This window comes from Balaenoptera acutorostrata, chromosome 15 (assembly GCF_949987535.1).
Source record: "Balaenoptera acutorostrata chromosome 15, mBalAcu1.1, whole genome shotgun sequence".
In the NCBI taxonomy this organism is placed as follows: Eukaryota; Metazoa; Chordata; class Mammalia; order Artiodactyla; family Balaenopteridae; genus Balaenoptera; species Balaenoptera acutorostrata.
In genome coordinates this window covers 63,277,722-63,541,585 of record NC_080078.1, presented here as the reverse complement: position 1 = coordinate 63,541,585, position 263,864 = coordinate 63,277,722, and the positions used below count along the sequence as shown (strand labels likewise).

Sequence of the window (263,864 nt, the reverse complement as noted above, 5' to 3'; positions counted from 1 at the left end):
TGTTATAGCCCCCAGCCCGAGGAAGACACTCTGGAAGAGGAGGCCCTGTCATGATTCCGTTTGTGCCAGCCTGGAGCGCTCCAACCAGGGGGCAGCTCATTTCTGTGTGTTCTGTAACTTTTCACACATACCATGATTCAAAACATCCGTACTTTGGGACTCCCCTGGTGGTCCAGTGGGTAAGACTCCACGCTCCCAATGCAGGGGGCCTGGGTTCAATCCCTGGTCAGGGAACTAGATCCCACGTGCCACAACCAAGAAGTCTGCATGCTGCAACTAAGGAGTCCGCATGCTGCAACTAAGAAGTCTGCATGCCGCAAGTGCCGCAACGAAGATCTCACATGCCACAACTAAGATCTGGCTCAGCCAAAAACAAGAAAACAAAAAGAAATCCATACTTTAAAAGTAGGGGGGGCAGGTCAGGGTCAGACCCTGGGAGAGCCCTGGAGGTTGTTGTGACCCTCAAGGGAGAAAATCAGCCTTCGGAGCACCTACCGTGAGCCTGGCCCTGGCTCGTGGTGTCTCCTTTAATCCTCGCAGTGACTGTTGCCCACCCCGTACGACGGAGGGGGAAGTCAAGGCTTGGGGAGGGGCAGCCACTTAACCTTTTCAAACAGCTGAGGGTGGATCTGGGGGTCATTTCCAGGTTTGCTGGTTGAAAGCCTGTGTTCTTGCTGCTTCTCTGCCCTCTGATGAAGGGATGTCTTTGAAAAGGCTGAGTTGTTTGAATGAGGGAGTGTTATTACTCCCCAGACCTGGAGGGGGGCATGCAAATGGGGAAGTCACTGCTGCAAGATGTAAATCACAAGGATGTGCTGGTGTGTGCCTACTGTGCGCTGAGGCCTCCGCTCGGCCGTGGGGACACGGTGGGGCCTTGAATGCAGTGTCTGCTGGAATGCGCAGGCTGGCAGGGTGGGTGGCAGGGCGGGAGCCAGGGTGGGCCGGGGCCTCAGGTCTGGGTAGGGGTTTGGGGCATAGGCTTTGGAGCCAGACAGTTGAGGTTGGAATCCCCCCTCTGCTGGTGACTTGGGCGGCTTCCTCACTGTGTGAGCTCGGTTTCCCTGTGTTTCCCTGTAATACAGACTCAGTTTCCCTGTCTGTATTAGGTGGGTGTAAGAATTAGATATGTCAGAGAACCCTGAGTCACTCAGCCACCTCCTGACATGGAACGAGCTTTGGTACCACCAGGTGGGTCAGGTGGATGGATGCCGGGAGCCCAGGAGGAGTGGCCGGGAGAGGGGCTGCTGCCGGCCCAGCCTTTTCACACTGCTCTCAGGCCCACATGAAAGGTGGGAGACGGTTGCCCACTGCTTCTGTACTCATTTCCCAGGAGAGGAGAGGAAGCGGGGACACCTCCACCGAGAAGTCTGCCCCCATCTCCCCAGCCAGGCCTGCTCCCTCTGGTCCCCCCGTCCTGGGCAGCTGCTCGGCACCTCTGGAACGTAGATCCCAACCCACCTGGCGTGGGGTCTCTGTACTCCTCCCCTGCCTCCTGTCCCCCCCCCCCCCCCCCCGCTTTGGTCACCCTCTGCACCACCCCAGGCCAGCCACCGAGTGGAACTCCACCTCCTCTCTGAGCCTTATTCCTTCTCGAGGGCACCGGGGTCAGCAGTGGGCTCTGGAGTGTGATTCTGACTCCCCACTTACTCACTGTGGCCCCCTGAGAAAGTTACTCGGCTTCCCCAGCCTCAGTCTCCTTATCTGCAAAGTGGGAACGACAGCTGCCCCGCAGAGACTTGAGAATTAACTGAGAAAAAACACATAAAGAGCCCAGAACCATGCTTGGGCCATAGCAAGTGTTTAACGTATGTTGGCCACGGTTACCGTGATCCTGGCCTTTTAGGGCTGTCGCAAAGTGCAGGGGGTCCTGCCCCAGAGACCCCATCCCCAAATGCCGGGTCTCTGGCCTCACATACAGCCAGACGTGATGGTTCTTTGGGTTCCTATCTTGGCCTCTGCCCCTCCTCCATGAGGCCATCAGCTTGGGCACGCTGCTTTGTACACCCCGCTTTGTACACCCCCCTCCCCACCCGCTGACGCAGTGCGCGCTGATGTCTGTCGAACAAGTTGCACAGAAAATCAAATGTGTGAGAAGGCCACAAGGCTCCACCTTTTGCAGGAAAACGCCAATTCACTCATTCATTCATTCATTCAACTAATACCTGCTGAATACCTACCATTCTAGGCTCTGGGGATACGGCAACCAACAAGACAGACAAAACTCCTGTCCTGGTAGAGCTGACGCTCTAGTGGGAGAGACAGACCCCAGAGAAAATGAACAGTGACATATGGAGAATGTCACTTGGTGATATAGACGCTGAGGAAACTCATACAACAGGTAGGGGGAGGGGGTACGGGGGGGTTGTCATGTGAGACAGCACAACCAGGGAAGGCCCCACGGAGAAGGTGACATTTGAGCAAAGATTCAAAGGAGGTGACGTTATCGTTTGTTCATCCGTCCACTCATTCGTATTCATTCATTCGTTCGTTCGTTCATTCCTCCGGGCAGTCAGCCAGCATCAGCAAACATTGCCTTGGGCCTGTTCGGTGGCCTTGACAGGGCGTGGGGACCTGGGCTCACCCCGAGCAGCTTACAGACGTTTTCTCCCAGCAGTGGGGCCCGACCCACCCTGTAAGAGCCATCGTGTTCTGCCAGGGACTAAGGGATCCTCAGGACACAGGACTTTCAGGGCTAAACTGGAAAGTCCTGGGCAAACCAGCACGAGCGGTCACCCTCACAGAGGCTGCCCTCGTCCCAAGAGGCTGAGGAAAGGCCAGCAAAGGCTTCTGCTTCTCTGAAGATGTGGAAGGAGAGGCCATGTGTCCATGCCAGGTAAGCGAGGAGGGCAGAGGCTCCAAGAGCCAAATGCCACAGAGTGTGGGGTGCAAGCTGGTGTGGAGACAAGCCTGCCTCCCGGGGGTCAGTGATGATGAGTCCGGAAGGGACGGTGAGGCCTTGGGTGTCTGTGAAGGGGCTGCAATGACTGCGGGCAGCCAGCCTCCAAACAGGTGGGCAACTCGACTTCGGCCTTTTAGAAAGAGCGATGCTTTGCTGTGCAAGCCTCTGCACTGGGGCAGAGGATAGAGAGGGGAGAAATACCGTGTCCGCGTTCCTTCTTTCCTTCATTCCAGTGGCCACTGAGCGACTTCCCATCCCAAGCTGAGATGTCCGCACTGGATCAGCAAGACCAGGCAAGGGAGGGAAGGAGCAAATAGTGAAGAATCTAAGTGAAGGGCATATGGGTGTTCATCTTATTGTTTCTTGTAGGTTTAGACACTTTCAAAATAAAGTGTTGGGGGGAATAAATACAAATAAGTCTGGGCCCCAAATGAAGCATCTGTGGGGGTGGAGATAAAGGAGGTCCTTCCCGCCAGCAGCTCAGGGTCCACTGAGGGATCTGGGTGCGTAAACCCAGCCTTCAATGGCGTGGGCACTCCGTGTGTGCCGGGTCCTTGGAGGAAGGAGCCTGGGAGGCAGGCTTGGGAGGCTGGGGATGTTTCACCAGAGGGAGAGGGAAAGGGAAGGCAGGCAGAGGAACGGCAGAGGCAGAAGCACGGAGGCTGATGTACAGGGATGTTGGGCAACAGTGGTCTGTGCGGCTCAGTGGAGGGTTCTTGGTGGGCCAGGAGGTACGGTTCAGAGGAGTCTGGAAAGGGAAGTCGTGGCCTCAGAGAGCTTGTCTCCTAGAATCAGTCTCCGAAAATAAAAGTGAGTCTGGCCCTCTGTTGCAAAATCAGAGAACACAGGAAATTATTTTTGAAAAGGAAATACAACCCCTAGGTTAGCCCATCACCAGAGATAACCACTGTGAAGCATTCGATATGTTTCTTCCTAATATCTTCCCACATGTATGTGTGTGTGTATATATATATGTGTGTGTGTGTGTGTGTGTGTGTGTGTATATATATATATATATATATATATATATATATATATACATCCTAACTTAGAGTAATAAAATAGTTCGCAGCTTGCTGTTTGTTTTTTGTTGTTGTTGTTGTTGTTTTAAACCCCACATCTGTTTATTTATTTATTTTTTGGCTGTGTTGGGTTGGGTCTTCGTTTCTGTGCGAGGGCTTTCTCTAGCTGCGGCAAGCGGGGGCCACTCTTCATCGCGGTGCGCGGGCCTCTCACTATCGCGGCCTCTCTTGTTGCGGAGCACAGGCTCCAGTCGCGCAGGCTCAGTAGTCGTGGCTCACGGGCCTAGTCGCTCCGCAGCATGCGGGATCTTCCCAGACCAGGGCTTGAACCCGTGTCCCCTGCATTGGCAGGCAGACTCTCAACCACTGCGCCACCAGGGAAGCCCTGTTTTGTTTTTTTTTATAAATTTATTTTATTTATTTATTTTTGGCTGCGTTGGGTCTTCGTTGTTGCACGAGGGCTTTCTCTAGTTGCGGTGAGCGGGGGCTACTCTTTGTTGCAGTGCGCGGGCTTCTCATTGCGGTGGCTTCTCCTGTTGCGGAGCACGGGCTCTAGGCGCGTGGGCTTCAGTCGTTGTGGCACGCGGGCTCAATAGTTGTGGCTCGCGGGCTCTAGTGCACAGGCTCAGTAGTTGTGGCACACAGGCTTATTTGCTCTGCGGCATGTGTGGGGTCTTCCTGGACCAGGGCTCAAACCCGTGTCCCCTGCATTGGCAGGCGGATTCTTAACCACTGCGCCACCAGGGAAGCCCCAGCTTGCTGTTTTTTGCTTAAAATTACATCAGACTCATTTTCCAGTGCCATTAAATAATCTCTGAAAACCTGACTTCTAAGCCCTTCGGAGGACTCCAGCCAGTGGTGGACTCCGGCTAGGAGGCGGTTTCTCAGGGCTGGGTACTGAGGCTGTTTCCACTTGTTTGCTGTAAGAAAGAACACCATGATAAACAGCCTCCATACGTACATAATTCTGTGTCCACATCGCTGATTATTTTGTTTTTTCCTGATTAATTCTTAGACATGAGATTCTTGGAAGCCCCACTGGGAGCAGAGCTGGCTGGGTAACCGGGAGAGGGGGTGGGTTTCCCAGAGCCACTTGTCCCCACCAGAGGACAGCCTGGGGCCCAGCTGGAAGGAACACCTTGCACTTTATGAATGCCTTATGCTCTCTCCTACCTCCCGGCCACTTTGTCCGAGCTGTTACAGCCCCCAAACCCCCAACTCTCTCTCCCCACTTCCCTGTTTGCTAACTCTTCATCTTTCCGGGCGCCGGCATAACCGTCTCCAGGAAGCTCTTCCAGAGCCTGGGCTGGGAGCCCCCATGCCCACCCCCTCTGCAGCTGTGCCTGGGCTACCTCCATCAGAGCTGCTGTCTCACTGGGTTACGAGTGCCGTTTCTTTGTCTGGTTTTCTTTGTCCCCTGAGGACAAGGCCCAGGCTGGTTTCATCTTTGAATTTCCAGCACCAGGAGTTGAGCTGGCTCATTTCAGTTTCACTAAATGTTTGTTGAGCAAAGGAATGAAGAGTCAGATAAATGAATGAACAAATGAAACAAAGTCTATAGGGGAAGGCTGAAGCTCACTGGGCTCTGGACGAGCATCCAGTCCAGGGGGACAGAGGGAGGTGCAGAGCAGGGCCCCCGAGTCCAGAGTTGGGGAGCTGGAGGCTCCCAGGAGGCTGGGACCAGGGGCCCGGGCAGTGCAGTGCAGGGAGGGAGGGTCTAGCTGGGGGAACCATTCTGAGTAGTCAGAGGCAGGGAGCACCAATGGGTCATGCGGGCAAGAATATTCCAGAAGAGGGCAAAGTTTCATGGGCTCTGGAGCCTACCTGGGTTCAAATCCTGACCCTTCTGCTTATGAGCTGTGTGACTTCAAGCCCGTGACTTAACTTCTCTGTGCCTCAGTTTTTCCGACTATAAAATGAGAATAATAAATGTTAGTACTTCATTCATTCATTTGCTTTTTTTTTTTTTTTCACTTAACAATCACTGTTGAGTGCCTGTTCTGGGCCCAGGACTGGAGGCTGAGAGGGAGCTGACCACCACGGTCACAGGTGCAGGAAGCCCTGCAGCTGGGATCAAACCCAGGTTTGTCGGCCACGGATTCTGTGCATGGTGCCCTGCAGTCTACCCCTCGGGGCCATTGTGAGGACCGGGTGAGGTGCTGGCACGGAGAAGCACTTACTAAGCAGGCGCTGCTATCATGGTCCTCCTACGGTGTCGTCATTGCCAAGTGGACTCTAGTTGCAGTGTCAGGCGTGCGCTGACCACCCACAAGGCCGTGGAGAACGTCCCTACCCTTCCCAGCCTCACTTTCCCTTAGGGCAACCAACCACCCTGGTTGGGCTGGGAATGAGGGTTTTCCCGGGATGCGGGGCTCTCAGGACTAAAACTGGGACAGTCCCCAGGCAAGCAGGGATGGGTGGCCACCCTCGTTTCTTCATCTGTAACAAAGGGAACTGTATGCCTCCCAGGGCTGTTGTGCAGAACAGAAGTAAGCACGCGGGGAAGGCACGAAACCATGGGGCCAGAATTCTAGACTTGTTACATATAAAGAATTCTGTATGCCATGGAAATCCAGGCATGAAAAAGGATGAACCGGCTCGCATGGACTGCCATGAAGAAGCTCTAAGATATATATTTTTGGTGAAAAAGGCAAGGTACAAAATGCTTTGTGCGATGTGTTTCTGTTAGTATTGGGGGGGGGGGGTCTGAATAGACACATCTACTCCTGCATCCATGGATTCTCCCGGGAGGGAACAGGGGAGCTGGGAGAAAGGATAGGGGAAACACTTGCTTGTCACTATGTATCCTTTTGCATTGTTGGAATTATTATTTTTTTTTTTGTTGTTGGAATTATTTTAACTCTGTTTTCATTATCTGGCCAAAACAACTCCCCAGCTCTGTGTGTCAAAAACCAAAGAACAAAAAAAAAGCACCCTGAATAAATAAATAAAAGAACATGAATTTCTTTAAAAAAAAAAAAAAAAAAAGTAAAAGGCCAAAGTTACAGAGTAGGAAAAGCGCCTAGTTCAGGGCCCAGCACCAGGAATTGCTCCAAGAACGGCCTTCTCCCCGCTCCCACCCATGACCTCATCAACCTGTGGGCTGGGTGTTCAGGGGGCACAGGTGGGCTGCTGCCTTCTCTAATGCAGTGTTCGTCAGGTTCAGGTGCAAGCACAGTCTGGGCAGACAGCTTCAGGCTCTGCACGGCATCCCGCGTGCAGGTCTGGGGGCTCCTGGGGTCCCTCGCCCACTTCTCTGCTCTCATGTCTGAGGTCGCCCTCTGCCAGGTTCTGGGGGCTGCCCAGCCTCGAGGGGCGGAGGTGGGCCCATCTCACAGAGTAAGTGGTTCCAGTTTCCTTTACCTCCAGACCGGGGGGCCTGCATGTGCCGCTGCCGCTGCCAAAGCCAGTTCTCTCTGCCTCTGGCCTCAGGGAGAAGGAACCACAGCTGGTTTAGGAAGAGGCTCCAGGTGCAGCCTGAGACGACCCAGCAGGCCTGACCCCCACAGACCTGCCTCCCACGAGCCCCCAGCCCAGCCCTGCCTCGAACTCCCAGCCACGTGGCCAGGCTCCTTCTGAATTTTTAGCATCACACACATATTTTAGGAAAATATTCTCATTGTAATATCTCAAACATTAATAAAATGTAGCCAATAAAAGCCCAAGTAATTTCCCTGCACTTCCCAAGTCCCATTTTCCTGAAACATTACTGTCAATTGGTAGGCATCCTTTCGAAAGTTTTACTCTCCTGTATATATATCTATACCTCTAACTGTATCTATATCTTTTTTTTTTTTTTTTTTGGCTGCATTGGGTCTTTGTTGCTGTGCGTGGGCTTTCTCTAGTTGTGGTGAGCGGGGGCTACTCTTTGTTGTGGTGCGCGGGCTTCTCATTGCAGTGGCTTCTCTTGTTGCAGGGCACGGGCTCTAGGCGCACAGGCTTCAGTAGTTGTGGCACACGGGCTCAGTAGTTGTGGCACACCAGCTTAGTTGCTCCGCGGCAAGTGGGATCTTCCCGGACCAGGGCTCGAACCCGTGTCCCCTGCGTTGGCAGGAGGATTCTTAACCACTGCGCCACCAGGAAAGCCCTGTATCTATATCCTGATTTATATCTATACCTATGTCTCCTATACCTATATCTAAATCCATATCTGTATCATCTATAACTATTGACTTAGATGTGTCTGTAGTGTTTGTGTGCTTCTCACATAAATGGTAACATTCTGTATGTTTTCTTCTGCGAGTTGCCTTATTTTCACTGAACGTGTTATGGACATTGTTTGTGCCAGTACATGTACAGCCACCTCCCTCTTTTTAACAGCTGCACACGCAGTATTCCATGATGTGAGCTGGCCCATCGTTTCTTTGTCCGGTCCCCTGCTGATGGACATTGAAATCGTTTCGCTTCCACAAACAGCCCTGGCCTCATTGTGCACTCGAGCGATTTCTCGGGGATAGGTACCTGGCTAGCCCCTGGCACCACTGAAGGGCTGGGTAGAATGTGGGCCAGCTACTCACAAACTGTGCTCTGGGAAGTCTGAGCTGAGCCACACTCCCACCCAAGGGTGTAGACCGCCTGTGTCCGTCCATGCTCATCACCAGCACCGCGCTGTCTAGTGGGTCACGTTTTTGCATCAGGCCACCTCTCCTGGCATAATCCTTCCTCCCCAAGCCTCCAATCACTCCCCTGGGTTGGCTTTGAAACCTGGGCCACAGAGAACTCTTCAGCCATCTTGGCTTACCCTGCTGGTGAGTAGCCTGCTGCCTGGGGTGATTACAGGGAGAAGGGGGGGAAGCCCACATCCCCAGATTTCTCCCCCTTCTAAAGTCCACCCCTCCTGAAATTCCTCCATGAAGGGGGAGGTTTGGTGAAGGCCCTGCCCGCTTTGGGAGTCCTTTTACCTGAGGCTTCCCACTACATGGGCAGTGTGGGGCAAAGAAGGGCGGGAATGGGAGGTGGAAAGCACAGGGGCACCAAAGAAACAGAACCATCCTAAGAGCCTCTTCCTCATAAAGTGCCTCCTGCACGCCTGGTGTCACCCCCAGCCTGAGGCACACACCCTGCGGTGGGTGCTATCATTGTCCCCACCCTGCAAGTGAGGAGGCGGAGGCCTGGAGGGTGGAGGAGCCAGGATTTGAACTCAGGCCTCTACAGCCCCAGAGCCCAGGCCCTGAACCCACAAGGAGCTAAAATGTGTGTAGGAGGTGGTGCTGACTCCCCGGAGAGTCTGAGATCAATGAAGGACGAAGGACAGAGAAGGGGTTTGTGTGTGTGTGTGTGTGTGTTGGTGAGCAGGGAGCATCTGGAGAGACGGGTGGGGTTGGGGAGGAAGGGAAGGGCCTTCCAGGTGGGTGGAAGGGCCTGAACGAAAGCCCAAGGTGGGAGTGAACCTGGCATTTTTGTTTGTTTGTTTGTTGTTCTTATTTTTCTTTTTGTGAAAGTTTTTAAGTTTTATTTTGGCCACACCACGAGGCTTGCGGGATCTTAGTTCCCCGACCAGGGATCCCAGCAGTGAGAGTGCTGAGTCCTAACCCCTGGACCACCAGGGAATTCCCAACCTGGCATGTTGATGGTGGAAAAGCCTGGTCTGGGTCATGGTGCCACGTGCCGAGCTGGCAGCTGTGGGAGACCAGGCCTGCCCTGTGGGCTGTGGATGCCAGGCCGGGGATTGGCTTGCAACTCATCACCACCCTCATTATCAACTGCAGCCAATGACATCTGCGTTACTAATACAGCTGCTGGCGCTCTGGCCTTCCATACGCGCAAGCATACTCTCTCCACAACTCCAGGAGATGGACACCATGATGTCTATTTTACAGATTAGGAAACTGTCTAGTCTGGAAGCCCCATGAGGGCGGGGTCAGGGCCACTGACTCACCCCTGTAGGCCCGTACCCAGCACTGGGTCTCTGCTATAGGAGGAATGGATGGGAGGAAAGAAAGAAGGAAGGAAGTTGGATGGATGAATGGATGGATAATGGATGGATGGATGGATGCATGAACAATGGATGATGGATGGATGGATGGATGGATATCTTTGAGCCTCCATTTCTTAGTCTCTAAAATGGAGATAATACTAGCGCCTCACTCACAGAGTCACGCTGAGGATGAAGTGAGAAAAGCCGGGCAGAGACCTGGTGCAGAGGGATAAGAACAATAATAACAATCGTGGCGAGTGTGTCCTGCAGCCTCATCACGTGCCAGGGGCTCCTTCAAGGGCCTTGGCTTCATTTTCTCACATACGGCACCGGACGTGCACCGTCACTGTCGCTTGCACTATTGAGATTCCTGCAGATGGCTGGGGCTGGCTGGGGCTTGCCCCTCCTCATCCTTCCTGATCCAAGTCGCTTTAACCCAGTGACCTGCGAGTCCCCAGGGCTGACATTAGCTGCAGGGCTGGCCCGGAACCCTCTCTCCTGAAGTTGCCTCTGGAGTTCTTTCTCCCACATTCCAGGTGAAAACCCCACATGCTACGTGAACAGCTGGACCCAATAGGACTCTGGGGATAATGGGACTTACCCACCCAGTCTGGGCTACTCCAAAATCTGGAAAACAGCAGGTTCTTTGGATCTGGGCCTGGCCAGAGCCTCAGTTTCCCCATCTGTAAGAGAAATGGTCACAGTCAGATTGGGTGATTCCTAAGGGCATTTCTGTTTGTCTTGGCCCCCCTGCCTTCTGGTTTCTAGTCTCAGAAAACATGCTGTTAGAGGGAGTGGAGCCTGGCCTGGCCTCTGCTTCCTGCCAGTCTCTGTCTCAGGAGGCGGGCGAGGGGACCCCTGGACCAGAGGATCAGCTGTGAGTTCAAGTTCTGCTCCTGGACACTTTCTAGCTGCAGCCCCGAGTGATGTGTGCAAGGTTCCCGCCGCTTAGCGGGTACTTGGCGTCATGACCCCTCGCCCCCGTCCCTGCCGGGGCAAGTCAGCTGACTTCTCCGAGCCTCAGTCTCCTCGCGTCTGCGACGCTGCTTCTCCCTGGAGCCAAGCAGCAGGACTGTTTGAAGCTAGTGTAAGATGCTGGATGGGAAAGAGCTTTGCAGATGGAAAACCTTGGCCCATTGGGAAGATTTATTGCTGTGACTGTAAGTGTGAGGTCCGAAGGCCATCAGGACCGGATGGTCCCTACCCAGAAGGCTATGCTGAAGCCCAGGCCACTCTCCCTCCATCACCGATGGAGGAGAAGACAGCCTTCTCCCCGAGGCCCTGACGTCTGGGGGCATGCTGGGGCTGGGCTCTCTTTCAGCATTTTCCCTTTTATTTTTATTTTTTTATTTTTTATTTTTTTTTTTCCCTTTTATTTTTGCACGTTCGTCCCGTGCAGGGCCCTGGTCAGCGCCCAGATGACTGAGGTCTGGGGAGGGGACACAGGTAGTGGGAGAGACAGACAATGCCCTCCCTCTCTCTCAGCCCCACGTCCTGTCTGTTCTTCCCTTTCCCCTCTAACCTGCTGTCCCAGGGGGCCTTGCCTCACCCACGGCCCTTGCCCCTGCCAGCTTCCCCACCTCCCTCATGCCCCCTCCATTTCCACCTTGGCCCCCAGGGATCTTTAGAAATCAAGGATCCTAGCAGGTATCTCCTGCTGAGTGCCCTTCAGATGCCCTCCACCAAGGTGCGGGCTGTGCAGAGCCCCAAGGGGCGGCAAGGGCCAGAGGAGAGAAAAGGGTGACCCTGTGCCCTGCGGCCTGCTGACCCCTGGCCTGCAGGAGCGGCCTGCCACTGCTCCTGGTCCCACGTCCTGCCTGGGGTACACCCCACACTCCTACCCCACAAGAGGCTGTCCCAGGCCCGGCCCACCCGCTCCCTCTCCCCTCGGCTGGACCCACCCCTTCCCTCAGTCCTGCCATCTCCTCACTCTCTCCAGTCCACGTGAGGGGCCCCTTTCTCATGTCCCCCCGCGGAGTGAGCTCCTTGTGTCACAGCTGCGCGTCTCTCTAAGGGGGTCATGAGCCCTGGAAGGCAGAGGCAGGCCTGCTTCGTGGCTGGGGCTCTGGGCCCCATATGGTGCCCGGCACGGACAAAGGCTCCTGAGATACTTGTCAGACACCCAGACAAATGGACATCGCCCACCGCCCCCCGCGTGGCCATCCCGGGGCAGTTGGGAGCGTGTGTGACCTCAAGCTCAGCCAGGCTGAGCTATATTTAGACACCAGGGCCAGGGCGAGCTTCTGGGTCTGAGGAGGTGGTGGGGCCCACAGTGGGGCCCCAGGGGGACCTCCTCGTCCAGGGCGACAGTCCCTGTGTGACAGGCCCGAGCCCAGACCAGGCACTGTGGCCTCCCACTGCCCCAAAAAGGCCGAGGAAAGGCTCCGTTTGAACAAAAGAGCCTCTCTGGCGGGTTTTGTGTGTGGCGTGTACGTAGATATCTAGAAAAAATAAGTTCGGGGCTGGCCGGCCAGCTCCAGCACGGGGCTGGGGTGGGGGGCCGGGGCGGAAGCGGAGTTGGCCGGCCCCGCGGGAGCCCGCCTGCCCGCTGCTCGCGCTCCCTGCGTGGCTCTCCTCCGCTCCGCACCTCGGGCGGGCGCCGTGCCAGGCCTGGGTGCGGCCACCCGGCAGCCAGTGAGGAGGGGCTGCCCTGGCCCCGGCTCCTCGCTACCCTGCTCTCCGGGGCGGGCAGGAGGCAGGATGGATGTTCGCAATAATTACCCAGCTGCAGCTTCCCCAGAGCTGCCGCCATAGCAACGGTGCCGGGCGCCCCAGCCAAGCGGCCGAGTGGCAGGAGGGGGTGCTGGCGCTCTGGGCAGGTCGGGGAGGGGGTGGCACGAGCCCCGGGTGCAGCCCCACTGGCTCCCTTTGTCAGCTCCTTCGCCCGCCCGCCCCCCTCCCCGGAGGCCAGGGGGAGGGGGCTTTGTCTGGGCACCGGGAGGCTGGCACCGCCCAGGGGAGGCTCCCCCAGACGCCCATTCTGCTGCCGGGGCCCTTGGGGCGAGGGGGAGCGGGTGTCAGGAGGGCTGGGGGTGCTCGGGGTCCCTGTGGCTCAGGGCTCAACTCGGGACTGGTGCTGCCACCTGGGTGCCCATGGCACACCCCAGGACCCCTGGGTCTCACCACCCACAGTGGGATCCCTGGGCACTCCTGGGGAAGGGTGTTTATGACCCATTCCCGTGCCCTGCTGGGGTCCTGGTGGAGCCACGCCCGGAGCAGCCTTGGGCAAGACTGGCTTTGTGGGGAGTTTGCTGTGGGAAAGGCCTTGAACCTGGGGCCGTATTTGGGGACTCCCAGAATCCTGCCCTCATGGCACCCATTCCCCTCCACTCTGTAGTAGAGGCTCTGTCGGTCTCCCTCCTGTGAACATTCAATCTGATGACGGGGACTGTGTTTATTTCCATTTTACAGATGGGGAAACTGAGACCAGAGACGTTATGTGACCTGTCTAAGGTCACACAACTAAAAATGTGGAGCCTCAACCCACTTCAGTCTTGCAACTGCCCTGCCATTGCTGTGGTGTTCATTGTAGCTATTCTCTGTCCCCCTGTCACCTGGCAGTGTTGCCCGGAGGTTAGCTAAGCGTACAGGCTCTGTGGCCTGGGTTGAGGATGTGAGTCCACCTCTCCTAGCCTCCGTTTTCTCCTCTGTAAAATGGGGGTATAATTGAACCTCCCCTTATGGGGCTGTTGTTCAGATTAAAGAAGACAGTGAGTGGAAAGTGCACGGCCTGGCACGTGGGCAGCATTAGCTGTTGTTATAGTTGGAAATATGATTATTTTTATTATTGTCGTTACAACATAAGGAGGCAGACCTAGATGCTCACCGAGGCCCCTGTTGGCTCCAGCCTCCCTGGGCTCTCCAGGCGGCTTTCTGAAGGCGTGGCCTCTCTGGAAGGCGCCAGTCGGGACATCGAGCTGGGACGAGGGGAGCTCACAGCCTGGCGAGGAGGCGGTGTTAATCGCCTAATCCCACAAGTGTGTCTGGGGAGTGGGTTGTGATGGTGAGGAAGGAGACAAACCCGGGCTGAGATGGAGCCGGTGCCGGGTGGGCTGAGACCCCATTTACACAGAGTGATCAGGGAGGGCCTCTCCAGGGGGCCAGCCTGGAAAGGTCAGGAGAAGGACGTTCTAGAATGTGACCTTGCTTGAGGAGCCAAAGGGAACCAGTTCCCTCTGGAGCACAGAGGGACAGGGAGACTGAGGTGGCCTGGGGTTGGATCTCAGGGCTTCGTGGGCCATGGAGGAGAGTTTTTGGATGTGATTCTAAAAGCTGTGGAAGTTAGCAAGTGGCTTTAGGTAGAAAAGGAGGTCAGAAGATATTTGTTGGATGAATGAGTGAATGAATGAATGATTGAATGAATGGAAGTTTTATTCTGCAGTGCCCAACCACAGAGCCCCTCTCCCCCGACCTTTCCCTCCTTCCTCTCTCTACCCCCACCCCCATCACACCATCCCTCCCTGACTGGTTCAATTCAGTCATTTGTCAGCTGCTGCCCTGGGAGCCCACAGTCATATGGTGGAGGATCAACAAGTAAATAGAAAAATTCCAGATCAGCTGTTTGGCCGGTACAGAAGAGCGTTCTGAGGAAGGAGAGCTGACACAGGTCAGGGCACTGCCTGAGAGGGGCATTGAAGCATCAATAGGAGTTCACCAGGCTGTCAAGGCAGAGGACATAGCACTTGCACAGGCTCAGAGGTAGGAAACAGTATAGTATGGTGGGGGATTGTTTTTTCATTGTTTCTTAGGGCCAGTGATAAATAAGGATAGCTAGCTTTATTGAGCACTGACTGTATGCCTAGCCCAGTGCTACAGACAGGAGCTCATTGGAATCACACAGTTTAAACACTGCTCCCTTTGCAGCAAAGGCCTATTTCACTTTCATGAATGAGGAATTGAGATTCAGATAAGTTAAATCACTTGCCCAAGGTCACACAGCAACCACAGGGCCCATGCTCTCAAACACCCAGAGGTGGAGTTGGATAGACAGTTCGAGTTGGGCCACAAAAGTCCCTGAAGTCCAAGCTAAGGTGTCAGGACCCACTCCTGGGGCTTCTGGAGAGCCCTAGTAGGGTTTTGAATGGGAGAGGGGGAGGGTCAGGGCTGTGTTTGAGAGAGAAGATTCCGTGGCCTCTGTGGAGTGTAGATGGAGTGGCCGTGACCAGCTGCAAGGATACTGCAACGGTCCACGTGAAGGATAAGGAGGGCTTGACTCCACGGGAGTGCCTGGGGAAGGAGAGGAAGGAATGCCTTTGAGGGGGACCGAAAGACAGATGTGAGGTTGGGGGAGCAGAGAGAGGCCACTGGCGTGGAGGCTTGGATCACGATTTGAGTTCAAGTCTGAAGAGTCTAACAGGAAGCTGATGCTCTTTCCTCCCCCCGCAGCCAGTTATTGTTTTTTATTTATTACTTTAAATTTATTTTTTTTCTTGGCTGCGCCACACGGCTTATGGGATCCTAGTTCCCTGAACAGGGATCAAACCCGGGCCCTGGGCAGTGGAAGTGCAGAGTTCTAACCACTGGACCACCAGGGAATTCCCTATTTCACTGATACGTTAAAGACTTGTCATTTTCTCCCTCATGAGATTATAGGCATATTTTTTAAAAAGGTAGCTGGGACAAGGCAATTCTTAACCCAAAACGATGCTGATGGTGGATCTCAGGCATGGTGGCACCCCTGTGAGTTTTCCCCAGAATCTTCAAAGCCCCTAACAAGCCAAGGGCAGAAGGCATCACTCTTGCTGGCAGTGTGTGTGTACATGTAGGAGGTGGCACTTGTGAGGAGGTCTGGGCTGGGCTGGGGGTCAGGCTGCCCTGGGTCCATTCCAGAAGTTGCTAGGGCTGCAGAAATTGGAGAAGCTTCTGGAAACCTGGCAGTGGCGTTCCTGACCTCCCTTCTTGGGCTTCCCAAGGCCGGGCCAGTGGACTGAGGCCCCCAGCCTGCCTACCCGTTGCTCTGGGGATATTGTAGCTGGCAGGCCAGGCAGGCGGTGGCTCGAGCTGCAGGTGCTGTGTCACCTGAGACCAGGTCATGGCTGCCCCAGGGGGAGGAGGGAGTTGTGTTCACACAGCGGGCTGGCCAGCTCGCCTCCTCACTACCATGGCGGAACCGTGGGCTTCCCTGAACCTGGGATGAAGGTGTGGCTTTGTCAACCCCTGACCGCCCCCCGCCAAGCCCCTTCCAGGCATCAGCTGCCAGCAGAACTGGGATTTGGTGGAAAGTGGTAGTTTGGAATCTGACATCCCCAGGTTTAATCCTGGCTTTGCTTCTTAACACAGCTGGCCACCATTTTCTCTGAGCCTCAGTTTACACACCTGCAAATTGCGGGGGAGGTTATAGGACAGAATGAGGTAATGGGTGTCGAGGCCAGCCCGGCTCCTGCACAGAGTAGACAGGCAGTGTGAGCTCCTGTCTCCCCTCCCTTTCCCTGTCAGTGCAACTGGGAGAGGAGATGGGCCAAAAAACCAAAATAAAATCGCTAGAAGCCTGATGAATCTGTGAATGATTGCTTGTAAGATGCTCTGCTTGAGCCGGATGTGCTGTCAGCTTGATGTCCAGATGGGCACCCCAGAGCCGGGCACGCCTGGCCAGACGTGGATCACAGATGGTGAAAGCACAGGAGGCCAAACCCAGGTCTCCAGAGCCAGAGCCCAGACTGTGGTAGGACAGGCGATGGTGGCGGCAGGGGCTCCATCGGCCTCCAGACCCTCCCTTCCTCACGGTGGGCCTCAGCTGCCCCGGTCAGTCTCTACCGGTGGCGGGTGCACCGCTGATCTTGGTGTTAAGTGTTGCCAGCCTTCGGGAGCTCTTCTCCATCCGTGACCTTGTCCCTCTATGACAAAGCAGACAGCTGAGGCCTGGGAACGGACACCAGCTTCTGTCTACACGGCCAAGTCCTCTCCAGCACACCCCAGGAGCCTCAAAAGATGGGACAGTCCCTTCTGGCCTCACCACTCTGGGATTTTCCGCCTGGCCGACTCCCCCCTTGAGTGCTCTGCTCTAGCCTACACACTTACTGTTCTCTCTGCTGGCGACGCTCTTCCCCCAGATTCCCATGGGGCAAACTCCTGCACTTCCCTGAAGCCTCTGCTCTAATGCCCCCTTCCTCAGACGAGCCATCGCTGATCATCTAAAGGCACCTCCCTTCTCACTTGTTACCCCCCGACTTTGCTTTAGTTTTCTTCCTGGCCCTTATATTATGCATATTTCAGGTCATGTCTAATCGGCTGCCTCCCCACACCCTCCCCCAACCCTACCCCGAGAACGTGAGCTCCACGAAGGAGGGGTCTTTGTCTTTTTCATGGCTGAATCCTGGGGCCGGGGGCCTGGCCCAGAGAAGGCACCCAATACCATCGTTCAATGAATGAACGAGTAAACGAATTCATCATTCAGCAAACATTTATGTGCACTTACTGTAGGCAAGATCTGCTGTTGGTACAGGGCCTGGGAACCAAAGCCCTCACACCCAGGTCTTGAGGAGGACATCACCAGGCAGGTGATCCAAGGACACAGAGCAGAGAGTGGAAGGGAGACAGCAAGGAACCCAGCAGACCTCGATTCCCCCCTGAGCCCATCCTTCATTTCCTAGCTGTGTGGTTTGGGGCTCAGCACTAGCCCTCTCTGAGCCCCACAGTCCTCATCTGTAAAGTGGTGCTAAATATACCGACCAAGGGGCCTCAGCATCCTCTGCCTCTCTCTCCCCACTGCCACCCTGGTGCACTATAATCCATTATCCACACGGTAGCCAGAGGGGCCTTTTTCTTTCTTTTTTTTTTTCTTTTGCTTCCAAAAATGTATTTACCTATTTTTTGAATAGGTAACAAATTTACACGACTCAAAATTCAAAAGGTGCAAGAGAAAATAAATAAAGAAAAAAGTATCCCTCCCACCCAGTCCCAGCCTGGCAGAACTCCTCCCCAGAGGCAAGCACTGTTTCCTCCTATTTTCATCTATCATGCCAGAGATAATTTTATGCATATACAAGCCAATGCATACCTTTATCTCCTTTTTTTTAAAGCAGACAGTAGCATACCATGCACGTGGTTCTGCCCGTGCTTTTTTCACTTGACAGTCTAGTCTGAAGAATTTTCAGGGGGTCTTTTTAAAACATGCACTATAGCTGGTTCTTCCCTTGCAAACCAGCCCTCTGGTGGGTCCCCAGAATAAAACCCAAACTTCTAGGGTCCCCAGAATAAAACCCAAACTTCTACAGGGTCCTCCATGATCTGGCCCCTGCCGGCATCTCTGACCTCACGTCCCACCTCTCTCCACCCAGCTCCCTCCACTCCAGCTGCGATGGCCTCCTCTATGCTCCTCTAGTGCAGCAGCAAAGGCCCCCACCCCAGGACCTTTGCACTTGCTGTTCCCTCTGCCTTGTTCTTCCAGAAATCCTCTCAGCTCCCTCTTTTTCAGGTCTCCACTCAACTGTCACCTGCCCAGAGAGGATCTCCCTGATTCTCCTAACTCAGGTAGCCACCCTCCCACCCAGCCTGTCTCTTTATTCTCCTTTTTTTTTTTTAAGATTTTTTTTTATGTGGACCATTTTTAAAGTCTTTATTGAATTTGTTACAATATTGCTTCTGGGTTTTTTTTTTTAATGTTTTTTGGGGGTTTTTTTTTGGCCCCGAAGCATGTGGGATCTTAGCTCCCCGACCAGGGATCGAACCCTCACCCCCTGCACTGGAAGGTGAAGTCTTAACCACTGGACCGCCAGGGAAGTCCCTTCTTTATTTTTCTTGATAGTATTGATTACCATCTGTGACTCTTCCACCAGACGGAGCTCCATGGAAGCGAGCACTGGGTCTGCCTTGGTCACACTCCATCCCAACACCCGGATTTTAACAAGTACTCCATAAATACTTGTTGTTGAAGCAAATAAACAGATCCCCAGTTTACAGATGATGAAACCAAAGCACAGAGGAGGAGAATCCCTTGCCCAAAGTCAGGGTGGGGTCGTTGCAATTCAACCACCGCAAACTGGGTTCTCATCTGAACCCGGTCCTCCATTTCCTAGCTGTGTGGTGTGGGGCTGTGCTCTTGCCCTCTCTGAGCCCCAAGGTCCTCACCTCCCATCCTGGGGACTGTGAGGAGAATGGGATGGGCGTCGTGGTGCTTTCCTGGGGAACAGAGCTTCACTCACACACCACAGTGGGTCACTGTGTCACTGCCCTTTGCCTTCCACCAGAGGCCCCACCCGGCTGGCCCATTATGGCCATCTAGTGCGATGAGAGGGTGCCCGCCATTAACGGTATTTTTAAACAACAGTCCCAAGGAAATATTTTTTAAATCCCACATCATACTGGGGAACAGCTCTGAATTATTAACTATCTGGCAGCCCTGCAATATTTCTTGACAGAGTTTATTGCGACACATACAATTTTCCTCCCGGTAATTTATGAAAAGCGTATTCTCTTCTTCAGGAAATCACACCCCTTTCTCCTGAGCACTGCCTCCCCTGACCCCAGATGGAATGTCTACTGGTAAATTCACCAAACTTTTATCTTAAAGAGCGTCTGCTTGCTTGCCTGATATTGGAGGACATTTCCCGGGGAGACACTGCAACTGTGTTTTCCAAAATGCCCAGCCCAGGGCTTTTTAAGAATTCAGTAAAACACTGTCAATTAAGATGAATTAATCATTGGAAGATTTTTGCTCGCATCCCCCAGCAATGCCCCTCTCCCTCAGCCCCACACTGTGACACCTGGTGACATACCTGCTTCACATCCAGGTGGTCATGGGTTCGAGCCCCACTGGAATCCTGTTTCCTGGGATCCAGCTACTCTGGTCTCCCTCTGCATTGCCCACCCTGTCCCAGGCCTTGGCTGTCGAGGGCACAGATGGAGTTAAATGAACCCAGATTTAGAGTCAGAGGCCCTAGTTCTAGTCTTGCTGGTGCCACAGACTTAGCTGAGTGACCTTGGGTAAGTCACCAAACCTCTCTGATCCAGTTCTTTCCCTTCCTGATCCAGTTTTCTCATCCATAAAACAGGGAGTGATGATCCAAACTCAGGCATCCGCTCATCAAATGCATAGAGTGCCCTGTGCTGGGCACTGGGGATCCAAGCTGGTGCCCACCCTCGTAGAATTCATTGCAAGTGGGGACTCAGACCAGCTAAACACACAAAGGAACTAAAGAAATGTCAGATGTTGGTAAGATCTACGAGGAAGATTAAGCTGGGGCTGGGCTTGGAAATGGAGGTGGGCTATTTTCAGCAGAATGTCCAGGACAGAGGTGGGATGGGGGGACGGTACAGATCTGGTAGGGCAGTGGTTTTTGTTCCCCTGCCCCCGCCAGGGAGGATTTTGCCCCCCGGAGACGGTGTCTGGAGAGTTCTGTTTGTCATAACTGGGGGTGGGGTGCTGCTGGCATCCATCAGGCAGGTCCCAGAGCTGCTGATGACGCCATCCTGCAGGGCACGGGACAGCCCCGCAGCAGAGGGTCACAGCCCTGAATGTCACTAGTGCGGTGGCGGGGAAGACCTGCTCTAGGAGCTGAGGGCTGTCACGAAGCCTCTGGCTTTTCCTCCAAGTGATCCGGAAGCCACAGGAGGGTTGTAAGCAGAGGGAGGACAGTGGCCTGACTGGATGGAAAGTGGGCCACCCCAGGGAGAGGGATGGCAGACGCCCCTCAGATGCCTGTGCAAGGACCACTCGGCCGCCTCCCAAACCCGTACTTACTACTGTGAGCCAACCGGGCAGAGCAGGGCCTGCCCTCACTGAGCGAATATTCCACTCCAAGGGGAGAAAGGGACGAAGCCACCGCTCTGCTCAGAGCCCTCGAAAGGCTCCTCCCGCCTCCCTTGGGACAAGCTTCAGGGTTCACACGCCTGCTGGACCCCTCTGCCTTCTCTGGCTCCACTCTCTCCCGTGTCCTTTGGACATGCGTGCTGGCCTCCCATCGGGTCTTTGCAATGCTTTTTCCTCGCCTGGATGCCCACAACCTGGCCCCTACCACCTTCATGACTCTTCCCAAATGTCACCTCCTAACTGACGCTTCCGGCCCCCAACCACCCTGTCCAAACAGCCGTCACCTCATCCTTTACCTTCTACTCGGCTTCCATCTGTCTATCCATCACCTTCCCATTCATCCATCCTTCCATCTGTTCATTCACTCATTGAACAAACACTCAGTGAGCCCCAACTATGTGCCAGACCCTGTCCTCGGTGCAGGTGACCCAGCAGGGAATGAGACAGGTGGGGCTCTGGCCTGTACAGGTCCACGTCGCTGGGAGAACAGATGCTATTAGTCAGACAAGCACGAGCTTGCAGCGGCAAGAGGAGCTATAAAATAGAGGTCTGGGAGTGCCTGGTACAGGCTGCGGGTCAGGGCGGGCTTCCTTGAGGAAGCGGCCACTGAACTGAGATCTGAGGGAGAGCGGAGGTAAGCAGGTACAGGGTGGGTGCACTGGTTACGGGGTGTGGGGGGGTGGAGGAAGAGTATCCCCAGCCTGTGAGGTGGGCGGGAGAAGCGTGCACGCGAGGAGACCAGTCATTGTGAAGGAGCACAGAGAGATCAGGGTGGGGTGGGGGGCGTGAGGGGCAGGAGATGAGGCCCAGTGGTAACTGCGGCGCGATTATGTGAGGCCTGTGGACGAGGGTAAGGAGGGCGGCAGTGGGGTGGCGGGAGATTTGAGTCAGGAGGCAGCGGGGGCTAATTTACATGCTCACTCCTTTTGCTCTTGGAGAATGATCTGAAGCGGGGTGGGGAGGCAGCGCAGAGCCCAGTGAGAAGAGGGCTGTGGTCGTCCAGGCCTAAGAGGGTAGTGGCCTCAGCCGGAAGGTAGCAGGGGGGATGGAGAGGAAGTCAGAGGTAAGATAGGTGGCCCTGAGGGTGGAGTGGATGTGAGGCTAAGAGCAAGGGAGTTGTCAAGGACTCACTCCCCCCCCCCAGTTATCCCTCACCCAAGCCGAGCCAGGCAGTGCCCTCACTGAGCACTAGGGGTCCACTGGCCCAGAGGTCCCCCTCTCCATCCATCCGTCCATCCATCCATCCATAGATCCATCTTCCCAACCAATCTCCCATCATCCAGCCATCCAGCCAGCCATCTTTCTATTCTGCCTACCGTGTTATCGGACTGAGTATTGAGACCCAGGGACCGGAAGGCCCAGGATTCAGCCAGTGTCACTGGGTATCCAGAAGTCCGGTTTTGGTTAGAGGATCTTAGGAAGGCTGGAAGGGGCCAGAGAGGTCACAGAGGCCAGATGCTATTGTTCTAGGGACACTGAGGCCCAGAGAAACTCAGGTCCCCATGCAAGTTTACATGGCCAGGAAGCAGGAGGATCACGCTTGGTACCAGAGTCCCTCCCGCCCCCCATGCCTCCCACTGCAGCCCTGTTTGCAGGTCTCCTGGAAGCCCTGCCTGGGACCTGTCAAGCCCCAAGGAGGCCCTGCTGCTGGGAGGGGAGCAGCCTTCTGGGGCCCACAGGCCCCTCCTTGCAGACCTCCTGGCCCACCACGCATCCACCCCCATGGCTGCAGGACGGACCTGGCTGGGAAAATGCGTCTGGTGCTGCCCAGAGGGCCCCTGGGATGCTGATTCATAGCTCACAGGAGCTGCCTGTTAAATAAGAGCGTGGCTGTGGCCTGCGCCTGTCCCTTTAAGGCAGACTTGGGCCTCCCTACCCAGCCAGCGTTCCCTGAGGAACAGGAACTGAGCAGGTCTGGTGCAGAACTAGTGACTCCAACCTGTTAAGGCAGCCTGGGGCGGGGCCCACAGGTCCCTGGGCAGGGCAGGGAGGAACCAGCACAGAGGGGCTCTCCCCTTTCCAGGACCACTCCCCCAGGAAGGGAAGGAGCCTGGATCCCAGACCAGGCAGCCGGACTCAAAGCCTGGATCTGTGGCACCTGAGCCTGGGTCTGTGGCGGTCCTGAGGGAGGGTCACCAATCGTCCAGGTTGCCTGGGTCTGAGGAAGGCAAACCAGGACCAGTTGGTAGCTCTACTGTATGCACTCCAAGATCAAAGCCATCCCCTTCCTGACAGCTCCATAGGGTGTGACGTTCCTGGGTCCCAGGGACTGCCCCTCTTGAGACATAGCTGTGTCTCCTCGGGCAGGGCCCCTAATCTCCGTGAACTTCTGTAACCTGAGGGCAAGGCCACTGCCCTGCCCACCTCAGGCCAGTGGGAGCGTCCAGATTGCCAGAGTGACTCTGAGCCTTCATTTGAATCAACCTCTGTGCACTGGGCTCAGATATCCTCAGAGACCTCTAGATAAGCCGACGTGGGGAAGGGGATCATTGCTTCACCCAGCCCAGGACCTGGCGCATTAAATGTGCTTCACATGGGACTTCCCTGGTGGCGCAGTGGTTGAGGGTCTGCCTGCCGGTGCGGGGGACACGGGTTCCAGCCCTGGTCCGGGAGGATCCCACATGCCGCAGAGCAACTAACCCTGTGCGCCACAACTGCTGAGCCTGTGCTCTGGAGCCCGCGAGCCACAACTGCTGAGCCCGCATGCCACAACTGCTGAAGCCTGCGCGCCTGGAGCCCGTACTCCGCAACAAGAGAAGCCACCACAATGAGAAGGACGTGCACCGCAACGAAGAGTGGTCCCAGCTCACCGCAACTGGAGAGGGGCCACACTCAGCAGTGGGAACCCAATGCAGCCGAAAATAAATAAATAAGTAAATAATAAGTTAATTAAAAAAAAAAGATGTGCTCCGCACTTGTTGAATGAATGAATGTAAGCATGAGTGAATGAGCAGAAAGTTAACCATGTGTCTGTGCCTCCTGTGTGCACAGAGCTGGTGAAACAGAAGAACTAGACCCATCTCTGACACCAAGGAGGTCATCCTCAGAGGGAAGGGAGACAGAAGAGGAGTCGGTGCCCAGAGTGGCCCCGTTCTGAGCTTCGGGTTTATACTACCTACCAGGGGAACTTGGGAAGATCTCTATACTGCTCCATGACTCAATATTCCTCATCCAAAAACAGCATTAGAAACACCTTCTGCACAGGTTGTTGAAAGAGGTAAATGAGCTGATGCTCGTGGAGCTTGGCACCTGCACAATGTCAGTTATTATTATTGCAATTGTTATGTGAGGGAAGCAGATGGGGGGAGAGGAGAGAAGTTGCCGGGAGGAGGGGGCAGTGGCGTGGGGAGAGCCAGGAACCTGTAAGGGTGGCCTTGTGGAAGGTGCCAGGCTCCATCTCCCTCCCACTTCCCGCTGTTGCAGAGGGAACTCTCAGGCCTCTGGGGTCTGCCGGTGAGTCTGCACGGAGCTTTCCGGAAGCTGAGAGGGGCGGTGGGGTGGGAAATGACCCTCCCTGGTGCAAGCCCCTCCGCCCTGCCCCTAGCTCAGCGGGGCAGGGGTTGGATCCAAAGACAAATCGTGCTAGGGGCAGGGGTTGGATCCAAAGACAAATGGTGATTGGCCACAGCGCTGAGCCGCATCCAGCCCTTCCGTGGGACCACACTTTGCAGCTTAGAATCCATATCCATGGCCGCTTGAGTGAGGTTCACCAGCGGCCTGGTGAGCCAGAGCGGGGCAACCACTTCCTGCCCCAGAGCCACCTCTGCCCTGCCCCAGTCCCACGTAGAGCTCCTTCAGCTCTGCCGCCACGGGCAGATGAGGACACTGAGGCTCAGGGGGCCAGGGGGCCACCTGCATTGCCCAGAGAGTGGGCAGAGCAGAGAGGCTGGGCCTGAGGCCGCCAGTCTCCACCTGCCATCTCCTGGGCTCCATGGGACCCACGGAGACAGGGACAGATGACAGGGCTTCTCCCCCGGGGGGAGGACACAGAGGCACTGGGACACCCTCAGAGCCTACCCACTGCCCTCAGGCTCCAGTGCCCAAGGCTGCAGTGTCTGCCCTGCTCCAGGCTTCCCAGGAGTCCTTTGGCCAGGCCCATTCATTGTGCAAAGGTCAAGTTGGCTCTGGCTGACTCCCCTCCACCTGGCCCAGGACCTGAAGCCTGGGGACAGGGCCCACAGTGAACTGGCCAGGCAAAGGGCGCACGGTCTCCACCGCACTGGGCGGGCAGGGGGTCCTGAGCCACTTCTGGGCACCTGCTCACTTGCTCAGCAGCATTTGCCATAATTATCCAGCCATCCCCTTCAAGTGTACGGCAACCATAGCAACAGACAGATGTTCTGTCCCAGCCACGGTCCACAGCGAGCCAGGAGCCAAGCACAAAATTTAACCCCTTGCAGCTCAGGCAGGCAAGGGCAAGACTGGACTGGGGGCCCAGAAGCCCCAGGCCAGGCACCCAACCTCCCTGGGCCTGGTCAGATGGGACTAGGTGACTCCCGAGGACCCATTTACCTCTGACACTCACTCTCCCCTGTTTGCTCCTTTCCCTGCTTTCTACCCACTTCCTCCTTCTCCCCAGAACTAAAAGATAGTAGCGAGGGGTAGAGGTCCTACCTGAAAGGCTGGAGTGGGACTGGCTGAGTCCTCAGTGCTAGTTATGACTAATGCAGAAGAGTGCTGGACACAGAGTCAGGTGGGCTGAATTGGGCCATTGCCTCGGGTCTGCTTCTGGTTTGCTGTGTGACCTTGGGCAAGTGACTCACCTTCTCTGAACCTCAATTGCTGCCTCTGTACAATGAGGGGGGTAGACTCTCATGCCCTCATTCCACAAATATTCATTGATTGTCTAATGTGCAGCAGGCCCTGGGGAAGGCCCTAAGGAGACTCCAGGGAACAAGATACATGGGAAGATCATATCCCACTGTGGGGATGGGGACACTGACAATAAACAGCATATAGGATGACTGTCATTTTTGTTGTCATGAAAGACCTCAAAATGTTCTCTGATGGAGAGTAAGAGGTGGTGGGGCTGACCTGCTTTGGACAGGTGGTCAGGGAAGGCCTCTGAGGAGGGGACGCTGAGGCCTGAGGCTGAGCAGGAACCAGCCAGGCAGCACTGGGGGAGGAGAGTCCCCGGCAGAGAGACAGGCAAGGGCAAAAGCGTGGCCCGCCACAGCCTGGGAGCAGCAAGGAAGCCCAGTGGCCCACAGGGCATGAGCACAGGGGCCAGGAGAGGGAAGGAAGTTGGAGTCCCGGCTGCAGGCAGGCCACAGCACATCGCGGGCCCACCTGCCCTAGGAAGGTAGGTTCAGGGCGGGGTGGGCAGGGGCCACCTGTCTGAGTTTCGCACAGTCTCCAAACGCCTGGCTGTGATGTCTCCTGCCCCAGCCAGTCAGCTTCATCTCCAGCAAATTGAGCCTTCCCTGAGTGGCGATGGCTCGGCGGGGGGTGGGGGCAGGGGACAACAGCTGCTCCCCAGTGGGCCCCTTGCTCACTCACTCACTCGCTGGGCTTTGCCCCAGAGGCTGCTGGGCTGAGCCAATACCTGGAGGCTCCTGAGCCAGCAGGGCCCCACCTGGGTTAGCTATTAATGAGCAGAGCGTAGGTGAGCCCCAGAGAGCCACAGGGAGGGGCCCCACCTGGTGAGGGGAGGCCCGGTCTCTGGCCTCACACCCCACCAGCAGGCCCACCTCTGCCCCTTCCTTGTTTTGTGGCCTTGGACAAGTCGTTTAGCTTCCCTGAGCCTCATGGACCCTCCTGGAAAAGAGCCTAGGAAGACTCTTCCCACCCCCCACCCCAGCTCTCCTCTGGTTCACTCAACTCCAGCCTCCCTTGCTGTTCTGTAACACCCTGCCTCAGGGCCTTGCAATTTACTGCTTCCTCAGGCTCAGTCTTTACGCCTTGAGTCTCCGCTCAATGCCACCTCCTCGGTGAGGCCTCCTAGACCACCGAGTCAGAAGAGAGCCACCCGACTCCTCTGTACCCCTGTCCTGTGCTTTATGTGTTCATGGTCCTTCTAGACGGCGTTCCTCTATTCAGCACACAGCTCCTCTGTGCCTGGCACTGTCCTAGGTGCTGGGGACGAGCAGAGAACAGAACAGACATCCCCTGCCGGCTTTTCCCCACAAGATACATATGCTAACACAAAGAAAGCAGGAGCGGGTGTGGGACTTGGGGGGGGGACTGTGGTGGTCGTGGGGGAGAGCTCACAAAGAGTCACAAAGAAGCAGAGGAAGAGTTTGGGGCTCTGTGGGGAAGGCGTCCGGGGCGGAGGCCCTGAGGAGGCATTTTTGCCTCCCTCTCTAGAATGTGCCTCCAGAGGGAGAGGACAAGGAATATCTTGGTTATTGCTCCATCCTGGGCAGCCAGCACATAGTAGGTGCTTAAGAAAAGCTGGCACTGCTGTCACGGTGGGTGGTGGGAGGATTATGGACCGCGCGGGGCCTCTCGTGCAGGGCTGCACGCCGAGGCCTTCAGGACACCCGCCGTCCCGGGGTCCCGGGTGTGAGGGAGCTGGGGACCCCTCCACAGGAGGAGGCCCCCGAGGGCGCAGCAGCGGAGCCTTCAGGGGACTCCGGCGCCAGGTAGGGAATCGGCATGTTATCCTGAGGGCCAAGGGCAGTCGTTGGAGGGCTTGGGGGCACGGATGACACGGTTAGATCCAGGCTTTTAACAACTCTTCCGGCGTCCATTGTGGAGAACGAAGTGGATCTCAGCGGGGCCAGGGGATGGACGGGAGGCAGTGGGAAGACGGAAAGGGCCCTGGGAGAGCAGGATGCCTCGAGTAGCCCCGCACGGCTGGGGGCGGTAGGGGGACGCGTTCATCCCAGGCTCAGTGAGCTCTCACCCAGCGTCCCTACAGCGCCGTCCCCACGAAGCCCCCCACTGCCGGCCAGACCCTGCTCTAGGCCGGGAGGCGTAGGACAGAAATCCCCGCCCTCCTGGGAGAGACCAACAGTAAACATGATAAGCAAGTAAACTGTATGGTATATGAGATCAGTGTAAGTGCTAAGGGGAAAGAAGGAAGTGGGGAGGGGATGAGGGGTGGCAGTGGCAGGTTGGACTTGTGGGTAGGGCACCCGGGGAGGCCTCCCCAGGAGGAGCCGTCTGCACACGTGCTGCTGGGGGAACATTCCAGGAAGCCAGCTCCCCGAGGCAGGAGCTGGAGCGGGGTGAACCTGGGGAGGGGAGGCAGGAGGGCGGGCGCCGTAGGGTGGGGAGCATGCGGGGTTCCGGGGGGCTTTATCAGGACTAGGGCTTCTCTGAGTGAGGGGCCACTGCAGGGTAGAGCACAGGAGGCTGCGTCCGACTCTGCCGGGAACAGGGTCCCTCCGGCTGCCGTGTGGAGAATAGACTACAGGCAGCAGGGGCCGCAGCCAGGAGAGCAGGAGGCAGCTGTGGTGAAGATCCAGGAGAGAGATGATGGAGGCTGGTCCAGGGGAGGCTGATGAGTGCTGGAAACTGAGATGGATTTAGAAGTTAGAGCAGCAGGACTTGCTGATGCATCTCATGTGGGATGTGAGAGAGAGTCAGAGAGAGGAAATGCAGGATGGCAGCTAGTGTTTTGGCCTGGGCCATGGGAAGAATGGAGTTGCCCTTCATTGGGATGAGGAAGGTTGAGGGTGGAACAGGTCGATGTGCAAGTATCGGGAGATCAGATTGGAATAAGGTAAAGCGGGGAGGTGGGAGGCGCTGCGGAGGAGGAAGGTGGATGCTGGGCTTGGAGCTCAGGGGAGAGTCCAGGTTGGCAACAGCAGTGCGGGGGACCCGCAGAGAAGCCTTCTCTAAAGTCCGCCAAGGAGAAAGGCAGATGGAGAGAGACAGAGGACTGGGGACCGAGCCCGGGGCCCCTAACCTTGAGAGGTGAAGGCGAGATGGAGGAAGAAGCAGAAAAGGGGCTGAAAAGGGGCAGCCAGGAAGTCGGAGGAAACCAGAACATTCTGGCAGCCAGTAAAGAAGGCATTGAAGAGGCAGGGAGAGTTACTGCGTCAATGCTGCTATGGGACCAGAAGGACAAGGGCTAGACATGGCACTGGTTTAGCCCTGTGGCGGTCCTTGGTGTCCTGGGAGGGGGTGTGAAAACCCGAGGGGAGCGGGTTCAAGGGAGGAGCGGGGACAGCGAGGATAGACACGCTTTCAGGGAACTCCCGTGCAGGGCGGGAGAGAAGCTGGGCAGCAGGGGAGGGGATGTGGGCTCAGAGAAACAAATCAGCCGTTTGTACATTGTTCAGGTTGATCCGGTAGAGAGGGAAAGGCTGAGGAGTCCTAACAGGAGGGGACAGTGGCTGGAGCAATGTCTCAGGGAGGACGGAGGGAAGGGGCCACTGAATCATCCCCACGAGCCTAGGAGGTAAGCCACGTTAGCATTTCCACTTCATAGATATGGAAACCGCAGCTCAGAGAGGTTGGTGCTCCGGCCCCAGGTCACACAGCTGGGCAGTGATGGCGAATCTCCGCAACTCTGCCATCCCCTTCATGGGCCTAGGCTGTTTTGCTGGTTGACAGATGAGGCCCAGAGAGGTTCAGTTCCTTGACTCAGTTCCAGGGCCCAGGTTAGGAGTTTGACTTGACAGGATGCTGGGGGAGAGGCGGAGTTGGGGTCCGGAGTGACTCCTGTTCTCAGTGGTTCCCTGGGGGCTTCAGGAGCCACTTCCTGGGCTGGGAACTAGGAGAGGGGCAGCTTTTCAGATGTTGAGCTCAGTCTGGGATGTGCATGAGTCTTCCTCTGTGTAAAATGGGGCCAATCATGGGGTTGACCTCACTAAGTTCTTCTGAGTCTCAAATGAGTTGATGTAGTAAAGCCCTTAGAACAGGGCGCAGCATCCAGGAAATGCCATGTGGGTCTCATTATTCTGAGTCTGCCTGGTCGGATACACAGTGGGGCTTCCAAATGTGCAGCTGTAGCTGGCTCATGGGTCAGGCTGGCAGGAGGGGTGGGCTGACGGGAAACTTAGGACCACACAGACCCTTCAGGGTCCTTCCTGGAGGAGCCTCAGCTCTGAGTTTAGTCCCTGGGTTTGAAAGCCCAGCCTTCAAGGGACCCCAAGAGCCCTTTAGAAGCTCCAAGAGTGGGGCCTCTGGGGGATGGTCCTGGGAAAAATCTTTCCCTTCTAGAAGCCTGAGGTCTTCATCTGTAGAATGGGTGTCCTGAGTCTCACTTTGTGGAGACATGGTGATTGTAACATGTGCTGAGTGAGTCCCAGAACCGAGAGTTAGAGGAGGACTGGACCTACCTGCTCTGCCCTAATTTGCTGTGTCACCTTGAACAAGTAGCCTGACTTCTCTGGGCTTTATCTGTAAAACCTGGATGATGTGAGGGCCTCTGCAGACTGTTGACTCTATTGTTATTTAGAGATTCCTGATTTCAGTAGGGGGCAAGTCCTCAGCTATACCTGGGACGTTTTTCAGCTTCAAAGGCTTGCTTATCACTGGAGCAGGATGGGGACAGGAGCAAGCAGAATGCAGGGACACCTCGGTCTGCAGGGTCCCACCCTGGGGCAGCCCTGTCCCCAGGCACATTCTGAGGTGCCTGGGGTGGCATCTTGGGTGGCCTGTGTTTCTTTGATTTGGGACAAAGAAACCGTGGCTCCCGTTTTCCAATTGTCCCCGTTTTACAAGATGAGCCAGTTGGCTCAGAGGAAACATAGCTCACCTACTTACCTCTTGCTGCAACTCCAGGCCAGCCCTGAGGAGCTGGCTATCAGGATGCAGACATCAGACCCTCAAGGGCATACAGCAGCATCTGCCCTTCATTCCCCCATTCAGCCCCACTCTGTGGCATCTCCCGTGTGTCGGACCCTGTCCCGGGCACTAGAGACACTGAGAGGACACAGATGAGGTCCCGGCCTCCTCTAGTGGAAAAGACACGCGTGAAAAGAAACAAAGAGAAGTTAAGAGGGACTGGGACACCAGGGACGAGAGATGCATTCTGACCTAAGGTCCTGGGGAGGCTTCCTGGAGGAGGAGTCACCAGAGATGGATCTGGAACACCAGTACGGTAGTAACTGTTACCATCTCTTGAGCAACAGCCTCAGGCTTCAGGGCGTGGTCTCATCACACCTTCCCAGTCCCCAGTGAGGTAGGTCCTTCCCTTAGTCCCATTTTACAGATGAGAACACTGAGGGTCAGAGAACTAGAATGACACGTCCAGGGTCCCATGGCTTGTGAGAGGGGCCTGAGCCCATTCCCAAGACCCACTCTCCCCAGGCTGAGAAGGCAGGGGAAGACCCCGCCAGCCTGACAGCCTCAACCCAGGAGGCCCAGGTCTTCCTCTGGCCTAGTGTCCCCAGCACCCGGTTTCACTTCCCAAAACTCAGACCTATTTTGGATCCTGCTGACTTCCTTTCTCAGCCATGGCTGTTCAGGCTCTGAGGACTGGGCAACCGTAGAATGGACCTGGTGCCCCGGGCCTTTCCCAATGCCCCTCTTACACCACCGCCCGGGAGCCTTCTCCCTGCCCGGCTGCCGTGGCCCCTCGGGGAGGGCACTGACCGCAGGGGCTGGCAGGAGCTGCGGCCCTGCAGCCTCCTCCCCAAGAGCTAGCTCAGCGGTCCTGTTTCCAGCCCACACTCAGCCTGAGCTGGTCAGGGTGGGAGGTTTGGGCAGGGTCCAAGTCCCAGCTCCACTGCGTCCTGGCCTTGTGACCCCCAGCAAACTGTTTCCCTCCCTGGACCTCGGTTTCCTTGTCTGTGACAGGACACTAAGGCAGCCTCCCACCCAGAGTTGTTAGAACTACATGAGAGTGAATCAGGTTTAACAGCTCTGCCCAGACGCCGTTCTTGGCACTGGTGAGCCAAAGAGTCTTGCCCTCAGGAAGCTGAAATCCTACTGTGGGTGAGAGGGGGGGCCAAGGGAGCTGAGAAAAAGCAATGCAAATAGGTCGATTAAATAGTGTATTAAAAAATGATGCAAATTGTGGAGAAAATGAAGCTGACAAACGACGTGTGTGTGTGTGTGTGTGTGTGTGTGTGAGATGGGAGAAGGGCTTTGCCCTTTTAAGTCGGGTGGTCACAGGAGGCCTCCTGGGAAGGTGACATCTGATGACGTGAAGGAGGTGAGGCAGCCGGCCCTGCAGACATCTGGGAAGGGCATTGCAGGCAAAGCGCACAGCACGTGCAAATGCCTTGAGGTAAGAATACAAACACGGCAAGGATGGAGTTGCTGCCACAGAGACTGGGGACAGAGGGCCAGACAGGACAGGGAGGCCGGAGCTTGAGGGCCTCAAGGGCCAAGTTAGGACTTTACTCTGAGGGAGGTGGGGAGCCACAAGATGCTTTGGAGCAGCGGAGGGACGTGATCCGATTTGTGTTGGAGCTGCCTGATGGAAGGGACACCACGGGGCTGGGAGAGGCTGGCGCAACTATCCCCCCGGGGGACCGGAGGGCAGCAGCACAGTGATAAGTGGTCAGATTCCGGTTATATTTTGAAGGTGGAGCCAAAGGGATTTGCTGACGGATCAGGTGTAGCAGGTGAGAGAAAGGAGGGGCAGGGATGATTCCAAGGTTTTTGGCCTGAGCGACGGGAACAATGGAGTTTGTGTTTACTGAGATGGGAAGACAGTGGAGGGACAGATCTGGGGGTGGAAATCAGGAGCTCGGGCTTGGACGCGTGCTGCTAGGATGCCTTCAGCCCTCTGAGCGGTGAGGCTGAGTCGGCAGGCCGGCAAGCAGGTCTGGAGGGCAGGGGTGAGGAGCAGTCTGGGCTCAGTGTCAGCCCCGCTCCCGGGTCTCCTGTTCCCATCCCACCCTCCTGCAGGCCAGTCAGTCCCTGGCCACCAGATGGGTCTCTAAAGCGCCAAAACCAGGAGGTGGACAGACCTTTCCAATTCAATGACTTCCCGCTGCTCTGGCCTAGAGACCATACTCCTTGCCCGGCCTGGCCCCAGCCCACCTCTCCAGCCTCATCTCTCTTCAGCCTGCTGGCCTTAGTTCATACTTTGTGCCAACCTCAGGCCCTTTGTACTTGCTCTGCTAGCTTCTGGTCTGTTCCTTACCTGCCTGATGGCCCTGGATGTGGCTTATCCTTTTTCTGGGCCTCAGTTTCTCCATCTGTGAAAGGGGAAGCTTGAACTCCTTGAGCCCTAAAGACAGTCCTTACATTTCCACGTTTTGGGGGCTTTGGGAGCCATGGAGAAGCTGCCCTTCTTTGATCTGTTCCTGCCTGGTGAGACCTTGGGAAGATGCTTCATGCTCCCTACCCCTTCAGGCTCACCTGCCTTCCGGGGTCTGTCATGGGCGCTGACTGCTGGAGGTGGGGAGACGTGGTCCCTGGGCTCACGTCCCTGGAGGAGAGTAAAGATTTGGACAGAACTGTGTGGCTTAGGACACGTCGCTTCCCCTCTCTGAGCCTTGGTTTCCTCACCTGGAGAATGGGGCTCATGATTGTCGAGAGGTCTGGCCGCAGTGGGTAGGGTGTCTGGCACACTACTCATCCAGCAAGCGCTCATAGCACCTGCCTGGGGCTGGGCTGGGTGCTCAATGGTGGGTATGAGAGACTTAGCCCTGCCCTCACAGAGTTTGCCCAGCAGACACTTGGCAAATAGTGTGATTACCAAGCAGGGCCCACTCAGGATCCCACCCCAGGGGAGATGGGGGCTCTAGCTGCAGCTTCCGCCAGCCCCCAACTGCCCAGTTCTCCTCAGCGTGCGAGGCCCGGCCAGGACCTCCTCTAGGACTCCACTCCCTTGGCCAACACATCTCTCTTCATCTTTTGACCCCTGGGCCCTTCATCCTTTGACCTCTGGACATGAGCCCCGCTTCTGCCGGTCACAAACTGTGGGACTTGGACAGGTGACTTGCCTGGGCCTTGGTTTTCACATCTATAAAATGGGATAATGACAGAGCCTGCTTCTTGGGGTGGTTTTGAGGATTCAGTGGGTTGTAAAGTACCAGAGGGCTCAAAAAAGGTCGCTATGATGATTGAAACCCTTCTGGTACATTTTATCTTGTGGACCTGGGGGCGAGAAGCAGGCTGATACCAGTCCCTTGGTACAGAGAGAATGAATCACTTCCTGCTGCTTCTGGCCAGGTCAGCTCTGCAGTTCACGTGTATTAGAAGTCGTCCCAGACCACTTCCTGCTCTCAGTGCTTTGTTCTATTTACGTATTAACCCAGATTTCCTCCATTTTACAGATGAGGAAACTGAGGCACAGAGAGGTAAAGTGACCCAAGCAAGGTCACTCACGGTGAGTGACAGAGTTGGCATTCAAACCCAGGCAGCCTGGTTCTATACAGACACCCAAAGCCTTAGGGGGCTTTTTGCCAGCACTGTCCACTCCCAGAGGCTGCCGTGTGGTGTTATCAGTTATCTGAAGCCACCTGGTCATCCCGGGGTCAAGCCCACGGATCTTCTTCCTCAGACCGGCAGGAGAAAGTTCTCCGAGTTCAAGAACGACAGATTCCCATCCCCACCTTGCTGCTGCCTCGCCAGGAAAACCTTGGGCAATCCCTTTCCCTTTCATGCCTCAGTTTCCACCTCTGTCAAAAAGAGACTAGAAAACCCTTCCAGCTTTGTTAATCCTGGGATCCTACCCCAACCCCGTCATGTATTTGCTAGGTGACCTCCCTCCAGCCAACTTGCCTTTGGGGCTACTTTCCTTGTCTGAAAAATGGAGCTGATGCTTCATATCTGCCTTTCCCGAGGTCTCAGGTCAGCTGGGGGAGCCTCACAGGAAAGCCTGGGTGTGGATGTGAGGGGCTCCCAATATACCCCCAGCCCATCTTCTGCAGGTAGGGCCTGTCAGCAGCTCAGCTCCTGACCAAAAATGGGGAGGCCGTCCATCCATTCATTCAGTAGCTATGCGTTGAGCATCTATTCTGTGCTGGGCACCCGGACATGGTGGGGACCGAGATCCAACCAGTCCCTGTCCTCCTAGAATTCACAGTCTGGGGAAGGACAGATATCAATAAAGGAACCACATAAACGTGAGATGCACAGGTGGTTAAGTGTTACAAAGAAGGGGTGCAGGGGAGCCCCCCATGAGAGTGAATCATGGAGGAGGGTCTTAGGGAGGGAGGGGTTTTCAGGAAGTGATGATTGAGCTGAGAGCTGTAAAGATGAGTTGGAGTTAATTAGGTGAATTTGTGGCAAGAGAGGAAGGGTTTGGGCAGAGGCACTCGGCTTGTGGGGAGAGAAACATCCAGGGTCATATGGCTTGTGAGAGGGCCCTGAGGCCATTCCCAAGGCCCTGGCAAATTCAAGGAAGCATAGGAAGGTCATTGTATCTGAAACCTCCTGTAATGGCTGGTGGGAGACAAGGGAGCAGGGGTCAGACCTCACTGGGTCAGTCATGGGTTTCACAGTTTCAGGAGAGAAGTGGTCTTGGAAACCATCCAAACTCCTCCTGGTACAGATGGGGAAATCGAGACTCAGTTGGGTAAGGGACATGGCAAGGTCAAATCAATTTGGGGCAGACCCAGGGTTAGAATCCAGGCTTCTTGACATCTCCCCAGGGCTCTTTCTGCATCTGGAGAGCGGCCCAAGAGAAGTGAGAGAAAACCAAACGTTAACTTAGCACCTACTATGTGACCCAGAGTCCTGTGCATGCGCACACATGCACACACACACTTCACCACTGGGTCCCTGGGCCTATTGCCAGGGTCATGGCCCTGAGAATTCCTTCCAAAAAAGAGAGGAAAAGGAACCTATGGAGGTCATTTGATCAAGCCCCACCGGGCACTGCCCTCAACGCATCATTCCACTGTCTTATTTGAAGACACGGAGGCATGGTGAATAGAAATTCTAATCCCCATTTTGTAGACGAGCAAACCAAGGGAAGGAGAAAATGAGACACTGACCTAAAGTCCCACAGTAATCATCAGCCGAAGGTGCCTTGACTCCTAGTTTAGTGCACTTTCCAAGGTCATGCATAGCTCAAGTTTGAGCCATCTGGAAGGGAGGAAGTTCTTCCTGCTGTCTAACTGAAATCTCTCCTGCTTTACTATGTCAGTTTCCCCTTGTTTAGGTGGCTGAAGATGTGGAAAAGCACTGTGATCCTTCTCATGATCCTTGACTATCATCTCGAGAGGACTGAACTGGGGTAGGAGACTCAGGGACAGCCCCTGGCCACCATGAATCTGAATCCAGTGTGTGGGTTTGCTGGAGGAGGGTAGGTAGGCAGATCCATATGCCATAGGGGCCTTTCCTCTAAGGGAAGCTTCTGGGAAACCTCTGGAAAGAATTCCTGGGGAAGAAGTCCTTCTGGATCACCCCCCAAGGACACACACTCTCCTTAGGATGCAGCTGCCCAGGGGCTGAGCTCACAGCCAGTGGCCAGCAGAACTCAAGGCCTCAGATCCACCCCCGTGGCCAGAGGCGGCCTTGCGTTTCCTCCATACACACGCCTGTTCGACTTGCTTGTCAGAAACCACTCACCAAAATCCAATTTATAGAGCCAGTATGAAATGGGGGGAAATTCCTCTAAACAAAAAATGCCTCTTTTCAAATCAGGAAGCAGGCATGCCTGACAGCTGGGCATCCGGACGAGCAGGCCCCTGCTGAGACCCAGATTTGAACCCTGTGGAAGTAAGCCCAGCCCGGACCTAGCATTTAGTTGGCATCTTTCCCCAGAAAGACCCACATCTGCCCAAAGATGTCAGGGCTCAGTGTGCCCAGTATTTCCCGAGAAAGCTGAGGCCATAGCGATGCTGGCAGTGATTTGTTGAGAGCCTACTGTGTGCTGGGTGCTGTACTATGTGCTCCTAAATGGACTTGAACCCTCACAGCAACATCATGAGGTAAGGTGCTTTCTCACCTTACAGGTGAGAAAATTGAAACTCAGAGAGGTTAAGACATTTGGCCAAGGCCACACAGCTGGCAAAAGGGGGTGCAAGACTCAGAGCCCTTGCTCTTAACATTTTGCTACAGAGGTGACTTGTGCCTAGAAGGGGCCTGAGGTGTAGGGGGGAGAACACTGGGTGAGGCAGGGCAGGGGCCTGGACCCCAGGCCTGGTTCTGCCGTCAACTGCCTGAATGAATCCTTGTCCCTCTCTGGGTCTCAATTTCCCCACTCCTGAAATGGAGCAAGCTGGTGCACAGGTTCACAGTGCCCATTAGCAAATTAAAGGCACTGAGAAGTCCTGAAGTTAAAAAAAAAAAGTAGTGAGTGGTTGACTTGAAGAGTTGGCCAGCAAAAATAGTTACTTAATGGTTCACAAGGCCTCAAGGAGTATGACTTTGCTTCAGCCCCCTGTTACTAAGTTAGTTAGTTGACAGCTATTAACGGGCCCTTTGGGAGATAAGAAGTGAATAAGACATGTCCCTATTGTTGAGGAGCTCCTTATCTGGGGAGAATAGATGATAATAAGCAAATTATGTGGTCATTGACCTGAACGAAATCAGCTGGGGAGCTTGAGGTGCCCGGGGTGTCAGGGAGAGACGTCTCACCCTGCCTGGGTGGTTCAAGGAAAATATGGCAGACAGGGTGACAGTCAAATGGGGTTTTGAAAGGTGAGTAGGAGCTCGCCAGAAAGAATATTGAGGGCAGGGGGTTTAGGGAAGTCCCAGTGAGGGGAACAGCATATATAAATTATAGTCACATAACGGGTGTGTTGTTCAGAGGAATGGAGAGCTCAGTGTGGCTGGCACAGAGAGGGATAGACCAGAACAGGACGGTGAAAGGCCTTGAATGCTAAGCTGAGGACTTTGACTTTATTCTGGGGAATGACAGAGGTCATAATTAAGAGAAGAGACCCTTTGGGTTGGGGTGGAGGAGAAGACATACAGACCAGGAGTCCAGTGAGGAGGTTGGTATAGCTGTCTGGGCCAGACCAGAGGAGGCCCAAACTGCATTGCACAGATGGTACATCTGACAAGGATCTTTGGGTTGCGAGAAATCCAGCACAAAGAGACCTAAGTGAAAATAAAAAGGGCCTCCAGGCATGACTGAATCAAGGGGCTCAAATAACGTTGTCAGAAATCTGGCCACCATCACAGTGGTCAAGGGGATGGGATGTTTTTGATGGCCAGGGTTCAGGTCTGTCCTGCTCCAGCTACACGCTCTAAAGAAGGGGAAGGGGCCGCTTCTCAAAGGCATTTCAGATTACCAGGAGAAGAATGTTGCTAGGCAGGTGAAAGCAACAGCCGACCACCGTGGATGGCGAGTGCTTGTGGCTTGTAGCGGAGGATGGGCCTTTGCTCAACCCAGGTCTCTGAGGCTGAGGCATATAAGCGAGGCTTGGTGTGGTCAGGGCAGGCTTCGTGGAGGAAACAGCTCTAGCAGTGAGGCCTGAGCAGTGGGTAGGATGCAGGAGTTGGGATCTGGGAGAACAGAGGTACGGAGGTGAGAGCAAGCAGGATGTGTTTCAGAGCCAGTGAGCATGCCAGGCCCAGAGGGCTGGTGGAGGGAGTGGAGGCAGGTGAGGCTGCAATTAGACGTTAGAGGCCCTTGAATGCCAGTCCTCCTCTGGCCTAACTGGCCAGCCTCTTAGAATATACAGGTCAGGGGGAAATGGTGGCTCAATCGCTCAGCAACAATCCCCACCCCGACCCCCCTGGGCTCCCCATGGCCCACGCAGGGAGGCCCAGAGCTGGCCAGGCATTCAAAGCCCCTGCATGCTCACTGACTCCTACTGGGCCCCTCTGCTCTCCCAGGTGGGCCTACGCACCACACACACACAAAACCCACCAGTCCCTTTTCCACCTTCAAACCTTTGCTCTGGCTCTTTCCCTGCCCTGAAATATACCTCCCTTTGGTATTTCCACACATCCTCTGAAAGGCAGTTAAAGGCCTTGGTCTCCAGGAAGATTCAGTGGAATGGGTCTCTGCTCGCTTTGACCTTGCAGTGCTCCTTATTTAGGGTATTTACATGTCCCTTAGGCCAGCCAGCCTGATGGGGGCAGGGTGGCAGTAACATATGCGTGGGCTTTGGAGCCAGTCAGATCTGGGTTCAGACTGCCACTCACTAGCCATGTGACCTTGAGCACATCATCTGATGTCTCCTTGGTGACATTTTCTGACCTATAGAATATGAACAAGGCCTATTCATATGAGGCTTAAATGTGGTTATATGTACAAAGTTCCTGGCACACAGTAGGCCCGCATGCAGCTGTCACTATTTCTGTGGGTGTTCAAATGATGAATTATGTCTCTCTCACCCTCTATCAGCTCTGGTCAGACAAGGAACTCACCTGGTTTTTTCCCAGTCCCCCAGTGCCTGGCACATAGTAGGGGATGTGTAAAAGGCTGACCTATCAGTTTTCCTGGGCTGTGCAGACCCACTCTCCCCACCCGCTCCTCCTGGGTGAGGCTGGGGGTAGGCCCCAATGGCCCCACACCTGCTCCCTGAGGCTGACCCGGCAAGCTGCTAGGTGCCAGCATCCAGCATCAATAAATTACTGGCGAGTTCAGGTGACGGGACAGATCCAGTGTCAGCTGCCTCTGTGTCCTACAGGAAGGCTCAGGCCCTGGGTATCCCCCTCTGTGAGCCTCCCCAACTAAGGGCTCCATCAGAATAACAGAGCTGCCCACAGGGCACCTACTGTGTGCCAGGCCCCATCTGGGCATTTGCACCGCATTGATGTCCCACAATGACGCTGCAAAGTAGATACTGGCTCCATTTTACAGATGAGGAAACTGAGGCTCAGTGAAGGAAAGTGACTTGCAGTAGACAAAATTCATAACAGAAAGAAAACCCTCCTTCCTTTTCAATTCAACATAAATCTTTGTGGATATCATTGCAAATATTAGTTATAATGCATGTGCATGCAAACACACACACACACACACGGGTTTCTTCATTCACTCATTTATTCAACAAATAGGTATTGAACACCTACTATGTGCCAGGCTGTTCTCAGTGTTGGAGATACTACAGTCAACAAGACAAAATCCCCACCTTTTTGACACATTGTAGTGCATGAGATGAACAGAAACAAGAAACAAATAAATACACATTATAACAGAAGGTGGTGCTGAGTCTATGAAGATGAATAAAGTAGGGCAGGGGATAGAGAGAGACACTGGGGATTATTTTTGAAAGGGTGGTCAAGGAGGGCTCAGCTGGGGCAGTGACATTTGAAGCAAATCCTTATCTCTTTATGCTTTAGTTTTTGGAAAGGGAGATGCTGGACTCCAGGGCTTCCTAAACTCTGCGGGAAGGTGGGTCGATGCTTCCCACTCGGGTGTGGTTCCACAGCCAGGGCCACTGTAGGTGTGGAGACATTTTTCTCCTTCCCCTTGTCTTCGCCCTGAGTGCCTGCATCCAGGGAACCCTTAGGGCAGGGTTTCTCAGAAGATGCTCATCTGAGCCCCCTTCATGTGTTCTCATGGCAGCTTTTTGTTTTCTAATTCTCAACACATTTGTCATGATCTTTTCAAAGTCAGCTGGTCCCTGAGTGTCATGAGGGCTGGGGCCAGGTCCACCTTGTTTATGGCTGTGATCCCGACACCAGGCACAGCATCTGACACACAGAGGCTACTCAAACAACCGTCGGAATGAATGGCAGATGGACATGGTGATAACTGGAGCTAACATTTATTGAGTGCTTATTCTCACAACAGCACTGTGAGTTAGGTATAATTATTATCCCCATTTTATCGGTTTTGAAAACTGAGGCTTAGAGAAATCAAGGCACCCATGGCAGGTCACTCAATGGCAGAGCCTTCTAAGGAGGAGCACATAAATGCTCACAAACTGATTGATTACGGGGGAGGCAGAGTAGTGTGGTGGGAAATGCTGTAGTTGTCAGTCTGAGATGCGCATTTTGAGAACCAACCCATTCATTCATTCCTTCATTCACTCATTTATTTAATAATTATTAAACCTCAGCCCGTGTGCTGGGCACTGGTGGGTACAGGTAACCAGGCAATCATGATACTGTGTGGTCAAAGTCAGGATGGGGAAAGCCCAGGGGTCTGTGAGCAGCCATGGAAGCCCCTGAACCACACTGTGTGAGGTGGACCTGAAGCAGCAGGTCACCGTGGCCGAGCAGACCGCAGGGGGAGATGCTTGCAGGGGTCGGGGGGGGGGGCTGTGGGGAATGGCTGCATAGTTCTCGATGGAAGTGGCACAAATGCCTGACAGTGGAAACCACCCTCCCCCCAGCTGCCCCAAGGCTCCGGGACCTCTCTGCTCCTCCCAGCCTTTGGTGGACAGGCCTCCGTGGGGGCCTGAGTCACTCTGCCCCACCCCAGGCCTGGAACTCTGCCCCACCCCAGGCTGGGTCGGGGCCACCTCACCTCCGAGTTGCAGGCATTCCCATTCATCTGGGCCCAGGGTCAGAGCTCAGTGATCTGGGCCAAACCAGGCAAAGGCCAGGTGCCCCGCTCTGCTGGTAGCCCTGAGCCTCTTCCCTTCTGTGGGACTCAGTTTACCCATTTGTAAAGGGCAGAGTTTAGACTGTATGATTTCTACAGACCCTTTCTCACTTAACCTCCTGTGACCCAGTACATTACTGTCAGTATTGGAAGTGGACATGAGCCCTGGTGGTCTGGACTCCTTGTGGACATCTGGACTCCCAGCCTCCCCTGGACATCTGGATTAAGGGTAAAAAAAAATCCAGGGATCCAATAACCCACGATTAATGGAGCAGCCTACTTTGTCCTTTTGGCAGCTGTCTGGAATGAGAAGAAAGGAGGAGCAGTTTCCCCCGAGGACCATGATTGTCCATCCACTGCCCTGCTCTTGCCCACTAGCTGGGCATTGTGAGAAACTTACCTTCCACCTAGCGTGCTCTAGGGCAGGACCCTTGCTAAAGGATGCCATTGACACGAACAAGCCAGAGGTCCAGGGAACTGCTTCCGCAGAAGTGGAGATGGGTTGCAGTAGGCCATTCTCATCCTTGGCTCAGCCCCCTCCACTCTTTTCCTAGCACCCCTTGGGGCAAGAGGCTGAGATGTGCCTGGTGTAGAGTGAGCTGACACATGGGAGGAGAAACCAAGGCCCCTGACCTCCAAGCCCCTAGATCACAGACCCCTGGGCCACTCTAGCTGCCCTCCAGTCCTCTCTACTCCTCAATCTCTCCCCTGTTTAAAACTCACCAAAGGCCTCCCAGCACATCTAGACTGAAATCCAAGGTTTTTCCCATGGTCTCCTGCCCTCTAAGCCCTCCTCACTTACTTCACTCTAGCCACACTGGCCTCCTTCCAACTTCTGGAAAATACCAATCTCTTTCCCACCTCAGGGCCTTTACACATGCTGTTCCCTCTGCCTGGAATGCTCTTCCCTCAGAACATAGCATGGCTGGCTCCTTGTCACTTACATCACTGCTCAGATCTACCTTCTCAGAGGAGACTTTCCTGATCCCCCTAAGAACAGCAGTCCCTCTTGTCCCTTATTTGCTATCACAGCTCCCTATTTCCATCATGGCTCTTTCCCTAAGCTGTAATTATTGAAGATAACATATTTTACCAGTTTCTTTTTTTACAATTATTTATTTATTTATTTATTTATGGCTGTGTTGGGTCTTCGTTTCTGTGCGAGGGCTTTCTCTAGTTGAAGCAAGTGGGAGCCGCTCTTCATCGCGGTGCGCGGGCCTCTCACTATCGTGGCCTCTCGTTGCGGAGCACAGGCTCCAGACGCGCAGGCTCAGTAGCTGTGGCTCACGGGCCTAGTTGCTCCGCGGCATGTGGGATCTTCCCAGACCAGGGCTCGAACCCGTGTGCCCTGCATTGGCAGGCAGATTCTCAACCACTGCGCCACTAGGGAAGCCCCCTAAGCTGTAATTATTGATAATTGGTTTGTTCAATGGCCCTCTTCCTTACCCATCGGTAAGCTCTAAGAGGGCAAGGACCTTGGGGAATCCCACGGCTATATTCCAAGCACCTAGTGTATAATGGCTGCTCAAGAAGTGTTTGTTGATGGAACGAAACACAAAAAGTATTAACAAAGTTCATCTTCCTCCTTGAATATTTTGCAACTTCTATGGAGGTGAAAATGGCATATATTGGGCACCTGTTAAATATGCCAGCCTCTCTCACATACATTATTCTGCTGAACCTTTACAGTCTGTCCATTATACAGATGATGAAGTTGGGGTTCAGTGACCTGCCAGAGGTCACCCAGCAAAGGGTGGATTGATGGGTTCATTTAGTTGGGAAGCAGTCAACTGGGATCTCTGGGCATGAAGAATGCCATGGCAAATGGTAGTCAGGATTCAACCTCAAGTGTTTGACTCTATGCGAAGCCTACATTCTTTCTTTTTTTTTTAACTTTTTATTTTCTATTGGAGTATAGCCGGTTAACAATGTTGTGATAGTTTCAGGTGCACAGCAAAGGGACTCAGCCATACATATACATGTATCCATTCTCCCCCAAACTCTGCTCCCATCCAGGCTGCCACATAACATTGAGCAGAGTTCCCTGTGCTATACAGTAGGTCCTTGTCGAAGCCTACATTCTTTTTATCGTACTACACCTTCTGTCACACTAGAACTCAGCTCAAGATTAACAACAGATTTTTAGGTTCTGGAAGGCAGGCAAAGACCCAGATTGCATGGAGAGGTGGTCTTGCTTAGTGGTTATTGGTGTGTCTTGGAACTGGACAGAGACCCGGGCTCAAAGAGGGGGGGGCCCACCACCTAGGCACCAGGGCACCCTTGCTGAAAGTAATCATTAGCATTGCTAGGCTAGAGCACCTTTGTTCTCAGGAAGAGTCAACTGTGGGGTTATGTGTCAAGGGCTGTATTGGAAAAGTCAGGGAGTGGGCTTCTAAATCATGCAGAAGCCCCTCCTCCCCCACCCCCAGGGGAGGGGGCTGTATGGCCTTTGGGTAGTGCCTTGCCCTCTCTGAGCCCCAGGGGTCATCTCTGAAAAATGGGCATGGCAGCATGGAACCAAATAGAGCTCTTAGGAAGATAAAGAGGAAAAATGAGTGTGGAGTTGTTGGTATATATAAAGTAACATAGAAATGTAAATTATCTAAAAATAAATCTATGTGAAATGCAGAGAGAGGTTGGGACTTGGAAGACCTCTGGGGTTCTTTTGGCAGTTATTGGCACCTACTGTGTGCCAGGTGCTGTGCTAGGGCCTGGGGTATAGGGATGAGTCAGACACGAACCCTGAGCATCTGGAGCTCCCAGTCTACTGGGGGACGTAAGCCAGCCACATACAGTGCGGGTATCCCTCCCAGCGGGATGTCAGGGGGAGTCTTCATGTGTGATATGGTAGCAGGAGCCAGACAGACCTGAGCCAGAACCCTCCTCTCCTCCCTGCGTGACCTTGACCAGGTCAGGCCACCTCTCCAAGCCCCAGGCCTTCATCTGTAAAATGCGCCAGTCTCCTTTGCCGCTCAGCGTTGCCAGGACCTGGCACTCTGCAGGTACCAGGGTGGGGGACCTTGGGATGAGGGTAGCCAGTAGTTCCTGGGCAAAAAATGGTCCTGCACTGGGCAAAATCTGGGACTCAGGCATGGGTGGTGACTTGCTTGCAGGAGTGGCCTGGGGACATTGAGGGTGGAAGAGAAGCAGCAGGAAGAGAAGCTCAGCAATTTCTCAAACCTGTTAAGCAAAGGAGGGCAGATATCCCGGGGAACTGGCCTGTGCCTTTATTTATGTTAGTAATCTCATTAAGGGGAAGGGGACTGGCTCTACCCAAGGTCAGTCCTGCCCAGGGAGGAGGGGGATGGCATATCCACCTGAGTTTACTCAGCCAGTGATTCTAGGCCAAGGTGCACCCAGGAAGGCAGGGTGTCTCGGGATGAATTTGTGAGTGTGTTGAGCGTTGCTCCAAGCCTTGGTGGGGCTGGCCTGAGTGAGGCCACCGGTCAATGTTGACGACTTCTCTGGGGCCTGGCGCTGTCCCAGAGCAGTGGCGTTAGCAGAACCAAGACCGGCCAAACTTCGGGGAATTCAGGTGAGGCGAGAGGGGAGGAAGTTTGGGGGCCTCCGAAGGGCGGCGGTTTGGGGTTCCCCAGGGGAACACTGCTCCTCTGGCGCCGGGCTCGCACCGGAGAGGTCAGGCCAGTCGCCTAGAGGAAGGGAAGGGGCCCTGCCCTGTACCACCAGCGCCAGGCTAAAATCGGGCGGGGCCGCCCGGGGAGGCAGGGACGCCTGTGGCCGGGCGGGGTCTGCGCCCTACTCCCTGCGAGGCCGCCGGGTCCGGGCTGAGAGCGGCCTGCGAGGCTCGGGGCCAGGCCCGGCCAGAGGGAACTCGGTTCCTGGGCTGGGCACTGCGCGCCTGCGGCTCTTGCCCTACCGGCGGCTGCGGGCGCGGCGGCCCCCGCGCCCCCAGGGGCCGGGCCAGGGCGGGGGCTGGGCCCCGCGGGCGGGCGCGGGAAGGGGGGCGGCGGCGAAGGCTGCGACGCTCTAACAGGTGGGATCCCGCGGCGTGGTGGAGGCGGGCGCGGGAGGAGGAGGAGGAGGAGGAAGAGCAGCGGCAGTGGGAGCCTGAGCAGGAGCAGGATGAGCCGCGCGAGCTGACAGCCGCCGCCGCCGCCGCCCGCGCCCAGGCTCGGTCTCGCTCTCCGCGCCCGGGGCCGCTCCCCGCCTCCCGCCTCCCCCGGCCGCCCGCGGGGCGGCCCGCCCCCTCTGCACCTCCGGGCCCGGAGCTGCCTCCATCGCTCCTGCATCCCGGCCGGGGGGGAGGAGGAGGCGGAGCAGGAGGCGAGCCGGAGCCGCCGCCGCCAACGCCGCCGCCGCCGCCGCCCGAGCAGGACAGAGCGCGCCGCAGCCCCGCGCGTCCGGCCGCCGCCCGTGCCCATCAAGCAGCCGCGCCGGAGCTACACCGCGGGACAGCCCGGGCCGCGGCGCACCCCGGCTCGGCCCAGCCCAGCCCAGTCCCGGCACCGGGCGGCCCGGCGGCCGGCCCGCCCCCGAGGGCGCCGGGCGCGCCGGGAGGATGCCGAAACCGACGCTGCTGCTGCGCGGGGGCTGGGAGCGCGAGCGCAGCCCCGGGGACTCGGAGCTGGGCCGCCAGTTCCGGGACTGGTGCCTGCGCACCTACGGCGACTCGGCCAAAACCAAGACGGTGACACGCAGCAAATACCAGCGGATCGCCGAGGTCCTGCAGGGCGGCGGCGGGACCGGCGCGGGCAGCGGCCCGGCAGCCGGCGAGAAAGGCAAGTTCCAGTTCTGGGTGCGCTCCAAGGGCTTCCGCCTGGGCAGCGGCCGGGAACCCAAGATGGGCCAAGTGGTGTATGTGCCGGTCAAGACGGGCTCGGTGAGTGCGCGCGCGGCGGCCGCGGGCCGGTCCCGCCGCGGGGCTCGGGGCGGGCGGGGGCGGGGTGGGGGTGTGGATGTGTGTCCGAACGTGTGTCCCTGAGGTTGTCCCTGGGTCTGGCCCGCCCGAGGCGCACGCGTCCCTGCTCACCCGCCAGCCCCAGCCAGCCCGGGCAGCGCTCCGGGTTCGGGGCGTCCCTGCCCCCCTCTGCGCTGCTGCCCGGGCCGTGCCGGGCGGGCTGTCCCGGGCTGCTCACCCCAGCATGTTCCGTTCTCCCGTCCCCTCCCCCCGCCAGCAGGCGGCTGCTCAGAAGCCCGAGCCTCCCCCCGCCCGCCCCGGGGCTGCCTGTCCCGGGCGCCTCGCGCTCCCGCCCCCGGGCCGGCTGGGCGGTGTGGTGTGTGTGTGTGTGTGTGTGTGTGTGTGTGTGTGTGTCTGTGTGTGTGTGTGCGTGCGTGTGTGTGGAGGGTGGTGCCGCGAGGGCGGGGGGACAGGGGCAGCCACGGGACGGGGAGTCAGCTCGGCTTCCCAGCGCCAGGGGAGGGGGCCCGCCCGGGCACTGTCTACCCGACCCCACCCGGGGCTGGCCCGGGGAGGGGCAGCCCGAGCCGCAGCCTGGCGCAGGAGCAGCCTCCCGCGGGTGGGTGGGGCGCCCCCTCCGCCCCCCGGGCCCCTCGCTCCCCCTCCCTGGGACGGGGGCGGCCTGACCTATCCATCCCCTCCCCTCCCTCGTCCCCGGGGCCGGCCCGGTCCGGGCGGGGTGGCGTGGGGGAGGGGACGGGGAACCGCAGCCGCCGACAGGGAGGAGGCGGGCGGCCGGGCGGGGGCGTCCCCTCCGGCCCGGGGCGCCCTGGAGAGGGCGTGCGGCGTGGGCCCCGCGGCTCCCCCGCCGGGACCTCATTGTTCTGCAGCGGGTGGGGGCTGGGGGGGCGGCTGCTCCCGGGGTGCTGCTGAGCTTTGAACTTTCCGTCGCGGAGACCCTCCATTAGTGCGTTCAGCCCCTGGCCCGGCCGGGCCAGGCCAGCCTCCCTCCCTGCCCCCCTCGCTCCCTCCCCGGCCTCGCCCGGCCCGAGCGAGCGAGCGGGGCCGCCCCGCGCCGGCCTCCCACCCTCCCTCGCTCCCCCGCTCCCCGCTCCGTGCTCCTCCCCCGTCCGGCCCGCCCGCCCCGCGCTCAGCCCAGTCCCCGGCCGGAGCGGGCTCTTCACACACAATTGATTCGGTCGTTACGAAAAGTGCACTTGTCCCCTCCCCCTCCCCCTCCGGCAGCCGCCCGGGCCCGGCCCGCGGGGTGAGGGGGCCGCGAGGGAGGGAGGCGGGAGCCGGGGAGCGGATCCGGAGGCGCCTCCCCCCTCGCCCAGGGGACGGGGCTGCAGGCCGCGGGGAGTGGGGAGCCGTGAGCGCAGAGGGCGGGCGGCCCATCTGCGAGGAGCGCTGATAACCGCGCCGCTGCCGCTGCGGCCGCCAGCGGCCCATCTGCGCCGCTGCCGCCTCCGGCCGGACACAGAGCAGGGGGCCGGGCCGAGGGGCGCGCTGGGGCCGGATTCCCCGGGGGAAGGCTGGGGTAGTGTCCCACCCTGAGCGAGTCGGGGACCTTCCAGCCTAAATCAGTGCTCTCCGCCAAACGCGGGGAGTCTGGGTCATTGTCCCCCCTCCCCCGATCAAGTCAGGGACCCCTCCCCGAGCCCAAATTGGTGCCCACTCTCCCACACGGGGAGTAGGGGTCATTGCTTCTCCCCAGCCTAGGTCAGCCCTCCCCACTCTGCCAGTTGCTAACCCGTCTCGGTTCTCCTCCATCTTGGTCTAGTGCCCCCAGCCTAAGTGTGGTTTTTCGAGGTCAGTGACCCACCAGATGGTTGGCTGGGTCCACACCCCCTACCCTGGGTCATTGCCCTCAGCCATCCAGGCTTCCCAGGTCAGTTAGTGCCCCTCACCCCCATCCCATTCTGGTTATCCCTCCCCAGGGAGCTGGGAGTCTTGGCTCAACCTCCTTCTTGCCTGAGGCAGGAGCCCCCACTCCACCCACTCCTGGAGTTGGGAGGGCAGGTGACCCTCAGACAGGGCAGCTAGCTCACCGGTTCTCTGAACTGGTCCACCTCTCCCCTAGGGAGTGGGCATCATGGGGCCGTCAGTCCCCCTACCCCTTTAGCCACAGAGCTGTCAAGGCGGAGCAAGTGCACACACACCCACCCAGGCCACATGCAGAAATTGGGTGCTAGGCCTGGGCCCCAGGTCCTGCCAGCCTTCGGATCCTCCATGAGGCCCACGCCGACCCGCTTTGCCTGGCAACAGGGGCCTTGAAAGACTCCACCCTAGCTCCCAGACCAATAATAAGCCCTCCCAAGGGACCACCTGCCTGGGAGGCAGAGAAAGGGAACCCAGGCCTCCCTGCCCAGGCTGCCAGGGGGACGACAAACACAACAGACGTGCCCTCCTGCGACAGCCCGCCCCTCAAGCTACCCACGCCCACCTGGCTGGCCTGCTGGTCCCCAGGGAGCCCGTTAGTTACCTGCACTCGCCCAGTCAACCGGAGCCAGCGGCAGGAGATGCCCTTAGTCCTGCCACCCCTAGCTCCAAGCACCTTCCTGGGGCTCAGTTATTATTTTTACATTTCCATTTTCCTTTTCACTGATCTAAGAGGAACAAATCCTGCTGGGAATTCTGGGGCAGCCATGGACTCTTCCTGGGAGGAGCTGAATGGGACCTTCTTTGAAAGGTGCAAAGGACATTCCCTACCTTCACTGGCTTTTACACACACACACAGAGTAAAGTTATCATTGCCTCTGGTGGCAGTTGGGAGATATCCTGTAGTTTTGTCCTGGGTGGGTTTTTGTGAAGGTCATTGGGCCACAAACCTTTGTCTGAGACATTTGTTTGGCATCCACAGGCCTTGTGGGGGCACTGGGGCATTGGAGTGGGTTGGACTCAGAGCCTGCTCCCTGGGCACCCAGCTGCTGGGGGTGGGGGTGGGCATAGCTCAGGATCTGATCAAGAAGCCCATGGAGGCTCCAAGGGAGGGCAGGCGGGCAGGCAGAGCAATTTCGGCCAAGAGGGGGTATGGGAGTTGTGTCATGCAGCCGCAGAACAAGGGCCCCCTGCGCCCCTGCGTGGGCTCAGGTCCCCAGGGTGGCCATGGTATGTCATCTCCCTTCCATGTTGCTCTCTGGCTGCCCCCTGCGTGGGCCCCCTTTCCTCTTCCCACAGCCATATGTGGTGCTGCGGTTGGGGCCCTTCCGAGTCCCGGCCGTGGAGGGTCGATGATCTGACACCACTTGTCCCGTCCCATCTGGCCCTGAGCTTTTCTGGGTGTGTGTGACAAAGGCTTAATCTGTCCGGACGGGCCCAGGGCGGAGAGCAGGGCGCGGGGAATTACACTCTGCGGGGCCTCCTGCAGCTGGGGCCCGCTTGGGGGGCGGGGTGGGGCGGGGCGGGGGTCGAGCAGAAGCCAGGGCATGTGGGGGGAGAGGCAAGTTGGTCTTCGGTTTGCAGGTTGTCACAGGAAATAGATGTGGAGGCGGAGGGCTGAGGGGAGGAGGGCGGAGTCCTCCACCGGGCAGCACGGGGCGCTCCTGGGGACAAGATCTTTCTGTGACAAGAGCCAGCCGGGCCTCCTGACTGGGCAAAGCCTGGTTAGGATTTATTATTTCTTGCGTTTGGCCTGTTCCGACCTCTGTGGCTGCCAAGCCCGGAGGCGGGGGCCGGGTCGGAAGCAAACCCTTTGCCAGCGAGACCCTCCGATTCCATTCCAGCCTCAGCCCAAAAGTGAACCAACCCCTTTCCTTTTCCTCTGGTCTCTCGGAACAAGGCTGTCCCGGCGCCTGCAAGGGCCACAGGTTATGTCTGGGGTGGGGCCCGGGGCCATCTGTCAACTCCCAGGACCAGGGAGCCCTCAGGGTCCTTGGAGATAGATGTTCTCAGCCCAACTCTACCATCTTCCGGATGGGAAAACTGAGGCCCTGAGAGAGGAAGTTTCCGTTGGTGGGGAGCTAGGCCTGGAACGCAGATCTGTGCGCTCCACTGAGGCTTCTCTGCGGGCCCATCACATGCCAGGAATCCCCCCATTAGAGCCCCGTCCCCCGAGGGGGAAACGCCAGATTGCCAAACTCCACTCTCAGCACCGGGCTTTTGCGAGCCAGACCCCAGGTGTTCCGCTGGCCAAATTGACTAATGGTGGTCTTTTCCCAGTTTGCAGACAGTGTTCATTTAGTGGAGAGCATTTTCACAGTCTTCAGCCTTTCTCCCCAGAGCTTTTGTGTAAACCTTTGGCACCTGCGGCCGCTGGTCTGGGCAGGAAATGGCCTCTGACTTAGCACAACATAATATATGCTGTGACCTTCGGTTGAATACCTCAGTATTTCCTACTTTTCTCTAAATTGTCACCATAGTGACCCTTTCTGAGTCACCTACCGTGTGCCTGTCCCTGTGCGTCAGGTTCTCACAGTGGCCCAGAGGTCACTGCTGCTGTCACTGCCATCCTTCAGATGAGTAAACTGAGGCTTAGGGAGGTTTAGAACTTCCCTAAGGCCTCACCGCTGACAGGGCACGCTGAGCTTGGGTGCCGTCTGTACACCCCTCTACTCTGACCCTCTCTGGATGTCTTACAGCCTGATCTGCTTCATAGGGCTTTTCGTGACAAGCTTTCAGTCCATTACACCCTAATCTGAATTAGTGTAGAAGAATCCTCTAGTCAAGATGTCTGTAATCACAGGCTGGTGCTTGAGGCAGGACTGGCTCAGTGTATGGTGTCTGGGACTCGCCTGGGGCGCGCAAGGGTGGGTATGGAGTGAGGAGAAGGAAGGAGGCCTATCTTGTCCTGGGTCCTGGGGGCTTTCAGGGAGAAGGTTGGCAATGACATGGGCCCTGTTTGGATTTCTCATGAATGGCAGAAGTGGGCTAATTTGTTAATTAAGCCTCAGTGATTTGGGTGAATGTGGTCTTGGAGTCTCGCGGGGGGGCGGGGCGCTGCAGTTCGGAGCCTGGGTGATTGCTGGTGGATCAGGCTCTGCCTTCCCGGGGCCACTCCTCCGGATCCTGGGTCACTTTCTGCTGGTGGTGGGGGCAGCATGCCCCGCTCGTCCTTGGGCGAGGCCTGGCATGAACATTCTCTCCTTCGCTACAGGCTGCCTTCCCATCCCTGAGCGCCTGAGAGTCAGGAGGCCCAGTTGGGACCCTAAAAACCCTGCTGGGAGGATGGGGGGTAGGGGCCTGTGGCTGGGGCTGCCCAGGGACAAAGGTCAACGGTCCAACCCAGCCTCAGGCAAACCTGGGCTTCTCCAAGCCAGCTCTTAGCTTAGAGGTTGTGGGACTGATTGAGTACCATGCACATGCACGTGCACTCCTGGGCTAGAGCATGTGTGTGCATGTGGGTGTGCATGCAGGAGTGTGGCTGTGTGGGCCTGAGTGCGCCTGTGCCTGTCCATGTGCAGGCTGGGGATGCTTGTGTGCCCGGGGCAGTGTGTGTGTGTGTGTGTGTGTGTGTGTGTGTGTACAGGTGGAGGGGGACTGCATGCTTGTGATTGTGTGTGGTTGTGAGCGGCTGTGTTGGCAGATGTGCAAGCACCTGGGGTGTGGGCATTGGCAGACCATGAGTGTGACTGCGTGTGCATGCCACATGTTCAGGATCCTATTGAAAAACATCCTGTCCTTTGGCAGTGAGGAGCTGACGGGGTGTCCTTCATTATAACCAAGTCAGCCGGAGCTGCTGGTCTGGCCCCTTGCTGCTCCTGGGGTCTCAGCAGCTGCTGAAGCATAGTGTGAGGGAGGGAGTGGACACAAGAGGTGGTGCCATGTCCCTGTCCCCATGATTGTGGCCAAAGCACCTCCTTGTTTCCAGCAGCCTTCCTCCTCCTTCCCCCCTACTCTCTGCTCCACAAGGGCAGCAGGTAAAACTTGTGACCTTTGCCATGGTGGCACTTACCAAGCCCAAAGCTAAGCCCCATGGGGGGGCAGGGTGGGAGAGAGGCTTCTGAACTTGAAGCGAGGGGGCCAGGACCAATCCTAACGCACCCACTTCCTTGCCATGTGACCTCGGGCAAATAGCTTGCTTGACCTCTCCAAGTCTCAGTTTACTCATCTGGAAAATGGGCTCCAAAGCCCCACTTCCAAGAGGCTTGGCAAACTGGGAGAGGCTCTGTTATCATTTCAGGAGGTCACTCTGCCAACCTCTGTCAAAGCCAGGCCTGGGCCCTAGGCCCCAAAACAGGAGAAGAAGCCAAAGGCAGCTGGGAGAGGGCCTACCAAGGCGGGTGGCTTGTTAGAACAAGGACTTCTGAGTCCACTTTCTGCCCCTGGCCCACCCTGACATAGAGAAGAGGTGAAGGGCTTGGGGTGTCAAGCCACAGGGTCCTGGATACAAATCCCAGCTCTGCCCTTCCACCCGTTTGGCCTTAGGATTATCAGCTCCATTTCACAGATGAGAAAATTATCTTCCTCCTAAGACTGGTATAAAGATGAATGCATTAATGCATATAGAGCCTTAAGAATGGAGCAAGTCTTACAAAATGTTAGTTGCTATGTGATCTCACTGAGCCTCAGTTTCCTCATCTGGATTATGGGGATGGAAATGAAATGTCATGGATATTAAGTGGGATAATGGAAATAAAGCCCCCAGCCAAATCCCTGGCATGTAGTTGGTGGGAAGCAACTATTGGTTCCCTAGAGATTGTGTCTGGGTTATTTCTGTGTCTCCAGTGCCGCTGGGGGCCTGGTTAATGTTGTACTGAATTACACAGAACACCAGCGAAGTCTTGGTGAGGGCCATAGGTGTGGCATGAGCCGCCAGGGCTGGGAACTTGAAGGCTCAGGGTCCCTCTCTGCCCTGGCTGGCTTCTGCCCTGCTCTGAGCCTCAGTTTCCCTAGTCATTGCACAGCGAAGCCTCCTGTGGCCCCTCCTGCCTTTGAATCCCTTCCTGGCGCTGGGGTTGCCCGATCCCAGAACTCAAGGAGGGGTGCTGGAGAGGTGAGAGTGGGGGCTTTACCCAGGCCTGGAGGCACTCGCCAGGTGGGAAGGTAGAAGGGTGAGCTGCCCAGAGGCTTCTCACCACCTGACACCCCCCACACACCCCTGCCCCAGTCCCTGGCCGGGAGCCTGAGCTCTGGGCTCTGGGCTCTTGCAGAGAACACAGTGAAGCTGGTGTAATGACTGCCCGCCCTGGGGCAGGGGTCTGAGCATATCTCTCATGTTCTCAAGCCCCTGCCATGTGCCAGACACTCCATTTCATTTAATCTCCCCCGGATTCTGTGAGGTAGATGAGAACTTGGCATCAGAGAGGCCAGGGAACCTCCCCGAGCACCACAGTGAGCAAGTGGCAGGGCCTGGGTTCCGTGGCTCTTTGACCCTCTCAGCCCCGGGGCACGGAGGTAGGGGCCCACAGGTGCCCTGGCTCTCCCCACCTCCCCACCCCAGGCTCACGGTGGCCCCTCATCTGAGGACACCCTACAAAAGCTTCCCAGAGCTCGAGGTGGCCCTCTTACCTGTCCGGACCCAGCCTGGTGGGAGACAGATGCCACCCCTCCCCGTCGCCCACGCCTTCAACCTCTCACCTCAACTGCAGCTCCAGGCCCAGCCTGGCCTGGGCAGGCTGCAGGGGGCGGGGAGAGAGAGCACTTGTCCTCTCCCCACAAGGTCAGCGACTCCCGCAGCGTCCAGTCCTCCCGGCCACCCTGGTACTCCGGGTTCCTCAGCCTCAGATGGAGGGACTAAGGCCAAGTGGGAAGGAGGGAGCTCCAGGTCCCACAGAGCACCAGGGCTGAGGGTGAGCCCATCTGGTTCCAAAGCCGGGGGTCATTCATTCATTCATTCATTCACTTACTCACTCGCTTGTTTGCTCCTTTCACCACCCTCCGCATCACAGCGGCTCCATCCTTCCCTGGCTCAGGCCACACCTGGGCATCATTTTGGACTCTTTTCTCTTACCACCCCTCCCTCCCCATCCAACCATTTGCAAATTCTGTTGGTTCTACCTTCAAACTACAACTCAAATTTTACCTTCTCACCACCTCCACTGCCTCCAGCCTTGTCCAAGCCTGGAGATGCGTCAGCCTCCCCACTGGGCTCCCTGTGTCCACGCTGCCCCCCTGTAATCCCCTGTGGCTCACACAACCAGCAAATCAGCAAAAGCAAAAAGCAAATCAGATTCTCTCCCTCCCCTGCCCAGAACCCTCTAAGATTCCCGTCTCACTCAAAGCAAGAGCCAGAGTCTTTCCTGAAGCCTACAGACCCTGCATGATCTGGCCCAGCTGCCTGCTGCCCTCACCACCCTCCACCCTCCCCTTGCTCATTCAGTGTCAGCCACACTGGCCTCTTTGCTATTCTAAAAACTACCAAACACGATCCTGCCCCAGGGCCCTTGCACCGACTGTTTCCCCAGCCTGGAACACTCTTCCCCCCAGATCTCTACATGGCTGCTCCCCTCCTCTTTCAGATCTTTGCTCACATGTCACCTCCTCAGAGAAGCCCTCCCTGATCACCCAGCCAGGACCACCTTAGGTTCCTTGGACCCTCTCTCTTTCTACTTAATTTTCTCTATAGCCCTTACCACCCTCTGACATTGTGTATGTATTTTACTAGTTTATATATTTAGTGTCTTTCTCCCCACAAGGCTATGATCTCTGCCAGGGTAGACCAGCCTGCTTGGTCCACTGCTCTATCCCTAGGGCCCAGAATAGCCCCTGCTCCTAAGGGACTCCCCACTGTGGGGGCAGCAAATGCCTTAGAGCAGGAGTCTGAGAGTCGCCCATGCCTTCTGCACTCAGAGGGCCTCAGGAGCCCCAAGGCCCAGACCCATCCTCCTGCCTGAGGGCGTCCAAGGAGTCCTCAGGGAGGCGACATTTGAGCTGGACCTTGAGCGCCAAAACAAATTGTTCAGCAAGAACAGAACACTGGGAAAGCTCACTCCAGGGGGTGGGAATGTGAGCAAGGGCTAGGGGTGGGACAGGTTTTGGGGGGTCAGTGTAGGCTGTGTATGATGGTGACCGGGGCCACCTTCCTGGAGAAGCGGGTTCTACAGAGCATTTCAGATGCGGTGGGGGGTGGGTGAATGGTCAGATCAGCTTGAGAACCACTTGGGGATCCTGAGGGGGATGAGCTGGTGAAATCACTTGGGGCCAAATGGAAGAGAAGGATCTGGAAAGCCACTCAGAGGAGCTGGTGCGTCAGAATCAAGGAGAGCTGGGAGTTCGCAGGAGGGTTTTTAAGTAGAGGGGAGAGAAGGTTAGATTCATGTTTTAGAAGGAGTCTCGGAATGCAAGATGTGGCAAGAGGGAGATGTGTTACAGAGAAGGAAAAACAGGAGGCCGGGAAATAGGCACGGAGAGAGAAGCCCAGCCTGGGGCGAAGAGGAGGGGCTGGTTCCTTCGTAGGACAAGAGGTTGAGTGTCCGGGGCTGGATGACATGGGGAGGGGAGAGGGGGGCAAGGGAAGCTTGATGGTTGATAGTCACAGTTGACCCAGTATCCTTGGGTGGAAAGAGAGGCGTTTAGGAAACCAGGAACGCAGGCAGACACACACATCTGGGGTGATGGCCCAGGGGCAGGGTCCAGTGGGCGGAACCCAAGAGCTGTCCCCAAGGCTGGTAGCATGTGGCAGTGAGAGGCCATGGAGGAGACCTGGTGACTCAGGTCTCAGTGGGGCCAGCTCAGGAGTCATCATGTTCGTGGGGCCCCCTTCCCAGCTTGGAACCCTCCCCGCCCCGGCTGGGACCTGATGCAGGCTCCTGGGAGGCCTGTGCTTGGTGGATGACTCATCGCTTTCTCGGCATCCCCAGGCTGAGGAAATGTTCAAGGAGACATGGGGCCCTTCCTTTGGCAGGCCAGGCCCTGACTGGATGCTGGCGGGTCGAGAAAAACACACTCGGCCTCAGGCCTTGTCTGAGAGCATCCTGAGTGCGTGTCTCCAAAAGCCCCTGGCTTCCACAATCGCACACATCCTCAACTGCCCTGGGAGGCCATCATGACCCCATTCTACAGGTCAGTGAACCAAGGCACAGCCTCTGCTGGGCACCCAGCTAAGTCACCACTTGGTACTTCAGTTTCTTCATCTTTAAAATGGGCCTGATGATTGTCCCTCCCCTATAGGGTTGTTGGGGAAAACTGAAGGAGGAAATCGTGTGATGCTCAAGTAGTGGGATTGTCATTTTCATGAGGATGTGGAGAGGGGTCCTCCCAGGCAACAGGAGCTCTCTACTGGGTAGAGCAGCCATAGGGAAGGCCAGAGGGTAACATAGCCAACAACAGACCTGCATTTGGATCCCAGCTCTGCCACCAGCTCCTGGTTCTGGGCAAATGGCTTGCCTGCTCTGATCCCCTGACCACTTGTATGTAAGCGGGTGATGACCCACACCCTGGGGGGTAGTTGGGAAGATGACATAACTCCAAGCCTGACAGACAGGCCACCAAGTAGGGGCTGTCGCTCCATCTCAGGGTTCCTCAGAGGATTCCCCCCACCCCAGTGTGAAGATCCCTAAACCAGACAGCTGTTAACCTCCCAAGTGTGCTTCAAGCCCGAACCAAGCGGGAGAGGGGAGGGGAGGCAGCTCAGAGAGTTCAGGCTAGGAAACTCCCTGGGCAATGGGGTCTCTCTGGGAGATCTGGGGGCTGGGACAGGAGCAGAGCGAGGGGCAAAGGATTTTGTGTTGAATGTAAGGCCCCTATAGGTCAGCAGAGGAGTACGGAGTGTGGAGGTAGGGGCTGGGTCCAGGCTCTGCCATTTACTGCTGTGCAGTCTGGGGCAGGTCACTTCCCCTCTCTGAGCCTCAGTTTCCTCATCAGTAAAATGGGGTGATAATAGCTGTGGCTCACTTATATCCTCCTTCTATACTGTGTTCTATAGTATGTATATACACTATAGTGTATACTATATTTTATAATCTAGAAGCATCTGTACAAGGCGTGGCCATAATAAAGCCCTCAATAAAAGGGAGCTATAATTAGGATTATGATTGTGAGCCAATCAATAACCCGCGAATCTGTGACAAGGCCATTCAAGCCGTGCGGCTGAGTTGGGCTTTGGAGCTCAGACTGGCCCCAGGTTTGCATTGAGCTGTGACTCACTAGCTGGATGACCTTGAAACAAGTTGCTCTCTGAACCTCAGTTTCCTCCTCTGTAAAATTGGCCCAGTAGTATTCCCCATCTCACAGGGTTGCTGTGGGGAGGTGAAGAGAGACTCCATGTCAGGTGCTCAGCACAGGAAGCAGGAGCTTTTCTGTACTTGCCCCTGTGATGTGGCCAGTGGCAATTAGAGCTAGGGATTGGGGTCTGGGGCAGGGCCAGTGGATGCTGGAGCAGAGAGGTACAGAAGAGGGAGAGGACAGAGGCAGAAAGGAATATGCAGGGAACTGGAGGGGAGGACTTCTAGGAGGAGGGCTGGTCAGCTGGGTCTGCCCCGAGGATTAACAACCCCCCCACCCCCAGATCTGGATGAGAGAAGGCTTTGATGGAAGCCAGAGGGCAGAGGGAAGGTGCTGAGCCAAAGCAGGTGGGAAGGAGAGACCAGAAGTCTTGCTGGTCCAGTCAGCAGTTGGCTGTCAGGGAATGAGGGCGAGAGGGGCCGTGGGCTTCCCCGAGTCCAGGCTGCCTATTATGGGACTAAGAGTGGGTGTGCTCCCCAGGGTAGAGAACCCTGGGTTCAAATCCTGTCTTATCAACCAGCTGTGCAACTTGGACGCATCTCAACCTCTCTGAGCCTCCATTTCCACATCTGTAAAATGGGGATAGTGATATCAACTACCTTTTAGGGTTGTTGTGGTGATCATTTGAGATACATTCTCAGTCAGTGCCTGCTGCTGAGCAGAAACAATGACAGTCATGACACAGCTAGTATTTGTTGAGTGCTTGCGAAATGCCAGGCGCTCCGCTAAACACGTTATGCACATGCCTCCGTGTGCTTGTCCAAACATGGCTACCATTATGATCCTCATCTTTTTTTAAAAAAAATTTATTTATTTATTTATTTATTTTTGGCTGGGTTGGGTCTTCGTTGCTGTGCACGGGCTTTCTCTAGTTACAGCGAGAGGGGGGCTACTCTTTGTTGTGGTGCGCGGGCTTCTCACTGAGGTGGCTTCTCTTATTGCGGAGCACGGGCTCTAGGCGCACGGGCTTCAGTAGTTGTGGCTTGCGGGCTCTAGAGCACAGACTCAGTAGTTGTGGTGCACGGGCTTAGTTGCTCCGCGGCATGTGGGATCTTCCCGGACCAGGAATCGAACCCCTGTCCCCTGCATTGGCAGGTGGATTCTTTTTTTTTTTTAATAAATTTATTTTATTTTTATTTATTTATTATTTTTGGCTGTGTTGGGTCTTCGTTGCTGTGCGCGGGCTTTCTCTAGTTGCAGTGAGCCGGGGCTACTCTTCATTGCGGTGTGCGGGCTTCTCATTGCGGTGGCTTCTCTTGTTGCGCAGCATGGGCTCTAGAGCGCACGGGCTTCAGTGGATGTGGCGCATGAGCTCAGTAGTTGTGGCTCCTGGGCTCTAGAACGCAGGCTCGGTAGTTGTGGCACACAGACTTAGTTGCTCCGTGGCATGTGGGATCTTCCCGGATCAGGGCTCGAACCCATGTCCCCTGCATTGGCAGGTGGATTCTTAACCACTGCGCCACCAGGGAAGCCCCTGGCAGGCGGATTTTTAACCACTGCGCCACCAGGGAAGTCCCATGATCCTCATCTTGCTGATGAGGATGTTGAGGCTCAGAGAGGTTAAGTAACATGCCTGAGGCCACACAGCTGGTAAGAGGCAGAGCAGGGACTTGAGCCCATGCGGTGGAGAAGTGTCATGTCCTTTACTCCCTAAATCACCCATCCTCTTTGACAGTAAGATGAGGATCATGGGGTCCCCTGTGGTATTACACGGGCTTGGACAGTGGCTCTTCCCAGGATGGGGAGGCAGGCGTGAGTCTGTCTGGCAGAGTGTGCGGACTCTGGAACACACTGCTTAGGCGCAAATGGGATCTACTGGTAGAGTTGACCCTCGGGGGTCACCGAGGGATTCTGTGGTTCGGGGAGGGCCAGGTTGCGGCATGGAACCCCACGGCCGGCCAGCCGGCCAGCATGCTGCACCCAGCTCAGGCTGGGGAGCTTTGTGCCCACCAGCATGACATAAGGCGTGGCTCAACGACCAGGTCACAGGCAGCTGCCAGCAGCCCTGAGAGGGTGTGGGTGGCCAGTGCCTGGCCTGGGCGGCACCCACGGAGGCTGGGGAGGAACTCAGGAGGGCTCTTACGAGGAGGTAAGCCATGAAACAGCAGAGGAGGGGATAGGGCCTCCCAGGATGGGGAGGGGGCGCTGTGGGCAAAGGAGCACAAGAGAAGTTTGTTTTTAAGGTAATACACACACCTGACTTAACGCAACAACCACCAAACAGCAGCCTCCAAACAGCGAGAAGTGCCCAGCCCACCCCTCCACCTAGTTCCCCTGCCCAGAGGGGTCCAGTCCCTTATGTGTCTTCCCTGATATACTTGGCTCTGGAGCTGGCCTACCTGGGTTTGAATCCTGAACCTGCCATATACTCGCTGTGTGACTTGGGCAAGTTACTCCACCTCTCTGTGCCTCGGTTTCTACATCTAAAAAGTGGGGGTGATAGGTAATAGGAACTGCTTCTCTGGACTGTTGTGAGGACCAGGCTCCTAAAGCCTAGCAGTGGGCAGGGCCCATGGCTGTGTGCTCCGGGAGCACGGGCTGTCTCTGCTGCTGTTGCTGTTACTGTTACCGCTGTGATTACTGTTGTGCAAGTGTAGTTACGCACACTGGGTGTGCAGTTTAAATGCCCAGCTCTCCTGGCAGGTCCTGAAGGTCAGTTTTCATCGCTTCTGCCCATTTAGGAAGAGGCAGAGGTGAGAGGTCAGCCCAGAGGTCATCCCAATGGTCCTGCATATTGAGACAAGCCTCTGATGTGGAGGGACTTTACGTCATCGGCTGGACCCCTGGAACTAGCCACCAACCCATGCAGGGCTTGTGGTTCAGGGACTCCATCTCCTGCCCCTGTGCTGGAGACATGAGGTGGCGGCGGGGACAGGAAGGAGGAAGGGGCTGTGGAGAGAGCCCTGGGCCAGGCTCCAGAAGATGGGGATTCTGCCACTTCTCACCCCTAAGGTTCTTGAAAAAGTTCCCAGCTCCAAGCCTTGGTTTCCTTATCAGGAAGGTGGTACCAGGCTGCGGTGAGGAGCCAGGGCAACGCCTCAGATGTGATGGACCATTGGGCTGTTGATAAGAACACCACCTTCAGGTTTCTGCCCGCAGGGGATTTACAAGTGAGTTGATGGTGTCATTGATAAGATCCCAATTTGGGAGGTATTAAAGTGCTGCTTAGTAGCTGAGTGACCTTGGGGAAATTAATTAACTCTCTGGGCCTCAGTTTCCTCCTCTGTAAAATGGGCATAGCAATAGAACCTGCTCTGTGGGGTTGTTGGTAAGAAACGGAGGCAGGGGTCTGGCTCACAGTAAGACTCTGTGATTGGCAGAGCCTTGCAGTTATTTTAAGGAACTCAGACAAAGGTGAGAAACCACCAGCAAACAATACAGGGGTGCAGGCAATCCATTCATTCACCTATTCAATCAGCAAACTTTGATTGGCACCTGCTGTGTACCAGGTCCTGTTCATTCATTCCACAAAGATTTACTGAGCACCTACTATGTGTCAGGAGTGGTGAATAGGACAGATTTGATCTCTGCCCTCCCAGAGCTGGGAGTTCCAGGTACCTCCACTAGCTGCTGGCCAGGGGGCACCTAGGGCCTGACGTGTCATCCAGCTGATTGGCTCAGGCAGCTGGGCCCCTGTCCCCATTGTGGTGGACTTGCTGAGCTCATGGGGGCCACTTCTGCCTGGTGTCCCCAAGCTAGCCCTGCTGCCCCCACGTCTGGCTCCTCTGACTCCCCCTTTCCCAGAGAAGTAGAACTCGGGGGGGTGGGGGAGTGTGCAGGGCCTTTTTCTTCAGCCCCTCCCACCCCAGTTCTTGTCACCCCCTCCCCAGCAACAACACTCATTGTCCTTCCTATTTTCTCCTCTTTACACAGCGGCCAAAGCGCAGTATTAAAAATGTAAACCTGACCATGTTCCTTCTCTGCTCAAACCCTTCTGTGGGTCCCAATCACTGTCTGAGCAAAAGCCACCAAGACCCACAAGCCCCAGCTCTGCCCCTCTCCACCTTCTGGGCTTCTGCTCACTGCCCTTCGGCCACACTAGCCTCCAGGCTGTCCCCCAGCCCTCACTGGGCCCTGCTGACATGTCACCTCCTCAGTGAGGCCCTCCCTGACTGCTTTTCCAAAACGCCCTTTATTCCGCATCACTCTCAAGCCCCTTGCTCCAACTATGAAGCGCTTATCAATAACTGACTAATGCTGTATTTTGTGTGTGTTCCTCTGGGCTCCATGAGGACAGGGGTATGTGCTCTCTTGCTCCCTGCTGCATTCCCTGGTGCATTCATTCACCGATTTACTGAGCACACTTTGATTGGCACCTGCCGTGTACCAGGTCCTGTTCATTCATTCCACAAAGATTTACTGAGCACCTACTATGTACCGGGAGTGGCGAATAGGACAGACTTGATCTCTGCAGGTCCCAGGGACCCCCTGCTAGCACCTGGTGCATGGTATGCACTCAGAAAATATTTGTTAAATGAATGCCTCTAACCTTTTCATTCTCCTCTTTGTGCCTCAGTTTCCTCCTCTGCAAAATGGGGGACCAGGGCTGTTATGGGGCCTACATGAGGGCTGGTTTGCTGGCCAGGATCCCATCAAGGGCTGTCTGACCCACCCAACAAGCAGGCTTCTCCAGTCCTAGGGCTGAGAGAGCCAGAGGAAGGCTGGCAGGGTCGGCAGGTGGTCAGGGAAGGCTCCAAGCCCCACATGGAGGCGTCTGGACTTGTCCTGGCCATGTTGGGAAGCCTAGGTGGGGCAGGGACACAGCTGTGGGAAGAGGGGAAGAGAAGCTGGCCTGAAAGGAGGTCTGGGGCTGAGGAGATGTGGCTGGGTGGTCCCTTAATGGGGCCCCAGAATGTCAGCTCTCAGGTGGTGGGAGTGACTGAGTATTACAGAGCAGGGGAACACGGGGAGGGAGGCTTTTAGGGAACCGAGTCTGGTCCAGTGTGAGCAGAGACTGGAGTCTGAGGCCCAGGGAAGCTCTGGGTTCTAGGGCACAACAGCCCAAATGGGAGCAGAAGCTACAGAAATGAGGTGGAGGGGGCTGGTGGGGGCTGGAGGAATGGATCCAACAGTCTCCTCCTTGTATTAGCTGCTTTGTTCTCCATAAAAGCCTCTTCATCATTCATTTATCCATTCACTCATTTACTCATCGACAACTTGGAGAGAACCTCCTGGGGTGCAGTGGTGAGCCTCACAGATGTGGCTCTTGCCCTGGCAGAGCTCAGGATGCACTGTGGGAGACAGATGCTACAGGACATGGTGATAGCAGTGGCGGTTGTGATGATGATGACGGTGATGGTGGTGGTGGTGGTGGTAGTGATGGTGGTAGTGATGGTGGTGGTAGCGGTGGTGAGGATGGTTGTGGTGATGGTGATGGTGGTGGTACTGGTGATGGTGGTGACGATGGTGGTGACGATGCTGGTGGTGATAACGGTGATAGTGATGGTGAGGTGGGTGGTGTGTCAGCTACCATTTATTGAGTGCTCACTGGATGCTGGGCTGCTCTAAATGCTTCCTGTGTGTTTGCGCTCTGGGCTCCTGCAACCACCCCGTGAGGCACTGAGATCTTACTCAGCTTGCCTGAGGCCCCCTGTGAACCAAGGGCGGCACCGGATGTGAACCCAGGCAGGCAGGCTGACCAGCAGCTGCTCCTAGCCATGGCCACCTGCCACTTCCAGCAGGCAGCTCCCCCTCACTGTGATCACTGTCAGGTCCCTTTCTTGCCTCCTGAACCCAGCACCTAGCACGGGGCCCAGTGCTAGGGAGAGCGCATGAGTTGGACTTGCCTGAACAAGGTTGGAGGTCAGGCTTTGCCCCAGCAAGCTTGGGCAAATGATGCCCTGGCTCCTCTGCCCTCAGCACCTCATTTGTGAAAGGGAAGAACCTCCAGGGAGGCCGCCAGAAGGTCAAGGAACCCCAGCCCTCACTGGAGCAGTTGATGTTTCCAGGGGGAGACCCCATTCCCTAATCAGGAGGCAAGAGAGAAAGACTCAGTTTGGAGTCTGCCTCCAGGTGTGGGATGGGGAGGGGCACGTGGGGAGCCAGGGGCCCCTGGATGGATGAACACTCTGTACACACACACCCACTTGTTGCTTCCCCTGTGCAGGCCCCAGGGGAGGGGCTGTTCTTCTCCCACCCGCTGCTGACTCCCCTGCCTCTGGGACCCAGGCTCCTACACCCCCAGTTCTAGCAAACCCAAGTAATCCCATGACAGTGAAGAGAGGGGACAGAAGGTGGGTGCTGGGAGCAGAAGGGCTGGACACAGATGCTGCCTCTGCGCTCCCTGTGTAGCCTAGGGCCCACCGCTGTCCCTCTCTGGGCCTCAGTTTTATCCATTTGTTCAAATATATACAGAGCAGGTGCTCTGTGCCAGGCACTATGCCAGGCTCTGGAGACACAAATGAAAAACTCTGCCCTCGGAGAGCTGACATTCTAGTGGAGACTGACACTACGTAATAAACAAGGAAAGCTCCCAGCTTATCACATGCTGGCAAATGCTTTGGAGAAAAATCAAGCAGAGTGGGGTTAATCGGAGGTGCTGGAGTGGGAGATAATGGAATTTTAATCAGAGCGTCAGAGAGGGCCTCGCTGGGAAGGTGACATTTTGAGCAAAGCCCTGAAGGAGGTGCAGGAGCACGTTAGGCAGGTATCTGATGGAAAAGCATTCCAGGTAGAGGGAACAGTAAGTGCAAAGGCCGTGAGGCAGGAGTATGTCTGGAGGATTTGAGGAAGAGTGAGGAGGCCAGTGTCCACAGCTCCCCCCACCCCCTGTATTTGGGAATCAAAAGACCACATTTTACCTCTCAGGACCTTAGGCCCCAGGACACAATTATTTCTGAGCCCCTGCAGCCCATCCTGGGGAGCGCTGGTGATTCCAGCCTCCTGGATGGGGCTGGGGCAGGGGCCTTGCTGCCTGTTTCTTCAACCCAAAGGGTGAATTTGAAGGCCTGTGAGGGCTTAGAAAAGAGAACGCTATGCTCCTCGTTGCTCCACATGACTGACAATCAGACGGCCCTGGGTTCAAATCCTGGGTCTGCTGCTTTGCGGCTATGTGACCTTAGGCAAATCCTTCTCTGCGCCTCAGTGTCTTCATCTGCAGAATGAGGCTACAGTGTCTGTCTGTCAGGGTTGATGGGATGGGACTTGCAGGAAACACACCTGGAAGCACGTGTATAAGTGCCCAGCCTTGGGCCTTCCTGGAGGAGGTGCTCAATATATGTTTAAAGCCAGACCTAACATTTATATGATTTCAAACTGTTTTCATAGCTGTTGGGAATTTGTCATATTACTTTAGTCTTCTAAGAACTCCATGAGGAAAAGGGGGCAGGAAATAATAGCCCTGACTTAGAGAGGGGTAGACTGAGGCCTGAAGAGGGTGACTTGCCCAAGGTCACCGTGAGGCAGGGCTGATGGAGGGCTAAGACATGGGTCTCCTGGCTCAGGGAAGCTTGGGAGCCAAGGGAGTGGAGATTGTGCAGAGCCCGCCCATCCCACCGCCCACCACACCACGAGTGTGTGTGTGTGTGTGTGTGTGTGTGTGTGCGCGCGCGCACGTGCACATGCGCACACATCACCCGCACCAAGCAACAATAGCGACTTTCAGATTTGTGGTCCCCGAGCAGGTTTTGTAAGGCATGGCTTGGTGGGTCAGGAGGTCTGTTGTAAGGATGTTGAAAGGCCCAGAGCATGGGGAAGCTCAGGCCACAGGCGGGCGGAGTCGGGCAGGTCCTTGAGAAGAGGAAGAGGTCTGGGCTCATGTGATTGTCCACTCGGCCTGTCTGTCCATCCGGTGTCTGGCCTTCCTGGGCAGGGCCGGCTGGGTCTCCAGGTTGGACTCTGAGCAGCCTGGCCCCCAGTGCTTTGTTGTCCAGACGCCCGACCTGATCAGCCTCTGAGCATCAGGACAGCCTGGGGAGGGAGGAACGGGGTGGGGGGGGGTTGCATTACAAATGAGGAAGCCAAGCTTCAGGGAGGGGTGTGCCCAGCTGGTGGGGGGAGCCAGGGTTTGGACCCAGGTGTGCCTGACCTAGCCCCAGCGCTGGCCATTCCTGGTCATAGCTCAGGCAGGGACTGGCAGGCAGACTTTGTGCAGGGGGACCCCTTCCTCCCTTGGCCCACCTTCTTGGCCACAGTCTGGCCTCCTAACCCTTGATGGAGGGCCCTGCAGACCAGTCGTTCTCTGCTCTTTAGTTGCTGCAGCCTCAACCTTCATCTCGTGGGGCTCAAGGCCGCGGGTTCTAGCCCCACCCTGCATCAGCTCACTGTGGGCACTGGACTCACCATCTGACCCTTTGCAGGGGACGTCAGGGAGCCCATCCTTATTTAGTGCCTTTAAGGCCCCAGACAGCCTTTGCCCAGTGCCCACACAGCTCAGGGGTTCCTAGGCCCGTTTTTTTTTTTTTTTTAATTTATTTATTTTTTGTTTATTTATTTTTGGCTGCGTTGGGTCTTCATTGCTGCGCGTGGGCTTTCTCTAGTTGCAGGGAGTGGGGGCTACTCTTGCGGTGCGCAGGCTTCTCATGGCAGTGGCTTCTCTTGTTGCAGAGCACGGGTTCTAGGCATGCAGGCTCAGTAGCTGTGGCACATGGGCTCAGTAGTTGTGGCTCACGGGCTCTAGAGCGCAGGCTCAGTAGTTGTGGCACACGGGCTTAGTTGCTCTGCGGCATGTGGGATCTTCCTGGTCCAGGGCTCGAACCCGTGTCCCCTGTATTGGCAGGCAGATTCTTAACCACTGCGCCACCAGGGAAGCCCCCCTAGGCCCATTTTCTAGATGAAGAAACTGAGGCACAAAGAGGAAAGGTTATGTCCTAAAACACACAGGCCATGAGAGCAGAGCTGGGAGTCCAAAGCCCATGCTTTTTCTATAATGTAGCCTCCTGCCCTCCGTTTCTTCAGTGGCAAAATGGGAGACTGGAACTGGACGACCTCAATTTAGAGCAGGGTGGAAACAGCACAAACTGTAGTGTGAGACAGGCTGAATGTGCATCCTGGCCCCTTCACTTCTTAGCGGGGTGGCCTTGGATAGTCGCTTCCTCTCCCCGTGCCTCAGTTTTCTCACCTGTAAATCGGGCTGAGAGCAGTATCGCCCCTCGAGCTGCTGTGAGGTCCAGGGAGCAGCCGTGCCGATTGCCCAGAGAGCGAGGGGCGCGCACAGGGGTGGCAGGTTTTGAAATTGCTGAGCTTCCTGTCCACCCCTCCCTGCAGTGCTTGAAAGGATGGCTGGGGCCATGTTAATGCTCACTTTTGCTCTTCCTGGGGGGTGGCCGGGTGACCCAGACTGGATGGGGACTCTGTGTGGATGTGTCCTGCTGACAGCAGACATCCAGGGAGCCTGCTGTGGTGGTGGCGAGTGGCAGGTAGTCTTGGGACATGGATGTGAGGCCAGCTTAGGCTGCGCCGGGCAGCCAAGGATGCCTTTGTGCCCTTTGTCGCCTCTTGTGCAGATTATGAGTACCTTTCCTGCTCCTGCAAGCTCGGCCTTTCCTGGGAGAATTGCTCCAAAGCAGCCACAGAGCAAGCAGAAGCCACCTAGCTAATTAGCAGGTGGCCGCCGGGGACAGGCTCAGGACCTGGTGGCTGGAATTGGGGCTACAGCTGCCTGAGGCTAGTGTCAGCTCGGCTGGGAGGCCAGGCGATGTCCTGGGCTCCGGGACATCATGGCCTTTAGATCATGGGGTTCAGATTCTGGCTCTGTGGCATTTTGGCTGGGTGACCTGCGTAAGGCGCTTTGCCTCTCTGGGTGGCAGTTTCCTCATCTTGAACTTTAGATTGTGTGAGTTTGGGGCCCGGAGCCTCAGTGTAGTCAGCGAGTCATGTTACTACTGTCACTGCCTTGGGCCTGTGCTGGCCCAGGTGGCGAATACAAGGAGTGCAAGCCCAGCCATAACCCTTGGGGACAATGTAGTGCTACCTCAGTGTCACAGGCAGCTGGAGAAGCCCAGCTAGGCCTTAGGCCTTTAGCAAGAGAGAAGCTTAATCTCTCAGAGCCTGAGCCTCTTTTTGTTCCCTTAAGCGATGGAATAATTGAGATACTGTGTGGTCATGTGCCTAGAACAGGGCCTAACAAAGGTGGAGCTCCTTCCCCCTCTTCCTCCTCCCTCCCCCTCCCCTTTCTCCCCCTCCCCCTGTCTCTCCCTCCCCCCACCCCTTCCCTTTCTCCCTCCCCCATCTCTCCCTCCCTTCCCAGGTCTCAGGAACACACAGGAGGGGGGCAGCAGCAACTCCTGCGGGAAAATTGGGAAAATTGGGTTGAAGGGCTGCCTGTCTTGGGGTGGTCAGGAAAAGGCTCCAGAGGAGGGAGGGTCTGAACGGAGGGTCTGAACGGGACTCAGCGGGCCAGGGGGCTGCTGAGCAGCCTGGGGACAGTGCGGTGGGGGTTCTGTGTGAGCAGAGGAGTGGAACGCAAACGGATAGACAGTCTGCTCTGGGGCCATGAGGCTGTAAGGCTGGTGGCCCAGGACATCGGCTGCAGCCGGGCACTGTGGCAGGTTGAGGCGAGGCAGAGATTCGGGAGATAGATAGGGTCTGACTGTGTGTGTGGCCTTGGGTGCCAGGCCAGGTGCATTCTCCCCTCGGGGCCCAGATTCCATGGAGGAGATCTTCCGGGCCTATGGGACAGAGGGGTGTTGGTGAACAGAGCACAGGAGAAGGGGTCCCTGGCTTGGCCTGGGGAGTGCTGGACTGGGAAGCCTTTCTGGAAGAGCGTACCTTAGGGCCAAGACTCAGCAAGGAGCCGAGTTGGAGGGTGGGTATCCCAGGCAGAGGAGACAGCCTTGCAGAGGCACGAAGCACACTTCAAAGCTGGGGTGAGTAGGGCCACATCACAGAGATCTCAAATGCCCAGCGAACGAGCCTGGGTTTTATCCAGGCACTGGGGAGACAAGGAAGGTTTGAGGCAGGCAGCCTTGAGATCTGATTTGCAAAGTCAAGGTGCAGCCCCCTTAGTCAGGGAGGTTTAGATAGTGGTTGTTCAAACTGGAAACCTGACAGGGGTGGAAGTCAGCCTGGCCTCTTATCTTCCGGGGTGTCCGACCTGGGCAAACCCCATCCCTTCGGGAACCTCGGCTTCTGTGTGTGTCCGAGGGGGCTGTAGACCTCCTGCCTCCCTGAATGCTTGGGATGAGCATGAAATCGTCCTTATGATATGCCTGGGGCCGGGCACCCTGAGGCATCTCAGCAAAAAGTTCCCTGTGATCTTTCATCGAGCACTCGCTATGTGCTAGGTATTTTATAGAGGTTATATATCATTGCATTCTCACAACTGCCCTTTTAGGCAGCCCCTCCCCATTCATCGAGGAGGAAACTGAGGCACAGAGAAGAGAAATGATTTGCCCAAGGGGCAGAGCTGGAATTGAGCCCAGGCTGGTCTGGCCCCAGAGTCCTTGCTCTTAGCTCCTCCACACCCCTGTTCCCAAGTGGGGCCCTGGCTGGGGCATGGCCCAGTCCCCAGCCGGTTCCCCCAGCGCCCAGTTAATCCCCTGTCAGGGCCCACCAGCACGAGAGCCAATTAGTGCCTGCTGTGCGGGGGCACCACACCTGTCCCCCTGTCCTGGGCCCCCCAGAGGCCCAGCCCTGCCCGGATCTCTTCGGGAACCACCCTCAGCTCTAGAAGCTGATGCTTCCAGTATTGCACCATTTAGAAGAAGGACTGAGAATCATTTTTTTGTCAGAGAAGCTGGGAGAAATAAAGCCAGTGAGAGAAGCATCCCGGCATCAGGATTTTTCCAAGCCTTGGCTGGGCCGCCCACAGAGCTCGGTCTCCCCCGCCACAGGCTCTCCTGTCTCTCCCGCATCTGCCTCCCTCTCCCCAACCTGGGGCCCTGGCCCCCCTGTGGGTCCCCCATGATGGGGGCTGCTGGTGGCATTGGCTGCAGCTTCTCACCTGCGTGCCGGGTCTGGCTCCAGCGAGAAAGGAGGAGGAAAGAAAGGTCCTTGAGATGGTGACAAAGGTCTGAGTGTGGGCCGCCAGAGCAGCCTGTTTCCAGGCAACTGCTCTACCCCGGGCTCCCCGCGGTGGCAGGCACATCCGTCATGCCGCTGCTCGGCTCAGCGAGGGAGCTTGGGCGGCCCCAGCAGCCCGGGCACGCAGCCCACGGCCCCCAAGCTCCAGCCCTGCTGGGGACATGAGGCCCCTCTGGCAGGGGCTGGAGGAGAAAGTACAGCGTTGTCATGGCTACTGCTGGCCAAGCACCTACTGGGTGCCCAGCCGTAGGCCTGGTGCACACAGGGCAGAGCTCCCACTCATTAGTCTGTCCATCCCACCGTCCATCCATCCATCCCTCTATCCATCCATTTGGGATAGAACGGTGGTGTATTGTGCAGGCTCCAGATGGCTGGGTCGAAACCCTACTTGCTGTTTGATCTTGGTCACGTTACTCTACTTTGCCAGGCCTCGGTTTTTTCGTCTGTAAAATGGTCACAATAATAGTTCTTACTTCATAGTGTTGTTGTGAGGATTAAATGGCTTAATACAGACAGTGCCCTAGGCACAGTGCCTGGCACATGTTAAATGCTCAATAAAGACGAATTGTTGTGTCCACTATTATTATTAATTAATTATTTGTAAAGAGACAATCAGGGCAGTGGGAAGCATGTGGGCTTTTGCAATCAGATAGGTCTGGGTAGGGTTTGTTTGCCGCACTTCCAACTGTACGACCTTAGACAAGTCATTTTGCCTCTCAGAACCTCAGTTGCCTCTTGACTAAATTGGGGAGATAATTAATAGCTATCTCCATACCTGTTCTCTTCCGGGCAGGTTCGAAGCCCTGTCTCTTATTGGGAGGATCAGTGATGCGTGTGCCCAGGGCCCCACCCTGACAGCACTCAGTACCGAGAGTGGTCATTATTCAACAGACCTGGATTGGCGCCTGCTGGGTGCCTGTGTGGGGGCAGGGAGAGGAGCCAGACCTGCCAGGCTGTGCCCTCGCCAGCCCCCCACCCACCTGATTTCTGGGCTGCTCGGCCCTGCAGGACTGCCCTGCTTCCCGCCCATCATTCTGATTGCTCCAGCTTCTGCCCTTGGGGCTCCTCATCCTTCCTTCCACCTCCTTTTTGAAAACAACCTCTGCCAGTGCCCCCAGCCCGGGCCCTGGAGGGAGAGGAGGAGAAGAAGGAGGAGGAGGAGGCGGCAGCAGCCCAAGTGCCAGGGGATCGGGCACGCTGCCGGCCTTTGTCTGGGCTGCCCGGCGGCCGAGGCTCAGTCCCCCGGGGCAGGCCACGTTGCCCGCCGGCTGGCGGCTCAGGGAAGGCTGTGTGGGCGGTGGGCCTGGGCAGGCCTGGGCTGGCAGCGGCCCCCTGGGACAGCCTGGCCCACTCAGGCGGGAGGGAGACCCAAGCCTGGGAGGAGAGTGGGATCAGGCTGGTGCTCCCCGTGGCAGCCAGGTTGGGGGTGACTTTGTCCTTCTGGGGCCCACTACAGAAAGGTCTCCGCACCTCCTATGTGCCAGGAACAGTGGTGGTAGCAGCTGGGCCCTCAGAACAAGGCCACACAGTCCAGTGCTAGATCCTGACAGCCTGAGTTCAAATCCCTGTTCTGCTATTTGACAGCCGGCTGGCCCCGGCAAATACCCACACCTTTCTAGGCCTCCAAAATAAACATGACACTAGCCCTACCTCAAGTTCTTAGAGCGGTCGAAAAAAGCACCCAGCAAGTGTTACTGCACTGTTGTTGACTATGCTCTTGAGAGGAAGGGCTGAACATTTGCTGAACTCCTACTGTGTGTTAGATCCACTGGAGAGATGATCCATTTCAAGAACCATTTACTCTATGCCAGTATCTGGGCTGGGCGTTGGGGATACACAGATGAAAGACCTGGGAGAAGGGGAGTTGGGGAGAGAAGGATAAGGAAGGAAGAGGAAGTGATGTATGCGGTCCTACTGCGAGCCAGGCTCTGCTGAGTGCCGGGAATCCAGAGAGGAGCAGAGTGGCCCCTGCCCTTGTGGCAGGGAAGGGCATGGAAATCTGGAAACTGATGATTATGACCTGGGATCAGTGCTGTGATGTGGGATGCCCTGGGGGCTGCCAACCCAGCCTTGGGAGTCCAGGAAGGCTTCCTGGAGGAGGTGACCCAGAACCTTGGCCTTGTGGTCCACCTTATCAAGTCCCCTCTGTAATAGCCCTGTCATGTTGTGGTCTGGGCTCAGTTTAAACATGTCCAGGGACAGGGGACTCACTACCCAAGGAGGAATATACTTTTTCCATTTGCAATGAGCTGACCTTCCCTTGGACCCATTCACAGCTCTCCCGCCGCTCCCCTTCTGGTCTAGGCTGCAGCGGCTTCTGCGTCATTCTCCTGCTCCCCCTCTCGCCCCTCCGGTCCATTCTCCACCCAGCAGCCAGAACAATCTTCTGAAACATAAATCAGACAATATCACTCCTAGCCTAAAACCCTTCACTTCAGTGGCTCCCCAGGGGCTCTTAGGACAAAGACCAGACGCCATACCGCAGCCTGAAAGGCCCAGGCGGGCCAGCACAGCTGACCTCCCAGCCTCCCCAGGCTGCGGACAGGGCCACGTCCAGGCCAGATCCTCCACCTGCCCACGCAGCCTCTTGAGGGTGCACGGGTGAAGTTAATGCAGACAGAGCCACCTGATTGTGGCTGTCAGGTACAGGCCAGTGGGGTGGTGACATGCCCAGCCTGGCAGTGCCATCTCAGCACACAGTCCCTTTCCAGCTCTGTGCCTCGGTTTCCCCATCAGCAAAACAAGGGGACTGCCTGGGTGGTGCCCTGGAGAGTCTCATTCAAAGCGCTGGGCCGCTGGGGCTCTCATGAGCTCACCCCCCACCCTCACCCCATGGCTCCCATGATGGACTATTTCCTGCCCTCCCCAGATCTGATCCAAAGAAGAGACTAGCAAATCGGGGTTAGGTTAGGACATGGATTTCAATAGCTCACTTGATCCCGAGGAGACACTGAGGCCCATAAGGTAAAAGGACTCTTACTCAGGTCACCCTGTAGTAACCAAGCCGCTCTGGCCAGTGTCAGTCATCTGCAGTCATGGCAGAAGGGTCAGGCTAACTCAGGAAGCCGGGGTGTTTTTTTTGTTTGTTTTGTTTTTTTATTATTTATTTTTGGCTGCGTTGAGTCTTCATTGCTGTAGGCAGGCTTTCTCTAGTTGCAGTGAGCGGGGGCTACTCTTTGTTGCGGTGCGTGGGCTTCTCATTGCGGAGGCTTCTCTTGTTGTGGAGCATGGGCTCTGGGTGCGTGGGCTTCATTAGTTGTGGCACGCGGGCTCAGTAGTTGTGGCTTGCGGGCTCTAGAGCGCAGGCCCAGTAGTTGTGGCTCGTGGGCTCTAGAGCGCAGTAACTCAGTAGCTAGTTGCTCGAACTAACCTGGTTAGTTCGAGCAGCTAACCAGGGCTTGAACCTGTGTCCCCTGCAATGGCAGGCAGATTCTTAACCACTGCGCCACCAGGGAAGTCCCAAGCCAGGGGTTTTAATCCTTCCACCCAGAATCCTAGGTTCTGTTACTATTGTTAATTTTAATTTTGCTTAAATACACAATGCATTCACATGATTCGAAATTTGAAAGTTTAAAAAGATACGGTAAAAATCTTCCATTCTTTGCCCCAGCTGCTCAGTCCCACTTTCAGAAGGCACCGCTGCAAACAGCTTCTTGTCTGTCCTTCCAGGGATATTTGATGTGTACAAAGGCAAGTGCTAGTGTACAGAACCTGTTTTTAGAACTGGAAAGAACTGGTTGGTGTCAGAGTTTGCCCCCGTCCACCTTAAGGGATTGCCAGAGGTCGCAGAGCTTGGTGGGGATAGAGTACCCACCAGCCTCCCCCTGCCTAAGTACTGGGCATGCCCACATGGGGAGATTCGGGAAGCTGGCTGGGTTGTCCCTGACTCCGCTGCAGAGAGGATCCTGCTTTCAGAGTGTGTCTCTGTACAAGTAGTAGCGACCGAGGAGATGTTAAGAACATTCTAACTAACTACCCCGAGCGCCTTCGGGCGCCATCCGCAACACAAATGGTGGGGAGAGGCAGTGCCGTGACTCAGCAGACAGGACCCCAGCACCGGCATAGCAGCGAGGGGCCCCTTCATGGGGGCGGGATGGGAGGGTGGACCCCACTTTATGGAATGGGCTGAGCAGGTGGACCTGCTCTATGTAGTGGACAGGCTCTTTGTTGATGGTTTCACCCCCTTAACATAGTTAACGAATGAACGTTAACCTTAACATTGTTTCGTTGAACCCGCACCCTATCCCCACCACGTGAACTCCATTAACCCCATGTTACAATTGAGGAAACATCCCAGAGAGATGGAGTCCCTTGTCTGAGGTCATGTGGTGGTTTGACTTGAACTCAGGTCTGTCTGATTCCTGAGATTCCCCACCCACCCTGCAGCAGGAGCTCGATCAGCATCACATAACCCAGCTCCGGCAGCCCACGTGGAAGGTCAGGGTGGCTGAATGGTCGGCAGCTTGAGCTCCGGGACTTCCAGCTCTGGCTCCACTGTTTCCCAGCTGTGTGACCTTGGGCAGGTCACATCCTCTTTGAGCCCCAGGACCTCTGCTGCACCTGAGGTCAGAGAAGTAGGTCAGTTTCCCCGGGGCTGATGACATTTATGTGGGGAGATGCCATAGCTGATGCCCCAAGGGATGGACTGGGCCCAGAGCTGAGGTTCACAGATGCACCAGCCTCTGCTTGGCTGTGTGACTTTGGGCTACTCTCTTTCCCTTTCTGAGCTTCCACTTCATGTCTCTAGGCTCCCCAGGGTGAGTGAGCTCTTTGGGAGGGAAGCTTTTGGATGTAGCCCCAGGGAGATGGCAGGATTTGGGCAGGGCTGGAACTGGGGAGCGGGAAGAACAGGGTTCAGGGAGGCATGGGCACAGGTAGCCAAGGGCGAGGTACCTTTTCCTTTGTTGCCTCCAGGAATGAATTTTACATTTTTTAGCAAGGATTGGATTTAAAGTTGCTGGGCAAACCTGAGCCCGACAGACCTGAAGCCCCCCCAAAAAGAAATATTTGCTTCAGAAGAGGAATGAACTTTAAGAGTTCCAGAAGCCTTCCATTGGCTGTTTTGTGGTCAGGGACAGAGGCACGAAGGGAGACAAGGCCATGGAGATTTGCTTGTCCTTTACTCCTTAATGGCTTCGTGCAGTGCTCGTTTATGGAGCACCTACTATGTGCGGGCACTGTGCTAGGCCCTGGCAGAGACCATGGCAGTCCCTGTCTGTGCCCTCATGATGCTCACCGTCTGCTGGGGGCGATAGCTGTTAACCAGACAGTCACACAAATAAACAGAGTGTCAGCGTCGTGAGAGGTGCCGTGAAGGAATGGGGCTCTCAAGGTCCTGACCTGGGCGTGGGGCTCAGGGAGTGTTCTCTGAGGCAGTCTGTTCACTTGCTGGGGCTGCCAAAGCAAAGTACCACAGACTGGGGGTCTTAAACAGCAGAAATTAATTTTCTCACAATTCTGGAGGCTACAAGCCCGAGATCAAGGTGTCGGCAGCGTTGGTTTCTTGAGGCCTCTTCCTTGGCTCACAGAGGGCCGTCTTCTCCCTGTGTCTTCACACAGTCTCTCCTCTGTGTGTCTCTGTGTCCTAATTTCCTCTTCTTATAAGGACACCAGTCATGTTGGATTAGGACCCACCCTAATAACCTCATTTAACTTAATTACTTCTTTTAAGACCCTATCTCCAAATACAGTCACATTCTGAGGTACAGGAGTTAAGACCTCAACATAGGAATTTGCAGTGGGAAGGAGTTGGGGGGGACACAGTTCAGCCCATAACAGGCAGTAATACTTGAGCTGAGACCTGAAGGTCGAGTAGAAGTTAGCTTAGTAATAGGGAAGAAAGGGTGTTTCAGGCAGAGGGTACAGCATGGGCAAAGGCCAGGTGACAAATGTGGTTCTGAGAGCAGCCAGCGTCGCTAGAGGGCAGGAAGGGTGTGGAGAGAAGTTCAAGATGAGGCCCAAGAGATCAAACCCCAGTGTGTCTGCTTCATCACCCTGTAACTGCATCCTTTTCCAATCATCGGTTTCCTCATCAGGGAAACAGGAATAACCAAACCAGCCTGTTGGGCTGGGAGCCTGGAATGAAGTCACACAGGCCTAAAATGCCTTGGCCAGTGCCACCTCCTCGTAGGTGCTCAAGAAGAATTGTCCCTTTTCTCTTCCTTTCCTAGACCACCCTTTGTCTCCCCTAGCCCCTCTCCTTGTCCCCTAACCTGATTTGTATGACCCGGCTTGAGATCTTGAGCCACAGGGCCAAGAACCCTTGGCAAACAATATCATGACTTGGAGAGGCCCTTTGGGCCTCCGGGGATCCAAGGAGAGAAGGACAATTTCCTGAGGAGTTGCTGGGAGAGCATGCCTGTCTTCTGAGCTCTACTGGACCAGACGTGGATTCGCAGTAAAATGTCTGAGTCTCCTGTGATGTTTGGAAAGAAAACCTCCACCTTCCCCCAATACAACATTGCCTTTCATTGCAAAATAAATGGATCTGCAGTGACAGGGGCCTCCTTCTCTTGGGGGATGTTCACCGGTCTCTGCCCGTGAGCTGCGGCTTTTCTTTGGCTATGTAGCCTGTGGCAAATGCCTTCACCTTTGAGCCTCAGTTTGCACACGTGTGCTTTCATGAAACACATTTTTAAAATTTAAATAAATGGTTTATTTTAGAACAATTTTAGATTTACAGAAAAGTGGCAAATATAGTCCAGAGAGTTCCCATATACCCCTCACCCAATTTCCCCTATTGTTAACATTTGATACTATTATGGTATGTTTGTTACAACTAAGGAGCCAACATGGGTACATCACTATTAACTAAGTTCACACTTTTTTTTTTTTTTTTTCAGATTTCACTAGTTTTTCCCTAACTTTCATTTCCTGTTTCAAAGGAAAGAGACCATGTTACATTTCGTCCTCATATCTCCCTGTGCTCCTCTGGTCTGTGACAGTTTCTTAGGAACCAGTTTTATTTCAACAAATATTTTTGAGCTCCTACAATGTGCATGGTTCTAGGTACTGGGGAAAGAAACAGAAGCCTACCTTTCATGGAGCCAAATTTGGGGATGGGGAGACGTATCACAGGCAAGTAAATGTAAATATTAAATATGTCAGTCCTATACAGAAAAATAAAGCAGGGAAAGAAGATAGGGAGGTCTGGGAAGGCCTCTTTATGAGGAAACATTGGAGCAGAGAACTGTCCAGAGGTGAGGGAGCCTTCAGGTGGATATCTGGTGGGAAAGTATTCTAGGTAGAGAGCAGAGCAAGTGCAAAGGCCCTGAGGCAGGAAGTGCCTGGTAAGTCTGAGGAACCATGAGGAGGCCAGTGGGCTGGAGCTCAGGCTGTGGGGGCGAGTGGTGGGAGCCAAGGGCAGATCTGTGTGGAGTACAGACTGGAGAGAGTGGAAGCTGGGAGAAGGCCGGTGCCTTGATCCAGGTCAGCCAGGTGGAAGGGGATGGTGGCCTGAGCCAGAAGGGTGCCTGCAGAGGGTGAGAAATGGACAAATTCTGTGCTTTTTTTGAAGGAAGACCCACAGGATTTGCTGTTGGAAACAGGGCTTGTGCTGAAACCCTCTGACAGGGCTTGCGTGAGGAATAAAAAAGACGATGGATGTTAGCAAGGCTTGGAAAACTGTAAAGTTGGGTTTCTCTCACCACCTCCTGTGTTTCAGAGCTGCCTCGCCCAACCCATCCTCTGGCTGAGGGCCAGTTATAAACCACTGGTTTGTTTTTTTTTTAAGTATAACGTTTTGAAATGGTAATAAAATCTCATTATTAAAAAAAAAATCGTCAGGTACCAGTGTACAGTGAAAAAAAAATTCTCCCTCCTTGCCACCCAGTTCCCCTCCCCAGGGGCAGCCACTATTATTTCTCTGGTTTCCTTCCAGAGATGTTTTATACATATGTATAAGCACATATGCACATGTATTTCTGGGGTTTGTTTCTATTTTTACACAAAATATGTTGTACGCTGTTTTGTAGGTTGCTTTTTGTTCTTGTAATAGCTTTATTGAGATATACTTCGCATACCATACAATTCACCCATTTAAAATACAACTCAGTGGTTTTTTGGTATATTCAGAATTGTGCAAGCGTCACGACAATCAATTTTAGAACATTTTCATCACCCCCAAAAGAAACCCCACACCCAAGAGCAGTCACTCTCCACTCCCCTAGACCTCCTTCCCCAGCCCTAGGAAACTACATCTTTCACTGTAGATTTGCCTTCTCTGGACATTTCCTATAAATGGAATCATACGACATGTGCCTGACTTTTGTGCCTGACTTCTTTCACTTAGTATAATTTTTTCAAGGTTTGTCCATGCTGTAGCATGTACTTCTTCCCTTTTTACTACTGAATAATATTCCATTGTATGGATATACCACATTTTATTTATCTATTCAACAGCTGATGGACATTTGGGTTGTTTCCAGATTTTAGCTATTATGAATAATGCTGCTATGAACAGTCACGTGCAAGTTTTTGTGTGGACATATGTTTTCAATTCTCTTCTACCTAGGAACGGAATTGCTGGATCATAGGGTAATTCTATGTTTAACCTTTTGAGAAACTGCCAGACTGTTTTCCAAAATCATTGCACCATTTTACAATCCTACCAGCAGTGTAGGAGGCTTCCAATTTTCCCACATCCTCATCAACACTTATTATTATCTGTCATTTTTATTTGAGTCATCCCAGTGGGTGTGAAATAGTATCTGATTGTGGGTTGTTTTTCTTTTCTTTGTTTTTTTTTTTGGCTGCGTCAGGTCTTAGTTGCAGCACGTGGGATCTTTCATCGTGGTGCACAGGCTCTTCGCTGCGGCACGCGGGCTTCTTTGTAGTTGTGGCCTGTGGGTTTTCTCTCTCTAGTTGTGGCGCGTGGGTTCCAGAGCACGTGGGCTCTGTAGTTTGTGGCACGCAGGCTCTCTAGTTGAGGCGTGCAAGCTCAGTAGTTGTGGCGCTCGGGCTTATTTGCTCCGTGGCATGTGGGATCTTCCCGGACCAGGGATCGAACCCGCCTCCCCTGCATTGGAAGGTGGATTCTTTACCACTGGACCACCAGGGGAGTCCCCTGATTGTGGTTTTGATTTGCATTTCCCTGATGGTGAATGATGTTTAGCATCTTTTCATGTGCTTATTGGCTGTTTGTATAGCTTCTTTGGAGAAGTGTCTATTCAGAACCTTCGACTGATTTTTAATTGCATTATTTGTTTTATTATTGAGTTATGAGCTCTTTCTCTATTCTAGATGCAAGTCCCTTATCAGATACATGATTTGCAAATATTTACTTCCAGCCTGTGGGTTGTCTTTTCACTTTCTTGATGGTGTCCACTGAAGGACAAAAGTTTTTAATTTTGATGAGGTTCAGTTTGTCTAATTTTTTTTTGCTTGTGTTATAGTGTCATCTTCATTGCCTAATCCAAGGTTACAAAGATTTATCCTTATGCTTTCTTCTCAGAGTTTTATAGTTTTAGCTCTTACATTCTTCAGGTTGTTTTCCCATGAAACAGTAGTTCTATGTGCTGTCAGTGTATAAGTATGTCAGAACGTAAAGAACTTTCTCATTCTTTTTTATAGCTGCATAGTATTCGATTTTATGGATGTACCACAATTTATTTACCTAGTCCTCTGTCGATGGACATTTAAGTTGTTTCCAGCATTTTGTTCTCTCACAAGACCTCAGTGAACCTCCTTGAACACAGATGGCCATTTCAGACACATGTGAGTTTTTACCAAGGAGTAGAATTGCTGGGTCCACAGGCATGTGCTTTTGGTCCTTGGTAGATGATGCCAGATTGCCTTCCACTCCTGGCAGCAATGTCTAGAATATGAATTGTTAATTAATAATCATGATTACTATGTATTGAATGCTCACTATATACTGGCACTGTGTATACCCTCACAATGACCCTGAAGGTCAGAATTAAAATCCCCATTCTACAGTGATCTAAGGTCACATGGTCTGTCTGACTTCTGACCCTGACTCACTTTCCACCATCCTATCCAGCTCCTATGCCTTCACAGTGCCTCAAACGCCTTCCGAAATCACTGCCAGAAGAACACAAATTCAGCATGTGGTGCCTGGAAAATCTGTTTCTAAGACCACATTTACTCATGCAGAAGGCAAACACTGTTCAGTCACTAGGGAGTCTTGAATGAGCACCTACTGTATGCCTGGCACTGTCCTAGGAGCCAGGGGTGCCAAGATGGGTGAGAAGTAGCCTCTGCCCTCAGGCTGCATCCCTCCTGGTAAGGCAGCTAAGACTCAAGGACAGACTTCAGGAAATGTGGTCTGACTCAGGGCTTGGCAATCTAGCTTTGGGTCAGGCCAGTGTTGGTTCAATCTTGACTCCATCCCATGTTACTTTGGGCAACTTACTTCTCCTCTCGGTGCCTTGATTTTCTCATCTGTAAAGTGGCATTGTTAATAGTACGTACTGGCATATGGAGACACGTTAACTATGTTATCCTTGCTGGCAAAGTGCTTTAGGAAATCGAAGATAAGAAATATGGCTGGGGGTCAGGGAAGTCTTCGAAGGGAGGAAGGGGAGAGAAGGACATTTGAATGAAACTTGGAGGAAGGATGGCCAGGAGCCAGGGCGTGGCATTCTACATAGAGGGGACAGGGTGTGTCCAGGCACAGAGGCAGGACAGCCCCAGGCTGATGCGGAAGAGAAGCAGCCAGCATGGCTGGAGTATCACGTTTGCGCTGGGGCCGGCCTATGGAAGGAGAAGATGCAGCTGGAGCTCCTTCCAGGGGCCTTGAGTCCAGATGTGGGTATTTGGGTTTTATTTGACTGGTATTAAGTGGGAGCCATGGAAGGACTGTTGAGTTGGCAGCCCTGCTCAGCATATCCCCATCTATAAAGTTGTGGGCTGCCTCCTTGGGGCAGGCTTCCCCAGACCTCATTTCTTCTTGAAGGGTAGCCTGGAACAGTGTTTAAGAATGAGAGTTCTAGGTAATTCCCTGGTGGTCCAGGGGTTAGGACTCCATGCTTTCACTGCCAAGGGTGCAGGTTCAGTCCCGGGTTGGGGAACTAAGATCCTGCAAGCTACTCACGGTGCAGCCAAAAAAAAAAAGAATGAGAGTTCTAGGTCCAGGCTGCCTGGGATGGTCTCTGGCTCAGCCACTTATGCGCTGTGTGACTTTGGTCATGTCACTTAACCTCTCTGGGCCTCAGTTTCCTCAATCATAAAAGGGAGTTGTTCCTACTTCTTGGGATTACAGTGAAGCATAAATGAGTTAATATGTGCCTGGCACACAGCGGGCACTCAGTACATGTTAGTTGTTGTACAGAAGGAAGGCAATGGCATTAGGTTACTCTACCTATTTCTCAGATGGGAAAATCAAGGCCCTCTGAAATTGAGTGAATGCCCAGGGTGCCTTTGGAGGGCCAGGAAGGTTCATTCATTCATTTATTCATTCAACAAATGTTTCCTGAGCACCTACTCTGTGCTAGGCTCCAGTAGATATTGGGGACTGGTCAGTGGTGAGCAAGACATCCTCCACTCCATGGGGCTCCTAACCCACCCCAGGGTGTTGAAAGTCAAGACTGTCATTGTCTCAGACACTCACAGTCTATTCATTTGTCCCACCTGTGTCCTGCCCAGGCCAGAAAGGAATTAGGAGTTTAACATGAAGTGTCTTGTGAACCAGGCTCTTCCCAGCTCCAAAATCTGGACAAAAGGATAACGGGAGTCAAAATGACCTGCTGTATCCCGCCCTTCCTACAGATGAAGAGACTGAGACCCAGTGGGGAGGGCCCCAAGGCTCTCCAGTGCCAGCACATGCTTCTCCCTGAAGCCCCGCAGGTCCCGGGACAGGAAATCACGAGCAGGGAAAGTGGTGGAATGCAGTTGGATTCTGGTTAAAGTTTAAGGTGGAGCCAACAGGATTTGCTGATGGATGAGATGGGCATGGGGGTATGTGAGAGAAAGAGGGAGGAATCAAGGATGACTCCAGGGTATTTGGCCTGAGTAAGTGGAGATGGAGAAGGCTTCTGGTGGAGGAGATTTGGTGGCGATGGCCGGACAGTGGAGGGGGTGGCGGTGGTCCAAATGCTTGAATGAATGAATGGATGCATGGATAGATGGATGCCTTTCCCTGGCCCTCTACAGGGGCCCTAGACATGCACTTGCTTTCAGACATGTCCAATCGGCTGAATGGATGCAGAGCAGAGGCCCAGGCTGGAGGTGTAAACCTGGGAGCCACTAGATGGACAAGGTTCAAGGACTGGGTCCTGGGGCTGTCAACATCAGGAGGTTCTGTACAAAGTTCAGGTTTTCTTTTTCCATGAAATTTCCCAACTTTTAAGTATTAGCAATAAATTCAAAATTGTAGTAAACCTCTGCCCCCCAAATACAGGTTAGGACCTCTGGTGTATGGGTCTGAAGTCAGACTGCCTGGGTCTGAGCCTGGATCTCAATTCGAGCTCTGTCTCCTTAGATGAGTGACTCAGCCTCTTGGAGCCTTGGTTTCCTCATCTGCAGAATGGGAATGATAATAAAGGGGAACAGCACTGGGCTTTGAGTTTGCCCTGGGGTCGGATCCCAGCTCTGCGTTGACAACTCTGTGACCCAGGACTAGATTTTAGACCTTGCTCAAGAGGAAGTTTGTTGCTCTTGGAGTTGAGGGATGGCCAGGTTGCCTGTTGAGGCCTCTGAGCCCTCACCAACCCCTCTCCCTCCCTGCCTCCTTCCCTCCAGCCTCGCCCACCCACCACCTCCCACCCTTCCACCCTGCAGCAGAATGATCTTTCCAAAGCACAAATTGTGGCATGGTCTTTCTCTGCCTGGAGAAAAACCCATATTGGCTCCCCTGCTGCCTTCAGGAAAAAGCCCCAGAGCCTTAGCCTTGCAAGGGGAGGTGGGAGGCGGCCCTCACCTCTCTTCTCTCAACTCCTTTCACCAACCCTGCTTATGTGCCAGCTGCACCCAGCCCCTCACCATGCTCTGCTTGCCCATCATCCAGCCAACGGTTACCGAGCGCCTGCTATTTTGTGGATCCAACCACTTCCCTCCCTCCAGTGACTCACCTGCTTCTCCAAGGTCTCCCTCTTACCCCTTCCTCTCTGCAGCCCATTTTCCACAAGCAGCCGGAGGGATCCTTTAAAAATGTAATGCGGATGGTGTCACCCGCCTGCTTAAAATCCCTCTGTGGCCGCCTATTTCACTGTGAGTAAACCCACAGCCCCTGTCCAGTCCCTCCAGCCATGTTTTGCAGTTTCCCCACTGTCCACTCACCAAAGCCTAAGACGCCAGCCGCCTTCCCACCTGCGGGCCTTTGCACAGGCTGTTTCCCTTCCTACATGCTCTCAGCATCTCTCCTTCAGGAGGGTCTCCCTGACCGCCTGCCTTTATCTCCTCCCCTCGGCCACTCCCACAGGTACGAAACACGTGCTCAGGAGGCAGGGCTACAGGGTCTGCCTGTGACTCTGTAGCCACGGTGCCTGGCACTGGGATCCGTCCTATGTTGGCAAAAACCCGCCACTCATCCTTCAAGGCCCAGCCCAAATGTCACCTCCTCTGTGAAGCCTTCCTTCCTTAACACAGCCTGCAGCCCCACCCTATTCCCGAGGCCCCTCCAGATCATTCCCTCCCAGTGCAGCCCCTGCCAGCAGAGGCAGCTCTGTCCTGGCTTCCTGTGAGCTTTCTCTCCTTCCCTTTCTGTCTCCCACACCCAACAGTATAATTATCACGGAATGGCAAGCTCCTCAAGGCCAAAAAGCATCACTGCAAGTGAGAGCTCACGTTCACTGAGCCAAGCACTTCCTGCATCCTCTCCCCACCACCCTGTGGGGTCGGCTCTCCTAAAAGCCCCACCTTAAAGAGAAGCCGGTGGAGGTTTAAAGAGGTTAAGTCGCAAGCTCACGGTCACCCCCCGGCAAGTCTGACACCAGAGCTGGAGTTTTAACGAACAAGGTGGTAACTTACCGACAGCCCCTTCCGCCCGCCAGGTGCTGTGCTGAGCCCTCGACAGGTGCTTCGTCCTCACAGGGACTTTGCAACTGTATTTTATGGCTGGCGGAACAGAGGCACAGAGAGGTTAAGTAACTTGCCAAAGCCCAGGAAGCTAGTAAGGAGCGCGGTAGGATCTGAACCCATGCCATCTGGCTCTGGGTCACGCTCTCCATCCAGCCTCATGTTGTGCTAGCTAGCCACTGTTCCCTCCTGCCTCTGACCTGCCCGGGAGGGTTCTCTGGCTCTCGGCACCCCCGGCACCTGGAATAGCAGCCAGCCCTCGGGCGGCACTAGTCAGTGGTTGTGTGATGAGCGTGGAGCAGGGAAGCCGGTGGACATGCGACCCCGCCCCGGCCGCCCCAGAGCCTTTATGTCTGGAATAGCCCCTCTCCCGGGCTCCGTGCCCCCCACTACCCGGTTGTCCAGACAGCCCCAGGGAAGGACCAGATCCATAAACATGAGGCTCCACTTGGGCCCACGAGGGGCTCTGGGCACTGTACAAGTCCTCAATATTATTGCTTTATTGTCATTTAAATGGAGCCTGCCTCAAACAGGCCACCCAGTTCTAGCCACCAGCACTGGACAAAACCCCCATTGAAAAGCCAATTACAATCACTCCATCTAAATTGTCATGGATTTGTATAGAAAATTACATCTCCATTTAGTCCTGAAGCGACATCCTGGGCCCGGACAGAGGGGAGGCTGGCCCATTTACCCCGCCGGCTCAGTGCGGGTGCCGCAGGCAGAGAGAAAGCCCAGGCTGCCGGGTCTTGGCCGGCCTGGGAAACAAAGGCCAGTTTGTGGGGGCCTGGAGAGAAGCTGGGCCTCTCAGGGCGGCTCAGATTCCAGGCCTGGGCCGATGGACCCTGCACCGCCAGCTGGTCTTCCCTGCTGGCGGCTGTGGCCAGACGAGCTCCTGACAGCCGGCTTCAGGCGGCCCGTCAGCCCCGCCACCATCCGAAGCGGCTGGAGCTTGGCTCCTGTCCACGCTGCCAGGAAGTGAAGGAGGTTTTGCCCAGAGAGCACTGGACCGGGATCCCGAAATCTTGGTTTCATCCATTCATTCATTCATTGACACGCTATGAAGTGCTGGTGGTGTGAGAAGCAAGATAGCACAGGAGTGAGCTCCAGCTTCAGGTGTCCTGGCGTGGTTCCAGACTCTGTCCTCAGTAGCTGTGAGGAGCAGGCCCCTTCGTTTATTCATTTAGCTCTGAAGTTGTTGAGCACCTACTAGGTGCCAGAGGATGGACAAAATGGTTCTGACTCTTGGCCCTTAAAGGCCAGTGGGGGGTCCAGTGCTCCACAGGTGATGAGTGTTTTGAGGGAAGTGAACAGGGGCTGCCTGGGCTTTGGGGGGGAGCTGGGGAAGTAGGCAGGTCAGAAGGAGCCGGTGGCAAGTGGCAAGGGCATTCCAGGCAGGGGCAACAGTGACTGTGTGGCGAGGCGGGTGGTGAGGCAGGCTGGGGCAGCAGAGTGATGTGGCAGGAGAGGAGGTCATGCGGGCACCCTGAGGACCTGTGGGCCTCTTCCCTGAGCTTCAGTTTCCTCATCTGTGGAAATGGGAATGAGGACCTGAGCCGTGGGGGGGCTTGGGCCAGGACTCAGGGCGATAAGGTATGTAAGATCTCAGCGGAGCTGGGCACAGGAAGCTCCTGGCTAACTAAGATAGCCTAACTTAGACGGTGCTGTCTACGGGCCAGATGGGGACCAGGGCCTTGCACGAATTAGCTCATTAATCCTCCCAACAGACCTATGGGGCAGGGCTGTTCTCCCCATTTCACAGGTAAGGAAACTGAGGGAACAGCACAGGTCAGCTACTTACGTGTTACTATTCCAATAGCTTTTACTCTGGGTTAGCCCAGGGCTTGGCACAGAGCAGGCCCTCAGAGAGTGTTTGTTGAATTAGTGAATACATCTGGAAGGGGGACGCTGGGCAAGTGTGGGGAGCTCCGTGTGCATGTGTGTGAGTGACTGAGACTGGGTGTACTGTCTCCATGTACGGTTGTCTGTGACTCTGAGTGTGTGTGACTGCTGTCTGACAGGGTCACACACTTGTCTCCCAGAGTCTTCACCCAAACGCCCGGTGGCTGTGAGGACTGTCAGACTGGCTGTGTGTGTGGCTGTGTCAGACTGTGTATGGCTGCCTACATGCGTCTGTCTGGGCCCAAAGGGCCACTTGGCACCCTTCCTGGGCTGGCTGGCAGGCCCGGAGGCTATGGCGGGGCAGGACAGGCAGGTTCAGAGGTGAGGAGGGCAGAGTCCCCATCCTCCCCCACCCAGCCCCACCAGGCAGACCTGCAGATGGAAAAAATGTTCACACCCGGGGCAGGCGGGTGGCCGCCCCAGCGGGACTGCTCTGTGCACAGAAAACAAGTTCTTCTGGTATCAGCTCGAGTTTGGCAGGAAGTGGCTTTTGGGTGGCAGGAAGTTGGATTCAGCTCATATCAGCCCTGGCCGAGGGGCAGGAGAGCAGTTATCTGGGGTTAAACAGAGTTACCGAGAAGTGGGGCCCCAACACCCCATACCTGATAGAGCTGGGGGCATAGCCCACCCCTCCTGGTCACTTGGGATGTAAATGGGCCTTATGAAGTGCTGCCGCCCATCAAGTTTCTCCTGGGCCCTAGACCCCAGACAGAGGTCATCATCCACCTCCCATTACCCCCATGCAGCAGATGTGCAGACTGAGACTGGGAGAGGCAGTGGCTTCCCTGAGGTCACCGAGACAAGTGGAGAGAACGGGAGGGGAGAGACTGCAAGAAATCTACAAGAGAAAAACCAAGACAGAGAGCAAAGAGGAGAGGGGAGATGGGACCGGGACAGAGAAGGTGTTGAATGCATGCAGAGAGCAGTGAGACCACGCTAGTGAGAAGACTTCTGGAGTGTCCAGGCCCTCACGTGGACATCACAGCTGAGCTTGAGATCCTGAACCCATTTCCCAGAGGAGGGCGTGAGACCCACAGAGCCTCACTGGCTAAGCCAGACCTGGAATCCAGGTCTGATTCCAAAGCCCATGTTCTTTTGGGCCATGCCCCTGTGCCCACCTTCTAGGGAAGGGAAGTCCTAAAAGGGATGCCAATTACATGAGTTGTTTGCCTGGGTACGCTGTTGATGAATTCACCGAGTTGGCCAGTAGAGACCCAAGGTTCAAACCTAGACAGGGTGGCTACAAACTCATGTGCTTAACCATGTAACAGGGTGTGCCAAGCACTGTGCCAGAGCAGGCAGAGAAAGCCATGGCCCTGCCCTCAGGCTGGGACCCAGGGCATCCAGCCACTGATCTAAAGCCCTGAATCTCCACCCAGCAAGAAACGGAGTCTCCCAGCTCCCAGCCCTGGATACCCTGTACCCACCCTCAGCCCCCACTGGAGCCCTGGGGAGTGGGCCACTGGTCCTTCTGTTCTCATCCCAAAAGCAGCACCCAAGCTGTTCCCTGGCTGAGATGCTGATTTGAAGCTTGGTTTGCATGTCGTTTGCACATTACTCAGTTCACATCAGAAGGTACGAACATCTCCCTTTCCCGGAGAGGGCTGCTGGGCTCCCCTGCCCTCCTCCAGACAGCAAAAATGCCAGCCGGCTAGACAGGGAGCTGCGCCCTGGCCTCTGACAGCACCCGCCTGCTGCCACCTCCCCCATTCCCTCCTGGAGCCAAATTTAGGCAGCTCTGCTACTGAGAGATGCGGAGAGCGGAGGCAGGAAATGGTGAGGTTGGAGACAGCCCGGCCTTGGCCCAGGCAGGGTGGGGCAGCCCCAGGGGTGCCCCGTCCCTAAAGCCCTTGGCCCAACGCCCCCCCCACTCCTCCTCCCACAGGAATGTGGGCCGGGTTGGGGAACGCTGGGTTCTCAGCTGCAGCCCAGGGTGCTGGCTCCCCTGGCCATGAGGGAGGAGGGAGAGATGGAGGGAGGGAGGAGGTCATGGCCGGGGCAGCGGGGAAGGGATCAGATAGCCTCCTCCTGCCCCAGACACCCGCCGCCACTGGGGACAGGAGCCCGCTCTGCTTCTCAGCACTTCCTGCCCCTCCTTGGCGTGCCCCCCCAGACCTGACTGTGGGGTTGGGGGGGCAGGAGGCATAGCTAGGCCTGCGGGGACTGAACTTCCCCCAAAAGGCTCCACGAGGCCATCTCCTCCTTGGGCTAGCCTTTCACCTTGGTGGTCTTGGTTCCCCTACCTGGGAAATGGGGAGGCTGGCCTACAATGATTTCTGAGTGGCTATCCTCACTGAGAGCCAGGGTTTCTGGGAGGTCTGGCAGAAATTAGGGACGTGGCAGTGGCTTTAGGCCTAGGAACTTCTTCTATTTCTCAGGTATGGCTAAGAGAGGCAGCTCCTCACTGATGCTGGGACAGGATGTGGGTGGGCTGAAGGGTGACAGGAGAGGGCCTGGGCTGGATTACAGACACCAGGAACCTGGGGGTGGAGTTAATAGTGCCGGTAGCTGACAGCATGGATCCTGGGGTCTGAGCGCCTGGGTTTGAATCCAGCTCTTCCACTCTGTTCTCCATGCCTGTGGACAAGTCACTTCAGTTTTCTGTGCCTCAGTTTCCTCATCTGTAAGATGGGGGTAATAATCCTCCCAGGGCTGCTGGGAAAGTGAAATGAGGCAGTGAATGCTTGGCACACATCAAGTGCACAACGATGCCAGCCACCAGCGTGATTGTTTTGTCTCCCTGGGCGGTTGGGAGGCCCCTGGAGCTATAACGGATGTGGACGCGATGGGGAGGCGCTGCAGCTTGGTGGTTAAATGGGCATCGGGATGGGAGTTCAAGTCTGCGTGACCCTGGGCAAATGGCCACACCCCACTGCGCCCTGGGCGGGGAACAGCAGAGGCGCCTACCGCAGAGGGTCTGTGAGGATTACACAGATCAGGCTTGGCACGGCGCCTGGCACATAGCGGGCGCTCCCTGAAGGAGAGCTGGCCAGATCGAATGGTACCGCCCCGCACAAAGGACAGGTGGGCAGCGTCCCAGGAGGGCGGGGAGCGGAGCAGGTGCGCGGAGAGTGGGGAGGCGGGGTCGAAAGAGGGGGAACGCAGGGGCCGGCGGGCGGGCGCGCGCGCGCAGCAGGTGCGTGTCGAGTGGGCGGGGCCCCGCGCGGGCGGGGTCTCCAGGTGAGCGGGAGCGCGCCTCGAGGCCGGAGACTGGGGGAGGCGCGCCGCCCTGGCCCACCCGCCGGAAAGCGTCCCTGTGTCTTTAACGCCCTCCTCCCCGCGTTCCTCCCCCCCCCGCCCCCTTTGTGCGCCCCCCCAGCCGGGCTGCAGCCGCGGAGCCGTCCCCCCTGCACTGACAGCTGGTATCTAATTACTGTGTGAGAATGGAAAGTCAGGCTGTCCCAGCTCCGGGGAGAGGGGATTAACGTCTCCTGCAGAATACACTTCCTCTGGTGGGTTGCCATGGTTACTCTCATTACCTGCTTGCCCGCGAGGAGCCCGCGCGAGCCGCTCCAGCAGGCCCTCCGAACCCGGGCCCGGCGCGCGCGCTCCTCCCGGCCCCTCCTCGCCGAGGCGCACGCGCGTGCGCCGTGGGGGGAGCGCGAGCAGCCTCACCCCCGTCCCCCTGCTCCCCGCCGGAGCAGCTGTCAGTGGCGCGCGCGGCTCGGCCAGTCCCAGCGCGCGCTGTCAACAGTCATTAGCGCGGGCCTTTCCCCTCCCCCTCCAGCCCCTCCTCCTCCCCCCAAGTCTGGGGTGGGGCCCGCACCTGGGGCCCCGCTCGTTAGCGCGGCCCGGCCGCCCGCCGCGGCCCCGAAGGGACCCGCCCGCTGGGTCTGCTTGGCTCAGGGTCGCCCCCTTCCGCCTAGCACCCCCACCTCAGCGACCCCACTCCCCTGCCCTTGGCCACGGCGCTCGCTCGAGGGAGGCAGGTGCCCAGAATCCTGGAGCGCGCCCCTCCATAGTAGCGGTGACCGCGGTTATTTATGGATGTCTCGCCCAGGGTGGGGGCTATTTGTGCATCCTTTGGGTTCCCACAACCTTCCTGTGAGGTGGCGAAAGGCACTGCGCATATCTTGTCATCTCTGCACAAGAGGAAACTGAGGCCCAGGGTCAGGGCTCATTGTCCTCAGGCCTGTGACTCCACCTAGAGCACCTGCGCCCTCCTGGCACGCCCAGGCCAGAATTCCTATCCCCCAGGCCCTACCCTATCCTGCTTGAGAGTGCCTTAGCTACTCCCTCCCTCCATCCCTTAAACCAGGGTCATTGCTCCTCTTCTGCCAAGAGGGGGACACTTTGGCTCACTACACCCCTTTCTCTTCCCACTCCTTCCCCGTTCACCCTTTCCAGACATCCCACAGTTAACAAAACCAAAAAGAAAAAAAAAGGAAAAAGAAAAACATTCAGAGCTGCTTGAAGGATATGGCATCCCTCAAAGGTAGTGCTGTTGTTTGGGGGCTGATCCCCAGCACCTTGCCCTGTGGCCCCGGGGTGTGCATTTCGGTCCCCGGCGTGATTTGAAAGAAGATGGAGGTTCAGCGAAGCAGAAAGGAGGCCTTGGAATATATGAGGCCTGTTCCAGATGGCAGGTGCGATGCGGTGGCGGCTCTGCACTAACAGTTGGAGATTGTGCACAGGGGTGGAGAAGAGGCAGGTGCTACATTAAGTCCTCCACGCCTTGTTTTTGTGTTTATTTATTTATGGGGAGGGAGTGGTCTCATCCCTCCGCCCCATGCAGGCCTACAGAGCTCAGCGCAACCATGGGTCCGAAAATTCTGCTGTGAATCTTTATCTTGGAGTTTTTTGCTTTTGGTTTTGGTTTCCAGTCTGCAGTAGGTAGTGTTCATAATGGAGAGAAATTCAAATACTGTCCTTGTCCCATTAAAGTAACGGCCCCTCTCAGTCATCTGAATGCCCTTTACAAACTGTGACTGGCTTCTCTTGGGGATTCTGAGGAAAGAATTTCTGGATATTTGGGTGAAGGTCTTCATTCTGGTTTTCTGTTCTTTTCGTTCTCTCCACTGAGTTTGCTTTTTAAATTTCATCTCCACCATTTTCTTTTCCCTCTGAGGACCCTTTGCAGGAAGCTGACTTCTCCCCTTGGGTCTTCTTTCAGCCCTACCAGTAGTTGGAATGAGACTTTGTGGGAACCCCCCAAAACTGCTACCCCCATTTCCAAAACCTTGGTCCTGCCTGAATGTATTAAAGTGTGGTTTGGGGCACGGGAGGAACAGCCACAGTTCCAGAAGTTGGGAGGAACGTGCAGCTAATAGCGTTTGCAGTAGCTTTTGCCTGTAATCTGGCCCTGACGGGATGGAGCAGCATCTTCACACTTGCCTGTGCAGTCAACCCCCTGAAGTCCTGGGCTCCCAAACAAGTGGTAGCCAAAGGTGTGTTTCCTCAGGGGTAGGTTCTGCTCACTGACTTTCTCCTCTGACAGCAATCTCGTTGATTTTTTTTTTTTAAATAAATGTATTTATTTATTTATTTTTGGCTGCGTTGGGTCTTTGTTGCCATGCGCGGGCTTTCTCTAGTTGCGGGGAGCGGGGGCTACTCTTCGTTGCGGTGCGTGTGCTTCTCATTGCGGTGGCCTTTCCCGTTGCGGAGCACAGGCTCCAGGCGCACAGACTTCAGTAGTTGCAGCACGTGGGCTCACTAGTTGTGGCGCACGGGCTCCAGAGCGCAGGCGCAGTAGTTGTGGCACACGGGCTTTGCTGCTCCGCGGTATGTGGGATCCTCCCAGACCAGGGCTCGAAGCCGTGTCTCCTGCATTGGCAGGCGGAGTCTTAACCACTGTGCCACCGGGGAAGCCCAATCTCGTTGATTTTTACTCTTTGTCGAGAGCTGCACCAAAAGGGCTCATCCTAAGGACTGTTTGCATGGTTTCTTCCTCTACCTTAGGAACCCAATTGAGAAATGTCCCCACTGTTGAGCCTCATTCTCTTAATCATGGACACTTCGTTGCTGGAAGGCATATGCCACTACTATAGTGATGGTGGTGCACTAAACGGCACCCCAGTGGCCTGAAACGGTGAGCCCACTTTGATAAGTGTATAACTTATTACCAGCAAGTGACTTTGAAGTTCCAGTGGAGATGACAGAACTGCAATCCATTAGCAATTGGACCTCACCTGCCATCAAGGGCAGGAGTCCGTTTAATTGGCTTAGTGGGAAGACAGGCAAGACTCAATCAGATTCAGGAGCTCACCTGAGGGATGACTCCCAACGACAGCCCACGAGGCCACCCAGGCAGGGGCCTGGGAAGATATGCTCATCTCTCTCCTAGGTTTGCAGCCCTGGGCACAGCAGTCCTCTTTGTGTCGAGCATTCAGATCATTTGAGGAAACCAGTAAAAGACTCGTCAAGGGATGACCTGCTTAAGTATTAATTAATTTTGCCCGGGAGGACTTAAAAATCAGATGTCAGGATGCTGGGCACTCCCACTCTTTCTATCCATAATCCACATTGTCTCTGGGTAGGTGTTTTGCATTCATACTAGTGTTTTCCAATAAGATTCTTTTCTTCCCACCATTAGGAAAATGGGCCTTCACTGGAGAAGAAAATATTAGTATATTAGGCCTGGCAGCATGGAACATGTTTATTCTTTTTTAAAAAAAATATTTATTTATTTATTTGTCTGTGCCGCCTGCGGGATCTTTGTTGTGGCATGCGGAATTTTTAGTTGTGGCATGCGGGATCTAGTTCCCTGACCAGGGATCGAACTCGGGCCCCCTGCATTGGGAGCATGGAGTCTTAACCACTGGACCACCAGGGAAGTCCCAGAACATGTTTATATTCATATCCAATGCCAGTTTCCTTACTAGTTACCTCCCTGTCTCAATCACAGAGACATTCTAATCAGCAGTTCCCCAAATCTGTCATGCATTAGAATCATCTGGGGGGTCTATTAAAATCCTCAGAGTGTCAGATTTGGTAGGTCTGAGGTGGAACCTGAGAATTGCATTTCTAACAAGTTCCCAGGTGATGCCTAGGGACCACACTTTGCGAACCATTGCTATAAATATTCTGAAATACCAACCTTGCTTAAGTAGACATTTGGTGGTTTCCTCAATGACTTGCAACCTGGCCTTTAGTTTGGAACCCAGATGGGCTGGTTTTAAGGAGGATGGTAATATCCAAGAAAGTTTGTAGCTCCATGAATTTTTTTTTTTTTTAATTTATTTTTGGCCGTGTTGGGTCTGTTGCTGCGTGCTGACCTTCTTTAGTTGTGGTGAGCAGGGGCTACTCTTCGTTGCGGTGTGCAGACTTCTCGTTGCTGTGGCTTCTCTTGTCGCGGAGCACGGGCTGTAGGCAAGCGGGCTGTAGGCGAGCAGGCTCTAGAGCACAGGCTCAGTAGTCGTGGTGCACGGGCTTAGTTGCTTCGCGGCACGTGGGATCTTCCCAGACCAGGGCTCGAACCTGTATCCCCTGCATTGACAGGCAGATTCTTAACCTTTGCGCCACCAGGGAAGTCGCGCTCCATGAATTTTTAACAACTATTGCCATGTCTGGTTTTGTTGGCCCAAGTCTGGCTGGCTGTTTTGGAGTTAGCTGTTTCAAAAGGATGTAGTAAGTTACCATGGCAATATTCTTCCCCACACAGGAAGGCCCCAGAGGTCGGTCCTGCACAACTGACCGTGTGTTTTTCATGGCTTTTCCCATGGGGTGCTGCAGGTTTCCATTCCATCACTCCTGGTTGGCGTTCCCAGGAAGTGGGGAATAGCCAAGAGGCTCCAGCCCCCCTCTTTATCCAGCCTGTAAATGAAGTGAGCTTCCTTTGTCAACCCAGGGCCCAGCTTGCTTAGGGTTGTGGATCAGACTAAGCTAACTTGGGTACAAAGCAGAGGTGGTTGGCAGAGGCATCCCAAGGCTATGCGGAAGGTGCTGTCCGTTCCCTAATTAGCAGCTCAAGCCTTGTAGTACTGCGTCTGGATTCTCGGCTAGGAAAGGCATGCCTCTCCTGCAGCATTTAGCATGAAGGTTATTACCTCTGTGGATGCAGGGCATGGCAGAGGTGTCTGCAGCACGTGACTGCCGTGCGATCCCTTTGTTCTCTTCCCAGGGTTCTCCTTGAAGGCCAAACAGATATCCTGGTATTCCACCGTCAGGGTGTAGTACACATGGTGTCCAGGTGGCCACAGCTCACCAGAGGACAGTTCAAGGTGTGGCTCTGCAGACCTTGTGTGGTTTGAATTCTGGTTGCTACGGGCCCTCTCCTTTCCCATGTACATCTCTGCAGTTGAGATAGACCGATTACAGGACCCAGGTTTGAACAGCACAGGAGAGCACAATCCATTTTTAAAGAGGGAGCATCCCTGAAGAGTTTCTCTGGGTTAATTTTATGGTCACGTTGGGCCAGGTACAAAGCTGTTGGTTACCCGCGTCTGCCTGTGAATGGAGGTGGGAGGCTAGGACCGAGGCAGGCCAGGCACTGGGCAATGTGTTTTGCTGTTTAATCTGAGTTGGTTAGTTATACCTTGACTTTAGGAAAGCTTATTCCAAGTTTGTGTGACAGCCTTAGCATGTTACTTTGCATAAGATTCTGCATCTCTTCTGATGGTGGGTATTACCTCGGGGGACCCCTTCTGTAACCTGAATGGATCAGAGGGACAGGAGATAAGAACAGATTCCTAAACACAAAATGTCCAAATGCAGTGGGTCTGAAGGGAAGAGATGAACATTTACAAGCCTCTATGTGGCAGATGCCTGACTTAACGTTCTTACCTGAGCCTTGGAACATCCAACTAGGACTTTTTTAGGCTCATTTTACAGGTGAGAGGAAACTGAATTTTGTTTTTTTTTAAATTAATTAATTAATTTATTTTTGGCTGCATTGGGTCTTCATTGCTGTGCACGGGCTTTCTCTAGTTGCAGTGAGCGGGGGCTACTCTTAGTTGCGGCACGCGGGCTTCTCACTGCGGTGGCTTCTCTCGTTGCGGAGCACGGGCTCTAGGCGTGCAGGCTTCAGTAGTTGTGGCATGTAGGCTTCAGTAGTTGTGGCTTGCGGGCTCTAGAGTGCAGGCTCAGTAGTTGTGGTGCATGGGCTTAGTTGCTCCGTGGCTTGTGGGATCTTCCTGGACCAGGGCTCGAACCCGTGTCCCCTGCATTGGCAGGTGGATTCTTAACCACTGCGCCACCAGGGAAGCCCAGGAAACTGAGTTTTAAGAGGTGAAGAAGTGACCTGCCCAAGATCACTGGTTAGGGAGCTGGTTAGGGAGCACTTTCCATCTCACCTATCTAAAATATTATCTTTCATCAGATTGTCTTCTTTCTCTCTTCCTTCTCATCAAATTTTATCAACTTTTTCCAGAAGTATCTGTGTTCTGGCCTGAAACAATTTTATGAGCAGAGAGGTCTATTCACTTGTAAGCAGTGAAACCCATCATTATGCCTCTGGGACTCAGATTATTGAAATCTGGAACTACCCACCCCATTATACTTTTAAAAAATATACTTTAGGGCTTCCCTGGTGGCGCAGTGGTTGAGAATCTGCCTGCTAATGCGGGAGACACGGGTTCGAGCCCTGGTCTGGGAAGATCCCACATGCCACGGAGCAGCTGGGCCCGTGAGCCACAGCTGCTGAGCCTGCGCGTCTGGAGCCTGTGCCCCGCAACGGGAGGGGCCGCGATAGTGAAAGGCCCGCGCACCGCGATGAAGAGCGGTCCCCGCACCGCGATGAAGAGTGGCCCCCACTTGCCGCAACTAGAGAAAGCCCTCGCACGAACCGAAGATCCAGCACAGCCAAAAATAAATAAATAAATAAATAAAATTAAAAAAAAAAATACTTTAAAATTAAGTTTAACAGGGCTTCCCTCGTGGCGCAGTGGTTGAGAGTCTGCCTGCTAATGCAGGGGACACGGGTTCGGGCCCTGGTCTGGGAGGATCCCACATGCCGTAGAGCGGCTGGGTCCGTGAGCCACAATTGCTGGGCCTGCGCATCTGGAGCCTGTGCTCCGCAACGGGAGAGGCCGCGATGGTGAGAGGCCCGCGCACCGCGATGAGGAGTGGCCCCCGCTTGCCGCGGCTGGAGAAAGCCCTCGCACGGAAACGAAGACCCAACACAGCCATAAATAAATAAATAAATAAAATTTAAAAAAAAATTAAGTTTAACAGACACACAGAAAAGTACACAAATTGTAAGTGTTCAGATCAATGGCTTTTTATAAACTGAACCCACCCCCGCTCAAGAAATAGAAACCCAGTTGTATTTTCATTCTTAAGTTTCTTTGGTTTGTTTTTGCCAATGTGAACCTCTGGTTAGAAGTGCATTGTAACTGACCTGTCATAATATTTGTCCCATGCAGCTCTGTCACGGCAGTATTTGAAGATCTCCAAAATGCTGGTAGTTACAAGTCAGCTAATGAATTAGTCACTGATGAGCCCAGGACTTCAGAGGGGGACTTCAGATACCCTCAAGACAGAGATAACAGTAACTTCTGAGAGGGTTTAAGAATAGCAGTCATGGAATTTTACACCTCGTCTCATAACTGAAGCTCAGGGAGGTTGAAGAGTTTGCCTACAATCTCACAGCAAGCAGTCAGGACCAGCAAGCTGCTCTTCCTACACAGACGTGTGCATACACACACACACACACACACACACACACACACACACACACACCCACACACCCACACACCCCCCCCCCCCAGGTACCTGCTGAGAAGTCCCCATTGCAATGTATCCTGACTTGGAAGAAAGCCACTGGCAAGAGGGCCTGTGCAGGGCCAGTGAGGTCACCATCCAGGGTCATCACTCATGGACGCTGCCCACTAGCCCTAGGGTTTGGTCCCTACGCCCCAGATGCCCTTCCTTTCCCACCTGCTCTCAAGTGGGCCACTGGCAAAGAGATAGCCCTGCTATCCTATCATGGCACGTTGAGAAAGTTGCTGGATAAAAGCAAACCCTGCCTGTGCCCAGAATGTATTGTGAGTGAGTGTCCCATTCAGCGTGCCCTCGATTCTCCTCGGATGACAAAGGCCAAAGTCCCGAGCCAGCTCTGACCCTTACCAGCCACCATCCCACCGGCAGGTCCTGACCCTAATGGTCTCCTAGGCTTGTCGCGATGTTCAGCCCCATCCTGGCTGGGGGAAGCTTGGCAATCGGCAAAGCACTTCTTAATGACAATATTTATCCAGCAGTTTCTGTGGCCAGGCTTGGTGCTAAGTGCCGCACACACATTTCATTTACTCCTCTCTGCAGCTCATGGGAAAGGTGCTTCTGTTATGCCCATCTTCTAGGTAAAGGGCCTGAGGCTCAGAAAAGCAAAATACCTGCTCAGGGTCACACAGCCACTTAAATGATGGGGCCCCATTGAAACCGGAGAAGTGTGTGTCTAAACTACCCTGCCCAGCTGCTGCTTATAACCACCCAGTCATTCGGCAGCTGTTTATTGAGCCTACTATGTGCCAGGCATTGTGCTCGGTGCTGGGGAGACAGCTGTGAGCCCCCAGAAGAACACCCCCTTTCCCCCTCCAAAGAGCCAACATTCTTGAGTGGGATCCTTTGGTGAAGAATTCTCTTGGAGATTTGTGTTTTGAGCACTTTTAGAGAAGAGCCTGCCTCCTTTTTCCCAAATCCCCCCTCCCAGACACTGCTTGCTCTTCCTCTTTTTTTTTTTAAATTTTATTTATTTATTTATTTATTTATTTATGGCTGTGTTGGGTCTTCGTTTCTGTGCGAGGGCTTTCTCTAGTTGTGGCAAGCGGGGGGCCACTCTTCATCGCGGTGCGCGGGCCTCTCACTATCGCGGCCTCTGTTGTTGCGGAGCACAGGCTCCAGACGCGCAGGCTCAGTAATTGCGGCTCACAGGCCCAACTTCTCCGCGGCATGTGGGATCTTCCCAGACCAGGGCTCGAACCCGTGTCCCCTGCATTAGCAGGCAGATTCTCAACCACTGCGCCACCAGGGAAGCCCGCTCTTCCTCTTTGAAACCCCCAGAGCCCTCCAAGTCTCCACTTAGGGAGATGATGGCTGAAAGCCCAGTGTCCCTGAGATCCTGGCACACCTTTTTGGGGCCAGCTGACAGCACCCGTGCCAGCCCAATCAGAGGCTCGGGGCATCCACGGCCACCCCACTCATCTGGCCTTGCCACCTCCACATGGCCTTGTGTCTGTTATTCTCTACATCTCCACACACAAAGAGGCCGGGTGCTGTTGCTGGCGCTCAGCTGCTGGAGTGGGGAGGTGGGCAGCGGTGAAAAGCTTTTCTGAAAGGCCAGGGCGAGGCAGGAGTCACCCAGGTGATCCGAGCCGTTCCCCTGGGACCCTAGCCCAGGACCACAGCGAAAGGTTACTGCTAATTGGGGAGCTCTTGATGGGGCCGCATCTATTTAGCACCGCCCCCCTCCCCAGAGACTTCCAGGATGGTCTTGGCACAGTGTGTGATTCGAAAGCTCCCTTCTGAGTCTGGCACAATCTGTCTGAAATTGTGAACATGGTGGCTCTTGGTTTTTTAATGTGTTGTTTTTCTCTGCCCATTGTTTCTGGCAGATTTAGTAGCAGCAGCCACCCTTGACTCTGGAAGCCCCCTCCCTGCGGCCCTCTCAGCAGGCTCCTGTCCCCCAGCCCCCCAGACCTACCATCGGAGGCCTTACGGGGTCAGCGAGCAGCGGTGTCCCTGCCCCTGACCCACTGCCCAGCCACGGGGCCCAGCTCTCACCCTGCCATCATCCCTGACACTAACACAGCTTGTCCACCCTGTCGCAGGGGGCAGATGGCCTGTCGGAGCCGGAGGGCATCTCTCTGAAGCGGGTCGCTGTGGTGGAAGATTTCTTTGACATCATCTACTCGATGCATGTGGAGAGCTCAGCGGAGCCAGGCAAAGCCCCCAAGCACGCTGGGCAGAAGAAAACCTACCGAGCGGTGAGATTTCTGTCTCTTTGCCTCTGCTGGCAGCCCCAGGCCTTGGCAGGAGGCCATGGGCTCCGCACATGTTGGGCAGGGGGGTGGGGCAGGGAGCTGAGGCGTGATGAAACAGCCTTTGGGGACCCAGGGGGGCACAGGGCAAGGGCATGGCAGCCAGAGATGGCTCATGGGGCGAGGGGGCGGGCTCTGTGGTCTAAGCACAAAGGAGAAGCAGGTTGAAGGGAGTGAGAGGGAGGGAAGGAGAGGGATGAGGGAAGGAGGGAAGCCCTCCTCTTCCTGGTTTCTGCTTCGCTCCATCCCCCCAGCCCCAGCCTGGGGCCGCAGTTGGGGGTGGGGTGGCTAGATAATAATAATCATCAGAGCAAATGCTTCCATGGCATTTACTGTGTGCCAGGCCTGTCCTGAATACTCCCTATGTGTGAGTTCATTCAGTCCCCTACGACCCTGTGAAGTCAGTGCTGGAAGTTCCCCAGGGGAAGTCTGAGGACCTGGGCCCCACCCTCTAGGAAAGCACAGTTCGATTTGGGGTGGGGAGGCTGAGAGCAAAACCAAGATACGAGAAACAGAAATGTGTCCAAGACTAGCTTCGAGGGAACAAGAACCCAGGTACGCCTGGTCGTTCAGCAAAGGCCCCTCCAGACACCAACTTTCAATGCTAAGCCAGGGGGACTTCGTGGAGAAGGTGGCAGGTGAGCTAGCAGTCTAAACTTTGGGTAGGCAGAAGAGAGCAGAGGCGGCAACCTAGGGTGGGAAACATCACACATGGGGCAGTGGAGGGGATGGTGGCCAGAGCAAGAGGGGCCTGCCTGGGTTCTGGTCCTGCCCCCCCATTGACCCCCATTGCCATGGCTCATGCACAGCTCTGAACCGCTTGTCTGGCACCCACCACTAAACCAGTAAAGCCAAGCACTTTATGTTCATTCAAGCCTCACAGCAGTCCTGTGACAGAGGTGCTGTGGCCCATTTGACAGTTGAGGAAACTGAGACCCAGAGAGTTAAGCTACCGCTCTAAGGTCACACAGCACTGAAGTGGCAGTCAGCTCTGTGTTGACTTTCTCTCTGGCTTCCTAGAGACCTGCCCCTCTGTGATGGGGCTACCTCACCCAAAGCGGATGCGAACCCTCCAAGTTCTTTTATAAATAGCCTTGGAGTGCAGCAGAGGTGACCTGTGTAAGTCTGTAATTTCCCCATATGGCCTGATTTAAAAAAAAAAAAATCCAATAATCTGGTTTGTCCTTGTCCTCAGAAGATGGCCTTTGCCCTAAATGAGTCTTAAGGATGGACCCACATGACAAGGACCTCAGAGAGATGAGGGGTCGGGCTGAGGGAAGCAGGAGATGATTGTACTATCTGCCCCGACCTGTCCTGCTTCTCAGCACTTGTGCGTTGGGCAACAGCTTGTGGGAAGGGAGTTCTGAGGGTATTTCCACCAGAGGGTCATAAATGAAGGGAGGGATACCCGAGCTGGGGCCTGTGTGGGCCCCTTGGTACTGATGCAACCCCGCACACTTTCTCAGCGTTGAATTTGCCTTGCTGGGAGCCAGCACGTGCCAGGCTCTGCGCTCAGCATGTCCCCTGCACCAGCTCTCTGAGCCATCACACGATGAAGCAGGTGCTGCTGTTACCCCCATTTTACAGATGAGGAAAACGAGGCTCAGAGAGATGATTAAACCTGCCTTGAGGTCACCCAGCTGATGTTCAGAGCCGGGCAGCTGGCCCAGAGGCCACACCCTAACCACCACACATGCCACCTCTCTACAAACCTCCTATGGCCAGCTAGTGGGGTCCACTGACTTGCTTGTCGAAGTAGACAGTCTTGGACCAACCAGACCTCATGATTTCCCTGGTCCCCTGGGTGCCCAGCCCTAAGTCTCACCCTCAGGCACTGCCTGGGTGTTTATGAAGGCTGGGGTCTTCGAGCTCTGTGCTGCGGAGAGGGCGGGGCTGGCTGCATCCGCCAGGCTCTGCGTCTCTGGGCCAAGCGGACGTCCAGCCCTTGGCTCTGCGCTTCCTGGCTTCTCGTCCATATGCCCGCCGCGTGCCCCACTTCCCGCTGCCCAGCCTGGAGCTGGCACATGACTGGCAGCGAGCCAGCTGGGCTGCGTGCAGAGCTGGAATTTCAGCAGCAGGGCCAAGGCTGAGGGAGCAGGCCAGGCCCTCCTGCAGTGGGTGTGAGGCCAGGGGGGCCGCCGTACCCCCTTCCTCCCCTGTGTGCCTCCTCTCCCTTCCCCCCTCTTCTCCATCTGTCACCCTTCTCATGCCACCCTTTTCCTTTTGGGGGGGATGGGGTGGTGCCTGCATGCTTTTGTCCTCCTCTTTTCACCTGCTCCCATTTTCCTCCACCTAAGCCTAGCTCTTCAGCCCCATCCATGCCTGTGGCAAGAGACCCCCCCCCACCCACCCAAGGAAACTCCATGCTGATGGCTGCAGAGAGGCACAGCCTGGCGCTGTGGGCTTTGCATCAGGCCCTTAGGAGGGGTTTTTGGATCTGCCTGTGTGTGCTTTACCAAACGTGAATCCTGGAACTGCCTTGCTGTCTCTGGGGACACCTGGGACCTTCTGGATACTTACAGGCCTGGGGTGCCTGAGGGAGCAGGACACTGGAAGGGAGATGGGCAGGCTTGTTCAGGGCATTAAAGGAGGCACATTCTTCAGTGGGAAAAGAACTTTCTAGGGATCAGAGAGGGCAGGTAATGAGCTTTCTGAAACTGGAGGTCTCTGAGCCAGGGGTAGATGGCCATTTACGACGGACAATACAGGGGAGTCCCATCTTGGGCAAGAAGCTCCTGCCTTACTTTGCCTCTGACGTAGCGCGACCTGAGGTCCAGAGGATCCCAGGGAGTCTTGCCAAGGCAGGGGTATGGGTTCTACAAAGTTCCCTGAAGCCACATAGAGGACTGGTCCTTTTTCAAGGGGCGTTTCTGGTGTCTGCACCCATCTGAATTAGGGTGATCGCCTTTGCTTCCTTCCTCTTTCCCAGGGTGCTAGTAGGCTAGATCGGGTTCTGGAGTCCTGATCTGGCTGCCCAGACCACTTTGGAGTTGGGGCCAGATGTGGTCAGCAGCTGCTCCAGGCCCACCACGTGCTAATCCACCCGCAGGGCAGAAGGAGGATCTTGTAAAGTGGTGCAAATCCCCCCAATTGGCCTCATCTGTCTTTGTTGACCTCTGAGTTGGGGACTGAAAATGGGGCCTTGCAAGTCAGCAACTCTGCAAATAGCTTCTGCTCTCCCTGCCAACGAAATCTCACTCAGTTTTTACTACTAAGAAAAACGTAAAAGGCAGATTCATGTGTGGGTCTCAATGTCCAGGCAGGAGGCCTGAGAGCAACGCAACAGACAGTCCAGGGCCTCCAAGGGCAGCTGGGTGGGGACAGGGGTCCTGGAGCTTCCCTTCTTAAATGCAACAGCTCCATCTTTATCTGTGTCATGTTTTGGGCTTCAGGATAAGAGTCTATTTCCAGAACAGTGTCTGTAGCTCTAAAACTATCTGAAAACCACCATCCTACTGACTAGGGCATGAGCTGGGATGATCCTCCTTGTTTCAACTCATCCTGTGGTCCTGTGGCCTTGGACATCTGTGCAGTCAAACAGAAATGGAGGTCCCATTTCTCATGTGGACAAGGCAGGAGCGGGAACCAAAAGATGCCCACAGGAGGTTGAAGGCCCCAGTGGGGGAAGGCATCGTCCTCCATTCGGGTCCCTGCAGCAGCGTGGAGCTGGACTCCGCACTTTACTGGCTCCCCGGGGAGCTCTTAGCGAGGCTGCAGACATTCCAGCCACGCAGGGCAGGGCTTCCCTCCCGGGCCCTGGGAGAGCTCCAAGGACTTCTCACCCACCCGCCTTTGGTCCAGCCCACCTGCCCACCCATGGGACCCAGGGCCAGAAGGCGTGTGCCCAGTGCGCCACCTCCCTGTGGCACTCCAGCCAGCCTTTGTATACTGCTGGGTACCTGCCAAGGCCGGGAGAGCTGGGGCTGCCACTCCGGCCCCTGGGCAGGACGCTCTCTCGTAACTGTCCCTGTACCCGCAGTGGGCCAGGTGGCAAGCAGGGCCTCTGCCTATGCCACAGGCAGCCCTCAGCCGAGCAGCCCACCCAGGAAGGCTCTCCCTGAGCCCTGCAGAAACTCTGTCTCTGCCCAGCGGCTGGTGAGCTCCAGGTAGTAAAGTAGGGCTTCTTTCCCCATGGTGTTAACCTTCCTTTCCCAGCAGACTGCAACCCTCCTCCTCCACGTCCTCACCTCAGCTCTTCTGAGGCCTGACCAGAGATGCCACACCTTGGGCACCTAGGAGGTCATCTGTTGGCCCAACTGAGCCTTGGCCCTCTGCTTGGCACAGCAGGCATCCTCCCCTCTTGCCCGTTTACTCCTGCAGCTGTCAGCCCCTCAGCAGGACCCATCCCTCCCAACCCCGCAGGCCCAAGAAGGACCTGCCACCCCTAAGACTGCCAGGCAGCCCCTGGCTGGGGATGAAGGTGTCCGCGTGTGTGGCAGGAGAGCCCCCGTGCCTCGGCCCTCACGCCCTCCCATCCACCGGCTCCAGTCAGAGAGCAGGGGTTTGCCCTTGTCCCTGACCTCCAGAGGAAGGCAATCAGACAGGGAATTTGGAAGGGAGATAACTCATCAAGGAGCCTGCCTGCTCCGCAGAGCACCAAATCAGCTGAGAAATAACAATTGTGTCACCAAAATTAACTCTGCATTTGTAGCCGGCCACCAGGCAGGAGTGGCCCCTGGAGCTCCGCAGGCAGCACAGCCTAAGCCGGTCCTCTGAGGGCCTGGCCGCAGCCGGTGGGGGGGGGGGGGCCCTGGCAACCCCCCAACCCCATCCACTCTGCCTCACCCTGCCCTGCTTCCTAGCCACCACAGAGATGGGGCTGGGCACGTGTCCACCCCGCAGGAGCAGACCAGGTGCGTCTTGGAGAGCAGCCCCTCCTGCTGTGGGCTGACCAGCACCCTTGGCCAACTTTCCCGGCTGGGCTGCGGCGAGAACGGCGGAATGCTAGGGTGGTGCTGCCCCTTAGTGGAGAGGAGCGGGAGGGCCTGGGCTCTGGGAAACGTGAAAGCCAGCAACTGGGCAGCCAGCAGCCTCAGCCAGGAAACCCGGGTCCAAGAGGTCCCTCTGGCCCCCTCAGGCAGCCAAACCAGGACCAGTGGGTTTCCCAAAACCCAAAGCAAGAGGAGAAGACTGAGCTTCTGGGCCCACACCCTGCTCTTCCCCACTCCCCCACCCTGTCTCTTTCTTGTGTCGCCTCCCATCTCTTTCACCTTCCCTCCCACACTGCTTACTCTTTCTGCCTAGTTAGGGGAGGCCCCCTGGAGACAGCTATGGGGCGTGACCTGGAGCTTGGGTTCTAGTCTGGCATTGCTCTAAGGAGCTGTGTGACCTTGGGCGAATTGGTTCACCTCTCTGGGCCTCATAAACTCACCTGGAACATGGGGGTCCCTAAGAGTCTGTCCAATTTGAAAAATCGGACCCCTTGGCATTAGCCTTTCACAGCTCTCTTGATCTGTGAGTAGATCAAGGAATAGCTTGTAGAGCTTTGGGTTCCGTTTATAGGCCCGGAGCCGGTAGATTTATAAGTGAGGCTCAGTTTCTTCATCTCTAATTGTGGAAGTTGTCTCCTCCTACCCTAGACCAATGTTTATCAAGTCATTTTTCAGTAGTAGCAATGATATGTTGAGAGGAATATTCCCAACTTATGAGAACATAGGTTAAAGACTAGATGATGTTTCAATGTTTTGGTTTTTCAGTTTTTAAGCTTCTTTAATTTAAAATTTTAAAACTGCTGGTATTCTGCAAAAGTACTGACTCATTTCCATGGCTGAGACTCTAAGACATCTGCTCCTTGCTCCTCAAATCCCTGCCTTTCCTGGCAAGGGCAAAGTGCCTGCCACCAAAGCACAGCCCTTGGTGAACCGGTGACCAAGCCGCCTCCCCACGGATCCATGTAACAGCAAACCTCCTCTCTCCCCCAGATCGCCGAGACCTATGCCTTCCTTCCGCGAGAGGCTGTGACCCGGTTCCTGATGAGCTGCACAGAGTGTCAGAAGAGGATGCACTTTAATTCCAACGGCCTGGAGCCCAAAGGTAGGCGAGGAGGTGGGCGTGCTGGAGGCTCAGGGGAGGCTCTGCAGAGAGGGGCTCTCCCCCAGAAGGGCCTGCCCTTTGCTGGCACAGACACAGAAGTGCATGGCCAGCATTTGTCACAATTCCCAGAGGCCAGTGTGGGTCCATGGAGCTGCCCAGAGAGCCTCATTTTAGGTTTGTTTTTTTTTAACTTTTTTTAAATGTCAAGTTTCACTTAAAAACCAATAGCGCATTCCTACTGCCCTTCAAGACTCCCCTCTCCCACCGAGGTTCCAGATGGAAATGGCCACCTCACCCCATTCCCTAAGCTCTGCAATACTCACCACGCAGATTTCACCCCAGGCGGTGTGCACATGGATCTGGTCTCACTGACCCGACTGTACACTCTCTGAGGACAGGAGCACACCCCCCGCTGGGTGCACCCTCCTACCCTATAGCCACCCACCTGCCATTAGCAGGCCTCCCTAAGTATTTGTCCCCTGCCCCCCACCCCCAGTGCACACCCAGGAGATCTGTGGGGATTGGTTAGAATTGAAAATGCCTAGAGTACTTGTGATCAGCCGAAGGTGGTCCCTTAGACCGACATCCACGCTCCCCAGCTCTACCCTGCCCAGTGAGACGCAACAAGGACCCCCGCTTCAGTCCCCCACAGCCTCTACCTGAACGTCCCAGAGGCCTCCAGTAAGTCTGGGCCATCTGTTCGCAGGTGGCTTTGGCATAGCGAGACAGGCCGTTATGTTTGGCTGGTGTGACTATAACTCAGTGCTGAGAAATGATGCCCCGGTGGGTGACTTATCAGGGCTTCTCGGCATCAGGCCCGCAAAGGTTGCTGAGGTCGGTGGGCATTTGCCTGAGGATGGGAACAGACTCGGAATGAAGGGTGAGCCATTTACTCAGGTGGTGCCCAAGTGGCGTCCACCAAATACGTGGAAAAACCAACAACGAGGCCCGAGGACAGCAAAGGAATTGGAGCATAGGTGTCGAGTGAGGTTTTCCTCCTAGTTGGTAGTCCCTGATACGACTTTTGACAGCAGCCACCTCACCAAACCCAGAGGCTTTCCTGCCCTTGGGGGCCATTAGGCCATGGCCACTTCACTGAGCTCATTGGATGGCCACTAAAGTATGAGGGACAGGAATTAATCTAGTTAATCCCTCATAAGTGCTGGGTTCCCGGTTTAAGAGCAGAGGCTCCAGGGCCGCACTGGGTGGGTTCGGATCCCAGCTCTGCCGCTCAACAGCCGTGTGTTCTGAGCAAGTGGCTTCACCTCTCTGAGCCTCAGTTTCCTCATCTGTGAAATGGAGTTAATAATGGCACCTACCTGGCGTCGGGGGGGGCAGGGTTCTGATGAAATCTTTTTATTTATTTATTTATTTATTTATTTATTTATTTATTTATTTATGGCTGTGTTGGGTCTTCGTTTCTGTGAGAGGGCTTTCTCTAGTTGCAGCGAGCGGGGGCCACTCTTCATCGCGGTGCGCGGGCCTCTCACTGTCGCGGCCTCTCTTGTTGCGGAGCACAAGCTCCAGATGCGCAGGCTCAGTAGTTGTGGCTCACGGGCCTAGTTGCTCCGCGGCATGTGGGATTTTCCCAGACCAGGGCTCAAACCCATGTCCCCTGCATCGGCAGGCAGATTCTGAACCACTGCGCCACCAGGGAAGCCCTCTGATGAAATCTGAGAGTTAATCCCTGTACCTGGCACAGGGCTACCATACAGGAGGAGTGAGCCATGGCTGTGGCAGTTATTGTGATAACGTGTGGGGCCTGAGTGAGGCCCCTTCCCCACGTGGCCTGGCCCCCGCTGAGCAGCTGCAACCCCTGCACCAAGACAGCACTTGGTACCTGCCAATGGGCCAGGAGGCTTTCCCTGCTGCATTCCCCACCCTGCCCGGGTCTGGGTCCCAGGGACGCGGGCCCTGGTGGTGGCTGCTTGGTCCCTGCCCGCCCATCCGCCTGTCCCCGCCAGCGCTGGCCTAATCGTTTCCATAGCAACTGGCAGAGTCAGACACAGAACCTGGGGGAACAGAGGCAGGGCAAGAGGGGCTGTGTTTGTGGGCTGCTCTGGGGCGTCTGCAGGCTCTGTCTATTCTGCTCCCTTCTCCATGCTGGTGTGGAGGACCATCCTCACCTCCCTGACTCCCCAGTAGAGGCAGCGAGGTCTCCAGGGCTACAGCTCTGCTCCTCCTCATCTGAGGAGGATGCCGAACACAGCAGCAGCTTGCTTCTTCTCCTGCTGCCACCACCGTGCCCCCACCCCCAGGGTGAGGGGGGTGGACCAAGGGAGGTGGAAAGGCAGAGAGCACACGCGTCAGCTTCATGGGTTCTGTGCTGGAGCCTCTCTGTCCAGGGGCTCGCTCCAGCAAGACAGAGGGCAGGCAGAGTAAGGCTGCACCATGCCCATCCCTGCCTGTCCTCGGGCAGAATGCCACTTCCCTGTCCCCAGGAGTGGAGCTTCCTGCGCAGGGAGAGGAGGAGATGCTGAGGGAGCAGGAGACTGTGTGGCCTCAGTGTCTCAGAACGTGGGTTTGGGGTCTGGCAGGCCTGGGTGTGGTGCCCTGCTCCCTGCTGTGTGTCCCTCAGCAGGTTCAGGGACCTCTCTGAACATCAACTGCTCATAACAGCTCCTATGATCCTGTGAGGGCTCTGTCCCTGTTTACAGCTAAAGAAAGGAGGCACAGAGAGGTGATACGGTGACATCACTTGTCCGAGGTCCCCAGAAGGCAGGAGAACTTATCTTCCCATCAACAAATGGGAGTAACGCTTCCCTCTCTTTTTTTTTTTTTTTTTTTGGTCCACGCCACGCAGCTTGTGGGATCTTAGTTCCCCGACCAGGGATTGAACCCAGACCCATGGCAGCGAAAGCCCAAGTCCTAAACACTGGACCAGCAGGGAATTTCCCCGTCTCAGGGTTTTCATGAGGATGCAAGTGAATTAAACGAGCCCATTCTGCCAGGTGCCTGGTGCAGTGGGTGCCTAGGGAACATCAGCCTGTCCCCCACCCTACCCCCATGTTGTTGTACCACCCAGGCACAAGACTGCCAATGTCCAGGTGTCCCACGGGGAGATGCACGGTCAGTCACCCACCCAGGTGAGCACCCTGGGTCCACAACCTGGCCGCTGGGCAAAAGGGAAGGGTTTGGTTTCTGGAGGCTGCCAGTGGAGAGCCTTAGAGGCTGAAAGGCTGCCCTGTCTGCTTGATGGCCAGAGGCACTAGTGCCTGGACCACCCTCACCAGCTGGCAGGTTCTCCCGTCTCCTGCCGCAGCTGAGGGCCTGGAGATCCTGTCTCCGCCTGCCATGCTGGCCTCTCTGGATGTGGTCAGCTGCTCCGACCGCTCTTTCATAGGCACCCCTGCTCTGCCAGCCTTCCCTCCTCCCTCGCCCGCCCTCCGGGAAATCAGAGCCTGCCCCAAGGCCCAGAGGCAGGCCCCAGGTTCCTGTCCCAGGAAGGTGGGGCCAGAGGGGGACAGGGAACAGGATGGAGACTGCTCGAGGGGCTGCTGGGAGGACGCCTCGCTTCCTGGCCTCATGTTATAAAGAAAGAAAGGAAGCAAAGCAGCCTCCCCTGCTCAGTGGTTTGTCCCGGCACGGGGGCGGGGTGGGGGGGTGGGGAGGTGGGGGGCTGGACAGTCCTGTGCCCTCCCCCCGCGCCAGAAGCACGAACAAAGGAGGCTGCCGAGGGTCAGGAAGTCTGAGGATGGGAGATTCCAGGGCCTGCCGCCTCCACTCTCCTCTTCCACCAGCCCCTGAGTCTGGTCTGGAGGAGGCAGAGATGAGAACTGGGTGTGCCCTGGGCCCAGCTCTGGTTGCAGGGGTGAGGGGCCTCAGGGGCACGTTTCACGTTTCTTTGATGTGATGAAATACTGTTTGCATGGCTGCAGACTAGGAGTTAGCAGTGGGCAATGCCAGTCACCTACCGAAGGGTCCCTTCCTCAGCGAGAGCCATCCACTCAGGTGGCAGCGCCTTTGCAGCCGGGCCCAGATTCCTCTGTGGTTTCCAACCCCCTCCCTGCCTGGCCCCTGCAGATCCCCCCTTCCTGTCCTGCCCCATGTGACCCCATCCCGGCTCATTCCTCTACCCCTGCAGTGTCTCCTGTGCTGGCCTGTCCCCTCTCGGCTCTCATGCTCACTAGCTGTATGACCGGGGGAGGTTGCATAGCCTATTAACATGAGCACCCACCGCACGGAGTCCTTGGGAGCATCACGCAGGAGGGTCTGCGTGGCGCTCTGGCAGGGCTCAGTAGCTGTCGTCTGAGTGATTGAATGAAAGTCCTGTTGAGATCCCCTCTCCACAAGGCTGCCTGGAGCTACTTCACAGCCCTCTGAGCTCTTCCTCCTTGGAGCGCTAATGGACTCGCCATCAGTCCTGCCCTGCTGAGCACAGGCACCGTCCCTACGCCCTTCCCCCACCGTCCCCACCCTGAATGCACACACATCAGTGCTCCTTGAAGAGTTGCTGACCTATTGATTCGCTTCCCTGGGAGAGAGGTTTTTTCATCTGAGCCAGCCCCAGGCCTGGCTTCTCTAGTTCCAAATCTGAGCCCCATGGCAGGCTGGCCAGTCTCGAGGCTCATCTGTGTCAGGCCTTCATCGTGCACGCGTCCTTCAACCCCCAGCTCTGACCCCGAGAGGTCTCACCCTGGCATCCAGAAGCTACAGATGTCTCTGGACGGAGGAGTTCTTCCATCCTGTAGGTGGAAACTCATGAGAATTGCCACCTTGTGTTCCATGTGGAGGATCCGGGCCACCACCTCAGCTGGAATTTGCATTGATTGGCAAATGTCACTGGAGCCCAGCTGTGATCAGCTCTTGGCTTGGCCCTGGGAGAACCTCTACATCGTTGGTTATTTTCAAGGCCTGTAAAACTAGGACTAGTGCTTGGGCTGGTTTCAGTTTTTCTTGGCAAAAAGGTGTCGAAACATTTCTTTGTGTGATTCCTCTGCTTCTCTCACCAGCAACCTACTGGGTTATTTCAGCTCCGTGACCCTTCCTAGCTCCTAACTCACCCGTGGTCTCAGGTTACTTGTAGTGGCTCAGGCATGGCCACTGTATTTGTTGACCACAGCGGGGACCTGGCCTGCCCATCAGAGCCCAGGGAAGCCGCTTCTTCCTTGTTCGTGCGTCCACCTTAGCTCATCCCCCATCCCCCCACGAGCACCGGACTCCATGGAGCCCCCACTGACCCTGCTCCTTAGCTCTTTCCTAGTAAGCTGTTCATCTTCGTGTGTGGCACTTATCACCCCAGGAACCATTTGGCTCCCCACTGCCAAAAACCCTGCCTGCCTGTCTTCTTGCTGTGGTGTGGCCGAGCTCTGGCCTCCCACAGCCAGCTCCCTGGCACATTCCCTCACCTGGAATGTGTCCCGCCTGCCAAGGTCCCACCTCCCTGACAGAACCCTCACTTCTGGAACTGCAGATGCCAGCATTTCACTGCACACCGATCTTGGATGGATTCGTGTGTGTGCCCGGGATGTCGCTGCTTCCGCAGACGAGGGCATCCGGCCTCCTCTTCCCGAGCTCTCCTGGCTCACCTCTGGGCACTGGAAGCAGTTTCTGATCTGTGGACCTGCTGTGGAGGGAACAGGTCAAGGAAGACCCCTTCTCCCACCCCCCAAGAGTGCCTTCCCAGCCATGTGGTTTTTCTCCTAAACCTAGCTATACCTGGCTTTTTTAAAGTTACCTTTTCGTAAGTAGTCATGGCTTTCAGGCAGGACACGGGTGACCATCAATAAAGGAACACAGTGTCCGGCCTCCATGGACAACAAAACACAGAGCGTCGCCATGGCACCTGATGAAGTCTTCATTTGAGGCTCTGACCGGCGACCCTTAGGGTAGGGGTCCCTTCTCACCTACCATGTTGTCTAACAGCTTTTCAGCAGACAACCACGTCTCTGAGGAAATGAAATGGAAACGGCAGAATCCTCCATCTGAAGACCCGCATTCCAAAACAGGAACCACGGCTCTTTTGAGTGACATCATCTCAATGTGGCTGCAATGTCTGCCTCACATATTGTATCCAACCTCATGGAGCTGCGGAGGCCAGGTCCCAACACACCCCTGGGTTGAAAGAGGTCGAGTCTGGGTTGATGGTGGGGCGGCAAGAAGAAGAGGACCCAAGGTCACAAAAATGCATTTTAGTTTCCCCACAGCACTGGGCATCTGTGCCAGAGGGGCCAGTGTGCACTGGTGTTAGAGCACCCCTCTGCCACAGACCAGGAGGAAATCCCTTAATAAAAAGAAAGGTTTGGCCCATTCCAGGCCAGTTTCTGAGACATTCTATTAGTGACATTTACCTCCTCCTGGACAAACAGAAATTCTGCGTAAGACAGCATAGCTTGAAAAAGCAAAACAAGGAATCCCCTGGTGGTCCAGTGGTTAGGACTCACCGCTTTCACTGAGGGGGACTGGGTTTGATCCCTGGTCAGGGAGCTAAAATCCCACAAGTCGCATGGCACGGCCCAAAGGAAAAAAAAACAAAAACAAAACAAAGCTCTGCATTTTTATGAAACTTGATAAGAAATGTTATTCAAGCTGTACAGTCACCAGAAGGACACCACCCCAAGACGCATGGACCCTGTTTTCTGCAGGGCTGTTCCTATCTGCGCCAAGTAGGAACTGCCCAGTGCCCTTTGGGTAGTTTCTCCCCCTTGTTCACAGGGGCCTTTTTTCTTTCCTTTTTTTTTTTTTTTTTTTAATGTACATCCTTATTGGGTTTTTTTTTTTTAATACACCTTTATTGGTTTTTTTTAAATACATCTTTATTGGGGTTTTTTTGCCTTTTTTCTTTTTTGTGGCAAAATATTTACAACACAAAACGTGCCATTTTAATAATTTTTTTTTTTTAATTTTTTTTTAAAGTAATTTCTTTATTTATTTTATGGCTGTGTTGGGTCTTCGTTTCTGTGCGAGGGTTTCCTCCAGCTGCGGCAAGCGGGGGCCACTCTTCATCGCGGTGCGCGGGCCTCTCACCATCGCGGCCTCTCTTGTTGCGGAGCACAGGCTCCAGACGCGCAGGCTCAGCAATTGTGGCTCACGGGCCCAGTCGCTCCGCGGCATGTGGGATCCTCCCAGACCAGGGCTCGCACCCATGTCTCCTGCATTGGCAGGCAGATTCTCAACCACTGCGCCACCAGGGAAGCCCCATTTTAATAATTTTTAAGTGTACAACTCAGTGTTAGTTACAGTCACACCACTGGGCAATCATCACCGCTGTCTGTTTCCAAAACTTTTTCGTCATGCAGAACAGAAACTGCGGACACGTGAAGCAGTAACTTCCCATTCCCAGACACCCGTCCCTGGTAACCTCTCGTCTACTTTCTTTCTTTTTTTAAAATTAATTAATTAATTTTTGTGTGTGTTGTGTCTTCATTGCTGTGAACTGGCTTTCTCTAGTTGTGGCAAGCGGCGACTACTCTTTGTTGCAGTGCACGGGCTTCTCATTGCGGTGGCTTCTCTTGTTGTGGAGCACAGGCTCTAGGCGCGCAGGCTTCAGTATTTGTGGCACGCAGGCTCAGTAGTTGTGGCTCGCGGGCTCTAGAGCACAGGCTCAGTAGTTGTGGCACAGGCTTAGTTGCTCCGCGGCTTGTGGGATCTTCCCGGACCAGGGATCGAACCTGTGTCCCCTGCGTTGGCAGGCGGATTCTCAACCACTGCGCCGCCAGGGAAGCCCTCTTCTACTTTCTGTCTCTGTGAATGTGCCTGTTCTAGATGTTCCATCCACGTGGAATCACACGGTATTTGTCCTGTGGCGTCTGGCTTCTCTCCCTCAGCAGAGCGTTTTCAAGGTTGCAGGGGCCTGTCTGGCCTGGGCTCTGGCTCTGGAGCGGCAGATTCTGCAGATCCCTGCCTCTCTCCACCTCGGCCCTCTCACCCGCTCCTGTCCAGCACATCTCCTGGGCGCGGTGCTTGTGGTGACGTGCAGGCTTTGGCCCATCCGGAAGTCGTCCCCACTTCTCGCACCACTCAAACCCCAGCCCATGAACAGAACTAGGCACCAGAGGGGACATGGGTCAAAGGCCTGGCACTCCTGGAGGCAGGGGGAAGAGGCAGCCAGAGAACAGGTAACCACGACTATTCCCAGGACAGAGGGTGAAGCCGGGTCAAGCGACTAAATGACAAAATGAGGCCCTGCTTCGTGTGACGGGTCCCAGCAGGTGACTCCAGGGTTTCCGAGCTTGGTCACAGCAGGAGACATCTGAAGGGGAAGCTGGACTGGAGAGAGACGCGATGGGCTCCCTTCGAATCATGCTTCTCGTCTTCTTGACTTATTCCTGTGCCATCGCAGTCTCTCCTAAATGACACCCACAGTGGCACCCAAGATGCAGAACACAATGGCTGGGCAGTGTCCACTGCAGGAGCCTTTGCAGAAGGCAGCATGGCCAGACATTTCAAGAGTTTCTGAGTATTCCTACCCTTTGACCCACGAATTCCACGTCTTGGAGTCTGGTCTAAAAAGGAAACGATCATAAATACAGACCAATATTCCTGCACAAGGATGTTCCCTGCAGTGTTTATAGTAACCCCCAATAGCAAACAACCTAAGTAATCAATCGTAAGGGAATGACTTAAGGAAAATATGATAAAATAGTACAGGGCTATAAAAATTATATTTGCAAAGCAAAACGAGATTTTTGATGGTGGGGGAAATGCCTATGAGAAAAAGTTAAGCAAAAAAAAAAAATTTTAAGCAGACTGTAATTCTCTGTATGCATTGTGATATCAAGTATGTAAAAAAGAGAAATCACAGGGAAAAAAATAAACAGAAGCATATGCCAAGCTTCCTGGTGCAATTATGGTTTTTCAAATTTTTCTTTACATCTTTCCACACTTTGCAAATGCTCTACAAAAGGGATATGCGTTACTTTGATGTTCAGGACAAGAAAGCAACAAATGGGAGGAACAATGCTCCTCTCTGTGTGATGAAAGAGGAACTAGAATTTGGACATACTGGAGGCCTGGCCCAGACCTGCGAGCGCTGTGGTCCCTGACGGTGCTTTGGGGGGGGATACCGTGGGGGTTGGGGTCAGGGTGGGACAGTGTGGCACGTGAGCTGGCTTAGGCCGGCGTTGGAAACTTAAATGACTTCAGGGGCCTGGCAGGCATCATCGTTGAGTGAAAGCGTGCAGTGCAATAGGGAGGGGTGGGGACTGTGGCAAAACGGAGCCCTCACACCCTGTCTAAAAGGAGCGGCTGCTGCTCAGCTGCAGTGGGTGTCTCCCACGTGGGAGTGAGGGCCCTGTGCAGCCAGACCTTCCATTTCTCAAAGGAGTCAGAAATCCCTGGTTTTCAAAGGTGAACTCTCTCACTAAACACTGGCACTTTTGCGTCATGCAGTCCACGTCCACGGGCCAGGCACGGTGGGCGAGCCCCCAGTCAGCGACCTCCGGCCTCCCTTCCCTCCTCCTCAGTCCCTGTGTTGGGCCCCCACATGGGTACCAGGCTGCTGGTGGCCCACAGCACAGGCTGAAAGGGGCTTCCTTTTCTTCTTTCCACCAGAAAACGAGCCTCCCTCTCCTCTGGTCTCCGGGATTATCGATTACAACATGCCCCTCACCTCTACGTACCTGAAGCAGATGAAGTTGCGCGTGATGAATTCCCAGGAGCAGGTAAGGCGTCTGCCCCCCTCACCCCACCTGGAGGCGCCCTGACTTGCCTGGATGTGGTTGATCCTTTCCGAGACAGCCTGTGTAAACACACTGGAAATCAAAGAGGCCCTTATCTGGTTATCTGGGCCGTGCAGTCCAGGCTGAGAGGGGAGGGAAGGAATGTGTTCTTAGTTAGAGGGTCTGCCGGGCAGGGCTGGCAGACAGCCCTGCCGGGTCTTCAGTGAAACTTTCCTTCAGGGCAGGGGCGAGGGAGGAGGTGGGTAAGAGCTGCCCACCTTGGTTCTTGGGTTGTTCTCTCTCTGCTCTGCCTTTTGTCGGCTACATCACTCGGCTCCTTTCCCCCGAGAGAGGGGGGCCCTTGCTGCCTGCCTGTGGCCTCTGTCACCCTTGGGGCCCAGACAGGCCAGGAAGATGGGCCTTGGAGGGTGGCCTGGGTGAGATAAGACCCTGGGCTCCCCCTCCCCAGCTGTCCAAGACTCCCCAGCTGTGGATTGCCCAGGGCTGTCAGGCACCATGGAAACAGGTTATGAAAAGAAAACCCCTCCTGCCTGCCTCTCTACACAGCCCACCTTCTATCCCTTTGCAAGGCAAGTAGCCTGACTGTCTTTCAGAGAAGGACTAGGTGAGTGCCACCCCCTCCCTCCACCACTGCCCGAAAAACTAGAGTAATAATGTCTTAACCTCTCGCTTCAAGCTTTTTCATCTGTTGTGACATATGAACCTACTGTATCTTTGAGGCCTGCCTAGGGGAATGGGTTCTTTCTCCTCCGTTGAAAGTCTGACTTCCAGCCCTGGGTGCATTCCGTCCTGGGTACGCTGGTCTCCTTGACAACCTGAGCATGTGTCCGCCCAGGGGGTGATGGCTCCGCAGTCAGCTCCAAGGTGATGTTACAGGACGTGCTCAGGTGGCATCTGGGGCTGTGGCACCCAGTTTGAGGATCTGAGCTGGTTGGCTTGAGTTCTGCACTCCCCTGAGGAGGAGGCATGGTGTGCCCTCCCATCCTTACAGCCTCCAAAGGTCAAATGAAGTAAGCTTGGCTCTGGGTAGTAGAGCTGTCTGCATTTTTTGCGTCTTTTCATCTGAGATGGTCTATTCTGTGATGGTTGCATCCCTAAGAAACCCATGTACTCAAAAACAATGTCTGTGGGGAAAATGGTGTTGGCTTTGCAACTCACAATGGCAAAGTTGTTTTTGTGCAGGAATGCCAGTTATAAGGGTGTTGCTTTTGTTAATAGTTATAAAATCTAAACACCGCCACGCAGGGTGACAAGCAGAGGCACTCGAACAGCCAACCAGCCGGGAGTACAGCCCCGTGGCTCTTTCTTTTCTACAAAATGGCGCTCCATCCAGCTCACCACCAGAACCAGTAGTGGTCAGTGTAGCCCACTCTGTGATCCCTCATTAATGGATTCCGTTATGTTTCATTTGGTATACAAATTCCTACTGTCTGCGGGGCATTAAGACTGTAGGTTAGGGACATTAGCAAGGATTCAGTCATTCAACAAATATTTATGAAGCCCCACTCCGTGAGCCAGGCTCTGGGGATGAGCAAAGACAGCACCATTCCTAGCTCTCCTTATGATCTAGGAGGGAGACAGACACTAATGAAAAAATTACGCACAAATGGTAATAAGCCATCACGGGGCAGCTGTGACAAGTGCCAGGCAGGAGACTCATGGTGCCATGAGTACTCAGATGGACACGGTGCGGGGACTGAGGCAGGGGTCAGGAAGGTTTGCCTCAGAAGGGGGTGCTTGAACTGAGACCAAGATCTGAAGGGAAGAGAGCTCCAGGCTGAGGAAACAGCTTGTGCAAAGGCCCTGTGGCTCGAGGGAGGACAGCTCCAGTGAGAATTTGTGAGGCTGGTGTGGCTGGTGCGGAGAGTGTGAGGAGTTCTGTAGCTAAAGTAAAGTGGGAGAAGCACAGTGTTGGGCATATAAGCGCTTGATGCGCATCTGTGAATGAACGGAAATTCATGTAACGAGATGGATAAGTTGCCCTGGTGAGGTTCAGGCTACTCCCAAAGGGAGGGGGAATTGTGGGAGGTGTTTGTCCCCAGGATGCTGCGGCTGGGGCTGAGGCTGAGATTGGGGTGGCCTCAGTGGACAGTGGAGTTGACTGTGTCTTCCTTGCCTCCGTTTCTGGTTTCCCAGGTGGGGATCGTCTGAACATTCCCGCGGTAGGGAATAAAGGCGCAGACCCTCCTTGCACACACCTGGCAGGAGAAGCGGCACCCCACCTCGTGCCTGGGGCCCTTCAGCTGTCAGTCTCCCACACTCCACGCACTGCAGTGAGCGCTCAAGGCCTCAGCCTCTCAGCCAGCACCGTTAGCCCGGTTCTATAGCCAGGCACGTGGCAAACAAGAAGTCGCATTGCTCACTAGTTCATTTATCTGCAGCAGCAAGGAAGGGCCAAGGACCCAGATGTCTTTGATTCTTCAGTTTGAGTTGGAACTGAAAATACATATACTTGAATTGGTAGCTTCTTTCCTGCAGTGAAGTCAGAGCAGGACTGGGTGAATGGCTCACTATCCCAGCACAGCCACAGGACTACCTCTGCTGCGGTCAAACCCCATGTCCCAAGACAAGGCTCTGAAAGTAGTTTCATTCCCTGCAGCATCCCTGCGACCCCGAAAGGCCTGCCGACAGAAGACACCTGTAGTGTCTACAAATCACTCATGCAGGCTACACGGAAAACAAACCCAAATCTAAAGTTATGGGAGCTGGGATAAATGATATTTTATTAATGCTGAGCAAAGCTCTACATCTAAAAACTCTGGGTGAGAAAAATCCAAGAATTCATTTTTTTCCAGCATTAGATATCCAGGAGACACTATAATAGTGAGGCAAGTAGAACATGTTCCCCTCACTTGGCTTTGAGCAGACAACAAACAGGTGGTGGAGTGTGCTTGTGAACTGGACAGAATCGTGTTACCTTTTGTCCAGTTGTGTTGGATTAATGTGCTGAGAAATGGGTCTTTCTCCACAGAGGACATTAGGTAATACGAAAATCTAATAATAATGTTCACACGAACAAAAAAGATTCTTGACGTCTGATCCAGTGCAGCAAATATTTATGGTGTCCTCAACATGCAAGACATTTAGGGGTCAGACTCCACCCTCCCAGGGGCTCCATCCTAAGACACAAGACCCCCCAGGAGCTGTCATTGCGGTGGCCACATTGAGCTGAAAATAGGTGAGGGTAGCCTGATAAAACTGGTTTTTTTCCCCCTTACTTGGGAAAACAGTCATAAAGATATAAAACTGAAATCACATTTAGTTGTACTGATGATTAATACATTTTCTTGTAGGAGGGAGGGTGTGAAGATTTCATGAGATGTGGACTGTCTCGGAGAATGTTCCAAAGCATTCTCTGATAAGATGGGGTCCTAGGGAGGGGTGCAGGCCGAGCTCATAGGGCCAGAGGCGGCCAGCAAGTACACCCCCAGCCGCCGATGTTTCAAATCCCCTCTCGGGGCCGTGTGCAAGATGCACCAAGAGGAATGTTTGGGTCTCATCTTCACGCAGCCACTGATTTGTTTTCTGTCTCATTTTATTTTCTTTCATACTTTTTTTTTAGTTACACAAATACACATGGCCTCAGTTGCCAAAAAGCAAAAGCATGGTGACAAAAATCACCATCATCTCACCACACAGATCACTGTGCATATTTTGGTGTCCACCCTTCCAGACTATTGAATGGAAAAGGGAATTATCCTGTATGCACCATTTTGCAACCTGCTTTGCTTTTCTGATGCTGATTTTCCATCCTATTCAGTCTCCTTACCCTCCTGATGTTTCCACCTACCAGATAAGCTGGTTGTATAATTTCCTGTCATTCACTCCTTTCTCACCCATACCTACACATCCACCCATCCACCCATCCACCCATCCACCCATCCATCCATCCATCCATCCATCCTGCACTTGAACTGGCATGGTTCCAGGCGCTGAGGAGACTGGTGAATAGAGTCTCTGCCCTGCCGGCTCTCAGAGTTCAGTGAGAGAGACAAGGAAAACCGAAATCAACGCTGTGGGGTCTGTAGGAAGAGCTTAGAGGAGGAACAGAGGAGGGACGGGGAGTGAGCAGGGTGGATGCTGTTTCAGCACTTTACACACTTCACCCCTCGCCCTCACAGCTCAGCAGGGTCACATTGTCATCCTTGCCTTACAGGTTCCGTAGCTGAGGCTCAGAAAGGTTCCATACTTGCTCAAGGTCACACAGCCACTAACATGAGCTGAAACTCAGACCTCTTCCACCCAAACCTGTGCACTTGCCACGGCCGCAAGCCCTACTTCTCCCTGTACTTCCTGGATGAGGGTGTGCTCTTTAGAATGGGAGGCGGTGTGCCACCTGGGTACTGAGTGTCAGATCGCCGGCACGGCTAGTGGAGAGAAAATGTCCTTGGCAGAGACGCTGGCAGAGCAGGCAGAGAGCTTTGTTTGGCTTGGGAACCGGGAGCCGCCTTAAATATACAATGCTTAAGGAAATACGGGAGGAGGGATTTGGTAGGGGGCTGGGGCGGGGTAGAGGTCGCCCTCTACCTCGTGAATGCTCAGTTACCTGCAGGGGTGCGTGTATAAGTTGATATCCACGTTACGGGTGATGGGATCCTGATCTTTCCTGAGATCGCAGTGTTTGAACCAAGACCCCGTTGTTGTAGAAATCAGATCCAGATCCGAAGGAGGAAGACAAATCATCTGTGTTCCTTCCCTGACACATACTTGCATTTTATAGTAGCGGAGGCTGAGACCCGGGGCGGCTCAGCAACTTTCCCAGGGCAACCCCTGGCTCAGGCTTTTTTGGTGCCCACCGCCCCTCCAACCCCTTGCTCTTTCCAGGGCGGGAGGGCTGTCAGCACCTTCCTTCGCCTCCCGCCTCCAGCGTCTCCAGTTCTTGGAGCAGCACTAATGTCCCGCTAATGGTTTTAATGGTTCTCCCAGCAGCGTGTGAAGTGGTGCGCTGCTCCATTGTTTAAACCCACGTGATGGAGGCTCTTACTTGACTCCTTAACGTCTGCCTCCCTCTCCTCTGCAGCTCTCGCCTGGCCCTGAGTTTTCCTTGGATCCTGGAGGTTGGGGGAGGAGGGCAGGCTTCCCCCCTCCCCCACACACAAGTGGGGCCTGCAGGGTAGCCCCTGCCCAGAGCCCCGGAGGGGGGTGGTCTGCAAAGTATTGGCCCTCCTGCTCCTTTCAGCAGGCCAGTGTGGAGCAGTACTGTTCTCAGCCGAGACTCCAGCCCACCCACCAAAGACCCTGGAGTCCGGCTGACGGTACCAGTTCTGGCGCCTGCCAGCTGTGTGACTCTGGGCAAACCATTTCACCCCTCCATGCTCCTTTTTCCTCACGTTCCTTGACAATAATAACAATACAGCTACCTCACTGAGTTATTCCAAGAGTTAAATGACACAAAGCAGGCATAGTGCTTAGCTCCGTGCTGGACACCTCAGAAGCGCAGAGGAAATCTCAGTGACCTCTGCTACCGTTGATGGTAATGTTATTATGCAGCCTCAGTTTAATAGACACAGTGAATGACCTTGTCCGAGAGACCAGAGCCACAAAGATGAGTAAGACAGCGTAGCTGGTCTCAAGGAGCTCTTCTTAGTAGAGGGGACAAGACAACAGCCAGGGAACTGTAATCCAGGACAAGAAAGCAGAAATAAGAAGGGACCAGGAACCTGCCAGGCGGTTCAGGGGACACTCGCTTATTTTAAAATGAGATTTAGACCAGCAAAGAGGGCCCAGGTGAGGGAAACTGAGGGGTAACGGCTCTAGGAGGACCTGGGCTGGGGAAGAACAGAGCCAGTTTGGGAAAAGGAGGAGAAGGAAGAAGAGGAGGCGGAGGGGACTCAGAGCATTCACCTCTTGCAAGCAAGGCCACGAGAGAGCCCTTTCCTCAGTCAGCACTCGGGAGCCAGGCAAGGATCTGGGGCAGGAAATGAGCACATTCCAAGTGTGAAACTTTCTCAGGCTTGCATCTTCCTTAGGGGAGAAGGAAACAAGTCCACTCTGAAAAGCTCTCCACATACACTTTTTTCTTAATTATGGTAAAAATATATGTAAAATTTGCCATTTTAATCATTTTTAAGTGTACAGTTCAGTGGCATTAAGTACATTCACAATGTTGTGCAATCATTACCACTATTTCCAAAAGTTTTTCATCACCCCAAACAGAAACTTTGTAACCATTAAGCAATAATTCCCCATTCCCCCCACATCCAGCCCCTGGTAACCACTGTTTTACTTTCTGTCTCTATAAATTTGACCATCTAGGTACCTCATATAAGTGGAATCACGTATTTGTCCTTCTGTGTCTGGCTTATTTCACTTACCATGTTTCCAAGGTTCATCCATGTTGTAACATGTGTCAAAACTGCATTCCTTTTTATGGCTGGATAATATTCCATTGTATGAATAGACCACATTTTTTTATCCATGCATCTGTTGATGGACATTTGGGTTGTTTCCACTTTTTGGCTAGCCACATTCACTTTTTAATATTTTAGACCAGGTTATGGGATAGGGAGGGATTAAAACAGGGATCTGCTCCTTCTCTGAGTCCTTACCCCTCTTTGTGGCTTGCTTTTCTCATGGACATTCTCAACCTCCTTCCTGCTCAAAAGGGCCCCCCAAAATGGGCAGACCTAAAGAGGAAACACAGTTGATGGGTTACAGTGAGAGCCTGTCACTTACGTAAACAGTGCCTGACTCACAGGACTTTCACCTGTGGAGAACCTGTGAGTACTGACTCTGACACCCAGATTTAAGAGCTTGATAGCAATGGTAGTCTCCTCCTTCCCCTTCCTCAGGCCGCCCTGAAGCCCAGGCAAGGTGTGAGCTCAGGGGAGAAATAGCAGAATGGAACTTTGCCATGTCCAAGGATTTAATGGTCTCTTAAGGAAGCAGCAGTTCTGATGTGTGGTTTTTTTTTTTTTTAAATACTGAAAACTTTTATATTTAGAATTAGCCAGCTGGACTCAGTTTAGATGATCCCAATTTTGTTGGCAACATCCAAAGCATCATAGTCAGGGGCCAGTTGAACACAGGGCTTCTTCTCTCCATCAGGCCTGATCAGGGTGTTGACCTTGGCCACACCAGTGTCATAGAGCTTCTTCACAGCCTGTTTAATCTGGTGCTTATTGGCCTTGACATCCACAATGAACACAAGTGTGTTTTTGTCCTCTATCTTCTTCATAGCTGACTTGGTGGTGAGGGGAAACTTGATGATGGCATAGTGGTCAAGCTTGTTTCTCTTAAGGGCGCTCTTCTGAGGATATTTGGGCTGCCTCCTGAGCCGCAGTATCTTGGGCCATCAGAAGGTGGGTGACATCCAGATCTTTTTTCTGTGGCTGTGGACAACTTTCAACACTGCTTTCTTGGCCTTCAAAGCCTTTCCCTTGGCTTCGGCTTTGGGAGGGGCAGGGGCTTCCTTCTTTGCCTTCAGTGCCATCATTGTGAAAAAGCCAATGTGTTCTTGAAAATTAAACAGTAATCTTCATGGAATAGAAATAGAATGTAGAACTTCTAAATGACTAGAGAAAAATAAAAGAACCAAAGAAAACTTGATCAGTCCAGCAAGAGTATTTAAATGAGGGAATAAAAGAAGAAGCAACCAAAAAGAGATATAATAAGTGGAAAAGATAGGTAAACTAACAGGAACAAGATAAAACACCAGTAAATCACAATAAATGTAAATGGGTTAAATTCCACTACAAAGAGTCAAAAAGGCTCAGATGAGGTTTTTTAGTGATAAAATCCATTTGGTATTTATAAAAGACTTTTCAAATGACACAAAAAGGAAGATTAAAACATAAGAAAGAGAGGGCAGTGCTATTAGTGTCAAACAAGTTCAAGGCAAACATGTTCAAGGCAAAAAAAGCATTAAATAGGGCAACGTGAGATATTTTATGTTGATCAAAAGCACAGTTTCCCAGTAAGATTTCAGAGCCTCTTGACTTTGGAGGTCTGCCCTTGGGGAGGTTGAGGGCTCTTGACCTCAGTGGTCTGCCCTGAGGGGAGGTCAAGGAGGGCAGTAGGTCTTATGGACATAAAGAGTAACTTGGGCTTCACTGTGAGAGGCAGCATCTTTCTTTCTTCCCTCCCTCCCTCCCTCCCTTCCTTCCTTCCTTCCTTCCTCCTTCCTTTCCTTCTTTCTTTCTTTCTTTCTTTCCCAAACGCTCATGTTTTATCCCTTTTTCTTGTGAGGATCTTTTATAATCCCAGCATGTAAGCAAAACGTGAACATACTCTGGACCTTTACTGGTCCCTGGACGTATCAGGAGTAGGATGGGCAAAGGGTGGAGGCAGCACCTTTCTTTCACATCCCTCAGCATCTACCCATCATCAGTCTCTTCACCTTTGCAATTTTTGCTACTGTCTTGCTATAGCTACTTCTCTAAACCAGTATTTGTACTTTGAGCATCAGTGTTTGCTCTCTGGAAACGTACATGGATCAATATGAGGGGCGGACCCCGTGGAACTTGTGAGAATGTGTGGTCTGCTGCCTTAACTGCCTGAATTTTAGTCCCTCTCCTCCTCTCCCCACTGGGCTCACCCACTGAGGTATGCTGGGGCCACTTTCTCAGTTCCCAGCCTCCTTCCCTTCTTCCCAACTCCAGGCCTTCCTGGTCCACTGCTGGCTTCCTTCTCATGTTCCATTTCTTGCCTCCCTCCACTCAGACACCCCCCACAGGCCTCTGGGATCAGCCCGCCTTATGTAGCTGAGTGAAGGGGGCCCGGCTTGCCTCCATGAGAGCCCAAGAAAGGCCTGAAATGCCACTGGCCCCATTATCAAGATCTGAGAAGCTGTAGCACAAACCTTTTCCCATTGCAGTAAATCCCTGGCACTGTAGAAGGTTTGTACTGTGGTAAGAAAAACAAAAAGCCACTGAAATACTGACCTTGACCAAGGCTGCTGTTTGGATTTCTCCAGGCAAAGAATGATCCTTGGCACATTTCTGCTGTGAGAAGATGTGCAGTTGAGGTAGCTGATCTCAGGTCCTGCCTTGTGCCCCTCAGGCCCTCCCGCATCACCCCAGGGCAGCTAACCCTCAGAAACAGCTTTTCAAGTGTTCATCTTTTTTGTTTATTTGTATTCATTTTTATTTTTATCAATAAAAAATACATATCTTAAAAATCATATAGAAAAACAGCAGATCCTGTCCCAGCCTCCCCACTTCAATTTCTACCCTTCAGAGACAGCCTCCTTTCTTTCTTATCTTTTAGCTGTCTCTTCTGGTATTTATCTCCTATTTCTAAATAACATGTGCTTATGCTGCTAGTTCTTGATTTTTCAGTTTGGGCTATTTTGGTTATTGTTGTTTAATTTCCTGCTGGAGGAGATAAGTATGTACACTATTACACCCTCTCATAAACACATGCATTATTTCTCCTTCTTCAGTCCCTCAGTATTATTTATACCTCCCTATTTAGGTAATTTATTATATTTCTATTATTATGGCTGTATAGGTTATTCATAGCTGAGCCAATTAGCACACTGTGATTACGTTTTCTTTCTTTTGATTCCCCAGAGTTAGCCATTGCCTCTTTTTTTCCAGCCTTAGCCCTCTATCTTTTGAGCTTGCTTATGGTGTGTGTGTGTCATTTTTATTTTTATGTACTCAATTTATCAGTTTTTTTCTTTAATAGCTTCTGCATTTGAGTCTTAAAAAAAACCTAACTCCACTCTGCCTCCGTGTTCTCTTTTAGTATTTTCATTTTTTTAGAACAGTTTTAGATTTAGAGAAAAATTGAGAAGCTAGTGCAGAAATCCCACATTATCCCCCGACACACACAGTTTCCCCTATTATTAATATCTCATTAGTATGATACACTTGTTACAATTAATGAACCAATACTGATACATTATTAACTAAAGTTTATATGTTATTTAGATTTCTTAGTTTTTACCTAATGTCCTTTTTCTGTTCCACAGTCCTATCTGGGATACACTATTACATTTACTTGTCACATTTCCTTAGGCTCCTCTTGGCTGTGATAGTTTCTCAGCCTTTTCTTGGTTTCGATGACCTTGACAGTTTTAAAGCATACTGTCAAGTATTTTGTAGAATTTTGGAATTTGTCTGATGTTTTTCTCAATATAAAACTGGGGTTTTGGGTTATTAGGAGGAAGACCACAGACACAGAGTGCCATTTAAAAAAAAAAATTATTGAAGTATAGTTGGTTTACAATGTTGTGTTTAATTTCAGCAAAGAGACTCAGTTATACATATACACACACACACACCCGCACACATATATATATATTCTTTTCATATTCTTTTCCATTATGGTTTGTCACAGGATATTGAATATAGTTCCCTGTGCTATACAGTAGGACCTTGTTGTTTATCTATCCTGTATATAATAGTTTGCCTCTGCCAATCCCAAACTCAGAGTGCCATTTTTACCACATCATATCAAGTATACCTGCTGTCACCATGACTCATGACCGTTGATGTTGCCTTGGCCACACCGGCTGACATAATGTTTGTCAGGTGTCATCACTGTAAAGTTATTCTTTTACCTCCCTCCGTACTGTACACTTCGGAAGGAAGTCACCACGTGCAGCCCACACCTCAGGAGTGGGGTTTATAATTTCCCTCCTTGAGGGTAAAGTGTCTACATACATTATTTGGAATTCTTTTGCATGGGAGGTTTGTCTCTCCTTCCTCATTTATAAATCTATTCAATCATTTACTTATATGGCTATTTATTCTATACTTGGGGTTATAACTCATTACTGTTGTATCTATTTTGATGCTTAAACTGTTCCAGCTTTGGCCACTGGGAGCTCTTTCAGTTGGCTCCTGTGCTCTTTTGACATACTCCCATTGATGTTTTTTGTTGGTTTGTTTTTTGAAGGATTTTATTTTGTTTTAGTGTTTCTTTACTTTCTGGTACTACAAGATGCTCCAGGCTCATCTTGTATATATTCTACCCCAATCCTAGAATCAGCCATATCTTCCTTATATTATAGAATCATATTAAAAACCAAGATCTGGGCAATAAGTGTACTTACTGCTACTGGGGTGTCCTTTCTTTTAGACCCTCTCAGCTAACAGAGCCAAAAAATATACGTGTTTTCATTTTTCATATTTGATCTTTGATCCATTTGGAGCTCATCCTAGTATATTCTGAGATACAGGTCCTGCTTTACCCTTTTGTGTCAACATCATTTATTAAGGAATCTATTTTCTTCCCACTGATTGGAGATGCCACCTTTATAATTTACTAAATTTCCATCTGAAACAGAATGCACTTCTATTCAGTCCATCGGTTTCTTTGTCTGTTCATGTACCAGCTCCACACTGTTTTAAGTGTTGAGACTAATATGTCTTAATATCTAATACATCTAATTAATATATCTTACTACGTAGCAGGAATGGTTCCCCTCCTTGTTGTCCTTATTTTTTAAAGTTTCCTTGGCTTGAAAAAAAGAAGTATTTGGAAAAAAAAAAGTTTAATGCCTTAAAAAATTTCGTACGCCGTTCTTGGTGAGGGAAAGATACTGAGGCACCGTTGATCCATCCACATAAACATGAGGCTGAAACACTTCGACTGCAGGCCTCTCTGTTCACCCAGCAGACCGGGTGGGCTGTGAACCAGGATCATCACAGCTCCGTGCTGGAATCTGGGGGCTCTAAATATTGACAGCCCAGCGTTCCCATCCTCCTAAAGATGGTGACAGGCAAAATAGGGCATCGCTAAAACTTGAGAGGGAAAGTTTTCTGGGAAACCTCTTTTTTGAGAGGACAGAAAGGGAAGTGAAAAACCCATTGTCAAACACCTTTGTTACAGGGCATTGTTTTAGTGATCAATATATTTCACTGACAATCCTCGGGTGCTTTGAGGAAACTTGCTGCAGTTTCCAAATACTTGAAGAAAATGAGCATTACGGATGTTTCGCCAGGGCAGCCTGGGTTCAGAGACGTCCGCGTCTCTCTTCTTTCCTCCTGCTTCCCTGAAGCTGTGTGGGAAAGAAGCAGAAAACGACCAACATCCCGTCTCCAAAGCCAGTTGCCTGATGCAGTTAGTAGATACCCCGAACCTAAACAACGCATTGTCCCTGTCTGCTCCAAAAGTCTCAGTCCCCTTCCAGGCTACCAGATCCGCCCCCATGCTTGCAAGGATGCTGACGCAGCCTTTCAACTTCATTATCTGGGGGGAAAAAATGCATGCAGTGCCCATAATTTACTGGTGCAGGCAGGAGAGCTGCCTGGTGCCCGGAGCAGAATCCTGCATGCGGGGCTGGCCTGGAGATGCTTTATCTGTGTCAAGGGAAAAGGCGGGAGCAAGGTCAGGAGCCGCTACCTGGGCATCCGTCCATGGGAGCAGCTCTGTCTTCTCAGAGCTCTGACTGTGAACCGCCCCTCAGGGCACCCAGGTAGCTGACTCCCTGTTCTGTCTCTAAGGACCCAACAGGAAAGGAGGTGTCTCTCCCCAGCTGGGCCAGGAAGGAGCTGCTCAAAACATCCAGATGGTCACTGAACCAATGGCCGACCTTGTGACCCACCCCCCTCCAACTCTGGGTCCAGCCTGACCGAGACCCAGAGGGACCTTGTTGTCCCATGGCCACGTCCTGTTGTTGTTGTTGTTATTGCTGCTGTTGTTTTTAACAATGGAACTCCTGACCCCAGTTCTTGGATATCCCCCAGTTCAAGGGGGATACCTTGGGCAGGGCGCTTTCTCCAGCCCTCCCTGTTTTTTGTCACATTTTTTTGAGGGCGAAACCCCCGGTGGCTTTGTGGAGGCTTCTGCTTAGGGCATCGCAAGGCAGGCTGCTTGGCTCCGGGGGGGCCGAGCATTTATGGGTTGTGGCTTTTCCACAGCTTCTTGACCCCCCTGACCTTGCCAGCCTGATGGCTCCTTCTTCTCAGATGGGGCCCAGACAGGTCCCGGCCCCCAGCAAAGAGCTGCTCCGGGAGACCTGACCCCACTTGGTGGCTGGGTGGGCCAGGGCTTTGTAACCAGACCTGGAAAATGCAGGAGGGTTCAGACGCTTCAGCAGCTGATGTCTGGAGATCAATTAGAGATAATGGCTCTGGGTGGACTCGAAGAAGCACGGCCAGGGTTTTTCCTGGTTGTGATTGTGTTTACCTCATTAACGGGCCTTTTTCTTTCTCTTTTCTTTTTTTTCTTTTTGAGGGTGGCAGAGCAGTGTCACACTGTTTGCGCTGGCTGCCTTGTTTTACTCATAGGGCGACCAGGCATTGACCCACGGCGGGCTGGGAGCTCCCCAACCTCCACTCAGAGGAGGCAAAGGCCCACGCTTCTGCTCACAGCCCTCCAGACCCTTGCCCTCCCTGCAACCCCCTGTGTGGATAGTTTTTAAAAAATCTCCTCCTTCATTCATTCAACAATCATTTAAGTTCCTTCAACGTCCCAGACACTGTTCTGAGACAGACAGGGAGCCCACTCTCCGGGAGTTCACAGGCCACAGAGATGATAAACAAGACAAGACAGAAAAAAAGATATGCAAAAGTGAGATGTTCAGGGCAGAGAATTAAAATAGAGACCATTGAGAGACTGCGCCTCTGGGTGAGAAGGCCTCTCTGAAAAGATGGCATCCAAGCCGAGACCCAATTGATAGGAGGTGGCCCGCCCTATAGAGGAAAGGCTTTCCAGGTGGAGCAGACAGTGGGTGCAAAGGCCCTAGGTTGGGAACAGCAAGGGGGCTAGGACAGGGAAGTGGGGGGCAGATGTGCTTGGGAGAAGCCCGGGCAGCCTGCAGAGGACAGCGCTCTCTGGCCCACCTGTCGTGTGCATGTGGAACCTCAAGGCGCACCTTCCTCTTCCAGAGGAGGGCAGGGGCTTAACTGGAGGTGACAGCAAGTGGAGATGAGCGGCCAGGAGAGCCTATCGACTCAGACCCTAGGTGTGGCCCTACCCCGCACCAGCTGCCTAACTTTCACTTCTCCATGCTGCAGCTTTCCTGTTACTGGAACAGCAGGTTTGGGCCAGACTTCAGTGGTTTTCAAAATTTGCTTTTGGACAGAGGAAACTTCTTCAAGGAAACTCTTCTGGGGAGGAAGTTAGTATGTCAAGGGTCAGCAGGAGGCAGGCGTGTCACTGGGAAAGGGGCCCAGAGCTCTGCCCACCTGCCCTTCCTGCCCCCAGCCAGCCCACCTCCAGCCTTCAGCAGTAAATAACAGGGCCTGGATAGCCCTGAGCTTTGGGCTGGGGTGCTGCAGACAGGCGGGAGAGGGGCTCAGCCCAGCATGACCACAGGTAGCCCGGCCCCAGGCTGGCTGCTCCTCTCTCTCCTGCAGCTTCCTCCTCAGTAGATGTGAGTGCCAGAGCCTATGCCTTGCCAGCCCCATGGTTGCTGGGAGGCTTGGATGTTTGGAACAGTTCCAAGTGCCTCAAGAAAAAATAGGATAGAAACAGAAGATCCTCTTTACCTGGAACACTGCTGTGGCTCGGGAAGTGCCCGGGCACACCTGTGCAGAGCCTGGCACCTTCCCCTCTGCAGAGTCCCCCCCACCCTGCACCACAGTAGCCACAGCAGGTGCCCTGACACAGCCCCCCTCCTCAGTCTCTTTAAGGAGTTGACACTCTAGGGAAAAAGCCACATGGGTGTGGGGTCCTTACTGTCCAGTCCATCCATGAACAGGAGCCCTGTGGATCAGACAGGGATGCTTTTGACTACAGGTCCAAAAACCCAGCTGGCTCTATAACAAAACATGAAGATTTTTTACACCTGAAATAGGAAGAGTGGTGGCACAGCTGTTGGTGTTGATGTCAGCCATGTTGGGTTGGTGTCTCTATGATGTTATTGACCTTTTCCTCACACTTACAAGTTGGCTGCTATTGCTCCAGCCATCTTGTCCACATTCAGAGTGAGAGGAAGACGGGAAGGGGTGGCATAAGCTTAGTCCAGCAAAGCAAAAGCTTTCCCAGAGAGTTGCCAATAGACTTTTGTTAACATCTCATTGGCCAGGGCCACATGGCCACTTCCAGCTGCGGGGGTGCAGGTGGGGGGCGGGGGCTGGGAAAGAAAAAATTTCACTTCCCACCTTCTGTAGTTCAGACAAGGGAGAGAGAAATGTTGAGTCTAGCTATCAGGTAAGTTAGTCCACAGTAACTGCCATGGCCTGGGCACCATCAGCTGAACTTGACAATGCCTTTGGGTGTTAAGTTGCCAAAGGCTTGGGCAGGGGGAAGAATAGTAAGGGAGGGACTTCCCTGGAGGTCCAGTGGTTAAAAGTTCGCCTTCCAATGCAGGGGCTTCAGGTCCGGCCCCTGGTCAGGGAGCTCAGATCCTATATGCCTCACAACCAAAAAACCAAAATGTAAAACAGAAGCAATATTGTAACAAGTTCAATAAAGACTTTAAAAAATGGTCCACATCAAAAGAAAAAAAAAAATAGTAAGGGAAGGAAACAGAGGGGAAGCAGGGAGGAAGGGAAGAGAGGAGGGGGTGGCAGGGAGGGGAGCAGGAACCATCTTTTGAGGCCTTCTGTGTGCTGGGTCCCTTACAGACAACATGGGGCAACTGAGGCTCGGTGTCAGAGAGCTCAGGTAACTCACCCAAAGTGAGTGAGAGGTAGAGCCTTGTTCCCTCCCACATTAATGCTGCTATTTCCCAAGGGATGGGTGGGGAGGTGGGGGGGAGAAGGGAAAGGAGAAAGAAAGTGATGGTGAGGGTAGGGCCAGGCCAAGGCCCCCTGTACCAGCAGCTTCATGGGCATAGGCCTGGGTCTGCTTATCTCACCACCACAGTCCCTCACCTGGGTCAGGCCTTGGCACACAGTAGGGGCTCAATGTTTGTTGACTGATGTCTGTATCATTAATTACTTATCTTTCACATCATCATCATTAACAATAACTAGGGTTTGGGCAGGTGTTCTACGTCAGGCATCAGTCCAGCGCCCTGCAGGCATCCCTGCATTTAAGCGCATGGCAGCCTTCAGAAGCAAGCTCCTGTTATTGTGCCCCCATTTCAGAGATGAAAAAACTGAGGCTTGGAGAAGTTAAGTCTCCTGCCTGAGATCACACCGAGGAAGGGCCTGAATGTAAGCAAAACATGTCCCCTGCTCTACCCCCACCCTAGATGCTGACCGTCAAACACAGGACGCCAGCCACCAGCAAGGCCTCTGTGCAGCCTCTCTGGCCCCAAAGCCTTGGCTGCTACCCGTCCCCCCACACAACCCCCACCTGCAGCCTCCGTCACGGAGGGACCACCTGCCCCAGTTTCCCAGCGTCTCGCTCAGCTCGCAGAGGGGCCCCGCCTCTCCTCCAATCACCTGCTGAGGAGCAGCCAGAGGTGCCTCCCAGGAGACTCCCAGGCCCAGCCACCCTCAGGGGCTGCATGGAGAAGCTGGGGGTCCAGGCAGGATCTGACCACCTCGGAGCAGCCTCAGCCCATTCCCAGCTCCCAACCCCGGGGGAAACCTCTGCCCACCCAGCCCCAGCCTCGCTCTAGAGGGTTCCTCTCTCTGCTCTGCTGGAGGTCGGTGAAGCACAGTGCCCCACGGTCCGGCTCAGCAGTCCCACCTGGGCAGGGCCCACCATGCACTCTGGAGACCAGCGCACCCTGCTTCAAACCCCAGCACGGCCACTAGCTTTTAGCTCTGTGACGGTGAGCATGTCCCCTGGTCTGTGAGCTACTGGGGGACTCAATGTGTCATTTAATCTCCCTCCCACAGCCACTATCTTCGTGTGCAAAATGGCAGTTAATATCATCCTTGTTATTTGGCTGGTCAAATAAGGTAACATATCCTACCACCCAGCACAGGTGCCTGGTATTGTGTGGGTCGCCGTAATGGATTACACCAAGCTCTAAGCTGCTCAGCTATGGTAACTGGCCTCAGCTTTTTTTCCCTTTTTCATACTTTTATGGAAGTATAACACGCATACAGAAAAGAACACGTATCATTAAGTGGACAGCTCAGTAAATTTTTACAAACTGAATCCACCTCTTGTGACCAATTCTCACATCAAGAAACAGAACTTTGTCAGCACCACAAAGACCCTTTGAGCCCCACTCTGGTCACTAACCTTTGGCAAGGGTGACCACTCTCCTGACCTCTGATACCACAGATTGCTTCTGCCTGTTCTACTACGGCATGTGTGTGCTCTTTTGCCCACAAGCATGAGTTCGTGAGAGTCCTTGTGTTGGGGCCTGCACCACTAGTTTGTTCCTTTCCATTGCTGAGCAGTATTCCACAGTGTAGATGTACCACCATCATCCATTCTCCGCTGATGGACACTTGGTAGTTTCCAGGCCAGGGCTGCTGTGAATAGTGCTGCTATGACCATCCTGGCGTGTTCTTTGGGGACCATCTGTACTCGTTTTTGTTGTGTGCACACCCAGGAGCGGTAGTGCCAGGTTGCAGCTGGCCTTGGATTTTTGACTGAGCCTCTCCAAAGGTGCTAGGAAAGAAGGGAGAGAGGAGGTAGGTGCCCTCTCTGGGGAGCTGCAAAGTGTGGTCTACATTAAGGGGGGTGTGCTTAACTCAGAGCTCTGTTGCAGACATCAGGGCTGTGCTGGGCAGTGGGCAGGATGGGGTCCTGAGTGATGCAGTGGTAGGTCCCTGCTGTGTGCAGGATGCTGCCGGGGACTCTGCCACCTAAGAGCCTGTCCCAGCCCCTGAGAGTTCATGGTCCAGTTGGGGAGATGAGGTATAGCCCAGGAAATGGGAAGTACCACAAGTGCATTAAGTGATATAAGACTGACGGAGACCTGCCACCAGAGCCAGCTGGGTGGTCTGTGAGATTGACGCTCTGAGTTCAGAGGGGCCTAGATCTGGCAGGGGTGGAGGATATCTTTGTTAATGGCCCAGAGTATCTTTCTACCTAGTGAACGCCGATGCATTCTTCAATGCCCAACTTAAATGTCACCTCCTCAGTGGAGCCCTCCAGGATCCACTATGTCCTTCTCACATAACTAGGCACTTCCTTCCTAGCAGGTCCCACAACTGTCAAGTACAAACCAAATATATATACTGTGACTAAAAACTTTGTGGTCATTTGATTAATCTCTCTCTCTCCTGCTGGCCTGCAGGCTACAAGTGGGAAGACCTGTATCTGTGTTGTTCACTGTTGTGTCACCCATACTAATCATGGTGCCTGGCATGTGGTAGAGGGTCTATACATATTTGTGGAAAAAACGTGTGTCTGGAAGCATGCATGATCAAAGGCACACATGGGCAATTGAGGGACAGAAGATGTGAGTCTGAAGCAGAATTCACAGTTTGGAACAGAAGGCTGTAAGGCTAGCAGGGCTGTGGAAGCCCTTAAATACCAGGCCAGAGACCTCTAACTTGATTCTGCCAGCGACTGGGAGCCACTGAAGGTTTTGGAGTAGGAGAGATTAATTGATGACATTTTAAAGCAACACATTTCTGAAAAGGCAATTGATGAAATTGTAATTTTTACCTTTTGTCATGGTTGTTAGGAAAGTGTATTTCAACAAGTCAGACTCTTAGTGATACACACCATGGGAAATTTATCTGAATAGAGAAGGAGTGAGGAAACGGCATGGGACATTTTCTCCTAGATTTCAACAAAGGTGTCAAACCAACTACGAGGTTGCAGCCAGCTGGGCAAAAATCAGCTAATGTGAAGAATAAATGGATAAGCTGAGTTACTACCCAACCTGCAGATCAGCTATTTTGAATCCAGGCACGTGTGAAGCCCTGGAGCTTCTATCCCCGCTCCTCTTCCTACCGAGATGCCCTCTCCACTTGCCACCTGTCACATTCCTCCTGCCTTCTTTGGTTCAGAGTAGATGTCACCTCTTCCAGGAACCACCCCCCAACAGCCCCTCAGTCAGAAACGTGCCCCCCCCACCCCCCCGCCGTTTGCCATAATTGTGCTGCACCTAGAGCCTTCCCTGCTGTGGCAAGGGTTTGTCTTTATTATGCTGGGGGCAGGGACAGTTCATGGCAGGTAGAGGTGAGTGCTGGCCCTACCAGATATTAAAATATATTCCAGAGCTATGCTATCGGGACAGGAATTGACAGATCAATAGAATAGGCAATTCCAAAAATAAGGGGAAATTAGTATACTATAAAGATGGCACTTCCAATCAGTGGATAAAGATGAGTCATTTAAAAGATGGTATTGGGGGCTTCCCTGGTGGCGCAGTGGTTAAGAATCCACCTGCCAATGCAGGGGACACGGGTTCGAGCCTTGGTCCGGGAAGATCCCACGTGCCGCGGAGCAACTAAGCCCGTGTGCCACAACTACTGAGCCTGCGCCCTAGAGCCCTCAAGCCACAACTGCTGAGTCTGCGTGCCACAACTACTGAAGCCCGCACACCTAGAGCCCATGCTCCACAACAAGAGAAGCCACCGCAATGAGAAGCCCGCACACCATAATGAAGAGCAGCCCCCGTGAGTAGCAACGAAGACCCAACGCGGCCAAGAAAAAAAAAAAAAGATGGTATTGGGACAACTAGGATAGCCATTAAAAAACAAAATAAGCTAGATCTTCACCTCACTTCTTATATGGAGAGAAATTACAGATAGAATAAAGATTTAACTCTAATGAAGCTATAAATGCTCTAGAAGAAAATATGGGTGAATTACATTTATAATTTTAGAGTGGAAAAAGAAAAACCTTTGTTTTGATGTGAAATCCTAAAGCCCTAAAGGAAAAAAAAAAACTGAGACAATATTAAAAAAAAAAAAGTAAAATTTTCATATGGCAAAAAATCCCATCATAAATAAAAAGACAACAAAAGGAAAACATGTTTGCAAAATATATGACAAAAGATTAATTTCCTTCGTTTCTAAACAGTTCTTACAGAAAAAAAAAACAAACCACCAACTCAAGTAAAGGGCAAAGAATATGAATAGATTGTTTAAAAAAAAGAAAAGAATTACAAGTGACCAATAAACACATGATACACATAAATATGGGCTCACATTCCCAAATGAAGAGGGCAGAGAGAGACACCATTTTTCACTTCTCAGATTGACAAAGATAAAAGAGGTTGCTAATACTAAGCGCTGACAAGTGTGTAGTGAAATGAGAACTGCCAGATGCTGCTGGCTGCTGAGGAAACTGGTACAGCGTTTGTGGAGAGGGTTCTGACCAGCACTGTGAAAATGTAGACTCCTGATGATGACGATAAAAGCTACCATTTACCGAGTACTCCCTCTGGGGAACAGAGCAAGCTGTATTTTATGACCTAACCTCAGAAGTCATAGACCCTCATTTCCACAGCCCTATCCATTGTGCCAGGGGACCAAGGGTGTGATACCAGGAGGGGGGAGGATCATCGGGAGAGCTGGGAGGCCAGATACCACAGTTTCTAATGTCAAAGGGGAAATTTTGGTGTCAAATACATTAAACATACTATCTTATTATCTGCTTTGTAGATGAGGAAACTGGTGCCCAAGGACACTTGTTTGGTGTCAGAGCCAGAATTGGAACCAGTCCCATTTGACTAGACTCTTTCTATTCCACCTCCTCAATGGTCTCCCGGATGCCACTCCTGCTTCCTTATAATCTCATCTCCTCTGATCTAAAAACATAATTTAGATGGCATGATTTCCTTGCTCTTAGAATAAAATCCACACACCTCATGGTGGTGTCCAAGGCTCTGAGTGCTTGGCCCTGCATGCCCTCTCACCCTTACCTCCTCCCACCCTCCCCCATGCTCTAAATACACTGGTAGCTTTCAAGTCCTCAAACATGCCAAGTCCCTTCTCACCTCAGGGCCTTTGCACCAGCTGTTTCCTCTGCCTGCAAGACTGTGCCCCCAAGTCTTCACCCAGCTGTCAGCTTCCAGCATCCTGGGGTCAGAGCACACGTGGGCTTACTCCTGAGAGGGCCCTTCCCTGACCACTCAGCCCAGAGCCCACCTTATCTCCACCCTCAACCCCTGTCTCCCCTCCACCCCTCACCGCCCCCATCCTCTGCGTATCCTTCACCCCATCACCACCTCACTCCTTGTCTCTGGGATCCAACCAAGATTCAAACTTTGCATTTCATTGTTTTTTCTCATTAGTCTCGTGATTAAGAACAGTCAAACTAATGACAGTGAATCTTTTGAAGTGTCCAGGATACTTGTGTTATGGAGTCTCTTTCAGTATTTCTTGTCTGGTTGTTTCTTCATGATCAGATTCAGGTTAAGCATTTTGGAGGGGAGGACTTGACATGGGGAGAACATAACATAGGTAATGCTATGTTCTCTCATTGCATCCCTTCAGGAAGTAAGCACATCGTGTCAGGTGGTTCCACTTCGGGGTCTGCTGAATTTGGTCACTTGATTGGGGGGTGTATACCAGTCTCTCCATTGTGCAGGTACATGTGCCTTTTATCATTAATAAGTAATTTGTAGGGATAATTTTTTTTTTTTTTAATGCTTTGAGATGCTTGAATAGCATCCGTTCTGGTCACACTAAGATCCTGTTATTCCTAGTCACAACCTCTGGTTCCCATGGCCAGGTCCCTGCTCACGGAGCGTGCTCATTTCATATGGGAATCCGCCTGGAGGGGTTTGCTGCTTAAGAAGCTCCACAGAGCAAATGCCCTGCCAATTTTGCCATTTACAAAGGCACCCACTGTTTGCAGAGCCTGGAGGGGACATGAAGGCAGTACCGCCCCCTTAAGCAGACTAGAGCAGCCCTTCTCTGTCATGGTCTCCCACCAGACTGGGGCTGGAAGAAGAGACACATCACTGGGAGAATTAGTGGTCAAGAAACTAGGTTATGCCATTCCTTGTTGGGACCCATGCTGTGGCCACTTTAAGGAGATGCGCAAAGACACAGAGAGCAACCTACACAAGGTTACTCAAGGAGTGGCAGCTCCTGCAGGAATTAAGGAGCCGGGAGATTTCTGCAGGCTTCAGCACACATGAAAACTCACCTAATTCGCCGTGCTACTAAATAGCCAGGCTTCTCCAGGGCTCCCAACCGCTTCCTGTGTATCGAGTGGGGCTGGGGCTGTTTTATCTCAGGGATGGTAAATGAGTTCACATTTCATGCCTAGAGAAAATCACTGCTCTGCCCTCCTGGGCGTACTAGCTCTTTCTCTTATTAGTCAGAGAAGAGGTGGGTTATCTGGGTTCAATTCCACCTTTGAACGTCAGCTGGATCTGGCTTTATATTTCAAGCCCAGATGTCCACCACTGCTGTGAAATAGTGACTCAGGCTAGGAGAAGTCAAAGGTCTCTAGAAATGTGGTGGGAAGAGATGGGAAATCCTGGGCCTGAATTATCTCATTTTCAGAGTGAGGAAGGACAGTTCCCATGTTGGAAACACCCACATTTCCCTGTATGAACTGAAGATTCGTGGCCACTAATTAATTCTAAAAAATCATTATTGGTGTGTGGACGTTCAGACAATGAAGTTTCCAAACTGTCCCCCACCACAAAGGATGAGAAGTAAAGATCTCATAGAGAAAAGTGGGAAGAGTGAATTGGTTTGAAAACACATTTGATTTTAGGGATAAAAGGTGCTAATGAGTAACATGCTTAGAGCCTCTTTTAAAAACAAAGTGTGAGTTTTATACTGACAGTAAAATCTTTAGCGTGTGCAGAAGGAAGTCGGTGTGCTGTTAATCTGACGTGTTGTCATCTTTCTATTTTTCTAATGGGTGAATACTGAGCCCTGAACCTGCGGTGTTGTACTTCCGACTCGTGTCTGTAGAGGGAGCCTTGTTTACCTCGGATTGTTCACAATGCAAAGCTTTCAGTGGAAGAAAGAAAAAGGCTTTTTACAGAAAAAAAGTTGGAGGGTTAAAGGCAGTCTGTTTCAAAATTGCAAACAATCGCGGTGGCTGTCTCGTTTTCTCTTCTTCGCTGGTTTCACTGTGAATGAATTGTAGCGTAAAGTCAGTAGAAATTGCCCCTCCTCTTTGGATGCGACCAGAGGAACCAGGTGGTGGGATCGTTATTGGTTTGTTTTGTTTTGTTTTTTGGCCATTTCCTCACAGAATTCCACGAGGGCAGCTCTCCATCCCCGTTAAAGCACAAGATTTTTCTGAAGGCTGATCTGTTGGAGGGTGTGGATTTGGGGAGGGGAGAATCCGCCCTTACCCATCTTCTCTGTCGGGGTCTAATTCTGCTGTCGGGGTACGAGCGTGTTACGTTTCAGGCTGAGTCTGAGGCTGCTCAGAGGTCCAGGGTCCCCCACCCCCGCGACGCCGGGTGCGGTCTTCTCCTGCACCTCAGGTGGATGAGGTCTGTCTGCGCGGAGCACTGCGTCTCTGATCCGCGTGGGTCTTTCCCCTACTGCGATTCTGTGTCTGTGGACAGTGCGCGCCCGGGTCTGGGATGGAGCAGCATTTCTTGATGTTATCCTATTACTTCACAACTGTATCTTGCGCGTCTTAAGGAGCCCGAACTGTGTGGTCTAGAGGAGCACAATGTCCGGCGGGAGGTGGGGCAGGGAGAGAGCCGGGAGCAGGCCGGCGGCGGGCGCTGGAGATGGTTGAAATGTTTGGGTCTGACAGGTGAGCGCAGCCGGACTCTTCGGCGCCCGCCAGTGGGAAGAAGGGGAGCAGGGGAGGGTGTAAACTAAGTGGTGGGGAAGAGACAAAGGAAGAGTGAAGAGGCGAGATGGTGCGGAATAGAGGAGGGGGAGGGGAGGGGGCAGCGAATGGGCAGCAAGCCGAGGAGCCCGAGCTTGAACTTGATCGAGAAAAGGGGGGGGCCCAGAGTAGGGGGGCGGCACAGAGCCGACCACGTGCCTGTCTTTCCCAGACCTGGGTCTCGCTCTGACCGCCGGGGGGCCCAGCCCTCTGGCCCAGCAGCCCCGCCCAGCGAGGACCCGCGTCCCCGGGGAACCAGAAGACGCGCAGGGGTCGAGGACTGTCCGAAGCCCCAGGGTGCCGGGAGTTCCTAATGGTGCCCGAGTCACTTTCTTTGGGCCAAGTGTCTCCTCTTCTGGTCTGAGCGCGGAGAGCCGACCGGGCGCCCCCCCACCCCCACCCCGGACTCGAAGACTGAGTCCTCCGCGAGCTAGGGGCGGGCACAGACCCCACCGCCTTCTTTCCCGGGCTCAGACCCCGGCAAGAATCTTCCTCCAAGCGCTTCCCCCTTAAGAGAGCTCTCCCCACCGAGCGCACGGCGGCGCGTCCAGCGCGCCCTCATCCCTCCCCCCGTACCTGGCCCAGCACCCGCTCCTTCCTCCTCCTCTCCCCACCCGCCTCTCCCTCCTTTCTCCTCTCTCTGGGTGCCTCCTTTTCCTCTCTCCCCCCCTCCTCCAGTGCCCACTCCTCCCTCTCGCCCGCCCCTCCACCTCCTCCTCCTGCTGCTCCTCCTACTCCCCCAGCGTGCGCCCTCCCAGCGCTCCCCTCCCCCCGGCCCCCGCCCCGTGCCGGGTCCCGCCCCCCTCCCCCGCCTCCCCGTGCCCGGTGCCCCCCTCCCCCTTCCTCCCTCCCGGCCGCGGCGCCGCCGCCGCTGCCGCCGCCGCCGCCGCCGCTCGCCTGGGCCCTCCCCCTGGCCACCCCCGCCCCCGGGCCGGGCAGTGACGCGCCGCGGCGGTGCCAGTCCCTCTCCCCGGGCGGCCGCGGCGGCAGCAGCAGCAGCAGCTGGAGCTGTAGGGCTGTCACCGCCGCCCGCACCGCTCACTTGCCGAGCCCGACCGTCCGTCTCCGCCTCGCCTCCCGCCCAGGTACGGAGTCCGGCCCGGATCCCCGCGATCGGGCCGTTTCCGGGCCCCCGGCCGCCGCCCCCCTTCTCTCGCCGCTGTTGCCGGCCGTTGAGCTGCGGTTAGGGGGGCGGGAGGCTGGGGGGGTTCCGGGGAGGGGGACGCGGGGGAGCTTCCTGCGCCGGGGCTGAGGAGGGGGGCGCGCGGAAGCGGCTGCGCCCTAGGCGGAGTGGGCTGGGGCGGGGGGCGGGTGAGTGTGATCGAATGGGGTGGGGGCCGTGAAGCCTGCACTCTTGGAGGCCGCGGGCTGCTCGAGAGGTGTGCCCGGCCCCGAGTGCCGGGGGCCGCCGGGCGCACCCCACTCCCGGGCCGTGCGCGCCGCCGGTCCTGGGGGGCGGTGATTGTGTGCGCCGTGCCGCGGTATTGTGCGGCGGCCACACGGTTTGCAGCGGGCTCGGCACCGCGTCCCGGTGAGGAAGGCGTTCTCAGGCGGCGGGGTGGGGGTCAGGCTCGGGTTGCCGCCACCACGGCCGCAGCGAGAAGGGAAGTGGACTGTTTGGAGATGTTGAGGACGGGAAGCGTAGAGTGGCAGGGAGGGGCTCCCTGCCTCGGCGCGGGGAGTTGAGACGAGGTTTGCAGAGTTGAGCCCACTTCGGCAGGCCCCCGCCCCTCCCCGGAGCGGACCTGATGCCCCTGGCAAGTGTTCGGTCGGAGCGGAAGCTGGAGGCGTCGGCGGCCCCTGTTGGAGGGGCATTCCTTACTGAAGGGGGCACATGGGGCGGGGGCAGCTGGCCAGAGTGAGGGCGCGCGCCCGGGTTAAGTTGGATTTACACCTCCGTCCGCCGCTCTCCGCTTCTCCAAGGCTGGACACTTTTTCCGGCGGCGGGGTGGGGGAGTGCCATTCGCGTTCTTATTCCAGCCGCTCAGGTTCAGAAGTGACCCCCCTCCCCACCCCCCAATCGCACCTGGAGCTGCGTGTGCCCGAGTCCGGTCATCCCTAGCGGGCCGCGCTTCCTGGGGGAAGTTCTCACTAAGCCTCGCTAATTAGCATTATTCCTGGAGAAAGGTTAAGGTTAGAGCGTCCTTTTCCTTATCGGGAGGCCCACCCCCCTCCTCCCCATTCGCTTCTTCCTCCCTCCTCCCCAAGAGCACAAAAGCACAAAAAGAAAGTGTGAAGAGGCACTGATCAATGGAGAAGCCACAAACCCATTAATTCAAATGGAACCTTTTTGTCCCCCCCTCTAAAACATTGATTTTTCTTTCTGTCTGCTCTGAGGGGAGATTAATAACCTCCTGATTTCACCTGAAATGGTGTTTGGACTCTGTGATTTCCTCCTCTTTCTGAGAAGGATTGTGGCTTGAAATAGATCCTCCCTTGAGATAAAGCCCTACTTATCCCAGAATCAGCTGGAAACCCCAGCCTGGGCCCCTGTCCTTCGAGGTAGGGGACATGGGGAGAGGGCTGTGGGGCTCTCACGGCTCCTCAGGAGAGAGTCCTGACCAGGGGCCCTTTCTTGCCTTGCCCCCTGCTTCTGGATTTCAGGTCATTCTGGGAGAAAGACCCATTTAGGGCCCAGGCCCCAGTGGTAGTTTAGCCCCCAGGTAGTAAATTACCCCTATATTGGAAAACAATTAGGGCCTCAATGTGTCCGTGAATGAATAATATCAAGCTTAATTTAATCCCATGTCAAGGTGGGCTTGTTCTGGAGAGTCAGGGTTTGAGACAGCACCTCCTCCCACACCCTTGCACCATGGCTGGGTGCCAAGACCCCATTCAGCACCTTCCTGAGGAACAGCGGGAGCAGAGCACCCAGGGCCTTCCTCCCAGCTGGAAGGGCTGATTTGGGGAAACTTATGTGGCCTCAGTCACCCTGGGGCCATGTGGAGCTGAACTGCCCCTGAGTTGCTCAAGAACTTTTTTGTCTTGTCTGGGCCCTTTTCTTGGAAGGAAACTCCTGCAGGGGATTAGTGCAGAGTGATTTCTCTCCAGCCCTCTTTTTGGCTGGAAGAACCCTGTCTGCTGAAGCTCATCTCTCCAGCCTCCCTTTTAAAGAGACCCCTGTTTAAGGCAGGGCCTGGGGTATCAGTGAGGCCCTCGTGGTGAGGAGTGCTGGGAAAACAGCCAGTTGCCTTTGCTTGGGAAACAAAAGCCCATTTTACACTCAATACACTAGTAGGAAGGTGTTGAAAATGCTCACCCCAGCATCCAGGCACCCATGACAGCAAAGACAACAGAGCGTCCCTGTGTAGATGCGAACATGTTTCTGACAGACTCTGTGTGCGCGTGTGTGTGTGTGTGTGTGTGTGTGTGAGAGAGAGAGAGAGAGAGAGAGAGAGAGGGTACCTAGAATGTGCTAGGTGATTAGCTGTATCAGCCCTCCCCACTTCCCATTTCCCAGATGAGCCTGTATGCTTGTATGACTAGGAAGCAGAGGAGGTGTGCTGGCAGGAAGGAGTGGAGTTGTGCGGGAGTGTCCCCGGGAGGCTGGCCTCCTCCCTGGTGGCCAGGTGGGCTTGGGATGGAGCGTGAGCAGCAGCCTTGGGACCCCGCAGCTCCCAGGAGCTGTGGCTCAGACCACCCTAAGATTTCATTTGTGCTGTTCCTTCCCAACAGGGATTTGAACTCTTGTTGCCTTGGATCCTGGAGGGTTTTCTTCTTCCATTAATAAGCCATCTGATGAACTGAAGTGGTTAAGTTGGGGTCAAATGCGGTTCAGTACCTCCTTGGCATGCTCAGAAGGCTGTGTGTGTAATGCTCGCTGACATGGAGACAAGGGGGGGGATTGCCTCGCACTGAAGAATTTCCAGGACCTGGAAGGGGCCTGCAGGTGTTCCAGAAGGAGGTGCTCACTTTCTCCATCTTGGTGCCCGCCTGCTTGGGTTAGAGCCGGTGCCACGGCAACTGCCTTGAGCCTGGTGGTCTTTCTGGCAGGAGCTTCAGCCTCTCATCAAACAGACCCCAAGGGCTGGACAGAGAGGGGCTCTGTTTCCTGCCTGGCCCATGCCTGCCTTCCACCCCTCCTCTGAAACACACACCCAAGGCTCCTGGTCAGGGCTTACGGCTCACAACTGCACTAAATTCACAACAAATCCTCCTCCTTTGCTCTCTCAAAGCAAGGGGTAGAGATAGAGTTACAGCTCTGAGGAAAGGCCTGGAAAATGTTGTGGAGGCAAAGCCCAGGATCCCTGTCCTGGAGGATGCAAATGGCTCAACTTCAGAGGCACCAGGAACCCAGTTCCCGAGAAAGTGACCCCAGTTGTAAAATAATCAGGTTACTGATAGCACCTGCCCCTGGTTACACGCCATGGATACAGGCGCGTTTCCACCATTTCCCCTCTGGTCTCCCATTTTCTCCTCCTCCTAGGCTGGGCAGCGCTTGGTGCTATTGCTTGCAGAGGAGGAAGGGCCTCAGAACCTGGGTGGAGAGAAACTGAACCTGCCCGTGAATTTTGGACTACAGATAAGAGCAGGGAGGGTTTGGTCGGCTCCTCTCCTTCTGCCCAGAGTCAGGGCTGCCAGATTGGGGTGTGTCCCAGGGGCTGTCTGGGTGCTGTCTGCCTACCCCCTCTCCCCACCCCAACTCTTGTGTTCCCTTTTCAGAAGGGCATTTGACCTGATCGCCCTGTGACCCGCAAGTGGCTCAGGTCCTTTGGTGCCTAATAAATGATGGACTTTTGTCAACAGGTGGGCAAGGCTGCAGGCTTCAGGGTGTCCGAAGGTAGAGGTAAAAGGAGCCGGGGGTACTGGCTGGCCAGTCACGTGGGGTCTAGGGAGAGGGGACCTGGAAGTAATGGATTGTACACACTCTTATTTTCTAATGAAAGTTTCACTGAAGTTTGTTTAAAGAAAGAGAAATTAGTAGGCTGAGTTCCCTTGAGATTCCAGAGGGAAAAGCAAGAAGTGCCCGACTTGTGACCTCTGGACCCAGCCCCTCATAGCCTGCGCTGGCATCTCCCGCAGGTCCCTCAGGCCCGGCTGTGCCCCCCTCTGCTCCTCGTCGATGGGCTCTGAACTGTGTACTGGTAATTGCCTGTGTAATTGGGCTGCTCCTGGAGCCTGGGCTCAGTGTGAGCCGGTGAGGTTACAGTCTGCCCTCTGCAGCTGGGGGCTCTGCTGTAGCAGGTGGGTGGCAAAGAGGGCTTGGGAAGCCTTCTCTCCCAGGTCAGCCCTGGAAGTGAGGGTGTGGGAGCTAATTTTGATTGGAACTTAGAGTTTGGTGGGTTTTTTAAGTTAGGTTTAATAAGTTTGATTTCTCACTTAAAAAATTGCTGTATCAGTGGTGTCAGAAGCTTAGCTAGAACCATCACCCACAAAACAGGGATTCATGTGGCAGAACCCTGGGGGTTGTAGGAACACTCGCTGGGGAAAGCTTGATGGTCAGTAGATAACTGGAGAGGGGGTTCCCCAGCCCCCTTCTCTCTCTGCCCTTACAAGTGTGTCAGAATTTTTCTCTGTCCTTCCCTAAATAACAGGGCCCTGGAGGAAAGGAGCCCTGCCACAGTCTCGGTGCCCCTAACATAACACCAGCACATAGTAGATGCTCCATAAGTGCGCGTCGACTCATTGACGAGAGTGAGCTGGGTGTGGGTATGGATGTAAATATAGCTTCGTCTCCCATGGAGTTTCCTTTGGGTCTCGCCCTGAGACACTTTGTTGTTAAGGAATCTGATTCTTTCGGTTGAAGGGAGGAAGTGTGGTGAGGGGGCCCCTCGGTGTGGTGGACAGTGAGGTGGGCTCTGGGCACAGACTGCCTGGGTTCAGATCCCAGCTCTGCCACTAGCTACGGTGCCCTTGGGCAGCTGAGGCAGGTCTCCAAGGGGCGGGCACCAGATCTGGAGATAGGCCTGACACGGGTGCCTGCTTTCTCTATGGGGCTGTTGCGAGGAAATCTCATAAAACCCCTGCCGCAGAGCCCCTCACGTGTGGGCACTGGGTGCTCTTCGTTATCGGGTGATTGCAACTCAGTGTAAAATTTAGCCCACCTCTGCCCAGTTTGACCTGTCAGGGCAGGGAGAAGTGGAGGGGGGCCATTTTGGCGGATAGTTAAGTGATCTGAGCCAGAGAAACCTGAGGCTCTGCATGGGGGCGCCTGGCAGCTGCAGGAGGGGGTTGCCGCCCGGCAGCAGCCAGGGTCCAGGTTTCACATGGTCTCCATTCAGGAACTGTGTTCAGCGGGTCCAAGTCCCTGATTGTCAAACTGTTGCCGCGTCCTCATTAAACACCGGTATCATGCCAGGCAATTCAGCCAATTTGACTGGTCTCGCTGGCCTTGTCCAGAGAGCATAGAGCCTGGTCCCCGCTCTTGGAAGGACTTAAGGTTTTCTTGGGGAAAGAGAGGGCAGAGAGCCGCTGTGCTGCCTGCTGCAGCTGAGTTCTGTGCCTGCCTAAGTGCCAGGGCTGATGGTACAGGCAGGCAGAGGGTGTAAGGAAAGGAACGATGGAGACTGAGCTGGAGTTGATGGAGCCAGGGGGACGTGCGTTTGGAGTTTGGGTTGTGGGGCGCCGAGGCAGTGCAGGCGTTCCAGGTGAGCGGCAGGAAGGAGGGTGCGTCTGGGCCTTCAGACGCTCTGGCTCTGCCGCTTGTTAGCTCGTGACCTTGGGCAGGTGCCTTCACCCCTTGGAGCCTCAGCTTCCTCATCTGTAGAATGGGGCTGATAACTACACCTACCCAGTGGGCCTGTGGTGCACTTGGCACCTGATAAACATTGGCTTCTGTTGTTACTATTTTAAATGCTTGCCAAGTGGAGCTAGAATGTTGGGAGCCTTCAGCGCTGCACCCAGCAGTTCTGACTTTTCCTTGCTTCTCAGTGAGAACCTGTGTGTTTATGGAACACTCCTTTCTCTGAGCTGAGGATGGTTGCCCAAGATTATGTGCCCCTGAGGAGGGGACACCCCCGTATGGCTCCACTGCCCGCCGCTCACCCATCCCCCGGCCCCTGTGGCCTCCGGGCTGCTTGCTGGAACCCACCAGCACGTGCCAGTCGTGGTGCACTCCCCACGTGGACCCCCCCTCAGCAACCTCCCTCACTTCTGCAGGCCTCTGCTCTGCTTGTCCCCTGACCAGTGAGGCTCTTCTTGGCCACCCTGGCAAACACAGTCCTGCAGGCCCCTCTCCCCTCTTGTTCTACTTTATTCTGCTTTACTTTGTAGCCCTCATCGCCCCCGGTATTAGGAGTTTTTCTGCTGATTGTCCATCTCCCCCACTGGACAGTGAGCACCAGGAAGGCCAGGAGTTGTCCACAGATGAATTTTCCAGCATCTAGAAAGGTGTTGGGCACATAGTAGGTGTTCAATAAATACTTGTTGAGTAAATGGACGGAGCATTTTGAATAGGTGTTACTCCCAGATGTGAATAGAATGCTTGGTCCTTTAAACCGTGAGTGTTTCGACAATACCCAAGAGCCAGGAGAGGGCCTTCCTGCTTCAGCAGGGACTTCAGGTCATACCCTGAGCACAGTGACCCCTGGGCAGCCAGGAAGGAGCCAGGGCCCCAAGCGAGGATGGCCCAGTTCCTGGCTCCCAGAACCTGTATGGCCCTACCCCTCCAAGGGTCCTTCTCCCCACCTGCCCGCCATCCCTCACTCTGGGTCCTGTCCTGTTAGCGTAGGAAGAGTCGTGTTGCCCTTTGTGCAGAGAGAACCTTTTGAACGTGTGTCTCTCCCTCCGGGTGTGAGAACACAGTCTGAGTGAGTGTGTGAGTGAGCGTGCTTTCACCCAGGGAAGGCTGTGGGTGCGCGTGCTTGTGTATGAGGAGCAGGGCGGCCTGTGGGAGGGAAGCAGAGTGCGTGCGTGTGTGGGGAGAGGGCACGAGAGCACATGTGGTCCCCGTCCCCTGAGGCTCTGGGCGTGCTGCGTGGGGACCCCTGAGCTGGGCGGAGCTGGCGTTCTGGCCCGGCTTGCGTCCTCCTGATTCAGCCGCAGAGGGTGCACACTCGTGCTGCACAGAAGCTGTAAATTCCAGGAAACTCCCTGCCAGCCGGGCTGGTGGGGGAGGGAGTGAGGATAATCCACGCTGGTTCCCTAGCACTTGGAGAGCAGATGTGTCTGCCTCGGACAGCAGCAGAAGAAAGTTCAAACCAAAGTGTGTTTGCTCGCTGTAAAAGAGACCTCTGTGAGGGGCCCCTGGAGGGAGGCCTTTGGGGGGTAGTGCTCTGCCAGAGGTCCTTACTGGGGGCCCACAGAGGCCATTGTATCTTGCTGGGGGAGGGGAAGGGGCAAAGCCAGAGCTCCAGGGTGTGGGAGCCGCTGGGTCATCTTTCTTGCGTTTTACAGCCAGCTCCCAAACACAGTTGCTTGCTGCCCCTGAAAGAGGCTGGGCCAGGAGGAGGTGGGGTCCCTTCCCACTGGAGGGCTGGGTTGAAGGGGCCCCGCCCCGGGGGTTCCCGGATGACTGGCCAAGGGCTCACTGAAGCCAGCGAGGGGAGAGGAGGCAGGCGTGGTCCTCTCCAGCAGGCCCTCCGGCTGTTTGGAAGGCCCTGGCGGCCCCCCAGGCCCTTGAGCCGAACCCCCTTTGCGGTCAGATCCGAACCCTCGCCTGCCCCACCCCCTTCCTTCTCTATACTTCTGGGGCTGGCCTTTTCAGCTCTGGAAGCCGCCCAAGAGCATATCTTTGAAGCACAGCAAAGGTTAGGAAGGAGGAAGACAGAAATGTCCTCTGGGCTGGGGGAGTGGGAGAAAGGAATTCCATGCATGCTCCACGGGAGTCGGGAAGCAGGCGTGGTGGGCGCGATCAGCCTGGCCTCGGTGGTGCCCGGCATGTCCTGCTGCCCACTCCTGCTCGCCTGGCCCTGCGTGGAGTGAGCCCTCGTCCGTGGGCTGTGGGCAGGGAGTGGGGAGCAGTGGCCCTTGTTTACAGCGGTTGCTTCAGCCTTGGCTCACAGGGGTAAGAGCCAGGCCCTGCGATCCGCCCCTACAGGATGCGAAACCTCGTAATTGTCTTCAATTACAGACAGCGCCGGCCCTCAGCCCCGGCTTCCGACAGGAACCAGAGCCCAAGCCACTTCCATGGGAGGGTAGGGGGAACGACCCAGCCCCCACTGCAAGGTTTGGGGGCGCCCTACGGCCTTTGGGGGCACCTCCAAACGCCCACAGGCCCTGGGGTTCACCCAGAATGCTGCCGAGGGGCTGCAGAGAGCCCGTCCCTGTTGAACGCCCACCTTCTTTGTCCCTGATCAGGATGAAACTTCTGTGAGCAGTGAAGATTTTGATATGAACGACTCCACATGGATGTCAGCTGACCCACACCTGGCCTCCAGCCTGAGTCCCAGCCAGGAGGAGAGGATGCGGAGCCCGCAGAACCTCCACAGCCAAGAGGACGGTGAGTGTCCCTTTGTGGCTGGTGGGGGAGGGGCTGTGTCCCCGCCTGCAGGGTCCTAGGAATCCCTGGGGGGGGGGTAGGAGGGTGGGGGCAGGGGTAGAATCTGGGCTGGAGCCTCTGGGGGCGGCTGGGCCCAGGCTGACAGCTGCCCCCAGTATTCTCAGCGTCTCCACAGGCCCCACTGCCCCAGCCCCTAATTCCGGGGAGAGCAGTTGTTCCTCCCAAAGGTGAAGGGCTCAGAGCTCTTCGGGGATTGGCAGCCTGATGGTGTCCTGCCTGTTTGCTCTGATGCTCACGGGCTGGTGGGATATGGATTTCGAAGTTATCACGGTTCAGGTCTGGGAAGGTTAACAGTGTGCCTGACCCGGAACAGTCCAGCTGCCCAGTAACGAAAGCAAGAGCTGGGCTTCTGTGGCCTGGATTTGAGGCTACAGGACCAGGGTCCCTGCCTTTCCCCTGGTGAGCGAGCAGGCAGTGCGCTTGTCCACGTGTGTGCCCGGCCCCTTGGGATGAGAGGTGGTCTGGTGAGGAGCTGCCCAGACTGCCCCGGCCCTGGCCCCCGTCACCCGCCAGGGCCTGCCAGCCACCCTTCTCTTGCCTGCCTTGGAACACAGGCTCCTTTCTTGGGGTGGGAGCGCTGGGGTCAGAGTCAGACCCCAGAGGTCCACTCTGGCGCTCCCACGCTGAGACCCGGGGCTGGGCTCTGGGACTCCAGTGCCTGCCTCAGTTAGATGCAGCTGTGGGCGTGGGGTGGCACCTGTAGTCAGAGCGTCCCGGTTGGGCAGGGCTCTGCTCTCCCAGAGGAGGTGATTGGGGGTGGGGGATGAGCTGGAGAGAACTGGGGTGTAGAGCTGCAATTAGGAGGGGTCGAAGGTCGGGGCCTGGAATGTGGGCGGGAGGTGCAGGGTTAAAAAGGGGTGTAATGTTAACTCTGTGAAACGGGTTAGCCTTAAAGAGTAAATAAGGGGTAGGAGCCTTGCAGTTTGGGTCAAAGTTCGTCTCCATGGCGGAACCCGCGTGCCTGCCTCCCCACAGCCCTCCCAGGCCTGAATCCGGCTTTGTCTGCGAGGAGACCCAGCCCGGAGGCCGCTGGGGTGGCTGTGCCTGGGGCTGGGGAGCCCAGGGTGTGGTTCTGTGAGGAGTGGGGTGCGAGGCTGCTGGGAAAGAAAAGGCTTTTGTCCCTTGACGCCTCATGAGGTCAGCACGACCCCCTCGTGCTGCGAGCCTCCCAGACCGATACCGCCTTCCAGCTCCAGCGTTCCCGCGGGTGGGGAGCCGAGTGTGGGCAGCGCACGCTGTCGGGGGGCTCTGGGGCCGGGACATGCCCAGCAGCTGACCTCCCGCCTCCTCTGAGCTGATTGAGGGCCACAGCCAAAGACCACACCGAGGGCCACACCAGCAAAGCTCAGCCCAAGGCTGTCAGTTACACCTTCCCAAGAAGGATCCAGTGCATTTATTTTTAAAAACCCCACAGTAGTATGACTGAATGGGGACCATAGTCCCCCAACTCATTCTCCAAAAACTTGGGTTATTGTTGCTTACAACCACCCTTCGGCGGGGAGAGGGGTGGGGGGGGGTGTCTCATCTCTGTCAGAGACACTCTCCAGGGAGATGTGGTGATTTGGGGGGGCCTCCAGGATCAGGTAGCAGAAGGGAGTGCTTCTGTGGGGTTGACAGGGCTTCCTCAGCCACGGAGGCTAATGGGGTCAGTGTGTCCCGCAGCCGGTCCCGCAGGAGCCAGGTGGGGGCGCCAACCCGGGTGTGTGTCGTCACACATGTCCCCCACCCCTCCAGCCGCCCAGGTCCCTCCTGACTGTGGGTGCTGGCGCCAACCCGGGTGTGTGTCGTCACACGTGTCCCCCACCCCTCCAGCCGCCCAGGTCCCTCCTGACTGTGGGTGCTGGCGCCAACCCGGGTGTGTGTCGTCACACATGTCCCCCACCCCTCCAGCCGCCCAGGTCCCTCCTGACTGTGGGTGCTGGGGCCGGGGCAGGCTGGCCCGCTGACAGGACGAGGGTGTTTATCAGGGCAGGCAGCCAGAGCTGGAGACAGGGAGGATGGTGTTGACCACGATACCATCGATTTAATTATTTCATCAGAGGCTGTGTCTGGAGGCTGTGGGTTGATGTGCTGGCCGGAGGCCGACCCAGACCCAGTGCAGGGGGTCGCAGGCTTTGAGGGACCGGCTGGCTTGGTCTCTGCTGCCCTTCTGGTCCTAGATCTGGTGGTGACTCCCGTGTCTGTCCAGACCAGTGGGCTCCCAAAGGTGGGCGCAGACCCGGCCTGGAGTCCTTGGCCAGCCCTCCAGCCCTCCCTGTGAAGGTGCCTGCAGTGTAGACATGAGCTGAGATCCCACTCCCATCAGTGAATCGGTGGGAGACCGTTGGGGGCTTCAGGGTGTTCTCATGTCCCCTGTTGTTAAAGAAGGCCTGGGCAGGGACAGGCCAAGCAGGGGCTCTGTGTGCATCCAGGCACAGCCCTCCATGGTCTCCACTCCCTGCTCATGTGCCTTCATCCAGAAGCTTCCCCGACGCCACCGACCCCCAGGATGGCTTGGTGCTTGGTCTCTGGCCCTCGGTCCTCCATCTGGGGTCCTCAGTCTGAGGCCCCCACTGTGAGCTCTGCAAGGGGCGGACCACGTGGATCTTGCTCTCTGCTCCGTCCCCGGTGACTCTGGCTGCATGCCTGGCACGTCATAGGGGCCTGCTGAATGTTTGTTGCCCGAATGAATAAAGGAACAAACATTTATTGAGGCCTACCCCCAGCACACCATCCAGAGGGGAGAGAGGTCTGCCCCCGCCAAGTCGGGTTCTTTGTTCCTGATGATACCCCCGGTCTGAGCACCTGGGTCTTTTCCTTTAGCCAGAAAGTGGGGGGACTCCCAAGGCCGTGCCAGGGAGCAGCATCCCACCCCTGCTGGTCAGGGATACAGCCAGAGCATTTCAAGAAACCAGGCAGTTTGCACAGATTCACACCTGTTGGTGGATGTGTTGGGGCCCTCCTCTTCCTCCAACACCTCCTCCTCCCCCTTTTTCAAATTTTAGCAAAGGCAGATAAGGGCTGGGCCTTGGCAGGGCAGGTCCCATGGCTGAGACCAGGAATGAATCAGGCCAGTTCTCACTCCTGGGAGCTTGTCTGACGTTCAGCAGGTGTGGGAGTGTGCTTGCCACGAACACAAACACGGTTGTGCTTTTGTCCCCAAGCCTGCCACTGCCTGCGAGGCCTCACTTCACAGATCTCTTTCACGGGTCCCGTTCCTGGCTTCTTGAAATCACAGCATCGGGTGCTTTGGCCGGGGAACCCCATGGTGTTTCCTCATTGGCGGCTGGAGCTGCTGTGGGTGAGCACAGGGCTCTTGTCCCGTCTCAGGGGAGGGAACTGTTGATCAGTGAGAGAACTGGGGTGATCTGGCCAGAGTCGGGAGGGGTTGCCAAGGCTGCTCCCCTCCTCTTTCCTCTTTGGCAGGCGTCGAGGTCCTGTGCGAGGTTCCCCAGAAGATGGGCACGGGAACCTGGGAACCAGAGGAGGCTGTCCCCCCAGACTCAGAGCACTACCTCCTCTGAGTCGTGATCCAGGGCTGAGTGACCCAGGCCGTTCCCACCACTGCCTGCAGTCTACGTACAGCCAGGTCCCCTCCAGACCCGCCACTAAGCCCCGGCTGAGGCTTTGGGCTTTCTTTTGAGTCCACACAGAGCCCTGGTCTCATCACAGGTGCCTGGAAAAACACCCAGGAGGTGCATTTTGGGGGTGGAGAGAAGGACAGTTGGAAGAAGCCAACTGTTGAGACCCTGTCCAGAGACACGGTGGTCTGGCATTGACTTAGGACCAAACAGCACACCCATCTGTAGTTATGCCCCATCAGTGGGATTATCTGTTTGATGACCGTCTCCTCCCCAGATACCGACTAAGCACCCTGAGAGCCAGTTCCCTGGTGCCCAGCATAGCACCTGGCACAGAGCAAGTGGGGGGGAGTGTCTGTTAGATGAATAAGTGAAAGAGGGCCCAGGCCGGGCAGGTGAGCCAGCAGGCTGCTGGATGTCAGATGCATGGCCAGGCCAGGGCCCTCTCCTTCCATTTCCCCTTGATGTGCTTCACCAGGCCTCTTGCTCTGCCTCTTCCTGAGCGGAAAATGTGAGGCCTGGCCTCCAGAAGGGATGCGGGGGGTGGGGAGTGGACATTACTCACCTTCCGGGCAGACAGGAAGTCACCGCCAGGGCAGAACCGAGGGTCCTGCTTCTGTCTTCCTGCAGGGTCATTGGGGTTTGCTGGGCAGGAGCTGTGAGGCATCTGGGGGACCTCTTGTTTGTGCCTCTCAGATGAGAGTCTCCTCCAGCCTTGGGCCTCTGGGACCCACTAGACCTCGGAGCTTCCCTCCCTCCAGGGACATGGTGTCAGCACTTTCTGCCTTCAGACTGGACGTCTGGAGTCTCTCCTCCAGTGGCCATCACCACGTCATGAGGCTGGACCAAGGCACTGAGGGTCCTGGCTTAAGCCTTTGGTTCTTTCAGGGCTCTCCACCAGTTTTGTCACATGAATATCAAGCCCTGTGGCCTGGGAGGCTGATAACCCCTCGCCCCTTCAAGGAACCTGCAGGAGAGGGACAGGCACACAGAACGTGGGATCCCCGCCAGGTTGTAAGCTTTCTGAGGGCAGGAGATGTGTCTTTGAAGAAACGTATCTTATTTTTTACCTTATTTCACAAGTATTACATTCATTGTAGAAAACAGAAAAAAAACAGGAGCAAAAAAAAAAATGACAGTCAAAGTTACCAATGTTACCAGCGCTATTTTTCTTAGTCTTTTCTGTGTATATAATCAAAGTCTTTTCCTTTAAAAAAAAAAAAAAGGTGGGGGGAGGGATCGTGTAGTGTTGGACCCACGTTTTTTTCCACACGGTGTCTCGTCTCTCCCCATCGCTGATATGGCATTTTTAAAGGTTGTCTGGTCATCCCAGTGACTGAAGGTCCCATTCCTGAGCCCACTGTTTGCTCAGCTCTGCGCTGGTGGCAGGTTGGCTGCGACCCTGTGGGCTCAGAGCTGTGACTAGGCCTGACCTGCAGAGGGAGAGGTAACTTGCCCAGACTCCAAGTGGCCGCAAGGGTGTCTCTGACTCCAGAGCCTATGTTTGGGCCACTCATGGGGAAGGACATCCCAGCCCCCCTTTTCTGTTGTCACAAACAGTGTGGCACGGAGCAGCCTCAGGGCCGAGTGTCCTCTTCTGGGCTTTATCCCCAGCCCTCAGCTCAGAGCAGGTGCCCAGCAAACGGCTCTTGAGAAGCTAGTGGCAGAGACGGGCAACCAGCGGAAGCCTGCGGAGGAGGCTGCGTTGTGATGTCGAAGGCAGGTGTTCAACAGCCTGGGAAGCTTGGGCAGCACGTCAGGAGGAGGCTGGGAAGGGAGAAAGATACTGCATGCCAGGGTTGGGGATTTCCTGGGTCACATGTCTCCAGAAGCTCCTTGTGGCCCCAAGCTTCAGCCAGGAGAGAGGGCCCAGGCCAGGCGAGGGGCTGGCATGCAAGGGATTCGGGAAGAAGGAGAGAGGTGAAACCGCCTCTGTGGGCCCAGGGTCTCTCCCGGACACGGCCCCCTGCCGGCGGCCCCTGGCACCTTGCCGTGGCTCTCCCGAGCAGGTCCTGGCCTGCCCTGGTCCTGCAGTGTGGTCTTAAGCAAGTTGTTCATCTCTGATCCCTGGCTGCTGTGTGTAGCGTGGCCTGCGTGACTGCAGCCATTAATCCTGGTGTGTCGCAGGAGCCCTTTGTGAGAAGACCAAGGCTTCCTGCCTCCTGGCTCTTGCTGCCCTTGGGTGTGGCGCTCCACTAACCCAGACACGCAAACTGGGCAGCAGCAGGGGCGGTCACCTGGGGAGCAGGTGTGTGACTTACTTGCCCAGGGCTCGGTATTTACAGCAGTGCCGCCTCCCCTGTCCTCACCCACCTGGGCCTCTCTCCCCAGTATCCACGGAGGGTGGGTCTGCAGGGGGAGTGTGCCCTAACCCCAGCCACGGTGAGCCAGCCCAGGCTAGATTCTGCCTCTGCTTTCTCTCTGCTGTGTGGCCTGGGGCCAATCCCTCCCCGTCACTGGATGGCGGGGTGGGGACTGGACAGTGTGTGGACAGGGAAGGCTGGGTGAACGGAGATGGGATCATTTCCTCTCAGGTGGCCAGGCAGCTGCAGGAGGCTCTGCTGAGGAGCCGGAGGCTGGGGTCCGTGGCCAACTGGCACTCATAGGCTGAGGGGGCGGTAGGTGGGTCAGGAGTCCGCCTCACTTTACCCCATCCACCCGACCCTTCACTGCCCCACACGGTCCAGTCCTGTCTCCTCATCCATCCAGGTCTTTCTTGATCCCTTCTGCCCACTGCGCCCTGTGGGGTTCTGACCACGGCTTTCTTTACAAGCTCGCGGCTTGGGCACCCACAGCTTGCTCTAGCATCTCCTGAGTTCCTGTCCCACTCACCACCCACACGTGCCAGGGCCTGTTGGGGGACCTTACGTCTCCCAGGATCCTGCTCCCTGATCTGCAAACCCCAGACCCGTCCCAAGCTCCCACACTGATGGGCAGCCCCACGGGCAGCTGCAAGGTAGCTCTTCTGTCCAAGGAGAAGGCGCCCGGGCAGCAGCTTAGCTCCTGTGTGCTGGCCACTGTGCCGGGCACTGAGGATGCCACGGGAGTGTTCCCGGCCGGGGGTGGAAGCTGCTGGTGCAAGGGAAGAGGCAAGAGGCTGTACTGCGAGTGGGGTTGGGGCCAGGCCAGGCAGGCTCGGAGACAGTCGCCCGCGTTACCCCTGAGCCTCGGCCACTTCTCATGTTCTCTGCGCATGGCACCCACCCTCCCACGGGCCCACCCCTGCGGTTGGAGCAGCTGTCTCCCCAGCCGGGGCCCCAGGGCTTCACAGCCTGCTGCACCCTGCTCACTGTGGACCTGACCCTCGTGCTTGGGCATCCTCCCTGGTCACCGTCACACGGGGGGAGGACTGTGGCCCCTTCACAGTGGCCTCCCTGGGATGGCTTCCCACAGTGGGCTTTTAAACTGAGCCTCCTCTCCCCCACGCCTGATCTTGGTCCTGACTCCACCTTTCTCAGGTGAGACTGGAAGCTGTGTCTGGGCCTCATTTTCTGGCTACAGGTCACATACTCCCTCCTTCTAGAGCAGTAGCTATTTGCTCCTATTCAAGGCTCCAAACATCCGCACCGGGTGGAGAGAGGCAGTGGCAGCGGCGGCCTCCTGCCCCCGCCCCCCAACCCCAGAACTAGGGCCCAAGCCCTTCCGGGGATTGGCCGTGGGCCACCCTGCCAGGCCCGGGTCACAGGAAAGTGTCCATCATCAGCTGGGCTGCAGGCGGCACAGACAATGCTGGGCTGTCCTGGCCTCCTGCCGCTGCGGGGTAAGGGAGGCCGGGAGACAGCACCGAGAGATCCCTTTATCCCCGGAGCAGGCCAGGCCTGCACAGCCCTGGCCTTGTGCAGGCTGCCAGGGTCTTAGGCCCTCACAGGCCCCCAGACGCCTGGTGGGGGCATAGGGCAGGACACGCTCTAGGGCCCTAGAGGTAAAGTTCACCTGCTGAGAAAGGGAGAGGGAGATCCCCCCCGACACCTGGAAGATTCGCCTAGGCCTGCTGAGCCATCGGGGTGTCAGAGCCCTGCTCCCACCTGCCCCCTCCCCCGCCCAGGACATGTGGAAACCCAACTGCCTCTTGCCCCTCTGTGAAGGCAGGCCTGCTGTGCTGGAGAGGAGGCCAGGGGAGAGGTGTGTCGGAGAGGCATTGCCACCCGAGTCTGTCCACAGGCGACGTTCCCAGGAACCAGGAAGTGGCCAGGCCCACGCTGGCGTGATCACTCTGACCTAAGGGCTGGGATGCACTGAACCCAGACGGGCTTCCTGGCCGGCTGGCAGAAGGCCTGCCAGGCCCTCAGAAGCCACACACAAGCACACAGGCTCTGGGGCTAGGGCCCTGCCCCATGAATCATTCACACATGGTTGCCCGAAGTGGCTCTCTTTACTCTCAGAACACATCATTTGTTTTGGGGTTGGGGTGACGGGGTGCAGGGGACCTCTCAGCTAGAGATTTGCACACTGAATTAGCCTTGAGGGCTCACTGCCTGTGTTTGGCCTTGAGGGTGGGGCCAGGGAGACTGTCGGGCCTGGGAAGACATAGACCCAGGCAGTCCATGTTGGGAGTGTTTTCCCCCGGGGCACAATGGGCCAGGATATGTTGGGGAGGGCAGGCAGAAAGTGGGACAGTGGCAGGGGTGCGGGCTGTCCCATAGTACAGATGGGCAAATCGAGGCCAAGAGAAGAAAGAGCATGAGGGGTGGGTGCTTCGGGGAATCAGGCAGCACTGGGGCTCATCTGTGCTCTTCCATTCACTCTGTGTGACAGCCGATGACTTCCCTCTGGGATCCTCTGGTTCCTTCATGATGTCTGTTCCGGGGGGTGGTTGTGCAAATCAGGCACAATGAGTCTGCCCGGCGCCTGCCACATACTTGGTGTCCACACCCCACCGAAGGCGGCGCCCGCCCCCAGTGCCCCGCCGCCAGCCCTGCTCAGGCCACCTGCCCCAAGACCCCAACTCTCATCTGCAACTTGGACACCTCTCTAGGGGCTGAGACCCCAGGGTCCCTGCACTGAGCAAAATGATTTCAGTTTTAGGGGGAAATCACAAAAATCTGGGTCTGCGCTAACATGGGAGCCACAGACCGCTATCGAAAAGGGCTCGTGCAAATTGAGGTGTACCGTGTAAAATACACACTGAGTTTCAAAGACTTTGTATGAAAAAAGGATGTAAGGTATCTCAGATTTAACATGTTATTAATTATTAGTTGAAATGATACTATTTTGGATATATTGGGTTAAATAAAGTAGTTTATTAAAGTTCATTCCACTTGTTTTTTTTTTTTTTTTTTACATTTTTTAACGTGGCTACTAGAAAACTGACAATTCCGTAGGTGGCTCGCATTAAGTTTCTGTTGGACAGCGCCGCTCTGGACTCTGAGGGCCTCAGGTGTTGATACCAGCTTCAGGAATGAGTCATAAAAGGGCAGGAAGGTGGATGCTGTGGAATAGAGGTGCTGGGGGTGTTAGGGCGCAGGAGTGGAGCCGGGATGGGGAGCAGGGGCTGGGCCAGGCCTTTGGAACCACAGGGATGGAGCGGGGTAGCGTTCAGGAGGGGCAGCTAGGTGGGCAGCGGGGTCCGAAGGCAGACTGTGGGGCAGATGCCCGGTGTGGCCCCACCGCCCAGGATGGTGGGGTCCCAGTGACACCGCCTCACCCAACTCCTCGGTGTCCCCCGTTTGACCCCAGGGCCCTCTTCCGGGAGGAAGAGCAGGGTAAGCCTGCCAGGAGCCTGGTGCTCCTGGGAACTATGCATCATGTCAACACAGCCTGGCCACTGGCCTTTGTCAGAGCGGAGGCCAGCCCTGGCGAGGCGCGCACCCCAAATTCAGAGCAGAGTCAGTGCCCCCGGACTGCAGCCCGAAGCCACGTGGCAGGGGGGAGGAGGGGCTGGCTCTTCCACATCCTGGGGGCCGCCAGGCCGCGGTGGGGCTGCGGCTCCAGCACTCTCCCCTCCCCCCCTCCTCCGGGCCCACGTCCTGTGTGTGTGAATTATCGACGCCCCCTCCTCTCCCCTGCCTGGAAGCCCGCCGAGGAGGGGGTGCTTCCTGCGGCAGCCCAGCCGCACCTCTGGCCACAGCGGGCAGCCTGCAGCAGGCACTCCGGGCTGGTGGGGCCGTACGCCCGGCCCGTGGTCCCAGGGCCAGTGGACCTTCGCGCTCTTGCCCAGCCCTCCTTGGGAGCCTGCGAGGGTCGCCCCTGGGAGAGGGCGCCGCTGGCTGTGGCCCCAGAGCCCGGTGTGGCGATTGGCGGCTCGCACAGAGCCGGGCTTGTGCGGACTGCGGGGCGCTGGCGCCCACATAAGGGCATTGTTTGCCGAGGTAAAAGGGGTTTTTGTCTCCTTCTGGAGACTGGACAGAAGGAGGAACAATTTCCTCCATTCATCACTAATTCCCCCATTTGAATAGCAGCGCATTGCCCCACGTTACATAGATGGGCACGCAGTCCTTCCCTGCCCATAGGCATTCCGGGCACAGGTGGTGGGCCCTGTGTCCTGCCCAGACCGGGGAGCTGCCCTTCGCCGGAGCCAGGGAGGCCTGGTTTTGTGGACATGCTCGGCAGGGGTGCGTTCCCGCCGCTTCCCCGTGGCCCCGCACTGCACTTGTCCCTGTCACTGCGGTCACAGGCTGGGGGCAGTCCTGTCCTGCTGGCATTGTTCGGAGCTCCGGCCGGCCGGCTGTGGGTGGGGTGCCCACCCTGGAGGGGCCTCCTGCCACAGCTGCACAGATAAGGACCAGGTGGAGACAAGAGGGTCACTTCCAGCTCCGTGTCCCGTGCCTGGAGGCCTGCACCCCCGGAAGGCCCGACTCCTGCACTCCGTGTACTGGGCCCTTGGTGCCCATGGGGCCAGCTGGGTTCTTTCACAGGGTCATAAAGTGTCAGAGCCCAAGAGGGCGTCAGCGGCAACTCCCTAGACTGCAGATAAGAGGAGCCAGGGAGGCGGGCTGTGCCCAAGGTCGGGAGACAGCGCGGCCCCGCACCTGCTCCCCCGGCCCTGCTCCTCAGGCATGGGTTTGCATGCGTGACTCCCTAAGTCACATTTTTTTGGAGAGGGTTGGGAGGAGGAAAGAACTAGGAACGGATCAGAACCCAGCTTGCCCCAGCCTGGGATGATGATGTTTCTCCCTCTTCCTCTCCCCACACAGTGCCAGGCAGGTCTCTGGGCCAGGGCTGTGCCGGGCGCTGGGGGAGGGCGGGCCCTGCAGCCAGCCCCTCCTGGGGTTGGGGTGGCCCACAGTGAGGAGAGGGCCAGTGGAGGCTCCGTTCCCTCGGGCCCTCCCGGGGGCAGGACCGTGGATTACTCAGAGACCAAACCAGGCACACGTGATGCAACCTGCCTCCGGCCAGCTTTAGCAGTTAAGGAAATCATTGGCTCCTATAACCAGAAAGTCTAGGGCCTTCTTTGGCTTTGGGCACAGACGGATTTAGGGGGGATTTGTCTGTGCCAGCTTGTCAGCCCTGCCTTCTGGGTGAGGGCCTCCCTGCTGAGTGGGCTCAGCAGCCCCTGGGGTGAGGGGAGGGTCCCTCTTCCCAGTCGTTTCTGCAAAAGCCCCTGGACTGACTTTCATGGGTCGAGCTTGGTCAGATGTCCATCACGGATCGCTGTGATGGGCTGTGCTGACTGGCTGGGCCTGGGGCACATGCTCACCCTGGAAGACTCGGGGTGCCCTCACCACAGGAAGGGGTGTGGTTTCTGGAGAGGCAGGAACGATCTGGGGCAGCTTACAGGGGCGCTGGGCACAGACCATAGACATAATATGTAAGAAGGTGATAAACACTCTGAAAAAAACGGGTAAAGGGGTCAGCGTGTCAGAGTGGGGGCAGGGAGGTCTTATTGAGAAGGTGACCTTTCAACAAAGCCCTGGAGGGAAGGGAACTCCGAGTGTCCCGAGAAGAGGGAACAAGGGCAGAGGCCAGGGCACACAGCTGGATGGGGTGACAGCGAGGGTGGGGGGCTGCCAGCAGGGCCCAGCGGGCCTGGGGAGAGTTTGGCTTCAGCTTGGGGGTTTGAACTCAGTCCGTGGACTGCGGCCGGGTCATCACCACTGCCTCGGGGGCCTCTGGACGGATACAGCCGCTGCCTTGGGGCCTCTGGACAGATGCAACCGCTTTTCTTGTCCTCAGCAGCCCTCTGCCCTGCTTTGGTCAGGGGGCTTCAGCCCTTGCCCCAGGGCCTACTCAGCATTGTCCTTGGAGGCTTCTCCCAGAAAGCCTGCCCTGCCTCCCTTCCTCCCTCCTGCCCAGCACCCACCCTAGTTCCACCCTCCCTGGGGTGAGATCCACAGCGGGTGGTCCAGAACTGGGGCCTCGATGGGTGCTTCAGTCAGAGAGGGCTTCCCAGAGGAGGAAGGGGTTGCAGGGGGAGTGGGGGGTGACAGGGATCAAGGCCGAGAAACTCCAAGGCTCTCTCCAGAGCCCAGTGTCCTCTAGAACCTTATGTTTGGTTTCTTGCTCCCTAGAGCATGAGCCCCAGGACAGTGACCACCCCCATCTTTTCACCTCAGTGTCCCCAGTGCCCCACACAGGCCTGACGCCCAGTAAGTGTTCGAGAAAGGAAGGGACGAGGGCAGGAACAGCATCTTCCCGGCCCTGTCCCTCTCCCACCTCCCCTTACCGTGCCCACCTCAGATCTGGCACCAAGCTGGGCTCCGAGGGGCCCCCAGAAGCCCACAGTCCAGTCTGGAAAAGCCATGCTCGGGAAGCAAGTGCATTACGAAGTGAGAAGGCCTGGGCGGGGGCAGGGGATGGGTTTTTTTTTTAAGCACCTATTCTTTGTGCCAGGTATTGTCTACACCTTATAAATCCTTTTTTACTGACATGGCATCCATTTTGAAAGGAAGTGAAGGGGTGTCTTCAAGGATACACAGCCCCTCTGCATTCTGCCTAAAGCCCATGGCCTCCCTCGTCTGCAGGAAGCGGACCCCGGGTTGCAGGCAGCCCATGAGCAGGTTAAGGGCGGCATGTTGGGGGGCGGGGGGAGGCGCTTGTGACTCACCTTTGCCCCAGAGGAGGGCTCTGTGTGTGTCGCTGGCTTTCCCTGACCCCAGATGCAGAGTGGAGGCGGGAGAGGCTTGGCCCCTGGATACATGCGGTGGCAGCAAATGGAGCTTGTAAACTGGAGCCCACTGGCCTACTCAAGGATTTTTGTTTTGTTTTGTTTTGTTTTGGGGGAATTTTTTGTGGTGAAAAATTTTGTGAAACATAAAGTTTGCCATTTAACCATTTTTAAGTGTACAATGCAGCAGCGTTAAGTACGTTGACAATGTTGTGCAACCAGCACACATTATTTCCAAAACAGAATTTTCATTACTCTAAACAGAAACTCTGTAACCATTAAGCAATAACTCCCCATTTCACCCTCCCCCAGTCCCTGGTGTCCCCTCATATACTTTCAGTCTCTATGAATATGACTATTCTAGATACTGCATGTAAGTGTCCTCATTCAATATCCGTCCTGTTGCTTCTGACTTATTTCACTTAGCGTAACGTTTCCACAGTTCATCCATGTTATGGCATGTATCAGAGTTTCATTACTTTTTATGGCTGAATAGTATTTCATTGCATAGATAGACCACGTTTTGTTTGTCCGTTTGTCCAGTAAGGTTTTTCAAAATGTGAACAATGTAAGTCAGTCACCAATATTTAAAAATCTGGATATTTACATAATGGTGCATATTTCCAGTTTCTTCTAAAAACTTGGAATGCATAGCTACACGAGGTCCGGGCTCCTGACCTCATGGGTCTCATCTGCCCAGCCACTTCCCCTATCAGACTGAGGTGGCATCTGCCAACTCGGAGGGGCCGTGCCACTATTGGAGCCAGCGCCTGAGGTGCACAGCCCTGGGGAGAGGGTGTTGGCAGCTCAAGAGTCTGGGTCAGCACCCTGGGCTCCTGAGCTGGAGGGCCCTGGGAACACACACACACACACACCCGCGCGCACACACACACACACCCACATGCGTGTGTCCTCACAGCACCCGAGCCTCCTTCATGCTCACGCCCGGAGATGCACAGGGCGAGAGGGTCCGTCCTCCCTGGAGGGAATCTGGCCGGGAGGCAGGCAGTCGGGTGCCACCTCTGGGCCCGTTCCTGGTGTGATGCTGCAGGAGGCCGTCAACCTGACGCCCATGCTGAGCGTAGTGACAGTTGGCTCCCTCTGTGCTTGGTGTGGTGCCCATTGACCCTCCTAGCAACCCCTCCTTCCAGAGGAGGAAGACAAGGCCCTCTGAGGTCAAGCAAGTGGCCTTTTGGGGGTGGTGCCAGGATGTGAAGTCACACCTGCAAGGTGAGCTAAGAATGGGCACCGGCCAGAGCTCAGAGGAGCTCAGACAGTTGGCCAGGAGGGGTGTCAGTCCTTGCCCTCCAGCTCCTCGACCCTGGCAGAGACTTCTGAATCCCGGGTGCTGGGGCTTCTCTGGCAACAGGCCCAGCCCTGGTGGGGACGTAGGCAGCTCTCAGGACCGACCCTGAGCCGCTGAAGGAGGCATGAAGTATCCCTCGGAAGGATGGGCACCAGGCTGGGCTCGGGGCTCTGAGTACCTCCTTCCTAGGGACAGTGGAGGAAGGAGGCCTGCTCTGAGAAGGTAGCGTTGAGCCAGGTCTTGAAGGTGGACTGACATTTACTGAGCTGGAAGCAACATGGCAGGCAGGCAGCAGAGCCCAAGCCTGAAGGTGTGAGGCTTCAGAAGTGGCCCAGCATAGTGGGACCTGGGCTGGGGGAGGCTGCAGAGATCATGGGACTAAGAACACACCCGGCACTCGGCAAGAGTGCCGACTCTTCTTGGGCAGGCTGTGGGGAGCAGGAAGGTTAGGGAACAGGGGAGTGATAGTTAGACTGGTGCTGGGAAAGGGTGGGGTGAGCGAGGGGAGCTGGGGTGCTGAGGGGGGAGGTCAGCCAAGGAGGCTGGATGGTGTGGGGGTGGGGTGGATGTGGTTTGGCAAGTTGGTGGCCCATTCACTTTCTGTGTGTTTCAGTAATGTGCATCTGTCCCCCCAGGAGGGCTGGCATCTTGGTCGTAGTCACTACTTTGTTTCTCAGCTTGGGACAGAGCCAGCACGCAGTAGGTGCTCAGTAAATACTACTCATTCCACAAATATCTAGGTTGGTCGCTGGAGACACTGCCAGAAGAAAACCAGACCCATCTGTGATTGAGGAGGAGGGGATGGGCGGTGAGGTTCCAGAGGTAGCAGGGCGGCTAGCCTGGGGACTGTGGGATGTAGCTGAGCAAGGCGGGGGGATCTTTGGGGTGGCTTTGAGTAGAGCCTGGAGCTGCCCTGCAGGAGGATGGAGAGAGCAGTGACTGCCCAGAGGAAGAGGGGGAGAAGGAGGGGCATCCTGGCCCAGGGGACCTGCGGCAGCCGAGGGGGAGGGGTGGCATGGCGCGGAGGCCTTTCCCATCCCCCTCTGCCCTGGGCCCTGGCTGCTTGATGGGCAGCCCGGCCCCGCCCCTGGGCAGCCGGGAGGCCAGTGATTGGTTGGCGAGCTAGAGCCGCTTGGTCGCCATGGGGACGCTCCGGAGGTGCGCGTGCCCAGTGCCCAGCACCAGGAACTAAATCTTCATAATCTGCTGGCTGGGAGGGTGGGGGTGGGGTCGTGCGCGACCCTGGCCTGGGGGAGGGGGTGGCCTGGGAGGCGGTCAGGGCTCACAGTGGCCGCCCCTCCCCCACCCACTCTGGTTGCAGGTGCAGAGCCGCTTGGGCACCTGGGCGCCACCAGGAACCACGCGGTACTCACCTGACAGTGACCCCGGGATCTTGAGCGTAGCTTGGGCCTCTGCCTTCTCAGCTGATCAAGCAGGTGGCTGGGGCAGGGTGGGGGAAAGGGGCCTGGAATTTATCTGAAGTGTCTAGGCCCCTAGTTAAAAGTTTGTCCTCCTAGATCCCCCAGCAATGCCGTGCTGTCTGCAGCAGGGGGCGCCCTCCACAGAGTTTTGTTGGGCTGTCACTTCAGGAAAGCAGGGATGGCCCATGAGGTGCCAGGGATGCACCCGCAGCCCTGGCTCTGGGTGTTCAGTGCCATGTGGCCGTGCACCAAGGGCAGATCTCTGTCTGCACAGGCTGCCAGGATTGGCCTGGGCCTGCTTGCTGGAGGGAGTGACTAACTGGGGCAGGGGTGTCACAGTGGAGCCATCCTTCCTCAGGCAGAGGATGGAGAAGTTCGAGGGTCTGCTTTGGGGAAGGGGTCCTGTGGGGAGAGGGTGTAAAGGGGCAAGGCAGTGGTGAGCTGGAGGAAGAGGGGGGCAATGGCCAGGCCCCATGCAGTCCCTGGGGTGTCCGAGGACCTCTGGACCTGCGGCAGGCAGGTCAGACTTGAGGCTGCAGCCACTCACTCCCGGGCCCTCCAAGCTGGATATGGCTTTTGTGGGGTGGAGGGCAGGAGGCACGCTCCATGGCCGCTCCGCTCCTGATGGCCCCAGTTTCTGGCAGAGGGACCCGGCCCCCACCTCAGGCTGGGGCAAGGCTAGCCTCTTGGCGCCCCCGGCGAGGACGGCAGCGCTCACCTAGTGCCCAGGGGTGCTCGTGAGGCCAACACAGGGCAAGTACCCCCTGTGGCTGCCGTGGCCACGTACCTGGTGGGGGGTGTCTCAGGGGACAGTGGGTGCTGAGGTGGGGCCTCACACCCAGGCCTCTTGTTTCAGACGACTCCTCTTCCGAGAGCGGCAGCGGCAATGGCTCCTCCACCCTGAACCCGTCCACCTCGAGCAGCACACAGGGAGACCCCGCCTTCCCCGAGATGAATGGCAACGGCACCGTGGCCCCCGTGGACTTCACCGCCACCGCCGAGGATCAGCCCATCAACCTTTGCGACAAGCTCCCGCAGGGCTCAGCGCTCGGCACGCCCTCCTACCCCTCCGACGCCGATGGACTGCGGAGCCGCGTCAAGTACGGGGTGAAGACCACCCCCGAGGTGTGTGGGGCTGCGGGCTGCTGCCCCGCCAGAGCTGTGAGCCTCTGCCGCGCCCGTACACGGCAGGGTTGTGCGGGGCTGAGGTGAAATCACGCGTACCGGGGTTGTGACACGAAGTCAGGGTGGTAGCCGTGGCTGCTCTGCCATCATTTTCCTGGGGAGGCTCTGGAATGGGAGACCGCTCAGTTGACCTCGAGCAAGGCCCTCACTTCTCTCAGCCTGCACCCCCATCTGTGAAGTGGGGTTGTTGGCCTCTGCCTTGGTGGATGTGGTGGGTGACGTGTGGCCTGGCCCCCCTCTGCCTCCAAAACAGAGTCTGCTGTGAGGAACAGCAGCAAGTGGGCTACATTCAGCACAGAGGCCCAAGGCCTCATGTTTGCTGGCTACTCTGCATGCCTGTCCCCATTCTACAGATGGTGCAGAAAAAAGGTGAGGCCTTTGTTTGTGGCCCCAGGGATGTGGATGTGTGAAACTCAATAGACCAGGCTAATGGGGGGCGGACAGGTGCCCCACCATTTGGCGCTCCCCTCCCCCTCCCCTGTTGCTTCCGAAAGCCATCTCCGGGCCACTGAGGTCTCCTGCAGCAGTGCAGTGCGGCATGGGGGGCGGGAGCTCTCCTGGGGGGTGTTTTCTTCTGCCCGGGCTAGGGGGGCCAGAGGTGCCTTCTCAGAGCCCTACACTCCTAGGCTGCAGCCACGGGCCCCTGCACAGGTTCCTTCCCCTCCCAGGGCCTGTTTTCTCTTCTGCAGAGGGTGTGGGGTGGGCGCCAGTGCTGGCTTCCAATGACGTGTCTCGTGGGAAGGTTCTGTACAAATGAATGGGTGTTCAGTCGTCGCTGTGTGTCTGAGCCCAGGCTGCGGGGCAGGTACTGGCCAGAGCACTGTCTTCCCTTCTTTGACTGGGTTCCGGGGGCAGGCACAGCTGCTGCCTCGGCAGGCAGAGAGCCAGAGAGCGTGAGTTTGCCACCGCGGCCTCAGGCCATGTGTGTGGACCATGGAAGTGAGATGGGAGCATGAGCGCCACTGATAGCTCTTCTGTCTCCACTGACGCTGGCAGAGGATTGGCCAAAGAGCACCTGGGAATGTGACTTGCCCAAGGAGCCTTTGACCCTCGGTTGCGAGTCTGACACAGCCCAGTGGGAGGCCAGAGGACCTGGGTGTCCTTTCCCCTTCAGAGTCTATGTGTGGATCAAGAGATGGGCACGAGGCCAGGGACCCTGGGAGGGCCAACCCCGGTGGGTGTGGTCACATGGAGGCTGGTGGTGGCAGCTACCGTGGGGCAGGGCACCAATCAGTGTCTGTCTTTATACGTGTGTCAGCAAGAGCTGTATGCCGTCTGGGCCACTATGTGGCCACGTTGCAGGGTGTGATCTGCGGCTGTTTGTTTCCTGGGCCTGACTGCCTACTAGATGCCCACCTCCTTGAGGGCAGGGACCATGTCTCTAGGACACTGCTAGTCAGGGTACCACTGAGTAAAGTCAGGACTCGCCAAAGCCGCAAACTTTCTAAAAGGCAAACGACAGTGGTCCTCGGGGAGCCTTCCCAGAGCACGTGTGGCAGGGGGCAGGAGACCAGATGGGAACTGAGCAGTAAAGGATGAAGAAGATGGAAAAAGCAGAGAGGAGAGTGGGGAAGTGCATTCCCAGGAGAGCTGGGGAAGGGTCTTGTTCCAGGAGGGGCTCAGGGGGTGGGTCCCTTCTCTACTGCAGGACAAGGTGACTGCCCAGTGGGCTGTGCCTGGTTCCCTCTCCCCTTCCTACACACGCTCTGCATCGGGGCTCACGGTGACTTCCAGGGGTGGCGGCGGACAGGAGAAGCCCAGCCCGGGAGCTGCGGGGATGCCCTTTTGCCTGATGGGCCTGTCTGTTTGGCTGGTTCTCTCCCAGCCCATCTGTTCCTCATCCCCGACAGACAGCACACTCACTGCTTTTGTGACAGCTCGGTTGTCAACTCAGGGTTGCAGCCCCTTGGGGACCAGGGAGGAAAACCCCGAAGCCAGAACACATCTTGGCACAAGCAGGAGAGGCTGGCTGGTGGCAGGAAGGAGCCCTTTCTGTGTTTGCATTTCCCTCGTGCGATGAGGCACGTCCTGGCGTGGGCACTGCTGCCGAGTAAACCACTATCCCCTGCACTGAAGTCCTCCAGGGCGCCAGGCCTCTGCATGTGTGGTTGTGGGCAGTCCTTCCTACAGCCGCCCAGGGAGGGGCGGCAGCGTCGCTGTCTCCGTGTCACAGGGGGAAGGAGCAGAAGGAAAGTGACTTGCTCAGGGCCTTGCAGCGTGGCTCACGCTGGCAGCTGGGTGTGCTCGCCGCGCCTGCCCCCACGCTCACCGTGGCCTGACCCTCTGCCCCCCCACCGCCCTCTCTCAGTCCCCCCCCTACAGCTCGGGGAGCTACGACTCCATCAAAACCGAGGTCAGTGGCTGCCCTGAGGACCTGACGGTGGGCCGGGCCCCCACAGCAGATGACGACGACGATGACCACGACGACCATGAGGACAATGACAAGATGAATGACTCCGAGGGCATGGACCCTGAGCGCCTCAAGGCCTTCAACGTGAGCGCCCGCCCGGGACGGCCGGCTGGGGCGGGGGCTCAGCCGGGCCAGCCCTTCCCACAGCCTGTGTCTCCTGCAGATGTTCGTGCGTCTCTTTGTGGACGAGAACCTGGACCGCATGGTGCCCATCTCCAAGCAGCCCAAGGAGAAGATCCAGGCCATCATCGAGTCCTGCAGCCGGCAGTTCCCTGAGTTCCAGGAGCGGGCCCGCAAGCGCATCCGCACGTACCTCAAGTCCTGCCGGCGCATGAAGAAGAACGGCATGGAGATGGTGAGCCCCAGGCTCCCCGCACCCTCCCGGCCGCCCGGGCGCTTTTCCCACAGCCCTCCCAATACCCCTGGAAGCAGGCGTTGTGGCCCCGGGTTCACAGAGGAGCCCAAAGCCCAGTGCTGCCCTGCCCACCTCTAGGGCAGGGTCTCTGCGCCCTAACACTGGCTCCATCCCCATTCTGCCTGCAGACCAGACCCACACCTCCCCACCTGACCTCGGCCATGGCAGAAAACATCCTGGCAGCTGCCTGTGAGAGCGAGACGAGAAAAGCAGCCAAAAGGATGCGCCTGGAGATCTACCAGTCCTCTCAGGTGCCTGCTCGCTGCCAGCCACTGGGAGGGTGTCCTCAGCCGTCCCGCAGATACTACCACGGCCCCTGGGTGCAGAGGGAGCAGGGAGGGCGTCCTCAGATGGGAGATGGAGATGCTGGGGGGAGGGGGGCGGTGGGGGGGGAGTCTGAGGAGCCCAGACACAAAGGCCTTGCAGACCTAGGAAGGGAATCTGGACTTCATCCCGAGCCCTGAGAGTGTCTTCAGCCGGGCAGGAACAGATTAGCTCTGCCCTGAAGACAGATGAGCAGATGGGGGGCTGGGGGAGGCCCTGGGCAAGGCAGCCACGGGGAGAGGCAGAGTCCTGCAGGTCCCGCGCCGGGTCCCGGCAAATCTGGGGCCACCAGCCACCCCCGTCCAGGAACCGTGGTCAGGGCTTGCTGCGCCTGTGGTTCCCCAGCGCCTGCCTCCCGCTCTGCAGGACGAGCCCATAGCCCTGGACAAGCAGCACTCCCGGGACTCCGCAGCCATCACCCACTCCACCTACTCACTGCCAGCCTCCTCCTACTCCCAGGACCCTGTGTACGTCAACGGTGGCCTGAACTACAGTTACCGTGGTTACGGGGCCTTGGGCAGCAACCTGCAGCCCCCTGCCTCCCTCCAAACAGGAAATCACAGTAATGGTGAGTGCGGGACACCAGGCTCTGCGGCTCCCTGACCAGCCGCCTTGGGAAGGGGGCGGGGCAGGCGGGGAAGCAGCAGAGGCAGGCCGGGAAAGTGACTCCTTCTTGGCACAGGGACCCTCCCCATCTCATAATCTTAGCCAGTCCTTAGCTTGGAAGGCAAGGTTAAAACGAACAGCCTTCCACTCCTTTCTGGCCTCCCCGGAGGCTTGCTGGGCCTCTCCCTGGTCCCCCGCCGCTGCCCCACTCCCACCTCCACGGGCCACTGGGAGCAGAGTCCCAGCCAAGGCCCTGCTCTTCACCTGAGTTGAGCCTCTCCACACCCTCATCTCACACAAAATGACCAAGTCTCAGTGAGACGGTCGCTGGCCCAGGTCTTGCAGAGTTGATGGCAGAGCCAGGATTTGGTCCCAGGCAGGTCACCTCCCTCTCCAGGCCACCACTTAAGACCTCACTTGTGAGATGAAGGTTCTTTTTTTGAAAAGCATTTCTTAATTTTTAAAACACATTTATTTATTTTATTTTATTTATTTTTCGCTGCGTTGGGTCTTCGTTGCTGTGCACGGGCTTTCTCTAGTTGCAGCGAGCAGGGGCTACTCTTCGTTGCGGTGCGCGGGCTTCTCATTGCGGTGGCTTCTCTTGTTGCAGAGCATGGACTCTAGGCACACGGGCTTCAGTAGTTGTGGCACACGGGCTTCAGCAGTTGTGGCTCATGGCTCTAGAGCGCAGGCTCAGTGGTTGTGGTGCACGGGCTTAGTTGCTCCGTGGCATGCAGGATCTTCCCAGACCAGGGCTCGAACCTGTGTCCCCCTGCATTGGCAGGCGGATTCTTAACCACTGCGCCACCAGGGAAGCCCCGAGATGAAGGTTCTTTCACCTGGGAGCAGGGCCCCAGCCCTTTCTGCTGCACTGTGGGGCCCCATCTAGGTCACCTGGGGCAGTGGTTAGCCGTCTGTCCCCCGCTCTAACCCCAGGAGCTGGTGATTCCCTAGGTGCCCCCTGTAACTCTGCCCAGGTGACTCTGATGCAGACGGAACACAGGCCAATATTGGAGAAACAGTCCCCAAAAGATAGAAACCTCCCCATGGAGCTAGGTGCTGCCCTGAGTGCGGACCTCAGGCCCTTTCACGCTGAGGCCTGGGTGGCAGGTGCGGCAGGGGAAGAGCGAGTTCCCCTGGTGGAGGGCAGCCTGGCGGCCTCCCAGAGCTGGCGGGGTCAGGTGGGGGTGATCCCCGGGCCTCTTGAGCCAGGCATCTGGATTTAGTTCTGTGTGCAGTGGGAGCCACAGATAGGCTTTAAGCAAAGGAGGCTATGAAATGTGCTGTCTGCCCTTGTGGTGAGATTTTAATGGGGAGTACAGGAGGCAGAAGCAGTGTGCTTTGGGGGTCGTTCAGAGGCGAGAGGAAAGGCTGGGGGTGACAGCAAGTTGCTGCTCGACGAGTAGGTTAGAGGAAGGTGCCGCCCGCAGGCCAGGGAATTCTGGTTCTAGGTCTTGGCTGAACGTGCCTGAGAATTCCTCTCAGGCCCTTGTCCTTGGCCATGGGAGACCCCTTACTGTTCCTGGGCAGCGATGGAGGCAGCTGGTCCCTACCCATGGCAGAAAGCCCAGACACCCTCGCTCACCTTGCCCCCTACCACCGGCAAGTACGTGCGGGTCCCTGGAAGATTCCTGCCTGGGCTTAACTTCTCATCCTTTCCTAATGCCTCTTAACCTAAAATAAGAGGCTGCCTGGCCCTAATCCCTGAGGCTGAGGCCGGAGTGGCCAGCTGCAGCAGGGGTGAAATGGCTGTCCCAGGTGGGCTGCTTTCCTTCCGGGAAGGAGCACAATCTGACAACCCTGCTGAGTGGGGACCCTGGTAGAGTGTGTCTGGAGACAGGTGCGGGGCGGGAAGTTAGAGCCCCCCTGTTGCGCATGGGGAGGGTCCTTCCCAGGGGGCAGGCGATGGTGATAGGCCCCCACCTGGCACCACGCAGCAGGGCCTGTCTCGGGCCGCAGCTGCCAGGGCTGCTCCGGCCTCTCTTGAGGGCCAGGCCTGCTGCCCTCCCGCCCTGTTCACACTTGCCGCAGAGGCTTCAAGAAAGGCCACTAGCTCTGCCCCTGTACCTCGGTCTCCCTGGTTCCTTAGAAGTGGGTGGTGAGGTCACGGAGGCCGAGATCTGCTCGCTGACCTCCTGCCTGCGGCAGTGGCGTCCTGTGAGCACTGGGTTTGGGTCCAGCAGTTGGAAGAACACCACGGGCAGTCCCAGTCCCACTGCCCTCCCAGCAGCAGCCCTTAAACGAGGGTTCAGCCCATTTGGCACCTTGGTTGGGCAGTCGTGTTGGTGGCTCAGAGCTCCTCACTTAGATCATGGGCGGATCTGGAAATCCAGGTCAGCCCAGATAGACTCCGGGTCTGCCTGTCTTACCTGGGGTGCTGGGCAACTCGCACCCGCTCCGGCCCCTCTAGCAGCCACCTGGCCACCTGAGTGGCTGCCTGTAACCAGAGCCCTGGGAGAAGAGACGGAAGGCCTGCTCTAAGCATAGGAGTGAAGAGGACAAGGCTTGGGGGTGGAGGGAGGAAAGAGAGGAAGCCCAGGGCCAGCTCACACCCACGTGGCAGGCGGCTCCGGCCTTCCTCTGCCATCCCCAGCCAGTGTCTGGAGGAGACCAGACCCTGCAGCAGCCGGGAGCCAGCGCAGGCACCCCTGCCTGCTCCCAGACTATCCCCGCAGGCGCCCATGTGGGAGCCAGCCACCTGCTTGGCTGCCCTTCCCAGCAGTTCCCAGCCCCAGTCCTTCCTCCTGTGTTTCATTTTAACGGACTTCCCTCGACCCTCAATTCCAAGGATGTTCCTTAGCAGGCCAGTTCCCAGGACCTCCTGCTCGACATCCCTGTTCTCTGATGAGAGAAGAAATAACCCCATGTGACAGACTGTCCCATCTTAGATTCCAACTTCCTTCCCCATTTGGGGGCTGCACCAGCTTCCTTTTAGCAGTAGTCGAGTTTCCACAATTTCTCCCAAGATGTTACTTCTGGTCTACGTGTCTCCAGTGACAAGGGCTTGTCCATCTCTGTAGCAGCATAAAAACTGCCACTATAGGGAGTTCCCTGGTGGCCTAGTGGTTAGGATTCCGGGCTCTCACTGCCGTGGCCCAGGTTCAGCGCCTGGTCAGGGAACTGAGATCCTGCAAGACTCATGGTGCAGCCAAAAAAAAAAGAAAGAAAGCTGCCACTGTAGGTGCAATAATGATTCAAACTGGCTGTCGGAACCAGTGGGGTAGTGGGGAGCTGGCTGGTAACTGAGAACTGCCTCACACACCCATGTACGATGATCTCTGCTTATGGGGGTTGGGGGCTGGGCAGGGCACAGGGAGACGGACCTAGTTGGGTCACAGAAGGCCTCCCAAGCAAGCTTCCGCTCCCACACCGCCAGATCCTCTCCTTTGGCAGTTTTCTTGCTGAACACCTCGAAAGAATGCTCCAATTCCAGGAGCTTCTGTGTCTCCTGGAAGCCCTTTCCCAGTGGGCCTCCCGTAGGCCGAGCATCCTGAGCCGCGCTGAGGGGTTCACCGGCGTGGCTCAGCCCCAGGGCCGGGGGCCCAGGGAAGTTAGGAATCGCCCATGGCGGGGCCAAGCAGGCCGCCAGTCCGGGCTCGCTGACTCCAGAGCCACGGCGCACCCCACAGAGCCGTTTGGGAAAGGTGGAGGGGAGACCAGGCCTGGTGGCCCCAGCACACACCCCCAGTGTGTTTCGGTAAGACTGCAGGCTCCCTGTTTGTTGCCACCGTTCAAGGGCAAAGGGGAAGTGATTTCTCTAGAGGGCCCCTCTGGGTCCTGTCTGACCTTCCCACCTTCACACACCCACCCTACACTCTCCCGTCCCAGCAGCATTAATCTTCCACCTCGCTTGGGCACGAGAGAACTTCTCAAAGGCAAGGGGCTTCGAGGTGCTGCAGCCCATCGGGAGGAGGCTCAGCCCCCAGCACCTCCCTCCACCTGCGCCTCCAGCCGCTCTCCGGCAGGGCGCGCTCTGTCTGGCCGCTCCAGCCCCGGCCTCTTTCCCAGGCCCAAGCAGGGCAGCCCAGGGCAGCCAGCCTCCTTCTTGCTCTTCCCCGGCGGCGGCTGTGGCGGCGGTTGAGAAGCCCCTTCCTTGTCTCATGAGGCGCACACATGGGTGCTTCTTTTCCTGGCCTTCTGGGGCTGCACTCTGGGCTGTGTCCGGGGCTTTCCACACCCTGTCCCCCTCGGGGGCGTCGGACCCCCACCTACCGGCAGTGTCTTAGCCGCCCCCTCCCCCCACCAGCTCGAGGCCGCCTCCTCACCCGGAGACCAGAGCCCAGAGCGCGGAGGCCTGACAGTCCTCAGAGAGTAGCCGAGGTGCGATGAGTGCCAGGGAGCTGGCATCAGAGTCCTGCCCGGCCCGAGGCCAAAGCCTCCTCCCGACCCCAACGCAGGATCACCCTCGGGCTTAACAGAGAACCCCACGTCTTGTCTGCAGGCCCCCTTCTAAGCACTAGGGGTACAACCGTGGAGACAGACGAGGGCCTCGGGCCCCCAGGATAGGGGAAAGGGTGCCCCTCCTCACCCTGGCTCCCCTCCTCGCAGGGCCCACGGACCTCAGCATGAAAGGCGGGGCCTCCACCACCTCCACCACGCCCACGCCCACGCCCTCCAGCAACAGCACCAGCCGGACCATGCCCACTGCCCAGCTCAGCCCCACCGAGATCAGTGCCGTGCGGCAGCTCATCGCCGGCTACCGGGAGTCCGCCGCCTTCCTGCTGCGCTCAGCAGATGAACTGGAAAACCTCATTTTACAGCAGAACTGACCCAGCAGCACGTGGAGTGCACTACCCTAGGGAAGGAGGCTCTCCCAGCCCCGGACCGGCTTCCCGCCTCACCAGTTGGTACCTTTTGTTTTTTGAAAGAGGTGGATGCAAAAGAGCTGTTTCTAGCCACACTCCAAGCGCCTGAGACTCTGGGCACAAGGACACTTTTTTTTGGAATCTCACCACACGGGTGCTCTGACCTGCTTGGAAGAGGCCAACGGGGCAGCTTTGGAAGGGCTGGGGCTCCCCCTGACAAGGCGCTGGGGCCGCAGCTCTATTTAGAATCATCTTCGTGGACCCTGATGTTAGAATCCCACCCCCAGATAATTACCTTTCAAGTCTTAGGTGAGCAGAATTGCATATTTATTGAGAAAAACAAAGTGGACCCTTTCTTCCTCTCCCCTTAGTAATTTATTTTTCTGAAAATGGATTCTTTTGTGTTTGTACAGATTGCCAGTCTGTGTCTGTCTGATCAGAAGGATGTATCCCTGTGACCTAACATTCCATATCACTACACTGGCGCGGGCTGGGGGCCGGCAGGGCTGGGGGCAGCGGGGGCGCCGGGCTGGCTGGCCCTCTGAGCGCCCAGCCCCGCCAAGCAGGAGGACCTCACCCACACCCACTGCAGAGCAAAGACAAACAAAAGCGGCTCCCCCTCCCCCATCCCACAGACGCCCCAGTCACACGGTCACCCGTATTCTACCTCACACTCCAGCGTGGGCTTTTCCAGGATGTGCTCTGAGCCTGTTCTGAACGGCTGTCTCCCACCTCCCCCACCCAGTGTGTCTGCCTGGGAGGTAAGTCCAGAGGGGAGGCCAGGAGCTGGAGCCCAGGGAGGACCTCGGCCCTCGCGAGCAGCCGCTGGCCGTCCCCTGGCCCGGGCGCTTGACAGGACAGAGTGCTGGGGCACGGCAGCCGGCCAGCTGGGCCCTTGCCCTCACCCTGCCCCCAGGGAGCCAGGTCTGAACACTTCTCCGCACAGGCTCTGGCCCCTCGGACACCCGCCGGGAAGGGCCCCCGACCCCACCCCCCTCTTTTCTGCAGGGTGCGCCCCTGGCTGTCAGGAAAGGCAGCTGCGAGCTCCCGGGTGGACCGCAGCTCCCGTCCCCTGCCCCCGTGGCTGGAGGAAAGGGACCATCAGCAGAAGTGGAGAAGCCACCTGGGTTCTCCTAGGACCCTCCCTTCTGCAGGAGCCAGTCCTGGAAGAAACCCATAATCCCTGGAGTGTGAAAAAGGGCAAAAAGAAAAGGCTGGCCTGGCTTCCTTCCTCCCCGATAGGCACTTCCTCTTGCTCAGTGCAATACCTACCAGTGCTGCTAAAACCAGGGATTTGCCCAGACCTCACAAGGCCCACAGGGCCTCTCCATGCAACACTCCGTAGCCATGACAGCAGCCCTCTGCTGCCCGCCCCTGCCCGGAGCTGGCAGAAGCCCTCTGTTGCCTTTCCGCCCTCAGAGCAAAGAGGTCCCAGGGGAGCCAGGGCCGAGGGGACCCTAGGGTCGAGAGCCGCTCGACCCCAAAGCAGGCACCCCCTTCCCAAACCAGCTTTTCTGCAGCCAACTGCCTCCCGGCACTGGCAGACCACCCTCAGGAGGGGTGGTGAGGGGCCTCCGGCGTGGATGCCTCCCCCTCCTCGGATCCACGACTGAGCTACGGGCCCCGGATCCAGAAAGTCGGAAGGGCAGGGGGTCCTGCCCCCTGCCTGCTTCCAGCCCCGAGAGGTTGAGGGTGGCCTTTGCTCTCCCAAGTGGCCTCCAGCACCCCACGCAGCCACACCACCTCTGCCTTCCATCTGACTAGTCCCCAGGCTCCAGCCGGGGCCGGGACGCCGAGACCCGCCGTCAGCACAGCACAAGCTCCAGTGCCCGAGGCCGCTCCCACCCCCCAGCGTCCACACGTCCCGCCCCCATCTGCTCAGTACTACTCCCGGACGTTTGAATTTGTGTAAATATTTATTTTTGTGTGTGAACAATACTACAAAAGGTAATCAGTAGATCTTTTGCAAAATGTTACCCCAGGCAATTTGTGAAAATCTTTTAATGTTGAAAACTGGCACAGACAATCGCCGCCTTAGAATTCTTGACATCAACTGCTTCACATGTCATTTCTCCTCCCGGAGGCAGTACCCAAGCCAGGCACAAACGGTTAGCTTTTCTGAACACACAGGAGTGAGAAAGACTGGGGAAGGGGCTTCCGCCACTACCCGCACAAGGGATTAGATCTGAAGCTCCGTATAAGCTACAGTGTGAAGTGTTTTTCTGAGTCAAGCTTGTCCTAACTGACCACCTTCAGCGGCCTTAGCACCGCGGTAAGAGTGTATGTAGGTTCAGTGTGCTTCAAAGAGAAAGGAAGCAAATGATGATAGTGGTCAAGGTCCACTGGGGCTCCCAGAGCCCCTCCAGGACAGTGGATCCCGTCACGTTGACCCCACCTCTTGGGTGGGCTCCTTCCTAGTGAAGCTGCACGTGAAGCCCTCGTGACGGCAGAATCAGGAGCAAGTTACTGTGTGGAAACAGGATTCCATTAGCTAGTCCAGTCAGGGAACTTGTTCAGTTTTGCTTTTGTTTTAAAAGATGCAGCGTCAACCCCATCCCTCTCCTCCGGACTTGGAGAAGCACCAAAGAGCTGGCTCTGCTGAACCCAGCTCGCTGCTGTCCCCCCCTCGCCCCAGGGACTGCCTTCTCCTAAAGGGAGCGTCCAAAGCCCTGCCCCACAGCCAGTTCTTACGGAGGGCCTCAGGGCACAAATTGATCATTTGGGATCCTACGTTTAAGAGGTAATGCAAGAATAGAATATACCAGTTCCAGAGTCTTTGCAGGGGGCTAATCCCACAAGGTTAGAATCAGAGGAGAAATGGGAATTTGGTCTTAGTGGTGGATCATCTGGTAGACCAGTGAGAGTACAACCCATCTAAAACTCATTTTACCGTCACCAGTCAGTTTATACCCAAGGACAGTGTTGAGGGGGAGGGGGACCGGCAGGGGGTTGGAAGGTTTCAGAAGATTTCAAACAGGTGGAACCCAGCCATCCCTATTCCCAAGGGCCACTTATGACTCCAGGGGTGGTTATAGGATTAATTACCAGTTCATTTTCAAAATGCTGCTTTGAACTCAGAGGGTTGATACTTTTAATTTGTAATTTTTTGTAAAACTTTTTACAAGATAGTAAAGTATTTCACCAGAATACCAGTTTCAATCCGTCCATGGTCTGATTTTTATATAATTTAGTGGTGCTTTAGAAACTTTGTTTTTGTTGTTTATGAGCTAAACAGCTCAGTCCTTTTTCGCCTGTATCTACCTAAGACCAATGTGAACCTTTGTATTTTTGCTCCTAATTTTGGACTCAGTGAAAGTGTACTGTTTACATGTACAGATGCCCCGGTCCCTGTGTGTCCTGCAAGACTCGCTCCTGAGGAGGAAGGTGCACCTCAAAGCTCATCTGCTTAGCAAAGCCACAAAACAAAAACCTCTCACTTTTTACCTATGTTTCCACCTAAAAACAAAAACAAAAAACCTACACCACACAGAACTCAGATTTGCTGAAGAATACTTTTCTAAGCTCAGAAAAATCTCCATGCGGCAGATGGCCCATATGCCTCTGTCATGTGGTCCATTTAGGAGCAGGGCTCAGAAGGGAGACTTCCTTTCGGCTGCAGGTGGGAAACTGCGTGGACTCATGAAAAGTGAAAGTAGGACTTGGCTGCAGAGCCGGGGGTGGATATAGCTCTTCTCCTGACAGCCTGGGAATGGGAAGGTCACGTTGACTCATGGGAGCTTCAGGGTGAAGCCACCCAAGATTTAGGGACAACCCGAGAGGTTTCCAATCCCCTGGCATAATTTAGACACGTTGGGGAAGAGCGCAAGTTCCCTACCTGAGATGAGTTTTAAGACTTTCCAGTGCAGATGGTATAAGCGTTTCTTCAGGGTCCCCTGGAGGCAGCTCATTCATGAGGCGTCACCTCTGGGGATGGGCAGGGGGCTCCAGACAGTAAGCATATGGCACTTAAGACAAACAGCAGACGGCACCAACTTTTAAAGATGACTCTTTATTACTTAATCAATGGCTTCACCTCTAAATTATATTTTTACAGATATGCACCTATGCAACTTAACGTGGCTCTTCTAAGCAGGTGAGGACTTCCTCCTCAATGCTCTATAAAAATTATTTGTGTTCTATATAGTGAGTTTTCCCAGTAAATGTGGCTTAATATTTTAATTCTTAGAATGTGTCTTCTCTATGTGATGCAACTAAATTCTGTTTTGTTTGTGGAATGACTAGCACAGGCCAACTCCCTCTCCCCTCACTTAACAAAAGACCAATGAGCTGTTAATCGAGCTGTTATCTCCATGGTATTACTTGCTAAATGCACTGATTTCATAAGTATGTGGAATCCTTTTTCTTTTGAATCTGTATATCATATATAAGACTGAATCTACTTAATAAACACTGAATAACAAACTGAATGCTTTATTTCCACTGTGTCCTCTCAACAGCAGCACTGCCAGCCAGTTCTGTTCCCTCCAACTCTAGTCTGGCACTGAAACACCATTCTACCAGTAGATGCCACCTTTTTAAAAAAAATTTATTTATATACTTATTATTTTTGGCTGCGTCGGGTCTTTGTTGCTGCCCACGGGCTTTCTCTGGTTGCGGCGAGCAGGGGCTACTCTTCGTTGCGGTGCGCGGGCTTCTCATTGTGGTGGCTTCTCTTGTTGCGGAGCACGGGCTCTAGGCACGGCACGCGGGCTTCAGTAGTTGTGGCTCGCGGCCTCTAGAGCGCAGGCTCAGTAGTCGTGGCGCTCGGGCTTAGTTGCTCTGTGGCATGTGGGATCTTCCCGGACCAGGGCTCGAACCCCGTGTCCCCTGCATTGGCAGGCAGATTCTTAACCACTGCGCCACCAGGGAAGTCCCAGATTCCACCTTTGCCTAGCCAATAAGCTAGCACACAGAAGGTCCTTGGTAGATTTTCTTGAACAAATGAACTTGTCACTTTTTTTGGCGCCTCACCCTTCAGAAAGGGAAGGAAATGGACCTTTCCTGGTCCTCGTCAGGTGCCCAGCACAGGCGCACATCATTTTGAAATCTCACCGTTGCCTTCCCAGGGAGGTGCTCTAGCCCCGCTTACAGATGAGAAAGAGGGCACGCCGGGTGCACACCTCGCCTGGATTCAGCCAGCGCCCAAGCAAGGTCTTAAATACAGCTGTTTCCCTGCAAATCGCCCTCTTTCCACTCCCGTCCGCCCAGGGCGCAGCTCTTCTGAGACTGAAACCAAACTCAGGCGGCTGGGAAAACCAAGGAAACACCATCCCTGGTCCTGAACCGTCAGGACTTGACACTCCATTCGACCCAACACCTGGGATGCCCTTGAAGGAAACAAAAGGGCTGCTTTTTTTTTTTTTTTCCAAAGACGTTTACTTGTGTGCAGACTTTTTTTCATCCTGCATTCAATTTAGGTTAAACTTTAAGGAAAACTTTCATGAATGTGACTGGGGCCAAACCTGATTATCAGGAGTTTAAAAACAATTCTGTGTGAGTTAAAAGCATAAATGTAACTGTTAACAATTGCTTGTATATACACACACCCACACACACTATGTGGCAGTCATTAAACGTTTATTTTTTTTGTAATGGCAGAAGAATCTCTTTTTTTAAAAATGAAATTCTGTGCAGTAGCCAAATATATTAAACAGGTAAAGGGAGAGGGGCCAACAGTTTGAAAGCGCTGCCCCGCGGGAGTCTACATAGCCTGGGGCTGAGATTCGTAAGAAAAGGAGCAGGTACAGTCAAAGCAGAAGGTGGCACTTCATCTTCTCAGATGCAGGTAGGGACCCAGAGCAGCAAATCCTCGGTGATGCCATGACAGTGCCTGTCCCACCAAAACTACCACTGCTGAGAATCACCAAGGGACCACGAACTCCCCCACCTGGGACAACACAGCCAGAGCCCGGGCCCACGGCACACGGTCCTCGCTGGCCCAATGGAAAGCACTCACCTCCAGCCGAAGCCGCAGCCAGCCGCGGGGACACTGGGCTCCGAGGAGGAAGCGCTTGTGGACAGAGAATGGCTGCTTGGTCCCGTCCCGGCTTCTTTAAATGGAGCTCCAGACCAATGGTGTTAAGTGTAGAGGATGACATCAAAGGGGACGCCCCCATGGAACAGTGAGATGAAGGCTACGCAGTGGCAGTGACCGAGCAGGCGGTGAAGCTCAGCTTACTCGGTGAGGGGGAGGGGAGACCATGCCTGTAACGCACTTTTTTTTTTTTTTTAAATTAATTAATTTATTTATTTTTGGCTGTGTTGGGTCTTCGTTTCTGTGCGAGGGCTTTCTCTAGTTGCGGCGAGTGGGGTGCGAGACTCTTCATCGCGGTGCGCGGGCCTCTCACTGTCACGGCCTCTCTTGCTGCGGAGCACAGGCTCCAGACGCGCAGGCTCAGTAATTGTGGCTCACGGGCTTAGTTGCTCCGCGGCATGTGGGATCTTCCCAGACCAGGGCTCAAACCCGTGTCCCCTGCATTGGCAGGCAGATTCTCAACCACTGCGCCACCAGGGAAGCCCCTGTAACGCACTTTTAAATCTAAATGCACTAGTGAAGGTCAGTAGCTACAGACTGAAGGAGAATCCTTTGCAAAGTCCTCTCTCCCCTCTTTTGTATAAACCCAGATTTTATTAGGTTTATTATCAGTCAGGGGGTTCTTCAGTGAGGGGCTCCAGCTGCCGGCGGGGCGGAAGGGGGGCTCTTAAACCGTCTGAAATAATACAATTTTGTGTGTGTGTGTGCGTGTGTGCGCGCACACGCGTGTGCACGTTCCTGCGGGGAGAGGGTCCAGAGCTCCCACTGGACTCTCAAAGGAGCCCGTGTTCCCAGAAAAGTTAAGAATCACTGCACTGACAGCTGTATTTTTGTTACTGTCATCCTCACAGAGCTTCCGTCTACACCTTTTGGTTGTTAGAGATGTTCATTCCAGGCTTTCAAAATGATGCACAAAGAGGAAGCACAGGGCGCTGTCACCATTTGGTTTCAAGTATTAACCTCCAGGGTCACAGAGCCTACCCTCTCCATCACTTTAAACGGCACACACACACACACAAGGGCAACACGGCCCGTGCTGCCTCCTCTCAGGGCACAAGGCAGACAGACGCTTTGGGCTTTGGTCCCCGAGGCCGGAGGGACGTGGCTACTCTGTTGAGTGTACACACACACACACACACATGCGCGCACACCTATCTCAAGCAGGGTCTGACTTCCTCATGAGCAGGTTGGACATGAAACAAGCGGGTGACACTGTGCCTGGCCAGTAAGACAGCACACTTTCCAGATTCTGAAACAGTCGATTTTCTTGTCCTTTGGACCATGAGCAAAATAAGCCTCTCCTGCCAAGTACTCAGTCTCTAAACCCAGGACTATGCACTCAACTGTAGTGAGAGGCTGAAAGTCAGACATCCACTCAGCTCGCACCAGCCCTCAGCGCGCCACACGGGCCCCCCTCTCCACGGCTCCTCCCTGGGGTGAGGGTCAAGCAGACGACAGGAGCCATACTGATCTCTCCTGTAAGTCTCAGTCCCACGCGAGCTAACAGGATGGAGTACTTCCTATGCGCCACACACTATGACTTTACGCAGTAGCAACTCTCAGCCCAAATCAGCAATGAGAAAGTTGCCAGGGGCTTAGTGACTTACCCCAACCACTGAGCTGGCAAGTAGCCAGGCCCCCACTCTAGCCCAGCGCACGTTCCACCTCCCGGCTGAGATGCAGTTGGCAACGTCAGGTCCCAGCCCTGGCTTCCAACGCATTCTAAGCTCCTGCAGAAGTAACTGGGCAAACAGATTCCATGACATGAAGGCGCATGTACACCTCACCACCAGGCAGTTACCCAGGCACCACAGAGCCACCTGACCACGACTTCTCCCCCCGCACCTCGATCAAATCGCAGCACCGCAAAACTACAGCTCGCAATGCCCCAAAACATGTTCCAACGCGTGTAAAATCTACTTTCTCCAGTTCATGGGGAACAAATGAATGGATACGTATTTTAATTAATCTTTAAAGTCAACCCCTGCAGTCTGCCATCCACTCAGGCTCGTCAACCAGCATCAGACCCCATTTCGGGCCGGCCCCTCCCTCACTGCTGCTGGTCACCCTCCCCGAGATCATCCGCCAGGAGGAATCCCTCGGGCAACCTCAGTCTCAGCAAGGTGGTTGGGATGAGCGCTGTGGAGGGACGTCACAGTTCACGGCTTTGATTCACGGGCGAAAAGGATCCCCATCGGCTTCATTAGATTTTGCTCCAGTCCACACGGTGGATAAATGGGTAAGTTCGCCACGTCACGCTCAGTCTGATGAAGACCAGCAACACTGATAAGTCGCACCTTTGGAACCAACGTCTCAAAAGAACTCCACACACTAGAAAATCAGCTCCAGCGCCGAGGTGAAGTGAGCCGGGGTCTGCCAACCTTCCTCCCAGCCCAGCAGGGCGGCCGCAGAAGATGACCGAGACCACACGTGCAGGTTGTACAGGTTTATTTTTCCAAGACCACAGAGACATACAAGAGCAGTGCTTTCTCTGGCGGACCAGTTTCCAACTGTCCCCTAGGGTGGCCCCAAAGGTCACAGCAGAAGGAAGAAGAGGTTCAAACACGCTTGTGCCTCTGCTCCCTGTCTTTGGTAAACAGACTCTTGAAGTTGACAACCTGGACTTGGCCAATACTGCATTTAAATCACCACCACATCTTTGCCAACTTCCCAATCATGCTTCAGATGACAGAAATGCCACAATGGATGAAAAGTGGGGGAAAGAAAAGACCTTTCAGATGACATGAGACTTGCTTAAGTCATACCAATTTTACAGCTCACACAGATGCACTCACACAGGGAGACCTAAGTTCAACAAGGAAGATGCTCAACTCACAAGTCGAGGTACAAGAAATACGGCAGGAAGCAGGGTGAGGTGACACAGCTATGGAGACATCTACTTGCTGGAAACGTGCTGGGAGAGACGCTGGCAGCTGGCATAGCTGTTTCTTCCTTAACCTGCTGTCAAAAGTATGTCCAAAAAAAAAAAAAAAAAAAGTATGTCCAGTGGAGCCCTGTGGCCCCAGGAAAGCGTGGTCCCAGGTACCGCCGACAGGTGGGGAGCCCGGAGCCAAGTCCAGAAGGCCCACCTGGGGGCTGCCCAGGGCACTCACCCTTGAATCCAGAAGCACTTGACACTGGTGGTGGTGATTTGTCACACACGGCAGCGAGCTGCCAGTGAAGGTCAGAGGAGAAGAGATGAGGAGCGAGACGCATTCGCCCAGCAGCGAGCAGCCGGGCTGCCCGTGGCTCTGCAACTGCAGCAGGTCCACCGGCTGACCGGTGACAGGGCACCGGGCCAACTGGCAGGTCCCAAGTCAATCACTCCACCCCTCACGTCGGGCAGCACAGCACGCAGTGGCTCTGACACAGGTGGAGAGAAGTCAATTACACCACTTTAATGCAATGATGCCGAAGACGTAAAATAAGGGAGAGTCGTTCGTGTTCTCTGTACAATACATCCATTTACAGAATCGGCCAGTACTGTGTACAACATATAAATACATGATAAAACATTAGAGGTGCATAGAGCATACTTACAGAAGCCAGAAGTTCACTTTATACATCCAAGGGTAAAGAGTTAAAAATATAAAAATAAGAAAAACACACTGCTTTGAAATGTAAAATGACTTTCACATACACAGGTGCGCGGAGATGCCCACTCCCACAGAGTCCAAAGTGACAGAGGGAGTGTCGAGCAGACAAATTCACCTGCCAAACGTCTGGACACCTGACTTACAAGGAGGAAAGACAATCCTATGCCCGACCCATTGTCCAAGCAGGTCTATTCAAGGTTCCGAAAACTCCTGTGGGCCAGTGGATTATTCGGAGACAGGCAAGTCCCAAACTGGCTTCAGCAACAGAACCAAAGGTCAAACTGGCTCCATCAACTGGCAAATGACTGTGACCCTGAGGTCAGCAGGTTCTTAAGCCCCCTGGTGGGCACTGCTGGGAGTTGCTTTAACCCTGTGCTGGCTTCTTCCCCATCAACTCCTGGAGGAGCAGCGGGAGGAAAGACGGCAGGGAGGGGGCAGTGGAAGACTGACATTTCTACTCAGTTCGGGTAGGTTAGTCCCCTTGGTGGAGAACACAACCTTCTTGCTTCAGCTTCAAGTCCCTCTGAGTCTCAAGGAGGCTCCGCACGCCGCACCAGGCTCTGTGTGACAAGAGCTCGGCTGGCTGGCCAACCTTGGGCAGCCCAGCAACCTGCCCTGCAGGAAACCTTTCCAGCAAAACCAGAAGGCTGACAAGTGGCCGAGGGGCTTTAGCACTACAGATTTTAGGGAGAGGCAAGAGAACTCTTGCCTAGAGAGAGAGAGAGTCTATTTTTATCAATGATATTCTGTATACAGATTTAAGATCCGTCATTATCAAAATACACACACTAAATATACAACTTTTCCCATGGCCATAATTTATTATCTCACCACAAGGCACAATACACAGAGCTTTGAGGGTCCAATACAGTCATCGTGACAGAACGCACCACAGCCCTGGCACATGATCATGGCTTTCAGGCTGCACGCACACTGGAGTGAGATGCTTTCCACCGTGCTGCTGTCGGTGAACATCTGCAAGGAAAGTGATGCGCTGTGGCTTGCACCAAAGTTTGCTTTGTGGCTCAGCTGCACCACACTTCCGGCAAGGCCTTTGGGAAAGGTGGGGGAGCCGGAGGAATAATTAAAGCTGGTGGAACTTAGTTGGAGTTTGGAAAGCTTCCCATAAAATGCCTGTTTGATGTTGAGCTGGGAGGGGATGGAAGAAGGCTCCAGAGGCTGACTGAGCCCTTTCCCAGGCTCTCGGGGTAGTTTCCAGAAGGGCAAATCAAGGACAAAGGGCATCCCTTGCAAGTGATCCACCAGCTCCCGAGGACTAGGCCCCGCTACATTTCTGTTCTCTGCATTCGCCTTGAGAGGCCCCCCACCAAAAGTCTTCTCGCTCTTGATGCTGCCAACAGAGGCAGGCGGTGGCTTTGGAGCCCAGTCTTCCCTGGCAGTCTGTACCCCACCAGACACAGAGTTTTTCCTTGGCCCCGACTTCCTGCTGGCAAAATCGGGAGAGGCATCAGCAGGCAGAGGCGTTGGCTCCACAGGCCGGGGGCACTGAAGGGCTGCAGCCTCGTTTTTGGAGCCAAAGAGCTTCTTCCCTTGGCCTCCAGCACTGTTCTGATCACCCAGGGCCCGACCTGCCTGATCGGGACCCGAGGAGACCACATTTGGAGATGAGAAACAAGGGGCTCTCGAGGTAGTGAGATTTCCCGGACTCGTGCCTGGGGCAGCACTTGAATTACTGCACTGGGACAGGTCACCAGCTTCCTTCTGATCTTCAAAACTAAAGGGAGAGAGCTGCTCTTTGGAATCCACTTCTTCTACTTTCCCAGAGGCAGCCATTGGATTTGTCACCGGATATAGGGAGTCTAAACTCAGGGCGTGCTTGGAAATCTTTGGGGGCGCTCCAGGAGCCTGGGCGGCCTCCAGCCTGGCGAGGCCGGTGCTTGCTTCACGGCTCTCAGGTAGAAGAGACTCCTTCGAAGCTCTTAAAGAACTGGGACTGCTACTGCCAACCTCACAACTGCTTTCCCCAGGGTCTTGCAAAGATCCCATAAGCAGGGAGCCGCCACGGCTCTGCTCTGTCGTAAGTGGGAGTCGTGGGGATTCGGGTTTGCTGCCACCGTGGGCTGGACGAAGAACCTTCTCTAGGGGCAAGCTGCCCTGCAGCAACTGCATCACGAGGGGGTTAGTGGCCTCCACCGAGGACGCGAGCCTGCCCAGAGACACAGGCCTTGGCTGGTACTCGGTACTGGCCAGGAACAGGGAGTCCGGGATCTTCTGGGGAACCGCACACACTCGAGACACCCAGCTCTGTGGAGCAACCATCCCGTCTGTCCTTGTGACCAGACTCAGGTCACCGTTCACCTTGGAGAGTGAGGTGGAGCGGCTCCAAATGTGTTTCTCACCCTGCTCCACCTCTGAGGACCTCTTCGGCACTGCAGCTTCACTAGGCTCGGCCTCAGTGCTGTCCTCAGAGAAGTGGCCTTCAAAGTCAGAGGCTGTGTCTGTGGACTCGCTGTGAGGACTCAGCGCTTCAGAGTCTCCACTGATTTTCAGCTTTTCACCTTCCAGCTGTCTGCAGTCATGGCCGGTGCTGGCAACGCACCCTGGAGATGGCACTGTCCAGAGTGAAGCCAAGTTGTCGGAGGAATCCAGACCCTCCTCAGCTGTCAACCCCCCAGGTGACGCTGGAATGAGGGGAGCAGCTTTCTCCCACTCTTCTCCAACCTGCGGCTTAACAGATGGGACGTCTTCTCTAGAGTCGGGTTCAGGCTGTCCCACTGCCTTGTCATTTGACAGGCCAGGCATCCAAGGAGCAGCACCAGCGGAGACAGGAGCCTCGGTGTTCAAGTTTTCTTGTCTAGTAGCACTTTCCCTCGTGGGTGGGCCCAAGTCACCAAGTCCTGATTCGTCATCAAATGGTCTGTCCTGCAGGGAACCGGCCAATGATGGTTCAGGGATGGGACTGGGGGTCACATTCACAGGATCCTTCACGGTGGGATTACTGTCACTGTCTAGAGCCTGGCCGGTTCCTTCTTCTAATCCAACATCCCCCATTAGAGCCTGAACAGGACTGTTCTCCAGGGGGATGGTGGGTCCTCGCTCCTCATTACCCGTTTCCCAGGAAGTGGTACCAGACCCACATTCAGTTCTACCTCCCAGATGCAACGCAGGCTGCTCAACTAATCGCTCAGGTGCCGGGGTTTTGGAGGGCAGTGGGGGTAAAGCCGGGCATGGCTGGTCCCCAGTGGGAGCAATGGGGAGTCGGGAAGCATCCTCCAGCCCGCTTCTGAGGCCATCTGGAACCCTCTGTCGTGGGTAGCTCTTCTCCTTTCTGAGAGAAGCCAGGTCCTCTCTCCTGGCTCTGGACACAGTTCCAGGATGGACATGCTCCCCATTTAGAGGACAAGGCGGCAGTAGTTGTGTTCGCTGTAGATCTGACGCACACTCTCCAGGGGTACCTGGGGCTCCCCTGGGCTCAGGGTGGCCACAGGCCTCACCACCATCACCACTGCCGATGCCTCTGCCACCTCCCTCATCGGTGGCCCCGCCGCCACCTCCACCCGGGCCACCCCCCCCTCCGATGGCAGTGGTGGCCGCCTCTCGATGGCAGTGGTGGCCTCTCGCCCCTCGGACCTGCAGAGCACGGGCTTTAATGTCTGCAAGGGTCCTGGTGCCAGTCCAGCCCCGGCAGGAGGACTCCGGGATGGGGACGATGCGGGGGCATATCTGGTAAGTGGGCTGACCTTTAACCACCCAGGGTGGTTTGATACGTGAAAGTTGAATCTGCAAGAGAAAAATAAGAAAAGTTTTAATTGACTGAGCGCTCTGACCTAGGAACTGTAAAGCTAAATCGTGACCCTAGTAGCTTAGAGGTCATGGGCTAGGGAATCAAATCATTTTCCTTAAAAACGAAATAATCATGGTGAAATGGCTGTCCAAGATACCACACCATTCTGAGAAGATTCTGCTCAAGGGCTGTTATATGCCACGCTTCTAAATTTAATTTCTGGTGGGACTGTGTGAGTCACTACACAAAAAATCTAACACCACCTAATAAAAGATTTTAAAACCCCAAAGGATTCTGACCTCTAGAGATAACTTCAACAGAGTGAACAACCAAGTGAGGAAGAAAAGAACTTTATCCCCCTGATACTCAAGTCAGTCTCAAGAACGCCTCTCATACAGAGAGCTCTACACTCCCACATAATTAACACAAGGGCCCAGGGGGCTTTCTGTCCCTGCAAAGGAGCCCCACTAATCTCCTGTCCCTCAAAGGGGCCTGGGCTCAGGGCAGCCAGGATCAAACAGCCTCCTACCCGGATGGGCGGGACTTTGGGCTCCTCTTTGGTGGGCTGTGGCTTTTCGGTGTGAACACTTTCAATTGTGTTACGAAAGGACTGACGATCTTCAAGCCGGGGTTTCTTTTCGGGAAAGGATGCAGAGGCCGCCTGCTCAAAGGATTTCCTCTTCTGATCCTTGGGTTCCTGATCCACAGTCTCCTGAGGCAAGCTGGGAATTCTGTCTGGAGACGTGGAGACACGTGCCAGGTCGTCCGGATCGGGCTGGATCCGGGAAGCCCCAGTTGCCACCGGGAACTCGGAACTCTCGGGGTTGGGTGCTGTGGAGGATGTGCCAGGCAGGTGGGGACCGCCCACCCCCGCGGCATCAGCCTCCCCATCCTTGTACAGGGGGATGTCTGGTGCCACGGACTCTGTGTCTCTAGCGACCTCTGCTTGTTCTGGCTCCTGTTTTTTGTACAGGTTCCTTCGGGCTCTGGTTCGGAGATCTGGCCGAGAGCGTTTCTTGAAATGCCCATCTCGCTGCCGGGTGGCCGGGCCACGCTGCGGTCGTGTTGATTCTCCCGAGACACGCAAGTCACTCTTGATTTCAACCTCCTCCTGGCCCACATTCTGCTGCAATGACTCTTCTTTGCTTAAACCCAATCTGCAAACCAAACTCACATTATCAGTTACAGGGCAGAGAGGGCACATCCACTATGAATAATATACACCCAAATATTAGATCTCTCAGAACAAAATAAATCTGCATGGTATGTAACATAACCACAGAAAAACCTATGTTAGCTTCCCCATGAATGGCATTAAGCTAAATGAGAGTCACTGCAATCTCCACATTCCTGGGTGACACAGCAGTATGCATGGCTTTGAGAACACCTGCCTCTGTCCCCCCAGAAACCACACTAGGACTCACAGCACCAAGGGCCTTACTTCTGTCCATAGTAGTCTTCGAAGAACTTTTCTTTCCATTGTTCCACCTTCTTTTCCTTCTCCATTTCCTGTCGTATCCTGACTTGCATCTCATGAGTGAATTCGCCTAGAGAGAAACAAAACTCTTCAAGTGGTGCATTAAGGATATTAAGGTCTGTCTTAGGAAGAGCCAAATTTTGCAGTTCTACCATGTGAGGAGTTTTCAAAATAACATGTGACTCTGGTGAGCTTGGAAATCATTTTTTTAACCCTATCTTCCTCACGCTGGCTCCTGTCTCCCCCAGAAGATCTCTCACATCGTGCTCTTATTCAGGACAGAACTAACACACCTATTATAAGGGAAATTTATTCTTCCCTCAGGTAATCAGTGCTTCAACAGCAAATAACACATTGATCAAAAAAGCAGAACAAAAATAAATAAACAAGAGAATCGTTCTTACTCCATGCGCAGAAAAAAGTTAACACAGCAGGCTCAGACAGGCCTGCTGACAAGGTGGGCCTCTGGCTGACATCTGGAACCTTGGATTTCAGGAGGGTCCCCACCCCATAACTGACAGGGAATGGCTCACTGTGCCTGAACAGTTGAAGCAAACCAGATGGTTTATGGCGAACACCTGCTTTCCTTTGGGGAATCTGGAATTTGGGTTTGGGTCAGACAGAGGCTTCCTACATGATCAGCTCCCAATAAAAACCATAGGCACCAAGTCCTTGACGAGCTTCCCAGCAGACTACACTTCACACGTGCGGTCACAACTCCTTGCTGAGGGAACTGAGCACATCCTGTGGGACGCCACCGGGAGAGGATCTCGGAAGTGTGCGCCTGGTTTCCCTGGACTACACCCCAGACGTCTTTCCCCTTTGCTAATTTTGTTCTGTATTCTTTCACTGAAATTAACTATAGCCATTGAGTACAACTACATGCTGTGTCCTGTGAGTCCTCCTAGCAAGTCATCGAACCTGGAGGGGAGTCTTGGGGACCTCCCAGTGCACTTCCCACGTAGCTTCCCCACGAAATTGAATTACGAGAAGCTAACAATCACTCCAAGTGGCAACATCTAAAAAGACAGAGCACCTGGTGGAACTTACCGAGTAGGTCAATGCCATGCTTACTGGAAAGAATAGGAGTTTATAGTTTTAATGATGAAGAGGCAATGCAGATGAATATATACACACAAAATAGTGAAAGCCCAAATACTCTTGTACCTTCTTTAGAAATACGGGGCACATTAACATCCACCATGTCTATTAGAGGAAAGCCTGCCTTATACTAAATAATACCCCTTGGAAAAAAAAGAAAAAGACTGTTGAAAAATGAGTATTTGGGTTTTGGGTTTTAAATACCAGGAGACAAGTGACACCACACATGGCAGGCACCTTCCAAGCCGCTGGGACGAGAATGTTTACTCACCATCAGCCAGGCGTTCCCGCCAGCTCTGAGCCGCGTGGGTGAAAAACTCGTTGTTCAGTGCACTGCTGCTGAGACGCAACAGGCCATCGGTCCCCACCTGGAAGGATCAAGGCAAAAAAAACAATAAAGAAACTTAGAAAGAGAACAGAAGCTAGCCCAGAGAGAGCAAAGAGGAAGCCACCCATCTGTACCTGTCTGTCCACTTCAGGCAGGAGGAAGAGGAGCTGCTGCTGGAAGTGGGACGGCAGGGCATGGAAGGTCCGAGAGTTGATCAGGGCCCGGAGGTTGGTGTTGACGAGAATGGACCCAGGCGTCTCAAAATCTATCTCTTCCCCTCTGTTGCGCTTCATTTGACCTGTGATTTTTCAAGCAGTAGGAAGCAAAATGTAGATTTTCAGCTTCTTAAACCAAAAAAGCGAATGCCAACTGAGGGAAAACTTTGGTGGTAGCACTCAAGCTACCCAGAACTTATCTGCACACAGTGAGCTCAATCATCCAGTCTACCCTACCCTATCGGCTACCATCAAACCTAAGAGAACACTTGGGCTTGCATCGTCTCAGACAAGACCCAGTAGCACGCTGTGTCACAGCCTGAAGGGACACTCCTCCCACAGAAAACCAGGCAAGGGGCAGGCTCTGAGCTTCCCTCCAAAGCTGGAGAAGAGGCTCCACAAAGCCAGTGGGAGAACGAGGGAAGTCTAAAAGTGAATCCGGTTAGCGTCCTACAGAAAAATCTGCAGAAGTCTTCTGTGAATGGGCTGGAGAGGTCTGACCTCCAGGCAGAAAGGTGCTAAGGGTTGTTTAAAGCCCACTGCAATGTCAATACCTCTCACAAAAGCCTCAGCAAATGGAATAGAGACCTGCGAGGCTTTAAGACTGAGCAAGGCTGATGAGCTGGAGAGCCTACAAGACAGCAAACCTAGCTGCCACTTGGGTGATGGTTTATTCTAATTTTCAGAAGCCAAGGTTAGTCTTCTTAATGATTTCATGTGGCCCATCTACAAAAACCCAGCATGTGGGCTTTGAGAAATAAATCCGGAAATAGCAAACAGCATACTAGCCTTGCAAATAGCCCTACTGCAGGTGGGAGGTGCACACTACTGAACTTGTCTGCATAGCCCAAATTCAGCATAGGCTTCCACCCCATATACTAACTATTGTTATAAAAAAGGGCGTCTGACAGAGACTGCAGACGTTGAGAACAAACTTGGCAGGATGCTACCGAAGAAAGAAAACAAATGCTGGAATTCTTCACTGAGACACTCAGAAGCAACTTTCACTCACTCGAGCACTCACTAAGCAGTATCAAGGCAGGCACAGGCTAGGCCCTTGCAGGGACGTACAAGGAGCAATGCGGCACCATCTCTGCCCGCAGGGAGGTCTCTCAGTCTAGCAGGGAACAATCTATACGTGACATAACCAAAATACAAGGTAAAAACCAACAAAAAATACAGGGCCACCTGAGAAGTAAAAATAAACTGTAAAGGAGTGGAGTAGAAGACATCATCTTCTCTCTAGGCCTGCAGGGGCCCCCTTACAGGCAGAGAAATGAGTGCCAAGCCACCTACCTGTGGCCGGCTTCCGGAAGCCTCTCAGGAGCGGGGCAGGGTCCCGGGCGACCTCGGCCTGGCCACGAATAGCAGCGCTGCCCAGGGCCAGAGAGCCACTGCTGCTGCTGGACGGGCTGCCGCTCTCGCCATCGGCGTGGCGGCCTGAGAACCCTGAAGGCACAGCATTCCACCGGTCAAAAGCATCACACGCCGCGCCCACGGCTCTCAGACAAGCTTACTTCTCCCAGCTCTCCCTGAGATGCTGCCAGCAACACCGGTGCTTCCATGGCCCAGCCCTGGGCCGTCAGAGATCACCACCTCCTGGTCTGGCTTTAAATTATCACGTAAGAATGCCAAACCGCCATCTTAGTTTGCACTGTATCTTTTACAAAGCACCTGCACATGCCTTCACGGGACCCTCACAACTGCCCCGTGAGGCCAGGGGAAGGGCGCCCAGCAGAGCCCATGCCGGAAGCTAGGTCGGCTCTCACCGCCACGGCGTGCTGCCTGCCAGAGGAGGGCTCCTGACTCTACTGGCACGGCGCTACCTAGGCCAAGAGCTGCTGCCAGAGGGAGGCAGGCCCCCAGGACCTGAGGAAGAAGCATCACAATCACGAGTTTACACATACCTGATGCAGATTCCACGTGGGCCCCGTTTACCTTCAGAGGAGTCAGGACAACTCGAGGCAGCATCACCCCGGTCTTCTTCTTCTGCTTGTTTGCCTATTTTCCCAGAGGGGATACAAAAGGAGCCTGAGTCACCTGCAGGCCACAACAGCTGTCCCTCTCGACCATGTCTCCCTCACTGTCTTGTAAAACAGAGTTAGTGTTCAAGCAGCACAGGCAGGTAATGCCAATAGCAGCAATGACTCATTCTACTGAGCCAGGTGCCGGCCACTGTGCCAAGCATCACCCCACACTGAAAAGAATGTGTTGCTCTCCCCACTTTACAGGTAAGGAATTTGCCGAAAGCTAGTGAGTGGCGGGGCTGCAATTCAAACTGATGACTCCCAAGCTCATGTTCTCCCCACTCCAACTTCTCCCTGAATGTTCCCAGGTTTTTCATAAATACAGACAAAATTATCCATCCATGGTAAAGAGAAAAAACAAATTGCTCTGCTCTCAGATCTACTACCCACTTTTCCTATGGCCCACTTTTAAATGGTACTAACAGGTGGAGACCAAAGTGATTTTCTCCACTCTTCAACACGCTCAGTTAACTACAGGAGGAAGAGTCCTGTCTTGTGCCTGCCTCACTTATCCATCCAGCCTAGTCACCAACTCTCCCCCCACCTGTGAGGAAGCTCTGTAGCTGTCCCTGGGATTGGAATGAGGCCGACTCTGAGATTCAGTAGAACAGGAAGCATTAGAAGATGTTTCATCGAGAGAAACTGGAAGAGAGGGAAATAAAGGTTAGACCCTAGCGACTGCTTGTGGCTCTTCACCCATCTTGTCAAGGGCACTTACCATCATTTTCACCACTCACAGTGCTGGCTTCATTAGACCCACAGCTCTCCACATCAGCTGTGTCCTCTGGCTCCTCCCCCTCCACTGCAGCCGGACTGCGAGACCACTGCAGGGCATCCTTCTGTGACAGCAAGGCACAACTCAGGTGAGCAAAACCCTACAAATCCTACAAGCACAGTAGTCATTCCTAAATGTGTATTGCTTTTGGAGAAGAGGGATTTAGAATATTGATTAAATTCCTATCCCTTTCTAATTGACCTCTTTTTCTCAGAAAGTTCTTCTCATACGTACATTAAGAAAGTTAGAGGGACTTCCCTGGTGGCACAGTGGTTCAGAATCCACCTGCCAATGCCGGGGACACGGGTTCGATCCCTGGTCCAGGAGGACGCCACATGTCGTGGAGCGACTGAGCCCATGTGCCACAACTACTGAGTCTGAGCTCTAGAACTGCGAGCCACAACTACTGAGCCCACGAACCACAACTACTGAGCCCACGTGCCTAGAGCCTGTGCTCCGCAACAAGAGAAGGCACCGCAAAATGAGAAGCCCGCACACCGCAACGAAGAGTAGCTCCCACTCGCCGCAACTAGAGAAAGCCCATGTGCAGCAATGAAGACCCAATGCAGCCAAAAACAAATTAAAAAAAAAAGTTAGATACAATTTTGCATCTAATCATTCATTAAACATTTATGGGGTGCCTCCTATAAACTACACCATGCTAGTTCCAGGCGGCGGGTGGGGTGGGAATAAGGAGGGGAATCAGGGCCCTGCCTTCAAGGAGCTCAAATGAATAGAGGACAAAGTCCAATCTATAACAATACAAAGCACAGTGATAGAAGGATACAGAGAGAACTGTAGCAGCCCAGAACAGGGAGCATCTAACTCACTGAGCTGGAGAAGAGGGCATGGAGGTACAGAAGGGGAATAAGGATCAGGGAGGTAAGGTTTCCAAGGAGATGTGTTGCCTGAGCTCAGTTTTAAAAGAAGTCAGTAAATAGGCAGATGGGTTGCCAGTGGGGAGGGAGAGGGAGTCTGAGGTAATGTGATGAGCCAATGTGGAAGAACATTCCAAATTCAAAGAAACCATAGACTTCAGTAGGTGTGTGGGAAACTGGATACGTGAGGAGGATAGAGAGACGGCAAGAGGGCTGATGATAATCATGGCTCTGTGCTGAGGGATTAAGACTGTGATTTTTTTAGAGTCTGAAGGATGTTAATCAGGAGAATGATCTGAGTTTTAGGAATTTCATTCTGTTAACCATGGGAAGTCTGGAGGCAGAAGAGAAGTTAGACTATGACAGAAATCTATTGAAAAGGATAAAGATCTAAACTAAAGTAAGATAGTGGGAACCAGGCTAGAGTGTAGAGGAGAGTTCCACTCCAAATTTCATCTCCTAACAAATACTTCTTCCAACAGTCTGTCGTGGAGTCTCAAAATGAAACCTTACCCATCCCCAAGGAAAACTTAGGAGCTACCTCGAAACCAGGAAGGAGTATGAATGAATATTGGGGGATGGAGAGAGGAGGAGCAGATATAGATTGGGGTGGGGATGTCTTCTTTGAGTAAAAGTGTGTGAAAAAGAGTAGGTAAAATCATATTCTATCACTTAAAAATATGCCAGAAATTTACAAGGAAAATCCACAAAATTCTAACTCATCAATTCCATGGATTCCTTGATCCACTATATAGTAGCCTCCCCTTATCTGAGGGGTTTTTTCACTTTCCACAATCAACCATGGTCGAAAAATATTAAATGGAAAGTAGCAGAAATAAACAACCCATTGGTTTCAAACTGCACGCTGTTCTGAGCAGTGTGCTAAAATCTCACTGTCCAGCTCCGACCTACCTGGGACGTGGATCATTTGTTTGTCCAGTGTAGCCCACCCATTAGTCACTGAGTGCCCACCTCAGTTATCAGATCGACTGTCATGGTATCACAGCACTTGTGTTCAAGAAACTCTTCACTTTACTTAATAATGGCCCCAAAGGCAAGCGTAGTGGTGCTGGCACTTCTTGCTCTGCCTGATTTATACTTTCTTAGTGTACCTAATATATAAATTAAATTTTATCATAGGTATGTATGTATAGGTAAAAACAGTATATATAGAGTTAGGTACTATCCACAGTTTCAGGCATCCACTTGGGGTCCTGAAACATATTCCCCCACAGACAACGGGGGGCTGCTGTATTAAGTCTTCATCAGTTTATTTTCATTACTTTAAGCCAACATCAGGCTGACTTAAATTAATAAAAAAGAAGATGGCTTTTTATATCTTTCTCTCTTTTCCCTACCAACGATAAATGCTCCTCACAGGATCAAAAGCTAAAGAATATTTTTAGTATTAATCTTGCAATTAGGCTTACTGACTGCCATGTTCTTGGAATGATGCAACAAATTTATTCCCTGAATCATACAGGCAAACTAAGACAAAATACTCATTTAATGAAGAAAAGAGGTCTATTACATTGTCAAAACTGACCCCAAAACTCCAGTTCTGGCAAGAGTGTGGGAAAATCACACATACACTGTTGGTGAGAGTAAAAATGGTATAAAAAGGTTTATACACAGCCAGTGCGAAAGTAAACTGTAAGCAAAAATCTAAAAACTGTATATACCTTTTAACCCAACACTTGTAAGACTCACCCAGGATATTATCTTAAAAAGGAGAAAATCAATCGATTGAACTACATTAAAATTAATACCCTCTGTTCAGCAAATGACACCATTAATAGAGTAAAAAGGGCAAGCTACCTACAGAGTTGAAGATGAGATCTGCAGTTCATATAACCAATAAAGAATTTCTATCTAGACTGCATATGTCAATAAGAAAAAGGCAACCCAGGGACTTCCCTGGCAGTCTAGTGCTTAGGACTCTGCTTCCACTGAAGGGGGCACGGGTTTGACCCCTAGCTCAGGAACTAAGATGCCGCATGCCACGCGGCACGGCCAAAAAAAAAAAAAAAAAAGAGAGATAAGAAAAATAGGCAGACCTGAATTAGGCACTGTACCAAAGAGGATATCCAAATGGCCAGCATTCACATGAAAAGGTATTTAACCTCAATAAAGTAAGGAAGACACAAAACAATGCAAATTAAAACCACAATGAGATGATATCACATCCACAAGAATGGCTAAAATTAAAGTTTAGCAATACCAAGTAGTGCTAATGAGGATGTGGAACAGGGAACAGGTACACTGAAAATGGATCCAGGCATTTAAGAATGTGGTTTGGCATTATCTGCTACACTTGAAGATACAAACATCCTATAACCCAGCAATGTCAGACCCAGGTTTGGATTCCCTAAGGAAATACATGCATGTACACATCCAGATGTTCATGACAGCGTCATTTGTAACTTTGGCTATAAACAAAGTGCCCATCAGTAGAATCACTACGTGGATTGACTGATGTATTGATCAATACTCAATAAATGGATATTATACAATAATGAAAAAAAGAATGAACTACAGCTACTCACAACAACATGGATGAACTGTATTGTGCTTATGCAGGAGAATGTCCTTGGATCAATGTATACCCCTTGTGTCCTTTCCCTTATTTTTTTAAATTGAGGTACAATTTACAAAGAGTGAAATGTATACTATCTGATTAGTTTTGACAAATGCGTATCAAGGGACTTCCCTGGTGGTGCAGTGGTTAAGAATCCGCCTGCCAACGCAGGGGACACGGGTTCGAGCCCTGGTTTGGGAAAATCCCACATGCCGTGGAGCAACTAAGCCCGTGTGCCACAACTACTGAACCTGCAAGCCACAAAAACTGAGCCCACATGCCACAACTACTGAAGCCCACACACCTTGAGCCCGTGCTCCGCAACAAGAGAAGCCACCGCAATGAGAAGCCCATGTACTGCAACAAAGAGTAGCCCCTACTCACTGCAACTAGAGAAAGCCCGCACACAACAACAAAGACCCAACGCAGTCAAAAATAAATAAATAAATTTATTTTATTTTTTAATTTAAATTTATTTATTTATTTTTTGGCTGCATTGGGTCTTCGTTGCTACGCACAGGCTTTCTCTAGTTGCGGCAAGCGGGGGCTACTCTTTATTGCAGTGTGCGTGGGCTTCTCACTGCAGTGGCTTCTCTTGTTGCGGAGCATGGGCTCTACGTGTGTGGGCTTCAGTAGTTGTGGCATGTGGGCTCAGTAGTTGTGGCTCACAGGCTCTAGAGTGCAGGCTCAGTAGTTGTGGCACACAGGCTTAGTTGCTCCGCGGCATGTGGGATCTTCCCAGACCAGGGCTTGAACCCGTGTCCCCTGCATTGGCAGGCGGATTCTCAACCACTGTGCCACCAGGGAAGCCCAATAAGTTTATTTCTAAAAATGCATACCAAGATATAGAACACACCCAACACTCCTAAAAGTTCCCTTGTGCCCCTTCCTAGTCAATCCCCACTCTACACTGCCCCTCCCACCCCACAGAGACAATGGTTGTTCCAATTTCTACCACCAAAAATTATTTTTGCCTACTTTTGTTCTACATGTAAATGCAATCATACAGTAGGTACTCTCTTTTGTCTGGCTTCTTCCGCTCAGTCTCATGTCTATCAGAGTCATCCATGCTGCTGCATACATCAGTAGTTCATTACTTGTTGTTACAGAGTAGCATTCATATGCAACCATTTGTTTATCTATTCTCCTATTGAAGGCATTTGGGTAATTTCCACATTTGGGCTATTATGAACAAAGCTACTCTGAACATTCTGTACACAGCTTTTTTTTTTTTTTTTTTTTTAAGGATTTTCTTTTTTTAATTAATTAATTAATTTATTTTTGTCTGTATTGGGTCTTCGGTTCGTGCGAGGGCTTTCTCCAGTTGCGGCAAGCAGGGGCCACTCTTCATCGCGGTGCGGGGACCGCTCTTCATCGCGGTGCGCGGGCCTTTCTCCATCGCGGCCCCTCCCGTTGCGGGGCACAGGCTCCAGACGCGCAGGCTCAGCAATTGTGGCTCACGGGCCCAGCTGCTCCGTGGCATGTGGGATCTTCCCAGACCAGGGCTCGAACCCGTGTCCCCTGCATTAGCAGGCAGATTCTCAACCACTGCGCCACCAGGGAAGCCCTGTACACAGCTTTTATCGACATGTTTTCATTTTTTCTGAGTAAATATCTAAGAATAGAACTGTGGGGGTATAGGATGGTTGTTCAACTTTATTAAAAAAAAAAAAAAAAAAGCCAAAGATTTACACTCCCAACAACACTGTATGAGAGTTCCAGGTGCTCCACATCCTCACCAACATTTGGTGGTATCAGTCTTATTTTAGCCATTCTAATGCAGTGAGTACCTCACTGTGGCTTTAATTTTCATTTTCCTGATGACTAAAGATATTGAGCGCATTTTTATGTGCTTACTGGCCATTCTCATATTTTCCTTTTTGAAGTTTTTGTTCAAGTGTTTTTATTTGTTAAAAAAAAAAAAAGGGAATTCCCTGGTGGTCCAGTGGTTAGGACACTCAGCACTCCACTGTAGGGGTCACAGATTCGATCCCTGGTTGGGGAACTAAGATCCTGAAAGCTGCATGGCCAAAACCCCCCCAAAAAACCCAAAAACAACAAAAAAAAGAAAAGAAAAGAGAAAGAGTTACTTGTCTTTTTTTATTATAGCTATTCTGAATCATTTTTTATTTTGATAATGGGCATGTATTACCTTTACAAACAAATACATTTTGAACACCTTTATTTGGAAATAATTTCAAATTTAAAGAAAAGCTGTAAGAATAAAAATAGTACAAAGAACACCTGCCATATAATTTTTACCCGTGTTCACCTATTAACACAAATAAATGTTTTTAAAATACATAAAATATATTAGTTTGGCAAGGCTACTGGCAAAGAGGCTAGTGATGGGGAAAAAAGCAACCAGCATTAATAAATAAACCCAGATACAATATTTTCCCATAAGTCAAATGTTTTAAAAAATAAAATGCACTGTAAATACAAGAAGTCCCAAACATGAATAAAATGGAACGCTAAAATTTAAACCGATGAGTTTTAAACCACCCAGGATTAGGTTCACAACTAAAAAACGATAAGCAAATTTCAGGTATGCCTTTGCTTTCTTTATGGGTCTGACAAACCTGTCCTCAGCAAGAAATCTGTACTCTCTTAGAGAAGGCTGATCTGAGGGTTGTTTAATGTATATTATTAAAAACTAAGAATGTACTGACCATTCAACAGTATATTAGAGTTCCTAACCAATGCATAAGAAAAATAAACGAGAAGGAATTAGAAGAAACCAGAGTGTCGTTATTCCAGGTAAGTATAATTATCTACATTGAAGATGAAAGGGATTCCGACCTAGTAAGAAATTCAGCAAGGCTGTAAGATTCAAAATCCCATTAAAAACGCAAGCGATCCTAACACCAGCAATAAAACCAGCAATTAGAAAATGTAATTTATAACAAAGAATATAAAAGTTACTCTGAGATAAAGCTCACAAAAGAAACAATCATTTTATGAAGAAAACAAAACTTTATCGAGAAAGGTTCAAAACTTAGTAAACGGAGAGCTACACCATGTTCTTGATTAAGAAGACTCAACACTGTAAAGATGTCAACTCTTCTCAAATTGACTTGTAGGTTTAATGAAATTTCAATAAAACTCTCAACCAGATTTTTTTTTTTTTTGGTAGAACCTGACTGTACAGGGACAAGCAATGGGCCACAAATAAGCCAAGACACTCCTGAAGAAGAACAAGATGAGAGGCTCTGCATTTTTTTTTTTTTTAAATTAAGCTCTAGTAATGAAGTGAGTAGATTAGCAGTTGCTAGGGGCTAGAGGGAGGGGAGAATAGGAAATGACTGCTAAAGGGTTTCTTTTAAGGGTAATGAAAATGTTCTGGAATTATATAATGGTGATAGTTGCATAAGTTTATGAATATACTAAAAGCCACTGAATTGTACACTTTATTTATTTATTTTTTATTTATTTATGGCTGTGTTGGGTCTTCGTTTCTGTGCGAGGGCTTTCTCTAGTTGTGGCAAGTGGGGGCCACTCTTCATCGCGGTGCGCAGGCCTCTCACTATCGCGGCCTCTCTTGTTGCGGAGCACAGGCTCCAGTCGCGCAGGCTCAGTAGTTGTGGCTCACGGGCCTAGTTGCTCCGCAGCGTGTGGGATCTTCCCAGACCAGGGCTCGAACCCGTGTCCCCTGCATTGGCAGGCAGATTCTCAACCACTGCGCCACCAGGGAAGCCCCTGAATTGTACACTTTAAACGGGTAAACTATATGGTCTGTGAGTTACATCCCAAAAAACCTGGATAAAAATTTGCTCACTAAATTTGACAGCTCTGAAAACATGGAAGAATCTAATCAAAAATTTATAAAAACCACATAAAAAACATTAAAGTGTATAGAAAGTTTATAGATCAAAAGTTAAAATTCATTTTTAGACAATGGTCCGTTATTATGTTTTAACTTTATGTGAATCCTAAAGAAAGATTAAAACTTGTAAAGCAACCTCTGTGTATGCTTGAGAAAAGGCTTTATCCTTTTTTAAAATACTTAATGTAAAAAAAGTTCTTTGAATTTGAAATCCATCTGCATTATCAGAAGCAATTTCAATATTACAGCTGTCAAAGAAAAGAGCTGTTATTTAAAAAATGAACACATTCTTGGAATACAGTTTAAAGACAAGAAATTGTCTGAGATCTCATTAATGACAAAACAGTAGATTCCACCAACCAGGAAAATTCTCATTTGTGATGTGCCCCCATATCTGCAAGCAAAGCTTCTGGCTGATGGTGACCACAGGCCCATGATCCCTCCTCTGAAACCCCTGGGTCTACATGTGTTTTAGAACTTAGGATTTCTTGAATTTTACAATGGCAATATATCATATTAACACCACCAGCAACCCATAATCAAACACAGTAATATTTTTGAATTAACATATATGTACATACCAGGTGAAATAAATAGGTTTAAAGTGTCCTTGTCAGTCTAGATCAGAGATTTGCCACCAAATGAGTTTAAGCAAGTCAGGTTTTACTGCTAAGTGAGTTAGGAGTAAATTCTGTCAGTTCTCAAAATATTTCGGATTTCCGTATTGTTAGTAAGGGGTTACTGGACCATTAAAAAAGCACATGCTTCTTGATAAAATTGTTGAAAAGATTTGGAAGTTTTATAATTCAACTTTTCTCATCACAGATATAACACGTAAAGAAAATGTAATGAAATATTTTTGAGCCCCACACAGCACCTCCAAATCACCTCCATTTTATCCATTAAAAGGTAGGGAAGTATCTCCTAGAAAAATGTCACACATTTGCATATGAAGACTACAAAAGTAAAAGGATGATTATTGCAGCAATTTTACTATTATAGTTTGTAATAATGAAAAACTGGAAAAATTGTGAAAAACCTAAATGTTCACAATAGGAGACTGGATAAATAAAAAGATATATTGATATGATGCACTATTAAACGGTAGGTAAAAGGAATAAAAAAATACATCTATATAAACAAACCACACATTTTTCATGGACACATATGAGTAAGAAGGATGCACATTAAATTGATGACAGTAGTTGGTTGCTACTGGGAAGGAACAAGGGCCATAGGCCTGGATGGCATATACAAGGGTAGGGTTTGGTGTGGAAGTCAAAGGCATTTTCCACTTTCTCTGCACAAAGGCTGCAGCTTCCATTTAAACACGGAGAAATGAACACACACAGCTCTCTGCAAACTCCTGAAGCCTCATTTAGAATGGCTGCATTTTAAAAAGTACAAATGCACAAAGAGAAAGAGGGAAGAAAAGGCAGTAGATGAGAACTATCAATAAAATTCTAGAAGATGAATAACAGGAAGACAAGAAGTGATGACTCAGCAGGGGAAAGAAAACCAAAGTCTAAGACTGCAGAGGGAAAAGCCACAAAGAGCAAGCCAGTTCTACTAAAAAACCCCCAAGGGGGCAGGGATTAAGAGGTACCAGGAACCACTGCAGACAGAGGTGAGGCATGGGAACGAAAATAGGAGAAGTGGTTGGAAGTCCGAACAAGAAGTCAGACCCCTCAGATCTCCTCTCTGTCCCCAAACAGTCAAGCAATACCCTTCCTCCAGCTCCAGAAGAAAACAGGAGATTTATATTCTGGCTGGACTAAACCAGAGAGGTTCTGGAATAGAAGACACCAGTTCAAGGAGTGGGGAGACAGTGAGGTGCCACACTCCATAAACAGAAGCATTAAGTCAAAGACCATATACAAAACGGTGACACCATTAGCTCTCTCCCCCAACTACGGCTCCCAAAGCTCCGCAAATAGTGGCAGCCCTACAGCCCCAGCCTCCTCTCCGCTACCTGGCAAGAGATGGGAGGATCTCTCCTCCTGCAAAAAGTGCCCAGCCTAAAAAAATACACCTTCAAAGTACAGATAATTGGGGGATTCCAAAAGAACATCCAGGTCCTTGCTCTACCACAGTCAACAAGCAGTGCCCACAAGCACAGAATCTGTCAGTTCTCACGGTAAATGAACTATCAACGACCACCAGATAAGTAAGCACTACTGTTATATGAAGGATAGCAACCAAAATAAACAAAGAAAAGGAGGAACTGAAAGGAAACAGAGATAATGAAGATCTCACAGCAAATGTCCTCTAAGAGATAGTCCAAAAACAAGTACAAAATGCTATTTTAAAAAAATAAAGGAACATCAGAGAACATGAGCAATGTGCTAGTAATTAAAAATAATACCCCCCCCCCCAAAAATCAGCAATAACAACTAATAGGCTATTTCTCAGAGAAGTGACTCGAAAGAAAAAGAGAACAGGCTGCTGCACCAAGAAAAGTCCCACATACAACAAACAAAAGTTCTAGAAAGAGGGCTTCCCTGGTGGCGCAGTGGTTGAGAGTCTGCCTGCCAATGCAGGGGACACGGGTTCGAGCCCTGGTCCAGGAAGATCCCACATGCCGCGGAGCAGCTGGGCCTGTGAGCCACAACTACTGAGCCTGCGCGTCTGGAGCCTGTGCTCCGCAACAAGAGAGGCCGTGATAGTGAGAGGCCCGCGCGCCGCGATGAAGAGTGGCCCCCGCTTGCCACAACTAGAGAAAGCCCTCGCACAGAAATGAAGACCCAACACAGCCATAAATAAATAAATAAATAAATAAATAAATAAATAAATAAAAAGTTCTAGAAAGAGAAAACCGAAAAAGACAGGAAGTTTTCCCAAAAATTAAAAGACCTGAGTTTCCAGGTTTAATAAGGCAAAATGCCCAGCACAATGAATGAAAAAAGACCCATTCCGCAATACCTCACCATGAAATTTGAGAATACAGGATTGAAAAAGAGATCCTAAAATCTTCTCATCAAAGAGAACACATTACATGACAAAGAAGTCAGAATGGCATCACGCGTCTCAAGATCAGTTTTAGAGAATGTAACAGGATAACATCTTCTGGAATTCTAAGTCAAACCCATAATCCAGTATGGAACACAGAACAAAGACATGTAAGGTCTCAAATAATTTACCTCCTATGCACCTGTTCTCAGGCAGCAACTGGAGAATGTGTTACATAAATAAACAACAAAAACAACACCTGCATGAGGTATAGGAAAGAGAGGTTATAACACAGGAGAAAGGTGATGAGAATTCCTAAGGTGAGAATGAAAGGAACTCCCAGGAAAACAGCTATAAGCATGTCAGACAGGGTAACCAACTTGCCCCAGGTATGTCTGGGACTTTCCTCATTTTAGCACTGAAAGTCCTGCACCCCAGGAAATTCCTCAATCCTGGGCAAACCAGGATGTTTGCCCACCCGATAAACAGTCCATACTGGGAACAGGAATAAGGACAGCAATAGGACCACCTTTAGAAAGAAGAACAAAACCATTGTGTCTGACCATATCAAGAGGACTTTTATAGCTAGTAGTAGCATTAGGCTTCATCTTTTCTCTTTGTAATCTATGTTGTTTTTTATTCCTCATCTTTATCATTTTACTTTTGAAGTAAATGAACTATAACATGGTTATAAAAGTCACAATTATCTAAAGGGTTACACTCAGAGAATCGACACTGCCCCCCTTTATCCCTTTCTTCCTCCCCCAACTCCGCAGCTTTCCAATCCATTCCTACCCATCCCCTGGTTAGGTAACCAATCTCATTAGTTTCCAGCTTATTTCTCTTGTGTTTCTTTTTACACAAATGATAATATATTCACCTAATTTCCCCTTCATCCTTAGACAAAAAAATGTCATGCTATATATAGCAAAGTGCAAAACACTTTTTTCACTTAACAATGTATCCTGGGACTTCCCCAGCAGTTCAGAGGTTAAGACTCCACGCTTCCAATGCAGGGGGTGCAGGTTTGATCTCAGGTAGAACTAAGATCCTACATGCCGTGAGGCGCAGCCAAAAAAAAAAGCATCCTGGAAATGACTCTTTCATTTTATAGATATTCTTCCTCATTCTCTTCTCAGCTGCATAATACTTCATGATGCAGACACACCGAACTTTATTTATGCAATTACCTCCCCACATGCCGGTATTTAGATGTCTTTTTAATATTTTACAAATAGAAATGCCACTGCCTTGAATAACCTTGTGAATCTGTACTTTTATATTATTGAAGGTGCATCTTCAGAACAAATTCTTGAAGTGAAAATGATGGGTCAAAAGGTAGATGTAAATGTAATTTTGTTAACAGCCAAATTCCCCTGAAAAAAAAGTTGTTCTGATTTGTGTTCCTAACAGCAAAGTATGACATGCCTGTTTTCCTACAGCCTTGAAAAGAGAAAATATACTGTGATACTTTAAAAATTTTTTGCTTTATGTATTCAAATAACACAACCACACTGAAAGGGGGGCAGGGGTGGATCTAACCCAAGTAGCAACTCCATTTTTTTTCCTTTCCTTTTTAAAATATTTATTTATTTATTTGGCTGCACTGGGTCTTAGTTGTAGCATGCGAACTCTTAGTTGCGGCATGTGTGCAGGATCTAGTTCCCTGAGCAGGGATCGAACCTGGGTCCCCTGCATTGAGAGCACGGAGTCTTAGCCACTGGACCACCAGGGAAGTCCCTCAAGTAGCCCTTTTTTTAAAAAATTAATTTATTTTATTTTATTTACTTATTTATTATTTTTTGGCTGTGTTGGGTCTTCGTTGCGGTGCGCAGGCTCCTCATTGAGGTGGCTTCTCTTGTGGAGCACGGGCTCTAGATGCGCAGGCTTCAGTAGTTGTGGCTCGCAGGCCCTAGAGCGCAGGCTCAGTAGTTGTGGCGCATGCGCTTAGTTGCTCTGCGGCATGTGGGATCTTCCCGGACGAGGGATCGAACCCGTGTCCCCTGCATTGGCAGGCGGATTCTTAACCACTGCGCCACCAGGGAAGCCCCAAGTAGCAATTCTTAAATGTAGTATTTAAACTATGTACACTTGGGCTAAAGAAATAAATGAACTATAAACAAATATTAAGCTCTAGTTAGATTTTTCATAGGAGAATAGGTTGGCAATTCTGAAAGTATTAAATGTTTATTCTAGACCTGAGCAAATAACTAGATACAAAGTAGATAAAGTAGGGAGCCAAACCTAAACATAAGAGCCAAATATATACAGCTTCTATAGAAGAAAATGTAATAAAACATTCTTTGGAAAGGAAAGATTTCTAAAAACACTAACTATATACTTTCATCAAATTTTTAAAATGGACTTACTCAAAATTGAAAATTTCTAATCAAAGCTTAATAAAAATGAAAAGGCGGGACTTCCCTGGCAGTCCAGTGGTTAGGACTTGGTGCTTTCACTGCTGTGGCCCTGGGTTTGATCCCTGGTCGGGGAACTAAGATCCCGAAAGCCACGTGGCACGGTCAAAAAAAAAAGAAAGATCTTAAAAAAAAAAAAAAATGAAAAGGCAGCCTACAGATTGGTAAAAATACCTGCAATACATATATCTGACAAAGGACTTGTATCCAGGGTATATTTTTTAAAAAATCTACAAATGGAAACCAAAATGACTATACTTCAATTTAAAAATAAAAGGGGAAGGGCTGTTATTTTCTTCCTCCCATTAGGTGTGTGTACGAGCAATGTAGGGAAAGGAGCCCCAGTGGCCAAGAGTAGGATGTTAGAGCCTGAGTGGGGAACAGAAGGTATTCACATTTGAGGGCAGCATGGTGTGGGAATGAGAGCTAAAAAAGGGTGAAATTCCCAAACAAGGAATGACAAGGGGCAGAGTATCAAAGCCCAAGTTGGGTGAGGAGGGCGCTTATGTGAGACGGCAGCCTGGTGTAGGGGATCAGAGTCTGAGCAGGTGAGGCCATCATCCATGGGGGCCAACCTAGCAGAGGGTGTTGGAATTCAAGAGGCGTCAAGAGGGCATCTTCATGAGGGAAAGGCAGCAACACTGATGGGAGAGATTAGTTATATAAGAGAGTGGGAAAATTAAACAAGTAAATATATTAAAAGATATACTAGATATATAGAGATAACAGGAAAAATAGGAGTTGGATTTCTTACTGCTGGAGAAGTGAGTTACAAATATGGAAAGGAAGGGACTTCCCTGGTGGTCCAGTGGGTAAGACTCTGTGTTCCCAATGCAGGGAGCCCGGGTTCGATACCCAGTCGGGAAACTAGATCCCGCATGCATGACGCAACTAGCAGCTCACATGCTGCAACTAAGAAGTCCTCACGCCACAACTAAAAATCCTGCATGCCTCAACGAAGATCCCTCGTATGACAACTAAGACCCAGTGCAGCCAAAATAAATAAAAATAAATAAATGCTAAAAATAATATGGAGGACTTCCCTGGTGGCGCAGTGGTTAAGAATCCGCCTGCCAATGCAGGGGACACGAGTTCGAGCCCTGGTCCGGGAAGATTCCCACATGCTGTGGAGCAACTAAGCCCATGCGCCACAACTACTGAGCTTGCGCTCTAGAGCCTGCGAGCCACAACTACTGAAGCCCGCTCGCCTAGAGCCTGTGCTCTGCAACAAGAGAAGCCACCACAATGAGAAGCCTGCACACCACAACAAAGAGTAGCCCCCGCTTGCTGGAACTAGAGAAACCCTGTGTGCAGCAACGAAGACCCAACGCAGCCAAAAATAAATAAATAGATATATTTTTTTAAATATTAAAAAAAATTTTTTTAAATATGGAAAGGCAGAAAATTAGAATGAACCCTCTGGGCTTGCATTAGAATTTGTGTTATTAGTGTAAACGTATGGTTTTCAATATATTTAGATAAAACTACACATAAATATAGATGTAAGGGCATATATGTATATAAGTGCATATATGCATATGTATGTAAATACACTCAAATATTCCTTAGCTGCTTCTCACTGAGAGGAACTGGGATCAGCAACACCCCAATAACAGCAAGCATCTCTAAAACCTAGATCTTGGCTTCTAAATGCCACTACACATTAAAAGAACCAGGGCTCTGTGGAGAAATGCTAATAATAAGGGCTAAGGCAGGGAAAGTACACAGTGAGCCTAGATCATCTTTTACCAGAAAGAAGACAGCACTCCAGGAATGATGAGAATATGTCAAAGGGACACAGAAGCCATACTGACAAAATTCCCACCAGCCAAATCAGGGGCAATTTGAACATCTAAATAAGTAATAATAACAGATTATAACACACTGAATAAAATAGAAAACCATGATTTCATACCGATATAAACAAACCAAAATTTAGAAGAATGGGATATCACAGAGCTTAAAAGCCCCTCCCACAAAATAGTTATTTAAAGGAGGAAAAAGAGGAGTTTTACAGTGATGAAGTCTGGCAGATGCTCCTTAACCAAGTGATAAAAGCAGACATCATTAGTAATAGGACAAGTAGAAATAATGAGCCAACTGACAAGATGCACTAAGAAGCATCACTTCTCTGATAATACCTGACCCAGATGCATAACTTGAATCGAATCATGAGAAAACCTAAGAAAACCCAAAATGAACAACATTTTATGAAATAACTATGAAATAATCTTCAAAAGAGTCAAGGTCATGAAAGTCAAGGAAAGATGTTGTAGAACTGTTGTAGACTGAAGGAGACCAACTCCGTATACCAACTACATACAACATGTAATTCTGCTTTTTTTTTTTTTTTTCTTTCTTGGCCGCATCGCACATCATGTGGGCTCTTAGTTCCCCCACCAGGGATCGAACCCACGCCTCCTGCATTGGAAGCACAGAGTCTTAACCACTGGACCACCAGGGAAGCCCCACAACATGTAATTCTGAACCAGATCCTTTAGGCATAAAGGATATTACAGGGACAATTAACAAAACTTAAATGGAATCGGAAGATTAGATGGCAAAAATGACTCAATGTAATTTTCTGACTTTGATACATGTATCATGGAAATGTAGCAGATGTCCTTAATTGTAACACATATACACTAAAGTACTAAGGTATTGTAACAAGGCCCTAAAATGGTTCAGGAAAAGAGGTCTTTTTTGCATTGTATTTAAGACTTTTCTGAACGTTTATCACTGTTAAAAAATAAAAATAAATTATTTTTTAAATGGGCAAAACACTTTAATAGACAATTCACATACGAAGATGATACAAATGGCCAATAAGTACATGAGAAGGTACTCATCATCATTTATCACGAGAAATATCAATTAAAACAATGAGATACGTATAAAAAAAGCAACCATGTATTTATTAAAGCTGGATAATTTTTGGCAAAATTCAATACACATTCATGATAAAAACTTCCAGCAAACCAGGAATAGAACTTCCTCAACTCAATGCAGAGCACCTACAAAATATCTATAGCTAACATCATACTAATGGTAAAAGACTGAATGCTTTCCCACTAAGATTGAGAAAATGGCAAGGATGTCCTATTCAACACAACACCTGAAATCCTAGCCAGTGAAATCAGTCAAGAAAAGGAAATAAAAGGCACACACAACAGAAAGAATATATGAAATTGGTCCTATTCACGGATAACATGATAATCTACATAGAAAATCCCAAGTAATCTAAAGGAAAAACTCCTAGAACAAGTAAGTTTATCACATTCACAGGACAGAGGTCAACATAAAAAAAAAAAAATCAGTACTATCTATATGCTAGCAATCAACAATTAGAAACCAAAGGTAAAAACACAATTCCATTTACAATAGCTTCTCCAAAAATTAAATATTAAGGTATAGATCTAACAAAACATGTATAGACTCTGTATGCTAAAAACCAAAAACTGCTGATGAAAATACCAAAAACAATCTAAGTAAATGAAAAGTCATACCATCCATAAACTGGAAGACTCAACATAGTTAAGATGTCTATTCTCCCCAAACTGATCTATTGGTTTAATGTATTTACTACTAAAATCTCAACAAAGTATTTTGCAGATATAGTTAAGACAGTTCTATATGGAAAGGCAAAGATACTATAATAGGTAAAACAATTCTGAAAAAGAATAAAGTTGGAGGAAGCACATCACCTAATTTTACAACTTGTCATATGGGCATACAACAGTAATCAAGATAACATGGTACTGACAGAGGAAAAGCCGTATAGATTAATGGAAGAGAGACCAAAAGCAGAACCTTTTAAAAATATGGCCAACTGATTTTTTACAGAGGTGTAAAAGCAATTTAAATGGTGTTGGAACAACTGGCCATCGAGAGGCAAAAAAAAAAAACCTTAACATAACCTTACACCTAATTAAAAAATTAACTCAAAATAAGTTGTAGACCTAAATGTAAAATATAAAACTTTTAGAAGAAAATATAAGGAAAAAATTTTCTATCACCTAGAGTTAGGCAAATAGCTCTTAAGACATGATGCACACAAACACAAAAACAAATCTATAAATTTTCAAAACTGATATTAGACTTCATCAAGATTCAAATCCTTTCCTCTGTAAAAGACACTCCTAAAAACATGAAAAGATAAGCCACACACTGGGAGAAAATATTTGCAAGTCACATATCCAATAAATAACTTCTAGCTAGAACACTTTACAGTCAACAATAAGAAAACAATCCAATTAGAAATTGGACAAAAGACATGAACATAAACTGCACCAAAAAAAAGATATTCAGATGGAACATAAGGGAAGATATTCAACATAATTAGCCATAAGGGAAATGCAAATCAAAGGCCATATGAGATTCTACTATGAATGGATAAAAGGAAAAATACCAACAATATCAAGTGCTAATGAGAAAGCAGAACAACTCACACATACATTGCTAGTGAGAACAAAAAATGGTACTATCAATCTGGAAAACAGTGTGGCAGTTTCCTATAGAGTTAAACACATATATAGCAGCACAGGGAGCTCAGCTCAGTGCTCTGTGATGACCTAGATGGGTGGGATGGGGCAGGGGAGGTCCAAGATGAGAAGAGGTACGTATACATATAGCTGATTCACTCCATTGTACAGCAGAAACTAACACAACATTGTAAAAAGCAATTATACTCCAATTAAAAAATAATAATAAAATAAACTGATGAGAACAGTGAAAACACACACACACACACACACACACACACACACACACACACACACACACACACACACACACACACACACACACACACACCATATGACCCGGCAATTCCACTCATAGATTTATCCCAAAGAAATAAAAATGTTTTCACACTGCAACCTGCATGCAAATTTTCACAGTAGTTGTATTTGTAACAGCCCCAAACTGGTAAGAATCCAAATGTTCTTCAGTATAAGAATGACTAAACAGGGCTTCCCTGGTGGCGCAGTGGTTGAGAATCTGCCTGCCAATGCAGGGGACACGGGTTCGAGCCCTGGTCTGGGAAGATCCCACATGCCACGGAGTAACTGGGCCCGTGAGCCAGAATTACTGAGCCTGCACGTCTGGAGCCTGTGCTCCGCAACAAGAGAGGCCACGATAGTGAGAGGCCCGCACATTGCGATGAAGAGCGGCCCCCGCTTGCCACAACTAGAGAAAGCCCTCGCACAGAAACAAAGACCCAACACAGCCATAAATTAATTAATTAATTAATTTTAAAAAAAACGATAAAGTCCAAACAAATTAAAAAAAAAAAAAGACTAAACAACCTATGATATGTCCATAAAGTGGAATACTATCAAACAGTAAAATGGAAGTGTTGATATACATAACAACTTCGATAAACCTCAGATGTTATGTTAAAGCCAATCTCAAAAGGCTTTTTGGGGCTTCCCTGGTGGCGCAGTGGTCGAGAATCTGCCTACCAATGCAGGGGACACGGGGTCAAGCCCTGGTCTGGGAAGATCCCACATGCCGCGGAGCAACTAAGCCCGTGTGCCACAACTACTGAGCCTGCGCGTCTGGAGCCTGTGCTCCGCAACAAGAGAGGCCGCGATGGTGAGAGGCTCGCGCACCGCGATGAAGAGTGGCCCCCACTTGCCGCAACTAGAGAAAGCCCTCGCACAGAAACGAAGACCCAACACAGCCATAAATAAATAAATAAATAAATGATTTAAAAAAAAAAAAAAAAAAGGCTTTTTGTATGATTCTATTCCATTCTGGAAAAGATAAAATTATACTAAGGCCATCCTAGACATCACGTATATTAGTTTTCTACTGTTGTGTAACAAACTTTCACAAACTTAGTAGTTTAAAACAACACACATTTATTATCTCAATTTTCAGGGGTGAGGAATCTGGGCATGGTTTAGCTGGGTTCTCTGCTCAGGGGCTCATAATTTTCAAATCAAGGTGTCAACCAAGCTGCTTTCTTTTCTGGAGCTCAGTGTCCTTTTCCAAGATCATGTGGTTATTGGCAGAAAATTTCTTGTGGTGTAGAGTTAAGGTCACCTTCTTGCTGGCTGTCATCTGGATCTTTCACTCAGCTCCTAGGGACCTCTGCAGTTCTTGCCATGTGGTCCTCTCACAATACAGCAGCTTACTTCTCCCATCTCTGACCTCCAGGTCCTCTTCTAAAGGGCTTCCCTGATTGGGTCAGGCCAACTCAAGATAATAGTTCTTTGAGGTAACTGACTAGAGATCTTAAATACATCTGTAAACTCTCTTCACCTCTGCCATATCCTATTGGTCAGAAGCCAATTGCAAATCTCACTCCCATGCCCAAGAAAGAGATTATAGAAAGGCATGAATTATTAGGATCTTTTTTTTTTTTGCCATGCCGTGCAGCATGCAGGATCTTAGTTCCCCCACCAGGGCTCGAACCCGCTCCCCCTGCAGTGGAAGCACAGAGACTTAACCACTGGACCACCAGAGAAGTCCTAGGATCATTTTATTCTTTATTTTTTTTTAAGATTTATTGATTGATTGATTGATTAATTGATTGATTGCTATGTTGGGTCTTCGTTTCTGTGCTAGGGCTTTCTCTAGTTGCAGCAAGTGGGGGCCACTCTTCATCGCGGTGCACGGGCCTCTCACTATCGTGGCCTCTCTTGTTGCGGAGCACAGGCTCCAGATGCGCAGGCTCAGTAGTTGTGGCTCACGGGCCTAGTTGCTCCACAGCATGTGGGATCTTCCCAGACCAGGGCTCGAACCCGTGTCCCCTGCATTAGCAGGCAGATTCTCAACCACTGCGCCACCAGGGAAGCCCCCTAGGATCATTTTAGAATTCTGCCTAACATATCCAGTCTCCAGCCATCCCTCCAGCTGACCATGGATACATGAAAGACCAAGCCCAGATAATCGGATAATCTGAACCAGACCAAACCAGAAACACAGCCCATTCAACCAATTCTCCCAAGGAACTGAGTTAAAGCACCACATTTGGGGATGATTTGTTACACAGCAAAGCTAACTGATACAAAATGCTAAAATATTTAACCATACAGAATAATCAGGAGGTGCTCAAGGATTAGGCAGAGATGTGTCTATCGATGGGGCCAGTAATTGCCAAAATAAAATGTACATACACACATATTTTTAACATCTTTTTTGGCCACACCACGCAGCTTGTGGGATCCTAGTTCCCCAAACAGGGACTGAACCCATGCCCTCAACAGTGAAAGCACAGAGTCCTAACCACTGGACCACCAGGGAATTCCCCACACATATTTTTAATCCAAAGACAGAACAAGAAATTAAGCTTTACCCATGTAGTATATGGAATGACACAGCTGCCCTTTCTCAATTCCTACATCACTCCTACATCATATTCAGTATTCTGTAATTCTTTTCAGCATGTTTCATATGCATAGTTAGGCAGATTAACAGACTTTACTATCTAATTTTAACCAGGCTTACTAACATTACCATAAGGAAAAGGCAGTTTTGAGGTAATACTATTAATGCAAGTACAAGGGACACTAAGAAAACAGAAGAGCTGACAATTTTATAGCAAGTATAGAAACTCTTCATCAGGTATGATACACGATAAAGTCAACAATGAGCAAATCATGCCCAAAAAGATGTTAGCCCAAACATTCAAAATGAGATAAGACTAGTTGAAACATACCTTCTGCCATTTAATAATTTCACTGTAATGTTAACTATTTATTTTCAAAATATAGTGTAATTTTAAAATACTTTAAAATTTGTTTTAGGGTGTATTTCACAATGGACATATTATAAAAGAACATATGCTTACGTCTAATAGTACATATATATGATATATAAATAAACAAATATATACATACACACAGTGAGGATGTGAACTCAGTATATTTTTTTTATTACCATTGGGGAAATAATTTAAAAAAATGTGAATCCCACTGCTGTAGGCACTGAAAAGCAGTGCAGTGGCATTATCAGAGTTGTACTTTAGAATCATTCCGACAGCAACTGGAACACCACATTAGAGATGGTAAGGGTCTGAAAACTAGAGCACTAATTAAGAGACGAATGCAATAGTTAGGCCAGGGGTAATTACTGCCTGAGTAAGAATATTAGAACTGTAAGGAAAAAGACAGTTATGAGCATGAAGGAAGAATGAATGAAAAGAACACGTATAGGCTATTTTTGTAAAAGAAAGAAAAGGAAATCAGAAAACATTTATCTGTGTATCTTTATAAAAATAAACACAGGAAGGATAAACTCCACCTAACACAGCTTAAAAGCAAGACCCAAAAGGATACATTTCCAAGTAACTTTACCTGCATTTCAGAACAAAGCTCAAAAATATTAACATGGGGACTACCCTGGTGGAGCAGTGATTAAGAATCCACCTGCCAATGCAGGGGTCACGGGTTTGAGACCTGGTCCAGGAAGATTCCACATGCCGCAGAGCAACTAAGCCCATGCGCCACAACTACTGAGCCTGTGCTCTAGAGCCCATGAGTCACAACTACTGAAGCCCGTGCACCTAGAGCCCATGTTTCACAACAAGAGAATCCACCGCAATGAGAAGCCCGTGCACCGCAAGGAAGAGTAGTCCCCACTCACCACAACTAGAGAAAGCCTGTGCGCATCAACGAAGACCCAATGCAGCCAAAAATAAATAAAACTTAAAAATATATATTAACATGAATACAAAAATATCCAGGACCCAAAGTTAAATTCACGTCTGGTATCTAATAAAAAAATTATTAAGAATGCAAACCAGAGAAATTTAACCCATAATGACAAGAAAAATAAATAGAAACAGACCCAAAAATGACAAATGGTAGGACTACTGAAGACTCTACAAAAAGTTATTACAAGCAAACCTTGGAGATACTGTGAGTTTGGGTTCAGTTCCAGACCACTGCAATAAAGTGATTATCACAATAAAGCAAATCACACCAAGTTTTTGGTTTCCCAATGCATGTAAGTTATGTTTACACTACACTGTAGTCTATTAAGTGCATGATAGCATTATATCTAAAAAAACAATGTGCATACCTTAATTTAAAAAAGCTTTATTGGACTTCCCTTGTGGCACAGTGGTTAACAATCCGCCTACCAATGCAGGGGGACATGGGTTCGATCCCCGGTCCAGGAGGATCCCGCATGCCTCAGAGCAACTGAGCCCATGTGCCACAGCTGCTGAGCCTGCAGTCTGGAGCCCGCAAGCCACAACTGCTGAGCCCGCATGCGACAACTGCTGAGGCCCGCACGCCTGGAGCCCATGCTCCACAATGGGAGGGGGCCATTGTGGTGAGAGGCTCACGCACCGCAGCGGGGAGTGGCCCCCGCTTGCTGCCACTAGAGAGGGCCCGCACACAGCAGTGAAGACCCGGCTCAGCCAAAAATAATTAATTTAAGAAAATTGTTAAAAAATAAATAAATAAAAATTAAAAAGCTTTACTGCTAAAAAATGCTAACCATCACCTAAGCCTTCATCGAGTCATGATCTTTTTGCTGGTGGAGGGTCTCACCTCAATGCTGATGGCTACTGACGGGTCAGGATGGTGGCTGCTGAAGACTGGGGTGGCCGTTGCAATTTCTTAAAATAAGACAATAAAATAAAATATGCCACATCGAATGACTCTTTCATGAATAATTTCTCCATAGCAGGTAATGCTATTTGACAGCATTTTACCCACAGTAGAACTTCTTTCAAAACTGGAGTCGATCCTCTCAAACCCTGCCACTGCTTTATCAACGAAGTTTATGTAATATTCTGAATCCTTTGTTGTCATTTAACAATCCTCACGGCATCTTTTCCGGGAGTAGACTCCACCTCAAGAAACCACTTTCTCTGTTCATCCACAAGAAGCAACTCTTCATCTGTTCCACTTTTATCATGAGACTGAAGCAAGTCAGTCCCATCTTCAGGCTCCACTTGTAATTCTGTCTTGCTATTTCCACCACGTCTGCAGTTACTTCCTCCTCTAGAATCTTGAACCCTTCAAACTCATTCATGAGGGTTGGAATCAACTTCTTCCAAACTCCTGTTAATGTCGATATTTTGACCTCTTCCCATGAATCACGAATGTTCTTGATGGCATCTAGAATGGTGGGTCCTTTCCAGAACGTTTGCAACTTACTTTGCCAGGATCCATTAGGGGAGTAACTATCTATGGCAGCTATAGCCTTATAAAATGTAATCCTTAAATAATAAGATTTGAAAGTTGAAATGACTCCTTCATCCATGGCTACAGAATGGATGTTGGGTTAGCGGGCATGAAAACACTAATCATGTTCTACAACTCCATCAGACCTCTTGGGTGACCAGGTGCATTGTCAATAAGCAGTAATATTTTGAAAGGAATCTTTTTTTCTGAGCAGTAGGTCTCAACAGTGGATTTAAAGTATTCAGTAAACCATGTTATAAACAGATGTGCTGTCATCCAGGCTTTGTTGTTCCATTTCTAGAGCACAGGCAGAGTAGATTTAGCATAAGTTTTTAGGGTCCCAGGATTTTTGGAATGATAAATGAGCACTGGTTTCAACTTAAAATCACTAGCTGCATTAGCCCCTAACAAGAGAGCTTGTCCTTTGAAGCTGGGTTTTGACTTTTCCTTTCTAGCTATGTAAGTCCTAGTTGGCGTCCTCTTCCAATCAAAGGTTGTTCTGTCTACACTGAAAATCTGTTGTTTAGTGTAGCCACCTTCATTACTTATCTTAGCTAGATCTTCTGGATAACTTGCTACAGGTTCTACATCAGCACTTGCTGCTTTACCTTGCACTGTTATGTTACAGAGATGGGCTTCTCTTCTTAAACATCATCAACCAACCTCTGCTAGCTTCAGACTTCTCTTCTGCAGCTTCCTCACCTCTCTCAGCCTTCACAGAATTACAGAGAGTTGGGCTTTGCTCTGGCTAAGGCTTTGGCTTAAAGGAAAGTTGCGGCTAGTCTGATCTTCTATCCAGACCACTCAGACTTTCTTCACATCAGCAATAGGCTGTTTTGCTTTCTTATCATTCTTGTGTTCACTGAGGTAGCAATTTCAAATTCCTTCAAGAACTTTTCTTTTACATTCACAACTTGGCTAATTATTTGGCACAAGAGGTCTAGTTTTTGGGCTATCTTGGGCTTTGACGTGCCTTTCTCACTAAGCTTAATCATTTTTAGCTTTTGACTTAAAATGAGAAACATGAGACTCTTTCTTTCACTTGAACACTTAGAGGCCATTGCAGGATTACTAACTGGCCTAATTTCAATATTGTAATGTCTCAGGGAATAGGGAGACCCAAGGAGAAGGAAAGAGATGGGGGAACAGCTAGTCAGTGGAACAGTAGAACACACACAACACTTATCAATTAAGTTTGCTGTCTTATATGGGCACAGTTCATGGCACCCCAAAACAATTAAAATAGTGATATCAAAGATCACTGATCACTACAACAAATATAATAACAGCAATGAGAAAGTTTAAAATATTGTGAGAATTACCAAAATGTGACACAGAGACATGATGTGAGCAAATGCTGTTGGAAAAATGATGCCAACAGACTTGCTTGATGCAGGGTTGTCATAAACCTTCAATTTGTTTAAAAAAAAGAAAAGCAACTTCTGCAAAGGACAATAAAGCAAAGCGCAAGGTATGCCTGTATAACTGTATTTCATGTGTTGAACGCTGAGCACATTAAGCAGAGACATGTAAGACATAAACAACACCCAAAGAGACCTAACACTACAGAAAAAAAGATCAGTGACCATGAAGATGTACCAACAGAAACTACCCAGAACAAAGAAAAGTAAAAAGACTGGAAAAAATATGAATAGCACATCAATAAGTTTTGGAACAACCTCAAGTGGCCAAACATATATGTAATTATAGTCCCGAAAGGGGGAGGGGAGATGTAAGAGAAAAATATTTGAAGAAATGATGGCAGAATATTTATCAAATTTGATCCGAGAAACATAACAAAACTCAGGCAACAAGAAACATGAAACAAACCACATTAAGGCACATCATAATGAAACTGCTGAAAAGCAGTGATGAAAAGAAAATCTTGGGAATTCCCTGGTGGTCCAGTGGTTAGGACTCCATGCTTTCACTGCTGTGGGCCCGGGTTCAAGCCCTGGTCAGAGAACTAAGATCCCCGCTAGCTGCACCACACAGTCAGAAAAAAAATGAAATAAAAAACAGAAATCTTAAAATTAACAAAAAGGAGGAGAAAAGATACATGACTTACTTAGGAACAAAGATTACAGTAACAGCAGACATCTGATCAAGAATAATACAAGCCAGAAACAGTGGAGCAAGATCTTTAAAGTACAGAAAGAAAAAAATTATCAACCTAGAATTCTGTACCAAGTGAAAATATCCTTTAGGAAAGAAGGAGAAATAATTTTTCAGACACACAAATGCTTTAAAATACCATCACCAGCAGACCAGCACTACAAGAAATATTAACGAAAGTCATTCTGGCAGAATGAAAATAATACCAGATAGACAATGAAGAGTACTAGACATGGAAAACATGTAGGTAAAAATAAGACTTTTTCTTATTTTTTAAATCTCTCAAAAAGATTCTCAAAAAGACTTTTTAAATGAAAAAGAATACCAATGTACTGTGGAGTTTATAACATCTGTGGAAGTGAAGTGTATGACAACAGCAGCACAAAGACTGGGGGGTGGTGGTGAGTGAAAGTATACTGCTATAAGGTTCTTAAATACAGGTAAAGTGGTAATAATACTACTTGAAGGCAAACTGTGATGTTAAATATCTATACAGTAAGTACTAATGTAACCACTAAAACAAAATTTAAAAGTTCAGGGACTTCCCTGGTGGTACAGTGGTTAAGAATCCGCCTGCCAAAGCAGGGGACACAGGTTCGATCCTTGATCCGGGAAGATCCCACATGCCTCGGAGCAACTAAGCCCATGTGCCACAGCTACTGAGCCTGCGCTCTAGAGCCCTCGAGCCACAACTACTGAATCCTGCGAGCCTAGAGCCCATGCTCTGCAACGAGAAGCCCGCACACCACAACGAAGAGCAGCCCCCATTCGCCGCAACTAGAGAGAGCCCACGTGCAGCAACAAAGACCCAATGCAGCCAAAAATAAATAAATTTTTTTTTAAAAAGTTCAACTAAGAGACAAAGGGGAATTTAAAATATATATTTTTAAAATTCGTAATGAAAAGAAGGCAGAAAAAGAAGAAAAAAAGGAACCAAGAATAGATGGGACAAACAGAAAACAACTAACAAGATGGTAGATTTAAACTCTAATGTCAGTAATCACACTAAATGTAAATGGTCTACACACCCCAACAAAAGGGCAGAGAATAACAAACTGGATAAAAGCAAGACACAATTATATGATGCCTGCAAAAACAAACAAACCAAAATACCCACCTGAAATACAAAGACACAGGCTATACTACCCAAAGTAATCTACAGAGTCAATGCAATCCCTATCAAATCACCAATGGCATTTTTCACAGAACTAGAACAAAAAATCTTAAAATCTGTATGGAGACACAAAAGACCCCGAACAGCCAAAGCAATCTTGAGGAACAAAAATGGAGCTAGCGGAATCAGGCTCCCTGACTTCAGACCATACCACAAAGCTACAGTAATCAAGATAGTATGGTACTGGCACAAAAACAGAAATACAGATCAATGGAACAGGATAGAAAACCAGAGATAAACCCACGCACCTCCTTTCTCACCGAATCTATGACAGCGGAGATCAGAATATACAGTGGAGCAAAGATAGCCTCTTCAATAAGTGGTGCCAGGAAAACATGTAAAAGAATGAAATCAAAACACTCCCTAACACCATACACAAAAATAAACTCAAAATGGATTAAAGACCTAAATGTAAGGCCAGACACTATAAAACTCTTAGAGGAAAACATAGGCAGAACACTTTTTGACATAAATCACAGCAAGATCTTTTTTGACCGACCTCCTAGAGTAATAAGAATAAAAACAAAAATAAACAAATGGGACCTAATGAAACTTAAAAGCTTTTGCACAGCAAAGGAAACCATAAACAAGACCAAAAGACAACCCTCAGAATGGGAGAAAATATTTGCAAACAAAGCAACTGACAAAGGATTAATCTCCAAAATATACAAACAGCTCATGCAGCTCAATATCAAAAAAGCAAACAACCCAATCCAAAAAATGGGCAGAAGACCTAAATAGACATTTCTCCAAAGAAGACATAAAGATGGCCAACAAACACATGGAAAGATGCTCCACATCACTAATTATTAGAGAAATGCAAATGAAAACTACAATGAGGTATCACCTCACACCGGTCAAAATGGCCATCATCAAAAAATCTACAAACAATAAATGTTGGAGAGGGTGTGGAGAAAAGGGAACTCTCATGCATTGTTGGTGGGAATGTAAATTGATACAGCCACTATGGAGAACAGTATGGAGATTCCTTAAAAATCTAAAAATAGAACTACCGTCTGACCCAGCGACCCACTACTGGGCATATACCCAGAGAAAACCATAATTCAAAAAGACACATGCACCCCAACGTTCACTGCAGCACTATTTAAAATAGCCAGGACACGGAAGCAACCTATATGTCCATGAACAGAGGAATGGATAAAGAAGATGTGGTACATATATACAATGGAATATTACTCAGCCATAAAAAAGAACAAAATTGGGTCATATGTAGAGACATGTATGGACCTAGAGACTGTCACAGAGTGAAGTAAGTCAGAAAGAGAAAAACAAATATCACACATTAACTCATATACGTAGAATCTAAAAAAAATGGTGTAGATCATCTTCTTTACAAAGCAGAAATAGAGACACAGATGTAGAGAACAAACATATGGATACCAAGGGGGAAGGGAGGGATGGGATGAATTGAGAGATTGGGATTGACAATATATACACTATTGATACTATGTATAAAATAGATAACTAATGAGAACCTACTGTATAGCACAGGGAACTCTAATCAATGCTCTGTGGTGACCTAAATGAGAAGGAAATTCAAAAAAGAGGGGACATATGTATATGTATAGCTGATTCACTTTGCTGTACAGTATAAACTAACACAATATTGTAAAGCAACCATACTCCAATTAAAAAAAAAGAGAAACAAACAAAATATATGTATTTAATTATTCCTATTACCTCTCCAAAAAAACTTTTAAGTGGTATAACTTTTTATATCCAAATAGTTTCTGGTTTTCTAACTGTATTATTTGTTCTACAATAAATTATTGTCTAACTATAAAAAAAAAAGGAAAAAATATATACTGTGCAAATACTAATCAAAAGAAAGCAGGACTGGCTATATTATTATGAGATAAAGTAGATTCTGGGGCAAAGAACATTAGCAGGGATAAAGATGATCATTTCAAAATGACAGAGGAGTCAGTTATCAAGAGAAACCTAAATGTTTCTGTACCTTTTAAAGTGAATTTTTAAATACATGAAGTAAAAACTGATAAAACTAAAAGAAACACACAAATCCACAATTAGAGATTTCAACATCCCCTCCCTATAGTTATAACTGCTAGAAAAAGTTGATAGAAAATCAGTAAGAATATATGTAGATTTGAAAAATGCTATCCACCAACAAGCTAGTCAACATTTACAGAACACACCACCTCACAACAGCAGAATACACACTGTTTTCAAGTACACATGGAACATTTACCCAGACAGACTGTATTCTGGGCCAAAAAACAAGCCTCAATAAATTTAAAAGGGTTCAAATCATATAAGGTATTTCTCTTATCATAACAGAATTACATTAAAAATCAAAAACAGAAAGATCTCTGGATATTCCCCAAATATACAGAAACTAAATATCAACTTCCAAATAACCAAAAATTTAAAGAAGCAACAGAAAAATTAGAAAGATATTTTGAACTGAATAAAAACAAAAACATCCAATTTTGTTGTATAGATTAAATGCTTAACTTAGAAAAGAGGAAAGGTCTCAAATAAATACCTCAGCTTCCCTCATGAGAAAAATGGGAAGGAGAAGGGAGCAAATTAAACCCAAATCAAGTGTAAGAAAGAAAATAATAAAAACAAGAGCAGAGATTGAAGAAACAGAAAACAGAAAAACAACAGAGTCAAAGAAACCAAAACCTGATTTTTGAGATAATTACTAAAACTGATGAAACACCAGCCAGACTAATAAGGTTAAGACAGAAAACACAAATTACCAATATCAGGAAGAGATCAGTGACATTATTACAGATTCTACAAATATTAAAAGGATAATAAAGAAATATTATGAATATCCTTATGAAAATAATTTTGACAATTTGGATGAAATGGACACAAACTACTAAAACTCACCCAGGAAGAAACAGATAACCTTAACAGCTCTGTATCTACAGAAGAAATTGAATTTATAATTAAAAATCTCCAAGTTCAGATGGCTCCATAGGTGAATTCTATTTAAAGAAGAAATAATACCAATTCTATAAAAACTCTTTCAGAAAAATCTAAAAGGAAAAGATAGTTCCCAACTGCTATAGTCTGAATGTGTCCCCCGCACCCCCTTCCAAATTCAAACGCTGGAATCCTTATGCCCAACGTGATAGTGTCAGAAGGTGGGACTTTGAGTGGTGATTAGGTCATGAGGTGGATTATTAGTGGCCTCATGAATGGGGTTAGCACTCTTATAAAAGAGATCCCACAGAGCTCCCTAGCCCTTTCAACCATGTGAGGGTACAATAAGAACTCTGCAGCTCGGGGTATTTCCCAGTGGTTAAGACTCTGTGCTTCCAGTGCAGTGGGGCACAGGTTCAATCCCTGGTTGGAGAACTAAGATCCCGCAAGCTGTGTGGCATGGCCAAAAAGAAAAAAAAAAAAAGAAAAAAAGAAGAAGTCTGCAACTCAGAAGAGGGCCCTCACCCTACCATGCTGGCACCCTGGTCTTCTAGCTTCTGAAACGGTGAGAAATAAATTTCTGTTGTTTATAAACTACCCAGTCTGTGGTATTTTGTTATAACAACCCAAACAAACTAAGGCACTAATTCATTCTGTAAGAACAGCACTACTCTCACGTGAAAAGAAAACTACAGTCCAATACACTTCATGAACATAGATGCAAATATTTCCATTGCTAACAAATATTAAATGTTAACAATAGATGACTCTGGGTATATGGAATAAGGATGTTTTTGTTCTATTTATTTTATCCTTGCAACTTTTCTGTGAGTTGAGAATTATTTCCAAATAAAAAGTTTTTTTTAAAAGTAACAACACATGAAAATACTGTTAGCCCAGTTCCTGGAACAAATTAAGAGCTCAATAAATGCTGACTATAATATAATCACCTAATTCAACCCCTCATATTATATTTTTTATTTTTTTATACATTTATTTGTTTTATTTTTGGCTGCATTGGGCCTTCGTTGCTGTGTGCGGGCTTTCTCTAGTTGCGGCGAGCGGGGGCTACTCTTTGTTGCGCTGCACAGGTTTCTCATTGCGGTGGCTTCTCTTGTTGCGGAGCACAGGCTCTAGGCACGCGGGCTTCAGTAGTTGTGGCACGTGGGCTCAGTCGTTGTGGCTCGCGGGCTCTAGAGCGCAGGCTCAGTAGTTGTGGCGCACAGGCTTAGTTGCTCCGCAGCATGTGGGATCTTCCCGGACCAGGAATTGAAGCTGTGTCCCCTGCATTGGCAGGCGGGTTCTTAACCACTGTGCCACCAGGGAAGTTCCCAACCCTCATATTATAGACGATGAAACTGAGGCTCAAAGAATATAAGTAATTTATCCAAAGTCATCCTATTAGTTAATGACTAAAAGTCCAGTCTCTAGGATCAGCCTTTCCCCTACTCCCTGACCACCACAGACACAATTTCCTAATGACTCACTAACTTGTTTAAAACAGAACAAAAACGGGAAATACATTTCTGGTTCTTTTCCTAGTTATGTCCTAATATGCCTAAAGGAAAAATATCCCCACCACACACAAACAGCCACAAACAGGACATTTTGTGGAACTTCACCAAAAGTTTAAGATGAGAAAGGAGGATAAGAATGTGAGATCTTGGTCTGAGCTAAAGACAAGATAAACAGACTGATCAGAGAGGAATATTAGGAGAGATAATGAGAGACTGTGATCTAGAATATATACCTTGATTCTGTCATGGTAAGAGAAAAGACAGGATTACTATGAGAAAGTGGTAACGTGATCTAGCAGCTGACTGCATGTAGAAGAAGAAAAAGAAGTCAGGAGTAACTCAGGTTTTGAGTCTGGGTTACTGAGAAGACAGTGAGGGTGTAGACAGAAACAGGAAACATAACAGGAAGGATGACTTGGGATGTCAGTAAGAGGACACGAGATGAAGAGAAAGGTGAATCTGTGATACCGGTGGAATCTTTGCATGGAAATGTCCTTCTGGGTGTGCAGATCTGGAGTTCTTGAATTACAGACAGAAACCTGGGCATCTGCCCATTCAGCTGTGATAGCTGGAGATTAGATCACTAGGGACTTCCCTTGCAGATCAGTGTTAAGACTCCGTGCTTCTATTGCAGGGAGCGTGGGTTCGATCCCTGGTCGGGGAACTAAGATCCCACATGCCGCGTGGTATGGAGTAGATCACTAAAAGAAAAGTTGAGGTCTATCCCAAGATATACCTAAATTCAGAAAACAACACTGGGCCACTGCAGCAATTCTTTCCCATAAGAACGGCTGATGAGAAAGAACTGTGCTACAACACAAGGCAATCAAAAGCACTCTGATCAAACTATAAAGAGCCCATTAATGATGTCAACTGATATATCCTTGCAGTCTGACACAGTGCTTTCTGTGAGCGAGGTGAAACAATCTCAGTGACACCACAGCTGCATCACTAGTAGCACCATTCTGACAGAACCCAGAAACTTCTATGTTTTATTGAGTTACACCTGTTTTACAGGATGTAACTGCAAGTGAGCAAATGTGTCACGGATCTTCCAGTGAATATGGCAGACAGGCCTGACACAGCAACACTCATTTCCCAATCCAAATACACAGAAAAACTGTGCAAAATATAACACATACACAAAGGCAAGCCCAAAAGCAAGAAAGGGAAATTCCCTGATGCTAGAAACAAGCTACAAGGCCAAATAACTCATAGGGCTACTAAAACCAGACACAGGGCTTAGGGCTTGGGACAGGTGTTTTAATGCCTGAAAGAAACTAAGAGACAAGAAATTGAAAATGAGTCAAATGCATAAAATACCAAAAGCCGCGAAAGAACTACACAGGAATAATATGAACTCCCATTTCCAGTCCATGAAAAAGAAGTATGCCATATGCCAGAAGTCAAGAGGTGAAAAAGTCACCTCTGAGAAAATGAAACCCCATTATCACAAGTATGAGTTCCAAAAATCACTGTACCCAAGCAGTCCAGGAACGCCAAGCCAAGAAAGTACCCTAACCACAGGAATCACACTACAGACACCTGCCAGGTTCAGCAGAAGCTCCAAACTCTTACAGGGACACCTCCACAACTTGACTCACATAAAAAAACAAATCCCACAGATGCTAAACCTATAAGTCAAAATTAAAAACTATATAAAGAAATGAGCCCTCAAAGACAGGAAGGATTTTCAGCAGACACAACAAACAGACAAACTCAGGCCTCCAGATCTAAGTAAAGTAGAATAAAGAGGCTTTTAAATAATTATTTTAAAAATGTACAGAAAGAAAATTAGAAAGAAAAACCACAAGACAAGAACAGGATAGAATGAGAATACACAAATTTCAAAAAGAATCAGGTAAAAAATCTAGAAATAAAAATGTGACTATAAAGCTGAATGCTCAGTCAAAACTAAAGAATTAGTAAACTGTATTCTTGATCTGAAATAATCTCAGAATGTAGCACAAAAAGATAGCGATGGAAAGTATGGAAGACAGAATGAGAAGTTTTAACATGGTGAAATACCAATAAATATCAACAACGGAAGAGGAAGCAAGAGATTATATTCAAAGACATACTGACCAAAATTGAACACATGAGTTTTCAGATTGCCAGGGTAATTTACTCAAATATACACTATAGCAAAACTGCAGAACAATAAAGACAAGCAAAAGGTAGTAAAAGCAACCAAAAGAAAAGAATGATTATAAACTAGCAACGGACACCAGGCTTCTCAAATGCAACAATGGATGCCAGAAAACAAGGGAATGACATCTTCCTATGAGGGAAAATAACAGTTAACTACAAATCATTACACAAGTAAAACGCCATCTAAGAGTAAAAACAAAGAGGCCTTAAGATACAGAAAGGTAGTTTATTACTTACAGATCCAAACTGGAAGTGCTAGATAAATGATGTACATTAATACAAAAGAAAGGAAACAGAGAATGAAGGAATGGGATGCAAGAAGCAATGGTAAACCAATAAATTTGGAATATCTCAACATAAATACTAACTTTTAAACATTTTTTAATGCCTGTCTTTGAGAGAGCTAAAAGTAAGGTGGAACTAGAGAAGAGCATGGGAGAGATGAAACACTGAGAATTAAAACACTTGAAAATGCAATTATCGTTCATGAGGAAAGATAGATATTGTTTAGGCTGTAAGTATTCATGGTGAAAAACGTAAAGGTACCCTATATGATGGAAAGAGAATAAATAACTTCCAAGCCAGCAGAGGGTAAAAAAGAGGAATTTTAAAAGCGAGTCACGCTACAACATGGATGAACCCTGAAGACATTATGCTAAGTGAAATAAGCCAGTCACAAAAGGATAAATACTGTATGATTCCACTTATATGAGGTACTAGAGTAGTCAAAGTCATAGAGACAGAAAGTAGATAGAATACTAATACAGAACATAGACAAGTAAAAAAATATATACTGTTAAAGCACAGCTTAAACACTTAAAAAACTGACCATAATATTAAGCCAGAAGTCTCAACAGAATCCAAAACACACATACCACTTCTTTGACACTGATTTAATAAAATGGATACAATGGGAGGTGGGAAACACAATAAATATATTTGGAAACTTATAAAAAACCACTTTAATTCATGAATTAAATAAGATTTCATAATAGAAATCTCAAAATATTTAGAACTGAAGAAATATTTTAAAAGTACACACGTTGAAACCTGTGGCGCCAGGTACACCAAAAGGGTACACAGAGTAGATACACTCCTTCTCAATCTGTCTGGGTTAAAGGACCAGTTTTGGTTTTTTCCCCCAACCCATCAAAGACCAGTATGTGGTCCCACTGCACAGGACTAGTCCACGTGACTCACTGTGCAAGCCTGAAAACACCCAAGCTGATCTATACACTGTTCTAGAGTAGGGATGAGTCCACCAATCACACTCAGGTGTTGTGGCAATGTCAAATTGCAATAAAAGTTTCTAAACATTCCAAATTTCTGTACTTAGCTCATCACAGATAGGAACAATAGTTCACAAACTGAGAGCAGTCTGTGGATCACACTTTGATTATTACTGGCAATGGTAAATCCACAAAATACAGTGCTAAACATCTGTCAAGAGGAACAATGAATAGCTCTATAATATGGCCATGTGATCTCCTGGACATACTGTTAAGTAAAAAAATAAAGTGGGGAAAAGTGTGTAACGATGCCATTCTAAAAAAGGAGCATACAAATACAAATACGTTATTTGTTTATATTTCTGAAAAGGAAGGAAAATAACAAAAAATAAATTAAATAAAATGCTTACCCACAGGGAAAAGAAGCAGGTAAAGGAGATTGGAAAGGAGACAGAATTCATTAAATGAACACTGTGCTGTGTATTTAACCATAAATATTTTACATCATTATATAGCAAAATTAAAATTTATAAATGCAATCTCTAAAAGTAGGTAAAACGAATAAACCAAACTGTGTATCAAGCTGATGGCATAACCACACACAAATGAATTATTTCAAGTGATTTTTAAATTGCAGTGATGTGTTAAATCCCTAGTAAGATATACCTAAGGCCAACAACAACAACAAAAACCCTTTAGAGTATTCATATTGGTGGTGGTAGTGCTGGTATTGTTATTCTGAGATTATTGGAAAAAGCAAATGAGTAATTATGTGGTTTCACCGGGAACCAGAATTTCCACGTAAGAAAGGAGGTATACATGTAAAACTGAAAAAGGTCAAGCAAAAAACCTATAGTCTTGAATTGGAATTATCAACAAGAACTCATGAAACAGTTTATCTTCAAAAAAAAAAAAAAAATACACACACACACACACATATATGGGGCATCTCAAGCAGAGCACAGCAGTTTCCTGAGCTGAGACACGAATCAAAGTTCTGGTTGGCTAAAATGGCTTGAGGTTGCACAACAGAATTCCAGAGAGAAGGAAGCTTTGCAGAAAAATCTGCATAGGGTCTCTGCATATGTATACGGTGAAATTCCATTAGGCTGGGCAATGAATGGCTGAGTAATTCCCAGAGGTAATTCCGCCAAACAGAAGGCCTAGAGACTTAGGAGTTAACAACTAGTCAGAGTGGAGGGACATTGTTAACCATGGGAGGCATTTGGTAGAGACCCCAGAAGGGAAGTATCTTAGTAGGAGAGTTAAATCATCCTTAGAGAAAAGGCTACTCTGACCTGCCCTAACAAAGCTTAAAAACAAGCCTCAAAGGGAGTAAACTAATCCAAAGGGAGTAACCTAATGACTTGCCAAAATAAAGCCCAACACTCTTGAAAGGAAGACAGACTGTAGCACTGAACATTGTAAAATTCACATTGTCAGTATCCAAACAAAAACTATTAGATATGCCAAGAAGCAGGAGAATATGACTCACAAGCAGAAGAGTCAACAGCAAAAGACCCAGAAATGACAGAGATGGAATTAGTAGACAAAGACTTAAAACAGCTACTATAAATGCATGCACTATGATCAAGGATTAAAAGAATGAACACAATGAGAAAAAAGGAAGATATAAAATAAGAAAAAAATGGAATTTCTAATGATGTAAAATACATTTTCTGTAATGAAAAATTCACTGGATCAGATTAAAAGCAAATTACATACTGCAGGAGAAAAGATCAGTAGCAACAGAAAGTATTCAAAATGAAGCACAGAGGGGCTTCCCTGGTGGCGCAGTGGTTGAGAATCTGCCTGCCAATGCAGGGGACACGGGTTCGAGCCCTGGTCTGGGAAGATCCCACATGCCACGGAGCAACTAGGCCTGTGAGCCACAATTACTGAGCCTGCGCGTCTGGAGCCTGTGCTCCGCAACAAGAGAGGCCGCGATAATGAGAGGCCCGCGCACCGTGATGAAGAGTGGCCCCCGCTTGCCACAACTAGAGAAAGCTCCCGCACAGAAACGAAGACCCAACACAGCCATAAATAAATAAATAAATAAATAAATAAATAAATAAATAAATAAATATTTAAAAAAAAAAAAAATGAAGCACAGAGACAAAAGATTGGAAAAAATTAACAGAGCATCAGTGACCTGTGGTATATTATAAAGTGGTCAAAAATACACGTCATCCCAGAAGAAACAGGACAGGAAAAAAAAAAAAATTAAAGAAAAAATGGCTGAAAATGTTTCAAATTTGACCCACAGATCTGAGTTCACCATGGTACCTCATAACCAAATTGTCAAAACCTATAATACAGAGAAAAATCTTCAAACCTGCAACAGAAAAAAGAGGGACACATGTAAGAATTACCACAAACTTTTCACCAGAAACTACGCAAACCAGAAAACAAAGAATTGGCATCTTTAAAATGCTGGGGGGGTGGGGGGGACCTTTCAATGTATCTAGATAAAATAGCCTTCAAGGCAAAATAAAGACGTTGTCACACAAGGAAAAGCTGAGAGAATCTGTCACAGCATATCTGCACCACAGTACTGTTAAAGAGAGTTCTTCAGAAGGAAGGAAAACAGTAACAAATGGAAACCTTGACCTCCACGAAGAAATGAAGAATACTAGAAATGGTAAATATGTGGGTAAAATAAGACGTTTCCCCCCATTTTTAAATTTCTTTACAAGAATTGTTTAAAGCAAAAGTAGTAATGCTTTGTGAAGTGTATAACCTATATAGAAGTAGAATGTATGAAAAGAATAGCACAAAGGCTAGGAGGGGGTAAATGGAAGAACAGCATCACAAGGATGCTGCATTTTATGTGAAATGTATAATACTATTTAAAGGTAGTCTGTGAGAAGTTAAAGATGCATTTTGTAAATAATAAAGCAACCTCTGGGGAAAAAACAGATACAGTTAATAAGCTAACAGTGATGATAAAAGGGAATATTAAAAATACTCAATCCAGGGGTAAGGTGGAGGGGGATAAATTAGGAATTTGGGATTAACAGATATACACTACTATATATAAAACAGATAAACAAGGGCCTACTGCATAGCACAGGGAACTATATTCAATATCTTGTAATAACCTATAATGGAAAAGAATCTGAAAAAGAATAGATATATATGTGTATATATAGCTGAATCACTTTGCTGTACACCTGAAACATTGTAAATCAACTATACTTCAATAAAAAAATTTAATAAATGTCTCAAAGAAATATGAATCAAAAATAAAAATACTCAATCCAAAAGAAGGCAGGAAAAGAAAAAAAGGAAAATAGGACAAAGAGAAAACAAAGAGCTAGATGAAAGACTTAATCCAACCTTATCACAGTAATTACACTAAATGTACATGGTCCAAGCATCCTAATTAAAAGGTAGAAATTATTAGACTCGATAAAAATAAATAAGATCCAACTAAAACTATAAAGAAACCTAAAATATGAAAGACATAGACAGGTTAACAGCAAAAGGATGGAAAAAATATACCATGCAAAAACTAATTATAAGACAGTTGGATGGGCTATGTCAATAACAAAATAGACTTCAGGGAAAAAATAATATTGCCGGGGGAAAAAAGAAAAAATTTTACTAAAGAACAAAAAACTTGAATGTAAGATTATACAGCCACTTTGGAAAACAGGTTGGCTGTTTCTTAGAAAAGTAAACAGTAATTACAACACAACTCAGCAATTCCACTCCTAGGCATCTACCCAAGAGGAATTAAAACGTTTATCACAAGACTTGTCTACAAAGATTCATAGCACTACTCTTAGTAGTCCAAAGAAGAAAACAACCCAAATGTCCATCAGCTGAGGAATGAATAAGCAAAACATGGTAGATCCATACAATGGAATATTATTCAGCACTGAAAAGGAACAAATTATTGATATACAGTAGTCCCCCCTTATCCACGGGGAATATGTTCCAAGACCCCCAGTGGAAGCCTGAAACCGAGACAGTACCGAACTCTATATATATATACTCTGTTTTTTCCTATACATACACACCAATGATAAAGTTTAATTTATAAGTTAGGCACAGTAAGAGATTAACAACAGTAATAGAACTATAGTAAGAGTTATGTAGATGTGGTCTCTGTCTCAAAATTATCTTATTGTACTGTACTCACCCTTCTTCCTGTGATGATATGAGATGATAAAAAGCCTACATGATGAGATGAAGTGAGGTGAATGATGTGGGCATTGTGACGTAGTGTTAGGCTACTACTGACCTTCTTCAAGAGGAAGATCATCTGCTTCAGGTAATCCTAGATCACTGAGCCATGAAAACGTCAGTGGTTGGATGCCAGGAGGAGATGAGGTCGATGGCTGGTGATCACGGGCGGGATAGCACAGGATGGCTCAAGATTTCATCACACTACTCAGTACAGTGTGTAATTAATACTTATGAATTGTTGACTTCTGGAATTTTCCATTTAATATTTTCAGACTGCAGTTGACCACCAGTTACTGAAACTGCAGGAAGTGAAACCTCGGGTAAGGGGGAACTATACTGTACATTACAAGATAGCTAAATCTCAGATACCTCACACTAAGCAAAGGAAGCCAGACTCAAAAGGCTACATAATGTATAAATCCATTTATATGACATTCTGGAAAAGGTATAACTGCAAGGATAGAAAACAAATCAATGGCTGGCCAGGAGCTGGGGTCGGGAGAGGAACTGACTACAAACAAGCAAGGGGGTAGTTTCTGGGGTGATGGAACTGTTCTATATCTTAATTACGGTGGCAGTTACACATCTGTATGTGTCTGTCGAAACTCAAAGGACTATAACCGGAAAAGGGTGAATTTTACGGTACATAAATGTAAAACGGAATTTTTAGGGGAGGGAGAAGCATGTTTTAGCAAAAGCATTTACTGGAGCAACTGCATTCAAGACACGTATGGCATACCTTTAAATAGCACTGTTAAAATGCCAAATAAAATGTCCAAACAAATGTGAACTAAAAAAAAAAAAAATGAATTAAAAAAAAACTCATAGAACTGTACACTAGTACACTGTACACTAGTACATCAAAATGGGTGAATTTTACTGTAGGTAAATGATACCGTAATTTAAAAACAGAACAAAAATACTTATTTACACCCACAATACTCAGGCTGTGGAACAACAGGAATTCTCATGTACTATGAAAGCAATGTAAATTCATATGATTACTTTACAAATTCATACGATTACATACGAAAAACAGCTGTACTACCTAGTCATGATGATTAGGTGCAAAACCTCCTGGTCAGTCCCATTCCTAGCAATGTATACACCCTAGAGAAGCTACCGCACACATGCGCCAAGAGACGTACAAGAGTATTCAATGCAGCAGTGTTTGTTACAGCGAGAACTAGAAACAACCCAAATGCACACCAAGAGCAGAATGGACAAAGAAATCGCGGAATATTCAAACCATAAGACAGCATATAGCAGAAAATATGATGTATTTCAATTAAATGCACCAACACACATCAAGCTCAGAAATGATAAGCACAAAAGCAGCAAGTGAGAGAAAAATACATACAATGTGATTCCATTCACATAAAGATATTTTTAAAGCATGTTCAGCAATACATACACATGTGGGTAAACCTGGAAATAAAAGCAAGGTAATGATTAATATGAAAATTAGAATAGTGGTTATCTTCCACAGCGAGAGAAAGGGATGTGCACAGAGGTTTCAAAGAGTGTAGAGGATGTTCTGCTCTTGAGCTGGCTGGTGGATACAGGAGTGTGCAGTTTATTTCTTAGTTATTATTATCTAAAATAACAAAATTTGCATATATTCTCTTTTGTATAATTTATATATTTCACAATTTTAAAAAGTTAAAAACAACATATTCTCAAAGCAAGACACATCACACCCAGTAGGTTTCATAGGCATGTTCTACCAAAAAAACCAAATAATCTCTGTCTTAAAGAGACTACTGCAAAGAATCAACGGAGGGAAAACAGTGCAGCTTGTTTTAATACCAAAACACGGCAAGGTTTGAAATCAAAATGTCAGATCGGTCACTTACGAATACAGATGTAAAAATTCTAAATAAATTATTCATACTCTAAATCCAACGATGTGTTATTTAAAAGAAAACCATGTCAAAGTGACATTTACCCTAGGAATACAAGGATGCTTGAGCACTGGAAAAAATTCTACTGAACTAATTCACTATATTACCAAATTAAAAGAAATAAACTATGATTCATTTACTCACACAAATACTTACTGAGTACCTACTTTTTTCCTAGGGGCTGAAGAGACGGCATTAACTAAAATTAAAAACTCCTCCCCTAGAGGACTAGTTCTAGTCAAAGGAGACATACAATAACAATAAGCAAAACATATATAATATGGTATATCACACAGTGATAAATCCCAAGAAAAAAAAACGTAAGGCAGGGAACAGGGGGACTGGGAGAGCTATGCGGTGTGGAGGCATCAGGGTGCAATTCGAGCACAGACTTGAAGGAGGTGGGGCAGCGAGGCATGAAGGTGTTTGGGGGAAAGCACTGCAGACAGCTGAAGCAGCCTGGGCAAAATCCCGGAGACGAATAGCGACAGCATGTTAAAGGATCAGCAAAGAAGCCACTGTGTTTGTCAAGCAGAGTGAACAAGGGGAGAGAGTAAGAGGAAGAGAGATGGGAGTGAGGGTGGGAGGAAGATGGCGAAAGGGCACTGCAAGCAACTCTAAGGATTTTGGCCTTTACTCTGAGTGAAGCGGGGTGGGAGGAATGACACAGTCTGACTGAACTTTTAAAAAAATTTCCTGGCTCCAGTGTTGAGGAGGGTGGCAAGAGCAAAGTAAGGAGACCAGTTAGGAAGCTACTACAGTAATCTAGGAGATACTGAAAAGACCCAAGCAGATTCATCCCCTAAATTTCAGACAGGCTCAGAACTTAAACCAGGTACATGGCAGACAAGGATGAGGTATGGAATTGAGAACGTGGGAATTGCTAAGTCTACATTAGGAGGAGATGGACACCCTACTCCAGTACCATACATCTAAGTGACAACCACTACCTACTGCTGCAGGAGACAAGTGAAGCCACAAAATCACAATACACTGAATTTCCCGCTAATATTTAAGAGTCAAGAATATCCCTCAACCAAAAATCATCAGACATTTGAGTAAGACATGCGGAGTGAAAAAAGACCCACACTAAAGCATATAATCATGGAAATAAGATCCTAAAAGTTTTCAGGGAGAGGCAATAGAAAAAAAGAAGGCGGGCAAACACAGAATATCAGGAATCAATACGGCACTAGATTTCAAAAGCAACACTGGACATTACTTTTTCTTTCTTTTGAGAAAACAAAGCTTACAGTTTGGAGGTTTTCAAACACTCCATTCCCTGAAAAAGAGATCCTCATAAACATTCTGTACTACATGTTTCAATTTTAATACTAACAATTACTATTCTGAACCAATTCAACTGTTTGGCATAGAGAACTGCTACCAATCAAGTCATAACAACCTCCTTCTATGCTTTTTCCACTGCATTTATCTAACAAACATTTTTAAGCAGCTACTATGATAGATGCTGAGGATATAGACCAGAACAAAATAATACAGATTCTCTGCCCTAAGGCCTGATCAGGAGAGACATCAAACAATCACCCAAATAATTATATAATTATAAAGTTGTAAGTGAAAAGAAGTAAAGTTCAGGGCACAACAGGAAAACCCAATTTAGAGAGAAGGCTCCTCTAAGGGACTGAGATTTAAGTTGATACCCATTAAGTTGAGCCAGGCAGAAATGGAGAGAAGAGAGTTCCAAATAGGAGACCCTAAAACTGGAAAGAGCTTAAGGAATTCAAAGAACTGAAAGAAGGGCAGTGTGGCTGAGCAAGGTTTGGATTTTTTGGTAAACACCACAGGAAACCACAGACTTGAATCAAACAGAAATGTGTCATGATCAAATTGTTTTTTTAAAAACCCCTCTGGCTGCTTTGTGGATTACAAAAGAGCAACCTGGATTCTAAGGAGGCAAAAGTGAAAACAAGTAGACTAGGCAGGAGCTCTTTCAGTAGCTAGCATACAAGGATAACTTAGACTAAGGTGGCAGTGGAAATGCAGACCAAAAAAAAAAAAAAAAAGTAATTTTAAAAGAATTGTCAGGAGTTAATTTACCAAAGAAAAGCTGGCATAAAGAGCCAAAGAGAAAACTAAAACAAAAGGATTACCTGACTGAAAGGCACACATTTCAAAGCCCATCTAGTACTACTGAATCGAAGAAGACAGCATCTTCCAGAAGAAAACAGACATCTTTTTGGCTCCCTATTCTTCTCCTGCCTCATGATGGACAAAGAATTTCAAGTTATTCTTCCAGAAGAAAACAGACATCTTTTTGGCTCCCTATTCTTCTCCTGCCTCATGATGGACAAAGAATTTGAAGTTATTCCTTCAGAACCTTGAGTATGCATCTCACCTATTTGAGAGCCAACTCATTTGGTAGAAACTTAGAATATCCTGACCTGTCCTCCGTGTGTTAAATACCAACCTCTCAAATAACCAAAAACGTGACTTCATACCATTTACTTAAACTCTCTCAGGCTGTTTCCCCCATTAGTACAGGAGTAGGAAACATATTTATGTTTCAAAAGACCAATATGAGCAGTATGATGCCTGTCTGGAATATAGTTAGCACTCAGTTAAGCATTAGTTTCCATCTTTCCTACCAGATTATCTAAACTAGAATAAGAAGCAACTTTCTTACACTAAACAAGTTCCTCAAACAACCCTCCCAAAAAGTCTGATATGAAGGATTGAGAAGAGATCAAATGCAGTTTTCATACTGGCTGACCATAGAAAAGTTTAAGCATTTTTCACACACAGTCCCAAGGAAGCCTGAAGCACATACAAGCTCCTCATTTTCCTAGAACCCTGATGCTTTAAAATCACACTTAAAAAATGTTTATAACCTTTTTGTTAAAAATATATATACTGCTTTAGAAACCTTGAAATCATCATCCTGCCACCCCTCTGAGCTACAAAAAATAATTCCAGTGGTAGTGCTTTCCAAACCTCTGTTCCCTGACCTTTATCGTTTACCACTTCATTCTTACAGGGCTTTGAACTTCAGGAGGTAGCAGGACAAAAGGCTGCTCACCTCTTAGGCAAACCAGAGCCTGACCAGGGCTCCATTAACAATCAAGTTCTCTTTTCTCCCTGAGCTTGCGAATATCCTGTCAGACAACAGAATACCCCATTTTTCAAAGGTGGATCCAGGCGGCCCTTGAGAATTACTCCAATAAGGAAACTTTTACCAACTGACGGGTCAAAGCCTCCATCAAGACCAAACTACTGCTACCATTAACCAGAGTAAATGGTACTGCTCTACTAAGTAGGCCTTCTATGCAGTACAGAGTGGGAAAGGGTTTGCAATAAAACAGTCAGCCTCCAGTAAATACCGAATGCATCACAAAAGAACAGGCAAGAAAAATATCCAGGGCTGACTTACTTTTCACACAAAATAGTCTAGATGCTAAAATGTGAGCACAGGAAGGATCTTCACTGAATTTTCACTCTAGGAGGTTTTCAACAGAGCTCCTGGGTCTGGGAAAGATGCCTTGGGTGCTTGGGGAATGGGATGGGGATGGCAGAATCCATGAGAGATGGAGAAGCGGGGTCTTCATGTTTGTTTCAACCAGAGTAGTTTCACAGTCATCTACATCACGCAGCTCCATTTCATGATATAAAAGGTTTTACACCTGAAGTATTTAAACGGCCAATCTATTTCAACTTCTCAGTGTTAGAGACAAAGAAGTATAAATGGAGATATTCCACAGGACCTGAGGCACTATGCTGGACCCCAGACCTCAAGCTGACTCCAGTGCTCTTACTACCACCGTATACCACTCACTCTGGTACAGAAAAGAACGACCACGATCAGAAATGCCAATATGATTAATGCAGAGGGCAGAAATTCAAACCAACCGCCCATAACTGAAGAGTACACATCTAAGGATATGAAAAGCTACTTTTGCTTAACAATTATAAAAATTTTCATTACAAGAATAAAACTAACATTCTGAGAAATATCAAGGAACTCATAAGACGCTTCAAAAAGATGAAGTAACCAAAGATCCTAAAACCTGAAGAAAAACTCTTTATTCTGAATTGGCATAATGAAAATAAATCAAACTCAAAAGGTAGGGCCGTGGGTTCTAGTCCCAACTCGGCCAAATGCATTTGTTGCAAGGACACATGGTCATGGATAAACCTAATCTGTTAGAAGTTCAGTTTTCTACCTGCAAAATGCAAATGAACCGGATGATTTGAGAGCCCCTTCCACAGTAAAATTCTAGGATTCTACGCACTAAAAAGATCATATATTTGATAAAGCTAACACGGACTATAAGAGACATCATCTAAAAACGTCACTACCATTATATATGAAAGAAGAAATTCTTTTTTCTAACAAAGATGATGACCAAAGTTCAAAACTAAAAAGCATAACATGATATCTAAAAGATACCTAAAACATTCAAACTGTTTCGAATGGCTCAGTTTCTGCCTTCAGCAATTAGAAGAACCGCATTATGGCCACAGCCTGAGAAAGATTTATTTCTTTTTTTTCTTTTTTGCCACACCACGCATGGCATGTGGGATCTTAGTTCCCCAACTAGGGATCAAACCCACGCCCCCTGCACTGGAAGCGTGGAGTTTCAACCACTGGACCACTGGGGAAGTCCCAAGATTTATTTCTAGTGTCAGCAGATTCTTTCACAGATTAACGTAGAATTGCTCTAAAGACAGCAAGAAAAAAAAAAGGGTTCTTAGAAGTTGCCTTGCTGAGAAGAAAAAATAACCCAGAATATGCATATTCTATAATAAAACATATAAAAGAAAGGTAGACTACAAGGAGAACTAGTTGGCTTAAGATCTTGATGATGCTATCTTCTACCTTCCATTCAGCCAATATTTATTACATTATGTACTATTTGCCAGACACAGGAGATACAGTGAAAACCAAGTCCCTGCACTGACATTCAAGTGGAGGGAGGCTAATGATAACCAAGTAACCAAACAAACAAGGTAGGACTGTGAAACAACCAAAACCCTCATAGTGTTGTGGAACTGGAACTACCGTTAGAGAAAGCCTCACTGAGAAGATACTTTTGGACTAACAACCAAATGACAAGAAGTTACCCCAGAGCTTTCCAGACAGAGGGGCTAGCAAGTGCAAGGGCTCTGAGGTGGACACAAGTTTGGGGCCTTTGAGAAACAGCGTGAATGAAGGCCAGGGTGGCTGAAGTATAATGACCAAGGAGAAGGTGCCAGGAGAGATCAGAGAGGTAGGCAAGGGCCAAGCAGGATAGTGGTATGATATGACTTGCATTTTCAGAAGCCCACTTTGCTTGATGTGCACCTATCAAAAATCAAAATGGATTCTGGTACTGCCTTGCAAATGACAGACTCTATGATTTGACTGTATGGAAGTCTCCTCAGTATTTAATGGTAATATAAATAGTTCTGGAATCACTGCAAGTGTGGAGTTGTATGTGAAAAATTTAATTGTAGATCTATAAATAACATTGTGAAACTGCAAAAATTACCTCCCTCTCTTCCTCCATTTGCTTTTCTTTTATTTGCAAACAGTGAATTTTAATGGATGGATACTTTAAGTGTAGTCATTTATTTTTTTACCAGGAAGATTTTTTAATACTTTATAAATATATATTCTACATATTAAAAAGATTCAACTGGACTTGTTAATTGAATTAAAGGACCCCCTAAGGCTGAGCCCTATATCACTACATGAGGTATAATAAAGTGCAAATGGCCATGACACCTTGACTTGAGCATCATTCCACAATAAAACTGAACAATGTTCAGATGACTGTAGTCATGCCTGACAGTGAGTGCTGCAGTGACCACTCACCAACCCAGGTTAAACTCACCAATGACACAAACACCTAGTCACAAAAGCAAAGTAGTTCAGCATCAAAGTCATAAAAACGTAGAACACTACAAAGGAGCTCTCACTGGTTTTACAAGGATAGGAAATTCCAAGTGTAAAAAACAATATAAATCCCACCTCTAACCAGGCAATGATGGACACTGACAGCTGACTTCAGGAAAAGCTTAAGAAAAGCAATTCAAAACAAGAATTCAAAGCATGGATAGATTTCATCTATCCCACACATCCCTGAGGACTAATTCTAAGGCCTGATGCAAGCATCTACATATAAAGTGTCAAATGTACCATCGCATTACCCAGAACAACTTTTATCAGAGAAGAAACCCTGTGGCATGCCCCCAAAGACTCCAGCTTACCAGTAAAGCTTTGGTAACCATAGATAAGGTCACACAAATGTATTCAGAATTGAGAAAACTCCTATTTTCAACTAAGTAGTGGAACCACATGGTTTCTGACCTTGATGGCCCACTAGAAGAGATTTCCAAGCAGTGGGAAGAAAAATACCAAGCCATTCTGCACATGCTTCTCCTTAACACATGAGAAAAACAGACCAAAAAAATGCCACAGGACTTCCCTGGTGGCGCAGTGGTTAAGAACCTACCTGCCAATGCAGGGGACGAGGGTTCGAGCCCTGGTCCGGGAAGATCCCACATGCCGCAGAGCAACTAAGCCAGTGCGCCACAACTACTGAGACTGCGCATCTAGAGCCGGTGCTCCGCAACAAGAGAAGCCACCTCAATGAGAAGCCCGCGCACCGCAACGAAGAGTAGCCCCCGCAAGCCACAACTAGAGAAAGCCTGCGCGCAGCAACGAAGACCCAACTCAGCCAAAAATAAATAAATAAATAAAGGCATAAAGAATATTTTTAGAACTAGAAAAAAACTGAATATGGACTATATATTATATACTACCGTATCATTACGTTTCTTGACTATAACAATGGTATTGTGGTTATGTAGGATAATGTCCTTGCTCCTAACACATACATTCTAAGATATGTAGGGGTGAAGTACCAGTACTAGTTGAACACTTTTAAATGGTTCTGGGAAAAAAAGCATACATATGTAGAGAGGGATAAAGCAAATGTGGCAAACCCGTAACAATTAGGAAGAAAGCAAGATAGGTGGGGTGTTCAGTGTAGTACTCCAATTTTTCTGTAGGTTTGAAATTTCTTCAAATGAGGATAAAAAAGGAAAAAATGCACCACCTTGCACTTTATTCAGCAGACCTGGGTCCTCGGGTGATGAGGATGGTAATCAGCTGGTTCAGATTTTTGGTATCCTTTCTTATCCATTCCCAAATAACAATAAAGTAAATGCCTGCACAACTTCTGGAAGATAGCGTGGTGATAATGAGGCAATTAATAAGACTAATCGACACTTCACACTCTCAAGGAGCCCCGGGAGGGGCGGGGGCGGCGGTGGAGAATAAGATGTGCCTGTATGTATCAATACCATCATGGCAAATATATTAACTGAATACAACAAGCAGCAAAGCTATAAGGAAATTATAATCTAATTTTTTCAAACATCGTTAACATAAATTATCATTTAGGTTACAAGTCGCAGAATTTATGGGTTACCTTCACTTTCTCTGTTGCATTTTACTTTCTGTTGCATTTGCACATATCGCTTTCTAACAGGTCAAAATATTAAAAGAGACACGCACGGATAGCACGCACGGATAATCAACCAAGCTAAAAGTCTACCAGGGACTTCCCTTGTAGCGCAGTGGTTAAGAATCTGCCTGCCAATGCAGGAGACACGGGTTCGAGCCCTGGTCCAGGAAGATCCCACATGCCGCAGAGCAACTAAGCCTGTGCGCCACAACTACTGAGCCTGCGCTCTAGAACCCGCAAGCCACAACTACTGAGCCCACGTGCCACAACTACTGAAGCCCATGTGCCTAGAGCCCATGCTCTGCAATGAGAAGCCACCACAATGAGAAGCCCCTGAGCACCGCAACAAATACTAGCCCCCGCTCACCGCAACTAGAGAAAGCCCGCATGCAGCAACAAAGACCCAATGCAGCCAAAATAATAAATAAATAAATTTATTTAAAAAAAAAATTATTAAGCATGGACTATGCCAAGAATTCTGCCCAGAGACAAATTACAAGGACAAATGAAACTCAATTCCTATCCTTAAGGTATCCATAGAAATAGGTATTTCTCCTCCCTCTTAAAAGAGAAATGTTCCATTAACGGGCACATCTGTAACACATATAATACACACAACTATAACTATACATAATTACCTATAATTACAATATATATAATAATATATAATAGAAAAGTGCCATTAACAAGCAATTAAGGATAAGGAACCTAAAGGAATATCATACAGGGTACCATTTATTAAGGACAGACTGTGTCAGGGAGGCATACACCACCATAAAGAGGGGTTAAATCTGTCCCAGGTTACAAAGCTAAATTTTGAACTCAGGGCTCTGACTCTTCCAAGGCTCAGTTCCTGACATTACATTATGCTGCCTTTTAAAGTCTGAAATACTACAAATAAAAACAATATAGAGAACAGCACAGATATCTGAACATAAGATACATCTGATGTGTACCTAAAGATCAAGTTTTATGACCACAGGTTATACAGTTGGTATTCGTTCAAGTGTTTAATTTTTAATTAAAGAAAACAAGTCTATCAAAACAAAACTAAAAGAGAAAAGTCTGTTTACGGACTACTGCAATTTATAACTACATTATGGAAGATTATAAGGATCAGCATCAAATTTTCAGTTTCTCACCATCAACAGGTCAACTATGTCTAAGTTAGAAGTCAGCAAACTACACCCCCAAGCCAAATCTAGCCCACTGCTTGTTTTTATAAATAAAGTTTTATTGGAACACACCCATGCCCATTCGTTTGTGCATTCTCTGTGGCTGCTTTCCTGCTTCAGTGGCAGAGTTGAATAGTTACGATAGAGACACTGTGGCCCACAAAACCTACAATATTTATTTTCTGGTCCTTTACAGAAAAAAATCTGCCAATCCCTGGTTTAAATGATGTATATCACAAATGGTAGAAAAATAATTAGCTTGTTCATTTCAGCTCTATTTAAGCTTATGAACTGAACCTGATTTAAGTTCTCTTCCTTTGTAATTAGTGTCACTTGGTAAATGCTGAGTTTTTGAATTTCCACAAGTATTTTCACATTTCAGTTATTTTCCATAGAGTAGGTCTTACTTGGCTGTCCAGTAATTTATCCTTCACATATTACTACAAACAAAACTATAATTAAGGCACATTTGCAATTACTCCCACACATACTTATCCCTCTATTGCATATAATCTGCAAAGATATAAACAAGGAAAAACTGAATACAGACACAATAGCTGATATGACTAAATAATTCCTAATATTCTGTTCACACTAGAACATCTCAATGCGCCATTTCAGAAAAACAGCATCAGCATCACCTGCCTGCCTATTAGAAATGCAAATTCATGGGCCACAGTCCAGACCTACCAGGTGATTCTTATCAACACTAAAAGTTGAAGAACCACTGCACTAAAGTAGAGTTTATATTACTTACCTTGAGTGTAAAAAGGCTGATTCGGCCAGGTAGTTTATAAAATAACCCCTCTCCTCCTCTTGAATTGGAATGTAGCATGGCATTAAGACATGCAAGAGGGGATGTCCCACTGTAAAAACATACAAGGATGGAAGGTCATACAAATCAATATGTCTACTTACTCAAAGCTCTAATACCCTTTAACTCACTCTTAAATCAAGAAAAAGAGGAAGAAATATAAAAGAAAACATCCCATGACACAAATTCTACTTTGAAAGTGGCAAAAGAGCAACAAATGAAATTCACATAAATCACACCCAGAGAGCTCTGGGATAAGACATGCTATCTGATATCTCCACTTCAGTGCCTTTTGACAATATGAACCAAACTCTCAAGAAATTTAGAAGCACTACACAATGATTTTTCAGGTACACTCAGGAGTTTTGAAAAAAAAAATTACCCAATATTTTTATTTACCCAAAATATTTAAATTTTAATGTTAATTAAAAACAAAACCGAGAGTTTCCTAGCATCTATATTCCAACCTGCATATCATGCTCAGAAACTGCCACATAACATTTTCAACACAAAAACCACAGAATCACTGGTGCTGTCCCAAGAAAATAAGCACACTTTTTTTTTCCAGTTAACATTTTCTAATAAACACACAAAAGGAACAGTATTTCATTTGCTTTTTCTCAGTTGGGAAGGGGGAAAGATGGGTTTTATTTTATATCTACCCAGGAGCAATAATTTAAATTTGAATATAAAAAGTCAAATGGATTTAGTACCCAATAATACTCAAACATTAAACCAAAAAAAAGAGATAGCATATTAAGTTACATCATGGGTCCCTGCTACAACAGAAGGTCGCAAAACAATGACAACTCATGTGAGTTAGCGACTACTTACTAATCTTAAAATAGAAAAGCTGTCAAAAATACAGACAAATGCCCATCATTAATATTAACTGAGTTTGGCGCTAGCATGTTAGTGCTAGGGTTCACCTGTGCACCTTCTCTTGCCTCTCCCCAGCAGGTTAAATAAATATAAATATCTCAAGTAAAGCCTCTCAGCATTTTTCAGAATTAGAGGCCCTAATTTATGCAGAGTGTTAAAAATAAATTGAGTCTAAAAAAGCCATCCAAAAAAACCCTATTACTTATTTGGCTTTGGAACACACTGGATGTTTAAAAAAAAAAAAAATTTTCACCAAGAACCAATCTTTAAAAGAAACCTTGTGCAGAATCTGGAGTATCAAGTGGGTGTGCTAATGTCTCTGCTACAGTGGGGAAAGGCATGCTGGCAGAGTCTTTCTTGAAACAGTGTGACTCCTACACACTATACCTCTGTCTACAAATCACAGAGCTGCTCACTCATCACGAGCCACCATGACTACTTCATAATTCCTGTAAGAGCTAGAAGCAGAAACAAGTTAGGTTCTCAACTCCATCTGTCCCAAAGGGACTAATTTACCTTCTATAGGCACAGTGGTCCAACAGCAGTGCAGACAGCAGCATGATGGGAAATAGCCCATAAAAACAAAACAAAACAAAAAAAACAATTATAACACTACACAGTGCATAGGTAGTATTTAAATGGATGTATCTAGACAATCCTGATCTTCCCTCCCCACAAAACGTCAGCTAGAGAATGTTTGAACTGACAACTGGAAAGTGAGGATCTTTTGATCCTAAAAGATCAATTTCAAGCAGCTAAAGCTTAACCAGCAACATATATGCTGTCTGTTCTGAATCCCAAGAAGGAACTGTGTTGTGCTCTCCTCTTTCATTTTAATTTTAAAAAAAGGTTGGGGTGAGGAGAGAAAGGATTCAGGACAGGCACTGGTTTTTGTTTGTGCCTGCAATTCTTTCTGTGTTTCCAATTTGTTGCTTCTCTAGGAAAAATATATCATAGGATAAGAAAATCAAGGTCACCTCCAAATTTAGTATGCTCATATCATGAATGCCTACAATCAGTAGGGGGGAAAAAAGCCAGTGGGTTTTATGGTGATTAGACCACCCTTCTTTGATCCTAAAACGAAGGACTTCAAAGATACGGTATAGAGAGAAGGGAAGTTTTAGACACGATGGAGCCTATCAGAGTCTGTCCCTTCTCTATCACTGAAACTTGCAAAACAGAGTATACGAGAAAATGTGCTGACTCCTTACACAAAAAACAAGCTCCATGTCGAAATTTATGGGAGAGCAAGGATAGGAAAAGCCACTGCACCTCTGATGAAAACAAATGAATGTTTAGCCACTCCCGCCTTCCACCCAGAGGACACACAACATGGGAGATAGTTCCACACCACCACCAGACGTGTGTGTGTGTGTACACATATATGCACATGTGGACTTTCTAATATCACTGCCTGAGTGCAGGAAGACACGTGTCCTATGAAACCCTCACATTAAGCAACAAGAGCCATACAAACCTCATTTCCTTTAGTCCTTCTGCCTCTATGACCTGCAGAATCTGTTTTGGTGTCATTGGAGCGTCTGAGTAGTTTTCTAGTACCTGAAGAAATATAAATGTTCTGATTTCAGTGTGCAACTTCTATTTACATCCATCACTATATAACATGGGCTACAATTCTGCTATGAGGTACCGCTGCTGACAATTTATTTATTTTTCTTTTTTTTCTTTTTTAAACTTATTTTTATATTTATTTTTGGCTGTGTTGGGTCTTTGTTTCTGTGCGAGGGCTTTCTCTAGCTGCGGCAAGCAGGGGCCACTCTTCATCGCGGTGCGCAGGCCTCTCACTATCGCGGCCTCTCGTTGCGGAGCACAGGCTCCAGACGCGCAGGCTCAGTAGTTGTGGCTCACGGGCCCAGTTGCTCCGTGGCATGTGGGATCTTCCCAGACCAGGGCTCGAACCCGTGTCCCCTGCACTGGCAGGCAAAGTCTCAACCACTGCGCCACCAGGGAAGCCCCGCTGCTGACAATTTAGTCTTTCCACAGACAAAATTACTTCCGAAACTAAATTACACATATATCTTAACTAGTTGCTGAAAGTGACTGCAATTAGATGAAATATTCTAATTCTCAATTCTGAAAACACACAACCTCTTAGCATACATGTTATGGTATGTGGGGCCTCAGCAACCTTGATTACCGCTTAACTTGATGCTGTTAATACAGTTAAACCATAGAATACATAGTTTTCTACACAATAAATTGTAAGACAGAAATGCATTCAGATTTTCTTTCCCAAGGAACTTTGATTAGTACCCATATATTTTTATCTTTTTTTTTTTTTTTTGGGCCACACTTGCGGGATCTTAGTTCTCCAAACAGGGACTGAACCTGTGCCCTTGGCAGTGAAAGCACAGAGTCCTAACCACTGGACCACCAGGGAATTCCCAGTACCCATATTTTTAAAATGATGGCTTTTGTGCCACTGGGTTGTGAAATTCTGTTGTTAACTGCCACAGTACATTTTGCCATTTGGCAACATGATGCTGTGATCCTATATGATTGGTGCAAGCAAACAATGAGAAATGGAACATCCCACTTATGTTAGCAACATCTATAACTAAGTCCTGGCAGTAAGGTCATAGTGAGCAGCCAGAGCTCTCTCACTTGAAGAAGCTGAGTTGTTTTAGAAATGTTATTCTTCTGAGGGAGGAAAAAAGAGAGGCTGTCAATATCTCTGTACCATCTCTACCAGTGCAGCTGCTGAGGTTACTCCAAACCACACCAACATCTTGCAGTCATTTAACAACCGTAACAACGAAGTACTGTACTGCTCTGTCACAAGTAAAATGTACAGCCAGAAGCCCGACAGGACTGCTGCGAAGGTTCTCTCTGTGGAAGAACATGAACCCTGAGCACTAAAGGAAGTCAAGTTTTGGAGGAGTAGCTACTGAAATAAAACCTCTGTCTACCATGGTCCCATTCTTAGCCTCTCTCTGTTCAGTTTTTACATTCTCCTTGGGCGTCATTATCATCTCTCACAGTTTCAACTACTACCCAAATTCTAATAACTCCCAAATCTCTACCTCTAGCCTGGACTGCAGACTGCTCCCCAAGCTTCAGACTCCAAATACTCAGTTCTGTACTGGACGTCCCACATGCTCACCTACTCTAATTCATCCCCCCCCTTCTAACATTCTTCTCGTTGGTCGGCAGCCTGTCTCATCACCTAATTCAGAAACCCAGGCATCACCCTTCACTCTCACCTGTCCCCCAGTCCCCACCACCAGTTTCTGACCCGACCTGACACAATAGCGTTTTCGCTAACATCCCTGCAACCAGCCCTGCTTTCCTCAAATTCACTCGTACTCCGCTGCCATCCTTCATTCAACAAATACGTGAAATACTCACTTTGTGCTAGGGACAATTCTAAAAATTCACCAGTAAAAAAAGACCAAATCCCCGTTTTTGCAGAACTTACCCTGCTATAGCCCCAGTTTAGTCCAACAAAATAAACCTGCCCTCATCACTTTCCCACTTTAAAGTCCTTCAACAGCAACCTAATTATATACAGCGAAAGCTGAAGTTTCCAGAGAGACCACTAGCCCACTGGAAAAGCACAGGCTTTAGAACCAGACAGACCTGGTTCTAAGGAATTCAAATTCTGGTCTTCTAAACTTGGGCAAGTTACCTACCCACCCTAAGCCTAGGCTCCTTCGTTTGTGAAGGAAGGATGCTGAGATCTTCCTCTCAGAGTTGCTGTAGAGATTAGAGATAATGTATGAGTGCTTACAGTGCCTGGCACAAAGTAGGTGTGTGCTGGCCTGGCGTACAAGGCCCTCACAATCTGATCTCTGCCTGTCTCTCTGATACTCCACAAACTTTATGTTCCAATAACTATGTGTAGTTCTACCCAGTTCCCACACTCTCCACCCTGCAAATAAACACACACACTCCTATTTTTTGTTACCAGCTCCTGCTTACGTCCTCTGTGACAGGCCTAACTCCCACTGACCCATCAAGATTCAGTTTGGAAATCACCTTCCTCCAGGAAGCCTTCTCTGCTCTCTGCCAGACAGTTCAATGTCTCTTTTCAGTGCCCCATAGTTGCACAACACTGATAATTTATCTTCCAAAGCAGGACATTTGAGAGTAAAAGGAGGAGCTATTCATAATTATGCTTAGACAATGAGCAGGAACCAGGATGTCTATTACCATTTATACATCTATGATGGCACTTACCATGCCTGTAATGAAATTCTATTCACCTGTCTGGACCTTCTCCATCCCCAGAAAAACCATAAGCTCCTCAAGGGCAAACCTTATCCATCTCTGTATTCCAAGAACCTAAGTGCCAAGTTTAGCAGTGTTGACTTGAACAAACCCACAATACAAGCTACTAATGTTCACTGCCACAGATATAACTTCTTTGATACTAATTGTAAGCTAAGCTAGTGAATTTTTGTATGCTAATTTTTTTTTTTTTTTTAAAAGAAGCATGACTCTGAAAAATTAGCTACCAATTATTTAAACAGCAGTCAGGAAGAGCCTGAGAATCTAAGAGAGAGGAAACAAAATCTCTAAAGGGAAGTTAGATCAAAAGATACAAAGTTTTCACTTTTATTAAAACTGTATATGCCTCGGGCTTTTAGTATAAAGACAATTCAGCAGTGTTCTATCCCTAGTCTGTCTTTCTAAAGCACACTTAAAAAAAAAAAGTATCTCTTCTCCAACTTCAAAGGGAAAAAAATGTTTGATGTAAGAATGGTCAGTCATGAATCAAAGTGAAAGATAAAGCATGCAATGAAGAGTTTCTCAAAGCCAGGGAGAATCCATTTAAGGGCATTCAATCTAAAGGGAAATCCACTCAGCTATTTCTCCCAAACAAATTGTTCCTAACAAGTAGGAGGATTTATACCCACCCAACCCCCAAAAGTCTACCTCCTACATCTAGGAAAAACAAGACTACAAAATGTTTGAAAGAAGAATATCTACTTCTCAACAACATAATTAACAGCTGCAAAAATCAACCTCCTGGGGCTTACTACACTACTGAGATTGTCCAGAAGTCTCTTCTTTCCTACCAAAATAGTTTTAAAAGGGTTCCTGGTATCACTTTAGCCACCAATGTGAGCAAGGTCGGGAGCAATATGAAACTGCCCCCAAGCAAGTGCATCTGATCACCACTGCAAGCACTCCAAATTCACCTGTCCAAAGAGTAATTAGATCTAATCTACTGCCCTACCATTATAGCTCACTGGAGTCAAGCTTTTCTCTAGCCAGTATAAGCGCTCACAACTCTCCAGCACTTGGTTTGTTACAACAATTTTTTTTTCCCCAAACGAGGAGAGAACTCTAAAAGTTCCCCCTTGCTCACCAACTAGTCCCATCCAAAGGGACAGAAAATTCTAAACAAAAAACAATAAAAGACAGGCAAAACTACACACCACATTCCCACAAGTCATCTTTCATGTGTTTAAGAGCACCACAAGTAATTCCAAGTAGGACTTACTATTTTTTAATGAAGAACCACAGAAGTAAAAGAAGAGAAAGAACTTACTGGGATAATCTGGCATGAGTTGAGCCAACGATAAAACAGAAATAGCAACCTAGATACTGGAGTGCAGATCACAGTAAATTCAAGAAACTAAAGAGGCTTAAGAGTGGACCCCAAATTCCTAGAGACTTTCAACTAGGAAGAGCCAACAAAGCTTTGAGACGAGCAGACTTTAGAACTCTGTCAAGACATAAATAACACAGGATTTAAAGGTACTTTCACCTACCTCTAACAAGTAAAACTCTGGCAAGCAAATTTCCTTTTGGTGCCCAAAGTCATAAACACCTGCAGAACAGAAACTCAGAGGAGAATTTCAATGAACAGACTCAACCTCCAGAAGAAAGAGAGCATGTCCTTTTGGCTCTCCTCTACTCTCCTTCAGGCCTAAATTTGTTTCCAGGTAAAGCAACAATGGAGAAATCCTGAAACTACCAAGAGATCCTGAAAGCTAACCAAAGCTTCCAAATCTGACTGAACCTGCAAAAAGTATTGTACTTCAAAATCTTCAAATTTCATATGCCAAACCAAACAAATTAACTGAAGCACAAAACTTCAGCATACAAACTAATTGCTACTTCTGTTTCTTGGGGAACAAATGCCTGGGGAAGATGATCAGGTACACCAGTTTAATTTCTCCTATAAACCAGTGTTAGTTCTTTTAAGTCAATAACTGAGTTTTACAGGCTCCAAGAAAGAAAAAGGTGTACCAAAGATTTGTAAAAACCTCCAACACATATTTGTCTTTTTTTGCACAACACCTTTGAGGCAGGAACCCTACTTCCCGATAAAATGAAAGATTAGAAGGTTGAGCTTCATTCATCATTAAAAGTGAATTACAGCAATTACATATAAACTACAGGGTGTCATGAGACAAGTATACTATCTGCACTATAACCCTGCTTTGTGACAGTTATGAGAAAGTGACATCTCTGAGACAAGCATAACCTGTTACTATTGTCATCAGCAAGATTTTATGAGAACATGTCTCAGTGTCTTAGCTTTCTGGGTGCAAATCCAAAAGGAATATATATTTCACTTGCAAGTCCTCTGACACTTTAAGAACAGAAAATTCACAACCCCCATTACCAGGCAGCTTCAAATACTCAAATTACTCTCTCCGTTGCTAAGTCCTCACTGAGCATTATCTTCAGAGACACTTGGTCTTTGCCCAACACTTCATGTATACATGCACCAGAACACTAAGGAATAGAGAACACACGCATACATTCTTTGCAAAGTGTAGTTAGTTCTCTGCAGAGTGCCTATTTCCAGTCTAGCTTGTGAAGTCCGGTCAGCAGAATCTCAGAAGTGTGGTACGTGGGCCACCTGCTTTACAACCAACCCGAGAAGCTGGTTAAAATGAAGATATTCAAGCTCTACTCCAGAATCTCAGACTCAGTAGGTCTTAAGTAGGGCCCTAGGATGAGCATTCCTAACAACCTCCCCAGGTGTCCCCACAGGACACTAAAGTTTGAGAACCAAGGCTCAGGGTTCAAGCTGGGAGTAAGCATTTGCTTCCCTCCACACACCTGGTTTAGATTGCGAAAGCTCAAAATGCCACTCGCGTCCTTGAAACTGGGGGCTCTTTCCAACCCCTGGAGTCAAACGCACCACCCCACTGCCCACCAGGAAGCGAGGGAGGAGCTTCCGACCCTTCCCGGAAACCTAACTCCCCCGAGTGCATAAACGAAGCTTCCCCAGACCCCCTAGAAGCTGCCAAATAGTGGGGGAGGGGAGGCGGGGGCCCCGCCGCCCGGAGGGGGAGGAGCCGGCCTGCCAGCTCGACCCCTCCGCAGGAATTTAGAGGGGGGACGTGCAGAAAAAGGCGCCACCTCCGACCCGGCGGGGGACCTCTCCCCACCCAACGCCTTGGGGGATTGTCCCTTTCCAGCAGGAAGGGTGGCCCGCCCCCTCCTACAGTGGGCAGGGCTTCGCCCCTCCCCCCTCCCAGTGGGGGGTGCTCGGCGAGCCAACCCCCCACGCCCCCCATCGAGCCCCCCTCGGCGGCCCGCCTCACCAGGCGCGCGGCCTCTGCCCACGTGCGCTCCTTCTTCCTCTTCTGTTTGTCCTTCATCCTCCTCCTCCCCGGCGGCGGCGGCGGCGGCTCCACGCGGGACCTCCGGGCGGGGTGGGCTGGGGCGGCGGCGCGGGGCTGGGGCGGCGGCGGCGGCGGTGGCGGCGGCGGGGGGCGCGTGGCGGCGGCGGCGCGCGAGAAGTCGGGTGCGGCCGGGGAGAGGGGGCGGGCGCGCGGGGACCGGCTGGCGCTAGACCCGGCGCGAGGGCGGCGGTGGGGGAGGGGTGGCGGCTCCACGCGCCCGCGCTGCGTCAGTTGCCCGCGGCGGCGGCAGCAGCGGCGAAGGAGAAGGAGGTAGCCCCGCGATCGCTAAGGAATGCGGCGGCTCCGCATAACCACGGGGTCAGAGGTCACGGCTCCGGCCTCCGCTTTCCCGCTCTGCTGCGAGGCCAAGACCGGACTGGCGGCGGGGCGGGAAGGCGAGACGCGGCTTTCCCTTCGGCGCCCGGGTGTGTGCGTGTCTGCCGTGGGTGTGTGTGAGTGTGTGTGAAGAGTGAGGAGGGGGAGTGTGGGGTTTTTTTTTTTTTGAACAAAAACAAACCGAAAGGGCGGCTGGGAGTCGTAGTCCCGGCTGCCTCTCTGGCCTCCCCCGCTCCGGAAGAATATGGCCGAGTGAAACTCTTGGACCACACTTCCCAGCGTGCCCCGCGGCCCGTCTTTTCCGCCCTCCCCTCCCTTCCTCTGCCCCGCGCAGAGCTCGATAAGGAAGGGGGCCGCACAGTCGTTCGGGAAAGGGGCTGGGCGGAGTCTCGCGAGGTGCGGGAACTGGCTGGGGGCCTGAGGCATTCTGGGAGGCGATGCTGGGAAGGGGCGGTGGCCCTGTGCCCCACCACCCTGAGCTCTGTTTAACCCCTTCGGCGCTTCTCGCCTTGGGGCCGCCACGCGGGTAAAGGTGGGGATCGAGAACTGGTAGCTCGACTTCCAGCGCCCACTTTGTGCCTCTCTCCGCCTGAGCGGTTTTCACTGACAGTTCTTGTAGGTAACAAGAGACAGGACTTTCCCTTTTGGTCCTCCCCTAAATGACTCACTGCCGCATAATAATGAGACAAAAAGATACTCATACCAGTAAAACGGTTATTTCACGATTGATGAACCTAGACAGTTCCCCATTTCCTCCTGTGCTTTCATGCCGCTATGTATTTGCAGAAGCTGTATTTGCAGAAGCTGCACACGCAGCCTACAGCGTTCATGCCACCTGGTGAACTTGGTGATACGATTATGGGTTGTGTGAAGAACTTGGACTTTGGGGGCATACCGGAATGCACCTGAGGCCTTTTTAGAGGCAATACCCTGAAGGGAACACAGAACCTGGAGTCAAACGGACCTAGACCGGAATCCTGGCTAAGCCACTCCATGGCTATCAGCCTAATACCTCACAGCATTATTGAGATTAAAATCAACATAAAACACCTGGCAGGTTGGAAGAGGGTGTGAAGGGGGACCATGACATTAGGTCCATATAATTTGGCTCCTGACATAAAGCAAGTGTTTAATAATTGGTACCAGCTGAGGGGCAATGGGCACTGTACTTACCCTCTCTGAGCCTTGGTTGCAGAGCATGAAATGAAATGAGGTTCAGAGTACCCAACACATAGGTTTTCTGTGCCTATTTGTTGAATCAATCAACATCCAGAAACATTCCTAGCATCAGTCCTAAACTGGGTAGTGGCCAGTTCTTTAAAATTAGGGAGGAAGGGTCAATGGCCACATTTGAAAGTTTTCCCAGGGTGAGGAAGCACACCCTCCACTCGCTGGCGTTAGCACAGTGCTTAGGGAAGATCAACACGTGCTGCCAAAGCCTAACATCACGGAGTTCAGTGCTCCTGCTTCTAATGCTCGTCACCCAGAAGACTTTCACGTCCAATAAACAAAACCCTGCAAAGTGAATAGACTGTAGAAGGTGAAATAGGCATGCTTTTAAATCTTCTGTCCCCTTCTAACTTAACCCCAAGAGGGGGAAAGGAAGAACCCCACCTCCACGACCGAAAAATTGTTTGACCTGATTTTTCACAAAGGGGTGGTGGTGGTGGTGGTGGTTTAATCTACAGCAGACACAGTGACCTTTGACAAGTCATTTGGCTTGTTTCAAATGTTTTCTTCTTGAGTAGCTTCACACCCCTCTGACCTCCAAGGAGTCACTAGAGAAGATTCATTCTAAAATTTACATGTTTAGTACAGGCACTGTGGTTGGCAGAATAACGTCCTCCTCGCCCCCTCCCCCCCAAAAAATGAAAACTATCTATGCCCTAGTCCCTGGAACCTGTTAATATGTTACATTCCATGGCAAAAGGGACATTGCAGATGGAATTAAGGACCATAAAATAGGGAGATTATCCTGGATTATCAGGGTGGACCCAGTGTAATCACATGGACCCTTAAAAAGCAGAAGAGGAATGCAAAAGAGGTGCTTTGGAGAGAAGAGGCAGGAGAAGAATCAGATTCGAAGCTCGAGAGGAACTCAACCCACTGTTGATGAAGGGGCCATGAGCCAGGGAATGTAGGCAGCCTTTAGAAGCTGAGAACAAGCCCTGTCAGCAAGTAATGGGACCTCAGTCCTGCGGCCTCATGGGACTGAGCTTTCACAACCTGACTGAGCTTGGAAGCAGGTTCTCCCCACCCCAACCCCGGAATCTGCAGAGAGGAGTCCAGTCCTGCTAACACCTTGATTTTAGCCGCATCCGAGAACCAGCTGAGCCACACAGTCCAGACTTCTGACCCATAGAAAGTGTGAGACAGAAGGTTTTAAGCCACTAAATCTGGTAACTTTTCACAGTAGCAAAAGAAAGCTAATGCAGGCAGGCACCGTGGAAACGCCTTTAAGTTTTTCAGCCAATTCTGCCTGGCTCTCAGTTGGGTCAAACCATGGGGGAATCCAGATGTGAATGTTTCAAGGTCTCTGCCCTTGCAGAATCAAACGGATACTAATGACAACATCATAGTTAAGTGTGAAAAGAGTATGTTCAGAGGACTATACAAGATGTGGTAGAAAATTGGCTTTAGTCACTAAACCTTAAATAGCTGTCATTTTTAAAGTTAATGACACTCATGAGTATATTCTCTTGTCACAAGCACCAAAGACAAACCTATACATTTTTTTGGTGTGTGTTTTTCTTTTTTTAATCACAGTGCTTTTATTTTTATTTTTATTTTTATAGTGAATACAGAGAGATGTCAGAGGAGCTAGTTAGAGTAGCAAGTATTAAATTTATTTATTTATTTATTTATGGCTGTGTTGGGTCTTTGTTTCTGTGCGAGGGCTTTCTCTAGCTGTGGCAAGTGGGGGCCACTCTTCATCGCGGTGCACGGGCCTCTCACCATCGTGGCCTCTCTTGTTGCAGAGCACAGGCTCCAGACGCGCAGGCTCAGTAATTGTGGCTCACGGGCCCAGTTGCTCCGTGGCATGTGGGATCTTCCCAGACCAGGGCTCGAACCCGTATCCCCTGCATTGGCAGGCAGACTCTCAACCACTGCGCCACCAGGGAAGCCCCAATCACAGTGCTTTTATTACAAAATTTGTTTGAAGTCACACAGGTGCCACAGGGCAGTATAAGATAAATGGGACTGATATTCAACCTGCCCTGTTTGGGGGTGAGTCAGTGTTTTCAAACTGCACAGTTATGAGCGAAGCACACATTCAGGAATCTGAATAACAAACACACCACCAGCAGACCCAAGCATTCCCAAAAGCACACATATACCCCTGAAACCTCACTATGAGATAATGCATTGCCACTGGCTTTGGACTTCAGCAGGCCTGGGTTTGAATCTTCTTGCAGTCATTCTCCAGCTCTGTGGTCTTGGTCAAGTAATGAAAACTCCCATTGACTCAGAGCCATCAATTTAGACAATGGGGTACATAAACCCAAAGGGTGGAATTGGGATTAAATGGGACCTTTGTAAAACACCGTGAACACAGTAGACTCACTGAAGGCCAGCTCTCTTTGCCACCGAGAAGGTTTAGAGTCTGAAGTGTAAAAAGTGCCTCATTTTTATACTTCAGTGAACCTTCAGTGAACCCTGAAACAGAGTTTGCCACACTAACGAATGTTCTCTCCCAGTGACTCTGTCCCCATTTTCAAATGAAGTTGAGGTTCAGAGCGGTCAAATTACCTCCCTCAGGTCCCAGTGAGATCACATCTGCTAAACTTCCAGTATAGCAGATGATCCACAAATGTGCACCTCTCCTGGTACCTCCCACATTTCATTTCCTCGTATGATTTTTGGTCTAACGTCTGTGCTCTTGTTAGCATCTTCTTGGGGTCATCATCACACCAACATCTGGCACAGTCTTGGCACATGGTAGGCACTCAATCTGGATGACTTTACTCAATAATTTCTTTATTGGACAAAGTCCCTAACTACTAATTTCCCATGGAATGAGCCCCATCCAGTATTTCGAACCTGCCCAGGCAGAATTGGTAAACAGTGAGGCAGGATTCACCCAAACAGACCTATGCAAGTTGTAAAGATGCTTAGGGGTGGAGACCTCCTCACCTCACTGTGGTTGTTAGGCACAGAATCTGCCCACGTGATGGGCAGCCCTAACTCAGCTTACCTGCCATTCACCATCACTTAAATCCATTCCTGTTTTTTAGTCTCCCATGAGGCTGAAAAAGTGTTTAAATCCCATTTTACGCCACCAAAATGTTAATAATGGTTACTTCTGGTTTGTGAGACTACAGCCAATTTGGGGGGAGGGTATTTCCTACAAAGTATTACATTTTTTTAATTGAAAAAAATTATTTTTCATCTAAACCACAAAACAAAGCATTTAGATTAAGGTGGCAGATATAATGTTTTTCACTTCTTTACACTTGTCTGTAGTCTCCAAATCTTCTAGAAGGAGTATGTGCTACTCATACTCATTTGAGTATGATGAAAAAAATAAAGATTTTAATGCTTAACAGTGTGAGAACACCTTTAATAATACTTCTTTTCATTTTACTTAAAAAGATTTGTGGAATCCCCTCCCAAATGGCCTCAAAGGATGACCTGAGCTAGTTTTTCCTAAAAGTATAGATAATAACAGCCCTCTGCCTGATTCTTTAAGGTTTTCAGGTGGAGATTTCAGGACCCCACTAAGGAGCCCATCCCAATTTTCAATCTCTCTTAATGCCAGTGAGATGTACTCATCTACCATAAATCTTCCTCGTCTCAATTTAAGACATTTCCTCTATTCCTTCTCTGTGAAGAAGGAAAAGAAACTTTAAAGTGCATTTAAACACCAAAATTTTTTAAGAGTGGTGCTAATTTGATGAAATTGGGTTGTTTCTTCATTTTCAATTTTTTATACTGAAAACATTAACTTACACACTGCCTCAAATGGCTTTGTCCCCCCTCATCTTTAATGATTGCTAATAACTGAATGTGAAGTTGAGGGTCTGGATAAATGGCTTTCACAGGCCTTAACTCTTGAATATCACAACCCACCATGTGAGCTGAGTAAGAAAATTGGCAGGGCCAGTAAAGCAAAGGCGCTTTCCCCAAGATCGCACAATTAGTTGTTGGAGTCGAGATTTAAATTTAAAACTCCTCATTCCAAATTCCTTCTAAGGCACTGTGGTAGCCAGCCTCCAAAATGCCCCCCACCACATGATTCCCAGCCCTGACATTCAAATCCTTTTTAGTCCCCTCCCACTTTGAAATAGGGCTGAACTATGGAACCAATAGGATATTTTGCAAATGACCATGTGTGGCTTCTGGGGCTAGGTCATAAAAGACACTGCAGCTTCTGCCTTGTTCTCTTAGATCACAGGCTCTGGGGGAGGCCAGGCACCCTGTCGTGAGGACACTCAAGCAGCCATATGGAGAGGTGATGTCTACACGGCCAGTAGCCCCAGACAAGCTTTCAAATGACTTCAGCCCTGGCTAACATCTTGAGAGATCAACCTCATAAGAGATCCAGAGCCAGAATCACCCAAATATGCTGCTCCTGGGAACTGTGTGAGATAATGTTTATTGTTTTAAGTCACTGAGTTCTCAGGTAATCTGTTACACAGAACTAGAAACTGAGAAAGACAGTGCCTCCCTTCTGCTTAGTTTGTACATTCTGTGAAAGCTGCTGAAAATCAAGGGACCCTCTTTCTGGAAAAACTTTACTTACACCTATTTATACAAAATTCTTTATAGCATTTCAGGGTGTGCCCAGACCCCCTGAAGCCAATATAGTAATGCTAGTAACAGTAGTACTCCCCCTTTTCTCAAAGGCTCAGAGAAATAAAACCACTTGTCCCAACTTGTGGAGCTACTCTATGCCAGAGCCAGGGTTGAAACCCAAGTAACCTAACTTTGCACATACCTCACACTCTTTGCCACCTTGCTCCTATGATCCCGGAGCCCTAGGTTCAGAACCACTGCTCTAAGCTAAGTAATCCCATCCCTTCTCTAACTTCTGTACCCTTCCCCTCTAATTATAGAAGTTGCATTTCTCTTACCCTATTTTAATGGCAGTTCCTAAGTTATCCACTGCGTCCTAGTTCCCACCAAAGAGACAAAGACAAGGTCACTGACTCTGAGGGCGCCCTGGTCTACTGGGATCACAGACATGGAAACAAATAATTATACACATTCTTAAGACCCACCATCAATTTTGGACAAGGATGAAGTAACAAACGCTGGGAGGGCGGACTTCACAGAGCTGGTGATTCCCTGGTTCTTGAAGGCCCAGAGGAAAAAGGAGTGGCTCAGGGGAGTTCTAGGTAGAAGTGACAGTGAGTTTGATGGGGGAAGGGGGTGGCAGCCTCCACGTGTGTGTGAAAGTACAAGTGTGTTCAGTTGGGGAGGGGCCAGCAGTCCAGTGGGGCAGGAGGACCCAAGGGCAGAAAGGTGGGCTGGGGCCTAGTAGGGGCATAAGGGAGGGACAGGAGGTAGATCCCCAGGCTGAGGAGTTTTGATTGCCTCCTGTAACTACCAGGAATCAACAGAACTCTGATTTGAGCTCAGATACTGACTCTTACCCAACCCTGTGGTCCCAGACCCAACAGCACAGGGCCTGACACAGAGCAGATGCTCTTTGCTGAATGGATACGTTCAAGCAGGACTGGGTGCTAACACTGGTCTGCAGTGGAGGGGGAGCAAGACGGGTGCAGAGTCGCCCCAGACTCCTCCTTGAATATTTCTTCGGCAAGGCTTTCTCTGCTGCCCTATACTCACTAAGTCCTTTACGCTCCCATAGCATCCAAAGCTTCCTTCAAAATGTAATGAGGGGGCTTCCCTGGTGGCGCAGTGGTTGAGAATCTGCCTGCCAATGCAGGGGACACGGGTTCGAGCCCTGGTCTGGGAAGATCCCACATGCCGCGGAGCAGCTAGGCCCGTGAGCCACGGCTGCTGAGCCTGCGCGTCTGGAGCCTGTGCTCCGCCAACAAGAGAGGCCGCGGTGGTGAGAGGCCCGCGCACCGCGATGAAGAGTGGCCCCCACTTGCCACAACTGGAGAAAGCCCTCGCACAAAACGAAGACCCAACACAGCCAAAAAAAAAAAAAAAAAAAAAAAATCAATGACTAGATACAGAGAATAGACTGGTGGTTGCCAGAGGTGGGGGTGTGGACAAGATGGGTAAAGGTGGTCAAAGGTACAAACTTCCAGTTATAAAATAAGTCCTGGGGATGTAATGTACAGCGTGGTGACTATAGTTAATAATACTGTATTGCATATTTGAAAGTTGCTAAGAGAGTAGATCTTAAAAGTTCTCATCACAAGAAAAAAAATGTACAACTCCATATGGTGATAGATGTTAACTAGACATTGTGGTGATCATTTTACAATATATACAAATACAGAATCAATATGTTGTACACCCTAAACTAATATAATGTTATATGTCAATTATATCTCAATTTCAAAAAAATGAATAACTTTCTTATGTACTAAGAAAGTCACATTCACAAAAACAACAACAACAAAACTTACACCATCTGGAAATAAAGTTAATATAAAATCACACATCTTATATGAAGAAAACTATAAACTCCACCAAGGAGCATAAAGTCTTAGATCAATAAAGAGCACAGCTTGCCTCAGGCTGGAAGACCCTATAACATGTGGATATTCATGATCTCAAAATTAGCCTATCCAGTAAATGTCATCCCAATCAAGATCCCAGTGAGATTTTATTGTCAAAGTGATCCTAAAATTCAACTGGAAAAATAGATGCATCGTTTTCATAACAAAAAGACTGAACATTTACTGACAACTTGCCATGTGCCAGACTCTGGCCCAATGACTTGCTATGCATCATTTCATCTCATCTTCACAAAAACACTGTAAGGTAGATACGGTTACTATTAACTTTAGACAGATGAGGAAGCAGAGGTTCAGAGAGAAAAAAATAACTTGCCCAAGATTACACAGCTAGCAGGTGGCTGACCTGGGATTAAAGCTCAGGCTGGCTGAACGAACCCAAACTCTGCGAACTTAACCACTCTGCCATACTGCCAAAAGAAGTTTGAAGATTAATGAGTTGGGACTTGTTCTACCAGATATTAAAATGCATTAGGTAGCTACACCAACTAAAACAGTACAGTTTTGACAAAGGAACTGACAGACCTATTAAACTGAACAGAGTACAGAAATAGAGCCAAGTGTATAAGGAATTTCAGTGTACAGTAAAGGTAACATTTCATATTGGTGGAGAAAAGATGGAAGTCAATAAACAGAACGGGACCACTGGGTAGCCATTTGGAGAAAAATTAAGTTGGAGCTCCATCTCCCTCCCTAAATCTAAATTCCACCTCTTAGATAAAAGATGTACATGTTATAAAAGAAACAATAAAAGCATTGGAAGAAAAAAACAAGTGAAAGTTTCTTTTTTGTTTTTTTTTTAAATTTATTTATTTATTTATTTATATTTATTTATGGCTGTGTTGGGTCTTCGTTTCTGTGTGAGGGCTTTCTCTAGTTGTGGCAAGCGGGGGCCACTCTTCATTGCGGTGCGCGGGCCTCTGACTATCGCGGCCTCTTCTTGTTGCGGAGCACAGGCTCCAGACGCGCAGGCTCAGTAATTGTGGCTCATGGGCCCAGTTGCTCCGCGGCATGTGGGATCTTCCCAGACCAGGGCACGAACCCGTGTCCCCTGCATTGGCAGGCAGATTCTCAACCACTGCGCCACCAGGGAAGCCCCAAGTGAATGTTTTAATAATCCTGGAACTGGAAGACTTTCTAAGCATGTTATAAAAGTTTTTAAAAAATCCGTCCAGTAAAATCAAGTCAAGATTTGACTTTATAAAATTAAAACTTCGTATGTGGCAATAAAATACCACACACAAGGTTAAAGACAACCAATGAAGTGGAGGAAGATATCTGTCACATACATGACAAAGAGTTAAGATTCCTAATAAACAGAGACTTCCCTGGTGGTGCAGTGGTTAAGACTCCGTGCTCCCAGTGCAGGGGGCCTGGGTTCGATCCCTAACCAGGGAACTAGATCCCACACGTGTGCCACAACTAAGGAGCCAGCGAGCTGCAACTAAGGAGCCTGCCTGCTGCAACTAAGACATGGTGCAACCAAATAAATAAATAAATTTTTTTTTTTAAAAAGCTTCCTAATAAACAGAGTTTTTAAAAGTCAATAGGAAACACCGGAATTAGAAAAACAGTCAAATAACAATGGCCTGGGGCTTCCCTGGTGGCGCAGTGGTTGAGAGTCTGCCTGCCGGTGCGGGTTACACGGGTTCGAGCCCTTGTCTGGGAGGATCCCACGTGCCGCGGAGCAACTGGGCCCGTGAGCCACAATTGCTGAGCCTGCGCGTCTGGAGCCTGTGCTCCGCGGCGGGAGGGGCCGCGATAGTGGGAGGCCCGCGCACCGCGATGGGGAGTGGCCCCCGCTTGCCGCAGCTGGAGAGGGCCCTCGCGCAGAAGCGAAGACCCAACACAGCCATAAATAAATTAAAAAAATAAATAAATAAATAACAATGGCCTAAAAAGGCAATTAACAAAAGAAGAATCACAAACGGAAATAAATACTTGAAAATATTTTCCACCTCATTAGTAATCCTGGAACTACAGATAGAAACAAAATTGAGATACCATTTTTCAATAGAATTGAAAATTTTCAGACTGGAAAAGGTTAAAAAGATTGGCAGAACCTAGTGTTAACAAGGATATAGGGAAATGGGCATAATTTATGCACTGCCAGTGGGAGTACAAATTCATATAGGCATTTTGGGAGGCAGTTTGCCAATATGGGACAAAATTATAATGGGAAAACCCTTTGATCTAGTAATTCATTTATAGTGATTTATCCCAGGAAGGAAATTAAACAAGTGAACAATGATCTATATATAAGGTTGCTTTATACAGTATTGTATAAAACAAAATAATCTGAAAATGACTTCAATGATTATCTATAGCGTTAAATAAATTCTGGTATTCCATACGATTACTAGGAAGCCATTTAGAATAATAATATAAATCCATATTTATTAATTGGACATATGTCCATAACATATTATTGAGTGAAAACAGGACAGGTGTGTACTATGGACCCATATATATTATGAAGGTCGAACTAAAAGAGTTTGCATAAAGAGATATCTAAAAAACTGGCTATCAGCTATAAGAAATAGAATTTCCAGTGATCTGTAATTACTTCTTTAAGTGTTTTTGTATTGTTTGAATGTTTTACCATCAGAATATATAATTTTTATAATCAGAATATTCAATAAAGCTTGTTATATTTTGATTTTGAAATAGCACTTAACACTTATTATACAACCTAGGAAATTTATATTATCACATTTATCATATATCAACATATATCAACCCTACAAGGAAGGTATTATTCATTCATTTTACAGGAAGGGACACAATCCAAGGCTCAGAAAGGTTAAGCAACTTGCGCTGGAAGTATCAGGATTTGAACACAGGTCTGGCTGACACACGAGCTCTTTCCATAATGCTGCACTGTTACTAATAATTAATACTGCTATTAATATTTAATAATATATGCCTCTTATTGTATGCCTATTAAGTGCCAGATCCTTGATGAATGTTTTCTTTAATCCTTCCAGCAACTCTTGAGAGCAGCAGGGTGGGTATTAACCCTCCTACCAAGGTGCAATAGCTTGCTTCGGGTAATAAGTGCTAACCCAGGTTTATCTAGCTCCAAAACCTCCCTGCTCCGTTTTGCCACATTTCCTGCTGATCTGGTAGAACACTGTCTTACCCTTGAGACACTGTTTGCCCTGAGGTCTTTGCTCTTCTACATGTCCTTACATCTCCATCTTGTAGCTCTTTGGATAGATTATAGTGCTTAAACAGAGATTATGTATTTGACCATAATGCAAATGTTTACTTTTACCATGCAGTATTTAAACAAGAATGTGTGAAGTCTTAGTTTATCTGCTAATTTTATCACTCGGCTCAGAAGCCTTGGGGTCTCCCTGGGCAGACTAAAACCAAGGCAGCCAGTCTCCTACACAGTCTAGCCCAGAGTGCCCTGGGCTCCCTCCATTCACACTCCTGACCACGCCCCTCCTGGGTTTTTCAACATAAAAGCCCCAGCATCCAGCAGCAGGACTGGCCCAAAGTGGCATTCAGTAAACGCCAGCTGAAGGGAGGAAAAAAGAAAACTCTACCATGAGAGACAAAGATCTCAACCAGGCAACTCGAAAGGGGCCTTGGAGGCTGAGTGAAATTTAATTGAGCGGAGATGAGGGTAGGCTTAGACGAAGGCAACATGCTCGCAAAGTCACCTGGAGACCCACCTCCATGCAGTGCTGTCCAGCTTTACAAAGTGCTTTCATATAATAATCATAACAGCTACTGTTGACAGAATGCTCGCCACATGCCAGGCGCCAGGTGCTTTACACATCTGCTTTCTTATTCATGTATTTTATTTATTATGATTGTTATTGTCTTTATGATTAATATTTACTTTGTCTCTCTCCACTAGCTCCACACAAGCTCTAGGGGAGCAGGGATTTTTTTCCTGTTGTGTTCAAAACAGTACTTACTACTGAATAGGTTACTGAATCCTCCACAGAGCTCCACAAGGTAAGGAGGATTTTTCATCCCCACTTTACAGATGAGCAACCTGAGGCTAAGAAGGGACAAGTGACTTTTCCAAAGGTAGAGATCCAACAAGAGGACAAGACTAAAAATACATCCGTGGTCTCTCTCTCTCTCTCTCCCCATTACCCCTGCAACAGCCTGGATTCAGAAATGTCCATTTCTGGCCTTGACGTTGGGAGCCGCCACCTGCCTGCTCCTTACTTGACTAATAATGATAGCCACTCACTGAGTACTTGCTACAGGCCAGGCACTGTTCCCAGTGCTTCACACATTTTGACTCAGAGCAACTTAGGAAGTACTTGCTATGATGCCTTTCTGGTAGTTGAGGAATCGGAAGCCCCAGGGAGGTTAAAAAAAACTTTGCAATAATCATACAACTAGTCAATGGTGAGTTCAGAATTCACAATCCAGCAGTCTGGGTCCAGTGCCCACGCGTTTCACCACTGCCCACGCTGCCTTCGTAAGATGGCAAAGCAGAGTCAGAGCAGTGGGGGAGGGCTGGGATTTCCGGAGCACTTACTAAGGCCAAGGCCACTCGGCCTGGCCTGTTAGGCATGCTCTCCTGTATTCTTTTCACGTTCGTTCTCTTTTCAACCTCACAATCACCCTGTGAAGTTACGGATGAGGAAACGGGGAGTTCTGAGACCCTAAAAGCACCAGACAGATGAGATAGAGAGTAGATTAGTGGTTGCCTAGGGCTGTGTGGTTGGGAGGAAATGGGGAGTGGCAGTTAATGGGTACTTTTGTGGGTGATGAAAATGTTTTAAAATTGGTAGTGGCGATGATTGCACAGCTAGGTGAATATACTAAAAACCAATGAATTAGACACTTTAATGGGCAAATTGCGTGGTAGGTGAATTATATCTTAATAAAGCCTTTTATCTTAAAAGCGGGCCGGGGGGGCACATGGAAGGAAGTGGCAGAGGTGGAATTTTCACCAGCTTCAGATCAAAAACTCTGGAGCTACTGTTGCCTCTTCTTTGTCTCTCACCTCTCACATACAGTTATCAGCAATCAGCATGCATCTTAAGACACGTTACCACTTCTCTCCGCCGCTCCCACTGCCTGGTCCAAGCCACCACCTCCCCTCCCAACCACCGCACCCCTTCTAGGCAGTCTCCTTCCTCTCCCCTTGCTCCCTCTGCTCTGTTCTCCACAGCGCAGCCAGAGGGATCCTTTTAAGCATTCCTGTCGGATTTCCCTCTCTTGCTCTCCACCTCTTTTGCTTAAAAGCCTCCAGTGGTCTAAAAATAAAATTCACTTACAATTCAGCCTTGGTCCCCCCCCCCACCTGTCCAACCCCACTGCCCACTAGCCACACTTTGCTGTCCCCAAACACAACCCCACCGCCAGGCCTCTGCACCGTGGTTCCATTTCCCTGGAATACTCTTCCTCCCAGTGCCAGATACCTACACGCTTGCTCCCCAGTTTCACTCAGGCCTCTGCTTGAAGAGAGCATGTCACCACTGCAGAGAAGCCCCGGCCGACCTCCCAACCTCCCAACCTAACCCAGCCACCACCCCCAGCTCTTCACTCTCTAACCCCTGCCCTGCCTTGCTGTCCTTCAGGGCACCTCTGACCACCTGACAGTCCATCCTTCTTTGTTAACCATCTGTCTCCCCCACTAGAATGTGCCACCCCTGGGAGCAGGAGCTTCATCCTGGATCCCGAGGACTAGAACAATGCCCACAACATGGTAGGTACTCAGAAGAATGAAGAAAGGAATCTGGCGCTAAAGCCCTGGCTCTTCTCACTGCCCCAGGACAACCAAGCAAAGAAGACGGATCACTGCATTGAACACACCCCCCTCGGAAATCTGCGCCCCCCCCCCCCCGCCCCCCGCCCCCAAGCACGCTCTGAGCGCCGGATCTGAGCCACGGATCACTTTGAATTGTACGTATTTGTGAATGACGATACCTCCCTACCAGAATGGGAGCTCCGGAAGCCCTGAGCCATATGTAGCCGACATCTGGCACAGAGTTTGAACAGCATTATGTAAATCTTTTGTTCACTGGCCAAAGAAGATGAATTTCAACACCAATGGCAGAAGTTTAATTTCTCTGTTCTTAAACGTAGCAAAGGAACCACCTTCCATTCTGCTACCCTGAAAAATGCCTCAGCCCCATTCCTAAGGAACCAAGCCACAGTCAACCCTTAGAATGCCTTGGGTTCTGAGCTGTGCCAGGGAAAGCTCCTTGCAGAATGGAATTTGCCAACCGAGCCCAGAAAACCTGTGTGAACAGCAGGCAAACTTAAAGGAGCACTTAGTGAAATTGCTTCCTGTTATCTCAGAGAGAAATAGTAGCATGAGAGGCTGGCTTAAGGAGAAAACGCTGGAGTGCAAGAAATAGGGCTGGGCGTCACCCCCGCCCCCGACAAACACCCCCAAAAGCCTCCGAGGGCTGCCCCTCTATCTACAGGCTGTGCCTTGGAGTTGAACCCCTTCTCACTCTCCACTCCCAGCACTCCAGGCCTCGGGTTCCCCAGCATGAGCCCCGTGTCTCGTTCATGCTGTTGCCTTCGTCTGGCATGCCCTTCCCTCCTCTCAGGCGGGTGAAACCCTACCCAATATTCAGGAGCACCGCTCAAATGCGACCTCCTCTGTGAAGGCTTCCTCCACCTCTCCTGTCCTGTCACTCCTTCCTCTGACAGAAAACACTCCGTCCTGAGCTGTGGGTGTCAGCACCGATCCAACCATCTGATCCATCTAAGTGTCAAACCTAAGAAGACAACAGGACATGCCCTCAGGGAACTTATTGTCTAGTGGGGGAGACCAACGCAAAGAAATACATTCATTGCAAGTTGGGGAAAGGGCTAAGAAGGAAGCATGGTTTATTTAGTGAGAGACACCACACAGCCAGGTGGAGATGGGGGGAAACCAGAATGGATGGTTGGGGAAGGCTTCTTGGAAGAGATGACATTAAACTGGTACCTGATCAATGAGTACGAGTGAGCCAAGCAAAGAGTGGAGAGAAATTTCCAGAGAGAGGGCACAGCACATGTGAAGGTGTCACGGCATGAAAGCGCTTGGCATAACCCAGAACCAAAAGGAGGCCCAGGAGAGCAGCGGGAGGAGAGGAGGCTGGCCTTCTCGGAGGTCCTAACCACTCTGAATCACCGTCCTTCGGTGTTTTTGTCTCTCCCCGCCTCAGAAGGGCTGGAGAGCATTTCACTCCTCTCTGTCTCCCATGCAGAGCAAGACACCTAGCACTCAACAAGCATTCAACAAGTTCCTGTGGGCTGCACTGTCCCCAGCCATGCGGGTGAGCCGCCTCTCTCTCTGCCCGTTGCCCCGCCCCAAAAGCCAGTCCCCAGTCAGCTCGCCTAACCGAAGCACCCGGGGACAGTTTACCACAGGCTGCTGATAGAAACAGAGGATGAAACAGGAGCAGCTGTGAGAGCTACAGTTACGTCCTTGATAAATGCCACCGACAACCCAGTTGGCA

At 51.2% G+C, this 263,864-nt stretch overlaps 2 protein-coding genes and 1 pseudogene across 7 annotated transcripts; 1 reads left to right on the top strand and 2 right to left on the bottom strand.

Annotated features, from left to right (window-relative positions):
- The first annotated feature begins 45,164 nt into the window (after positions 1-45,164).
- On the top strand, positions 45,165-171,596 carry NOL4L (nucleolar protein 4 like). 5 transcript variants are annotated; one of them, XM_057529630.1, is made up of 11 exons: positions 45,165-45,679; positions 97,339-97,494; positions 103,470-103,581; positions 113,074-113,183; positions 145,908-146,049; positions 162,296-162,564; positions 164,933-165,118; positions 165,198-165,389; positions 165,578-165,700; positions 166,140-166,341; positions 170,928-171,596. In XM_057529630.1, the coding sequence occupies exons 1-11, from the start codon at positions 45,359-45,361 to the stop codon at positions 171,146-171,148; spliced, it is 2,034 nt and encodes a 677-aa protein (XP_057385613.1). In that variant the 5' UTR covers positions 45,165-45,358; the 3' UTR covers positions 171,149-171,596. The 5 variants fall into 5 exon arrangements, with proteins under 5 accessions (XP_057385613.1, XP_057385616.1, XP_057385614.1 ...); XM_057529633.1 differs by lacking the exons at positions 45,165-45,679; positions 97,339-97,494; positions 103,470-103,581; positions 113,074-113,183 and adding an exon at positions 136,571-136,592; XM_057529631.1 differs by lacking the exons at positions 45,165-45,679; positions 97,339-97,494; positions 103,470-103,581; positions 113,074-113,183 and adding an exon at positions 137,605-137,755.
- LOC103014164 (60S ribosomal protein L23a-like) lies at positions 120,166-120,633 on the bottom strand (annotated as a pseudogene).
- An 8,053-nt stretch (positions 171,597-179,649) lies between the features above and the next one.
- On the bottom strand, positions 179,650-248,912 carry ASXL1 (ASXL transcriptional regulator 1). Of its 2 annotated transcripts, XM_007193384.3 has the most exons (13): positions 248,354-248,912; positions 242,299-242,381; positions 241,338-241,340; positions 239,883-239,991; positions 190,426-190,546; positions 190,252-190,349; positions 189,588-189,681; positions 188,977-189,129; positions 187,600-187,763; positions 187,409-187,505; positions 186,001-186,106; positions 185,089-185,716; positions 179,650-184,555 (listed from the first exon to the last, which is right to left on the bottom strand). In XM_007193384.3, the coding sequence occupies exons 1-13, from the start codon at positions 248,408-248,410 to the stop codon at positions 181,637-181,639; spliced, it is 4,632 nt and encodes a 1,543-aa protein (XP_007193446.3). In that variant the 5' UTR covers positions 248,411-248,912; the 3' UTR covers positions 179,650-181,636. The 2 variants fall into 2 exon arrangements, with proteins under 2 accessions (XP_007193446.3, XP_057384951.1); XM_057528968.1 differs by lacking the exons at positions 188,977-189,129; positions 241,338-241,340; positions 242,299-242,381; positions 248,354-248,912 and having other exon boundaries at positions 239,883-240,012.
- Positions 248,913-263,864: the final 14,952 nt, after the last annotated feature.

Coding starts and splice junctions, on each gene's coding strand:
- NOL4L (XM_057529630.1), top strand. CDS start 45,359: ATGCCGAAACCGACGCTGCTGCTGCGCGGGGGCTGGGAGCGCGAGCGC. Junction 97,495..103,469: donor AGAAGAAAACCTACCGAGCG/GTGAGATTTCTG, acceptor TCTCTCCCCCAG/ATCGCCGAGACCTATGCCTT. Junction 166,342..170,927: donor AACAGGAAATCACAGTAATG/GTGAGTGCGGGA, acceptor CCCTCCTCGCAG/GGCCCACGGACCTCAGCATG.
- ASXL1 (XM_007193384.3), bottom strand. CDS start 248,410: ATGAAGGACAAACAGAAGAGGAAGAAGGAGCGCACGTGGGCAGAGGCC. Junction 242,382..248,353: donor GGGCAGAGGCCGCGCGCCTG/GTGAGGCGGGCC, acceptor ATATTTCTTCAG/GTACTAGAAAACTACTCAGA. Junction 187,506..187,599: donor TGCCTGAAGTGGACAGACAG/GTACAGATGGGT, acceptor TGATCCTTCCAG/GTGGGGACCGATGGCCTGTT.